The 284,294-nt window shown below is 41.9% G+C and overlaps 4 protein-coding genes, 2 long non-coding RNA genes, 1 other non-coding gene and 3 pseudogenes across 71 annotated transcripts, besides 32 other annotated features; 6 read left to right on the forward strand and 4 right to left on the reverse strand.

Annotated features, from left to right (window-relative positions):
- Positions 9,293-9,352: an enhancer, noted in NCBI's record as "active region_17038". NCBI's record gives its function as "activates an Ori minimal core promoter by ATAC-STARR-seq in GM12878 lymphoblastoid cells {active_cell/tissue: GM12878}" and the evidence as "EXISTENCE:reporter gene assay evidence [ECO:0000049][PMID:35858748]".
- On the reverse strand, positions 26,175-35,351 carry LOC124907970 (uncharacterized). Of its 2 annotated transcripts, XR_007088060.1 has the most exons (3): positions 35,190-35,351; positions 34,271-34,367; positions 26,175-31,686 (listed from the first exon to the last, which is right to left on the reverse strand). It is a non-coding gene; the product is annotated as an uncharacterized LOC124907970 (long non-coding RNA). The 2 variants fall into 2 exon arrangements; XR_007088059.1 differs by lacking the exon at positions 26,175-31,686 and having other exon boundaries at positions 32,333-34,367; positions 34,467-35,351.
- Positions 27,278-27,327: an enhancer, noted in NCBI's record as "active region_17039". NCBI's record gives its function as "activates an Ori minimal core promoter by ATAC-STARR-seq in GM12878 lymphoblastoid cells {active_cell/tissue: GM12878}" and the evidence as "EXISTENCE:reporter gene assay evidence [ECO:0000049][PMID:35858748]".
- Positions 28,905-28,984: a silencer, noted in NCBI's record as "silent region_12276". NCBI's record gives its function as "represses an Ori minimal core promoter by ATAC-STARR-seq in GM12878 lymphoblastoid cells {active_cell/tissue: GM12878}" and the evidence as "EXISTENCE:reporter gene assay evidence [ECO:0000049][PMID:35858748]".
- Positions 35,085-35,264: a silencer, noted in NCBI's record as "silent region_12277". NCBI's record gives its function as "represses an Ori minimal core promoter by ATAC-STARR-seq in GM12878 lymphoblastoid cells {active_cell/tissue: GM12878}" and the evidence as "EXISTENCE:reporter gene assay evidence [ECO:0000049][PMID:35858748]".
- Positions 35,285-35,484: an enhancer, noted in NCBI's record as "active region_17040". NCBI's record gives its function as "activates an Ori minimal core promoter by ATAC-STARR-seq in GM12878 lymphoblastoid cells {active_cell/tissue: GM12878}" and the evidence as "EXISTENCE:reporter gene assay evidence [ECO:0000049][PMID:35858748]".
- Positions 35,716-111,742, forward strand: CREB1 (cAMP responsive element binding protein 1). Of its 24 annotated transcripts, none has more exons than NR_135473.2 (10): positions 35,716-35,888; positions 61,382-61,503; positions 65,980-66,126; positions 66,873-66,914; positions 73,217-73,317; positions 75,933-76,075; positions 81,026-81,208; positions 83,259-83,409; positions 102,668-103,237; positions 104,834-111,742. NR_135473.2 is itself a non-coding variant. In XM_011510646.4 (10 exons), the coding sequence occupies exons 2-10, from the start codon at positions 61,390-61,392 to the stop codon at positions 102,709-102,711; spliced, it is 1,011 nt and encodes a 336-aa protein (XP_011508948.1). In that variant the 5' UTR covers positions 35,716-35,888; positions 61,382-61,389; the 3' UTR covers positions 102,712-111,742. The 24 variants fall into 24 exon arrangements, 21 of the variants coding, with proteins under 21 accessions (XP_011508948.1, NP_604391.1, XP_047299393.1 ...); XM_011510646.4 differs by adding an exon at positions 94,917-95,002 and having other exon boundaries at positions 102,668-111,742; NR_163946.1 differs by lacking the exon at positions 66,873-66,914.
- Positions 35,745-35,844: an enhancer, noted in NCBI's record as "active region_17041". NCBI's record gives its function as "activates an Ori minimal core promoter by ATAC-STARR-seq in GM12878 lymphoblastoid cells {active_cell/tissue: GM12878}" and the evidence as "EXISTENCE:reporter gene assay evidence [ECO:0000049][PMID:35858748]".
- Positions 35,935-36,064: a silencer, noted in NCBI's record as "silent region_12278". NCBI's record gives its function as "represses an Ori minimal core promoter by ATAC-STARR-seq in GM12878 lymphoblastoid cells {active_cell/tissue: GM12878}" and the evidence as "EXISTENCE:reporter gene assay evidence [ECO:0000049][PMID:35858748]".
- Positions 36,095-36,144: a silencer, noted in NCBI's record as "silent region_12279". NCBI's record gives its function as "represses an Ori minimal core promoter by ATAC-STARR-seq in GM12878 lymphoblastoid cells {active_cell/tissue: GM12878}" and the evidence as "EXISTENCE:reporter gene assay evidence [ECO:0000049][PMID:35858748]".
- Positions 36,855-37,024: a silencer, noted in NCBI's record as "silent region_12280". NCBI's record gives its function as "represses an Ori minimal core promoter by ATAC-STARR-seq in GM12878 lymphoblastoid cells {active_cell/tissue: GM12878}" and the evidence as "EXISTENCE:reporter gene assay evidence [ECO:0000049][PMID:35858748]".
- Positions 37,433-37,934: an enhancer, noted in NCBI's record as "H3K4me1 hESC enhancer chr2:208396403-208396904 (GRCh37/hg19 assembly coordinates)". NCBI's record gives its function as "activates a minimal SCP1, AML or CMV promoter by ChIP-STARR-seq in primed H9 embryonic stem cells {active_cell/tissue: H9 hESC(primed)}" and the evidence as "EXISTENCE:reporter gene assay evidence [ECO:0000049][PMID:30033119]".
- Positions 37,935-38,434: an enhancer, noted in NCBI's record as "H3K4me1 hESC enhancer chr2:208396905-208397404 (GRCh37/hg19 assembly coordinates)". NCBI's record gives its function as "activates a minimal SCP1, AML or CMV promoter by ChIP-STARR-seq in primed H9 embryonic stem cells {active_cell/tissue: H9 hESC(primed)}" and the evidence as "EXISTENCE:reporter gene assay evidence [ECO:0000049][PMID:30033119]".
- On the reverse strand, positions 86,389-131,807 carry METTL21A (methyltransferase 21A, HSPA lysine). Of its 38 annotated transcripts, none has more exons than XM_047443496.1 (6): positions 130,645-130,735; positions 129,983-130,158; positions 127,560-127,671; positions 126,395-126,448; positions 87,548-87,914; positions 86,389-86,752 (listed from the first exon to the last, which is right to left on the reverse strand). In XM_047443496.1, the coding sequence occupies exons 1-5, from the start codon at positions 130,688-130,690 to the stop codon at positions 87,901-87,903; spliced, it is 402 nt and encodes a 133-aa protein (XP_047299452.1). In that variant the 5' UTR covers positions 130,691-130,735; the 3' UTR covers positions 86,389-86,752; positions 87,548-87,900. The 38 variants fall into 38 exon arrangements, with proteins under 38 accessions (XP_047299452.1, XP_047299453.1, NP_001380496.1 ...); XM_006712327.4 differs by lacking the exons at positions 86,389-86,752; positions 87,548-87,914; positions 130,645-130,735 and adding exons at positions 114,868-115,519; positions 117,822-119,197; positions 131,431-131,807; XM_005246337.5 differs by lacking the exons at positions 86,389-86,752; positions 87,548-87,914; positions 130,645-130,735 and adding exons at positions 114,868-115,519; positions 117,822-119,197; positions 131,019-131,148.
- Positions 125,567-125,656: an enhancer, noted in NCBI's record as "active region_17042". NCBI's record gives its function as "activates an Ori minimal core promoter by ATAC-STARR-seq in GM12878 lymphoblastoid cells {active_cell/tissue: GM12878}" and the evidence as "EXISTENCE:reporter gene assay evidence [ECO:0000049][PMID:35858748]".
- Positions 130,744-131,343: a silencer, noted in NCBI's record as "silent region_12281". NCBI's record gives its function as "represses an Ori minimal core promoter by ATAC-STARR-seq in GM12878 lymphoblastoid cells {active_cell/tissue: GM12878}" and the evidence as "EXISTENCE:reporter gene assay evidence [ECO:0000049][PMID:35858748]".
- Positions 131,614-132,318: an enhancer, noted in NCBI's record as "H3K27ac-H3K4me1 hESC enhancer chr2:208490584-208491288 (GRCh37/hg19 assembly coordinates)". NCBI's record gives its function as "activates a minimal SCP1, AML or CMV promoter by ChIP-STARR-seq in primed H9 embryonic stem cells {active_cell/tissue: H9 hESC(primed)}" and the evidence as "EXISTENCE:reporter gene assay evidence [ECO:0000049][PMID:30033119]".
- Positions 132,319-133,021: an enhancer, noted in NCBI's record as "H3K27ac-H3K4me1 hESC enhancer chr2:208491289-208491991 (GRCh37/hg19 assembly coordinates)". NCBI's record gives its function as "activates a minimal SCP1, AML or CMV promoter by ChIP-STARR-seq in primed H9 embryonic stem cells {active_cell/tissue: H9 hESC(primed)}" and the evidence as "EXISTENCE:reporter gene assay evidence [ECO:0000049][PMID:30033119]".
- On the forward strand, positions 160,505-160,803 carry RPS29P9 (ribosomal protein S29 pseudogene 9; annotated as a pseudogene).
- On the forward strand, positions 168,138-184,876 carry LINC01857 (long intergenic non-protein coding RNA 1857). Of its 2 annotated transcripts, NR_135566.1 has the most exons (4): positions 168,138-168,276; positions 173,253-173,318; positions 180,704-180,827; positions 184,296-184,876. It is a non-coding gene; the product is annotated as a long intergenic non-protein coding RNA 1857 (long non-coding RNA). The 2 variants fall into 2 exon arrangements; NR_135567.1 differs by lacking the exons at positions 173,253-173,318; positions 180,704-180,827; positions 184,296-184,876 and adding an exon at positions 172,435-172,778 and having other exon boundaries at positions 168,184-168,276.
- Positions 179,011-179,783: an enhancer, noted in NCBI's record as "OCT4-NANOG hESC enhancer chr2:208537981-208538753 (GRCh37/hg19 assembly coordinates)". NCBI's record gives its function as "activates a minimal SCP1, AML or CMV promoter by ChIP-STARR-seq in naive H9 embryonic stem cells {active_cell/tissue: H9 hESC(naive)}" and the evidence as "EXISTENCE:reporter gene assay evidence [ECO:0000049][PMID:30033119]".
- On the reverse strand, positions 186,287-186,393 carry RNU6-664P (RNA, U6 small nuclear 664, pseudogene; annotated as a pseudogene).
- Positions 187,144-187,984, forward strand: PPP1R14BP2 (protein phosphatase 1 regulatory inhibitor subunit 14B pseudogene 2; annotated as a pseudogene).
- Positions 216,586-216,785: an enhancer, noted in NCBI's record as "active region_17043". NCBI's record gives its function as "activates an Ori minimal core promoter by ATAC-STARR-seq in GM12878 lymphoblastoid cells {active_cell/tissue: GM12878}" and the evidence as "EXISTENCE:reporter gene assay evidence [ECO:0000049][PMID:35858748]".
- Positions 216,796-216,845: an enhancer, noted in NCBI's record as "active region_17044". NCBI's record gives its function as "activates an Ori minimal core promoter by ATAC-STARR-seq in GM12878 lymphoblastoid cells {active_cell/tissue: GM12878}" and the evidence as "EXISTENCE:reporter gene assay evidence [ECO:0000049][PMID:35858748]".
- Positions 217,066-217,515: a silencer, noted in NCBI's record as "silent region_12282". NCBI's record gives its function as "represses an Ori minimal core promoter by ATAC-STARR-seq in GM12878 lymphoblastoid cells {active_cell/tissue: GM12878}" and the evidence as "EXISTENCE:reporter gene assay evidence [ECO:0000049][PMID:35858748]".
- Positions 217,066-218,217: a biological region, named in NCBI's record as "H3K27ac-H3K4me1 hESC enhancer GRCh37_chr2:208576168-208577164".
- Positions 217,198-218,194: an enhancer, noted in NCBI's record as "H3K27ac-H3K4me1 hESC enhancer chr2:208576168-208577164 (GRCh37/hg19 assembly coordinates)". NCBI's record gives its function as "activates a minimal SCP1, AML or CMV promoter by ChIP-STARR-seq in primed H9 embryonic stem cells {active_cell/tissue: H9 hESC(primed)}" and the evidence as "EXISTENCE:reporter gene assay evidence [ECO:0000049][PMID:30033119]".
- CCNYL1 (cyclin Y like 1) lies at positions 217,394-261,928 on the forward strand. Of its 3 annotated transcripts, NM_152523.3 has the most exons (11): positions 217,394-217,439; positions 217,692-217,870; positions 230,554-230,628; positions 232,596-232,630; positions 239,701-239,801; positions 243,165-243,200; positions 246,409-246,460; positions 247,977-248,096; positions 252,801-252,967; positions 256,711-256,873; positions 259,342-261,928. In NM_152523.3, the coding sequence occupies exons 2-11, from the start codon at positions 217,861-217,863 to the stop codon at positions 259,450-259,452; spliced, it is 870 nt and encodes a 289-aa protein (NP_689736.1). In that variant the 5' UTR covers positions 217,394-217,439; positions 217,692-217,860; the 3' UTR covers positions 259,453-261,928. The 3 variants fall into 3 exon arrangements, with proteins under 3 accessions (NP_689736.1, NP_001317147.1, NP_001135772.1); NM_001330218.2 differs by having other exon boundaries at positions 217,394-217,870; NM_001142300.2 differs by lacking the exons at positions 239,701-239,801; positions 246,409-246,460 and having other exon boundaries at positions 217,394-217,870.
- Positions 217,936-218,045: a silencer, noted in NCBI's record as "silent region_12283". NCBI's record gives its function as "represses an Ori minimal core promoter by ATAC-STARR-seq in GM12878 lymphoblastoid cells {active_cell/tissue: GM12878}" and the evidence as "EXISTENCE:reporter gene assay evidence [ECO:0000049][PMID:35858748]".
- Positions 218,058-218,217: a silencer, noted in NCBI's record as "fragment chr2:208577028-208577187 (GRCh37/hg19 assembly coordinates)". NCBI's record gives its function as "represses an EF-1alpha promoter that drives an FKBP-Casp9 reporter gene in an ReSE screen in phorbol 12-myristate 13-acetate-treated (for megakaryocytic differentiation) K562 erythroleukemia cells {active_cell/tissue: K562(+PMA)}" and the evidence as "EXISTENCE:reporter gene assay evidence [ECO:0000049][PMID:32094911]".
- MIR4775 (microRNA 4775) lies at positions 260,561-260,635 on the forward strand. The gene has a single exon (NR_039934.1). It is a non-coding gene; the product is annotated as a microRNA 4775 (primary transcript).
- Positions 268,352-275,660, reverse strand: FZD5 (frizzled class receptor 5). Its single transcript, NM_003468.4, has 2 exons — positions 275,019-275,660; positions 268,352-274,748 (listed from the first exon to the last, which is right to left on the reverse strand). The coding sequence occupies exon 2, from the start codon at positions 274,491-274,493 to the stop codon at positions 272,736-272,738; it is 1,758 nt and encodes a 585-aa protein (NP_003459.2). The 5' UTR covers positions 274,494-274,748; positions 275,019-275,660; the 3' UTR covers positions 268,352-272,735.
- Positions 272,845-272,904: a silencer, noted in NCBI's record as "silent region_12284". NCBI's record gives its function as "represses an Ori minimal core promoter by ATAC-STARR-seq in GM12878 lymphoblastoid cells {active_cell/tissue: GM12878}" and the evidence as "EXISTENCE:reporter gene assay evidence [ECO:0000049][PMID:35858748]".
- Positions 272,939-273,495: an enhancer, noted in NCBI's record as "H3K27ac-H3K4me1 hESC enhancer chr2:208631909-208632465 (GRCh37/hg19 assembly coordinates)". NCBI's record gives its function as "activates a minimal SCP1, AML or CMV promoter by ChIP-STARR-seq in naive H9 embryonic stem cells {active_cell/tissue: H9 hESC(naive)}" and the evidence as "EXISTENCE:reporter gene assay evidence [ECO:0000049][PMID:30033119]".
- Positions 273,496-274,053: an enhancer, noted in NCBI's record as "H3K27ac-H3K4me1 hESC enhancer chr2:208632466-208633023 (GRCh37/hg19 assembly coordinates)". NCBI's record gives its function as "activates a minimal SCP1, AML or CMV promoter by ChIP-STARR-seq in naive H9 embryonic stem cells {active_cell/tissue: H9 hESC(naive)}" and the evidence as "EXISTENCE:reporter gene assay evidence [ECO:0000049][PMID:30033119]".
- Positions 274,411-274,470: a silencer, noted in NCBI's record as "silent region_12285". NCBI's record gives its function as "represses an Ori minimal core promoter by ATAC-STARR-seq in GM12878 lymphoblastoid cells {active_cell/tissue: GM12878}" and the evidence as "EXISTENCE:reporter gene assay evidence [ECO:0000049][PMID:35858748]".
- Positions 274,881-274,940: a silencer, noted in NCBI's record as "silent region_12286". NCBI's record gives its function as "represses an Ori minimal core promoter by ATAC-STARR-seq in GM12878 lymphoblastoid cells {active_cell/tissue: GM12878}" and the evidence as "EXISTENCE:reporter gene assay evidence [ECO:0000049][PMID:35858748]".
- Positions 275,281-275,960: a silencer, noted in NCBI's record as "silent region_12287". NCBI's record gives its function as "represses an Ori minimal core promoter by ATAC-STARR-seq in GM12878 lymphoblastoid cells {active_cell/tissue: GM12878}" and the evidence as "EXISTENCE:reporter gene assay evidence [ECO:0000049][PMID:35858748]".
- Positions 276,511-276,560: an enhancer, noted in NCBI's record as "active region_17045". NCBI's record gives its function as "activates an Ori minimal core promoter by ATAC-STARR-seq in GM12878 lymphoblastoid cells {active_cell/tissue: GM12878}" and the evidence as "EXISTENCE:reporter gene assay evidence [ECO:0000049][PMID:35858748]".
- Positions 276,725-277,545: an enhancer, noted in NCBI's record as "H3K27ac-H3K4me1 hESC enhancer chr2:208635695-208636515 (GRCh37/hg19 assembly coordinates)". NCBI's record gives its function as "activates a minimal SCP1, AML or CMV promoter by ChIP-STARR-seq in naive H9 embryonic stem cells {active_cell/tissue: H9 hESC(naive)}" and the evidence as "EXISTENCE:reporter gene assay evidence [ECO:0000049][PMID:30033119]".
- Positions 278,017-278,492: a silencer, noted in NCBI's record as "fragment chr2:208636987-208637462 (GRCh37/hg19 assembly coordinates)". NCBI's record gives its function as "represses an EF-1alpha promoter that drives an FKBP-Casp9 reporter gene in an ReSE screen in HepG2 liver carcinoma cells {active_cell/tissue: HepG2}" and the evidence as "EXISTENCE:reporter gene assay evidence [ECO:0000049][PMID:32094911]".

Here is a 284,294-nt window from a genome sequence, read left to right on the forward strand (position 1 = left end):
CTAGCTGTTAAGGTGATAGAGTTGGGATATGAACTCAGGCAAGCTGACTCTATGCATTTAACCACTGCATGCTTAATGTTTTGTAAATTTTAGAAATATGACTAACACTTTAAACCACTCCTGTGTGAATATCATATAACTAGCATTTCAATAAATGTTAATAAATGGCTTGCTCTACTGCATTCTTAATATGAGAATTAGCATCAGAATCAGGTCAAATTCAGTTACAGGTAATTTGATGCACAGACATTGGTTTTGTTTTATTTTCATTCTCTTATTTTGATGGAAATATGCTGTAATGAGTGAATTGTGATAAAGCACAATGATAGTTTATTGAAGTAAGAGATTAGAAAGAGCTGATGCTTTCGTCTTACTATCTTTCTAAAGTGACAGTGAATTAACAAATTAAGAAAAATGTTTTAAACAGAAAACAATACAAGAGGTGGCTGGAAACTCTTTTTTTTCTACAGACTTGCAGGTATATATGTATTTGTGGATGCGCATAATGTGGCCTATTAGGTCTTTGTAACTGATTGGGACTTCAGTACGTTTGCCTGTCAACAAACAGGAAAAATAATGAACTTTGAAGAGCTCGGCTTATCTTTCCTTTTCTACTCTCTTCCTACATTTTAACTTTAAAATTAAATTGTTAAGTTATAGGTATTTATCTAATAACTGAGAGGTACTCTCGAAAGAACACATTTTACAAAATATGAATTAATCAGGATAAGAGAGGCTATGCTACATTAAAACATGGGCCAGTGAGGGCCAGTGGGGGGTCTCATGCCTATAATCTCAGCACTTCAGGAGGCAAAGGCGTCCCAAAGTGGATCACTTGAGGCCAGGAGTTTGAGACCAGCCTGGCAACATAGTGAAACCCCAACTCTACTAAAAATACAAAAATTAGCCGGCCATGGTGGCACATGCCTGTAGTCCCAGTTCCTCAGGAGGCTGAGGCAGGAGAATCGCTTGAACCTGGGAGGCAGATGTTGCAGTGAGCCGAGATCGTGCCACTGCACTCCAGCCTGGGCGACAAAGCAAGACTCCATCTCACAAAAAAAAAAAGCCAGTGACTTAACAAAGTTGAATTTCTTGCTCACACAGAGTGCTATGGCAATTGGGCACTCCCTAGCATCTGTCCTCTCTTTGGGAACTCAATAAACCAGGAGGCATCCATCCAATGGTTTCACTGTCTCAGCACATGGCTTTCCAAATCATAGCTGCAGAGAAAGACAGGAGCTGAAGGATTGCACACAGGCTTGTAAATGGTTTGGTTCAGATATGGCACGTGTCACTCCTCTTGTAGCTCAATCACCAGCATCGAACTCAACCAAGAATGACTGGAAAGGTATGGATGCACACACATCTCTGGTGGGTAAAGAATGTCTCTGACACAGAGCATTATATACATGCTTCCTTACTGCTACTACCACTAATGCTAATACTGTATGTTTATCACAACCAAAGTTTGTTTGCTTTTTTCATCTTTTTCAAGAAACAAACTTTTGGTTTTATTAACCAATTCTATGAAGGTTGTTTTGCTTCATTAATTTTGCTTTTATCTTTAATCTGCTGTAAATTCATTTACTCTTTGGGATTTATTTTTGTTGTTCCTTTTCTATCTTGAGTTGAGTACTTTATTTTGAATCTTTCTCATTTTCTAATAAAAAATCAAGCCTACAAATTTCCTTCTGGATACCTCTTTGGCTGCTTTCCGCAGTTTTGATATATACTACTTTCATTGTGGTTTCATTCTGAACATTTCACAATTTTATTTTGACTGTCTCTTTATCCAGAGAATTACATAGGGATGTGCTTTGTTAGTCTCCAAATGTACAGATATGGAGCCACTCTCTTTTGTTGTTAATTTATTATTGTATTACATCATAATCAAACAACATATCACCTATATGAAATCAAACATTTTTTAACTTGTTGAGTTTTTTTTCTGGCAGACTACTGCTATAGATCTTTTTGTAAAAGCTCCTTATATAATTCTTTACCTTGCTTTAGAGAGTGAGAAAATTTTAGAAAAAAACAAGCCACAAAAGAAATCTCAGCAAGTTAAAAAATGTTTGATTTCATATGGGTGATACCATGTTGTTTGATTATGATATGATACAATAATAAATTAACAACAAAAGAGAGTGGCTCCATATTTATTCAGATACCACTTTGGCTGCTTTCCACAGTTTTAATATATACTACTTTCATTGTGATTTCTTTCTGAACATTTCACAATTTTACTATGACAGATCCAGGTATTGTATTTTTATCTGCCACATAATGCCCACCACAGCAATGACGCTCACAGACACCACTGGTTGAAAACCTCAGCTCTATTTTGTAGATTTGGAGTTTAAGGAATTGGGTGATTGGGAGAAGACTGCAGGAAAAGCTGACTGGGTGGTAGTGGACATGAAGAATTTTCTTGGTTTATATTAAGTAACCATATCTTGTTCATCATTATATCTTGCTTATCTTTGTATGCACAATGCCTGGCACAGAGAAGGCAATCAATAAATGTAGATGACTAGATGAATTAGTATTTACCTAGGCAACTATGAGCATCACATGATAGCTAATGGCATGTAACAGAAATAAAATCCTATTTCATCTTCTGAAATATCAACAGCTTGTGAGAAGGTGTCACAACATTTACGTTACTTTTGTATCTTCCCCCATGCACAATGTTAAGCACAAAGTAAATACTTTTTTTTTTTTTTGAAATAGAGACTCACTCTGTTGACCAGCCTGGAGTGCAGTGGCACGATCTCAGCTCAATGCAACCTTCACCTCCTGGGTTCAAACAGATTCTCATGTCTCAGCCTCCCGAGTAGCTGGGAGTACAGGCATGTGCCACCACGTCCGGCTAATTATTACGTAATTTTTAGTAGAGACGGGGGTTTCCCCATGTTGGCCAGGCTGGTCTCGAACTCCTGGCCTCAAGTGATCCACCAGCCTCGGCCTCCCAAAGTGCTGTGATTACAGACATCAGCCACCACATCTGGCGGCAAATACTTCTTTTTTTTTTTTTTTCTTCTGAGACAGAGTCACTGTCGCCCCGGCTAGAGTGCAGTGGCGTGATCTCAGCTCACTGCAACCTCCATCTCCCGGGTTCAAGTGATTCTCCTGCTTCAGCCTCCCAAGTAGCTGGGATTACAGGTGCCCACCACCACACCCAGCTAATTTTTGTATTTTTAGTAGAGACGGGGTTTCACCATGTTGGCCAGGCTAGTCTCGAACTCCTGACCTCAGGTGATCCACCCGCCTTAACCTCCCAAAGTGCTGGGATTATAGGCGTGAGCCACTGCACCCAGCTGGAAAATACTTCTTAAATGCAATTTATAAGCATGTGTATTAGTTTCCTATTGCTGGTATAACAAATTACTACAAACTTAGTGGCTTAAAACAACACAGATGTGTTGTCTTACAGTTCTAGAGGTTAGTTCTAAATAGGTCTCACTGAGCTAAATCCACGGTGTCAGCAGAGCTGTGTTCTTTCCTAGAGCTTCTAGGGGAGAATCTGTTTTCCTGCCTTTTCCAGCATCTAGCAGCTGCCACATTCCTTGGCTTGGGACCTTGTTCCATCTTCAAATTCATCAGTAGCAGTTCTTTCTCACAATGCTATTTCTCTGTTTCTAACTCTTTTGCCTCTACTTTATCCACTTAAGGACTCAGGATAATCTTCTTATTTTAAGGCCAGCTGATAAACAATTTTAAGTATATCTGCAACCTTAATTCCCCTTGCCATGTAACATAACATTTACAGGCTCTGGTTGTGAGGACATGGACACCTTTTGGGGGTCATTATTGTGTCTATCATAGCACGTAAAACAAAGAAAAAGGACAAATAGAAGAAGAAAAGACAGTGAATGGACACAATGGAGTGACAGAGTTAATAACAGTAATAACACTAGAGATATAAGGATTGGTGCATGGACTACAAGATTCTCGAACAAGGCCAAAAAAAGGATCTGTCCCACACTATTAGCTAAATTCAAGCACTTGCACACACGTGAGTGCACAAACACACACACACAAAGTAATATTCTGGTTAGCTGATGTCACTGCTGGGATATTACTGTTTACTAATAATAAAACAAACTACACAAGGCATGAATGGCACGTGTGTTATTTATAGTTTTTGTAGAAGAAGTTCTCAAATTCCTTTCTTCCTGAAAAAGGATTATTTTCTTACCCTTTGCATTCTAGCTCACCTCTAACATGTCCAGAAATTTCTAGGAAGGCAGAGGAAAGACTCTACATTTGCCTCCCCAATTGAAGCCATCACCACGCAAGGGCTGAAGGTGATTGTCAAAGTGCCCTCCTGAGACTGGACACCGCTGGCCTAAATTAGAGGAGGAGGCTGGTAGACACCGCCCCCTCGTGCAGAGGGGCAGAGAAGCCATTCCCCATGGCTCCCCACCTGTCTTGCTGGAGGAAATTTCTTGGCTAAAAGTCCATGGAAAATGGTTGTTTGGAAAGTGAAGTTCCCTAGAGCTTTGAGAATCAACTTTTTTTTTTTTTTTTTTTTGAGATGGAGTTTCACTCTTGTTGCCCAGGCTGGAGTGCAATGGAGCAATCTCGGCTCAGTGCAACCTCCGCCTCCTGGGTTCAAGCGAGAATCAACTTTTTTCATCATTTTAAACCTACTTATTGGGAAATCTCTCTAAAATATATTACAGAAAAAGAATAATCATACCGAGTCAATACTGCATGAAAAGATATAATAGCATGGAATAAATTATTCATTTCCTTGCCTCTTAGAGAGTACTCTGAGTGCAATTTTAACCATTCTTTCTGGCTGTGAACCTCAGAGTTTTTTACAGTTCTGTAGAGCAGATAGAATGCCAATCTTCTTTGCATATTTATGTCATTTTTAAAAGGTTTTTGTTGCTGTTGTTTTATTTTGTTTTGTTTTTCCCTCCTCTGTGGTTGTCAGTGGTCACTTTTTAAATTTTGGTTTTGTCAGTGTGACTTCCTTTAACAACTTCCTTCCTCTTCTCCTTTGCTATGGAAAATAGTAACTAGGATACCAATCTAGTTAAACTTGTAAGTAAAATGAGGTAAAGTGAGATCCTAATAAAGATACAAGATACTTACAAGTGAAGTGTATGAGATTTAAGACAAAACCAGAGTGACGCTGCAGGCAGGACTGCCCATTCCATCTGGAATGCATGACTGTCTGTCATCTATTTGGCTACTTAGAAACTATTTTTACCTCTTCTCTATTTTTGTTCTGAATAGGTTAGTGTGAAATAATTGTTTTAGCAAGATGAAATATTGCTATATTTTTTAATGTGCCAAAGTCTTCTTTTTTTTTTTTTTTTTTTTTTGAGATGGTGGTCTCACTCTGTTGCCCAGGCTGGAGTCCAGTGGCACAATTTCGGCTGACTGCAGCCTCGACTTCTCAGGCTCAAGCAGCCTTCCAGTTCAGCCTCCCAAGTAGCTGAGACCACAGGTGCACACCACCATGCCCAGCTAAGTTTTAAATAATTTCTAGAGACAAGAGCTTGCTATGTTGCCTAGGCTGGTCTTGAACTCCTGGACTCAAGTGATCCTTCCACCTCGGCCTCCCAAAATGCTGGGATTATAGGAATTAGCCACCTCACCCAGCCAAAGTCTTGAAATGGGATAAAACAGGAGTCCTCAGTCCTGGTATTGACCCCCTCACCAAAGTCACGCCCCTTTCGATGTTTATAGCAACTTGATAAAAACCAGGGCTGTGAATTAAATGTCCATTAACAAAAGAATAGGCTCACTTTTATAACAAAATACTATGCAGCTATGAACTATGTATACTACATATTTATAAACACTAAGTGGAAATTATGTTCCTTCTTATATTGTTTAGTTAGAGGAGTGAGTATTGACAGAAAAATGCTTCCCTCTTTGATCCCCCAGGTTGACAGTTCTGAGATGCATTGCACAAGGCCCCCCAGGAGGTCCCAGCAAAATCTAGCACCAGTTACTCACGGCACTGTCCAGCTCAGTAATGAACCTTTCTATTAGCCGCCCCTCTTTCCCTGCTTCCCCCACTCCCCGCCCTGATCCCTGCCCCTACGCCCTGCAGTCACCTCCCCAAGTCAGTGCATACAAGCTTTTGTCTCAGAATTTGCTTTTGAGAGAAGCCACATTAAGAAAGACATTGCTGGCCAGGCCTGGTGGCTCATGCCTGTAATCCCAGCACTTTGGGAGGATCACTTTAACTCAGGAGTTCAAGACCAGCCTGGGCAACATAGCAAGACCTTGTCTCTACTAAAAAAATGTTTTTAATTACCTGGGCATGGTGGTGTGCACTTATAGTCCCAGCAACTAGGGAGGCCAAGACAGGAAGATCACTTGATCCAGGAAGCTGAGGCTGCAGTGAACTGTGATTGCATCACTGCACTCCAGCCTGAACAACAGAGCGAGACCCTGTCTCAGAAAACAAAACAAAAAAAGAAAAAAAGAAAGACATTGTCAAGTGAGGACATGGTGTTTAGAGCTGCCTTATCCATGTGGCAACCAGGGGGCAAGACCTAGAGAGCTTCAGAGAAGCTGACCCAGAATGCAGGCACAACTGAGCCACATAATGACCAACTACCTCTAGATATCTTGTTCTGTGAAAAGAATAAGCCCCTATTGTTTAAGTCACTCTTAATTGGGTTTTCTGTTACTTGCAGCAAAGGTACTTTTTTTTTTTCTTTGAGATGGAGTTTCACTCTTGTTGCCCAGGCTGGAGTGCAATGGCACGATCTCAGCTTACCACAACCTTCGCGCCCTGGATTCAAGCAATTCTCCTGCCTCAGCCTCCTGAGTATCTGGGATTACAGGCATGTGCCACCACGTCCAGCTAATTTTTTATATTTTTAGTAGAGATGGGGTTTCACCATGTTAGCCAGGATGGTCTCGATCTCCCGACCTCAGGTGATCTGCCGCCCGCCTCGGCCTCCCAAAGTGCTGGGATTACAGGCATGAGCCACTGCACCCAGCCCATGATACATGAGGCCAATTGAAGACCTCCTTGGGAATATTTTATGTAGAAAAGAAGGCAGAGGAACAAGCTCTCCGTATGGGGAAGCCTGAGGGTGTCAGCTAGGCAGCTCCTGGTGACCACAGTTCTAGCTTGTGGACAGTGCTGATCTGACAGAAGCAGAGAAAAAAAGAGAGAGAGAGTCCTGTGATTTAAATTCTTCTGGCAGTGAATTCCTCTTTTTGCCTAAGATATTTCACACAGCATTTCTATCACTTGCAAACAAGAGTCCTGCCTAATTTAAGTAAGAGCCATTCTTGTTTTGTTTTGTTTTGTTTTAAAAAAAAAAGTGGGGAAAAAAGTGGGTGCATGAGTGTGAATGTGTCTTCATCTAAGCATAGAAAAAATCGGAATGGATACACTTAACAGTTGACAGTAGTTATTTCTGGGGAGAGTCAGAATAGAGGGGAGTAAGGAGGACATATGTATCATTTGTACTTTGTAAACTTCTCAATGTTTAAACTTGTTATAATGAGCTTGTATCATTTTGCAATTTTAAAAGTCTAAAAACTACAGAAACTCTGAGATAATAAATGTGTGTTATTTGATGCTGTTAAGTTTGAGGTATACAGCAACGGAAAATACACATAGGGAATCACTGAAAACTTGACAACCACTGCTTGCAAACCACCCAACAAACCTCAGATAGACAACCACAGGTCCCAATGCCCACATAAAACCAGTAACAATTTGCTGAGTGAAGGACTGATGCTGGGAAGTTGTATCCAACTGGCCTGTGACCACGGCCCCACGTGCACAGATAATTTCCCCTAAAATCCAACCCAAGTAAGCCTATGACGTAAATTTAAAAACAAAACCTAAACCAGCAATCTTGCTCTGCAACTGCAGCTTCAAAACAAGCTTATCCACTTGCCCCTTTCCAACCCAATACATTTCTAGAGAGAAAAATCTAGAGTTGCCACAGGTCAATGAGTCTGTATAAAAAGCCTAAATGCTAAAGGAAGCAGGAAATATGGGGTACCATTCTACGCACACAAGCTGATGGGATGGAACCAGGACCAGAGAGAATGGGGTTATGGGAAATGGATACAGAGGCTGGCTCAGCCATGAGCCACTTGGTAGATAGGTCAAAGCACATAATCATAAGGACATGACAATCTCAGGGTGGAGATGACGTTGGCAAGTGGAGTGCAAACAGCTAAAAGGAAAGCAGGTGACAGTTCTGAGTGGTGCTAGCAGAACCCGAAATGAAAGGTGGAGTGTGCCAGGAACAGCAAGAGAGGGGACTGGCAAAATCCTGTGTGGGGCTAGAGAATTGGGAGGCAGCATCCATTTACAGGGAAGACCCAGATTCTGGGCAGGGATACTGAGGCAAAAATTCAGGCTTATGAATAGTAAAAGCTACATGGCATACTTACTACATGTCTACATGCCAAGTGCTTTAAACTATATTTCACTGAATTCTGCCAAAAACCCCATGAGGAGGGAACTTTTATCATCTCCATTTTTCAGATGAAGAAACTAAGGCAGACAGAATATATGTGTTTTGCTCACAGTCACATAGCTCATATATCAGTCAGCTCCAGATGCCATAACAGAATACACAGACCGGGTGGCTTAAACAACAGAAATAGATTTTCTTGACATTCTGGAGGTTCAAAATCTAAGATCGAGGTGCTGGCAGGGTTAGTTCCTGGCGAGGCCTCTATTCTCAGCTTGCAGATGGCCACCTTCTTCTATGTCCTCACATGGCCTCTTCTCTGTGCACTCGTGGAAAGAGATCACTGGTTTCTCTTCCTCTTCTTACAAAAACACCAGCCCTGTCAGATTAGGGTCCCACCCTTAGGAACCCCATTTAACTGTAATTACCTCCTTAAAGGCCCTATCTTTAAATATAGTCATATTGTGGGCTGAGGCTTCAACAACACATGAATTTGAGGAAGACACAGTCCAGTTCATAATAGCTCATAAGGAGCAAACATAGACAGTGTGACTCCAGAGCCTGATGCTTTTCGTGTGTGTTAATACATATTTTATCAAGGTATAATTTAAATATTATAGCTCACTTAGTTTTGAATAAATGCTTATGTCCATGGGACCCACATGTCTATCAAGAACGATACAGTTCTCTCAGCCACCACACCCTACCAGACCTCGTGATGACAGAAGGTGCTGCCACTGGTAGATTTCACAGCAGGCAGTAGTCATCCCTAGAACTGTGGACACAAGGTCCACCCCCAGCCAAGACTCGATTCTGAGCTCCCTCCCTCCCATGCACACACTGCATGGGGCTTCCTGCCTGGGCCAGTCCTCACGCTCTGCTGCTGTTCTCTGGGTCCCAGGAGACTGACCACTGCAAGCTGTATTTCCCAGGATATTTTTCCTCCTCCCTCTCTGCCTTGGGCAGTATCTCAGCATCTCTTCTCTGGCTCCAGCTCCCAACAGATGACCCTAGTGCCTCCTCTTCGGTTTAAAAAAAAAAAAATACGACCTCCTCCCTGTTGACCTCCAGTTTAGAAGTGGTACTGGTTTTCTGCTATCACAATTCTTTGGATTATCTCACCATCCATTGTTTGGCTTCTCAGCTCTTTTGTCTCCTGTATAACCAGTTCCCTGCATATTCCCTCTGTTTCAAATGCTCAGCAGGGTTTCTCTTTTCTGGATTATACTTTTCTGGTATACTGACATATTCCCTATTTGTCATAACTGGCTCAGTAACTGGGATGAGTCTAGATATATAGATGGAGCCCAGGCACAGAGGCTGAAAGCTAGAGGACTCATAAGCAGAGGTTTCTCCAAGAGAATACCAGGAATTGTATTACATTTGTTCTCCACTTATTGACAACTTATTGGTCCATCTTGTTATCAAATTTGCACTTGTTTGATTTATTCACTGTCTATGGCTCACCTATTTTTCAGGTAGACCTCTAACTGACATCAAGACAAAACATGCCTTTATCACCAGCTTCTTCAGCTGTTGTCATAACTGTAAGCTACTATTGGATTCGTCACACTGCAAATACCTCATGTTCTCACTTATAAGTGGAAGCTAAATGATGAGAACACACGGACACACAGAGGGGAATAACACACACTGGGGCCTATTGGAGGGTGGAGGGTGGGAGGAGGGAGAGGATCAGGAAAAATACCTAATAGGATTAATACCTGGGTGATGAAATGAGACAAGTTTACTTGTGTAACAAACCTGCAGCTTACCTACGTAACCTATTACCCCTGAACTTAAAAGTTTAAAAAAAAATGTGCTTGCTAATATGAAATGGTTGGGGAGAAAAGAGGGACTAAGGAAGACAGGATGGGACACTAACACCGAGGAGCCTTCAACAGCCTGTGGATATTCCTGGGGATCCTATCAGCCAGCTGGGGGTGGAGGAGGAGCCACAGGCAGAGCCTTTCAAGAGGCAAATGCCCGTCCAGCTCTGGCCCCAGTTTTCCTTACGGCAGCCTCTGCTTAACTATAAAATCTATACTGAGTAGATTACCATGACTACCGCAGAAAGACCTCCACCTCTAGTTTGGCTGCAAAACTAAGTCTTTTCTTCCAAGAGCCTTTGGCTTTAGGAGGGAGCACCAGGAGGCAGACTGCAGCCACTGGCTCACTGCCCTACATGCCAGGGCCTTCTGCAGAACCGCAATAGTTACAAGTCAAGCTTCCTTTCCTCAGCCCATACCACCAAAGCAATGGGCTGTTGGCGTGCCCTGACAGCAGGAGGAGAAGCCCCACTGTCAGGGGGTAAAAAGAAACGACACAGTTCCCACTTCTTCACTCTACGTGATAAATCACTTCAGCTGGGAGAACTGTCATGAAACGACCTGGCAGCTAATGAGAGAAATGGAACCCAAAAAAAGAAAGAAAGGAAGAAAGAATCCTGTTAGTCACAGAGCTTTTCATCTGAACCGCAGAACAGGCTCGTGCTTTTTGCTTTCTGTGGGAATAATAAAATCACAGTCCTGTAACTATATTAGCTCCTCAAACAAAAGTAACTCCCTAGAATAAAATTATGAGGGGTTTCTGAGTTGGATTTAGTTTTCACTGGGTAAAGGCATAAATTAAAAGGAGGAACCGGGTACCCTTAAGAAAGTCAATGAAGTAACTAAGCTTGCTATTCAAACCAGGAAAACACAGGCTGTGAGGCAGCTTCACTCTGCAGTCTATTCAACACCTGGCGAACAAAACAACACTGACTCTGCCCAAGCCGGGATTTTCCCACAGTGGACCAGCAATTTCAGAGGCCCCTAGAATGCCAGGACTGTGTCTTAGACCTTGGAAAATAGGATGAAAAGGACAGGCTCAAAGGGATATTTAGTTCCAAAGGAAAATCACAAAAGCTAAAAGTTATTATAAGAGAAAGGCCCTAAAGCACATTACTGGAGATAAAATTTTAAGGGTAAATAAATACCCTTTGTGGAAAAGTGTTTAGGAAAAAACACAAAGAGAGCATGAATACCATATTATAGGTACAATATGTTCTATCCAAAATAAAAAGTAGGTTCAGAATCACATCAGCCTAATCATGCCTCCTAAGCAGCAGGCTATGTGAGGTAGAGAAATGTGGGCTCAGTACCTCTATCCCACATTCTTCATCCTCCCCTGCTCCACCACACCCACCTCCTGCCTTTCAGAACCGCCTTCCTCCAAAGACACCCAGGAACCTCAGAAAGAATGCTTCTCTAAATTATTCATACCACAGTGCTACTTCCTGTCCTTTCCTTCCAAGAAATATTTGCTATGTTAAAACCCAGTGAAAGTGAGCAATGCTTGAAACAAATAGTGAATCACTCCTGGTAATATTTCAGGCACTGGTAAAAATTTCATTGGATGGGGGAGGGAAAGAGGAGTCTCTTTCTCATACTCTAAATTATACCACATATAAAAACAGACTATAAACATGACCTCTTTTATGTGGAAATTCACATTGCATAGGTAGAACATTATTTTTTTAAATGCTGACTTTCAAAAGTTGACATCAACTTTCAATCAAAATACTCATGTATTTAAAGAAGACCAGCAGAAAAATATTTATGAACTTATTTTCAACTTGTCCCCATTTTTGAACTTTTTTATCAGTGAAGAAATGGAAACATTTTTTCAATAACCAACAAACCTTTCTAAAACCCTGTTTGATCTTGCCACACTTCTATTAGTAAACCAAAATATTTTGGAAGTGTTTTATCCAAATTACACTTTGGTCCTGATAGGGATAAAATCCAATAAATGATAGGTCTATGTCCACATGACAATTATATGAGGTTCCTACTGTAATACTGGCATTCTCATTTCTGACTGTGGCAGTCTGTTGCAGAGATAGCTATAATAATCCCTCCCCACTGCATGCTCTTTTTTGCTGTGACTTTGCCACTCCTCCCATCAATAGATGAAGTCTGCTTCCTCTCCTCTTGAATCTGGGCTGGTTTCATTATTTGTTTCGACCAAGAGATTCTAGCAGAAAGGACTCAGTTTAATTGCTAGGCTTAGGCTTTCTAAAGAAGCTTTAGAACCTCTATCTTGCCCCCTTGGAGCTCCAAGCCTCCATGTAAGAAAGTCCAGGGTATACTGCTGTACTGCTAGAGAGTCACCTAGAAGAACACCGAGGTGCCCCAGTTGACAGCCAGTTCCAGACATGTGAGGAAGGCCATATTGGATCCTTCTATCCAGTCAAGGCCAGCCACCACATGAAGAGCAGAGGCCAGACTTCTCCACTGAGTCCTGCTCAAATTGCAGATCCACAGAATCATAAGCAAATGACTGCTTTAAGCTACTTTGTTTGAGGTGGTTTGTTACATAGCAGTAAGATAACGAAAACACAGACCTTATACAAAAATGACTAAATTGTGTAAAGCTACCCAGAACAGACATCTCAAAGACCAGATACCTGATCTAAGAAAGCACAGTCTGTCTCGCCGGGCATGGTGGCTCATGCCTGTACTCCCAGCATGAGCTCCACTGAGTCCTGCTCAAATTGCAGATCCACAGTCATAAGCAAATGACTGTTTTAAGCTACTTTGCTTTGAGGTGGTTTGTTACATAGCAGTAAGATAACGAAAACAGACCTTATACAAAACTGACTAAATTGCATAAAGCTACCCAGAACAGACATCTCAAAGACCAGATACCTGATCTAAGAAAGCACAGTCTGTCTTGCCGTGCGCGGTGGCTCATGTCTGTACTCCCGGCACTTTGGGAAGCCGAGGCGGTGGATCACGAGGTCACCAGTTCGAGACCAGCCTGGCCAACATGGTGAAACCCCATCTCTACTTAAAAAAAATAATAATAATACAAAAATTAGCCGAGTATGGTGGCGGGTGCCTGTAATCCCAGCTACTCGAGAGGCTGAGACATGACAGTCGCTTGAACCCAGGGGACGGAGGTTGCAATGAGCCAAGATTGCACCACTGCACTCCAGCCTGGGCAGCAAGAGTGAAACTCCATCTAAAAAATAAAAAAAGAAAAAAAAAGAAAGCATAGTCTGTCTCAGTACAAAAAATGTAAATGATCAAAGTCCATATCATGGTCCAAATCAGAGAGTGTTCCCTCAATATCCATGCTTGCTTTTTTTTTTTTTTCCTTTCTTTCATTTTTTTTTTAACAGGGTCTTACTCTGTCACCTGAGGGTCTTACTCTGTCACTGGAGTGTGGCAGTGCAATCAAGCCTTACTGCAGCCTCAGCCTCCTGAGCTCAGGTGATCTTCCTGCCTCAGCCTCCTGAGTAGCTGGGACCACAGACGCATGATAATTTTTTAAAATTATTATTTGTAGAGATGGGGGTCTTGCTATGTTGCCTAGGCTGGTCTCAAACTCCTGGGCTCAAGTCATCCTCCTACCTCAGCCTCCCAAAGTGCCGGGATTACAGGTGTGAGCCACTGTATCTGGCCATGCTCCCTTTTTACAGCAATGGGTCTCAAAATGTGGTCCTGGACCAGCATTATCAGCATCACATAGATACTTGTCAGAAATGCAAATTCTTATTCTCCTACTGAATGAAAAACTGGGGATGAGGGCCAGTCATCTGTATTTCAACAAGTCTTGCCGGTGATTCCGATGCACGCCATAGCGTGAGAACCAGTATAGCAATAAAACCTCTGATGTTTAGCTGGTAAACATGGCCACCTGGACAAAGAGACTAGGTAAGGTGGCTGCATAAGGCCCCTTGACTAAGTTCTGTCAAAACAGAAACAACAAAAAGTAAAATAAAAAGTTCTGTCAAAACAGCAAAAAGTAAACAGAAATGTGAAAAGGGGAGTTATCTTCTCTGACTCCTCCTGCTTCATGATGGCTGGAATTCAGATGTGATAGCTGGATCCCCAGAAATAGTCTTAGACAAGAGATGATGCTGAGAAATTAATCCACGCACAGCAGAGCAACAAAGTGGAAGGGGTATGGGACCCTGGCACTGTGGAGCTGCCATATTAGCTCTGAACTGACTCCCTGATTTCCTGAACAGAAAATTTCTACCTTGTTTAAGCCTGTTATTCTGTTTTCTATCTCTATAATATCCTAATGCATGATCTTAATAAAGTTAGTCCCCTTTCCCCTCACCTACTAAGATGTTCTTTAATATAAGAATATTTTCTTTATTGTCACAAGTTATCTTGCAGATTATTTCTTTAGTTGTTTGACTCTCTTCCTATTGGTCTGGAAGCTCTATGAAAGCAGTTACATTTTCTTTATTATTGAATCCCCAGCATCTAATACACACTATCCTCACAATATTTACTGAATGGAAGATGGAAGGATGGATGTAGGCAAACCAAATTTTGTCCGTTTTTGGCACTGATAAATTGACTATGCTTCAAAATAAATCTTTTAAATACTAAATTTTCAACAAAACTATCCCCTGCCCATATCCTAGCTTTGTTCCACATTTAATCTGAATATGAAGCAATAATATCAGTAACAAACACTTTTAGAAGCTTTAAAATGTGCCAAAGACAAATTCCAATACAGGAGCAACCTACAATATACCTGACCAGTCCTCCTCAAACTGTCAAGGTCATCAGAAATAGGAAAGTCTGAGAAACTGACACAGCCAAGGGAGCCTAAGGAGACATGACAACTAAATATAACACAGTATCCTGGGATGGATTCTGGAACAGAAAAGGACACTAGGCAAAAACTAAGAAACTCTCAATAAACTATGGACTTTAGTTCAAAACAATACTCTATCAATATTGCTTCATTAATTATAACAAATGTACCATACTAATGTCAGATGTCAGCAATAGAGGAAACTTTGGGTAGGGTGGGGTGGGGAGGTTACATGGGAACTCTCTATATTATCTGCTTGCTTTTTCTGCAAGTCCAAAACTTTCCTTAGGGCTGGGTGCGGTGGCTCACACCTGTAATCCCAGCACTTTGGGAGGCCAGGGTGGGTGGATCACTGGAGGTCAGGAGTTCAAGACCAGCCTGGGCAACATGGTGAAAGCCTGTCTCTACTAAAAATACAAAAATTAGCCAGGCGTGGTGGCAGGTGCCTATAATCCCAGCTACTCAGGAGGCTAAGGCAGGAGAATCACTTGAACCTGGGAGGTGGAGATTGCAGTGAGCTGAGATCTTGCCACTGCTCCAGCCGGGATGACAGAGTGAGACTCCATCTCAAAAAAAAGAAAAAAAAAACTTTCCTTAAAAATAAAGTCTATTAATAAAAGACGTGTGCCAAAGACTGTTACATATATCAACTCATATTGCCTGTATTAATTCTCATAGAGACTGAGATAGATAACTATGATGAGCCCTATTTTACAAATCCAAAATGTACATTAAGTTATGTTCCCTAAAGTCCTTTAGGCTTATGCTATATGTTTCTTCTGGATCAAAATCTATTTGATTCAATTATTTAACATAATGTGTATTGCTTATTGTGTGCCAGTAAGGGACTGAGTTTAGGCAATTCTATGAGCAGAGTTAAAATTGGGAGAGCAAGGAGGCTTTGTATCAGCCCACTAAAATTTAAAGGGCACAAGCAAACATTTTCAAGAATTTTCTGTTCTGAAATGTGTTATATTTACATGTTGACAACACATATATTTCTCTAACAGGTAGAAACAACTAAGCTTGATATCTAATTATCAAGAAAAATTACTTAAATATGAAGCCACCAGATGGCACAAAGTGTTAAGAACACATAAATCATACATCATATGTTACAAAGCTGATTTAAGAGTGGGTTTGTGTCTTGTACTTATAGTGAAGGCTCTATCTCCGAATATATCCCTGGTAAAAGAACATCTCAAATGAGAAAAATCTCTAAGTCATTGCATTACTTTCCAAAGATATTCACTGTAAACCTTAACTATGATTTTGGCTTAGTGTTTTTATTATTGGCTACCCTGTTGACCAAAACAAAGATTTGGCACCTTGGCTGTTCAGACTGAAACTCCCGGCCAATGCAATTTGACCATGAAATGTTATGAGTGCTCACTATGATAACATGGTACAATTCAGGCAGATATAAGCTTTGCTGAAGAAGTATTCTACAAAGTGCATTACCCATGAGGTTTGATTTCTATACTCTGAATTGGAATCAATTGGTAATATTCAATCCAAATAGCCACCTGAAACAATACCCAAGTGCAATGGACCAAATGTTTGTGATCTCACAAAATTCATATATTGAAATCCTCATCCACAATATGATGATATTAGGAGGTGGGGCTTTGGGAGGTGATTAAATCAGGAGGGTAGAGCTTTCATGAATGGGTTAGTGCTCTTATAAGAGATCCCAGAGATGTCTCTAGGTCTCTCTTCACCATGTGAGGACATGACAAGAAGATGAGAAGATGGCCATCTGCAAGCCAGGAAGTGGGTGTTCACCCACAGAGAGAGATGCCTTGATCTTGGACTTCCCAGCTTCCAGAACTATGAGAAATAAATGTTTGTCATTTAAACCACCCAGTCTATGGTATTTTGTCATAACAGTTCAAGCCGACTAAGACACCAATGGAGCACTTTGCATCTATGATTTCATTGCTTCTCGTGGTTCCTTCATCTGCCTCACTCTATTTATCTTTAAAAGTTCTGCAGAGAGGCTGGGTGCGGTGGCTCACACCTGTAATCCCAGCACTTTGGGAGGCTGAGGCAGGCAGATCACGAGGTCAGGAGATGGAGACCATCCTGGCTAACACAGTGAAACCCCGTCTCTACTAAAAATACAAAAAATTAGCCGGGCATGGTGGCAGGCATCTGTAGTCCCAGTTACTCAGGAGGCTGAGGCAGGAGAATGGCGTGACCCCAGGAGGCAGAGCTTGCAGAGAGCCGAGATCGCACGACTGCATTCCAGCCTGGGCGACAGAGCGAGACTCCAACTCAAAAAAAAAAAAAAAAGTTCTGCTGAGAGCTGAGGTGCGCCTGTAGTCTCACCTACTTGGGAGGCTAAGGTGGGGAGGATTGCTTGAGGCCAGGAGTTCAAGGCTGTTGTATGCTATGATCACACATGTGAACAGACACTGTACCCCAGCCTGGGCAACATAGCAAGACTTCATCTCCAAAAAAGTAAAGTTCAGGGGAGGCCTCAACTCCTTCACAGTCTTTCTTAACCTGATCTGTGTGGGGTCATTTCTATATACTCCCATAGCACCTTGTGCTGACATTGCTCATAGGATTTATCACAATTCAGTACAACTCAACAAGTATTGAATGAATGCCAATGAGACATGGTTCTAGGCACTTAGGAATCATTACTGAACAAATCAAAGATGCCTACCCTTCTAAGGAAAGATAGATAATAAACTACAATACATAAATAAATGTTGTAGTATGTTATACTGATAAGTGCTATGGGAAAAAGAAACCGTGGAGTGGATTACAGGGAATGGGATGGAAGGGAGCACAGAAGAGATTCAGGTTGCAGTCTAAAATAGGGTGGCCATGGTAGGCTTCAGTGAGAACATGAGATTTCATCAAAATCTTGATGGACGTGAGGAAGTTAACTCTGTAGATCCTGGAGGAGGAGGATTCCAGGCAAAGGGAAGAGCTAAAGCAAAGATCCCTCCAGCAGGAGCATGATGATGAGATTGAGAAACTGCGAGACCAGTGAGTCTTGAGCAAAGTGCACCAGAAGCAAGGAAGAGAGGGAGAGAGGTGAAGCAGGGAGCACTAATTTTGTCAGACCTGTAGCCATTACAAAGACTTTGGCTTTTACTCTGAGCGAAATGGGGAGCTGGGAGAGCTGAGTTTTGGGTAGAGGAGAGACATTATCTGACTTAGTTTTGTAAGATTTGCTCTGGCCACTACGTTGAGAATAGAATTGTAGTGGGGCCAAGACAGAAGCAGAAAAACCTGTTAAGAGGTAATTATAGGTGAGAGATGATGATGCCTCAGGCCAGAACAGTAGCAGTAAAGGAGGGCAAATTCTCTATATAGAAACTTGGTAGATTAGATGTGGTATGTAAGAGACAGACAGAACCCAAGGATGACTCCTGGGATTTCGATCTAAGCAACTACTGCAATGGAGTTATCATGAACAAAGCAGGGAGACTATGAAAGAAACAAGTTAGGATCCAAAGAGCAGGAATTCAGAAAAGAATATAAACCTGGTCATTTTCTAAAAACCTTCCATTGACACGTTCTAGTAAGATGGAGCAAACAGAAGGAGAGTGGGCATAGTAGTTTGAAAGAAAATCTGGGATTCTGCAGAGAGGAACATTTTAGAAATGTTGCATTTCTCACTTTCAATACTTGATATCACAGACAATATTTTGAGAAAAAAAACACAGAAATCAATGTCTCTGAGTTGAAAACTGATCCTGAAGAATTAGACTCTGATCATGAAAAAATCCTAGAAATACTTGAAATGTTATGTTTACAGATTTGTTTACATTTGCCTTTATATCTATGGCACAATAATACGATTTTAAAAACCTGTCTAAATAAGTCTAATATTTTTTCATAAATGTAAAATAATTTGGTGATAAATCATTGCATCAGTTTAATTGGAAATTAATTTTTATTGGTGATACAAAAATGACATTTTAATCAGATGCAATGAAATATGATAGTAATATCCAATATTAATCATTTTCAATGTGCCAGGGACAGTGCAAAGTGATATGTTTGGATCTTTTCACTTCATCCTCACAACAATCCTATGAAGTAGTTGCCATTATTTTCCTCTTCAGCAAAAGCTCAAAATAGCAAAGTAAATTTATACTTTCTGTATGTCCCATAAGATTTTCATACTTTGCAATGTTTTTTCTTGGAAAAAGGTCATCAGCCTCTTATTTAATAATTCCTCACCTTTAAGAATTTTAAGAACAAAATCTTTAGCACAGGCCTTTCATACCTGCTCCATATGTTATCCCAAGTGTGGCCTATATCTCTGTTCCATGTAGACCTCGAATTCTAGTTTCCTCTGTCTTGTGTTTAGAATGCTAAATTTGGTTCTCTCTGTTAAGGTCAAAACTCAGGCATAGAAAGAGAAGTTGGGGTTAAGAGGATTGGGACACTTAAAGTCTAATGGCTTAGACAAATATCTGAATGCGTAATATAATTCATAACACATGACAGGTGCTCGGCCTCTGTGTGTGTAGCAAGCTCTGACAAGGAAGGGACAACTTAGGACAAGCCCTAAGGAAAAGAAGAGAGGGCGTTTTTTAAACTCCTTTGGCTATATCACATATTGTGGATAATTCCAGTAAGCATTCCTGGGCTTCAGCAAGCTACTTAGGGGTGTTTGGTTATAACCCTTTCGCATCTTGTATCACTTAGGCCACAAGAGCATGCAGTATCTGCTTAATCTTGGACTACACATAATAGACTAGGTTATATAAAAGTCCTGAAAATGATTCAGTTGCAGCTTCCTGGAAAATGTGCAAGAAACTCTGACACATAATGACAAAAGCATAGGCTCAAAACCACAGTTACGAAAACTATTTAGGACTGTGCCATGGAAAGATATTAGTAACACTTACAGAGTATCAGACAGTAACATATTAGACAATAACATCTGCAGACTCGGTCCATGAATTTGCACTGGGTAATTGTACTGGGGGAAGAGAGGGACAAAAAGAATGTAGTTCGTCCTGGAAGAAGCCTAGTTAAGGAGATTGTGGACTTTGATTAAGAAATTATACTGGCAAGAGCCAGGACTGTGAGCACAACAAATTCTAGCTAATTCAACTCCATTTCACTCTTTATAACTCTCATTCATAGTTTGAGAATATAGGTACTAAGGGGCCTCTAATCTTAAAAGGATCTCAGAACTGTAAATGTATCTGCTCCAACTCATGGATTACGATAGAATAGACATGTTTCCTGATCTATAAATGTAAAACCCTAATGATATGAAAATCTAATTGTGCAGGGGAGGCACAGGCATATGTGCCTTCCTCTAAGTTCTGTTAGCAAGAAGATATTCCTGGAAGAAAAACAAACATGTACAATAAATCATTGTCATTTTTGACAGGACTTTTTTAAAAAGTATGTCAAATAGTTAAGAATTTAGTTAATAGGAAGAGATTCCTTGCTAAGAAAAGTTTACACAGAAAAATAACACTAGCAATCATGACATTGAATTTTTTAAGGGTTCGTATTCTCATTTGCTGCCCAGGGATGTACACAGACTAAAAGATTTATTCTCAGTTCTGGAGACCTATGATACAGCATGGTGACTAAAGTTAAGAATAATGTATTATGTACTTGAAAATTGCTAAGAGAGTAGATCTTAAATGTTCTCACCACAAAAAAGAATAAGTATATGAGGTGATAGATATGTTAATTAGCTTGATTTAATCATTCCATAATGTTTACATATATTAAAACATCACATTGTATGTACTATAAATACATACAATTTTTTTTAGTAATTTTTTTTGTCTTTTTAGAGACAAAGCCTGGATCTGTCACTCAGGCTGGAGTACAGTGGCATGATCATAGCTCACGGCAGCCTCCAACTCCTGGGCTCAAGTGATCCTTCCACTTCAGCCTCCTGAGTAGTTGGGACTATAGGCACATGCCACCATGCCTAGTTAAAGTAATTTTATTTTTTGTAGCGACAGGGTCTCATTATGTTGCCCAGGCTGGTCTCGAGCTCCTGGGCTCAAGTGATCCTCCTGCTTCGAGCTCCCAAAGTGCTGGGATTACAGGCATGAGCCACCATGCCCTGACACATACACAATTTTTATTTGTCAACTATACTTTAATAAATTTGGGGGGAAATCCTGAAAAGAGACATAATTCTTCACAGCCTTATTGTCAAAGGAAACAAACTTAAAGTTGCAAATAAACAAACGAAAACAACAACAACAAAAAAAGATTCATTCTCCCCTTCCCCATCATATGTACACACCCAGACAAGAAACCTGTTTCTAAATCGTCGCAGAAGTGGGGAGGGTGGAGAGAGAATAAAAGTCTTGCTGGGAGGAGCTTTTGAAAATAGACCCAGCCCTTCTTTGGATGTTATTAATGTAAATGTGTTGTGTGTGTGTGTTTGATTGGTGGGGGGGTTGGGAAGACAACCACTGATTAAGCATCTGAACACACAAGTCAGATACTCTGATAAGGTTAGTTTTAGAAACACTGTAACTCCTAACCATGTTATGACAACCTTTTACTATGCAGAGATGGGACGCTCCTTGGGCATGAACCACTGTATCCTGTAACTGAGTTTAGGTAGTAATGATTCCTGTTAGGGCATGAGTCTTCTGTGTTCTGTTTTCCAGTATTACCAAGACAACACTCATGACTGAACCACAACTAACACAGAGAACAGAAGCGCTTTATCAAGATGCACGTGAACTTCAGCTTTAGGATGGGTAGAATTACTGATATCTTTTTTACTTATATATTGAAAGAAATGTCACTATTCTTAACAAGAACTGTTTGCTTGTGCTCCTAAAAATACATCCTATGATAAATTTTACTTTATCCCAGTAAAGCATCAGTTTTTAAGCCCCAAAAGACATTTGCTGTGGACATTTTCTTTGCTTTCTTTTAGCATCAGGTAGCATGGGCATAAAGTCTGAAGGGAAAGAAGCAAGAACCCAATGAATCAGTTAAAAAGGCATGAGAATCCCTATCACTTTGCATTATTACTATGAATGCTTTAGATATTTGACTATTAACACTCACTGGTATGAAAGTAGTACAGTCAAAAATGCAGTATTTGGACAGAAGTATAAAAAAGTGATCTTGTTGTTCTCACAAAGTTAAGTGTCTCCACCTTCTCAGGGTTGCTAATGCTGTTTTCCCATGGCCTGTTGGAAAATATCACTATTTTCTTTGGGTTATTTCCAGGTGCTTTATTGAGAGGGCAAGATGGAGGAAGAGAAGGCTGTTGTGAATCACTTAATTATGGAAAGACAGGGAGTGCTGACTTCAATACGCTTCTGTTTCTTCTACATAAACTCTCATAATCATGGAGGAGGAAGGATGGTCAGAAAATGTAGCATTAGTGATTTGCTGATTGTTCTAGCATAACAATTCTCAAATATTTTTATCCTATAATCTTACCTTTGTACCTTAAACCAGTGTTTCTAAACTGTGTAAAGATGGACCAATTTTTTTAAATTTCCAATCCATTGCAGACCAATGCCTTTGTAAAATACAGTTAAAATGAATTACTAGAAAAGCAAAATGTTTAAAGCCAAGAATACAAAATATAAGCCCAAAAAATTTACATTGATTTTAATAGACATAAAATATTCTGTCAAATTACTATTCAAGTTTATAAATGCTTACTCTCAATGCCTGCACTTATCTTGCTGCAGACAGTAACAAACTATCCCTAACTATAGTTTGACAATTAGTCACACATATATACACAAACACAGAACATATACACAGCACAGATGCACACACACACTGACATATCAGAGAAAGTAAATTTCTATCCACTTAAAAAATAGCTTAAACGTATATTATTACATTGCATAGTTTTTAAAAACACTTCATACAAAAAAAAGCTGATGAGAAAACAGCAGTCTCTTACCCCATCTCTCCCTATCTTCTAGTGCCCACCCAGAGAGGCAGCTATCTAATAACTAAACCTGTCAGAAAAGCAACAGATGTCACCCACCCACCTTCCAACCTGACCTTCCTCTTGGGGCTCTCTTACCTATCCTTCTCAATCCCAAGTTGTTGCTTCTGAGACCGTTGCACACATACTGTCCTGAGCATTCTTTCTGCTCCCTTCTATAAGAAGGTTCCTTTTGAAATAGGTTGTATTATTGTTCAAAATATTTGCTATTCCTGCATTGGGGTGGATTCTACTTCTTCATCCCATTGATATGAGTCTTGGCCATGATTTGTGATGTCAGCCTTATAGACATGCTGTAATAGAAGGATTTCAGATCCTTGCCCTGTTAAACTCAGAAGTGACCAGGTGATTTGGATTAGCCAGTGATACATCAATTCCAGGTGAAAGCTTAAAAGGCAGACTTACCATCGCTGTCTTCTCCCTCTGTCATAAGACTAGCAATGTCCCAGATAGAGCATGCTCCATTATCCTGCATCCCATAAACCTATGATGTAAACCATGGAGAGTTTGGTGTTATTTGTTACTGCATCATAGCCTAAGCTGACAAATATATCCTTGTTCCTGGCTCCTTTTTTGGATTACTCCCTCATTTGGTATTCTAGTAGCTTCCTGAGAAAGTATTCATAACAGGCAAAGACTTAGTAGTCTGAAAACAACAGAATAATGGATTTGGTATAATTTTCTCTCAGAATTAGAAAGCATTGATACGTTATTTTCTAGCTTCAATGATGCTGTTGAGAAGTCCAAGGCCAATCTCACTCCTAATCCTTTGTATGTAACCCTTAATCCCCACCTACAAGGTTGTATGTGTTTTTAAAAAAATAACTGTTATTCCAAAATGTCATGGTCACAGGTCCTTTTCAAGAGATTTAAATACCTCTTTCAATCTTAATGTTCATGTGTTTCTAATCTAGGAGAATATCTCCTATCATTTTTCTCTTTAAGATCATCTTTTAGTCCTTTTTTTAAAAAAAATAATTTAGCCTTTTCAAAGTTATATATGTTCACAGTTTGAAGAGTCAAAAGCCCTCTCACTGAATATTTACCCTTCCCCAAAGACAGCCACTGTAAATGCTTTTAGCTGATTCTTTGGAATTGACTACCATATCTCTAAATAAAATGTTTTAATTGTGGCAATGTGATATTTCTGCTTTAGACATTATTTATTGACTTCATTATGGAAATAAGAGGTCTCCTCCCTCTCTGCATGCCCACCACATACATTCACCTTTCACCGTGTATCATTATTTTAGTTAGATTAATAATCAGTATTTCTATTATTAGAACCTTGTATTTTAGTCAGATTTGAGCCAAATATAAACTATGATTACTTTTCTTCTCCTACCCAACTCTTTGTTTTCCCTGGAGTTAATAAGTGTATTGTTCTTTTCATTAGTTTTCTAAGAAGATATCACTAATTCAGAACTATCTACCACTTGTTCAAATCTCGTCTCAATACATTCAAACACATCAGATTTTCTGTTTGTTTGGTCAGTTGGTTAGATGGTTTGCTGACTTATCTCTTTCATGCTGAACACTTTCTTTAAGCGTATGCTAATCCCTGATTTTCCAGTCATATTTAAGAACGCACTAAGATGATGAAGGAAAGCTCTGTGTGCATAACAGAACTTGGATATATTTTAGTGAGCAATTTTTTAGCAGCCTATATATCTTTTAAACGTTTAGCTAAAATGTTCTGTAGGCCCCCCTTTGTACTTTTTTCCTAGCTTCTGCAAATGGAATGAAAAAGTACAGCCTCCAATTCCTTCTGCAGGCACTTAGGTATCAGCTCCCTCTACTCTGCCAAGTCAGTTACCTTTCTTCCACCCACTTTTCATCTTCCAAACATATGTTGAGTTCTCTCAATTTCTGTTACCTCCTTTCCTGCCCTTTTTGTCCTCAGAAGGTTATATTAATTTCTTATTGCTGCTGTAACAAATTACCACAAACTTAATGGCTTAAAACAACACAAATTTATTATCTTACAGTTATGGAGGGCTGAAGTACAAAATCAGTCTCAGTGGGCTAAAATCAAGGTGTCAGCAGGGCTGCATTCCTCCTGAAAACTCTAGGGGAGAATCTGTTTCTTTGACTTTTCTAGCTCCCAGAGGTTGTTTGCATTCCTTGGCTCATGGCCTCATCTTCCTTCTTCAAAGCCAGCAGTGGAGCAAATCCTAACTCTCCTTCCTCCCTCTTTCCCCATAAGGATATTTGTAATCACATTAGGCCCACCCAAAACCTCCAAATTAATCTCCTCATCTCAAACTCCTTCACTTAATCAAATTTGCAAAGTCCCTTTTGCCATGAGAGAAAACATATTCATAGGTTCCAAGAATCAGGACATGGACATCTTGGGGGAGAGAGCATTGTTCTACATAAGGTTTTATACTTTGATTTTTCTTTTTTTTTTTTTTTTTTTGAGACAGAGCCTTGCTCTGTCAACAACCAGGCTGGAGTGCAGTGGCACAATCTCAGCTCACTGTAACCTCCGCCTCCTAGGTTCAAGTGATTCTCCTGCCTCAGCCTCACAAGTAGCTGCGATTACAGGCATGTACCACCACATCTGGCTAATTTTTGTATTTTTAGTAGAGATGGGGTTTCAGCATGTTGCCCAGACTGGTCTCGAACTCCTGACCTCAGGTGATCCACCCACCTTGGCCTCCCAAAGTGCTGGGATTACAAGTGTTAGCCACTGCGCTGGCCGGTTTTATACTTTTCTTATTCTTTACTGTGGGGTATCAGGAAAGAAAAGAGTAAAAAGCATTGTTCAATCATCTTGTTTAATCAGGAACCCAAATAGTATGTGCCCTGCGTTCCAATCTTTGAGACTCTTCTCACATCTACTTCTGATATAGATATAATAACAGCACAGAAATAATCAAATCTCACTAAAGTCCTCAATCCACATATGAAACTAGAACAGGGCCAGGCATGGTGGCTCAAGCCTGTAATCCCAGCACTTTGGAAGGCCGAGGCAGGCAGATCACCTGAAGTCAGGAGTTCAAGACCAGCCTGGCCAACATGGCAAAACCCCATCTCTATTAAAAATGCAAAAATTAGCTGGGTGTGGTGGTGCATGCCTGTAGTCCCAGCTACTCTGGAGGCTGAGGCAGGAGAATTATTTGAATCTGGCGGGTAGAGGTTACAGTGAGCAGAGATCACGCTACGGCACTCCAGCCTGGGCAACAGCGAGACTCCATCTCAAAAAAAAAAAAAAAAAAGAAAAAAGAAAAGAAGCTAGAACAGGCCTCAGAAATGTTTTCATAAACTCTGTCACTGTTTTGGAAAGCAGGCAGAATAGGAATGGGAAGAAAATAAAAGTAGAAAAAAGAAAAAAAATGAGAGGGGGGAAAGTTTTTTTTAAAGGAAATGCATATGACAAGATTATGAAATGTGCAGGTTACTTAGTAATCTGGTGCTACCTGTGGACTAGCAGAGAAGAATCAATAGGATTCTTGGGAACAGGAAGGCAACATCATATATGAACAAAAAAGCTAAAGTTAGAATTGGAAGTTCTAAATTCAGACCCCAATTCTCAAACTTACAAGTTTGATCTTGTGGAAGTCAGTTAGGTAACTTGGTTCTATAGCTGAGGAACCTGAAACCCAGAGAAGTTATCTGAATTTAAATTAGCACATATATGTAAAAGACCCTAGGAAAACATCCATCACACAGCAGTTGAATGTCAGCTGTATCTGAAGCAGACAGTGGCACTAATTGAAAACTTAGCATTTTGGCACTGGCAGTGATTCCATAACACGAAAACCCAACAGCTAGAAGGCAGATTGAAAGAAAACCATCTCTTCCATTTCTAAAAAGGTAGGCTAGCCTAGCCACAAGAAAATTCACCTTAATACCTGGATATAATTGCAGATAGGCTATAGAAATATCACTTAAATTCATTCAGATTTTTTTTTTACCAAGTCTGGATGGAACATTCAAAAAAATTTTATCAAACTCCTCCAACATGCCAAACACCATGATAGGTATTAAGGGTACAGCAATGAATAAGACAGACACAATCTCTGTCTTCACAGAGATTAGTCCAGCAGGGAAACAGACAATTCACCAAACAATGACAATTATGATAGGTGCTTTGATGGAAATAAAAACGTAGAGTCCAGGGACCTAAACCAGACTAGGGTGTTGGTGTTGGGGAGTTATGTGTGGCTCTCAACAGTTAATGACACACCCTTAAGAGCACAGCTAAAGAGCAGGAGCTAGTGAAGCAAAGATACAGGGGAAAGGTTTGGCAGAGTGTTTCAAGGAGCCCACTCCTTTGACTAGAAAGAGTGACAAAGTACCTTGGAGGCCAGTCAGCCTAAATCTTGTATTATGCATGAAACAGCAACAGGGTTGATGCCAGAAGAAAGTGCTTGGTTACGAAGGTGCTTTTAGAATGGCAGAATTACCGTGATGGAGTCATAGTTATTTTGCTTTCTTTTCAAGGTAAAGTTCTTCTCCCCTTTTCATTCTGTAAGCAGGCAGTGGAACACAATGGTTAAGAGTTCAGGCTCTAAAGCCTGTCAGAATGTGCCTGGGTTCACATTCTGACTCTGACACTCACTGGCTCTAAGACCACAGACACGTTTCTTCTCTGGTTTCAGTTTACTCATCTGTAAAATGTTCCTAATATTAATATTTCCCTCACTGGGTTGTTGTGAGGATTAAATTAGGTAATATATCAAAAGGTGTTTAGAACAGTGCCAGCACAAAGCAAGCACTCAATACATCTTTTTTTTTTTTTTTTTCCTGAGACAGAGTCTCACTCTGTCGCCCAGGCTGGAGTGCAAGTGGTACGATCTCGGCTCAGTGCAACCTTCGCCTCCCGGGTGAAGTGATCCTCCTGCCTCAGCCTTCCAAGTAGCTGCGGACTGCAAGCACGTGCCACCACGCCCAGCTAATTTTTGTATTTTCAGTAGAGACGGGGTTTCACCATGTTGGCCAGGCTGGTCTCGAACTCTTGACCTCATGATCTGGCCGCCTCAGCCTCCCAAAGTGCTGAGATTACAGGCTTGAGCCACCATACCCAGCCAATAAATCTTTGCTTGTTACTGTTCCTGGTTTTAGTGCCAGCCACTGGACTTTTTGCAATTTCTAAGATAATAAGAGACCACCTGACATGTTTACATGGTATTGCTTTCAGTTGCAGAGAAGATGGAGCATGCAGCAGCACTAGTATCCTACCATTTGGCCCTTGAAATGCTAATTACAAGCTACCAGAATCTTGCTGATCAGTTCTCCAGTTCCGACTCTGTGACATGGGAAGACCAGAAAGCTTCAAAGAGGTCTTCGTCTCTTTAAGGTTATAAGGAACCCAGACAGAAATGGCAGAGTGTAGCCACATAGAAATTGGGCACCACAAGAAGCTGTTAGCTTGGTGGAGCCACCATGATTCAGGCTGTAATACAGAAGCTCAATATTTATAGATGCACCTACAGGTGATCAGTCTAAGAAAGACCTGCTTATGCTAATCCAGGAGATTACATCCAAAATTTCAATTGCATTCATTCAACAAATATTTGAGTCCCAGCTGTGTACCAGGTACTCTTCTAGATGTTAAGGATACAGCAGCGAAAAAAAAAGGGACAAAAGTCCCTGCCCTAGAGGGGGCAGACAATAAACACAATAAATAAGTTAATATATAGCACAGAGAAAGTGATATGTGCAATGGAGAAAAATAAGTAGTAAAGGAAAATAGGGAGAGCAAAAGAGCAAAGAGGTGGTTGTTCGGTGATCAATTTCCACCAGAGTAGTAAGGAAAGGCCTCACAGAAACAGGAGCATTTGAGCAAAGACATGAGGAGTCAAGGAAGACATGGATATCTGGGAGAAGCATTCAGAGCAGAGGAAATAGCAAGGGCAAAGTCTCTTGGGAGAAAGTGTGTTCAAAGTGTTTGAGAAACAGCAAGGAGGCCGCCAATGTGACTGAACAGAGAATGGAGGGGAATAACAGAAGGAACTAAGACCAGAGAGGTAAGGGGGTGTACAGGGACTAATTGTAAAAATAAGTGCTTTTACTCTGAGTGAGATAGGAAGCTTTTAGAAAGTTTTGAACAGTCTTAATATGGTCTGCTCTATATTTTAAAGGTATCACTCTGGCTGCTGTGTTGAGAATAGAATGAATGTTAAGGGTAGCTAATACAAAATTCTAGTCAATGATGACAGTAGTTTGGACCAAGCTGCTATCAGTGGAGTTGGGGAGAGTGGTCATATATTTTGAAGAGAGAGCAATAGGCTTTGATGACAAACTGAATGTGGGATATAAAAGAGTTGCTGAGTTGGCCTCAGCAATCAAATGATGGAGTTGCCAATAACTGAGATAAAGAAGGTTGTAGGTAGAGAAAGTTTTTGAGGGGAAGGGGTATGCTGAGTTTTGTTTTGGATATGATCAAATGAAGAGGTCTATTAAATATACAAGTAAAGATGCTGAGGTACTTGGAATACAAGTTTGGGTTTAAGACTTGGGAGTTGTGAGCATATTTACATGTAAAGACAGAAGACTGAATGAGAGCACTATAGGAAAGGGGGTAGGAACAGAAGAAAAAAATTCCAAGGCAGAGGCCTGGGACACTCCAATATTAAGAGGTCATGAGCAGGAGTTTGAGAACAGTGACTAGTAGTGTAGGACTAAAACCAGGAGACTGAAGTATCCTATAAACTAAGTGGAGAAAGTGTTAAAGGGAGGAGGGAGTAATCAACTATGGCAAATGCTGATAGGTCAAGGATAGAGACAAAGAACTGGCTATTGGATTAACTAACAAAATAACAAAGTAATTGGAGAGTAATTTCAGTGGAATGCTGGGGGCAAGAGGTAGTTAAAATAGTTTTAATAGAAAACAGGAGAAAAGGAATTGGGGCAGTGAATATAGAACTCTTTCAAGGATTTTATAGTAAAGGAGAACAAAAACAAATGGGACAGTAGCTGGAAGGGGAAGTAAAAGCCAAAATTTTTTTTGTTTTGTTTTTCTGGTTTTTAAAATCAGTTTTAAGATACAATACATTAATTTGCATGGGGGAAATGTAACTGGTAAACAGACCAGAAATAGTTGTGAAGAGATTAGTGCTTTCTTTTCTATCTGGAAAGTCAAATTAAAATCACAGCTGGGTGTGGTAAGCTCATGCCTGTAATCATAGCACTTTGGGAGGCTGAGGTGGGAGGACTGCTTGAGCCCAGGAGTTTGAGACGAGCCTAAGCAACACAGGGAGACCCGTCTCTACAAAAAATAAATTTAAAAATATTAGCTGGACATGATGGTGTGTGCCTGTCATCCCAGCTACTCAGGAGGCTGAGGTGGGAGGATTGCTTCAGCCAGGAGATAGAGGCTGCAGTGAGCCATGATCGCACCAGTGCACTCCAGCCTGAGCAACAGAGTGAGATCTTGTCTCAAAAATACTAAACAAATAAATAATAAATAATAAAATAAAACCACAGGATTACTTAGTGAGCATTGATAACAGCTCCTTTCACATTGATTTCAACTGTGAAGAGTCTCAGCATCCCCTTCTTCTCAGCAGGGGAAGAATTTCTGAGTAGATCTGATGCTTGAATCAGCAGGGTAGAGCACACTCCCTTGGCCAGTGCTGGAGAAACTGTTACCATTCATTCACTCTTTCATTCAACAGACACTGCTGAGCACCTACTATTACATGACAGTTACTAGGATACAAGTTCAACAAAACACAACTTTGCCTTTAGAGAGTTCATGGTTCAATAAAGAATATATGTAAGTATACATGAAATGAATAAGTATAGTTATAAGAGTTAAGAGTGGTACATGTATATAAAAGAGACAAAAACAAATTAAGTGGTTATCTATTCAGTAATGGGGACATTTGGGTCATTCACATTTTTTTAGCCATTATAAATAGAGGGATACTGAGGATTTCAATTAATTCCTCACCCAGAAGTATTTATTTATTGCTATCTATTATATTAAGACTATAGGAAATCTTACCAAATAAGAAAGAAACCCATAATATATCCCCCTCCTTGCTTTAAGGCACTAATCCCATTCACAAGGGGTTTACCTCCCAAGTAGAGAAGTTGAAAATGTTAGGACATTTGAGAGGAAAGACAATCTGTTTTATTCATAATTTCCCCAGTCTCTAGAAGAATGCCTGGCACAAAGGAGGTGCTCCACAGATATTTTTAGAATAAATGAAATAGGTCACCATGGTCTTGGGGTTAGGTAGGAAAGCAAATCACAGGAGGTGATGAACTAGGGCAGGCAGGGTTCATGGAACTTGAGCTCACAGTGAGGGTGAAAATTATATTCGACAGCAGAAATGAGCAAAAAATAACAGGAAGAGGAAGTTGTGATTATAGAAAAGCTCTCAAATACTACTTTCTCTTTGAAGCCTTTTATAATCATCTTATGGGACCTTCCCCCTATTCTGGACCTCTTTCAAGATACTTTTCTTATACTCTATCAAGTTACATCCATGTGTGCTCCTCTTTCATCTCCCTGATATTGACCACATTTTGCAATTGGAAAACTGAGTCAAAAATGGGGGATCACCTGTAGTCCCAGCTACTCAGGAGGCTGAGGGCAAGAGAGTCACTTGAGCCCAGGGGTGTGGGGCTGTCACATGCGATGACCGCTCCTGTGTACAGCCACTGCACTTCAGCCTGAGCAACACAGCGAGAGACTGATCCTGGAAAAAATTTCTTTTAAAATGCAGGTGGCTTCCAAATCCCAGAGACAAAACTTGGATGCTGAAAGGAGAAATGTCAGATAGTGAGATTGAAAATGCTAGAGTATATCCGAAGAGAGAATATCCAAGAGAGAAATGTCAAAGTAGAGAGGCTGAAAATCTAGAGTATACCCAAAATGTTAGTAGTAAAATAACTTGCATTGGAATGAATGGATGATTGAATAAATGAATGAACAAAGTTAGGTGGGAACGGAGGTCATTTGAGCAGAAGTCAAGAAGAATATATGTTTTAATAATTGTTTGAGGCCCACTGGTCTGACAGTAAGGGCCCAAATGAATAGGGAAAGCTAGCCTCCAGTTAGAAGACACCTAGGAAGTTAGCAAAATAATCAATGATAATAGAGTCTAAATGAAGGTTAGTGTATATAAAAAGGAAGAATGAATATGAGGACATTTTTAAATAAAAACTCACCATATTTGGTGGGTGATAATTATAGGTTATGAGTAAATAATTCCAAAGTTTTTTGATATCATGTATAGAGCCACGGTAAGAAGAGCAGGAAGATGAACTCAATTTTGAAAACGTATTTGACACGAGGATAAGCTATCCAAGTAAAAGCTAGTAATAGGCAACATTTTTCCTAACATTGTTCCAAGTATACTTCACATGTATTATGTCACGTAATCATTACAATAACACTATGAGGTGCTATTATCATCTTTATTTTACAGATGGGAAAACTGAGGCACAAGAGTGAACAATTTGCCCAAAGTCATTAGCTAATAAGTGGCTGAGCCAGTGCAATGAATTCACCCCCACCCCTGTCTCCTGCAAATTCGTATTTTTGAAATCTTCACCCTCAATGTGATGGTATTAGGAGATGAGGCCTTTGGGAGGTAAACCCCTTGTGAATGGGATTAGTGCCTTATAAAAGCAACCCGAGAGCTCTTGCTCTCTTTCTGCATTGTGAGGTAAAGGGAAAAAACAGCCATCTACAACCCTGAAGAGGGCCTTCACCAGAACCTGACCATGTTGGCAGCCTGATTTCAGATATCCAGCCTCCAGAGCTATGAGAAATACATTTCTGTTGTTTATAAGCCACCAGTCTATATGGTACTTTACTACGGCAACCTGAACTCACTGAGAGCCAGGATTTGAATTCAAATGTTGAGAAAACTTTGCCCGGGACCACTCAGAAATTCACTATTTATTCGATAAATACCTAACAAGTACCACTATATTCTAGACATTGTGCTGTTGCTAGGGAGAGGAAAAGCTGGTAGTGAACAAGACAGACGTGGTCCTTACCTGCACAATTACATGGACACTAAACAAATAATGAGAAGTAGGAATTGGAAAAGAAAGTGATAAGTTACAGTTAAGTAGGAGGAATGGGTGACAGAAAAAAATTCCAGGGGAAGGGAAGGGCATGTGTAAATGCCCTGAAGTGAGAGCCTACAGTAGGGAATAAAAAGAGGAGAGCCTGGAAAAAATTAAAATACTATGGCAGGAGTGCAGGCAGCTAGGGGGACAGATGGAGAGGCTGGAGAGAAAGACAAGTACAGATAATGGAGCTTAGACAATGTGTGGTAAGCAAAGGGAGACCACTGGAGGAATTTAAGCAGGTCAATGATCAGATTTATATTTAAAAAATTACTCTGGCAGCAGTATGGCAAATGTATTGGAACGAGGCAAGAGCAGTTTTGGAGGACCTGAATGGGTTACTGTGGGACTTCAAGCAAGAGGCAACAGTGGTTTAGACTAGAATGGGAATGAAAAAATGGTCATGGGAACAGAGAGAGGTCACAAATCCAATTTTCCAGGGAGCAGACAGATGTAGGTGATTCTGCTGTGTGTTGGAGGTGTGCTAGGTTTCTGGCATGAACTGGGTAGATGTTAAGATACCCTTTACTGAACCAGGGACTATGGGAGGAGCGTTTTGAAGGAATTATGATATACGGGTTGAGTTTGAAATGCCCTAAGTCATCCAAATGAAAGTGTACCAAAGGCAGTATGCTGGGAACTATGAATGTAGGATTCCAGAGCAAGATCTAGGCTTGAGTTATGGATTGAAGAGTCTTTGACAGAGGGTATTTGATGCTGCTGGGAGAGCATAAGACCACCTAGGAAAGTGTATGGGGAGACTCAGTAAGAGGGCCAGGGTTCAGCTCAGCATGATTCCAATGTGTAAGAGGTAGATCAAGGAGGAGCTGGTTGTTAAAGAGCAAACTCAGGTAGGGAGGAAACCTGGGACATAAGACCAGAGGGAAGAGGGTATTTGGAAGCAACTGTGGTCAATCGCGTCAAATACTGGGATGAGGGCTTGTAAAATGAGGACTGAAAATGATCCGCTGCATTTACAGTCATGAAGCTTGTCTGTGGACAATTCAGAGCCACTTCAGGTGAGCGGTGGGGACACTGGAGAGGGCTGGGAGGTGGGACATGAAAGACTGTCCATGGGGTAAGAGACAGCTGCAGTTGTTGGAGAGCAATTTAGGGAGAAGAGAAATCTTTTTAAAGAATTGAAAGACTTAAGCATGTTTAAATACCAGTAAGAAAGAGCCGGTAGAGAAGGAAAGGTTGAGAGTAACAGAAGGAAAGGAGACTCGTTAAGGGCAAAGTCCATAAGAAAACAGTAGGGTACCTGGAGTACCAGGAAGGACAACTCTTTCTTTACAAGAGAAGTGAGTCATGGGCGGAGTCCAGAATCGAACCCTCTCTGCTTCCTAAAGACACGTCTCCTTTAAAGGACAGAAAAAGAATGATTAAGACTTGAGGCCGGGCGCGGTGGCTCATACGTGTAACCCCACCACTTTAGGAGGCCGAGGCGGGTGGATTACCTGAGGTCAGGAGTTCCATACCAGCCTGGCCAACATGGTGAAACCCCGTCTCTACTAACAACACAAAAATTAGCCAGGTGTGGTGGCAGGTGCCTGTAATCCCAGCTACTAGGGAGGCTGAGGCAGGAGAATCGCTCGAAACCGGGAGGCGGAGGTTGCAGTGAGCCGAGATCGTGCCACTGCACTCCAGCCTGGGCGACAAGGGCTAGACTCCGTCTCATTAAAAAAAAAAAAAAAAAAAAAAAGACTTGAAACCCCAAGGAGAGGGCTGCAGAGTTCACTATCAAGGAGAATGGGGACCTAGTGGTGCCGTCCTGAGAGACCTCTGAAAGAACAATTCAGTAGTTTCCAGCCACGGAAGTCCCCCTGCTGGGTTTAGGGTGCAGTGGGTGCGAATCCCTGCTGTAGAAAACAGGCTGAGGAAAGAAAGCGACACAGGATGTTGTCTGGAGAAAGGCGGGGAGGTAGGATGGGGCATATTTCCAGGGGTCCGGGCAGGTTGTGTGGCTTGGAGGCCTCCGAGGGCCGTCGACGTCAGCCATGGTCCGGGCAGAGCCCCGCAAGGTGCCACAGTATCGGGGCCAGCGCCCCCCGGAAAAGCATGCTCCGCTGGCGGCCGCCAGGTTTCTCCGCGGAGTCTCGGAAAGGAAAACCCGTCCCCACGGGGGTCCCACGACGCCCCCGGGTCCCAGGCCCCGGGACGTTGGCAGAGGCGCAGCAGACCTTCTTCCCCAGCCCGCACGGCTCCAGCGGTCCGGCCGCGTCCCAGCCCGGGCTGCCCGTCCCCCGTCTCCCGGCGGCGTCGGAAAGTTCCCGGGGCTGGCGGCGGTCAAGAGCAGAGCCAGGGCAGCCGCAGCCGCCTTCTAGCCCGCCGCTCACCGCCGCAGGGGCAGGCCTGAGCGGGGGTTTCCACCAAGTCGCCGACACCCCTCGGGAATTCCCCCACTGGGCCACACACAAACCCCGCTTCCTCCTTCAAATTTCCGCTGCCGGCTTTACCGATGCGAAAGCCGCGGTGGAGTTTAGACCACTCCTCCCGGCGCCGGGCTCAGCCCGCCTTCGCCTTCCCTCTCCCCGCGGAACCCCTTCTCGTCGCCCGAAGAAACCCGAAGGTCTTCGGCAAGTTCCGTCCCCAGCGCGGGGGCGGGGCCGCTCGAGCTGCTCCGGGCCTAGCTCGGCTGTTTCCGTGCGCGGCCGCTGCGCACTCGGCACTGGGCGGCGCTGGCTGGCTCCCTGGCTGCGGCTCCTCAGTCGGCGGCGGCTGCTGCTGCCTGTGGCCCGGGCGGCTGGGAGAAGCGGAGTGTTGGTGAGTGACGCGGCGGAGGTGTAGTTTGACGCGGTGTGTTACGTGGGGGAGAGAATAAAACTCCAGCGAGATCCGGGCCGTGAACGAAAGCAGTGACGGAGGAGCTTGTACCACCGGTAAGAGGAGCAGGAGGAGGAGGCAGGAGCCAGAGAGAGCCGGGGGGACGGAGGGGGGACGGGGAGGCGCCGGACACCCGCGCTTGGGGCCTTCCCCTCGCAGGAGGGGCCGCGGTAAAGATGGAGCCTCCGCCCGAGCCCCACAACATCGCCGCCGCTCGCAGCGAACAAAGAATAATGGCGGCGGACTGGAGCCAGCGGCGGCCGGGGCGGCAGCGACTCTGCCTGCAGCCAGCGGCGGCGCTCATGGCGGGGGGCGGCGGGCGGCGGGCGGCGGGCGGGGTGGGAGCCGGCGGCCGGGGGTGTGTGCGGGCGGCCGGCCGCGGCGAGCTGGCGCCCGCGTTCCCGCCGCCGCCGCCGGGCCGGGCGCGGAGCCGGGAACCCGGAGCCGCCCCGGGGGAGGCCGCCCGCTCGGCCCGGCGCTGCCCCCCGCGCCGCTCGCTCGTCCGGCCCCCGCCGCCCGCCTCGCCCCCGGCCCGACCCGGCCGGGCCTCCGGGGCAGCCGCCGCCTAGGTGCCGGTGGGGGATGGAGGAGGAAGAAGGCGACAGTTGAGGGCAGAGGAGGTGAAGGTGCCTGCTGCCTTCCCGGTGGCTTCGGTGCCTGCCATGCCCGCTTCGCAAGGGGAAGAGCTGCAACGTCTGACCTACTCTTCTCTCCACTCTTTGTGCAATAAAGTTCGAAACCCAAGGTTTCCTCTCGTGCTGTATTTTATTCGTGCCCTTTCCCCCCCGCTCCTACACCGTTGAGGAAATGCTGCTTTCTGCCCTGTGTTGCTTAGTTGAGAGATGAGAGCTTGTGCTTTTGGGGGGAATTTTTGACTCCCTCACCCCTTTGCTTTTTTTTTTTTTTTAAAGTCAGTCATGGAAATGCATGCTTTTTGGGAGAAAGGGTGCTAAGAAAAACATTTATAATAACTTTTTAAACTGTTGGGATCTTATAAAAGGGAAGCTGGTGTTTGAAAACAGTTTCGGTTTTAACCCTTTTTAATAAGGTAATCATCACTTGAGATCTATCATTCTGAAACACTTCGTTGGAACGAGTATCAGCCGATGTACTCTTGTTTTACATCATTTCGCGGGGTGCAACCTTGCCAACCGCGTTTGGGTCATCTGGATCTCCCCTCACCCTCCGTCCCACTCCCCCTACCATATTTCCCACGAATTTCTGTGTGAACTTTAATGAGAGATTGATTTAATACTACTACTAAAAATAGACATTAAAGTATCCATTATTTGTCTCATGCAGTAGGTAACCCCCGTCTTGAGATTGACAATTTAAGCCACAAGCTGTATTTTTTCTTCGCCTGTTGGGAAAAGAGGACAGCAGAAAAGTCATTGACACATTAAAAATTAAAAGACAGTTTTTGAAGGACGTGCGGTATGACCTATTTAAGTTTGTAATACCATCTCAAGTTATAATTCTAACCTCAGCTGGCGTCTAACTTCTGAAGGTTTAGTAGAAGATACTTTTGATTGCTGCCTATTGAAATCTTTTACATTTATGGCTCATTTCGTGATTTAAAAGTAAAGCCCCGAACAGTTATTTTAGGTGGTGCAAAAGACGAACAAGTTTGTTTTAAAAATACTTGTCTGTCACTGTATGATTGCATTGTGATTGATACGTACAAACCTTCTGGTTAAGAACAAATATTGATTGGCAGCAGAAGCACTGTCTTATTTTTCTGTATTCTAGTCACTTTTCCAAAACGTGCTTTGCTGTATTGCTTCTCTTTAAAAGACCACATTGGCAATTTGTCATTTCCAAGAAAATTAAGAAGAGGCAATAAAGGCAGGTTTTCTATAAAGATTGGGGAAATGATTTTATTTCCGAGCACTGAAAAAATTATAGTATTGATAATGGTAGCTTACCATTTTTCCTTTATGTTGTTCCGCAAGCCACTATCAGTAGAGTAGAATTTTTTTTCTTGTTAAGAATATAAGTCGGGCGCGGTGGCTGAGGCCTGTAATCCCAGCACTTGGGGGGTCGAGGCGGGCGGATCACTTGAGGTCAGGAGTGCAAGACCAGCCTGGCCAACATGATGAAACCCCATCTCTACTAAAAATACAAAAATTAGCCGGGTGTGGTGGCACGCGCCTGTAATCCCAGCTACTCGGGGGGCTGGGGTTGCAGTGAATTGAGATCGTGCCATGCACTTCAGCCTGGGCGACACAGCAAGACTCCGTCTCAAAGAAAAAAAAAAAAAAGAAAGAATATATGACTCTTCATTTGTGAGATTTTTAAAAAATTGTTCACTGATGGCCGAGTGCGGTGGCTCACATCTGTAATCCCAGCACTTTGGGAAGCCGAGGCAGGCGGCTCACGAGGTCAAGAGATCGAGACCATCCTGGCTAACATGGTGAAACCCCGTCTCTACTAAAAATACAAAAATTAGCTGGGTGTCGTGGCGCGTGCTTGTAATCCCAGCTACTAGGGTAGCTGAGGCAGGAGAATCTCTTGAGCCCAGGAGGTGGAGATTGCAGTGAGCCGAGATCGCGCCACTGCCCTCCAGCCTGGTGACAGCGAGACCCCATCTCAAAAAAAAAAAAGTTTACTGATAAGTTCTTTCTTTAGTCTTGCCCGAGAGATATTTTAAATTGTATTTTTTATTTTTATTTTTATTTATTTGTTTTTTTGAGACGGAGTTTGGCCCTTATTGCCCAGGCTGGAGTGCAGTGGGCTGGTCTCGGCTCACTCACTGCAAGCTCCGCCTCCCGGGTTCAAGCAATTCTCCTGCCCCAGCCCCCCGAGTAGCTGGGATTACAGGTGTGAGCCACCGCGCCCGGCCTGTTTTATTATTTATACATTCATAATTTGTGATTCTTAGCAATTCCAGGTGAAACTTCAAACTTGTATTCATTAATACTTGAACATTCACCTGGAACATGTTACTAAATTGTACTTCTGCACTGTTCCAGCCATGGATAAAAATTACAGCTGGATCTGCTTGAATCTTTTTTTTTTTTTCATGAACACCTACATTTAGAAAGCTAATAAATTACTTGACAGAGTTTGCTTGAAGAATGTTAAAAGAACACTTCTTTGGGAATTTAAAACTTAAGTGTTACCTGTTTTGAATGATTTTTTTTTTGTTTACATAAAGAGCCTGAAGAAACTTAGACACCTGATCCATAAAAATGGCACCTTTTTCTACTTTCTGAAACTCATATTCTTGATTAGGTCTCATTATTAGAAATTTTGGGTTCTTCATAGAGAAGTAGCTTTATTTCTCTCTCATTCTAAGACATTTGGTTTTGTTTGTTTGGATACAGTATGGTTATGGGGTTATAGTAAAACCAAGTATGTCTTCCTCACGTGTTTTTAAATTCTACTTTTTATAACAGAAAATTATTTTTAACCTAATGCTTACAATATATTACCGAAATTTATAATTTCATTTATTCCATAAATAGCTTATCAGATATGAGTTACATAAACTTGTTTACAGCCAGCTTGTGACATAGTTTTGCAAATATCTTGATATATGGTGTAACTTTGATGGCTTCTTTATTGAATAGAGCTCAAATCTAAATTTAAGAATGTAATGAGATGTCAAGATGGAAAAATGCAGGATTTTTTTTTTTCTTACCCATGTGTAAACTCATCTGTACTGCAGTATCACTTGAGACAGCAGTTTATGGTAATTCAAATATTTATTTGGCACTCACTGTGACAGAGAATGTAGTTGAAAGAGCATGAGGTTTGGAATCATAGGCCTAGGTCTGAATCCAAGCATTGCCACTGCTATCCTGTACCCACCCTAAAGGAATTTTGTGTCCTGAAGGAAGTTTCTTAATCTTTCTCAGCCTCAGTTTCCTTATATGTAAAATTAGAATACTACTACTTATTTCATAAGATTGCGAGATAAACATAAAGTACCTTAGGGCTACAACTAATGATAGCTAGTCCCTTAAGCTTTATTTTAACTTCCTACCTGTGGGCCCTTAGGCAAGTTATCTTAACTTCTTAATACCTCACTTTCCTTTCTGATCAGTGTAGAACAACTACCTCAGAATTGTGGGGGTTAACTATAAAGTAATACATACTAAGTCCCAGGCATTGTGCAAGTGTCAAGTGCTCAAGTGTTGACAAGGCTTTTTTCTTTTGTTTTAATTTTTTTTTGAGACGGAGTCTTGCTCTGTTGCCCAGGATGGTGTGCAGTGATGCAGTCTCAGCTCACGGCAACCTCTGCTTCCTGGATTCAAGTGATTCTCCTGCCTCAGCCTCCCTAGTAGCTGGAACTACAGGCATGCACCACCACGCCCGGCTAATTTTTGTGTTTTTAGTAGAGACAGGGTTTCACCATGTTGGTCAGGCTGGTCTTGAATGCCTGGGATTATAGGCGTGAGCCACCACGCCCAGCTGGTCTGTTACTTTTTAAATTATTTATTATTACTATATGTAATACAGTGGGTCAGAAGCTACAACAAATCCAAAGATGAATTACGCTGTCTTATCTCTACCCTCAGGAACTGTTGGGGACACAGTGACTAAGGCAAAATATGTGTCAAAAGAAAGCAGTCAAAGGAAAAAGGGATCACCTTTGGTGAAGTGAGGAGTATATTTTTTATATTTCTAATTTGGTTTTTTGAATAAGTAATTCATTCACATGATCTATAATTCAAAACATAATAACAGCAAAATGCCCTACATTCTCTTGCCCTATTACCTAAGTGTTAGCAATTTTTTATTTGTCCTTTAAGAGGTGTTTTATGCAAACACGAGCAAATATGTATGTACAGTCTCCCCCTTTTTGTACAAATGGTAGCATACTAGGTATACGCTCTCCTATATCATGCTTTACCCCCACCACTTAATATGGCTTAGCAATTTTGTATCAGCACATAAAGAGCTTCTTCATTTTTTAACATACAATTGGAAGCATTTTATTATGTAAGTAGACTGTATTAACCAGTTAGTGAGCTGCTTTTATTCTTAGGTCTTATATTACCTTTTAAACTAAGGGAAACTGCCATCTTGCCTTTATTTCTTTAAATGAAAAACTTTCTATTTGAATGAAAAATAAATAGTTTGTGACAGGAAATTGTTATTTAAAGTCCCTCATTTCCTGTTTAACTCCAGTTTTTAAAAGTTTTAGTAAAATGATCAAAATGTACATGAGGAGGCAAGCAAGCCAGGTTAAGAGTTAACTCACAAGGTGAATTTAACTCTTTTGTTGAGGTTCTTACAGTTCTGAACAGACTACTTCTTTCAATTATTATTTTGGCCCAAAAGGTTTTTATAGCTTTCTTTCTTAATGAGAAAGAACATTTCATATAGTCCGGTGTTTTTTTGGGTTTTTTTTAACAGACAGCTCATGGGATATTATTACCCAGTAAGGCTGATTACTATACTAGATTTCTCCCTGCATTCATTTATTTTTTACATACTTGTTAACTTACCTTGACGATTTTCTAGTATTTCTTAATGTAATTATGTGAGTTTTATATTTTGTACCTAAATTTAAAAATAGTGAGATTCACCTATATGATTGCTGAGATGATAAACTTTACTGCATAGATGATTTTTTTACCCCCGTGGGGAAACCTTTGGTCAACCAGTTGGACCAAGTAATACGTATTTCAGCCAAAGCACAAAATGCGTTTCACTACCTTTTTTTTTTCCTCTAGCTTTTCGAAACAGCATTGAGCTACAATACTTTTTTATTTATTTATTTATTTATTTATTTTTATTTATTTATTTTTTTGAGGCAAGGTTTGGCTCTATCACCCAGGCTGGAGTGCAGTGGCACACACTTGGCTCACTGCAACCTCTGTTTCCTGGCTCAAGCCATCCTCCCATTTCAGCTTCCTGAGTGAGTGGGACAACAGGCGCGCACCACCAGGCCCGGCTAATTTTTTGTAGAGACAGAGTTTCGCCATGTTGCCCAGGCTGGTCTCAAACTCATGAGCTCAAGCCATCCACCTGCCTCAGCCTCCCAAAGAGTTGGGATTACAAGCGTGAGCCACCATGCCCGAATGCTGTAGTACATTTTAAATATACATGCTGTTTGTATTTATCTTTAAAATGTACACACTATGACTTTTTTGAGTTGATTAAACTCAGAAAGTGATTAATAATATAGCAGCAAGGGCACAAATCTCTTTCCAGAAAACATCATTAAGTAAAGCTGTCATGGGCCAGTCGCGGTGGCTGACGCCTGTGTGATCCCAGCACTTTGGGAGGCTGAGGTAGGTGGATCACCTGAGGTCAGGAGTTCGAGACCAGCCTGGCCAACATGGTGAAACCCCGTCTCTACTAAAAATACAAAAATTAGCTGGGCATGGGGGCAGGCGCCTGCAATCCCAGCTACTCAGGAGGCTGAGGCAGGATAATCACTTGGACCTGGAAGGCAGAGGTTGCAGTGAGCTGAGATTGCACCATTGCACGCCAGGCTGGGCGACAAGAGCGAAACTCTGTCTTAAGAAAAAAACAAAAGCTGTCATGGTATATTTCGTTTTTTGTATTCCCAAGTTGGTGTTTATGCGTTGATCATATATACAAAGTTTTTAATGTAAGAATATTGTTTTGAGGTTTTACTAATATTTGATTTAAAATATTACTATGTGCTATTTGGCCAGGCGTGGTGGCTCACGTCTGTAATCCCGGCACTTTGGGAGGTCGAGGCGGGCGGATCACTTGAGGCCAGGAGTTTGAGACCAGCCTGGCCAAGATGGTGAAACCCCATCTCTACTAAAAATAGAAGAATTATCTGGGTATAGTTGTATACGCCTGTAGTCCCAGCTGCTTGGGAGGCTGAGGCAGGAGAATTGCTTGAGCCCTGGAAGTGGAGGTTGCAGTGAGCCAGTATCACCCCACTGAACTCCACTCTGGGTGACAGAGCAAGATGCCATCTCATAAATAAAATATTACTGTGTGCTATTTGTACCTGCTAAATGATTAAAATGTTTACAAAGTGCTTTGTTGTTGTTGTTGTTGTTGAGACGGAGTCTTTCTCTGTTGCCAGGCTGGAGTGCAGTGGTGCGATCTCAGCTCACTGCAACCTCCGCCTCCTGGGTTAAAGCGATTCCCCTGCCTCAGCCTCCCAAGTAGCTGGGATTACAGGCGCCTGCCACCATGCCCAGCTAAAGAGACAGGGTTTCACCATGTTGGCCAGGATGGTCTCGATCTCCTTGACCTCGTGATCCACCCACCTCTGCCTCCCAAAGTGGTGGGATTACAGGCGTGAGCCACTGCGCCTGGCCTACAAAGTGCTTGTCTTTACATATTTGGGGATGGGGGTGGGGTAGATCATTGAAATCTGTAAAGGCAGAACGTTTTTTATCTGGAACATATCTGTAGACTAACAGAGTTAAATGATTTCCCACAGTGTCATGGAATCATCAGTGGATTGCCTCTTGGGGTGGAGGCAAAGATCATTAAAGCAGCAAACTGATAATGTGAACGTGGTTGTTTTTTCTCTGCCAATTAAATATATGCTAGTTTAGTCATTATAGAAGAGCCAGATGCTGGTCAGCTTGTTGAAGTTGTAAGTAGAAGGTGTGGTTTTATCACATCTGTAAATGTAGGTTTTTGAGACAAAACTTAAATAAGAATAGACGTTAGTTTTTATTCACATTCAGAATGTCTGACTCCCCTTAATATATACACACTCTTGTCTTATCTACTGGGTTTTTTTGTTGTTGTTTTTTGTTTTGCCTTTTCTCTCTCTCTTTTTAAGCTCTGCCAGACAAGGCCCTATGAAGATAGGTTTTACAGGTTGAGAATCTTTTATCTGAAATTCTTGGGACCAGAAGTATTTCCAGTTTTGGGTTTTTTCAGATTTTAGAATATTTGCATATACATACATAATGAGCTATCTTGGGGATGGGACCCAAGTCTAAACATGAAATTTGTTTCATATACACATTATACACATAGCCTGAAGGTAATTTTATACAAAATTTTTAATAATTTTGTGCATGAAACAGTTTTGACTGTGAACTGTTACATGAGGTCAGGTGTGGGAATTTTTCATGGCATCATGTCAGTGCTCAAAAAGTTTGAGATTTTGGATGTTTTATTAGGGATGCTTACCCTGTATTATATTTTGCCCAGATGTTTCCTCATTTGTCTTCTAGGCTACCAGAAAGATGTTAGCTTAGAAAAACGTATTCTGGCGTTTATTCCAACAGATGAGAAGGCAGTTTCTCCAGTGATGAATAATTACCTATAATTTAATACGTGCATTATACATCTCCAGTGATGAAAAATCACTGTGTATTAAAAAATTCTTGAAGCTAGGTACATAATCTCAACTCCTAAAAAAGAAAATAAACAGTAGTACTCCTTGATGAACTTACAGATGCTAAGTTGCCTTTTCTTAGAGTTGAAATAAGGTGATAAAGGAGTTTACCGTGAGACTAGCTGTGTGAACAAAGATGAAAAACACCCTTTCAGTTTTCTTCCTCTTGGATGATTCTAGGATCTCTAAAAAATAATCTTAAAAGGGGCGAGGTTTTGAGAGGATGAGGTCTAAGGAATTGATGGTGAGTTTTTTCTGAAAGAAGAGAAGTGACATTTGATTAGATAAGAAAGGGTTAAAAGGGAAGTTATTAATAAAATAGTTTAGGAGTAGAGTGGATCTGAAAGTTGACTTATACCAATGATGATAGAATGTGTCTTTTCCCAAAGGTTAGTGCATCTTCTCTGAAATGAAGACGTTTCTTTCATCAATTTTAAGTGAATTTCTAAGGATCTGGTTATCTACTTGTGAGTTTTTGGTTGTAACTGTATGACAGTACAGATGTAACTAAAAATGTTTGTAATTTACCCAAGGTTAAATAACCATTATTTTTGAGGGCTGTTATCCCTGTTGGTATAAGTAAGTAGTTGGCAGTAGGGGACACAGAAATACCTTGTTTTTCACCACTGAAGTGAAAATTACAGATTATTCTGAATTATTTGTACTCTTTTTTTTTTTTTTTGAGAGGAATCTCGCTCTGTCTCCCAGCCTGGAATGCAGTGGTGTGATCTCGGCTCACTGCAACCTCCGCCTCCTGGGTTCCAGCGATTCTGCTGCCCCAGCCTCCCAAGTAGCTGGGATTACAAGCATGTGCCACCATACCTGGCTAATTTTTTTTTTTTTTTTTTGTATTTTTAGTAGAGACAGGATTTCACCATGTTGGCCAAGCTGGTCTCGAACTCCTGACCTTATGTGATCTGCCTGCCTCAGCCTCCGATTACAGGCATGAACCACCGCCCCCAGCCCTATTTGTACTCTTAAAGGGGAGTCATTTTCTTATAATAAGTATCAGTAGTAGCTCTATTGTTTGCTGTGATCAATGGTGACACCTTGACTTTATGTATTGCCATTTATCAATCATTTATTCAGTGAAGATTTATTGACCATTGACTTTATTATGGTTGGTGAAATAATCGCAAGAAAATTTATTCAGTTAGGTATTTATAAAAATACCTAGGTATTAAATGAAGATTGTTCTAGTTGATATAAGCAATAAAGCCTGACTATATGGCTCCTACCCTCAAGAATCTTACGGTATAGTAGGGATGATGAAATAGTGTAAGAATGATTTATATGTGCCAGAGTACATGACAGAGTTTTTACTGTCTTGAAGAGCTACAGAGTTCAGAAGAGAAGGGGCTTAGTGAGGAAAAGTTTTGTGGGAGAAGTAGAATTCAAGTTGAATACTAAAGAACTTCAGTAAGTACAGATAAAATGGAGTGTATTCTAGGCAGTGGAATGGACAAAAAAATGAAAACATGGACATATAATGAACTTGACATACTCATAAATTGGTGAAGAAAGTATTAGATTATAGATCTACATTTTGAGGAATGCTGAGTATGAGGCAGGGAGCTTTGAGTTTCATGTAAGAGAAGGTAAGATATAAACAGGAATACAATGATAAATTGGGCTGAAATGTAGATTTCCTGACTCCCAATTCTTCTCCTTAGTGTAGACAGAGATATACAGTCATGCACTGTATAAGAACGTTTTGGTGAATGACAGATTGCATATACAACAGTGGTCCTGTGCTAGTGTAAGCAAACCTATTAAGAACTTCAGATAGGTCCTTCAGGAGGTATTCCAGAAGAAGGCATTGTTACCATAGGAGATGACAGCTCCATGCATGTGATTGCCCCTTGAAGACATTCCAGTGGGACACGTTGTGGAGGTGGAAGGCTGTGATGTTGACAATCTTGACCCTGTGTAGGCCTAGGCTAACGTGTGAATGTCTTTTTAACAAAAAATTTTAAAAAGTGGCCGGGAATGGTGGCTCACGCCTGTAATCCTAGCACTTGGGGAGGCTGAGTCAGGCGGGTTGCTTGAGCCCAGGAGTTTCAAGCAGCCTGGGCAAAATGGCGAAATCCTGTCTCTACAGAGAATACAAAAATTAATTAACTGGGCTTGGTGGTGCATGCCTGTAATCCCTGCTACTCACGAGGCCAAGGCAGGAGAACCCAAGAGGCAGAGATTGCAGTGAGCTGATACTGTGCCACTGCACTCCAGCCTGGGTGACATAGTGAGACCCTGTGTCAAAAAAATAAAGTTTAACAAAAAAGTTTAAAAAGTAAAAAAAAAAAAAAAAAAAAAAAAAAAAGGAAAAAACCTTAGATTCTTTTATTGCTTTACTTTATTACTAAATTTGCTTTCACTTAAAAACCCTTTAGAGAAAAAATATTTTTATACAGCTGTACAATTTATTTGTGTTTTAAGCTATGTGTTATTACAAAAGAGTTGACAAGTTAAAAAAACTAAAAAGCATATGAAGTTACAGTAAGCTACGGTTAATGTATTACTGATGAAAGAAAATTTTGTTTATATAAATTTAGTGTAGCCTGGATGGGCACAGTGGCTCACACCTGTAATCCCAGCACTTTGGGAGGCCAAGGCAGGTGGATTACCTGAGGTTAGAAGTTCGAGACCAGCCTGGCCAACATGGTGAAACCCTGTTCCTACTAAAAGTGCAAAAATTAGCCAGGTGTGGTGGCAGGCGCCCGTAATCCCAGCTACTCAGGAGGCTGAGGCAGGAGAATAGCTTGAACCCACAGGTGGAGCATGCAGTGAGCCGAGATCGTGCCACTGCACTCCAGCCTGGGTGACAAGAGCAAGACTCCATCTCAAAAAAAAAAAAATTAGCCTAAGTATACAGTGCCTTTGAAGTCTACAATAGTGTACAGTAATGTTGTAGGCCTTCACATTTCTCACACTGATTCACCCAGACCAACTTCTAGTCCTGCAAGCTCCGTTTGTGATAAGCACCCTGTACAGATGTACCATTTTTTATCTTTTATATTTTATATCTTTTATTTTTACTGTACCTTTTCTATGTTTGGATATGTTTCGATAACAAATACTTACCGTTGTGTTACATTTCCCCACAGTGTTCAGTACAATACCATGCTGTATGGGTTTGTAGCCTATACTATGTAGCCTTGGTACATAGTAGGCTATACCATCTAGGTTTTGTTTTCTAACCTAATTAACTAATGATGCATTTCTCAGAACATATTACCATCAAGTGACACATGACTGTATATGTATTACAGTTAAAAATTGGACATCATAGATTCTTTTTTAAACAGCTTTATTGAAATATAATTCACATACTCTACAATACACCCATTTGGTGTGTACAGTTCAGTGGTTTTCAGTATATTCACAAAGTTGTGCATCTATTACCACCATCAGTTTAGGACATTTTCATTATCCCTAAAAGAAATCTACACATCTCCTCTCAGCCATCACCTCTTAATCTCCCCATACCTGCAGCCCTAGGCAACCACCTATCACCTTTGTGTCTCTATAGGTTTGCTTATTCTGGGACATTGTGTATAAGTGGAATCATATAGCATAATGTCCATTGTGATGAGCTGCCTTTAGCATAATGTTTTCAAGGTTTATTCATGTTGTAGTATGTATCAGTATTCATTTTTATTGCCATAATAGTCCATTTTATGGATATAGAACATTTTATTTGTGAGTTCACGGACATTGGACTTTTTGATTATTATGAAAATGCTGCCATAAACATTCATTTATGTTGACTTGCCTTCATTTCTCTGAGTATATACTCAGGAATGGAATTTTATGGTAACTGTGTTTAACCATTTAAGGAACTGCCGGGCTGTTTTCCAATCTGCTGCACCACCAGCAGTGTATTAGGGTTCAAATTTTCCCCCATCTTCACTAACACTTGTTATCATCTGTTTTTTGGGGTTTTGGGTTTTTGTTTTTGTTTTTTTGTTTATTTCAATTATAGCCATTCTACTGAGTGCAAAGAGGTAGCTCAGTTTGGTTTTGATTTGTATTTCCCTCACGACTAATGATATCAAGCTGCTTTTCATGTGCTGATTTGGCCATTTGTATATCTTCTTTGGGAAAATTTCTGTTCAGATCTTTTGCACATTTTAAAATTCGGTTGGCTTTTTGTTGTAATAGTTGTTTATTATTCTAGATACAAATCTCTTGTCAGATACATGATTTACAAAAATTTTCTCCTGTGGGTTGTCTTCACTTTCTTGATGGTGTCTCTTGAAGCACAAAAGTTTTTAATTTTTATGATTTCCGGTTCATCTAATTTTTCTTTTCTTGTTTGTGTTTTGGTGTTATATTGTGTATATCATAAATTCTTGTTTATTATAAACATTTAAAAAATATCTCTGATCTCTGTGAAGGCCCAGGCAAACAAGATACCATTATTTAATGAAAAATAACTGAAGCTACTAATGTGTATTTGGAGTTATAATCCACCTACCTCAGGCCTTCCCTTTATTCTGTGTCCATATCCTTCAGTTTGTAGTGACAGATGAAAGAAGCAAAGATGAAAATCGAGAAATAATTTTGAGTGAAACATTTTAATTTGAAGCACAGTTGTCCCTTGGTATCGATGGGGAATTGGTTCCAGGACCCCTTCAGGTACCAAATCCACGGATGCTTGAGTCCCTTATATAAAGTGGTATAGTATTTGCATGTAATCGACAAATATCCTCCCATATACTTTAAATCATCTCTAGATTACTTATAATACCTTATACAGTGCCTGCCCATCACTTGACTCTTATGGGTTCAGCATAGGAGTCAGCATGCAGCAAATTCAAGCTTTACTTCTGGGACTTGGGGATTTTTTTCCCCCAAATATCTTTGATCTGCAGTTGGTTGAATCCACAGATGCTGAATCTTTGGATACAGAGGCCCAGTTGTAACTATGATCCAAGAATTTGTTATTTATTATGAGAGAATTTATTATAATGACTGCGATGGTAGTTTATAACTTATAAACTCTACCATATTTGGGAAATTCACAGTTACAAACATTTACCTATGAAGGGGGAGTGAGTAGTCATTCCTTCATTTTTTACAAATAAGCTGAGTCGTGGAGAATTTAAGTGATGTGTGTAGAAACTCACAGTAAGTAAGGCGTAGTCTTCATCACTCTTGTAGTACTGCATTATCTCTTTGTAAAGTTTTCAGGGTTTCTGTTTTATTAATGGTTATTAATTTTATTTATTTATTTATTTATTTATTTTTGAGATGGAGTCTGTCACCAGGCTGAAGTGCAGTGGTGCTATCTTGGCTCACTGCAGCCTCTGCCTCCTGGGTTCAAGTGATTCTCCTGCCTCAGCCTACCGAGTAACTGGGACTACAGGTGCATGCCACCACACCCAGCTAATTTTTTTGTATTTTTAGTAGAGACAGGGTTTCACCATGTTGGTCAGGATGGTATCGATTTCTTGACCTTGTGATCTGCCCACCTCAGCCTCCCAGAGTGCTGGGGATTACAGGCGTGAGCCACGGCGCCCAGCCAAAATTTGTTTTTTTGTTTGTTTGTTTGTTTTTTGAGACGAGGTCTCGCTGTGTTGTGCAGGCTGGAGTGCAGTGGCACCATCTCAGCTCACTGCAAGCTCTGCCTCCTGGGTTCATGCCATTCTCCTGCTTCAGCCTCCTGAGTAGCTGGGACTACAGGGGCCCGCCACCACGCCTGGCTAATTTTTTGTATTTTTAGTAGAGACAGAGTTTCACTGTGGTCTCGATCTTCTGACCTCATGATCTGCCCGCCTTGGCCTCCCAAAGTGCTGGGATTACAGGCGTGAGCCACTGCCCGGCCAAAATTTTTCTTTTTAAGCAATATTAGTTTAGGCTTGTAAGTAGCTCACTTAGGGTAAATATTCTAGCCAAGATCATGAAAAAATACATTGATTTCATTATGTTCTTAATCAGATCTGCATCAGATTACCATAAATAGGCAGCTATTCTTTCTTTTTTTCCACAGTTCATTGTATTCCTACCATTTCCAAATAGAAGTTTATGGTTTTAAATTACTGATGTTAAGTACTTGTTTGGAAGGAATTTATAGTTAAACTAGTTATAATAATTTATACCTGTCAAGCTCTTTCATATATAGTACATATTTTATCTCTCATTAGTTTCTGTAAGCTCTTGAGAGAAAGGTTCTTTTTTATTTCCACCTTTTAAGTTCAGGGGTACATGTGCAGGATGTGCAGGTTTGTTACATAGGTAATCGTGTGCCATGGTGGTTTGCTGCACACATCATCCCATCACCCAGGTATTAAGCCCAGCATTCACCAGCTGTTCTTCCTGATGCTCTTCCTCCTCCCACCCCCAACCCTCTGACAGGCCCCAGTGTGTGTTGTCCCCCCAACCACCGATGTGTCCATGTGTTCTCATCATGTACCTCCCACTTACAAATGAGAACATGCGGTATTTGGTTTTCTGTTCCTGTATTAGTTTGCTGAGGATAAAGGCCTCCAGCTCCATCTATGTTCATGCAAAGGACATGATCTTGTTCTTTATGGCTGCATAGTATTTCATGGTGTGTATGTACCACATTTTCTTTAGTCTGTCATTGATGGGCATTTAGGTTGATTGCATGTCTTCGCTATTGTGAATAGTGCTGCAGTTAACATATGCGTGCATGTATTGTTATAATAGAATGATTTATATTCCTTTGGGTATATATCCAGTAAGGGGATTGCTGGGTCAAATGGTATTTCTGCCTCTAGGTTTTTGAGGTATTGCCACACTGTCTTCCACAATGGTTGAACTAACACCACCAACAATGTAGAAGCATTCCAGAGAAAGGTTCTTTTATTTTTGTTTTGTTTTGTTCGAGACAGTCTCACTCTGTTGCCCAGACTGGAGTGCAGTGGCATGATCTCGGCTCACTGCAACCTCTGTCTCCTGGGTTCAAGTGATTCTCCTGCCTCAGCCTCCTGAGTAGCTGGGACTCCAGTCATGTGCCACCATGCCCGGCTAATTTTTGTATTTTTAGTAGAGATGAGGTTTCACTATGTTGGCCAGCTGGTCACGAACTTCTCACCTCAAGTGATCCACCCGCCTTGGCCTCCCAAAGTGCTGGGATTACAGACGTGAGCCACTCCGCCTGGCCTAATTCCAGAGAAAGGTTCTTATATGTTTTATGCTATAGTCCCATAGTATGGGACTACTACTATGTAGTAATTTTCAGTTCTGCTGAAAATGCTGTAGTCGTTACTACGTAGTAGGCGCAGAATATTTGTTTAATGAGTGATTCTCTATTAAAGGGTCATAAATTTGAAAGGTAAAGGTTAAGAACAATTTCTCTTTAGAGTTGTACAGATTAAAGGAAGTGAACTTTTTTTTTTTTTTTTTGTGAGATGGAGTTTCGCTCTTTCTGCCCAGGCTAGAGTGCAATGGCGCAATCTCGGCTCACTGCAACCTCTGCCTCCTAGGTTCAAGCGATTCTCCTGCCTCAGCCTCCCGAGTAGCTGGGATTACAGGCGTGCGCCACCACGCCTGGCTAATTTTGTATTTTTTTAGTAGAGACAAGGTTTCTCCATGTTGGCCAGGCTGGTCTTGAACTCCCGACCTCAGGTGATCTGCCCGCCTTGGCCTCCCAAAGTCTTGGGATTACAGGCATGAGCCACCGCACCTGGCCAAACATATTTTTCTTTAACTGAGGAAATTAGATTCATTGTCCAAAGCTTAAAAGGAAGATTTTCTACTTTGAGTTTTTATTAACTCTGATACTTTACTATGACAGTACTTCCAGCCTCTGAGACATGAGAAATAGCGTGAGATTGTAGTAATCAAAATGACCTTACCAGAAATCACCACCAGGTTGGTGAAAAACAGTACATCTACACAGAAGGATGGACTTGATGTTGATTCTTTCAAGATTAAAGATGAAGATGCCCGAACTTGAAGCAAGTCTTTTATCAAAACCGTACATAAAGCAAAACACACTGTATGATACTGTAATGGTGGACACATATCATTACGCATTTATCTGTAGAATGTGCAACACCAAGAGTGAACCGTAAGATTAAAAAAGAAACAACAACAATAGGCTGGGCGCAGTGGCTCATGCTGGTAATCCCAACACTTTGAGAGGCTGAGGTGGGCGGATCACCTGAGGTCAGGAGTTTGAGACCAGCCTGGCCAACGTTGTGAAACCCCATCTCTACTAAAAATAAAAAAATTAGCTGGCTGTGGTGGCGGGTGCCTGTAATCCCAGCTACTTGGGAGACTGAGGCAAGAGAACCGCTTGAACCTGGGAAGCGGAGGTTGCAGTGAGCTGAGATCATGCCACTCACTGCATTCCAGCTTGGGGGACAGTGAGACCCTATATCAAAAAAAAAACAAAAAACAACAAAAACAAATCAAAGCCTGTACATAAAGTATGTACTGTTGCCTGCATGCCATTTGTCAGTTTTAAAGATTAACCATGGTCAGTTTTTAAATGTAGTCCAGTATATCCTTGGTACCTTTGAGTTCTTGGGCTTTTTCCTTTGCTGTTTGACTAGTAAGCAAAATGTAATAAAAGTAATTAGCATATTGCATAATAGTCCACATAGTTCCATTCCCAAATATTACAGAGAACTCCTCATTTTTTGTAATATTGGAGGCTGTTATAACCCTGAAGTCTTGAACATTCCTTACAAATCTCTTGACATCTTTTGTTCTCCATCTGTGAAGTTAGCTAACACCAGAATTCCTGTATTATGACTCCTCCCATAACATGTGCTGTCTCACCTCAAGAAAACTGAATTTTCACTCTTCCATGTCCAATTTGTAAATAATTCACCAAGAATAACATTTCAAAATTTAGTTCAAAATAACAGATGTTACTTCATAAACTTATTTAAAAAACACTTGGACATTCATCTCCCATTTGGATGTAGTGATTTTGACGTAATCACTTTGATTTTCTTAAGTAAATGTAAGTAGGCTATACATATTTAACTTCGGGGCATAGTAACTTTTGGGTACTTACAGTTTCAGCATTGAGCTAGTTTACGAAGCAGAACTAACATTTGAAGACAGCTTCATTCTTTAGTCAACATAAAAATTGTTTTTGTCAAAGTAACTGTATGTAGGAAGTATGTGATCCTTTTTTTCTTAAAAAAATGAGCTCCAAATAGCCATTTAGTAACACTTCATGTATAGAGGTTTCTGTGAGATCAATTCTTCCAAGTGTTCAAAGTGTAAAAAGCTGTGAAACACCCATTAAGTGGGTGTTTGGAATGAAAGGGGAATGGAAAGAGATGAGATAAAAATATTATCTAAAATATTGCATAGTCGTGGCTGCTGCTTTGCTAAGCAACACTGTCTCTTGGTGGTCACATACATGAAGACTTGTTTCAAATTCATGAGTATAGTCTTACCTGAAGGAAAACAAGGCAAGTAAACTTTGCAAATACTTAATTTCAAACAAACAAACAAAAAACTTTAAGAAAGCACTACAGCTTTCTTGTTGAAAGGCGCTATAGAGTTAGTCACATATTCTGAGATGGCTGTCAAACCATGCAATATGTTTCTATATATCAGATGATTTTTTTTTTTTTAAATTGAGATGGAGTCTCATTCACCGTGTCACCCAGGAAGGAGTGCAGTGGTGCAATCTCGACTCACTACAACCCCCACCTCCCGGGTACAGCATTCTTGTGCTTCAGCCTCCTGAGTAGCTGGGATTACAGGTGCACACCACCACGCCCAGCTAATTTTTGTATTTTTAGTAGAGACGGGGTTTCACAATGTTGGCCAGGCAGATCGCAAACTGCCTCAAGTAATCTGCCCGCCTAGGCCTCCCAAAGCGCAGGGATTACAGGTGTGAGCCACTGCATCTGGCTGGCATTATTTCTAACACACTTCTGTTAAATACTTCCTTCAAGAACAATATCTTTGTCATAGAATATGCTACATTTTTTAAAAACAAATTTATTTATCAAGGATGGCATTCAAATACCCTGGTAATTACAAAACTGCAATGATAAAATACAAAATATTGAACTTAAACAGTTTCTCTGAGCTAAATCCAATAAATAAATCAGGGAATTTGTTTTCTTAAATAATATTGAAAAGATTCCTGGGGCCAGGCCCGGTGGCTCACACCTGTAATCCCAGCACTTTGGGAGGCTGATGCGGGTAGATCACCTAAGGTCAGGAGTTTGAGACCAGCGTGGCCAACATGGTGAAACCCTGTCTCTACTAAAAATACAAAAATTAGCCAGGTGTGGTGGTGCACATCTGTAATCCCAGCTACTTGAGAGGCTGAGGCAGGAGAATCACTTGAACCGGGGAGGCAGATGTTGCAGTGAGCCGAGATCACTCCATTGCACTCCAGCCTGGGCAATGAGCAAAACTCTGTCCCCGCCTGCCTCCCCCGCTCCCCCCCAAAAAGATTCCTTTTTGCTATTTATTGCCCTGTTTTTGATGACTATGGTGGTGGTTGGGTTATTTTGGTATTTACTATTAATACAGTTTATAAAAGTAAACAAATTTTCAAGCTTGCTTTTATTTTTGTCATATAAGTAATTTAAATCTTATCAAATTCAGATCACAGAGTTAACTTCATGTATAACTTTTCTTGCTTTGTAATATCTAGATTGGAGGCTGAAATAAGGATTTGTTCTCTGTTAAAAGCAGAAAGACCTTGGTAGGAGCACAGGGAAAACTCAGCTTGATAAAGATACCAATTTATTTTCATTTATCACATTGTCTGCTCTGACTTGTTCCCTTAAAATATTTATAACCTTTGTTACAGTGTGATCAGTCTAATCTAAAGTTTATTCAGTTGAGGTTGATCTATGTTGAGGAGTGTGTGTACATATATACATACATGTATATGCATATGACATTTGAATATGCTTTTTTGCCTGTCTGGTTTCAATGAAAGTGTGCTATATTTAACACCAATAGACTATTATTAGCATCAGAAACCTGGAGCATTGCTAAGTTTCCAGTATTGATTAGATAACAGCTCAGTTCTGCCAGGTTGGACATATGGTAAAGATAAATGACAAGTATTTTAAGGTTAACCCTCCCCCGCTTAAAAAAAAAAGGTGCAGGAAAAAAAGTAGGGGAAAACAGTAGACAGTGCACCCTAGTTATTGATTCTTGGAAAGCTAAAATCTATCGTGTAGCACCTGAACATTATAACACTTTAGAAAATTAAGACATTTGAAGGATGTAAGAATGTATCAGCAAGGCTTTGGCTGGGGTGCAGTGGCTCACGCCTGTAGTCCCAACACTTTAGGAGCCCAAAGCAGGCAGATCACAAGGTCAGGAAATCGAGACCGTCCTGGCTAACACGATGAAACACAAAAAAATTAGACGAGCTCACACCTGTAGTCCCAACACTTTGGGAGCCGAGGTGGGCAGATCACAAGGTCAGGAGATCGAGACCATCCTGGCTAACATGGTGAAACCCCATCTCTACTAAAAATACAAAAAAATTGGCACACACCTGTAGTCCCAGCTACTCGGGAGGCTGAGGCAGGAGAACTGCTTGAACCCAAGGGGCGGGGGTTGCAGTGAGCTGAGATTGTGCCACCACACTCCAGCCTGGGCGAAAGAGCGAGACTCCATCTCAAAAAAAAAAAAAAGAGAGAAAAGAATGTATTAGCAAGGCTTTCAAACAGTTACCCTAAAAACTAAATACAGGCACAACATAACTGTGTAGACATAATTATGTATCACATGTAGGTACTTATAGATATATTTATGCAGAGTATTTTTAGTTAACATATCTGACTGTGACAACAAAATAGTCATTTAGTTTGAAAATCATGTGCCCAAATATGTGTTTTGCTGTGGTTACCCTGGAGACTTTGGAGTTCTGCCATGTGATTTCCTTAAATCCCTGGAATTTTTGATTGCTGAGAATTCAGGAGGAGTTGCCCACTTGTTAGTGTGCAGGGAAATGTGTTTTTCTCATTTCTAGTTGAGGTCATTCTTTTTTTTTTTTTTTTTTTAAACCATAGCATGTGTTCCATTAGTTATGAATGTATTATTTCTTTAGAGTCAAAATTCACAACTCATTTCTTTGAATATTATCTCTGATCCTAGATGGGATCAAAATTGCCCTAGATTTAGGAGTTTTAAAAGTTTACTAGGTTGTGGGGAAGATGGGTTTATTTTTCATAAACTTGAACTAGAATGTTGACGATTATAAGGACTGGGACACTTCCTAAAGGTCAAAATATTTTAAGGCGAAAGTATGTATTCTTTCCTTTTGCCTAATGATTGAAAGAAAAAGTGGTAATATGCGCTTGCTTTCTATTATGAGCTTTAATTTGTAATTTGATGAAGATTTTTGTTAACTTGCTATAGGTAGTCAGGTAAGGAAACAGTGGTGCCAGAATTTGTCCCTGATTCAGTATAGTTCTGTGCAGGTCTTGAGTAGATGAATTTAAATGCTACTTTATTAGTAAGAGTTAGATGGTCAGCCTTGTACTGAGAACCTCCAACCTTCTTCCCAGCTTTATTTTTCTACACGCTTCCCATCATCTGACTTACGTGTTTTACTTGTTTACTAGAATGTAAGCTACATACAAGCAGAGTTTTTAAAATTTTTATTCTGTTCATTGCTTTATTCTGAGTGGCTATTATCGTTTACCTTTTTTCCTTGTTTTCTATGCAAAGTCTCTTATCAGCCACTACTTGCTCATTTCCATACAGGGCTATAGTTCAACCCTTTGCTGATACCATTTTTCTTATAGAAAAAGTTCTTCCAAAACTTATCAATACTGTATTCATCATTAATGCCTCTTTGGAATTCTCTCATTCTCCTGACTATTGCTGAACATAGTCTCTTCTTTTAAATGCTGAGGAAGCACTCATTTGACACTTTGCTGAGATGTTTACCTAAACTACATTTTAAACTTTTTAATTACTACTGTTTTTACTGTGGAAAGGGGTGTGAAAGTGTTACAGCCCTTTACTATTGGGAAATCTAATCAGATAAATTTCGTGAGGCTAGGATGGAAAGGAAAAACTTTACAAGTTAAGCAAAGGGACTGTTAATTAACTGTTTAATAACTCTAACGACAGTTATGACCAGAGCAACATAATAGATAAAAGACAATCTCCACTAAGAGCCTTCATTGGGTAATAGTATGACTTGTAGTTTTTTTAAAAAATGCTAATAATCTCAGGTTGTATTACAGTCTCATGGTTATACAGATGGATGGGAATATCTCTATTTGCCTAGGATCAAGAGGCTAGGTGACCTCTTACTCAATGGGTCGTTCTTTGTTATATGTATTAGTATATAGTAAAAGGAAATACTTCCTTTACCATAAATGTTATTTTATTACGTGGCCATGTAATTATGGTCTCAGCTCCTAGGATCAGAGGATTTAAACTTAGAAGACATTTTTCGGCTGGGCACAGTGACTCAACACCTGCAATCCCAGCACTTTGGGAGGCTGAGGTGGGCGGATCAGGAGGTCAGGAGATCGAGACCATCCTGGCTGACACAGTGAAGCCCCATCTCTACTAAAAATATAAAAAATTAGCTGGCATGGTGGCGGGTGCCTGTAGTCCCAGCTACTCAGGAGGCTGAGGCAAGAGGATTGCTTGAACCTGGGAGGCGGAGGTTGCAGTGAGCCGAGATCGAGCCATTGCACTCCAGCCTGGGCAACAAGAGCGAAACTCCGTCTCAAAAAAAAAAAAAAAAAAAAAAAAATTAAGAAGGCTATCCTCTACCCTAAAAAGGATTGGTAGGCTGCTTGAATGAAATGATAATAAAACACCAGTTGTTTAAATGGGGCTCCTATACACACTTTGTTTTAAAAAGAAATATCGAGTTGTGGAGGGAAGAGGATGAAAAACATTTTGAGTATGTCTTTGTAACTAAAATTTACTTGGATTCACTAATGGCTTTGTTCCTTTATTGTAATGGAGTAATATTTTCTAAAACAAAAAGTTGTAATGGTGTTCTATACCTTAAATGTCAAAAAAGATTAAGTAGTCTCAATGTGTTGTAAATAAAAATGAAAGAAATGGTCAATCTGTGCATTAGATTGTGTTTAATCAAATGGTAGGGTAAAACTACGCATACCAGATGACAGCATAGCTTTAAAAATGTGGCTTGGAATAAAGTCTTTCAAAAATGGTTGTGTATACCCTGTCTACAAAGGAGGTATGATACATTTGTATTTATCTTTATTCTAGATAAAATGATGGTTTACAGGGGGAGAAAATGAAGAAAAAATTGTGAATGTCTTTTTTTTTTTTTTTTGGTAAGACAGTCTTGCTCTGTCACCCAGGCTGCAGTGCAGTGGCGCGATCTCGGCTTACTACAACCTCCGCCTCCCGGGTTCAAGCAATTCTCCTGCCTCAGCCTCCCAAATATCCCAAGTAGCTGGGATTACAGGCACCTGCCACCACGCCCAGCTAATTTTTTGTATTTTTAGTAGAGACCGGGTTTCACCGTGTTGGCCAAGCTGATCTCGAACTCCTGATCTCAGGTGATCCACCCGCCTCGGCCTCCCCAAGTGCTGGGATTACAGGCATGAGCCACCGCGCCCGGCTGTGAATGTCTGCTCTTAATACTTTGACTCATTACTGTCATTGAGTGTATTCATTTGTTTATTTTATTTTATTGTTATTGAAACTAGTTTTTTGTTTTTATATGCCATTTTCTTCAAGATGAAAATTACGGATAACTTACAGGTAGACTTTTTTTTTTTTTTTTTTTTTTTTGAGATGGAGTGTCACTCTGACACCGAGGCTGGAGTGCAGTGGCACCATGTTGGCTCACTGCAACTTCTGTCTCCTGGGTTCAAGCAATTCTCCTGCCTCAGCCTCCCGAGTATCTGGGATTACAGGTGCCCACTGCCACACCCGGCTAGTTTTTATGTTTTTAGTAGAGATGAGGTTTCACCATGTTGACCAGGCTGGTCTTGAACTCCTGACCTCAGGCGATCCACCCGCTTTGGCCTCCTAAAGTGCTGGGATTACAGGCGTGAGCCATCGCGCCGGGCCCAGGTAAACTTTTGTTGTTGTTGTTTGTTACATTTGATGTCTTTCTTATTTTGAGTTTAAAAGACCACAGTTTGCAAAATATAACTCAGTGAATTAATCAGTTATTATTTGATAATTTGATTATTTGATAATAACCAGAGTTATTTGATAATTTTTAAGTTTTCTTATAATTTAGAAATACAGGGTGAATAGGCAAAATGTAAACAAAAATGGTAATTTCATATAAAAAAGTATCTGGTGTTTAAAAAACTTTGTATGCATCTCAAAATCATGATTAAAGTATAGTTTTGGCTTATTAAAGTGTTATATATGTCTTCTGATATTAAAATTTGTTTTAATTATCCAAGTAATCCTGAATCCATTCTCATGGGAAGAAAGATACTTAAGTCAATATTAAAATACTGAAATATGTGAAGAGTTAAAGGTGAAAGTCATTCTGTACAGTTCTACAAAATTCTGTTTCTCTGTTCAGAGCTACTGCTTATAGTTTAGTGTTTAATCTTGCACACCTTTTGCATGCATAAACCTTTACAACAATTTGTTTTACTTTTTTAAAAAAATAAATGGGGCTCTATTTTACAATGTGTCAATATATTAATTTTTTTTCATGGTTACAATTTTGTAATGGTTCTCTTAATGATGGATAATTGTTTTCAGGGGTTTTTTTGCTATGATTTAAAAAATTTTACAGTGAATACTGTTGAGCTACATCTCTGGATATTACTATCGATTATATGGTCAGTGCACTTGTGGCTTTATGAATATTTTAAATAATGTAGTCAAGTCTGTTGATCTTTTTCCTTGTCATCTGTGTTTTGTGGATTTTGGTATTTCCAAACTATATTCATTTCTACAGAGTTATTTTCATTTCCATTTTTTGAACTGTCACTTGTAAAACACTTTCTTTTTATAGAACCTTATGAGTGATAGCAAGATGTATTAGTATGTAATACATTGTGATGGAGTGTAATGATCACAAGGATCAGTGACAGTTTTGATGACCAATTTCAGAGTTATAAAATAAATGAAATATATTCTGGAAAAGTCATGGGCTTTTTGTGTTGTTTGTGGAATCACTAAAGGTAGTCCCTCACTATTAACAAATTTGTTTTGACACATAATATGTGAGGCACTGAATTATAATAGGCACTAGAAACATTGCCTATTTTCCTGAATCCTTTAGACAGGATTGCTTCCCCAGTTACCAGAGATTTCTCTAACCTTGATTTACAGTAGCTACTGCTGGTAGGAATTGCTCTCCACTCCACTTTTGCTGCCATCCAGTGTTACATTACCCTACAAATATACTAAGTGCTTAGCAAAGCAGAGTCCAAATGTAAGATCAATTTTTGTCTTACCCAGAATTTTACAATTAAAATATATAAATAAAAGATTTCTCTGTGTGTGGATGTATGTGTACAGTATAGTGTTGCATGCTATACATGGGGTGAGGTATCAGAATGCTTTTTCAGTGTTTGGCACCTCTAATTTGGCTCTGTGGCCATTTATTCCACCTTTCTACCTTGAAATTCCACAACTTGGGCTCTTGAAATTACCTGGTATGGTGCAATGCACGTGTATTCTCAGCTACTCCAGAGGCTGAGGCGGGAGGATCACTTGAGCCCAGGAGTTTGAGGTTGAGATTGAGATGAACTGTGAGAACATGCTACTGCACTCCAGTCTGGGCAACAGAGCAAGACCTCATCTCTAAAAAATTTTGGGCTTGAAACGGGCTGATTTTGTCCTACCACTAGTAATCACTTTTAGAAGTAGCTTACAATTGCTGTTTCTTCCTTCTTATGGGGGGAAATACCCTTATAGGAGGTATTATGAAGCCAATATCTAATAAACTCTGTCATCATTAGCTCACTTCCACTCTTCTGCCATCTCTCTGTACCTGATTAGTATAGTTTTGAAAAATTATAATTTTGCTACCACTGCACCTCTCCTTGTTAGTAGGGGAGATTTATGTAAGAGAAGAATCTTTTATTTCTAGACAAGGTAATATCCCATTGGGAAGAAACAGCCAAGGGAGAAGAAATGTTTTTTTCTTCTTTGAAGGGACTAGAACTTTTATAGCTCAGCAAATTTGAATAAGTTTGATGGTAATTCAGCTACATTATATTTTAGCTAGATTTCTGAGTTCATTTGGTAACCTAACCACCACATATATACCTATTTATAACTTGAAATTTGCCTTTAAAGTCACGAAAGCACAAAGCACTGTGGTGCTTGTAACACTCTTCCATATTATTATAGGTAACTAAATGACCATGGAATCTGGAGCCGAGAACCAGCAGAGTGGAGATGCAGCTGTAACAGAAGCTGAAAACCAACAAATGACAGTTCAAGCCCAGCCACAGATTGCCACATTAGCCCAGGTATAAAATACATGGAGAGATTCCAGTTTGTGTCTCTTCCTAGAGGAATACGTTTCCAAGAGAATTTAGTTGTTATTACATAGATATACATAGAATGAGCAGAGATACTCTTACAATATCAAAATTCCTATTTACTTAGTATTAGAGTATATTTAGAAATGATAGTATTAATTCAATAACAGTAAAATGTATTATTAAACAATAATACAGTATTTTTAGTGAAATGATCCAGAAATAATTACATTTTAAACTTATGGGTAAATGGTGCTCTCAGATAAGGGAAGAAAACCTTGGCTATGTATGACAACTGCTTTTTTTATTTTTTTAATATGACACAGATTTATTTTTTAACAGTGGGAATGCAGATAATATGAAAGCCTAAGTTTATATAACTAAACTAAAAATTAGGATAAGCAAATAAATTGACATGTAAGGAAATTTTAAGGATGATAGCAGTTTTTGTTTCCTGTATATTTTAAATATAATTTCTGATTCTTTCATTTCATCTTTCTCTTTAACATCCTATCTTTAAGAATATTTTCTCTCATTCTTATGTTTTTGTTTGCATGCATTCTCCTCAACTATTTTATTAACAGCTGTTTACATAGATAGGAATGAGAAAGGTGGTTAACTTAAAAAACAAATAGCAGATACAGACCTGCTAGGTAATAGTGTGATACCGTCTCTTTCAGATGAAGGTTCCCAGGAGAATATAATCCTAGCAGAAGCTCTGATATATGTAGCTTCAGTTTCTCCAAGAGTTTAAAAGTTCCTAGAGAAGTCACCTAGCAAGAATGAATCATGGGAAATAGAGGACTCACCACACTTGGGTGTCTGGCTGAGGTAGTGTGAGCCAGATACTGGATTTCCAGCAAGAATATAGTCAGAAGGAGTGAGCTGTTCTGTGTTTTCTCCTAAGACCACCAGGGTTTACCTCCAGCCTTCAGGAATAAGACAAAGCCAAATACATCTAATGTACTCATACGAGGCAGGCTGCAGGATTGAAGGGGAGAGAGCCAGGACTTCCATCAATATAGGGTCAACAGATAAGAATCTGGGCTCATCTGTATATTTTGCCCTTTAGAAAGAGGAAGACACAATGCTAGGCCGGGCGCTGTGGCTCACGCCTATAATCCAAACACTTTAGGAGGCTGAGGCGAGCGAATCACTTGAGGTCAGGAGTTCAAGACGAGCCTGGCCAACATGGTGAAACCCCATCTCTACTAAAAATACAAAAATTAACCAGGCGTGGTAGCACACACCTGTAAATCCAGCGACCTTAGAAGGCTGAGGGAGGAGAATTGCTTAAGTCCGGGAGGCAGAGGTTGCAGTGAACTGAGATTGCGCCACTGCATTCCAGCCGGGGTGACAGAACAAGATTCCCTCTCAAAAAAAAAAAGAAGATGCAATGCCAGCAGGCTTCTTTATGATGATAGCCCTTAACACATCTTATCTCTGGAGTCACACTATTTTGTCCAGTCTGGTTGTCCCCAGAGTAGGCTGTATTGTGTCATCCTGGGAATTCCTTTCTCCCTACTTCCATTTTCTCACAGTTTGTGTTTTTGATATGGTAAAGCATGTTTTTCAGTGGTTTTATGAGAAAGAAAGGTTGGCTGAGTAAAGATAGCATGTTATAAAAATTGAATGTATGGGCCGGGTGTGATGGCTCACACCTATAATCCCCACACTTTGGGAGGCCGAGGCAGGCGGATCACGAGGTTAGGAGATTGAGACCATCCTGGCTAACACAGTGAAGCCCGTCTCTACTAAAAATACAAAAAAATTAGCTGGGTGTGGTTATGGGCTCCTGTAGTCCCAGCTACTCGGGAGGCTGAGGCAGGAGAATGTCATGAACCCGAGACCGCACCACTGCACTCCAGCCTGGGTGACAGAGCGAGACTCCATCTCAAAAAGTAAATAAATACAAATAAAAATTGAATGTACATGTGCCTTAACATCTAGAAGATGTACAACAAAAATATTAAAAGTGATTAGCTATGGGTGATAGGAATATAAAGGGTTTTTATTTTATTTTTTATATCTGTATTTTATAAATTTATAATGAGAGGAGCCATTATATAAAATTATTAGTGTAGAAAAGGGATTATTCATTGAGTTAGCTAGGTATATTTTCCCTAGAGAAGACTCAGGAAAGAGAACATAGTAATTGCTTCAAATATTACAAGAGCATTTATATGGAATTGAGATGAGATACTCTGAATAAGGTTATGGTTCTCAAACTTCAGTGTACGGGAAAGTATGATTGGGTTCCTGTTAGAGTTGACTTTACAGAGTATCCTGTGTGACTCTAATGAAGCTATTCCATGGACCACATTTTGAGAATCAAATAAAACTAAGCAAGATTTATAGTGGCCAGAGAGAAAGTGATTAATAAGTAAGGACTTTATTACTATCCAGAGATGGAAGCTTCTGGTTTTACCCTATATGCCAAAGACACTGTCTTTATAGGGATCTTCCCCCCAGGCTTCACAGTCACATATTTCGCTGCCTGCTAAAATAAACATCTCTACAAATTCAGATGTCAGAGTAGTTTCATCATCTTCCATTACAACCCCAGTCACCCAAAAGCCTATCCTTACTTCTTGCATTCTCTTTTTCAATTAAGGACAGTCTGCCAATTCTCTTTCAGACATGAAACATTGGGTCATCTGCAGTTCCTCTCTCACCTCTTTTAACTATTCATAAAGCCCTTTCTGGACTGCTTCCAAATTTTCATAAAATCACTTCCCTCGTTCCCATCTCTACTACTACTAACTGCCCTCTTTTTGGCCTTCATCATCTTTCCTTAACTACTTCATGGGCTTTCTTCGTTGGTCTCCCCACCACCAGTTTTCCCCCTGAAATATATATCTTTCACACTGCCACTAAAGTGATTTTTTTTTTTTTTTTTTGAGATGGAGTTTTGTTCTTATTGCCCAGGCTGGAGTGCAATGGCGCGATCTCGGCTCACTGCAACCTCTGCCCCCTGGGTTTAAGCAGTTCTGCTTCAGCCTCCCAAGTAGCTGGGATTACAGGCACCTGCCACCATACCTGGCTAATTTTTTGTATTTTTAGTAGAGATGGGGTTTCACCATGTTGGCCAGGCTGGTCTCGAACTCTAGACCTCAGATGATCCACCCGCCTCGGCCTCCCAAAGTGCTGGGATTACAGGCGTGAGCCACATTGCCCGGCCTAAAGTGATCTATCTAAAAGCAAACATCACCATGGTATTCAGGAGTTCAAAAGCCCTTCAGTGGCTTCTGCAATACCCTCAGGATAAAATGCAGTTTCTCTGAGGTGACATAATACAGGCTTTTTGTGACTAGCACATCTAGCCCCACCTGCCTCTGTTGTTTTCTCTCTCCCTACTTCATACATCATACAGTAACACACTTATGTGCACCATTGGTGCTGAGCTGCTGGTTATCCCACTCTGCCATGTGTGCTGTTTCTCTTTGCTTTTGCCACTACTCCACTCTGTGCTTGAAATTCTGTGACTCTTCCCTGTAAGTAATAATAACAAGTCTAACTTTTTTCTTTTGTTTTAAATTCACATTCTTCCCTGATAGCCTCCCCTTCTCTTAGGTTGGGTAGAGTAATTCTCAGTGTGTCCATTTTTCTTTTAGCAAACCTCATTACTAAACTGAATTGTATTGTGTCTCTTTTCCCCATTCCTTCGCATACATACCCCCAATAATTTATTTGAGGTCAGAGACCCCTATCTTTCTCACTTTTGTAGTTTCAGTTCTAACATTATTCCTGGAACATAGGTCCCCAATAACTGTTTCCTGATTTAGCAAATAAAATTCCTATCCTTGAATGTGTTCAAGCATAGGAGCAATAAATAACATCTGATAGACATGTATGATTTAAGGACCCTTTTAACCTGGGTATTGACTCATTAAAACTGCCTTAGTTCTAGACTTAGTAGGTCAGGTTTGCTTATGCTTGAGAGCAGTTAGATTTTAGAACGTGACTTATTTAACATGATATTCTTTAGAATTTTATGTTTCTTCAAGGATAGTATATCTGTTGACCTTGGGTGAACACTTAATCTCATTGAGCAGTTATTTGTGTTTTTAAAAATGGAGATCCTTATCACCCAGTCTTCAGTTTCTTCAAATAGCAAAATCAGAAATTGGAAATGAAAGCAGGTGGGAAAATGTAAAGTGCCATACAAATAAAGTGATATCTCATGTTCAGAGAGTCTGTATTACATATTTGGTATAACATGGGAATAGTTTTTAATTTTTTGTCACTTGGGAAGAGCTGAAAAGGATAGGGGTATAGTTTTTGGTGTTTTTTATAGTGTTTTTTCTTAAAGAATATTAAATTTAGTCATTACTTTCATATCAGTGAAATACATATCTAGCAAAAAGGTCACGTTTTTGCTTCTAAAAAGTTATTTCATATTGAACATGAGTACTGCCAAAGAGTGTCTGGGATGATAATTCTTTTCTGTGTTCAACACCATAGGTATCTATGCCAGCAGCTCATGCAACATCATCTGCTCCCACCGTAACTCTAGTACAGCTGCCCAATGGGCAGACAGTTCAAGTCCATGGAGTCATTCAGGCGGCCCAGCCATCAGTTATTCAGTCTCCACAAGTCCAAACAGTTCAGGTATGTGTATAAAAAGTTCTGCATCTATTTTAATAACTTTTGTTTATAGCCATATCTCTCTCCTTTCACTAGTTATGAAAATAAGGACACATCTAGTTCAGTTTATTTTATTCACAGTATAGGAATATGCTGCATCTGTATAGTCACCTTATGTATAGGAACATATATACAGAAGAACAAACATAAAAGAAAATGACTAATTTCTTAAGCTGCAGAGGAAAAAGAATTGATTGGGGAAAATAATGAAGTACATGAGATAAAGTGGAAGTGTTTGGGAGAAACTGTAGGACTGAAGTACCTCAGTCGAGGAAAATTGAGATGCAAAAATAGTAACTAATTTTCTAAATCTGCAATTGGAGAAAAATATACCCTTGATCAAAAATTAATAACCTTACCTAAGATATTATTTGACCTTAGAGATTACATAAAGCATTTGTAAAATCAGCTGTGCTTAGGGTTTTCAGTTACAGTGTGTAACTTTGAAATAATATATTCAGAGGTTACATCTTAAGGGTCAGGAATTATACTATGCATGTTATCTAATTCTTTGGAGAGATCTTTCCTTTGGGTTTGATCCACAGGTAATAAAGGCACTGTAGACCTTTGAAGGTGACTACTCTGTTTAACTGTAGGGAACCGAGAGCAGTATAGATCATTGCAATTGAGCTTATTGAAAAAAAAGACTTGAACGTTCATTCAAGTAGGCCATAACCCCAGCCTCCCATTTCATATTTTTTGCTTCACAGTCTTCCTGTAAGGACTTAAAAAGACTTTTCTCCGGAACACAGGTGAGTCCTAGGTCCTAGATTTGGAGAGAACTATTATTAGAAAGGAAGGTGAGAAATTATTCTTTATGTCTTTGTCCTTTTCCTCTATAAACATGGAATTTCAACACTTGAACAAAAACCTCAGAGATCTTCTGGGTCTAGGCCATACTTGTTACCTCCCCAGCCCTTAGTCTGTTGCTTAATTCTGTTTAACATTTCTCCCCTCTTCCTAATGGTAGTCCAGCATTTACTTGAACACTTTCAGAGAAAGGAAGCTCAATCTCCTGAGGTAACCTGTTTACAATTAGGAGTGATTGCTAAAATATTCTTCTCTGTGATGATCCAAAATATATCTTCCTAAAACTTTTACCTAGTGATCCCGGGTAAACACAGGTTCTATTCTCGGAAACTAGATTAGCAAGTCTAATTCCTGTTCTATTGGACTGCTTCCTCTTCCCCATCCCCCGCACCCTTCCTATTTTTAAGAAAATTTCCAGACTAAACAAACTATTTTTCTTTAGCCATTTATTAGATGGTATAACTCTGTTTCCTCTTCACCATCCTGGTTGTTTTCTTCTGGGTGAGCGCTGTTATGTTTTCTTTACATATAGTAACCAGAACTGATTAATATTTGTAGAGGGGAGAAGTGCTGTCTTTGTCCTGGAAGCATTCTATTAATGTCCTCAGTAGAATTTGTCAGCCATTTTATACTATTGAGTCATCGAACTTCTATTAACCACCTCTACTTCATTCTGTCTTTGTGCTTTTGGTTCACTTTGACACTTAAGTGGGAGCGTGGGGGAGGAGAAGTAATGTTTTTGTGTGAAATCATCAGTTGGATCAATTTCCATAAGACACTGGGAATGGCATTTGTTAACAAGTAAAAGATAGTGTTGTGCATGTAAAGATCTAAGAACTTGATATTTCTATGAAATCACAATGACTGAGCAATAGTCCTTTGCCTTAGTTTTTATTCCATTGAGTGCTACCTTACCATTGTCCATACTGTGCCATTACTAATTCCCTAACCATATGCTCCTCTTAGTAATAGTGAGAAAACTTGATTTGCTAGTGAGGAGACCTAGATTCCAGACCCAGTTTGGACATTAATAAGTCAAATGGCCTTGGGCACATCTACCTTTCTCTTTTTCACTTATAGAAGATCTTTCTATAAAGAACACAAAAATTACTTAAGTTACAGCCACAAAATTTGCTAAGATTACTGTTTTTTATTGTAATATGTGTTATTGTTGATTGTATTCTTGATTTTAATCTTTATTCTGGGGCAACATAATTTGGACATGAAGATTTTATGGCCATTAAGTATAGAAATATTCTCTTTTTTTTATTTGCTTGTATTCATCTTTAAGGAACACATTTGTCCATTAAGGTCCATTAAGGTGAGCTGTACTTCTAATTTAAGAGTGTGTATTTATAAAAGAAAAGTTGGACTTATTGAACCCTGGATTCTACAAATAGAGATACAAATATAATATTTTTTTCTTTAAAAGGCCTAAACTATAGAATATCTATTTTAATAGTTATCTTAGCCAGTTAATGGTGATTAGTGTTAACAACTAGGAAATAGTTTTTATCAAAAGAGATGATCAAACAAGGAGAGGATCTTCTAGATGGGAGACCTCATTAATATTCCAGAATAAAGTTTCCAAAATATACAAGGTACAGTTCTCTTGTTGTGAGAATAGATTATTACTTTAAATTATCATTCATTCCTACAACAAATGTTTATTGGTGACATGCTATGTCACTGTTCTGCTTGCTATAAAAGACAGCAATGAGCAAATAATACTTCTCTGTTCTCAAGAAGATCACATTTTAATGAAAAGAGACAGACTATGAAAAAATAAATTGTGTCAGGTTAGGAGAATTAACGAGAGAGATGAATAAAGCCAGGGGAAAGGGATGGAGAATGATGTGGAGGGAAGGGTGTTCTACTTTATGTAATGTGCTCAGGGAACACAGCACAGACCAGAAGGCAATGAAGGAGGCTAAGGCATGCAGATCGAAAGGTTTGGAAGTGAGGGTATACTTGGGATATCAAGGAATAACAGAAAGGTATGGCTGGAATAGAGTAAGTGAGGAGGGAAGTGATTGGAGATGCAATTTACAACGTAAGTTTGTCTCCTTTAAAATGTCAAATCTACGTATTTTAAAACCCTAGGAATAGAACTTTGTAAATTGTTCAGGAGTCTTCCGGAGTTTCAGCAGGTATTGAACTTATTTCTTAAAAATACAAAATTGTAACCCCTTCCTATTAACATGGAATAAACTGACTTAGAGCCAGGGAGATGAAAATAATAAACTAGATAAATCTCATTGAAAGCTTGCATAATTGGTAGATGCAAATGAAAATGATTATTTAGTAAGCATACCTCAAATGCACCTAGTTTTGTTATCTACATGAAGTTTTCTTTTTCAATGCCAGCAGTTGTTAAATCACATTTCAGAAAACCCAAGCTTAGAATCTGACTTCTAAATGACTGTTATAAAGTGTTAAATGAGGTCAGACTCCGTGGCTCATTCCTGTAATCCCAGCACTTTGGGAGGCTGAGGCGGGCGGATCACTTGAGCTCAGGAGTTCGAGATCAGCCTGGCCAACATGGCAAAACGCCATCTCTACTAAAAATGCAAAAATTAGCCAGGCGTGGTGGTAGGCACCTATAGTCCCAGCTACTCGGGAGGCTAAGGCACGAGAATCACTTGAACCCTGGAGACGGAGGTTGCGGTGAACCAAAATCATGCTGCTGTACTCCAGCCTGAGTGACAGAGTGAGACTCTGTCTCAAAAAATAAAAGTGTTAAATGATTTTTAATGAAGCATATTATGTCATTCTCACTATCCTGAAAAATAATATTATTTATCTTTAAGAAATATATAAATTTTTAATATTTATGCTTATCATATCTCTTTAAGAACTCTTGTTTTATAATACGAATACTTAAAATTTAGAAATAAGAAAAATGTATGCCTGTGTAAAATTTTTCTTATTTATAAGAGATACATGCAGATCAAAAGAGTTGGAAGATCATTGATCTAGACTTTCAGTAAGCTTCTTGATCCAATGAGTAAAACACTGTATCTAAGGCCAGGTGCAGTGGCCTATAATCCCAGCCCAGGCAGGAGGATTGCTTAAAGCCAGGAGTTCAAGACCAGCCTGGGCAACATAGCAAGACCCTGTCTCTACAAAAAAATTAAAAATTAGCTGGGAGTGGTAGTGCATGCCTGCAATCCCAGCTAACTCAGGAGGTTGAGTCTGGAGGATCCCTTGAGCCCATGAGTTTGAGGCTGCAGTGGGCTGTGATCGCACCACTGCACTCCAGCCTCGGTGAGTGAGTGAGATCCTGTCTCTTAAAAAAAAAAAATCTTAAAAAAAAAATATATATCCAAACCATGAGTCTCAACTCTACCGAGGGATAGTACTTAAGTTTCCAAAGGACCATATATAGGTTTAGGAAACATCGAATATTACCATTGTTTTGATTGGTTCTAGTTACTTTATAGTTTATTTTAAAATTTCAAATAATCGAAACGGGGTCCTCCACCTTTCCAATATAAACAGGTAGTATGGGTTTTAAATAAACCAAAGTTGAGAAATACAGACCTAAAACTTTATATCTACAAGTGGTAGTTTAGCTTTTTGAAAATTTCTTGACTTACAAGTGGCCAAAATTAAAGACCTATTTAAGGAATTCAGAAAGAAGTTAATAAGTGATAGGAGATGAGAATAAAAGGAAGGGGTTCCATCATTGGAATGTGATGATGATACGTGATGTTTATAATTGGGATATAATTTTTCATATGATGTTTTTATTCTGTTATTTATAAAAATAGATTTTTGACATGATTTTTATTGATCTCAGTTATGTGGGTCCAGTATGTTTTTTTTTTTTTAACATCAGTTTTAGGTTCACAGCAAAATTGAGAGGAAGCTACAGAGATTACCTGTATACTCCCTCCCCAACTCCATGGATAGCTTCCCCTGTTCTTAACATCCTCCCCCAGAACGGTACATTTATGTTATAATTTGATGACCCTACATTAACACATCATAATTACCCAGAGTCCATAGTTTACATTAAACTTCATTCTTGGCTTGGTATATTCTGTGGCAGTATTTTTATTATTGATTAAGTGATAGATCAGGGACTCCATAGGAATTAGCTTCATGGCTTACTTCTCTTCAGATGGTATTCCCAAAGAGGAAGTGTTGTGTTTATTTCAGTGGTCTGAATTCTCTTTACATTTACAAAGTTGCAAGCACTAAATAGTGATAAGTTAATTCCTTCTGTGTGAATTGACAAAATCTTACAGGTCAGAGAAAGGCAACCTTTTTTTTTTTTTTCATTAAGGGCCATAGATCCAGAGTTAGAAAAAAAAAGGACACAGATTAAAAAACAACATTAATTTGTTTCATTTCAAAACTATCCTGTGGGTAGTTTATATGGCATGTTTTAATGTTGTTGTTTTAGTGAGTTCCAACTTGGAAGGGGGGTGTTCCCTAATCACTATATGTCCTTAAGAGAAGCATGTAAGGATGGGGCATATGAGAGTCAAGCAGTGGACACAGAAAGAGCCACAGAGGAGCTAAGTGAATTCTGAGTGGCGTATTAATGAAGGGAAACAACACTTGTCACAGTACTATCAACTTTGAGTTCAGTCTTGTTATTCCTTGAATTTCTGATCCTTTCCTCAGGCCTTTTCATAGCTCCTGATCTTCTGTATGTGAGAAAGTTTGTGCAGAGACTCTTGTGTGTGGGCTAGTTACAGCAGCTACTGATTAACGTGAAACTTTTCTGTGTGCTTCTTTGGCAGTAATTACAGCATTATTATTCTGCTGAGAATCACAGACTAAATTCAGCATTACTCATCTTTTTATCTGTCATTTGTGAATTCATTATATGTTGCCTATTGATTTTTAGGTCTTTCAGATTGTACTTAGACTTTAAAGTGTTTGGATGGGGCAAATTACTTCATTATAAATATATTTTACTACAAGTTACTAACTTTACCTGGTTTCATTTTAAATGAGCATGCATATCACAAAGCCCTGTAAAATGAATGCCCACTTGGGAGAACTGTTAGGCTCAGACCACACATAGAGTACGCTTGGAATTTCTCAAGTACTTCTGAATATGTTTTCTTACTGCCATTGCCATACGTTTTGACGTGGAGCTGACCTACATAGACCCTTTTGTCTTGGTTAAGTATAATTCTTACTCTGACCGCATAATGTGCCCCTAGTTCAGGAAAGAGCATAACGTTTCTGCTGATTAGAGAAACTTGGGCAGTGTAAATTTGACAATCAAGCATACTTAGGTAAGTGAACTCTTCTAGTCTAGAAAAGGTGTGAAAATGCCACTGGTTGCTGCTTCTGACAAACCTGGTTTGAGACTATAACAGTCTGGTTTGAGACTGGAACCACCAGGATTTTGATGCTGGTAAGGATGTCTAAAATGGAGGTTAATGACAGTGGCTCCACTACTTCCTAGCTTTGTGACTCGGGTGAGTTACTTCTTTGTGCCTTAGTTCTTCCATCTATGGAATGGATATAATAGTATAGTACCCATCTGGCGCCTACATTACTGTGAGTATTAAGTAATGTAGTATATGTAAATGCATTAGCATAACACCTGGCACATAGGCATCTGTAAATTCTAGTTTCTATCATTAATATCCCATGTAAATTTTTTATTCACTTATCTTCATTACTTTTCAGTCTAGGTATTCTTATCAGAAAAGCATAGTTCTTTACCTTGAATTTTTACTTAAAAGTGATTATAGAATGCTAACTTTGAAACATGTTAGGAGTTTTTCCTAACTTGCTAGGAACAACTGTCAGGGATGTCATGATGGATCGCCAGTCTTACTGTACAACTGTAAATATATTCATAAGTGTTTATACAGTTAAATAATAATATTTGTATAGTCACTATATAGACTTAGGACCAAATATTTAGCCATCCATTTTATCCTTTATATCAGAAACCTTATTTTAGTTGGTAGTTTTGTTCCAACAGATGTAAGAAAAAACTGATAAGTAATACTGATGCATTCAGGATTGATTACATGGAGTCCTGAAAAAAAAATTAAACTGCAGCTATTTTAGGTTCTCTAACTTCATCGTAGTTTATAGGGTAAGTAAAGGGAAGGGGAAAGTGATTGGTGTGGTTGTCTCCCATAAGAACTGATTTTTTTCTACTGAAGCATGTATAAAGTTTATATATGACTTTTTATATTTGTTTAATAAAAATTTTACAGGAACTAAATTTGATTATCAATATGAAGTTTTTCTTTAATTTCAGATTTCAACTATTGCAGAAAGTGAAGATTCACAGGAGTCAGTGGATAGTGTAACTGATTCCCAAAAGCGAAGGGAAATTCTTTCAAGGAGGCCTTCCTACAGGTATGGAATTTAATAGTTAGAATCAAAGATGTGGAGGAAGTCTTAGGTAGTTGCAGATAAAGAGATGTCAGAAGACCAGTTAGTTGTTCACGTCAGTTCCTTATAGATTACTTTTCTTCATCTTGAGTTATTTGTCTCAAATAAAGTGGAAGCTTATCCTACAGAATAAGAAGAGCACTTGTTACTCTCACCAGTCCTAATTTTTTTTTTTTCTGTTTCTGTTTCTGTAGACTGTGCTGGCTGTCTTTCTGTTAAAAGTTTGGAATACAGTTGATAAGGTTATAGCATTTTTTAGTTATAAGCCAACTCTGAGGCTCTGTTATTTATCTACTTAGTAACACATTGCAAACCATTTTTTATGCCATGGTACTTAACAGATAGCTATTAATTTAATAATTGTCTCAGGGAGATGCTTTACTAACATCCCCTAATTTTAGCAGTAGCTTACTGTAATTTTTGTGTTCAGTTATAGATGTTGCCTAGTCCATGCCTTGCCTCCAAGGTGAACCAAAACCATTTTTTAATGTAAAAATTAGCTCCACATTAAATATCTTCAGGAAGGGCAGTTCCATAAATCTTGATAAGTTTACTTCAGCATTGAAGAAACTTCAGACTCATAATTATCTTCCTTGTTAGTGTAAATTATTTTTTATATATTCCTATTTTTCAAAGGGATGGTTTTTTCCCCCCGCTTGGCTATTAAACTAACCCTTTTCTCTGTCCTTACAATTAAATTAAGAATCCTAAGTGACTAGCAATAAATAGATTTTGAGGTCTAAGAAATTTTATATTACCAGTTTATGTTATATGTATTTATATTCATAATTTATTTTAAGTATAGCTAGTGTTAGATTTTAACTTTGAAGTATATCTCCTGTTAGTATATAACACATTTGATCCTGAAGCAAATCCAACCAAATACTACTAGTAAAGTAATTACACAGGTAAATATAAAAGCCAGGATTATTATAGTTTTGGTTTGTAACTCCTTTTTTTCCTATGTGATTGGAAAGACAAAGGCATAGAACAATAACTATAAATTTATGTGACTAAGCACATGATATATGAAGATGTCATTTTTGACAATAGCATAAAGGGACAGAGTTTATAACTAGTTTGTTACAAATTTAAGATATCAAAAATTACTTGGGTTAGGGTTTTTAGGGGTTTTTTCCCACCTTTCAGTGTGATTATGTTATTCATTTGAAATATGGTATGGTTCCTTTGTTTTTGGGTTCCATTTTAGAGTTTCTCCACCCATCCTTGTTGATCTTTATTTTTTTTTCTAGTAAGTGAAACATTTAACACTGTACCAAAAGTCAGAATTGCACAAAAAAAGTATACTCAGTAGTGCCTCCCCATTCCTTCTGTCGTTTTCATTTCTTTCCTACCCATCCCCAGTAAATAGCTAAAACCATTACTCTCTCGTTTATCCATCCTGATTTTTTTCCTTGAACAAATGAGCAGATACATGTCTGTTTTCATATTTCCCTTTTTTCCTTACACAAAAGATATGCTGTATCCATTATTTGGATGTACCATAGTTGATTCAACCACTTGCCTTTATATGGGCATATAGATTGTTTCCAGTATTTTTTTTCCTTTTTATTTGTTTTTCTATTTTAGACCTTGGATATATGGCTCCAGTATTTTGCAGTTACAAACAGTGCCAATGGGAATAATCTTAAGCGAGTTTATTTTAATATTGTTGGAATTGGGGTGAATTCCTGGAAATGGGATTGAGGCACGAACACCCATATTTCCTTAAATATCAACAATTCCTTATATCGGGATTGTGCCAGTTTTATACTCCCAGCAGCAATGTATGAGAGTGTGGTGTTTTTTGTTTTTGTTTTTGTTTTTTTTGTAGCTTTGCTAACAGATTTTGTTAACACTTTTTTGTTTCCCAATCTGAGAAGTGAGAATTTAAAAATCAGGTTTTGATCTTTTTTCCCTTTAGTTGATTGTTGACTTTTTACTTTCCGACTTTGTGTATGTGTTCTTTGAGATGCAAAAGATTTTTTTTAATGTAGTCAGTCTTATTATTACCCTTAATTGCACCCTTCCTTACATTGAGGTTAAAGATAATACATCTTTTTTTTTGTTTTTGTACATATTTGGGTTCCTTTTGACATCTAGATCAATCCCTGACCCATGAAGAGTTTATTCATGTAATTTATATATTTTAAACTTCTGCTGGCTGGGTGCAGTGGCTCACACCTGTAATCCCAGCACTTCGGGAGGCCAAGGCGGGTGGATCACATGAGGTCAGGAGTTCGAGACCATCCTGGCCAACATGGTGAAACCCCATCTACTAAAAATACCAAAAAAATTAGCCAGGCGTGGTGGCAGGCGCCCGTAGTCCCACCTACTCTGGAGGCTGTTGCAGAATTGCTTGAACCCGGGAGGCGGAGGTTGCAGTGAACCAAGATCGCGCCACTGCACTCCAGCCTGGCGACAGAGCAAGACTCCATCTCAAAAAAAAAAAAAAAAAAAAAACCTTCTGTCCTAAGCACTAGCAGCTTTCTGTGAGTTTTCTCATCTTTAACTATATTTGTATTTAGCCAGTAAATTGTACTTATATTTTTAATTATTCTAGTTTTCTAATTTTGTAGGAAAATTTTGAATGACTTATCTTCTGATGCACCAGGAGTGCCAAGGATTGAAGAAGAGAAGTCTGAAGAGGAGACTTCAGCACCTGCCATCACCACTGTAACGGTGCCAACTCCAATTTACCAAACTAGCAGTGGACAGTATAGTGAGTAATAGACAATTTCTGTTTCTATTGTGAGGAGAAAAAAGTGAGGAGAAAAAGCTAATAGTTGCATTCTCTTCAGAGAAACCAATACAAGTGCCAAGTCTTCTCAGTTTTGCTGCCATTATTATATTTCCTTTACTCTTCACTATGCAAAGGTCTGTAATGGTAGTATTTTCTTTTCTTCAGAGAGTTTTAGTTAGGATTAGTCAAGTGTATAAACCTTTTAGATGTCCTTTTGTTTTTGTGCAGATGCATGGAAAGTCTGAAGTTTTTGAACCACTAATTGAGACCCTAGGTTTGAGGCCTCATGTGTTGAGAGAACATAAGTTTTTTAGATTAAAAAAAATCATTCCTTGAATATATCTCGGTATTCATTTTAATAGTTTGTCTTGCCTTCTGAAAGTAGCATTTTAATGTCTTCGTATTTAATAATGTTTCAAGTGGGGATAAGCATGGCTTGGTTGAGTCAGCACATTCAATTATTCCTTTTCATATGAAAGATAGTAATATACTTTTTGGCCCACATAAAGCAAAAATTGCTCTTACAAAATTATTTAAAAGTTTTCATTTCTATGATGTCTCTGTCTGGCACTTAGGTCTGTCTTCTTATCTTTCACCAAAATCTGTTATAAGACACTTTTGAATTTTATTTTGTTTGATCAAAAGCATTTGTGTGAATGGTACTTTTTTCTCTTTTTCCCTTTTTTTTTTTTGCCTCTCAAAGTGCTTTATTCATTCAGTGATTTTTTTCATTTGTATTTGTTTATTAAACCTGGTGCTGCCCATTTATACCCTTTTCCCCACCCACCTTAGTTTCAAATTAAATGTACACATTGAAACTTCTTTACTGAGATAGTTTCCTAATCCCTGAGGGAATCTGTATCAGAAATATGCATAAAAGTTTGAGGCCAGGCACAGTGGCTCATGCCTGTATTCCCAGCACTTTGGGAAGCCAAAGTGGAAGGATCACTTGAGCCATCCAGGAGTTTAAGACCCCATCCCTATTTATAAAAATAATTTAAAAATTAAGAAATATGCATGAAAGTTTGACCCCCATGTTATTTTTTAGTTCCAGTTCAACTTTGTTTTGCGTAACTCTAATTTGCATTCCCATCTGTATTAAAGACAAGTTCTCAAGTAGCAAACTTTTTAACTCTGCCAAGGCTGAAACTTTTGAGACTAAGTAGAAGGAAGGCATTTTTGACTAAGGTTTTTATCCACTGTGCTCAATTAGCTTAGTCATCTTTTTTCTTCTTAAGATCTTTGTGGCAGATATAAAGTACAACTCTTTACCTACAATTCTGTACGTGTATGTGTATTATCAGTTGAAGCCTCATACCAGATGCTTTTAGTTATTCAAGATATGTGTTCGAAGACATTGATACATGATGTTTATTTTTCTTCTACTTCAGCATACCTGAGGGATACAACATACTCCTGTCAGTAACAGATTCACTGTTACAGAGATTCTCACTTGAACTAGGAAGCATGCTCTTTAGGAAAGAGGCCTATCAGAATCTAAAAAGGGGAAATGAAGGTTAGAAAAGTACCAGCACCCCCATAGATGTTTAATTTGGTACACTCGTCTCCTCCAGCAGCTGAAAATTGCTAGTTTTAAGAGATTGAGCCAGGCGCCGTGGCTCTCGCCTGTAATCCCAGCACGCTGGGAGGCCAAGGTGGTGGATCATGAGGTCAGGAGTTCAAGACCAGCCTGCCCAACATGGTGAAACCCTGCCTCCACTAAAAATACAAAAATTAGCCGGGCATAGTGGCGGACGCCTGTAATCCCAGCTACTCGGGAGGCTGAGACAGGAGAATTGCTTGAACCCAGGAGGCGGAGCTGGCAGTGAGCTGAGATCACACCACTGCACTCCAGCCTGGGTGGCAGAGCAAGATTCCGTCTCAAAAAAAAAAAAAAAAAAGAGAGATTAATACTTTGAAATTTTTAAAGCTTTGTTCATTATTTTTATCCTGTGTCCTCTCTGTATATGTACACATGGCTTTGGCTTTGATGGAACTGATTTAACATTATATTCTTGATTTTCATTAAGAGCAATATAATAAATACATATACAGCAACATTTATATTTCTTAACTTATAAAATGAACATATGGTTGTCAGAATTCACCATAGATATATAAACACACATAGTTATATATTTTGTTTAATAGCTGCATTGTGTTTCACTGTGTAAATACAGCACTTATTTAAACATTCTCCTGCTGATGAACATTTAGGACATTTCTATTGTTTCAAACAGTGCTACATAAATATCCTAAGAGTGGAATTATCGACCATCCTGGCTAACACGGTGAAAACCCGTCTCTACTAAAAATACAAAAAATTAGCCGAGCGAGGTGGCGGGCACCTGTAGTCCCAGCTACTCGGGAGGCTGAGGCAGGAGAATGGTGTGAACCCAGAGGGCGGAGCCTGCAGTGAGCCGAGATAGCGCCACTGCATTCCAGCCTGGGCAACAGCGAGACTCCATCTCAAAAAAAAAAAAAAGAGTGGAATTATCAAATTAAAGCATATCCTCCGCAAGTACCCTTCCAGGTGGAGGCATGAATTTCCACTCCTTCCTTAAATTGGTTATTTTATTAAATTCATGCTGTTACTAGATTTATCTGTTACTTATTAGTTCAGTGTCCCAGATAGTAAAATCTTATTAGTGATTCTGCTCTTAGATAGAAAATGTGTATCTGTCATTTTGAACTTGAATTTTTTTGTTTCAGTAAATAAAACTATGACTCATGATGTTTCCCTCTTTATTCTGGCAACTCAGATTCTTAGCTAACTTTCTGTTTAATTGTATTCTTTTCTTAGTCTAGATTTTCTTCTACAATTGTTTTATATAACTAAGGATACATCCGTTACTTGACTTCTGTCTTTTTATTTTTGTTTTAATGAATTGTGTTTTATTGAAAGCTATCTCAAATCTTTTTGGAATAATAAAGTGTATACATAAACATTATAGAGAAAAACTGTGTTCAGTAGGATTAGACTTCAGTTTCCAAAGTATTTTCATATACATGACCTCATTTGATATTTACAACAATTGTACTTAGTGGCTAGAACCCAGATGCTTTTGTTTTTAGAGAAGAGAGAACAGAATCAAATAACAGTTTAGTGATGGCTGGGCACAGTGGCTCACGTCTGTGATCCCAACACTTGGGGAGGCCAAAGTGGGAGGACTGCTTGAGGCCAGGAGTTCAAGATCAGCCTGGGCAACATAGCAAAACCCTGTCTCTACAAAAAAATGTCTTTAGAAAATTAGTAGGGCCTGATGTCCTGTGCTAGCTACTTGGGAGGCTGAGGCAGGAGGATCACTTGAGCCCACCAGTTGGAGGCTACAGTGAGCTGTGATCTTGCCACTGCACTCCAGCCTGGAAGACAGAACAAGACCCTGTCTCAAAAGAAAAAAATTAAAACAAAAAACTGTTCAGTGATGGAACTCAAACTACAACCCAGTCTTGTCATATATGGTTTACTATTTCTTTCTTCTTCCCACCTTGAATTCACTGCTCTGTAGCCAAGAAGAAAGTGGTATGTTAAATACAGTAGGATTCACTCATTAACTCTAAATGAGAAATTGTGATTTGTTTCTGTTAACCTTCTGATTCTTTCAAGTAATCATGCAAAATTAATCTTAGAATAGTTCTTACTCATTTTTCTCCCTGCCTAAGATAAGTAAAACTTCTGGGATTAGCTAAACTAGATCCAGTGTATATGCCAGCATTTTAATTTTCACAAGTGTCATTTTGCTAAACTAATCACACTGTAGCCATTAACTCTTCTTACTTCTTGATGAGGCAGTAATCAATTTTCCATGTACAGATGTCTCAGGATGTTATTTCCCATAGCTGGTGGATAACTGATCCCAAACTAATTCCCTTCTAATGGACAGTAACATGCTTAATCAGACATGTTGACTTTCCTGCATTGTTTACTTTTTTCTTACTCAGTTAAAATCAGTTTTGTAGTTTTATATGTGATATTGTGATTTTTGGTCCTTCTCTTTCTGAAAAGCTTGACCCCTACAGGGAGAATTGTCTAGAGAGGATATTGCCACCTATCTAAAAATGCTTCTTCCAAATAAATCATCTAATTTTTAAATTAAATTTTTCTATGTACTGTAGCATAAAGGTGATTTAGTTTTTCATAAAGTGAAATATCTACTAGTATGAGCAAAAGTTGACTGATTTATTGTTTAACAAATGAATGACAGGTGTGGCTAATTAGGGCATAAACAACAAAGGGTTCTATATGAGAATGCTTGGATATGTATTAAATAATTTAGAAATGACAGTTAAAGTTTTTTTTCTAAATGATGATCTTGAGCTCTGATTTTAAAATTCCATGAGAGACTGTTGATAATTAAGTTCCATAGGATATTTCAGTTGTTTCATTGAGTGGATTAGATACCATTAAAGAATTTCTACAAGAGTTAGGGAATACAATGCACTGATGAACTGCTTTATTAGTTATATGTTAAAACAACCATTTATTGGGTGCCTATTTCATGGCTGCCACTGTGCTAAGTGTATGAAAGTATATAAGAAAATTCCTACTCTCCAGAAATTTATTTACTAGTGGGACAAGTATTAATACATTATGCAGTTAATGCTAAAATAAAAGAAAGGATCACAGAGTGGAACCTCTTCAGAACCAAATAACTTCAGAAGGAATTTAACATTTTTCCACTTAAAAAAATTGTTAACAGGCATTATTATTATAAATTAGAATGCAGTTCATAGAGTGCATTTCTATTGTAGAAGTTGAATATGGGTTTCCTGAGGAGCAAGTTACTTGAATATATTAGACCCTTCTTGGTGATGTTATTTGCTGTAACTTCTCCTAGATTATTTTACAAATTATTCTACATTGGATGTAATGTTTTAAAAGTCTTATATGGTATTAAACTTGTAACAATAAAATCCATTGGCTTTTAGTTGCCATTACCCAGGGAGGAGCAATACAGCTGGCTAACAATGGTACCGATGGGGTACAGGGCCTGCAAACATTAACCATGACCAATGCAGCAGCCACTCAGCCGGGTACTACCATTCTACAGTATGCACAGACCACTGATGGACAGCAGATCTTAGTGCCCAGCAACCAAGTTGTTGTTCAAGGTAAGGGAATTCAGAATTCACAGGTGTGGTAAATTCTTCAAAATACTAAAATTTTATAAACTCACAGAAAAAGTAAGTATCATATTGCAAACCACCATTCAAATGTAGTTAACATTTCTTCAATATTGATAGTATTTTTCATGAACTCTTCCATTATTCCAATTGGACCAAAATGTCATGGCATAAAAACAACTATTTTCAGTTTTTAAAATATTGCATCTACCTTTAACATCTTTTGGGGTAGAAGAAACAGGATAGGTTAGAAGGAAAGACCAGGAAATCAGGAGTTAGAAAAGATGGATTCTGTATCTAACTGCATGGATCTGCTATGAGGCCTTGAGTAAAAGTCAGCTGCTCTGAGCCTCAGGAAAGTGTTTTGTTTTTTGTTGTTGTTGTTTTTGTTTTTTCATCTGTAAAATAAGAGTTGCACTGAATCTCTGGAAACAATCTTCAGAAGTTCAGGATTCTGTTTCTCTGCTTCCCCCCCCCCCCCCAAAAGAAATTTAAATCTTCTGAGATCATCAGTTTTTATTATTATTATTATTATTTTTTTCTAGAGACATGGTCTCACTGTGTTGCCCAGGCTAGTCTTGAACTCCGGGCCTCAAGCAATCCTCCTTTCTCAGGCTCCCAAAGTGTTGGGATGCCTCTGCACTTGACTCAGTTTTTGTTTCAAATGAAAACATTATATTCCACAGGATCTTATACCAATATGCAAATCTGCTGCTCTTTAGAGAAAAAGTAGTTGTTAAATTCTCGACAAATTATAGAAGTTGCTTTTTTTGGCTTTTTTTTTTTTTTTTTTAGTTTTTTTTTTCTGTTTATTTCAGGAATCTTTATGGATAGCAGTTAACCATTTTTCTTTGGATTTGTTTGAATATTTCAAGAATATAGTTAATGCCAGGTTAGAAATTTGCTGATTGAGGAAATAATAATAAATTTGTTTCTGAAAATATTTTTATAAATAATAATGCATTTTGCCTGTGTTAGGTAATGACAGTTGTATCCTTTCACCATGGATAATTGAATAATCCTGAAACACCAACTGGAGAGAGTCATAACTTATTTAAAGAGCCCTAATGTTTACAGAATATATTCTGTTATTAAACGAGTATTTGAAAAAGATACTATTTTGCTTATTGATGAGAGTAAAACACCTTTTCACTTTACATGCAGGTACTCAAAAATTGTAAAGCAGGATGTCAGTGAATTTGAATTCTGAACGTCAGTTTGAAGATGGTAACATGTTTAGTATATAAATCTTTTCCACTCAAACCATACATTTTAATTGATATTAATAATTAATATGAATAATTTTATAAAGACCTTCAAATTTTTTTAAGTAACATTAGGTTCCTTATTAGGAGAGCATATTATTACGCTGTTTTTAGAAGCAGTTTGACAAATAGTGATTGTGTTTGTTTTTACAAATGGTGAATCAGTTAGAAAAATAAAACTTCAGTTTATTTAGCCATTATCATTTACATTAAAACAATATGTTTTTCAAATAATATAATTGGCATCAAGTGATACACTTTTTCATACTTTTAGTTTTGTTTTAATTCAAAATTTATAATAGTTGACCATAATGCTTTATCTTCTTTTTCATTTTGCTATTTTATGAAAAATCATGGTCGTTTTTATGTCGTGGCAAGAGTCTACTTGAAATTTTTTAATATGAATTTACCAATATCAAAGGAAGACACTGAGGACTATACTCTATCTAGGAAGATCATCCAAGCTGTGCCCCACTTACCTTTTAGACTTAAGGTTGGTAAGCATGTTAACAACAGAATAGAACTGCATTCAAATGAAAAATAAAATGTAAGATCCAGCGGACATAGGTTACTGTAATAAATACATTACATTGGGAATTATTTCTTAGTAGTGGCGCGAAGAGTGCTGATTCTTTCAACGCTTTAGCCAGAATCATCTTTTCTTTTTTGTTTCCCTTTTAGTCCAAAATACATGCTTAGATTGATGATTGATACACATAATTGAATCAAGTTGCAATGTTTCTGTCTTACACCATGCTCACTGTTTTTTTCAGCTGCCTCTGGAGACGTACAAACATACCAGATTCGCACAGCACCCACTAGCACTATTGCCCCTGGAGTTGTTATGGCATCCTCCCCAGCACTTCCTACACAGCCTGCTGAAGAAGCAGCACGAAAGAGAGAGGTCCGTCTAATGAAGAACAGGTACAAATACTGCATTTACTTAGATTGTTATGTGTTAAGTGTGTCTTCACATTCTGCTGGATGTGTATCTTTACATCTACTGGTAATAGGATCTTTGCATTGAATTTTTTTTTTCCAGCAGAATTAATGGATCTTGCTAAATTTTCTTTATTTAATAAGCTGCACTTATAAGATAGCTGTATGATTATGGGTCAATCTTTGATCGTGGAGTAGTTTTCTTTCATGCAGTTTCCCCACAGGAGATTTAATGCACAACTTCCCTATGTCTGCACTCCAACCAGTTAGCCAGGTTATTTAAAAATGGTTTCTTTTCATGTATAGTATTGTTCAAGAAGATCAAGAGTTTCATATATGTATATTAACTGTGTGTTAAATTTTATCTATATTAAATTTACTTGATATAAAGTAAATGTATGGTGGCCAGTTCATGTTTTAATGAATAATATCTTTACTCAAAATAATAACATTTTAACACCTAAAGATTCTTCAAAAATATGTTAATTCTAAGAATACCATGTTACGGACAAAAATCTTAAAATATAGTCTTCAAAAAAATACTACATTCAAAATCTGTGAAATGTTGGTAAAGCAATTCTCAGAAAGTAACTTTATTGCTGTAAATGATTTTGCCGTCAAAAACAATAAAAATAAGTTACTAAATATTGGTTTAGAACTTTCATATAGAAGTGACCGAGACAAACAAAAGAAAATGAAAATAAGGTTATGTAAAGGTTTAAAAAGTTTGAAATTAGTGAAAGTATCTCACTGTTCATCCCAGGATACTTCAAACACTGATAAAGTGAAAGAAGCAGGGCTTCCAAGTCCTAGCCCTATCCCTCCATTTTGGGAGAAGGTATTAACCTTCTGTACCTCAGTTTTGTAAAATGGGATTCCAGCACACACCCAAAGTATTGTTGTAAGAGTCAAGTAAGAGAATCCTTTGAAAGCACTTTGTAACTGTAGTGCTCTGTTGAAATGGGTTTGTGTGTGTGTGTGCAATTTCACAGCTCAGATCAGCTTTTTTGTTCCTAAAATATTCTTAGCTGTCACAATGTTAGTAAATTATATCTAAACTCTGAGAAATGGCAGAGATTTTTCTGGGATATTAGAAAAAGAGTTGGAAACAAGCCAAGTGACTTTTTTTTTTTCTCCCGAGATGAAGTCTTGCTCTGTCACCCAGGCAGGAGTGCAATGGTGCAATCTCAGCTCACTGCAGCCTCCACCTCCTGGGTTCAAGCAATTCTCCTGCCTCAACCTCCCGAGTAGCTGGGATTACAGGTGCCCACCACCACGCCTGGCTAATTTTTGTATTAGTAGAGACATGATTTCACTATTTTGGCCAGGCTGGTCTCGAACTCTTGACCTTGTGATCCACCCTCCTCGGACTTCCAAAGTGCTGGGATTACAGGTATGAGCCATGGTGCCCAGCCCTCAAGTGACTTTTATTTGTGCTCCATCCATCTGTGATTTTGAGTATTTAAGTTTTACTAAAGAGAAGCATAAAAGCTGCATTCATAATTCAAATATATTTTAAAATATAAATTAAAATCTGTAAATAAAAATTAAAATATTTTCAGTTTTTAAAAATGTTTATAAGGAAACCTTTAACTTAAAATTAGAAGCAAGTCTGATCAAGAAGTCTCAAGCACAGGCTGAGTAGTAATATTTAAGACAACACTGCTTACTAAAGAAAAGAGTTCAAAGCAAACATAGGAGCAGAATCAAAAAATAAATCCTTTTGATTATAAAAAACAACAGAAGGACTTCTGTTTATGTCTATGTAGTTTGGCTGTGTGGAACAAAATGTTTACCCCCGTTGACTGGCAGACCAAATTTCCTTTTTGTTCTATTTATTTTTCTTTCAGATTTATGACCACTGCCACCAACAAGTTAGGAACAGGGCACACATAACTACAGTTCCTACCAGGCTTTGCTTGCCTGAGATCTTCAGGGAAACTACCCGACTTACCATGGACTCTTTCATAACATTACTTTGCTTAGATATAGTTACCCTACTCTTTAAAAAGGAAACTTCTCATTGATTCTGCCATAGTTCCTTTTCCCCTTTGTTACCAGATTACTGCTGCTTTTACTTTTTCAGCCTCCATTCACTGGAATCTGGCTTCTATGACTAGCATACCGCTCATATGTCTATAAAAAGGTACAAATTCCCTCCCACTTGGCAAATCTAGTATTTTCTTTCATTTAATTTTAACTCTATGGAGTATTTGACACTTTCGACTTCTCATTACTCTAAACTCTTCCTTGGCTTACTTCACCTGGTTTTCTGGCTACTTTTCAAATTTTTCCTTTGAACCTTCATCCATACCCATGTATTTCAGGCATTACTTTATATGCTGATACTTCTTAATTCTGTATATTCTGGCTTTGACCTTTCTGCCGAGTGCTATTTATTAAGCTCCAGTATATATTATTTTATTAATTCTACCTACAGTGAGGTAGAAGCTTATCCCCACTTTAGAGGAGGAGAAGGTAAATATCAGAAAATTCAAATATTTTGCCAAAGGTCACACACTTTATGAGATTAGTAGAACTGAAATTTGAACCCATATCTGGCACCAAAACCTGTAAACATGCTACTTCACTGATTCCAGTATGCAGCCATCTTCTGCTGTGCCTCTCAAACCAGAGCACATGGCAGTATGCTAGGGATGTGTAGCCTAAGGAGGTGAACGTGGAGTGCTTTCCTTGAATGTTCATTTTGCTAAAATATTTGAGAGAAATAAACCTTATTTTTAAGGTAAAATAAGAGTTTTAAAAGAAATTTATACCAGCAGTGGTTTTGCTGCACCCCCAGAGTCTCCATATTTGGTTTCCTCTTCTAGTGTGGCTATTTCAGTGGAAAAGTTAAGAGAAGCACACTCCTAAGCATGCTCACTAGGATGAATTTCCCTTATGCACATCAAACACAGCCTATCTTAAAGTTTGATAGGAAAAGATTGTAATCCAAAAAATTCATCACTATCCAAATTGCCATTTATTTCAAGATGAAGGTAAGTGGTAAACATTCTAAAAGAAAGTGTAGACAGCTCTTCTGTTAATTTGTGTTGCTACAGTAACAACCACGAATCTCAGTGTCTTAAAATTTCTTCCTCACTTCTGTTACATTTTGGCAGCTGCAGGTCAGTTGCTGTGGCTCTCCTTCATGTGCCCATCTGGGTCTAGGATCCTGGGCTAGATAGAGCAGCACGTCTTTGAGAAAAGGGCAATGCTTTTGAAAGCATTTGCTTGATTTTGGTGAACGTTACATCTACTCGTGATCTGTTAGCCACAGCACAGGCAAGGACAAGCCCAAAGTCAGTGGAGTGGGAATGAACTCTTCCTACAGGAAGTGGAGAGTGAAAAATTGTGAAAGTAATACAATCTATCACCTTTGCCTTTATGTAACTTTACATTGTAGGGGGATTTTAAAAGCAGATTCCCTAAAGGCAGAAGTAACAAAGGAAAAGGTTAAATGGATTTGACCATATAAAACTATAAACCCCCTATTTAGGAAAGTAAAAGATAAAGTAGCAAACATTTTAACAAATAATGTCAGAAGACTAATGAGTTGAGGGATATAAATAGGCAGATTCTTAGAAAATGGATAGGGTAAAAAATTTGAAAAATTCTAAAAAAATTAAAATGTATTTGATATGAATTAAAATATATCCATTCAACTATATACAACTAGCCATTAAGAGTAAATAAAGGTGTATTTTTATTAAGATGGGAAGATGTTCTCGGACAAAAGCAGGTTACCAAAGAGTATTTACATTACTATCAGGTTTTTTAAATTTATTATTACACAAGTAAAACATGTTCATTATAAGTAAATTAAGAAACATTACCTAAAAATTGAATTACTTCTAATTTCACCATCTAAAATGTTAACATTCTAAAGTCAGTTTTTTTACTCAAACCAGTACAAAGGTAAATATACATTTTTAATATATTTTTAAGTAATTTTAAACTTACAAAGGAGTTTTAAAAATACAGAGTTCCGGATACCCTTCATCCAGCTTTCTCTAATCTTAGTATATTACATAACCAGGGTACATTTATCAAAAATAAAAGTACATTGGTATAATACCATTAACTGAATTATACATTTTATTTCCCCAGTTTTTTTACTTACATAATCCAGTTTGGGTACCATATCGCATTTAATTATAGTCTCCTTCAGTCTGTGAAAGTTTGTTTCCTTGTCTTTGATGGCCTTGTAACTTTTGAAGAGTAGTGATCTGTTTTCTTTTAGAATATCCCTCAGTTTGCATTTGTCCAGTGTTTTCTATGGATAGATTGAGATAATAGGTTTTGGGGAGGAATTCCACAGAGGTATAGTGTGCCTTTCTCATAACATCACATCCGGGAGCACATACATAATTGGCGATATTAACTTTGATCACTTGGTTAAAGTGCTGTCCAGGTGTCTCCACTGTTGAGCTACCATTTTTCTCTTTGTCCAGCCCATATTCAAGGGGAGGAGAATTAAATTCCACCTCCTAAAAGGGAGAATATGAAAGAAATTTGTGGTCATATGTTAAAACCACCACAGTAATTAGGTGTATTTTAGAAGAAGTACTTGGAGGCTATGCAGATATATTCTTTTCTCTTTAAAGTTTTGCCCACCAGTTTTAGAATTCATCAGTAAATCTTGTCTACAGTAATTATTACTATTTGCTATTCTAATGGGAATTTTGTATATCTCCATCCCTTCTAATATATTTAACAACTGAATTCTATAAACAAGATTTGTTTCTTCTCCACATTATTTATTTTATCAATACAGACACATACTTTGGGAGTTATAATCCAATACTATTGTTATTTATTATGTTGTTCATATTGTTCTAGCTTTGGCTACTGGGATCTTTTATAAGTGTCTTCTGTGTCCTTTTGACATGCCCCATTTTTTTCTTTTTAAGCACATCTTTACTTTCTGAGACTACAAGATTGTCCAGGTTCTCATCTTGTGTTTTCCCTTCCCTAGCCTTGGAATGAGCTGTTTTTCCAATGATCTCTAGTTCCTTTATTAGAAAATGGTGGCCAATATGGTGAAACCCTCTCTCTACTAAAAAGAGAAAATTTAGCCGGGGTGGTGGTGCACGCTTGTAATCCCAGCTACTCAGGCGGCTGAGGCAGAAGAATTGTGCGAACCTGGGAGGTGGAAGTTGCAGTGAGCTGAGATGGCACTACTACTCCAGCCTGAGTGACAGAGTGAGACTCTGTCTCAAAAAAACAAACAAACAAACAAAAAAAAATATATATATATACATACACACACACATACACCTTCATATATGCACACATTCTTATTTCTGTATCTTTATATATAGTTGGCTCTGTTTTCCATAGCCCACATTCAAGAAAAAAAGTAACAATATAACAATTTTTTAAATAATACAAATAAAAAAGTAACCTAGTATAACAACTATTTACATAGTATTTACATTGTATTAAATATTATAAGTAATCTAGAGGTGATTTTAAGTATATAGGGGGATTCATATAGGTTATATGCAAATATAATGCCATTTTATATAAGGGACTTGAGCATCTGTGGATTTTGATACTCATGAGAGTTCCTGGGACCAATCCCCCACAGATACTGAGGGACAACTATATACTTAAATAGGAATACACACTAACATATCTGACTCTAAGCTTTAACCACGTGGCTCATTTTAGACTTCTCTTTGCCTGTTTGTAACTTCTTTCTCCGACAGAAACTTGGCTTATATGTTTGTTTAAATCTACTATACATACAGAAAACTTGTAAGAATTGATAATATGTACCATTGTGAGAAACAGGATTACCAGTTACAGTGCAGTATTTATATACACTTCTTTTTGTTTTTGGCCTAATAGTATTTAGCAAAAGTGCTGTTTTCTAAAGTTACTTCACTCTGCTCCTTTCTCCACCCCTTTCAATGAGGTTATATCATATGATTGTAGTACAGTTAGATTTGTCACAATCTTCAGTCTGGGATTTTCTGACATCCCTAAGTTTTTATCCTTAAATTTGCATATACATAAGTTCACTCTTTGTGCTGTATAGTTTTATGGGTTTTGATAGATGCAGTGTCATGTATCTGTCACCACAATGCCATATGGAACAATTATACTAGTTAACTAACAGTTATATAATACTAAGTATTCTCTTATATCCCTTTGAAGTCAGCTTCCCCCACGCCCTGAAAACCAATGAACTGTTTTCTACCCTTATAGTTCTGCCTATTCCATAATCTCTTATAAATGGTATCTTAAATTATAATTTGTAGCCTTTTAGATCTGGTTCCTTCATCTAGCAAAATGCATTTAAGATTTATTGATTTTGTTGCATGAATCAGTAGTTGGGACTTATCCCAGATAATTCCATTTTATAGATATACTGTGCTTTGTTTATTCACTTTGAATTTCATCCCAGTTATTTCCAGTTTTAGAGAAATAAAGTTACTATCAACACATAAAGGTTTTTATATGAACTTTCCATTAACATGAGTAAATATCTAGGAGTAGGCTGGTTGCATGAAATGTAACTAACTGTATATTTAACTTTTTAAATAAACTGTCCAATTGTTTTCCAAAATGGCTGTACCATTTTATATTCCCACCAGGAATGTATGAGAGTTCAGTTGCTTTGTATCCTTGCCAAAACTTGACATTGTCAGGTTTATTGTTTGTCCCCCAGCTCTAGAACTGGTATAATGGATATCTTATGGTTTTAACTTGCACTTCACTAGTGACTTTTTTTTTTTGAGACGGAGTCTCCCTCTGTCATGTCACCCAGGCTGGAGTGCAGTGGCACCATGTCGGCTCACTGTAACCTCTGCCTCCTGGGTTCAAGAGATTCTCGTGCCTCAGCCTCCCTGAGTAGTCAGGATTACAGGCACCTGCCACCACGTCTGATTTTTTGTATTTTTAGTAGAGACAGGGTTTCGCCATGTTGGCCAGGCTGGTTTTGAACTCCTGACCTCAGATGATCCACCCACCTCGGCCTCCCAAAATGCTGGGATTACAGGTGTGAGCTACTGTGCCCAGCCTTCATTAGTGACTTTTATGTGATTTGCTATCTATATGTTTTCTTTGATGAAATGTCTATTTAGATCTTTTAGTCATTTCTATTGTTTGTTTTCTTTTGTTTTCAGAGACCTTTTTTCCAAATCCTTTGTCAGAGCAAGTATTTTCTTTCAGTCTGCAGCTTTTTCTTTAATTTTCTTAACATTATCTATCTTTTGCAGAGCAAAAGGTTGCCATTTTGATGAGGCCCATTTTATCAGTTGTGTCCTTTTGTACATCATGCTTGTGGTATTTATGAATTTTCTGCCTGGATAGGCCCAGCCCACTTACACACGTCTAGGAGCCTATGGACAGGCCCATTGGTGTCCACATACATCATCTAGGGTGCCTGAGGATTGGTTGGTCCTGCCCACCAGCACCCACTGTCTGGAATCATGAAGGCCAGCTCGCTCTCACTATCACATTGGCCACCCAGAGGCCTGCAGATAGGCCTGCCTGGCCTGCTGCCACCGTAAAGGCCTTTGTGTCCACATACCAGCCAACCTGATGTCCCCATCCTCAGCAAAGCTTTATCACAGCCTCCACTGACAACCGAAGCCTAAGCCACTGAAGAAATCATAGATGCCATGAGAGAATCATAGATACCACCATTGATGACAGTAAAAGAAATCATACAGAGACAACACATCTGAACCCACCTAGAATCAAATCCAGAGCACCCTACCCAGCTAACACTACAGCTACATCTACAGTAAAAGTCTTTCTCTACAAAAGCCAGTCCATAAAATTGGATAAAGCAGCAGTTGCACAGATATCAAGATAAGGACACAAGAAACATAAAATACTGAGGAAACACGATACCTCCAAAGGAACACAATAATTTTCCACTAACAGATCTCAAAGAACCAGGTAATCAATAAAATGCCTGAAAAGGAATTGAAAATAATGATCTTAAGAAAACTCAGCAAGAAACAACAGAACACAGATAGACAATACAAATAAATCAGGAAAACAATTCATGATCTGAATGAGAAATTAAAGAGGTAAATAGTTAAAGAAACAAATTCTGGAACTGAAGAATTTAATAAATAAAAAACAGTCGAGCAGAAAGAATTTCTGAACTTTAAGAGAGAGGTCTTTTAAAATAACCCAGTCAAACACACACTAAAAAGGATGAAGAAAGCCTACATAGGACATCATAAAGCAAACAAATATTTCAATTTTGGGAGTGCCACAAGGAGAAAATATAGGAAAAGGCATAGAAAACCTATTTAACAAAATAATCACTGAAGACCTCCCATGTCTTGAGAGAGAGATATATATCCAGATACAGGAAGGTCATATGTACTAAAACAGTTTATCCAAAAAGGCCTTTCTAAGACACACTATTTTCAAACTCAAAAGTCAAAAACAAAGAAAAAATTCTTATGGAACCAAAAACAGCCCAAATAGCCAAAGCATTCCTGAACTAAAAGAACAACATGGAAGGCATCACACTACCTGACTTCAAAATATACTACAAAGCTATAGTAACCAAAACATAGTATTGATATAAAAACACATAGACCAGTGGAACAGAATAAAGAACACAGAATAAATCTACTTATTTACAGCAAATGTGCCAAGAACATACATTGGGGAAAGGACACTCTCTTCAATCAATGGTATTGGGAAACCTGGATATCTGTGTGCAGAGAATGAAACTAGATACCTATCACCATACCCAAAAATCCACTCCAAGTGGATTAAATACTTAAACATAAGACCCCAAACTCTTAGACTACTAGAAGAAAACATGGGGGAAATGCTTCCTGACATTAGACTTGGCAAAAACTTCATGGCTAAGACTCCAAAAGCACAAGCAACAAAAAGAAAAATAGTTAAGTGGAAATATTAAACTAAAAAGCTTCTGAACAGCAAAGGAAACAGAGTGAAGAGACAACCTGCAGAATGGGAGGAATATTTACAAACTGTTCATCTGACAAGGGACTGATAACCAGGATATATAAGGAACTCAACCGAACAGGAAAACAAACAAAAATCCTATTAAAAAGTGGACAAAAGGTCTGAATAGACATTTCTCAAAAGAAGACATACAAATGGCCAAGAAATATATTTGAAAAGCTCAACATTACTAATTGTCAGATTAAAACCACAATGAAGTATCATTAGATAGAATGGTTATTATCAAAAAGACAAGAAGTAACAAACTGATGAGGATGCAGAGAAAGGTGAACTCTTCCTCTTTGTGTTAGGAAGTATCATTAGTTAGAATGGCTATAATCAAAAAGACAAGAAGTAAACACTGATGATGCAGAGAAAGGTGAACTCTTTCTAACTCTTTGTGTTAGAATTGTCTCAGTGTTGATGAGAATGTACATTAATGCAGCCATTACGGAAAACGGTGTGGAGGTTTCTCAAAAAAACTAAAAGGGCCAGGCGTGGTGGCTCACGCCTGTAATCCCAGCACTTTGGGAGGCCAAGGCGGGTGGATCACAAGGTCAGGAGATCGAGACCATCCTGGCTAACACGGTGAAACTCCTTCTTTACTAAAAATCCAAAAATTCAGCCAGGCATGGTGGCGGGTGCCTGTAGTCCCAGCTACTCGGGAGGCTGAGGCAGGAGAATGGCGTGAACCCGGAAGGCAGAGCTTGCAGTGAGCCGAGATCGCACCACCGCACTACAGCCTGGGTGACGGAACGAGACTCCATCTCAAAAAAAAAAAAAAGGAAAAAGAAAAAAACACACAAAAAATAAAAGAACCACTATATGATCTAGCAATCCTACTACTGGGTATCTATTCAAAAGAAAGGAAACCAGTATTGCATCACTTCACAGTAGCTAAGATAGGGAATCAACCTAAATATCCATCAACATATGAATGGATAAAGAAAATTGCAGTATATATACACAGTGGTATACTGTCAAGCCACTAAAAAGAATGAAAATACATCATTTGTGGCCATGTGGATGAACTTGGGGGACATTATGGGTTATGCAAAATAACTCAAACATGGAAAGATAAATACCACATGTTCTCACTCATGTGGGAGCTAAAAATTTTTTGAGCTTATGGAAGTAGAGAGTAAAATTGTGGGTATTAGAGCCTGGGAAGGGAAGGTGAGATAGGGAGCATGGGGAGAGGTTGGTTAATGGACACAAACTTACATCTAGGTTGGTAGAATGATTTCTGGTGTTCTGTAGCACCATAGGGTGAATATGGTTAAATACAACTTGTGTATTTTCACAAAGCTAGAAGTGAGGATTTTGAATGTTCACAACCCAACAAAATGATAAGTTTGAGGTGATGGATATGCTAGTTACCATAATTTGATCATTACATACTGTATACACATATTAGAATATTACTGCATCTCATAAATGTCTACAGTTATTTTATGTCAACTAAAAATAAAAAGGAAAAAAGAATTCTTTGCCTAAATCAATATCACACAGACTTCGTTTTCCTCTAAAAGTGTTATGTTTTATGTTAGAGTTTTATATTTAGATCTATAATTCCCTCCTGAGTTTACTTTTGTATAAGGTGTGAGGATGTGTCGAGATCCATTTTTTTATATAGGAACATCCATTTGTTCCAGACCATTTGTTGAAAAGACTATTCTTTCTCTATTGAATTGCCCTTGCTCTTTTTTTCAAAAATTAATTGACCATATTTGTGTGAGTCTGTTTCTTGGATATCTTTCCATTGATCTTTGTGTCTGTCCTTTAGCCAATACCATGTTGCCTTGAGTTCTGTATAATAAGTCTTGAATTTGATAATGTGAGTCCTCCAACTTTGTTCTTAAAATTGTTTGGCTATTCTGGTTCCTTTGCACTTTAATGTATATTTTATAATCCGCTTGTTGATGTCTACGGAAAGTGTGCTAGAATTTTAGTTAGGATTGTGTTGTGTCTATAGATCAAATTGTGAAGAAGTCACATCTTAGCAATACTTAGTTTTTGATTCCATGAACACAATATAATCTAATCAGCACATAGATCCTGTACATATCTTACTGGATTTATACCCAAGTATGAACTGTTTTCTGGTTTTTTTTTTTTTTGTGTGTGGGGGTGGGGGGACATGTGCTATTTGAAATGGTATATTCAATTGTTCATTGCTGGTATATGGAAATAAAATTGGCTTCTGTATATTTACCTTTTATCCTATGACCATTCTAAATTTACTTATTAGTTCTAGGAGCTTTGTCGGGGGGGGTGTAGATTCTTTGGGATTCTCTACACAAATTATCATGTCACCTACAAATATGGACAGTTTTAATTATTTCTAATCTGCATGCCTTTTAATTTTTTTTCCTTATTGCAATGTCTAGGACTTGTGCTATGATGTTGAATAGGAGTGGTGAGAGAGGACATCTTTGCCCTATTCTTGATCTTAGGGGGTGTATTAGTTTTCTATTGCTGCATGTCACAAACTGCCACAAACTTACTGGCTTAAACAACACAAATGTATTGTTTTCCAGTTCTATAAGATCAGAGGCCTTCATTGGATCTCACTGGGCTAAAATGAAGGTGTCAGCAGGACTGCATTCCTTCCTGGAGGTTCTAGGTGAAAATGTGTTTCTTTGCCATTTCTAGCTTCTAGAGGCCACCCACATTTTTTGCCTCATGGCCCCCTTTCTCCATCTTCAACATAGTGTTATCTCTGTTCCCCTTCTGCAGTCACATTTTCTTCTGCTTTCCTGTTCTACTTTTAAGAATGCTTGTGGTTTAACTGGGCCCACTCAAGTAACCCAAGATAATTTTCCTATTTTAAGGTCAGCTAATTAACAACCTTAATTCCATCTGCAACCTAATTCCCCTTTGCCATATAAGGTAACATACTCACACACTGCAGAGATTAGTACATGGACACCTTTGGGGGACCTTAAGTAATGTAATAGCTGTAGGGTCTCTGTAAAAAGCTCTTCATTACATTTTTTTAAAAACTCTCTTTGATTTTTAGTTTCTGAGAGTTTTCATCATAAATTGTTGTTTAATCTTGTCAAATGCTTTTCCAGAATCTACTGAGGTGATCGTGTTGTTTCTCTTATTTGGTCTGTTATTAGAGTGAATTACATTCATACTCCAATTTTGAGATATGCATGCATTCCTGGGATGAACCCCCAATTGGTCATGAAGTATCATTTATACATTGCTGGATTCAATTTGCTAATATTTTGTTGAGGATTTTTATGTCTACGTTTATGGCTAATATGGGATTTTAGTTTCTTTGCCGTGAGTTTGTTATTAGGGTAATGCTGACCTTATAAATGAGGTGGAAGTCTTCCCTTCCCTTCTCTTTTTCTGGAAGAGATTATAATATTTGTATTATTTAAGCCTTATATGGTTGGTAGAATTTGCCAGTGAACCCACATAGGCCTGGAGTTTTCTATTTTGAGAAGTTTTTTTTTTTTTTTTTTTTTTTTAATAGATACGGGATCATTCAGACTATTTCTTCTTCAGTGAGTTTTGGAAGTTTGTGTTTTTAAGACATTGGTCCATTTCTTCAAAGTTATCAAATTCATGACCATAGAGTTGTTTGTAGTGTTAGTTTATTATTCTTTTACTGTATGGGATGTCAGTAGGGATGTCCCCCCGCTTCATTCCTAATATTGTTAATTTTTGTCTTTCCTCTCTCTCTGTATTCGCCACCCCTACCCCAGCCACCCTCCTTTTTTTTTAAGTCTGGCTAAAGGTTTATCAATTTTGTTGATTGTTTTTAAGCAACCAAAATTCTTAGTTTCATTAGTTTTCTCCTTAGAATTGTATTGATTTGTACTCTGATCTTTGTTATTTTCTCCTGCTTGCTTTGGTTTTTTTAGTTGTTCTCTTTCTAGTTTCTTTTTTCATTAACTGTAAATTTTTTCCTATTAATATATACCTTTGTCTTATTTCAGTTTCTAAGAAAACTTCTGCAGGTATCTAGTTTCTTAAGACAATAGTTGGATCAGTTTGGCAAATCTTTTGTAAAGGGCCAGATAGTAAATATTTCAGGCTTTGCAGACCAAATGATCTGTCACAACTACTCAACTCTGCCGTTGTAATACCAAAGCAGCGATGGATAATACTGACTGTGTTCCAGTAAAACTTTATTTACAAAAACAAGCAGGGAAGCAAAGTTTGGCAACCCTTGATATAAATAATTGATTTAAGCCCTTTTTTTCTAACATAAGTATTTAAGGCTGTAAATTTCCATTTTAGCATTGGTTTAGCTGTGTCCCACAAATTTTGGGTTGTCATTTTTATTTGCATTCAGTTTAAAAATTTTTTTATTTCCTTTGAGACTTCTTTTTTGACCTATAGACTTAGAAATGTTTAATATTCAATTTCCAAATAATCGAGGATCTTCCCAGGTGTTTTATGGCCCAAGAACATACTTTGTATTATTTTTATTCTCTTAAATTATCAAGTATCATATCAATGTCAGATAGGTGTAGTTGATTATGTCATTCAGGTGTACTGTATCATTTTTAATTTTCTACTTATTCTGTCATCTCTGAGACTCTACTTAGTCTATCATCACTGACAGGAGAGTGTATTAAGGCATTCATCCCTTTGTTCATTTCTCCTTTCAGTTCTATTAGCTTTTGCCTCATACAGGAGAATTACATCTTCCATTTAGAATTATGTCTTCTTAGAGGATAGACCTCTTTATTATTATATAATGTCTTTCTTTATCCCTGACAATATTCCTTCTTCAGAAGAATGCTTTGTCTGATACTAATAAAACTACCCCAGTTGGTTTGTTTTGTTTTTGTTTGTTGAGACAGAATCTTGCTCTGTTGCCCAGGCTGGAGTGCAATGGCAGTGGCACAATCTTGGCTCACTGCAACCTCCACCTCCCTGATTCAAGTGATTCTCGTGCCTCAGCTTCCAAAATAGCTAGGATTACAGGTGTGCGCCACCACACCCAGCTAATTTTTGTATTTTTAGTAGAGACGGGGTTTCGCCATGTTGGCCAGGCTGGTCTCAAACTCCTGACCTCAAGTTATCCGCTCACCTCAGCCTCCCAAAGTGCTGGGATTACAGGCGTGAACCACCATTCCCAGCCTCCTTTTGATTAGTATTTGCATAATATATATCCTTCTCCATCCTTTTTCTTCTCTGTTTATATTTGAAGTGGGATTCTTGTAGATGGCATATACTTAGGTCTTCCTTTTTTACTGAGCTACATGCCTTTTAAATGGTTTAGATCAGGGATTGGCAAACTATGGCACAAGTAGAAATTTTTAATTTTACATTTATATATTTAATTTTCAATTGTCTTCATTTCCTTATATAAATCCATGTTTTAATCTATTATATTTCTGCCTCAAAAACTCTTTTTTACATTTCTTAGAAAATAGATCTTCTGGCAATGAATTCCCTCTAGTTTTGTTTGAAAAAGTTTATTTCATCATCATATTTGAAAGATATTTTTGCTGGGTATAGAATTCTGGGTTTATCATTTTTTTCTTTGAAGTGACAGACTTTAAAGATGTCACTTAAGGCTGAGGTAGGCGGATCACAAGGTCTGGAGTTTGAGACCATCCTGGCCAACATGGTGAAACCCTCTCTCTACTAAAAATACAAAAAATGAGCTGGGCGTGGTGGCACACGCCTGTAGTCCCAGCTACTCGGGAGGCTGAGGCAGGAAAATCACTTAAACCCGGGAGGCAGAGGTTGCAGTAGCCCAGATCACGCCACTGCACTCCAGCCTGGCAACAGAGCAAGACTCCATCTCAAAAAATAAAAAAAGATGTCACTTTTTTTCTTATGATTTAAATGGTTTCTGACAAGAAATCTGTGTGTATATAATGCTCCTTTTCTTCCTCTGCCTCTGATTTGCAGCAATTCAAATATAATATGCCTAGGGATTTTCCCTCTCTTCCCTCCTTCCTCCCCCATCCCCACCATATTTATCTTATTCTTCTTGTGTCTGTGGCTTGGTGTCTGTCATTAATTTTAGAAAATTCTTGGCCAGGTGCAGTGGCTCACGCATGTAATCCCAGCACTTTGGGAGACCAAGGCAGGCGGATCACGAGGTCAGGAGATTGAGAACATCCTGGCCAACATGGTGAAACCCCGTCTCTACTAAAATACAAAAAATTAGCTGGCCATGGTGGCGCATGCCTGTAGTCCCAGCTGAGGCTGAGGCAAGGGAATTGCTTGAACCTGGGAGGTGGAGGTTGCAGTGAGTCCAGATTGCACCACTGCACTCCAGCCTGGCGACAGAGCAAGACTCCATCTCAAAAAAGAAAAGAAAATTCTCAGATATACTTTCTTCAAATATTTTTCCGTCCTGTCCTCCCTCTTCTTCTGAGATTACAGTTATAAATATGTTAGGATGTTGGAGACGGTCACACAGCTTTTTGTTGTTCTGTCTTCAAGTTCACTGATTGTTTCCTCAGCTGTGTCAGTTTTACTTACCAGAACATCAAACATATTCTTTATCTCCATTTCCATTTGATTCCTTTTCATAATTTCCATGCCACTGCTGAAATAACCCATCTGATCTTACATGTTATCCACCATTCCTATTAGAGCCTTTAACATGTTAGTCATACTTAAAATTTGTATCAAGGCTGGGTGCGGTGGCTCATGCCTGTAATCCCAGCACTTTGGGAGGCTGAGGCAGGAGGATAGCTTGAGCCCAGGAATTCAAGACCTGTTTGGAAAACATAGGAAGACACTGTCTCTACAAAAAATAATAAAATAAATTAGCTGGGCATGGTGGTGCATGCCTATGGTCCCAGCTGCTGGGGAGGTTGAGGCAGGAAGATCACTTGAGCCTGGGAGGTCAAGGCTGCAGTGAGCCCTCATTGTGCCACTGCACTCCAGCCTGGGCAGCAGAGCAAGACCCCATCTCAAAAATGAAAAATAGAAGCAAATGCTACTTTTTTCTGAATTGATAGTTACATGAGGATGAAGACATCAATGGAATTACAATGTACTGCCATTTGGAGTTACCTAAAAATAATAATAGCTAACACATCTTCAACATGCTAGGCACTATATTGTGTGCTTTACATATATTAACTCATTTGATCCTCACAAACTTTTTTTTTTTTTTTTTTTTGAGACGGAAACACCTATCACCCAGGCTGGAGTGCAGTGGCGCTATCTTGGCTCACTGCAATCTCTGCCTCCTGGGTTCAAGCGATTTTCCTACCTCAGCCTCCCAAGTAGCTGGGATTACAGGCACCTGCCACCATCCCCAGCTAATTTTTGTATTTTTAGTAGAGACAGAGTTTCGCCATGTTGGCCAGGCTGGTCTCAAACTCCTGGCCTCAAGTGATCTGCCTGCCTCAGCCTCCCAAAGCGCTGGGACCTGGGATTACAGGGGTGAGCCACCACACCAGCCCTCACAAACCTTTTGAGGTAGAAAATATTACCATGTCCTTTTTTACAGTCAGGAAATTAAGGTTAAGTAATAAGATTGTGGCCCTTGACCACACAGAGCTAAAAAAGAATTTACTGGTTTAGATTGAGCAGCTTGCTAAAGAATAATTTTTAATTATTTTTAATCTGTGTTAGATTTTTTTAAATAATTTCATTTTTAATTGTGGTAAAAAATATAACAAAATTGACCATCTTAATGAGTTTTAAGTATTCAGTTCAGTCATGTTAAGTACATTCATATTGTGGTGCAGTAGATTTCCAGAACTTGTTCATCTTGCAAAATTGAAACTCTGTACCCGGTAAACAACAACTCCCCATTTCCTCGTTCCCCCAGCCCCTGGCAGCCACTAATGTAAGTCCTGTTTCTATGAATTTGATTGACTTTAGATGCCTCATAAGAGAAATTACACAATATTTGTCTTTTTGAGACTAGCTTGTGTCAGCATAATGCCCTCAAGGTTCATCTACGTTTTGGCATGCAGAGGGCCTTCCTAAGGCTGAATAATATTAATATTACATTGTATGTATATACCACATTTTGCTTACCACTCATCTGCTGATGGACATTTGGGCTGCTTCCACCTCTTGGCTATTGTGAATAATGCTGCAATGAACATGAGTGTTCAGATATCTCTTCAATACCCTGATTTCAGTTCTTTTGGATCTGTAGCAAAAAGTGGGATTGCTGGATCATATGGTAAATTTTGTTCTTAATTTTTTGAGGAACCTCCATTCCATTTTCCATAGCAGCTGCACCATTTTACATTCCTACCAACAGTACACAAGAGTTCCAGTTTCCTCACATCCTCATCAACAATGGGTATTTTCTGCTGGTGGTGGTTTTTTGATAGTAGCCATCCTAATGGTTGTGAGGTGATACCTAGTGGTTTTGATTTGCATTTCCCTAGTGATTAGTGATGTTGAGCATCTTTTTTTTTTTTTTTTTTTTTCTGAGATGGAGGCTCGCTCTGTTGCCTAGGTAGAGTGCCGTGGTGCAATCTCGGCTTACTGCAACCTCTGCCTCCCGGGTTTAAGTGATTCTCCTGCCTCAGCCTCCTGAGTAGCTGGGACTACAGGCACCCACCACCATACCTGGCTAATTTTTGTATTTTTAATAGAGATGGAGTTTCACCATGTTGGCCAGGCTGGTCTTGAACTCCTGACCTCATGATCCACCCGCCTCTGCCTCCCAAAGTGCTGGGATTACAGGCATGAGCCACCGCACCCAGCCTATATTGAGCATCTTTTTATAGGCCATTTATATATCTCTGGAGAAATCTCTGTTCAAGTCCCTATGCCCATTTTTTAAATTGGGTTATTTTGCTGTTGAGTTCAAAAGTTCTTTATATATTCTAGATTTTTTTTTTCCCTTTCTTTTGAGACAGCATCTTGCTGTCTCCCAAGCTGTGGTATAGTGGCATGATCATGGCTCACTGCAGCCTCGACCTCCCGGCCTCCAACCTCAGCTTCCTGAGTAGCTGAGACTACACGCACACACCACCTAACTAATTTTTAATTGAGACAGGTTCTTGGTTTGTCACCCAGGTTGGAATGCAGGTGGCAGGATCACGGCTCACTGCAACCTAAGACCTCCTGGGCTTAAGCAGTCCTCCCACCTCAGCTTCCTGAGCAGCTGGGACTACAGGCATGTGCCACCACACTTGGCTAAATTTTTAAAAATTTTTTTTTAGAGACAGGGTCTTAATATATTGCCCAGGCTGTTCTTGAACACATGGGTTCAAGAGATTCTCCCACCTCAGCCTCCCAAAGTGCTGGGATTATAGGCGTGAGCCATACACCTTGCCTATTCTAGATCTTAACCCCTTAGCAGATATATGATTTGCAGATATTTCTTCTCATTCTGTAGGTTGCCTTTTCACTATTTATTGTCTTTCGATGTGCAGAAGTTTTTTAGTTGGATATAGTCCTATTTGTCTATTTTTGCTTTTGTTACCTCTGCTTTTGGTGTTGTATTTAAGATATTACTGCCAAATCCAATGTCAGAGAGTGTTTTCTTCTAGAAGTTTTATAGTTTTAGGTCTTACGGTTAGGTCTTTGATCTATTTTGAGTTAATATTTGTGTACAACATAAGGTGCGGCCCAACCTCACTCTTTTGCATGTGGATATCCAGGTTTCCCAGCACCATTTGTTGAAGAGACTGTTAGATTTTTTTAAATGCCCTGAAATGATTAGTTTGTAAGATTTTCTATTTAAAGGATTGTTACACATTGAAATTTAGCTTTAATGTTTTCTTAGTTATTGATATGGATAGAATTTCAAGTTTTGCAGGAATTATGCAGAATATTTTAATTAATAGTAAGATGTAATTTTTAAGTGGTCATTTAGGTCTTGTTTGTTTATGGAGTTGTTTTTTTGTTTGTTTCTTTGAGACGGAGTCTCACTCTTGTCACTCAGGCTGGAGTGCAGTGGCGCAATCTCAGCTTACTGCAGCCTCTGCCTCCCAGGTTCAAGCGATGCCCATGGCTCAGCCTTCCAAGTAGCTGGGACTACAGGCATGTGCCGCCACACCCCGCTAATTTTTGTGTTTATAGTAGAGAGGGGTTTCATCATGTTGGCCAGGCTGATCTTGGACTCCTGACCTCAGGTGATCTCCCTGCCTTGGCCCCCGAAAGTGCTGGGATTACAGGCGTGAGCCGCCACGCCTGGCCAGATTAAAATTTTAATATAAGGTAATTTCCAAGTAATTCTGTATATCTTTTCCAATGCTTAATATATACTAAAATGTTGGTTGCTGTGAGCTATTTCTTTAAAAAAGAAAAAAAAAAGGTAATCCAAAATAAATATGTGGAAATCATTTGCATAATTTTTCCCGTCCTCTTTTGCTTGTAGGGAAGCAGCTCGAGAGTGTCGTAGAAAGAAGAAAGAATATGTGAAATGTTTAGAAAACAGAGTGGCAGTGCTTGAAAATCAAAACAAGACATTGATTGAGGAGCTAAAAGCACTTAAGGACCTTTACTGCCACAAATCAGATTAATTTGGGATTTAAATTTTCACCTGTTAAGGTGGAAAATGGACTGGCTTGGCCACAACCTGAAAGACAAAATAAACATTTTATTTTCTAAACATTTCTTTTTTTCTATGCGCAAAACTGCCTGAAAGCAACTACAGAATTTCATTCATTTGTGCTTTTGCATTAAACTGTGAATGTTCCAACACCTGCCTCCACTTCTCCCCTCAAGAAATTTTCAACGCCAGGAATCATGAAGAGACTTCTGCTTTTCAACCCCCACCCTCCTCAAGAAGTAATAATTTGTTTACTTGTAAATTGATGGGAGAAATGAGGAAAAGAAAATCTTTTTAAAAATGATTTCAAGGTTTGTGCTGAGCTCCTTGATTGCCTTAGGGACAGAATTACCCCAGCCTCTTGAGCTGAAGTAATGTGTGGGCCGCATGCATAAAGTAAGTAAGGTGCAATGAAGAAGTGTTGATTGCCAAATTGACATGTTGTCACATTCTCATTGTGAATTATGTAAAGTTGTTAAGAGACATACCCTCTAAAAAAGAACTTTAGCATGGTATTGAAGGAATTAGAAATGAATTTGGAGTGCTTTTTATGTATGTTGTCTTCTTCAATACTGAAAATTTGTCCTTGGTTCTTAAAAGCATTCTGTACTAATACAGCTCTTCCATAGGGCAGTTGTTGCTTCTTAATTCAGTTCTGTATGTGTTCAACATTTTTGAATACATTAAAAGAAGTAACCAACTGAACGACAAAGCATGGTATTTGAATTTTAAATTAAAGCAAAGTAAATAAAAGTACAAAGCATATTTTAGTTAGTACTAAATTCTTAGTAAAATGCTGATCAGTAAACCAATCCCTTGAGTTATATAACAAGATTTTTAAATAAATGTTATTGTCCTCACCTTCAAAAATATTTATATTGTCACTCATTTACGTAAAAAGATATTTCTAATTTACTGTTGCCCATTGCACTTACATACCACCACCAAGAAAGCCTTCAAGATGTCAAATAAAGCAAAGTGATATATATTTGTTTATGAAATGTTACATGTAGAAAAATACTGATTTTAAATATTTTCCATATTAACAATTTAACAGAGAATCTCTAGTGAATTTTTTAAATGAAAGAAGTTGTAAGGATATAAAAAGTACAGTGTTAGATGTGCACAAGGAAAGTTATTTTCAGACATATTTGAATGACTGCTGTACTGCAATATTTGGATTGTCATTCTTACAAAACATTTTTTTGTTCTCTTGTAAAAAGAGTAGTTATTAGTTCTGCTTTAGCTTTCCAATATGCTGTATAGCCTTTGTCATTTTATAATTTTAATTCCTGATTAAAACAGTCTGTATTTGTGTATATCATACATTGTTTTCAATACCACTTTTAATTGTTACTCATTTTATTCACTAAGCTCGATAAATCTAACAGTTACTCTTAAAAAAAAAAAAAAAAGACTAAGGTGGATTTTAAAAATTGGAAACTGACATAATGTTAGGTTATAATTTCTCATTTGGAGCCGGGCGCAGTGGCTCACGCCTGTAATCCCAGCACTTTGGGAGGCCAAGGTGGGTGGATCACCTGTGGTCAAGAGTTCAAGACCAGCCTGGCCATCATGGTGAAACCCCATCTCTACTAAAAATACAAAAATTAGCCAGGCGTGGTGGCTGGCGCCTGTAATCCCAGCTACTCAGGAGGTTGAGGCAGCAGAATTGCTTGAACCCAGGAGGCAGAGGGTTGCAGTGAGCCGAGATAGCACCATTGCACTCCAGCCTGGGCGACTCCATCTCAAAAAATAAAAATAAAAAAAATGTCTCATTTGGGAAGGAAATTCCTTTTAAAAAAGAGTTGAGACACTTAGAAAACTAATGTTTTATATTTAGTCAAGAGTTATTTAAGAAAGTCAAGCTTGTTTAACAACAAAATATGAAGATTTAAGTGTTAATTGCTGGATCCATTTTAAAATAAGATTTTAATTAACATTTGTAAATGGTATATTTTCGTTTGTAACAAACCATTGTCTTTTTTCAAGGATGAACAGAGTTTATGAAGGAGCATCATTCTAAGAATTAAGTGATGTAGTCTTTATGTTTGGACAGTTCACCAGATTCTCAAGAAGGCTTTCAAACAACTATAAAGTTTGATGTTTGTCCTGCTGAGCTAATGGGGAAAGTTATAGCATAAAAATTGTGTAACCGCATAGATATGTCATTTTTAAAAACTGGTTTAACAGAAATCAAGCAAAGTCACAAATATGTTCACAAGTTGGAATTATTTATTGAGTCAAAATGTCGAATCGAACATTTTGAATGAAGTAAGTGTTATAAATGAAAAATTGCCTGATGTTTAGCAGTTTGTATTCTCTAAAGCTTTTTTTCAAAAGTTCAGGCTTTCTACTTACTGGGAAGTTGGTGGTCCTCTTAGTCCCTGATAAATCAAGGCAATCACATTCATGTGAGCTGGATGAATTTATAAGTTATAAAGACCTTATCCTTCATACCTTGAGGATGATTGCACTGGTTTTGAAGTCAGTTGCTTAATGATGAGGTGAGAAATGTATCCTGTTGCTAAATCTGTCTTAGACCCTTGGTGAAACTTGAAGATTTCAGTTTATAAAGATAAAATCAAGCATCTTTTGTGCAGTTTTCTTTTTTTAATGCAAGAATGGTGGGGAGGTTTGTTTGTAAGCATGAAACTTTGAGAATCTTTATTAAGAAAATGACATAATTTTTAAAAACCTTGTAGCCAAGAACATATGTGGCCACATTACCAGTAATAAATGTTTTTCTCTTTATATTGGCCAAAAGGGAATAAAAATGTCATCATAGGAATTTGTACATATGCTACTGATTTGCCTAGAAAATAGCAAGTTTGATATTGCTCACTTTGCAAATATAGGGCCATGTGGCACTTTTATCTATAGGACAGATTAATAAAAATGAAGTGGGGAGGGGTTTATTTTTGATATATTACTCTTATGAGTTTTCAAGCTTTGATAATGTTTAACTGAAAAGTGGCTTAGAAAGGGCTAGATCCAATGTGTTCATTATTAAATAATTGCTATCAGATACAATTTTAAGTTCATTCTTTTTCAAACTCAAGTACCATATTGGCAACCATAATATTGTCATAGGTGCTCTCTTCATTTAGATATTCTTGGGGGGGGTGGCATTTGTATAATATATGTGTACATATATATATATATATATATATATACATACAGTATATAATCTAAAGCTCTGAGAGCTCTTAAGTCAGGAATGCTGAGTATTATAGTATATTGAGGTCAGATGAAATTTTACATTTTTGTGTGTTCTGTTGCATTCCTTCTGGTAGTTTCTATGACTGCATTACTCCAGCACTCATGATTGATTTTATCTTCTAATTTTCTTCCAAGTATTTTATTTTTTATTAGTTTTCTTTGGCTTGATACTTTTAAATATGTTACTAGTCACTTGAAAGCCTCTCCCCCAAAAGTATTTGGTTTGTATGCTTTGTCTGTGGCAGCTATAACAGTGGTAAGAACATTTTGAAGATAGCTTTTTAAAGGAACCACTGATTTTTTCAAAAATCATCCTGGGGGAGGAATTTTGGCATTTCATTTGAGCAGGGATTTTGTCAGAAAATGTGTTTTGATGGTAGGTCAGCAGCAGTGCTAGTCTCTGAAAGCACAATACCAGTCAGGCAGCCTATCCCATCAGATGTCATCTGGCTGAAGTTTATCTCTGTCTCTCAGGATAAATCCCTGTAGGACAAATCCCTACTATCATTTCTACCTTTTGGGGTGACATGTGGAATCATACAAAGGCTTAGGAAGAAATACGTTTGTTTAAACCAGGATGCTTTACTTACTTGAAGTGACTTCAATCTAGATTTCTTTTAATATTTAACAAATTTTTAATTCTATGATCAGCCACAGTCAGCTATTACCATAAATTGGTCTCTGTTTATTTTGAAGATCACGGCTGCTTCATTTTGCAGGATTAAGTAGGGCTAATGTATCTTAAAGTTAAGATCTTGAATTAAAGTGAGTTTTAGAAATAGTGTTACATACCTTTTCAGTTGTTTTCAAGAGGCTTTATTTTTGTTGCCTTTGTAGCCCTGAAAGCTGTTGGTATATTTTTTCCCTCATGGACCCAATAGAAAAGTTGTATATTTATTTGGATTATATTTACATTCTGTCCTTTGTAAATGTTTGGTGTAACTTGCACTTTTTTAAATGACCCAGTTTGGGTATTAGCAACTTAAGAAATTCCCTCATCAAGTAATTCTCAACTTTTTAGTCTTTCTCCTCTCTTCAAATCATGTGACTTTTTAAATGGAAGTTTTTCATTGATTAAAATATTTTAGCACCTAAAAGCTAGCCTTAAAAACAGCTGTAAAAGAAAAACATCAGGAAATTAGATATGACTAGCCCAGTTAATTAAAAGACGGGCTCAAACCTTGTTTTATTCTTTTTCATCTTGGATGAAGATTGAAGGGAAAATAACTCAAGTGCATAATATTTATTTTCAATTTTTAATGAGACTTTATCCTCATCACAACATTAATACTGTACATAGTATGCCAAAATATCCATTAATTTGTCTAGAATAGTACAAGACTTTTTAAAGCAATTGTCCTCACAGAGACCACATGTAATATACTGAAATATGTTCATTTTTAATGGCTTTGTTAACATCAAAGAAATGCTGCCTAAATTTGATTTCAGATGAGGAAGGAGAAAGTAAAGTGTGCATAGTAAGGCTGTAGGTGAAGAGTTGTGAGATAAATAGTTCACTCAGTTGTACAAAGCACAACTAGAACTTTTTGTTGGGAGGCTTACATACATCTTGAATATTCTTAATGTAATAATGTTGACTATTAAGTTGGCTACACAGTCACTGTATGTACTAGGAACTGGTTTCCTTGACATTCTAGAATCAATGGCTAGGAGAGGCATTAATCTTTGAGGGGCTGAACATATCATGAAGCTGAGTCAGTATGGAAAATTTTCAAATAAACAGGGTGCTGAAGTTCCATCTGTCTCATCTGCTTATGATAAGTTCTTATTGATTAGTGAATGTAGCTTAAGCCTTTGTATGTGTCCTCAGGGGGCAGACCGACTTTAAGAGGGACCAGATAACGTTTGAATGGAGGGATTATATTTCAGGTGTTTTAGCTTGAAATTTATTTTTTAAAAAAAGAAAAATTTAAAAAATATATAAATAAAATAGAACAAAGCCGGTGATGCAAGTTGATATTATAAACAGGCAGTTTTAGCACAGAAAGAAAATACTGACCTGTCTGCATTCTGGTACGGTGGGTGCAGGTCCCAGCTGGGTATGACATGATACATTTTTAATTATTCTCACCAGCAAGTAAAAGGAAAATGAACAATCTTTTGGAATTGTCTTTGAAAAGGATCAAAGAGTAGGAAATTCACATTTGACCTAACATTACTTGCCTATAGAAGTATGGCATTTCCAAGCTTTTGTCTGAGGAGCATCTCAGAGAAGTGAGAGTAAATCTGAGTTAGCTTAAAAATTGGTAGGGAGGAAGAAAATCTCTGCAAATAATGATTTTATGTTTGTTGGCCAAGTGAAATGATCTATCATTGTGTTTGGGAGGTTTTATTTTCTTATGTTTTTAAAATTGGTAAATGCTTTATAGATGTATTTTTATCCAAGTGCCACTCCAATTTGTGTATGTAATAAAATTATTTATATTAAAAGTGGGAAATAATTGTCAACATTTTTTTTGAGTATAGATTTATTAGGGGTGGCAAAGAAGAGTGCTAGTTAGCAGTTTTCCATGTAAAGTTGTCCTTGACTGATTTGTCCACATGTCAGTTGTAACTCCCCCACTCCCTGCAAAAGGAATTATTTCTAACCCAGATGTATCACTTGAAACTTTTTAGAAGCAAAATAATCAGGGAAGTTCCTAGAAAGGTGTTTGGCTTTTTGGTTTTTGAGGGTTGGGGTAAAGAAGACTTCCCCCACAACTGTCAGCACAAAACAGGGTATTGATTTTTAACTCTGATGTTTCTATTGGAGTTGAATACTAAATAAATAACTATAATGAGGGAAATACATTTCTAATAAAATTCCCTACATTCTAGAAACATCCCTGTTTTAATTTTTTTATCTAAATCTTTTTGTGCTTTATGTGTAAAGAAAAAAATGTACTGAGTTACAATGCATTTTATTAACACTATGTACATAATAGCTGCTTTGTGTTCAGAATAGTAGCAGTTGCTTTGTATATTAAAGTGATCCTTGTGAATTTGTGAAATATTGTCATAAAGTGCTTTTTCTTACTGTAATCTTTGTGGTATCAACTGTCATAATGCTCTTTTTACACAAACATTTATGTGCAGTCACATAAACATGCTTTTAAAAACTCTGTAAGTCTCTTTTTTGGGGATGGGATCTCTATATTTTGTTGGGTTTTTTTTGCTAGTAGTGTGAAGCCATGTTTTATTGGACTTAAAGTTACAATATATTACAAGCTTGTGTTGGAAGGCAGCAAAACTAATTCAGACAACAACATGTCTTCAGTTACTGGATCCCTAATTTTCAGGACAAAACCTGTTTTTCAATAAGATTGAACAGTGCCTATTTGTGGATTTGGAGATGTTACTGTCAAGATGACTAATGGAGACATACGACCAGCTGTGTCTGATGTCATAAAACACGTGTTCACTGAAAGGACAATAAGACTATATACCTTCTCAGGTCCCCTTGCAATTCTAAAACTCTGTGATCATATAAATTGGAAGGAAAGGGGAGGGGATATGGTTAATCTTTGCTTAAGCTGTAAGAATAAAAAAGTTATCTCCTATACTATTAACTTCTGAAATAAGTTCTGAGACGAGACATCTGAAAATAAGCAGCTGCATTATTTGTATGTTTCTTCACTGCCAAGATGTGTTCAAGCCTGCTATACCTGCCATTGTATTGGAAGGCTTAATGAATTTCATTTATTTTCTGCAACAACGATTACAGAATTTATTGCACAAAATGAGACATTTTGAGAGTGATATTAATTACATGAGGGACAATAGGCATGAACTAGGATTGTTCTAAGCAAATCGGAATCGGGTCACCCTGCCACGTTCAGGTGCTTGGACCTTCAGGAAAAGATTGCCCATCTTGTCATTTGACCAGGCACTGAAGTGACAAGACCATCCTTGAGAAGTCACATCCAAAGATAAAATTCTGATCCATTTCTAGTTTTAGTGTTTCGCCACTGAAGACTTAACATATGTCTTTTACACTCAGGTTGCAAAACACAGGCCCAAGACAAACTTAACTTCTCCCCCAAATCTTCCTTCCGCTGGTTTTTCCATCTCGTAAGTGGTGCCACTATCCATCTGTTAAATTGTTTAGGGGAAACCTAGAAAAGCACTACCTTAATCAGTGTTATCCTTCTTCTTAACTGTGCGTCCTAATTTCTCCACATCTTTCTTAAGTGCAGTGACCAAACCGGATGAGAATTCTAACACGGGCCTGACATCAAATGGAAAGGAAGGATAATGTCCAGGAGTTGGAATGTTATCCTTGTTTTTAATTAAGATGCAATTCACATAAATTAACTTTTTAAGTGAACAATTAAGTGGTAGTACATCCACAATGGTGTACAACCACCACTTCTATCTAGCTCCAAAACATTCTCATCACTCCAAAAGTAAAGTCCCGTTACTCTCCATTTTCTCCTCCCACCGCCCTTGTCCCTGGCAACCACCAATCTGCTTCCTGTTTCTTTGGATTTACATCCGGGTATTTCATGTGAGACTCATACACTGTGTATTACTTCTTTCGTCTAGCTTTAATGTGTTGTTGAGGTTGATCCATTGTAACATGTTATCACTACTTCATTCCTTTTTATAGCTAAGTATACTTTTTATAGTAAGTATGCCATTGTAGATATATACCACAAGTTTATCGATTCATCCAGTTGAGTTGTTTCTACTGTTTGGCTAATGTTCATAGTGCTGTTATGAATGTTCGTGTACAAGTATTTGAGTCCGTGTTTTCAATTATTTGGGGTATATGCCTGGGAGTGGAGTTGCTGGGTCATGTTGAAATCGCACATTTAACTTTTTGAGGAACTGTCAAACTTTCCCTCAGCAGCTGTACCGTTTTACCTTCCACCATTGATGTATGAGGGTTCCAATTTCTCCACACCTTCACCAACACTTATTTTGCCATTTTAAAAATTATAGCCATCCTCATGGGTGTGGTCTCTCATTGTGGTTTTGATTTGCATTTCCCTGATTACTAATGATGTGGAGCATCTTTTGTTGTCTTTGGCCATCTGCGTATCTTCTTTGAAGAAATGTCTGTTGAGGTCCTTTGTTCATTGAAATTTTGTTGTTGGGTTCTGAGTTCCTTATATATTCTGGGTACTAGGCCCTTATAATATTTTCGCCTATAAGTTTTTGCTTTATAATGTCCTCATTGTTTTCAAACTTACTTTATGTAATATGTACACTTCTAAAAAAAAGAAACATGGAAAAGGGCAAACTGTAAGAAGTTTTTTGTGTTATGTTTTTTGTGACAGTCTGTGCATATATACACAAATATAATGTATGTTCTCTCCTCCTCCCTCTCCCTTTTTTTACACAAAAGGTAGGTACAAACAGTGGTTTATAAACTGCTGCCATTGTACAGATACAGTTTAACCAGTCCTCTTCTGGGGACATTTGGCTGTTTGAAATTTTTTACTGTTACAGATATACAGAGGTTGGTAACTAGGTCTACACAAGTTGTATCTCCAGGATACTGAGAAGTAAAAGTTATTTCTGAATTATGGTTTTCTTCATATTTGGATATTGTTTCCTAATGATTATTAGGTATCTGCTAAGCAATTTTTATTAACTTATGTTGATTACTATTTTTATGTCAAACTTTACAGTCTAGGCATTTTTTTCTGGAATTAAAATTAGAAGTGGCACAGACTTTCATAAGGCTTTCCTTTTCTCATCTCTGTTAATACTGTTTTCTTTCTAATATCCTCAGAAATAACTGTTCTTAGCAAAGAAACAAGTTTTCAATATGCCATCTTTTCTAGTGTTACTAAATTTTTAACCCCTCTGGTTGTAGAAGGAAAGGTGTAACATGATTTTAGAGCAGAAAGCTAACAATTAAATCTTCAAGTTGGGCCGGGGTGCGGGTGGCTCACGCCTGTAATCCCATCACTTTGGGAGGCCGAGGCAGAGGAGGGCAGATCACCTGAGGTCAGGAGTTCGAGACCAGCCTGACCAACATGGTGAAACCTCATCTCTACTAAAAAATACAAAAATTAGCCAGGCATGGTGGCAGGCGCCTGTAATCCCAGCTACTCGGGAGGCTGAGGCAGGAGAATCACTTGAACCCAGGAGGCGGAGGTTGCAGTGAGCCGAGATTGCGCCATTGCACTCCAGCCTGGGCGACAGAGCAAGGCTCCCGTCTCAAAAAAAACTTCAAGTTTTAAGGTAAAACAGAGCTAAGGACTGTCCGGTGTCATGCTGTTTATGTCAGTGCTAAGATAGTACAAGTTTCCAGCTTCCCAGAGGAGGGTTCTCTATACTCACTGTACTTACCAATTCATGTTAAAGACCTTGAGAAAGCTACTTCTCTCTAGGTAGAGGTTCTGGGGAGCAGTGAGGTTGTGACTTCGTCTAACACTAACACAAATTACAAGTCTGTTTTACCAACTATTAAGTGAAGTCCTATATCTAGGGCCACTTAACAGTACTGGGGTACATTATATAGTGATTTTTTAAAGTACTTTAAAATTTTATTTTTGTTCATTTTTAAAGAATTGGCAGTAAATGCTTCCCATAAATAGCAATTAAATGGTATTATTATTGGAGGTGAATCTTTTGCATTATGGTAATTTTGTTATTCAGCATATGCCTTGATACTTTAATATCCCTGAGAATTTATTTCTCCCATACCTTCGGCAAGGAGAAATAAAGCACATAAATTAGGCATATGGTAACTCATCTGTAAAGGAATGTGTATTTTTCATGAGTCAGTGTGAACTCCCTTTTTGAACAGGGTACCATGTTACCACTTGAAATACAGAATATAAGGTCGGGCCTGGTGGCTCACACCTGTAATCCCTGCACTTTGGGAGGGCGAGGCAGGTCGATCACGAGGTCAAGAGTTCAAGACCAGCCTGGCCAATATAATTAAAACCCCATCTCTACTAAAAATACAAAAAATTAGCTGGGCATGGTGGCAGATGCCTGTAATCCCAGCTACTCAGGAGGCTGAGACAGAAGAATCGCCTGAACCCAGGCAGAGGCTGCAGTGTGCCAAGATCACACCACTGCACTCCACTCCACCCTGGGTAACAAGCAAAATTCCATCTCAAAAAAAAGAAAGAAAGAAAGAAAGAAAGAAAACGATATATGGATATATGCTATCATCCTTGCCTTCTAGGAGCATAAATTGTATTTGCTAAGATAAAACATTCCAAATAATGTTATTCTGCCCTGAGTTTGCAATCTAGTGTTCAGTTAACAGATAAAAGCATTTTGATCAACTACTATTTGAAGATGGTATCCAGGCCATCTACCATGAACTAAAGCAAGCTACCCTTTAAGTGATAATCTACTTCAAAAACAGCATTCTTTACAGTGGGGTTCCAAGAACCTGGTATCATACATACATTTTAACATAGCATCTTGGCAGCAGTATTTGGTATTAATTGGGGGAAAAATTAGTGATACCACTGGATTATTTAACTGCATAACTTTAAAGAAATTGGGCAATGTGAGTGAGAATCAAGACTTAGTAAAATAGGTTTGGATTAGGTTTCTATCTTTGAAAACAAAACAAGCACACTTAAAATGTACATTTATGTGATAAAATATGTAAGTAAAAAATAAGTCCCAACTTCACTGACATTGGTAGTGGACACTGTGGTGTGCTGCCCAGATACGCGCGCTCGCTCTCCTCTCACACACACCCCACACCTGAAACACTCATTTCCCCAGCTTCCAGGAATGTTGGTGGCTGATGGCTCCCAACTGACTCCCTCTCCAATATTGTCTTCAGCCTCAGGTTATAAACCTTGTATCCACTAGTCCATGCAGGGTCATAAAGGACCATCACCCTGCCTCAATATGGCCTAACTGCAGGACCATCTCAGCTCTAAAGAATTAGCTGAGGACTTCCCCGACTACATCCCAGCCCAATTTCTTCCTCTTTCCCAGTCTGTCTTCTTTCCAAGATCAGAATATTGATCTTGGAAAAAGCATTCCCATATGAACTTTTCACACCCTAATCTCAATCTTTGAGTCTATTTCCCCAAGGAACCTGACCTGCAACAACATTCTAAGTCCAAAGCCAAGAAAATCACTTGATTTTCACTTGGACAACCCAACTATTTCTGATGATTTTTTTTTTTCTTGCCTGTGCTTCTAATTTGTAGGGCAAGGGAAAAAAGCTGCCTTCAAATTTTTCTGATTCTTAATGTTTTATGAAAACAGAAAACAACCCAATAACAGCTTACCTCATTTGGTAGATCACCCAGGGATATTATTGAAGCTCCCCACCTCTAACCCACCCTGCCCCATCCACGTTAACTTCCATCTCCAAAGTTAATGAATCTTAAAGAAACTGAACTCTGCCGGGCGCGGTGGCTCACGCCTGTAATCCCAGCACATTGGGAGGCTGAGACAGGTGGATCATGAAGAGATCGAGACCACCCTGGCTAACACGGTGAAACCCCATCTCTATTAAAAATACAAAAAATTAGCCGGACCGTGGTGGCAGGCACCTGTAGTCCCAGCTACTCGGGAGGCTGAGCCAGGAGAATGGCGTGAATACGGGAGGCGGAGCTTGCAGTGAGCTGAGATCGTGCCCCGCACTCCAGCCTGGGTGACAGAGCGAATATGCATTCCCAATAACATACCTAAGTGGGACTGGCTTGTCATTATGGTGTTGGTGATACTGCCAGGCTTTATTTTGTTTTAAACAATCTTTCATATTCATGGTGCAGTACTGACATTTTATGGATTCAGTAAGCTATGGACATTTCCATTTCATGTGTATTAGAATTGTGTTGAACTGGTATATCACAGAATGCTCACAACTTTTAATCCATCTTTATTAAAGTGAAACTACTACTTCAATATATGCAGAAAACAACATATTGGATATTTTCACCTCTGGGATAAAGGTTCAAAAGGAAGAGAACGTCCTGTTTTTAAGATTTTATAAAAGAAATCTATCTCTAGTACCAAATACCATATTGAGATTATAATATTCTTGCAGTCTAAATTTAAGCTATTGTTTAAACTTTTGCATTGTAAAAAGAAAAGTTCATGTGTGTGTGTGAGATGTCAAAGTGTATCATAGATAATCCTAAAACAATATAACAATCATTTAACCCAAAGTCAATGCCCTTTAAATGGAATGTATCTTTTTCATTATTTGGTTATGAAATATACAGAAGGTACTGGGGAAGCAACAATGGAAGAGGCAGAAGCATTCTTGGCCCTCAAGGAGCTTACACTCTACAGGGCAATACTACCACTGAATGAGCAATTACAAGTCCAATACAAAAGGAGCTTATATGTAGGAAGCTAACCTCTCAGGCAGGGATGAGATTTAAAACTTTTAATGTCATCCTATGCGTTGTTAAGGAAGCAGGGAAAGCTTGGGAAAGAACTGCATTAAGACATTTGAGCAAGGGTAAAACAGAAGGGGAAAACCTCAGCTCTTGACTTGAAATAGAAAACCTATTCCCTCCCTCTCCCTCTCCCTCCCCCTCCCTCTCCCTCTCCCTCTCCCTCTCCCTCCACGGTCTCCCTCTGATGCCGAGCCAAGGCTGGACGGTACTGCTGCCATCTCGGCTCACTGCAACCTCCCTGCCTGATTCTCCTGCCTCAGCCTGCCGAGTGCCTGCGATTGCAGGCGCGCACCGCCACGCCTGACTGGTTTTCGGTTTTTTTTGGTGGAGACGGGGTTTCGCTGTGTTGGCCGGGCTGGTCTCCAGCTCCTAGCCGCGAGTGATCCGCCAGCCTCGGCCTCCCGAGGTGCCGGGATTGCAGATGGAGTCTCGTTCACTCAGTGCTCAATGGTGCCCAGGCTGGAGTGCAGTGGCGTGATCTCGGCTCGCTGCAACCACCTCCCAGCCGCCTGCCTTGGCCTCCCGGAGAGCCGAGATTGCAGCCTCTGCCTGGCCGCCACCCCGTCTGGGAAGTGAGGAGCGTCTCTGCTTGGCCACCCATCGTCTGGGATGTGAGGAGCCCCTCTGCCTGGCTGCCCAGTCTGGAAAGTGAGGAGCGTCTCTGCCCGGCCGCCATCCCATCTGGGAAGCGAGGAGCGCCTCTTCCCCGCCGCCATCCCATCTAGGAAGTGAGGAGCGTCTCTGCCCGGCCGCCCATCGTCTGAGATGTGGGGAGCACCTCTGCCCCGCCGCCCTGTCTGGGATGTGAGGAGCGCCTCTGCTGGGCCGCAGCCCTGTCTGGGAGGTGGGGAGCGTCTCTGCCCGGCCGCTCCGTCTGAGAAGTGAGGAAACCCTCTGCCTGGCAACCGCCCCGTCTGAGAAGTGAGGAGCCCCTCCGTCCGGCAACCACCCCGTCTGGGAAGTGAGGAGCGTCTCCGCCCAGCAGCCACCCCGTCCGGGAGGGAGGTGGGGGGGGTCAGCCCCCCGCCCGGCCAGCCGCCCCGTCCGGGAGGTGAGGGGCTCCTCTGCCCGGCCGCCCCTACTGGGAAGTGAGGAGCCCCTCTGCCTGGCCAGCCGCCCCGTCCGGGAGGGAGGTGGGGGGATCAGCCCCCCGCCTGGCCAGCCGCCCCATCCGGGAGGTGAGGGGCGCCTCTGCCCGGCCGCCCCTACTGGGAAGTGAGGAGCCCCTCTGCCCGGCCAGCCGCCCCGCCCGGGAGGGAGGTGGGGGGGTCATCCTCCCACCTGGCCAGCTGCCCCATCCGGGAGGGAGGTGGGGGGGTCAGCCCCCCGCCTGGCCAGTCGCCCCGTCCGGGAGGTGAGGGGCGCCTCTGCCCGGCCGCCCCTACTGGAAAGTGAGGAGCCCCTCTGCCCGGCCAGCCGCCCCGTCCGGGAGGGAGGCGGGGGGGGGGGGGGGGGTCGGCCAGCCGCCCGGTCCGGGAGGGAGGTGGGGGGGGTCAGCCCCCCTTCCGGCCGGCCGCCCCGTCCGGGAGGTGAGGGGCGCCTCTGCCCGGCCGCCCCTACTGGGAAGTGAGGACCCCTCTGCCCGGCCAGCCGCCCCGTCCGGGAGGGAGGTGGGGGGGACAGCCCCCCGCCCAGCCAGCCGCCCTATCCAGGAGGTGAGGGGCGCGTCTGCCCGGCCGTCCCTACTGGGAAGTGAGGAGCCCCTCTGCCTGGCCAGCCGCCCCGTCCGGGAGGGTGGTGGGGGGGTCAGCCCCCCGCCCGGCCAGCCGCCCCATCCGGGAGGTGAGGGGCGCTTCTGCCCGGCCGCCCCTACTGGGAAGTGAGGAGCCCCTCTGCCCGGCCACGACCCCGTCTGGGAGGTGTGCCCAGCGGCTCATTGGGGATGGGCCACGATGACAATGGCGGTTTTGTGGAATAGAAAGGCGGGAAGGGTGGGGAAAAAATTGAGAAATCGGATGGTTGCCGGGTCTGTGTGGATAGAAGTAGACATGGGAGACTTTTCATTTTGTTCTGTACTAAGAAAAATTCTTCTGCCTTGGGATCCTGTTGATCTGTGACCTTATCCCCAACCCTGTGCTCTCTGAAACATGTGCTGTGTCCACTCAGGGTTAAATGGATTAAGGGCGGTGCAAGATGTGCTTTGTTAAACAGATGCTTGAAGGCAGCATGCTCGTTAAGAGTCATCACCACTCCCTAATCTTAAGTACCCAGGGACACAAACACTGCGGAAGGCCAAGGCCGCAGGGTCCTCTGCCTAGGAAAACCAGAGACCTTTGTTCACTTGTTTATCTGCTGACCTTCCCTCCACTATTGTCCTATGACCCTGCCAAATCCCCCTCTGCGAGAAACACCCAAGAATGATCAATAAAAAAAAAATAAATTAATTAAAAAAAAAAAAAAAAAAAGAAAACCTATTCAAGATTTCAGGTGCTTTTTTTTTTTTTTTTTTTTTTTTTTTTTGAGATGGAGTCTCGCTCTTGTCCCCCAGGCTGGAGTACAATGGTGCAATCTCAGCTCACTGCAACCTCTGCCTCCCAGGTTCAAGCGATTCTCCTGCCTCAGCCTCCTGAGTAGCTGGGATTACAGGCGCCTGACACCACGCCCGGCTAATTTTTGTATTTTTAGTAGAGATGGGGTTTCACCATGTTGGCCAGGCTGGTCTTGAACTCCTGACCTCAGGTGATCTGCCCGCCTCGGCCTCCCAAAGTGGTGGGATTACAGGCATGAGCCACCGCATCCGGCCAGATTTCAGGTGCTTTTAAAAAGTAACTGAAATTTTATTTTTACTTAATTCCTTTATTTATATATATATATATACCTGAAATTAAGGCAAAAAGCATGATATGAGACCCAAAAAAGCTCATATCCTACTCAACTAAAAGTGTTTAGGACCTAAACAGGGCAAAAGATTTAAATAGCACTAACAGCTCAAGGAATGTATAGGTTAAACCTTTTGTTTTACATCCAGAAAATTAGAAAACTCAGCTAAACATTGTATATATCACAAGGTTTTAAAAATAATTTGTAAGATTTAATCTTACCAAGAAAGCTTACTCATTTAAAGACTTCTTTATACCGGCCCTTCATATCATCAGTGGAAACTGTTTATTAAAAGGGAGGAGTATGGGATACACAAATAGCATAAATCGAAATCTCACACTTAATCCTTTAATGTTAATTGCATTTCAGACTGAGTAAAGTCTGACTAAAAATCACAGCAATGGGACAAAGCACTGCTTTGTTTTAAAACTGCACATGTGCTTTCTCCCCTGAGAACCTTTGGCTTAGACTTTTTGTACAGTAAGACATTTCATTAAATATGGTTAGATTTGCAGTCTAAGACCTTAAGTGACACACTCAATGACAACATTCTTATAAATTATAGCCAATTATAAGTCCTCCTTCTGGTTTCTCTTCTGTGCTTCGTAAATATGTACATCTTTTTCAGGATCGTAGTGAACCTTTCTCACAGTAAATTGCCTCTCCAGCATTGCTAAGAAGTTGTTATCCCGTTCATAGCGAATTCGGCATGCTAAAAGAATCACAGAGTGATTGCTACAGAGATGTTCCAGTGTCTGAAGAAGATCTGTGAATGTTTCTTCTAAATATATGATATCAGCACCAAGTATCAGGTCAAATTCTCCAGGAGAAAAACTCCCCAAATTTTGTCCCCAAGTCAGCTCCTTAACAACAGTTTTAGTTTGGATATGAGGAGGTAAGTTGGCTTGAACGTTTGATTTAAGAAATTCTAATGCTACTTTTCGATCCGTGATAGTCACATGAGCACCTACAATGTGGAACAAAGAAAAAGTGATGTGTACATCAGTACAATTCTGTTAGGTAGAGAGGGGGTCAAGTTAAATGTAGAGTGTCTCTTAAATATTGCATCTGATATGCATAATATCAATCACACCTTTCATGGACAGCTGCAATAGAAAAATGACTCACAGCTCCTTTTGCATTAACTACTGGTAGAAGTGACTCTTGATTTGCCTCTATGACATACCTGCTATTTGCTAAAATTGTGCCTATAAATTGCAGAATTGGCTGGGTGTGGTGGCTCATGCCTTTAATCCCAGCACTTTGGGAGGCCAAAGCGGGTGGATCACCTGAGGTCAGGAGTTGGAGACCAGCCTGGCCAACATGGCCAACTAAAAATACAAAATTAGCCAGGCATGGTGGCGGGCACCTGTAATCCCAGCTACTCGGGAGGCTGAGGCAGGGGAATCACTTAAACCTGGGAGGCAGAGGTTGCAGTGAGCTGAGATCTCGCCACTGCACTCCAGCCTGGGTGACAAGAGCAAAACTCCATCTCAAAAAAAAGTAGAATTAACCAGTGACACGGCTGATGCTTCTGAATTCTGCCAACAGAGCTGGCCCATACTTTATTCATTGGGTCATTATCTTTAAGTCAGTTGGCCGCAGGCTAAAATGGAATCCAAGAATGAAATATCTGGGAGCAGGCCAGGTACAGTGGCTCATGCCTGTAATCCCAGCACTTAGGGAGGCTGAGGTGGGAGAAGCCCTTGAGCCCAGGAGTTCAAGACCAGCCTGGGTAACACAGGGAGACTCCATCTCTACAAATAATTTTTTTTAATTAAGCACAGTGCACACCTGTGGTCTTAACTACTCAGGAGGCGGAGGTGGGATATCATGTGAGTATGGGAGATCGAGGCTGCAGTGAACTGTTATTGTGCCTGGGCAACAGAGCAACACCCAGTCTCAAAAAAAAAAAAAATATCTGGGAGCAGACTATTATTGCAAAGATGACAAGATACCAAAAACAGAGAAAGGCTGTTTTGTAAGGTTACAGTTTAAAAAAGAATCATGGAAGAAATAAATTGGCTACTAAGAAATCCCAGTCCACTTCTCCTTAGGCTGTTATGAAGCAGCCAACTTACATGTTTTACGTATTTCTTGAAAAATTGTAAGCTTAAAAATTACTTAATTTTATTAATGTAGGTTAAAATGCTTGTTCTTAATGCTAAGTTTCTACACACAGTGTAGAAAAACTAAACTGTTTCTTATGGGTTGTTGACAAAAAGATCCTTTTTTTTGAACCAATGTGGGTAAGAGAAGACCTTAAGGTGGAGCAAGCACATAAGGTCAGGTCGGATCCACCTCATCTACGTTGTAGGAAAGATATAATATGTGTAGTACTCTTTACTTCTGACCCCAGAAATTCTGAAATTTAAAATTATGTTTCAATCTTTCATAAAATTCTTTCCATTTGCATCCTTCTTCAGTTTGTAATCTTCATAGGTAATCTTCCCACAGGATTCCAGACTAGTTGCAATAAGCACTATTTCAGTGGCAGCTGATACTCAGTGTTTCTTATCTTGACACATAAGTTAGGGCAGTAATTCAATTTGACATTTACAGTCCTACTATGAGATACTGATGAAAATGCTCAAGTTGTTAGATTTTACAAGCCTGAACCTACCACTTTGACCATTCGTTGCTAGACAGTGTGTTGCCCAATGGATAGATTTCAATGACAGTTTTCATCTTTTCTGAAAATAAAAATTGCAGACAGCCAGGCCGAGTAGCTCAACCTGTAATCCAAGCACTTTGGGAGGTCGAGGCAGGAGCATCACTTGAGCCCAGAAGTTCAAGACCAGCCCTGACAACATAGAGAGATCCCATCTCCACAAAAAAATAAAAAAATTAGCCAGGCGTGGTGGCACTATTCAGGAGGCTGAGGTGGGAGGATCACTGGAGCCCAGGAGGTCAAGGCTGCACTTAAAAGAACAACTTTAGGCCAGGCGTGGTGGCTCACGCCTGTAATCCCAGCACTTTGGGAGGCCGAGGCAGGTGGATCATAAGGTCAAGAGATCGAGACTATCCTGGCCAACATGGTGAAACCCCGTCTCTACTAAAACTACAAAAATTAGCTGGGCATGGTGGCGCGTGCCTGTAGTCCCAGCTACTCAGGAGGCTGAGGCAGGAAAATTGCTTGAACCTAGGAGGTGGAGGTTGCAGTGAGCCGAGATCATACCACTGCACTCCAGCCTGGCAACAGAGTGAGACTCCGTCTAAAAAAAAAAAAAAAAGAAAAGAAAAGAAAAGAAAAGAACAACTTTAACTTACCACTTAAAGAACAAGTATTTTCACTTACATTACTGTCATACAATTCAGTAATTTTTCAGTGATTATATATGTATTACATAAACACATATAGATTGGCTGCTTCATAACAGCCTAAGGAGAGGTGGACTGGGATTTCTTAATAGCCAATGTCTCTCTTCTATGATTGTTTTTTTTTTCCCAAACATACAGAGAGGGTTTTGCCATGTTGTCCAGGCTGGCCTCCAACCCCTGGGCTCAAGCAATCCACCCGTCTTGGCCTCCCAAAGTGCTGGGATTACAGGCGTGAGCTACTGTACTCAGCCCTATTATTCTTTTTTAAAATTTTAACCTCACGATACAGGCTTTCCCTATTTTTGGTATTTTGTCATGTGAGCAATGAGCCATGGTCATGCCACTGCACTCCAGCCTGGGCAACAGAGCGAGACCCTATCTCTTTTAAAAAAAAAAAAATGCAGACAGCCTTTTCCAAGGTTTGAGTTAGAACTGTATCTCTGAATTTCTTAACAGTACACAGAGCACTCTGCAGGCAATATTGGAGTGACTGAGTCATCTGCACATCACCTCAGTATTCATTTTACCAGCTCATAGATAAAGGCCTTCTCTAATGCCTGTCCCAGGCATTTCAAAGGCTACTTCTAACCTGGTAGGTATTCCAGAAGTCTGAATAGGATCTTAATGTCAGTTGACCACCCCCTGTAATTCCACACATATCTGAATGACTACCATCAGCCATGGAACAGAAACCTCTCCCCTCATACAACTTACATTCAAGTGAGAGATAGGCAGTAAGACGTTTTTTAAAAAAACAGAATATCCGGCTGGGTGCGGTGACTCACGCCTGTAATCTCAGCACTTTGGGAGGCCAAGGCGGGTGGATCACCTGAGGTCAGGAGTTCGAGACCAGCCTGGCCAACATGATGAAACCCTGTCTCTACTAAAATTACAAAAAATTAGCCAGGCGTGGTGGCAGGCGCCTGTAATCCCAGCTACTCAAGAGGCTGAGGCAGGAGAATCGCTTGAACCCGGGAGGCAGAGGTTGCAGTGAAGATCGCCCTACTGCACTCCAGCCTGGGCGACAAGAGCGAAACTCCCATCTCAAAAGAAAAAATAGAGTGAAATCCAGCAGCAGCATTTCCTTCAGCCCCACTCAGCCACAGAGGCACAGACCAGGGACAGTGGAAGGCTGCAGTTAACCTGGCTTGTTTTGAAGCAAGGAAAGGCAGGGAGTCGGTGTCAACCGTACATGAAGATGGTGATAAAATGACTGCCTGTGAGATTTATGCTGGGTAAGGAGGGTGAGACAGTATTTAGTTCAGAAAAGACTAGTGGAGACTGACCCAATAGGACAACACAGTATGCTGTCCATTAGTAATGGGAAAAGAATGTATAAACATGTGTCATCAGTTTTCGTTTTAGTTTTATAACACCTTATTTATGCAAACATTCGAGCACATACTATGTGCTAGAGATACAAAGATGAGGAAGAAAGTCCTTACCCACAGCTCAAAAGTCTCATGTGGGAGAGACACATAAACACAGTTGTGATGCAGTGTGGGAAGAAAAATAATAGAAACATGAGTGTGCGCAGGAAATCATGAGGTCACAAAGGAGAAATTCTTCAAGAGGAGCAGAGGTCAAAGAAAAAATCCCAAAGGAAGGGAAATCTGAGCTTACGCTTAAAAGATGAGGCATGAACCAAGGAAAAGGTGTGAAGAAAGGGCATCCAAGGCAGATGGGACAGGCCAGAGCAGGATGTGTGTCCCAGGAACTTCATGCACTCCAATCTTGCTGAGAAAAAGTGAGGCTGAAGAGTCAGGCAGGATGCGATAACAAAGCCTTACTAAGACGCCTGGGATTTAGCCTGCAGGCAGGCAGTGGGAAGGCAAACAAGTGTTCAAGCACAGGTCATGCCATCAATTTTGCATTTCAGATGGGCCACTCTGACAGCTATTGAGAAAATAGGTTTAAAAAGACGAAACAGAGGCAGACAGGCCAGGTGGAAGAGTGATGTGATCATGCAGGCAGGTGACAGATGATGAGAGCTCAAGCCAGGCAGTGGGAGTGGACAGAGAGAGACAGATCCAGGAAATAGTTAAAAGACGGAATCAGTGGGACTCCAAGGGGTAGGGGAGGTAGACGGGGAGTCAAGGAGTTGGGTGGGGGCGGTGACTACTTAGAAGGTGATGCCAACTCAGAATAAAGGAGGAAGAACAAGTTTAGAAAGAAAAGAGTTTGGCTTTAAACAGATACCATTTGAGGTGCTGGGAAATAGCCAGGTATAGATATCCAGCTTTCAGTTAAACACACAAGCCATAAGTTCAGCTGAGATTTGCACTCGAATTACAGGAAAATCAAAGACAGTATCTTCCTCAGCATTATATTTCAAGACAGTGGTCCCCAGCCTTGGCTGGGCATCAAATCACATGGGAAACTTTTAAAATTCAGATTCCCTGACCCCATCCCAATTTACAGAATCCTCCTATCTTCAAGATGGGGTGTTTTTATTCTATGGATACAGCAGTTCCCTCTTATCTGCAAGGGATATGTTCCAAGACCCCCAGTGGATGCCTGAAACCACAGATAGTAACAAACCCTGTATATAAGATGCTTTTTCCAATATGTATATACCTATGGTAAAGTTTAATTTCTACATTATACACAGTAAGAGATAAACAATAAATAATAAAACAAGATAATTATAACAATATACCATAATAAAAGTTATGGGTGGATCACAAGGTCAGGAGTTCAAGACCAGCCTGGCCAAAATGGTGAAACCCCATCTCTATTAAAAATACAAAAAAAAATTAGCCTGGTGCAGAGGCAGGTGCCTGTAATCCCAGCTACTCAATGGGCTGAGGCAGGAGAATCGCTAGAACCCGGAGGCGGGGGCAGAGATTGAAGTGAGCCGAGATCGCACCACTGCACTCCAGCCTGGGTGACAGAGTGAGACTCCATCTCAAAAACAACAACAACAACAAAAGGTATGTGAATGTGGTCTCTCTCTCTCTCTAAAAAATATCTTATCATACTCTAGTCACCTGTTTTCAGACCAAGGCTGACAGTGGGTAACTGAAGCCAGGGAAAGTGATCACAGGTGAGGGGGGACTGCTACAGTTCCAAGTACCATAAGACCAGGGAGATTTTCAAACTAAGAACGAGGATTTGAGAGTCAGATTGGATTCAAATTCTAAGCACAATCCATTAGCTTTGTGACCTCAGGCAAGTTACTTACCCTCCAAGAAGCCTCCCTTTCACCACTGGAAGGGCGCTATAAGTAGGTAAGGCCTACTTACCATGCAGGGTGACTGTGAGAATGAAAGGGTGTAATGCACAGTCCTCAGAACACAGGAACTACTCAGGAATTAGCAGCTGGTTTTTAACAGGAAAGTCTCATCACCCTATATTAATATCTACATAGCACCGCTTTTTTTTTTTTTTTTTAATCTTCTTTCTTTACCTCTACCCACTAAACTCAGAACGTAAGCTTCCGGAGACACCTGCCAGCCTGTTTATTGCCCCATCCACAGTGGACCGCCAGGCTTCTGGTGGGTTCTCCCCAAATTCAGGAATAAATGACTAAGGTTACAAAAAGAGAATATACTTTAAAAAGAATAATAATTAATCTCTTCCTGACATTTCAAAATCACTACCTATTCTAGTACTCACTGATTCTATTTTGAAGAGACTAACATTTTCTTACCCTCAGGCTCCAACAGCAAAACTTCTCCAACCTAACACTTTGTAGTGACTACAAATAGTGAGTATGAAAATCATACAGTAGCAGAGAAATGCTTATGACATAATGTGAAAACATCATTTGTATAGGTGTGTGTATACGGATACACAAAACACACATACGCAGACATATATATTTACATATATATAATCATAATTACAACTATGATTAAAAATACAGATGGAGAGAAACAAAACATACCAAAATGCTAATGGTAACTCTGGTGGTATCTGAAATATCTTATTCTGACTTTCCCAACCCCAGAGAACCAGATTGCTAGATCAGAAAAAGCAGTTACTCAGAGAGTAATCAACACTCGTGGAGCACTTCCTTTGTGTCACTCAGTGAGCCAGCAGATGTTATACACGCAATCTCATTGGTTCCTCACTGTGGAGTAAATATTACTATTATGCACAATGTACAGATGGGGTAATCAATGTTTAAAGGTTAAGCAACTTGCCCAAGGTCACACGACTAGTAAGAATGAAAAGAAATGTCAAAACCAAGTATAACTAAGCCTATGCACTTTGCTACACTAACATGTCTATACACCAGCCAAGAAAGTTTTGCATGAAGCCCTGGTTCTCAGGAGGAAACAGAAGAAACCTCATTTCCCCTTATAGTAACTCTTATATCAGCAGAGAGAGAAGTTGGTGTTACAGAAAAAAATAAAACAGGCCAGGCACGGTGGCTCACTCCTGTAATCCCAGCACTTTGGGAGGCCAAGGTGGGCAGATCACCTGAGGTCAGGAGTTCGAGACCAGCCTGGCCAACATGGTAAAACCCCATCTCTACCAAAAATAAAAAATTAGCTGGGCGTGGTGGCACATGCCTGTAGTCCCAGCTACTAGGGAAACTAAGGCAGGAGAATTGCTTGAACCCGGGAGGCGGAGGTTGCAGTGAGCCGAGATCATGCCACTGCACTCCAGCCTGGGCAACAGAGTGAGACTCCATCTCAAAAAATAAATAAATAAAATAAAATAAAATAAAATAAAATAAAACAACTAACTGTGTCTAACAAGCCTGGTTTTGAGTCCCAGATCTCCAGTGATCAGGACTTCAGAAAGTAGCTTCATCTCCCAGAATCCCAGCTTTGTTTGAAAAATGAAAATTAAAAATAATACCTAACATACACGGGAATGTTCTAAGGCTCACCTGAAAAGAATAAAAGGCAGTGTACCAGCAAGGGCTTCATCGATGACTTAAGTGCTGTGGTTGAAGACGGACGGAAACCTCTGTCAATTTACACAGACTTTCAACCACCACCCCTGCCCATGCTCCCTGTCGAATTTTGGAAAGCAGCAGCTAAGCAGAAAAAGAAATAGTGAAAAAGTATTGGGTTTCTGGAAAACAGGCAGGACAAAAGAGGGGCTTTAGCTGGTCCTCAAATATCTGTAGACAATGCGATGGGTTTAGAATACTCTGGAATCCTGGATCCTTCCTACCCAAGTGTAGTCTGAGAACCAGCAGTGTCGGCATCACTACTGACATTTCTACTGCTTGTTAGAAATGCAGGTTCCCAGGCCCTGGTCCAGCCCTGCCAAATCAGAATCTGCATTTTAACAAGAGCACCAGGTGACAATATGGAAGTGATAAACATTATACATTGTATCTTGAAAGCTGGTCTACCCTTATGATTAGATAGCTTGAACTATATATGTCAGAAGTTATAGAAATGAGTCAATAGTCAATAATAAAAATAACAATGAAGCCTAAAAATGCTCTAGCTCCAAGCCTCAATTAATGTGTGTATACCAAATTTTAAAATGACAAACTTTGATATCAAGTCAGAACTGTATACTGTTCATACAATTTTAAAAATAAGAAGTCAGTACAAACTATAGTGGGGGCTAGCCCTCCCTACAAGAGAAAAACCAGCAAAGTTTCCTCAGCAATGAAGAAAAGACTATCTGCTCTATCTCCCTCACAGGGTTAAATCAGATAGTGTATGGGAAAGAAAGCCCCTGAATGTGAAAAAAACTCTATACATGGGTAAGATTATTCTCCTTGAATCAACTCACTTTAAGATCGTATTATTGGCATCACAGAATTGAAGGGGGCAGAGCAATCTCCCATGGGAAGTATAAATAACAGAGTGTGTGTGTGTGTGAGAGAGAGAGACAGAAATTAGAGAGAGAGAAATTAGCCCGTTAGCCTCACTGGAGTTAAGAACCCCAGCAGTTGGCCCACAACTCATAAGTATAAGCAAAAGATAATAACCCAGTAAGGGGAAAACCCACGAAGGGTTTTGCGCTAAGAAAACAGCAAATGCACCTCTCAATGAGTTCTGCTCACTAAGGAGTCAATGCATGACACTCACCCAGCAGGGCAGCCACTATGCCCACCAGCCCCGTGCCAGCACCCAGCTCCACGGCAGAGCGGCCCCTGAGCTCCACAGCTCCCATCTCCAGGTATGTGGAAAGAACGATGGCCTGAATGAAAACACAGTGTGATGACGATTAAGGTCAACATGTGCTTGAGTAGCTGCAGGGTTTCAGGTCAGCTACACCCACCCCTCTCCCACTTCGAGGTTCAATTCCCAGCTTAACAACACACACAGGAACTTAGCTGGTGCAGCAAGGTAACCTCCCCCTTAGAGCAAGCACAGGGTCCCACAGCAGTGCCCAGAGATGATGCCCACACTAAATGGGGTCCTGCTGGATCTGGAAAGCTTAATTTTTTTTTTTTTTTTTTTTTGAGATGGAGTCTCAGTCCATCTGTCACCCAGGCTGGAGTGCAGTGGCACAATCTCAGCTCACTGCAACCTCCACCTCCCAAGCTCAAGCGATTCTCCCACCTCAGCACCCCCAGTAACTGGGACACAGGCGTGCACCACCACACCCAGCTAATTTTTGTAGTTTTTTTGGTAGAGATGGGGTTTTGCCATGTTGGCCAAGCTGGTCTTGAACTCCTGAGCTCCTGCGTCAGCTTCCCAAAGTGCTAGGATTATAGGCGTGAGCTATCACACCCAGCCTGGAAAGCTTAACTTTTTACTGTGTCACAGCACTTTTATGCTTGAAGTTTACACAACTATTCTGCAAGAACTGACATGAACAATTTCTATGATTTTGTTTAAGGGAATGCCCAGTTCCTAAACCAAACTCAGGTCAGCAAAGCCACAACTTCACCCATAGGGAAAAAGCAACACATTGCCCAAGGGTCTCTGAACTGCGTCACTGATGGTCATCGCCCCACAGGGGCCCTCACCATACGTTTTGGGCATCAGAAGGTAAGTTTTGGCCAAAGTTTTGGATACTTGATGTGTGGTTTCAACATTTGTTTATGACCCTACAGAAAGAAGTGTATAAAGCTAACATAACTTGTTACTATAATTTATTTCTCACAGCCGCATACTGTGAGTATAATTGGCAATTCCTCTTCTTGGTGAGCATTTACGAGTCTTCCCATTCCTCGTTATTATTTATCTTTTTTTTTTTTTTGAGATGTAGTCTCACTCTGTCACCCAGGATGTAGTGCAGTGGTGCAATCCCAGCTCCCTGCAACCTCTGCCTCCCAGGTTCAAGCGATTCTCCTGCCTCAGCCTTCCGAGTAGCTAGGACTACAGGTGTGCGCCACCACGGCTAATTTTTGTATTTTCAGTAGAGATGGAGTTTCGCCATGTTGGCTAGGCTGGTTTCGAACTCTTGACTTCAAGTGATCTGCCCACCTCGGCCTCCCAAACTGCTGGGATTACAGGTGTGAGCCACCACACCAGGCCTATATCTTTATTATTACCAGAGTAACTTCCATGTAGTTACCTGGACTGGATTCCTAGAAGTGGTATTACTACATTAGAATATATTGAGATTTTTATTCCTACGTGTTTAACATCCCTAACAATGTTAAAACTGTCAAACTGTATTTATGCCAATCATGCATTCAACATTAATTGAGTTCCCACTGAGTCCTAGGTGTGGGGCTAGATGCTGAGGGCTCAAGTCAGAACAGGGCAGGGAGAGGAAGAAGTTAAAAAGCAGTTACAATTTTTTAACAATTACAACTATGGAAAACTTAAAGAAAACACATAATCTCCATTTTGGGCTCTGCCACTTTACAATACTCTGTGAAATAAAGAGACTAACTCGGCTGGGCGCTGTGGCTCACGCCTGTAATCCCAGCACTTTGGGAGGCTGAGGCAGGTGGATCACTTGAGGTCAGGAGTTCCAGATCAGCCTGGCCAACATGTCGAAACCCCATCTCTACCAAAAAATACAAAAATTAACCAGGTGTGGTGGCGTGCACCTGTAGCCCCAGTTACTCCAGAGGCTGAGGTGGGAGAATCACTTGAACCCAGGAAGCGGAGGCTGCATTGAGCCAGGATCGCACCACTGCACTCCAGCCTGGGCAACAGAACGAGACTATGTCTCAAAAGAAAAAAAGACTAACTCGTGTCCAAAGCAGTTGGGGGCTTTCCTTCCTATCCTCTCCGACAAGTCATTAACTTTCCTCAGCTTTCATTTACACCTTTAAAATGTAATCTATGTGGAGGGACAAGAGGAGTGACTAAGGGATACGGGTTTGAGAGTGGCAGTGATAGTAAAACTTTTAAAATTGAAGCGGTAATAGTTGCACTACTCTGTGAATATACTGTATTTTTAAAACCGCACTGAATTGTGCACTTTAAATAGGTAAAGTGTATGCTATGTGAATTATATCTCAATAAAGCTGTTCTAAAAAAAATAAAAAATAAAAGCCAGTCTTGCAAGTGTGAACGTTTTCAGAGGTCCCCCAGGGCTTACTTACCGCATCCCAAACCACCGCTGCGACTCCCAGGTGTCTCCAGTCCTGCCGGATCTGGATCGTGTGGTTTGCAAAGGAAAAAGTTGCAAGAGGCTTGTGGAATTTCTGCAACCCAAATTCCGTGGTCTCCTCATAGGGCACGAGGGCCATTCCGCCTGCACCCCGCCCTCTGCTCAGACCTGCCGTGCAAAAGAATCCTGGGTGACGCTCTGGCCAAAAGATACATTATCTGTTCTTAACTAACTCCAAATGCTTTTAAGGTCGTTTACAAGTTCAAAAGAAAAAAAGAAACAGGTGGAGGAAGCCTTTGTCCAATTTCTTTTGCATGGCTCTTCCGAATCTGAGTGAGATTTGGCTCGGAATTTGTGTCAACGGATGTGTTTGGGGAAGAAGAAAAAAAAAGCCCAGAACATTCCAACTTCCGCAGAATACCCTATACACTGCACTGCTACCACTCCGTGAATTCAGAACTACACAAGCGGCGGAAGCGGCGGTGATCGCCCAGGGCCCCAGAGCAGCGCGGAAAGCAGCGCTTCCAACCCAGACCCGGGCGCCCGGACTGCAGCTGCAGCCAGCCGGGCGGCCCGGGTTCTTTCGCTACGGTTTCGCTACCCACCTCCCCTCCTCCATCGGCTGCTTCGATAGTGATAACAATGGGACAGAACCTGCCCTTAGACTGGGTGTTAGCGGTTTGATAAACCAGAAATACATGGTCGCCGCAGTTCCGTCTCCCCGACCCTGGAAGTGAGCGACACTGGGGGCCTCCAAGCGGCTCGCGGGGACAGCGGGGACTCGGAGGCCTCCCCGAACTCCCCCTATAGCTGCCCCCCACTCACCCCTCTCCCGGGACGACCAGTGCGCCCTTCCTGCCCGGGGGCCCCGGAGCTGCGGCAACCCTCCAGGGGTGAGAGGGAGACCAGGCGAGGGGGGTCACAGGGCCTCTTAGGATCCCCAGGCCATACGGGGCGCCGTGAGCTGCCCGGCGGAGCACCCAGGGCTCGCCCAGGCCGGGCTGAGGCGCCGCCACGCCGGTACTTACGGCCCGGGAGGCGGTCCCGCGTGGAGCGCGCGCTCCGCTTTCCCCGCCCCGGGCTGGCTGCGAAAACCGCCGGCCTTAAAGAGCCCGCGACGCGGGGGCGGGCGGCCCCGGCCCGGAGCCACGCATTTCCGGTCTCCCGGCACCCAGCCTCCGGCAGGTGCCCCCGGAGCTCACGGCGAGGGCGGGGCCGGGCCGTGGCGCGGTGGAGGAGTGACGTTGCGGGAGGGGGGACCGGGGCTTTCCCTCGTGCGTCCCCAGGGTACACGGACGACTTAATCCGTTTCCCCCGCCGCCGAGGGAGGCGCTGTGGGGGCGGGAGCAAGAGTGAGATCGGGGTGCCGAACTGCCGCGGGTGCACAGGGAGAGCATGGGGTGCCCTGGGCTCTCCTAGCGGGAGAGAAAAGCCACCCACCTGGCGCTGAATGTGCCTCTCGACCTTTTCTATCATGTGCTCCGCCGCTCTCTGCCTCTGACTTTGTCGCTTGCGCGTTGTGCCTGTTTTTTAAAGGTGGCGCGTTAGCGGATGATGGAGACAGCTCGCTCCGAAGAAGGCATGGTCACTCTAGTCCCCGCGTCTCCACGGTGGGGTCAGAAGCGGCGTAATAGCCCGCTTGGCGGCAATCGAGTGGAAAAGTCACAAAACCCTTTTCAACTAAAGCACAGTGGGGGAAGTGAACACGTGGCGCCCGAGTCCAAGTTTTTAAAGTGGGGCGGGGGTCGGCGGGCTCTGGCTGCAGTCGGAAGCGCGGAGCTCTGGGCGTGCGCTCGGCTCCAGCCCCGGCCCCAGGCGGCGCTGCAGACTCCAGTGCCCCAGTCTCCCTCCTCCCGATGCCAAGACGCACCTGCCCGTGAGGACCCACGCTGGACGTGGAAGGTGCCGAGGGCCTGGTACCCTGGCCGCAGGCCCTGGCAGAGCGCGCGGCTGGAGTGGGTCCATTGAGTGGGACCGTGCGGGGACCGGCATCCTCCCGGGGCAGGCTTCTTTTTCCTCCTGGGGCCCCTCGCCCCACACCGCCCGCTGCGCTCTCAGCGCGGCTGCACGTTAGAACCAGCTGGGGTAAACCTCCCTTACCAGTCCCCCGCCCCAAGAGCTGGCCATGGGAGGGGGCCCGAGCGCTGATTTTTTTGTTTGGTTTTTTGCTTTTGTTTTTGTTTTTGTTTTTGTTTTGAGACGGAGTCTCTCTCTGTCGCCCAGGCTGGAGTGCAAGGGCGCGAACTCGGCTCACTGCAGTCTCCGCCTTCCGGGTTCAAGCGATTCTCCTGCCTCATTCTCCCGTGTAGCTAGGATTACAGGCCTGCGCCAGCACGCCAGCTAATTTTTGTGGGATTTTGTTTGTTTGTTTGAGACGGAGTCTTGCTCTGTCGCCAGGCTGGAGTGCAGTGGCGCGATCTCGGCTCACTGCAGCCTCCACCTCCCGGGTTCAAGCAGTTCTCCTGCCTCAGCCTCCAAAGTAGCTGGAATTACAGGCGCCCGCCGCCACACCCGGCTTTTTTTGTGTTTTTAGTAGAGACGGGGCTTCACCATGTTGGCCAGGCTGGCCTTGAACTCCTGATCTCCGGTGATCCGCTCATCTCAGCCTCCCAAAATGCGGGATTACAGGTGTGAACCACTGCCACCTCCCCCACCCCTACCGCCCGAGCGCTGATTTTTTTTTTTTATTATTATTATTCAGAGTTTCGCTCTTGTCACCCAGGGTGGAGTGCAATGGCATGATCTCGGCTCACTGCAACCTCCGCCTCCCAGGTTCAAGGGATTCTCCTGCCTCAGCCTCCAAGTAGCTTAGATTAAGGGGCCCACCACCACGACTGGCTAATTTTTGTATTTTTAGTAGAGACGGGGGTTTCACCACGTTGGCCAGACTGGTCTCGAACTCATGACTAAAGGTGATCCACCCGCCTCGGCCTCGCAAAGTGCTGGGATCACAGGCATGAGCCACCGCGCCCGGCAAGCGCTGATATTTTTAAGAGCTCCCGGGGCCGCCCCCGGGAGCCTGCTTCCCGCGGTGGGAGCCTGGCGGGGGCCTGAACCTCTCTCTCCTGGCCTCTTCCGTCCTGTAGGCGGCGTCCCCGGCCTCCAGATTAATCTTCCATCGGAAGGTGGGGCCTGTGGCTTCGAGGGTAACCTCAGGGAACTTGGAAGACCACCAGTGAGGGACTTTTACCTCCTTTTTCGTTTTCTTTTTTGGTCCTCTCGCTTTCTCTCTTAGTATTTCCTTTCTCTCTTACCTCCTGCACTTGGTGTTTCTGCCTCTCAGCTTTCCCTTTATCGAAGACCTCCCTTTCTTGCCTTTATTTTCTCTCTGTCCCTTTTTGCAGGGAGAACCAGCAATGGGCACAAGAAAGAACATGTATGGGCTTTGGGGCCAGACAAATATGGAAAATTTAAATTATTCCTCTGACTCTTTAAATGGGATGACTTTGGGAAATTACTAAACCTCGCTAGATCCCAGGCTGCTCATCCCTGAAGCCTGGCATGGAGCCTTGGGCCCCTTCTGTTTTTTCTCCCTATTCTCCATCCTTTCTGCTGAAATCAAGCATATGACCTCAAAAAACAAAGCAAAACCTTCCCCACCTCTCCAGCACTCTAACATGGAACATGTGCCTCATTATATTATGAGTTTTCTAGGAAGGTGTCATTTACTTTTTCTCAACCGTCTTGTCCTCCCAATGTTCTAAGCTGTATCAGATGGCTCAGGAAGCACCAAAAGGAATATTGAGGAACATATGCAACTCGTATAGCAGTGTAGCCATTAAGCAGAGCTCTGTTTTTATCAAAATAAGCCAGTGGTCCACTGAATATTTGAAAATACATTTTTAATCCTAAAAACAAGTTGGTGTGTGGCAGACTACATATTGTTTGGAGTAGTCGGCCAAGTGTGGTGGCTCACGCCTGTAATCCTAACACTTTGGGAGGCCAGGGTGGGAGGATCACTTGAGCCCAGGAGTTCAAGATCAGCCTGGCCAACATAGTAAGACCCCATGTCTAAAAAAATTTTTTTAAAGGCCAGGTGCAGTGGCTCACACCTGTAATCCCAGCACTTTGGGAGGCTGAGGCGGGTGGATTACAAGGTCAGAAGATCGAGACCATCCTGGCTAACACGGTGAAACCCCATGTCTACTAAAAATACTAAAAATTAGCCGGGCATGGTGGTGGACACCTGTAGTCCCAGCTACTCAGGAGGCTGAGGCAGAAGAATGGCGTGAACCCAGGAGGCAGAGCTTGCAGTGAGCTGAGATTGCACCACTGCACTCCAGCCTGGGTGACAGAGCGAGACTCTGTCTCAAAAAAAAAAAAATTTAAAAAAAAAAATAGCCGAGCATGGTGGTGCACACCTATAGTCCCAGCTACGTGGGAGGTTGAGGTGGGAGGATCATGTGAGCCCAGAGGTGGAGGCTTCAGTGAGTCCTGAAGTCACACCACTGCACTGTATCCTGGGTGACACAGCAAGACCCTGTCTCAAAAAAAAAAAAAAAGAAATTCTGACAGTCTTTTTTTTTTTTTTTTTTTTTGACACAGAGTCTTCTCACTCTGTCACCCAGGCTGGAGTGCAGTGGTGCAATCATGGCTCACTGCAGCCTGGACCTCTTGGGTTCAGGCATCCTCCCACCTCAGCCTCCTAAGTAGCTGGGACTACAGGTGTGTGCCACCACACCCAGCTAATTTTATTTTTTGTATAGAGAGAGTCTTGACATAGAGTCTTGACATGATGCCCAGGCTGGACTTGAACTCCTAGCCTCAAGTGATCCCCCCACCTCCTTCTTCAGCCTCCCAAAGTGCTGGGATTACAGGCGGGAGCCACTGAGCCTGGCCTCTCCTGACAGTCTTGTTAGGAATATGCAAAAAGATAGATTTACTTCCCGCATTGTTTGTAATTCCGAAGTGCAGTTTAATCGTAGTGTTAACAGTGTATAAAATAGTGCTTTAGCTGGGCGAGGTGGCTCACGCCTGTAATCCTAGCACTTTAGGAGGCCGAGGCGGACGGATCACCTGAGGTCAGGAGTTCGAGACCAGCCTGACCAACATGGAGAAACCCCATCTCTACCAAAAATACAAAATTAGTCTGGCATGATGGCGCATGCCTGTAATCCCAGCTACTCGGGAGGCTGAGGCAGGAGAATCTCTTGAACCCAGTAGGCAGAGGTTGCAGTGAGCCAAGATCACGCCATTGCACTCCAGCCTGGGCAACGAGTGAAACTCTGTCTCAAAAAAAAAAAAAATAGTGCTTTTTACTTTTATCTGAATGATTGAAATGTCCTTTTCCCAATCCTATGATGCCTGACTGCAAAATAATGGTAGAAGGACACTTAGGCCTTTGTCCCTCCTGTCTCCTGGAACTAGTCCATGTCCAAGGTCATAGTAGAAGCAGTCACCTTGCTACTACCTTGGCACAGCTTGATCCCTATGTTCCCCCAGGCATGTTCCCTTTTTAGGCCAGGGTGGATACCCAACCCCACGCTGGGTACATAATTCTCTCTGCAGAAAGAATGCAGAGTGACTATCAGACATCTGTTGTTACTGCCTGCCCAACATCTATTTCTCATTTTCCTGGTAGCAGCAGTTCTCTTCTGCTGATGGTCAGGAGCCCAGCTTCTGGAGTGCAAGTTCTGCACCAACTCAGCTCTGCAATTTATTAGCTGTGAGGGCTTGGGTGAAATGCATTAACCTGTGTCTCAATGTCCTCATCTATAAAATAGGGATAATGTGATTATTGTATGAGTAAACAACAAAGATAACCTGAGATTAAAATGAGTTAACTTATCTACTTAGAATTGCGCCCAACAAACACATTTTATAGAGCATTTGCTTATACTGTTATGTGTTTGGACTGGTCTATCCTCAGCCCTTACTACATGATCAGGCACATGCCCCAGGCCTGGCCAATATGAACACAGTCCTTCCACCTGGCCACAGGTAGGTGAGATGTGAACATGTAACCAAAGCTGGGCCTAACCAGAACCCATTCTGAGACTTGAGACTCTCAGAGAACCAGCCTGTTGGGGAAGGATAGAAATTTAGAGGTCCTATTGGCCATCTGGTCCCAAGAGAACAAAACTAGCAGCAAATGTGGCCAGTGAAGGCGCTGGTGGAGAGAGAGGCTGCCTCCTGTTGATGTTTGACCACCTGGATCCAGCTGTCCTGGAATTTTCAGTTATTTGAGCCATTAAATTCCCTAATTAGCTTAAGCTGTCATTTGAGCAGCTTTTTTTTTTTTTTTCCATATCCTGAAGAAGAAAAACAATCCTAATACATTCAGTCTGGGCCGGTCCCTTGAGCAAAGGAGAGATATAAAGCCATGCCTGTATGGGGCCATCTTCACTGTGCGGTATAGATGGAGAAACCATTCTACAGAGAGCAGTCACCAGCAGAAACTTGGGGCTGAGCTGCCAGCTGCCGTTTTCCTGATGCCTCTCTTGTCCTGAGCCCTTCCTGGCTGCACCTGGGTTCTCAGGTCCCATGGGAACCCAGGGTAACCAGACAAGACATTTTCCTTTCTTGATTAAGCTCGCTGGAGTGCCTGTGACATACATACAGCCAGAGTCCCAGTGAAAAGGATGTTTTTTGTTTTTAGGAAGTGATGTAGACAGAATATAAACATTCTGTAAGTTCCTCAGACCTATTCAATGTTATAATATAGGTAGTATTAAAAGTGTTCTTCAAAAAATTTAAAGAAATTGAGGCCAGGCGCGGTGGCTCACGCCTGTAATCCCAGCACTTTGGGAGGCTGAGGCGGGCGGATCACGAGGTCAGGAGATCGAGACCATCCTGGCTAAAACGGTGAAACCCCATCTCTACTAAAAATACAAAAAATTAGCCGGGCATGGTGGCGGGCGCCTGTGGTTCCAGCTAGTCGGGAGTATGGGGCAGGAGAATGGCATGAACCCGGGAGGCAGAGCTTGCAGTGAGCCGAGATCGCGCCACTGCACACCAGCCTGGGCGACAGAGTGAGACTCCGTCTCAAAAAAAAAAAAAAAAAGGGAAAAAGAAATTGAAGACCAGGCACTATGACTCACGTCTGTAATCCCAGCACTTTGGGAGGCTGAGGCAGGTGGATCACCTGAGGTCAGGAGTTCGAGACCAGCCTGGCCAACATGGTGAAACCCCATCTCTACTGAAAATGCAAAGAATAACCGGTCGTGGTGGTGCACCACTGTAATCCCAGCTACTCAGGATGCTGAGGTAGAAGAATTGCTTCAACCCGGGAGGCGGAGAATGCAGTGAGCCGAGATTGCACCCTCGCACGCCATCTTGGGCAGCAGAGCAAGACCTCATCTCAAAAAAAAAAAAAAAAAAGAAATTGAGACAGAATTTTTAAAGATTTTTTTTTCTTTTTAGAGATGGTGTCTCACTGTGTTGCCCAGGCTGGTCTTGAATTCCTACACTCAAGTGATCCACCCACCTCAGCCTCCCAAAGCACAAGCACGAGCCACCGTGCCTAGCCTAAAATATTTTTTTTTTTTAACTGAGATCCTTAATTGCTGTACACTAGAGATTAAACTGATAGCAGAAAACACATTTCCTTGCACTGTCTAACCCAGCAGCAGTTCTCACATTTTTTGGTCTCAGGATCTATTACACTCCTTAAAATTATTAAGGACTCCCAAGAACCATTCATATTTATTGTGTTAGAAATGTTAAGTTTTAAGAAGTTAAAACTTAAAATAATAAACTATTTGTTATTTTATGTAAAGGTAGCAGCCATACCTCCATTATGGATTAACATCACAGCAGTGACATCCTCACATATCAGGGAACCCCTGGAAAACTTCACAGTATACTCATGGGAGAATGAGAACGAAAAGGGCAAATAACATCTTAGTATTATTACGAAAATAGTTGCAATCTCATAGATGCTGTAGAGAGGTGTTAGAGTTTCCCAGAAACTGCAGACCATATTTTGAGAACCACTAGTCTACACTGCTTCTTAGCCTTCTTGGCAAAACTATCTTTTGTCTGAGTTACTGTTGTTCAAGGACTAAATAATAAGAATACTTATAACACTGACTTCCTATCACTGACTGTAAATATACAACTGATACATTATCAGTTTTCTTGTTATCTTTAACGTGAAAGCAGTATAGAGAGAGTGTGTTCAAAGTGGGCTTTGGAGGCTGGTGTCCTGGATTCTAACCTCAGTGCTTAGCTGGGTGACCGTGGGTGAGTCACCTAGCCTTTCTGAGCCTCAATGTCCTATCTGTAAAATGATCATTATATTACTATTTATCTTTGCTGTGAAAATTAAGTGAATTCATCTGTTCTTCAAAAGTGGAGAAAGAAAATAAAGTAAAATTTTTATTAGAAAAAAAAAACAAAAACTGGCTGGACGCGGTGGCTCACGCCTTTAATCCCAGCAATTTGGAAGGTCAAGGTAGCCGGATCACTTGAGCCTAGGAATTCGAGGCTGCAGTGAGCTATGATCGCACCACTGCACTCTAGCCTGGGTGACAGAGTGAGGCCCTATCTCAAAAAAAAAAAAAATCAATGTAGAAGAAAACTAGTTTTTCACCCCTCCTTCGAAATAACTTGAGGCCATTTGCTCATATGCCTGGGTCCTGGCCAGTATGATGTGGGCCGTAATGTCCCTGCCTAAAAGCCCTTTCTTCCCCATCTGCACACCCTCAGAGGTGGGCAAACTGGAGAAGCTGGATCCCTGAGTCATTGCTTAGAGGAGAGTTGCTCAACTCACAGTGGATTGTGACATGAGCAAGAAATCAATCTTTGTCATGTTAACCACTGACATTTGGAATTTATTCACTATTGTAGCATATAGCCTATCTCCATTAATACACAAGGGCAGGCCATTTGAGCTGGGGAAAGGAGAGGGCTCTGAAGAGGTGACATTTAAATGGAAATTTAAAAGAGTAGAAGAAAACAGCCACTTGAAGAGCCAAGGGAATGGCATTTCAAGCAAGGGAACAGAAACTGCAAAAGCCCCCAGGCAGAAGAAACTGTCAACTGACCAGCCAGGAGCAAGGGGTAAGTGGCACAAGATAACTCTTAAGATTAAGTCAAACAGAAGAATGAAAGCTTTGAACTACCCAAACTCCACTAACAACTTACACCCTGCAGGAGAGGTATTTTTGCATCATCACTACACAACTCTCTGTGTGAGTCACAGACCCTGGGTGCCCTCAAGGGTGAGGCTGGCTGCCCTGAAGACACTACCATACAGCTAAGGAGTTGGCTTAAGGATATTCAAAAAGCCTTAAGGAATAAAGCTCCAGCTGGTGCTAAAGAAAGACAACCATAGACAGAGTCTTGGTATAACTGTGTTCACCACTGTCTTTTTTAAGTTCTTGTCTAGCTTCTCAGTATTTCCGTAAGACCTGACTGCAGAGAGAAAAAACAAGACAACTGCTCAGCGCTACCTTGAGGGAATATGCAGCATAAATAGCTACATTTGGATTTTTCATTTTGCTGATGAAATCGCATTTTTGATCACAGCTCCTGGACAACTGCAGCCATGCCTGATGCTCTTGTTCTACAACAAAATAGAAGCAGCAGCTAGGGGAGAAGTTTCCAGACTTGTGTTCTGTTGGGTTTTAGAGTCACATCTGTGGCTTTCAGCTGGAAACGGCTGGACAACTATTTGTTGAATGAATGAATGAATGAATGAATGAATGAATGTTACAATACATCACATCAAATTATTGCCCACCTCACTCCAAAAGTGTTTAAATGCGAATTCAACTTATTAGATACCTTTGAGTTAATGATGCTGAAGAATTTGTAGTTACTTTCATTATTTGTGTTTCATTAACCTAGGGTTCAATAATATTCCCAGGTATAGTACATGTTTGGGTAAGAAGCTATTGACTGTCTTATCTTTTGATGATTCCAAGAAAAGGTATGAAGCCATTTGCCTTTTCATAATTTATAGGTTAATTTGTGTGTAATTAGAAAAGCAGGTACATTTTAAGTAAGTCAAACCAAAAGACAACATCAAGAAGAGAATAGTAAATAGTCAAGTGAAAGTGCTAGCTTGTAATTCCAAGAGCTCATGTATTTGAGCAGTGCCTCTTCCCAGGTGACACAGGGCATTTTGAGTTCAGGTTTTCCTGGTGGTATGTACAGGAGTGGGAGCGGAGTTACATGCTAATGTGACCAGAGAGGATGCAGTGCTGAGGATCCAGGGCAGGATGGAGGCAGTGTCCCCGACTGGCAGCCTCCAAAAAGCCTTGACCTACAGATGTGTTTTGTGTGTCCCATGCAGACTTGGCTCTCATGGTGTTTTGTTTTTTAGTTTAGTGTCAATATTTGAAAGTAAGGAGATGTATCTTAGTCCATTTTGTGCTGCTATAGAAGAATTACCGGCTGGGCGAGGTGGCTCACGCCTGTAATCCCAACACTTTGGGAGGCCAAGGCGGGCAGATCACGAGGTCAAGAGTTTGAGACCAGCCTGACCAACATAGTGAAACCCTGTCTCTACTAAAAATACAAAAATTAGCTGGGCATAGTGGCGTGCACCTGTAATCCCAGCTACTTCGGAGGCTGGGGCAGGAGAATCACTTGAACTCAGGAGGTGGAGGTTGCAGTGAGCCAAGATCGCACCACTGTATTCCAGCCTGGGTGACAGGGCGAGACTCCATCTCAAAAAAAAAAAAAGAATTATCTAAGACTGAGTAATTTATAATGAGCAGAAATTTATTGACTTCTGGTTCTGGAGGCTAGAACGTCCAAGATCAAGGGGCTGGCATCTGGGGAGAACCTTCTTGCTGTGCTATCCCATGAAGGAAACACAAAGAAGGAGTGAGAGAGAGCAAGAGTTCAAACTTGCACCCTCAAGCCCTTTTATAATCATTATTAATCCATTCATGAGGGTGGAGCCTTATGACCTAAATACCTCCATTAGGCCCCACCTCCCAACACTGATTAAGTTTCCAATGCATGCCTTTTGGGGGAACACATTCAAACCATAGCAAGATGTCAGATAAAAATCAAGATAGTAAAATTAAGATAATTATTTGAAATGGCTTTCTTTGAAAATTTTGAAATATCTGGCAAACATGGGTCCAAATGCCCACAAGATGGCAATGAGCTAGAGCCAAGCTGGCTCTTCCTTTGGACATTATGGTCTCCCCTCAGTGTGCCGCGGTCCCCTCCCCTGCTTGTTGTCTTGTCCCCACAAGCTTCATTCATTTACTTACGATACTGTCAGGGTCTGTGACGGAGCACCAGTAAACAGCCTCTCACTTTATTTTCTCTGGGTTCTAAACAAGCTGAGAAATAAAACAACGACTAAAGCTGAAGGCAAAAACATCCCCTCTATTTACTGAGACAGAAGAAGTTGGAGGGCGAGGCTTATATCTGCAGGCAGATGGACCTACGAAGAACGAAGAACGCTAAGGTGACTCATCCAGCACTGGATGGGGCAGGCCTCGCATGTAATTCCTATAGCATGAAGGAGCAGAGGAGAGTGCAGGTTCTGCCCACAGGCCTGCTCCTAGAGGCAGAAAGATCTGGACTGAGCCGCACATAGGGAATTTATTGCCAATGCATGCTCCAGGGCAGAGAGGCCTGGAGTGGCATTCACAGAGCTCCCGTTGAGGAGAAGTAGCACTCCTCAACTCACCGGGGCCTCACAGGTCTGGAGTTGATGAAGGCTACGGAAGATTTCTTTAACATCCCAAGCAAAGAATACCTGATGTCCTCTCCATGGTCATGCTGATTTTTTTTTTTCAAGGGGTTTTTAGCTCAAGTAAATATGGTAACATTCAGCTACCATGGAAACACAAAAGTTTCTAGGAAGAAAAAAGCAGAACTCACCATCTACTGGGGCAAATCAACTAGAATAAAAAGCAAAGGCAAGAGAATAAAAAAAAAACGAATCAAAAGGGAGTCCAAGATGTGCTGTTAAGATAGATGCTAAATTGAGGAAAACAAGAAAGGGCCCAGGCACAGACAGGTGGCCAAGTGGGGTCCAGGGGCCAGTGAGTGAGGTATAACCACCATATTCACTGAGCACTAGCTGGTGCCATGCACATTTGTGACGATGCAAAGTAGGTCATGTGAACCCCACTTTAGAGATGAGGAAATTGAAGCAGAGAGTGATTCCAAAAGGCCAGTGGAGAGATTCCACAGGCAGCGCCACTGACTCCGAAAGGAACCTTTCCCCTCTCCTTGCCTGCTGTTTCAGCCAAATGAATGGGGCTTCATAGACAGCAGGAGCAGCCTGAGGCCTCTGGGATGGCTGGAATTGGCTCCTTTAAAGAAGGGCAGGGCAGGTGCAGTGGCTCACACCTGTAATCCCAGCACTTTGGTAGGCAGAGCGGGGAGGATTCTTTGAGCTCAGGAGTTTGAGACCAGCCTGGGCAACACAGAGAGACACTGTCTCTACAAAATATAAACAAAATTAGCCAAGCATTGTGGCACACGCCTGTAGTCCCAGCTACTCAGGAGGCTGAGGTGGGAGGATCCCTTGAGCCTAGGAGGTCGAGGCTGCAGTGAGCTATGATCATGCCACTGCACTCCAGCCTGGGCAACAGAGCAGGACCTTGTTTCAAAAAAATAAACAAAATAAAATAAAAAGAAGGGCAGGTCTGGAGCCAAGGCCCTCAGCTGGGGCTGGAAACTCAAGGCTCACCCTACCCAGAGAGTCCAAGCATTGGCGCATCTTCCTGCTAACAAGCACTCATTTTCGTCTTCCTGTTCATCCTCTTCCCTGTGGTGCTGTGACCTGACCAACCCCTCCTCTGGCTGTCCAGTCCCCACTCCACACCACAGAGCAACACCTAGCCAAAGAAGGTAGGTAAGAAAAGCTAAACACCCAGGGATATGAAACCAGCCTTCACAGACACTGTTTTTGACCCTCTCCAGTCATCAGCAACAAGGTTTCCAGAAAAGCTGGGGAGCTGTGTGGCAGGAGAACCTTCTTCCAGGGACTTCCTTGACTCCTGATTCAGTAGTCACGATGCCACCAGCAGACAAACCTAACACATACCTGTATAGAGTCACGTTCACTCAGCAGTTCTCTAAGAGAACAACTGTGTAAATTTCCTTAATAGGAAATGTTTTTAGAAGGAACATATGGAGAGTCAAAAAGTGGCTAAATATAAATCTATATTTACAGAACTGAATCAGGAGCAAAGAAAATTTGAACAGAAAGAGCTGGATGGATAAGCTTTCTCTCAAGACAGGTTTTTCTGTGTGTATGTTCAGTGTATGTGAATTTTTACCTACAGTTAAAAAAAGAAAAGAAAAAATCATGATACCAAAAATGGTTTTGATGCCAGTCACATTACAGAAGTACCCAAGGCTCTATCCCTCTATCCACTAACTTTCTTTGTTTTTTTTTGTTGTTGTTTTTTTTTTTGTGTGTGTGTGTGACAAAGTTTCGCCCTGTCGCCCAGGCTGGAGTGCAGTGGCACTATCTCGGCTCACTGCAACTTCCCCCTCCTGGGTTCAAGCCATTCTCCTGCCTCAGCCTTCCAAGTAGCTGTGACTTACAAGCGCCTGCCACCATGCCCAGCTAATTTTTTGTATTTTAGTAGAGATGGGATTTCACCCTGTTGCCCAGGCTGGTCTCGAACTCCTGAGCTCAGGCAATCCGCCTGCCTCGGCCTCCCAAAGTGCTGGGATTACAGGCGTGAGCCACCATGCCCGGCCTCTATCCACTAACTTCCATCAGCAGTAAACCCATTTGGTTGCACGATAGACGTGGAGATGATCAAATAGAGCATAGATTTTTCTTTTTTTTTGAGACGGAGTCTCGGTCTGTCGCCCGGGCTGGAGTGCAGTGGCGTGGTCTCGGCTCACTGCAACCTCTGCCTCCCGGGTTCACGCCATTCTCCTGCCTCAGACTCCGGAGTAGCTGGGACTACAGGCGCCCGCCACCACGCCCGGCTACTTTTTTGTATTTTTAGTAGAGACGCGGTTTCACCATATTAGCCAGGATGGTCTCGATCTCCCGACCTTGTGATCCGCCCACCTCAGCCTCCCAAAGTGCTGGGATTACAGGCATGAGCCACCACGCCTAGCCAAGCACAGATTTTTCTAATAGAAGTTTCAAGCTTAAGAATTTTTTTTAGCTAGTTAAAGTAACCCTAGGAGAAATGTTTTACATTATCGATGCTGAAAGAAAAGAGGCAAACTTTGGGCCAGGCTTGGCGGCTCACACCTGTAATCCCAGCACTTTGGGAGGCTGAGGCGGGTGGATCACTTTAGGTCAGGAGTTCAAGACCAGCCTGGCCAACATGGTGAAACTCCATCTCTACCAAAAACACACAAAAAATTAGCTGGACATGGTGCCAGGCGCCAGTAGTCCCAGCTACTCTGGAGGCTTACGCACGAAAACCACTTGAACCTGGGAGGCAGAGGTTGCAGTGTGCAGAGATCACGCCACTGCACTCCAGCCTGGGCAACAGAGCGAGACTCCATCTCAAAAAAAAAAAAAAAAAAAAAGAGTGGCAAAGTTAGCAGGAATTAAGGAAATTCCCATGGCTTAAAAAAGAAAAAAAAAGTGAGAAAGGAATGAACATTTATTGAGCAACTACCACATGCAAGATGGTTGGTGGGCATTCTCTCCATTGAGTTTCATAATATAACTTGTATTAGTCTATTCCTGCATTGCTACAAGGAAATACCTGAGACTGGATAATTTTTTTTTTTTTTTTTGAGACTGAGTCTCACTCTGTTGCCCAGGCTGGAGTGCAGGGGCACGATCTCGGCTCACTGCAACCTCCTCCTCCCAGGTTCAAGCAATTCTTCTGCCTCAGCCTCCTGAGTAGCTGGGATTACAGGCGCATGCCACCACGCCCAGCTAATTTTTGTATTTTTAATAGAGATGGGGTTTCACCATGTTGGCCAGGATGGTCTCGATCTCCTGACCTCGTGATCCGCCCGCCTCAGCCTCCCAAAGTGCTGGGATTACAGGCGTGAGCCACTGCACCTGGCCTCTTTCTTTTTTTTTGTAAGACATGGGGTCTTGCTATGTGATTCAAGCTGGTCTCAAACTCCTTGCCTCGAGCAGTTTCCCACCATGGTCTCCCAGAGTGCTGGGATTACAGGGATGAGGCACTGCACCCAGCTGATTTTCCTTCTTTCTTCAGGGAAAACTACTTCCATGAAAACATTTGATAGTAAATTTTTCTGTGAAGAAATTCTGGGCCAAGTGCAGTGGCCCATGCCTGTAATCCCAAAACTTTGGGAGGGCGAAAAATTCCCTCATAACTTTTATTTGTATGTTGTTACTTTTACTATGATTATTTTATTTATTTATTTATTTATTTATTTATTTATTTATTTTGAGCCTGGCTCTCACTCTCTCGCCCAGGCTGGAGTGCAGTGGCACCATCTCGGCTCACAGCAACTTCCACCTCCCAAGTTCAAGTGATTCTCCTGCCTCAGCCTCCCAAATAGCTGGGATTACAGGTACCTGCCACCATGCCTGGCTAATTTTTGTATTTTTAGTAGAGAGAGGGCTTCACCATGTTGGCCAGGCTGGTCTCGAACTCCTGACCTCAAGTAATCCACCCACCTCAGCCTCCCAAAGTGCAGAGATTATAGGCGTGAGCCACCGCACCTGGCCATATTACTATTATTATTTTAGAGCTTTATTGGCCACATCAATTTCCAAGTCGTGAAGAGGAAGTCCCCAGTGTCAAATAAAGGTGCTCCCTCTTGAAAGGACAGGTTAGGTTTTATGACTCACAGGGCCAGTATCATACATATTGACCAAGTTTGAGTGAAAAGCTATACATATTTATGAGAGGAGCCTGGCACACATGCAGTGGGTAATTTTTGTATTTTTAGTAGAAACGAGGTTTCACCATTTAGCCAGGCTGGTCTTGAACTCCTGACCTCAGGTGATCCTCCTGCCTCGACGTCCCAAAGTGCTGGGATTACAGGTGTGAGCCAGGATTACAGGTGTGAGCCACCACGCCCGGCCCATAAGGGTGGATTTCTAATGAATAGCTAAGCACTATCCCTTTGGTGCTGTCCTTTCAATAGTGAGTTATTGCAAGAACTGGTTGTTTTAAAGTGTGGCAACTGCCTGCCCCCCTCTCTTGTTCCTGCTTTTGCAATGTGAAATGCCTGTTCCCACTTCACCTTCTGCTATGAATAAAAGCTCCCTGAGGCCTCTTCAGAAGCCAAGCAATGTCTGTGCCATGCTTATACAGCCTGCAGAACCATGAGCCAGTTAAACCTGTTTTCTCTGTAAATTACCCAGTCTCAGGTATTTCTTGTTAGCAATGCAAGAATGGTCTAATACATATAGAGACCTTACATGTTTACACAGTATATTAGTCCAGTCTCACACTGCTATAAACTGCCCAAGACTGGGTAATTTATAAAAGAAAGAGGTTTAATTGACTCACAGTTCCACAGGGCTGGAGAGACATTAGGAAACTTACAATCATAGCACAAGGGGAAGCAAACATGTCCTTCTTCACATGGCAGCAGGAAGGAGAAGTGCCAAGCAAAAGCAGGAAAAGCCCCTTATAAAACCATCAGATCTCGTGAGAACTCACTCACTATCATGAAAACAGTATGGAGGTAATCACCCCCATGATTTAATTACCCCCCACTGTGGGATTATGGGAACTACAAGTCAAGATGAGATTTGGTTGGGGACACAGCCAAACCATATCACACAGTTTGATGTAATATAATACTTTACTCAATTGGATAATTGGAAACAAACTGTAACAGCATAGGGTAGGTCCTGCCAAGCCTCCTGCTGTTGCTTCCTTTACTCAAATGTCAATGGCAATTTAAAAAAAATAGAGACAGAGTCTCACTATGTTGCCCAGGCTAATCTCAAACTCCTGGCCTCAAGCAATCCTCCTGCTGGGGCCTCCCAAAGATCTGGAGTTGCAAGCATGAGCACTATGTCTTTCCAGTGGCAATTTTTGAATAAAAAGATTAACTACTAATTCTGAGGCAGTGGAGATTGAGGAGAATAAGAAAGATGGCCAGCACTGCTTGCTTCTCTGGCTGTCCATTGTATACATTTTGCCTTAAAGGACATTGGGCTCAGTTTACTGATCAGTAGTTTAAAGTGCCCTTCTTTCAACCCCATAGAAAGTGCTGGTTTACACAGCCAGCTGATCAGTATCTGAGAAAGTCTAGCACCCTAAGAAATATTTAAACGACTCACAAGCTCAGACAGGAGACAACCCACTTTTCTGCAAATACACGAGAGCAGTGGACTCAAAAGTGAGGTGCTCAGAAGGAAATATCACTGACCAAGAAGGAATGTTGGTACTACCATGTTTGTATATCTTTTTCATCTCACCCTTTAAAATGTAGAGCTTTGTGTGATAGGTTTATATGTATTTGATATACTAGATGTAGAGTTTTGTGTGATAGGTTTATATGTATTTGATACGCTAGTACTATGTAATACATGTATTAGACTTTATTCATTAATAGACATATATTTGAAAGGCATGCTTGGAAATTGTTTATTAATGTGTGTGCAAAACTAAAAAAGCTTGGAGTCTACCTACCTAGAGGAAGGTCAACATTAATGAAGATGCTGATCACAAAAGCCCACACTTGAATTCCTATGATCCAAAAGATAAACTGAATTGCCTGGGTCATGGTACAGGGAAAGGAGAACCTACCAGAAGCAAGGTACAATTAAACCTCTCCTGCTTTTCTTGTTACCAGTGAGGATGACATCTTGTGAGACTGCCTCAGAAACAAGTGGATTGTCACAAGCCCTAAACAGCCCTCTCATTTCCTGAGCAGCCCCAGGCTGTGGCCCCTGGGATTCAGAGAGACCAGCTCTCCTTCCCAAAGTGATGTGCTTTTGCTGATCAAGAGAGCAAAATGGCAAAAGACAATAGAAAGTCCAACATGCCTGCATGGGTTGCAAGAAAAAAAAAGTTCAACATCATTTGTCCTACAAGAAATCTGCATTAAAACTGTAATGCCCTATTCTTCAACCAGCAATTACATAGATTTAAACGAATCAGTAGTTGGTCAGGGTAGAAAAACAGATATTCCTGGTAGAGTGGAAAATGGCCAAACCTTTCTGCAGGCAATTTGAAAATACCAACCAAGGGTTCAAAAAATAAACAGATCCACCTACTTAGCAATTTCTCCTCCGAGGATTTTTCAAAAGGAAATAATTGAATTTGTGAATAAAGATTTAAATACATAAAAGCTTGTTATTCGGCCAGGCACAGTGGCTCACACCTGTAATCCCAGCACTTTGGGAGGCCGAGGCGGGTGGATCACGAGGTCAGGAGATCAAGAGCATCCTGGCAAACACAGTGAAACCCCATCTCTACTAAAAATACAAAAAAATTAACCAGGGGTGGTGGCAGGCACCTGTAGTCCTAGCTACTCAGGAGGCTGAAGCAGGAGAATCGCACAAACCTGGGAGGCGGAGCTTGCAGTGAGCCGAGTTAGCACCACTGCACTCCAGCCTGGGTGACAGAGTGAGACCCCTTCTCAAAAAAAAAAAAAAAATGCTTGTTATTCAAACACAGTTTTTTTTTTTTTGAGATGGAGTTTCACTCTGTCACCCAGGCTGGAGTGCAGTGGTGCGATCTCAGCTCACTGCAACTTCTACCTCCTGGGTTCAAGCAATTCTCCTGCCTCAACCTCCTGAGTAGCTAGGACTACAGGCGTGAGCCACTATACCTGACTAATTTTTGTATTTTTAGTAGAGATGGGGTTTCACTATGTTGGGCAGGCTGGTCTCGAACTCCTGACCTCAAGCAATCTGCCCGCCTTGGCCTCCCAAAGTGCTGGGATTATAGGCGTGAGTCACCATGCCCGGCCTCAAACACATTTTTTCTATCCATATTTACTGGGTGTCTTTTATCAAGCAGATTCTGTGTTAGATGCTGAAACACAAAAAAAGAACGAAACAGAACAGATCAGACAAAAAAGTATTGGGAAACATACCCATCATTTCTTCCTCCTTCATGAATGTTTTTCAAGGATGATTCTAGAAGGAACTAGAGGAGTAGGTAACAGCAGCATTGATGGAAGATTCTGAGAGGCAGTAAGTCACATCTAAGGAACTCTAGCCAACTGAAAATAAGTTATTTATCTAGTATTAAAAAGCATCTTCAGTGTAATCAATTAAAAATTTCCTAAGAAAAATGGGCTTGCTCATACATTGTTGGTATGAGGATATATTGTTATAAACGTTTGAGAAGGCAATTGACAATAGGTATCAAAATTCTTTTTTTTTTTTTTTGAGACAGAGTCTCACTCTGTAACACAGGCTGGAGCGCAGTGGTGCCATCTCAGCTCACTGCAACCTCTGCCTCTCAGGTTCAAGCAATTCTTATGCCTCAGCTTCCCTAGTACCTGGGATTACAGGCATGCCTGGCTAATTTTTGTATTTCTGGTAGAGATTGGGTTTTGCCATGTTGGCCAGGCTGTTCTCAAACTCCTGACCTCAAGTGATCCACCTGACTCGGCCTCCCAACATGCTGGGATGACTGACATGAGCCACCACACCCAGCCTTATCAAAATTCTTAATGTCACTGCCATAACCTAGCAGTTCCACTTAAAGAGTACACCTATAGGAGTACTTATGCCTGTAATAAAAATTTTGAATAAGGCAATCAAATTAACCACATATGCATAATGGGAATCCCACAGAGGGAGGAGAAAAAAAAGAGGCAAAAATAATATTTGAAGAAACAATTGCCAAAACCTTTCCAAATTTAACGGAAAATATTAATTTACACATCCTAGAAACCCAATAAACTCCAAGTGGGATAAACTCAAAGATATCCACACTGAAACACATTATAGTAAAGTTAGCAAATTATCTCAAGACAATGAGAGAATCTTGAGAACAGCAAGAGAAAAATGACATATAATGTACAAGGGATCCTCAAATAGATTAACAGCTTACTTTTCATCTGAAACTGTAGGGGCCAAAAGTCAGTAGAATGACATATTCAAAGTGCTGAAACAAAGACCATCACACAAGAATTCTACATCCAGCAAAATATCCTTCAAAAATTGAGACATTAAGACATTCAAATAAACAAAGATACACAAAAACTGAAAAAATTCATCTCTAGTAGACCTGCCCTGTAAGAAATACTAAAGGGAATCCTTTAGCTACCTGAAAGAACACTAGACAGTAATTGAATCCAAGAAATAAAGAGCACCAGTAAAGGTAAAAATAAAACTGCAAAGGTAAATATAAATAACATTATAAATGGGTTTCTGTTTGTGTCTGTAACTCTTTTCCTACCTAATTTAAAAGACAAGGGCAGCCAGGCATGGTGGCTCACACCTGTAATCCCAGTACTTTGGGAGGCTAAGGCGGGCAGATCACCTGAGGTCAGGAGTTTGAGACAAGCCTGGCCAACATGGTGAAACCCCGTCTCTACTAAAAATATAAAAATTAGCTGGGCGTGGTGGTGGGCGCCTGTAATCCCAGGTACTCAGGAGGCTGAGGCAGAAAAATTGCTTGAACCTGGGAAGTGGAGGTTGCAATGAGCGGAGATCACACCATTGCACTCCAGCCTGGGCAACAAGAGCAAAACTCCATCTCAAAGAAAAAAAAAAGACAAGGGCATAAAGTAGCACCTGTAAAACTGTGTTCATGCATATATAAATCATAAAGATGTCATTTGTATGGCACTATAATACAAAGAACAAATGAGGATGGGGGAAACAGATATATTGTTACAAAGTTTCTGTATACCATAGAAATGAAGCTAATATTAATCCAAACTAGATTGTTTTAAGATGCTAATTGTAATCCCCAGAGCAATCACTAAAAAAAGAAATAACTAAAACATACATAGTAAAAGGCCGAGAGCAGTGGCTCATGCCTGTAATCCCAGCACTTTGGGAGGCTGAGGTGGGTGGATCACCTCAGGTCAGGAGTTTGAGACCAACCTGGCCAACATGACGAAACCCCATCTCTACTAAAAATACAAAAATTAGCCGGGCATGGTGGCAGGAGCCTGTAATCCCAGCTACTTGGGAGGCTGAGGCAGGAGAAGCACTTGAACCTGGGAGGCAGAAGTTGCCGTGAGTTGAGATCATGCCATTGTACTCTAGCCTGGCAAAAAGAGTGAAACTCTGTCTCAATTTAAAAAAAAAAATATATATATATATATATATATATATTCCCATATATATATGTTCCCATATATATATGTTCCCATATATACATATATTCCCATATATATATATTAGAATATATATATGGGAATATATATATGGGAACATATATATATGGGAATATATATATATGGGAACATATATATATGGGAACATATATATATGGGAACATATATATATGGGAACATATATGGGAACATATATATATGAGAACATATATGGGAACATATATATATGGGAAAATATATATATGGGAACATATATATGAGAACATATATGGGAACATATATACACGGGTACATATATACATGGGAACATATATATATGGGAACATTATCTATATCTATATATCTATATATATATATATAGATATGTGGGAATAAAAATAAAACACCAGAAAATATCTATTCAACACAATGGCAGTAATTAAAGAATAGAGAAACAAACAAAAAAGACGTAAGACATATGAAAAACAAATAGCAGGCCAGGCACAGTGGCTCACACCTGTAATCCCAGCACTTTGGGAGGCCAAGATGGGTGGATCACCTGAAGTTGGGAGTTTGAGACCAGCCTGACCAACATGGAGAAACCCTGTCTCTACTAAAAATACAAAAATTAGCCGGGCGTGGTGGCACATGCCTGTAATCCCAGCTACTAGGGAGGCTGAGGCAGGAGAATCACTTGAACCTGGGAGATGGAAGTTGCGGCGAGCCGAGATTGCATCATTGCACTCCAGGCTGGGCAACAAGAGCAAAACTCTGTCTCAAAAAAAAAAAAAAAAAAAGGAAAGAAAAGAAAAAACAAAGAAAAGAAAAAAGAAAAACAAATAGCAAACTTAGAAAAAAAAGATAACAAACATAGAAAAAATAAATGAAACAGAATAGAAAACCAACAGAGAAAATCAATGAAGCGAGAAATTGCTCTTTGAAAAGATCAACAAAATTAACAAACAGTTGGCTAGACTGACCAAGAAAAAAAGAAAGAAGACCCAAATGAAAAAGGGAATATCACCACCAACCTTACAGAAATAAAAATAATTACAAGGGTCCACAAACAGATCTTGAAAGAAAATGATAATAATTACAGGGGAATACTATGAGCAACTGTATGCCAACAAACTTGATAACTTAGATAAAATGAACAAATTCCTAGAAAGACACAAACTACTGGCTTAAGAAATAGGAAATCTGAATAGGCCTATGGTAAGTAAATAGATTGCCGGGCATGGTGGCTTACGCCTGTAATCCTAGCACTTTGGGAAGCCAAGGCGGGCGGATCACTTGAGGTCAGGAGTTTGAGACCAGCCTGGCCAACATGGTGAAACACTGTCTGTACTAAAAATACAAAAATTAGCTGGAAATCGCTTGAACCCGGGAGGTGGAGGTTGCAGTGAGCCGATATTGTGTCACTGCACTCCAATCTGGGCAACAGAGTGAGACTCCGTCTCACACACACACACAAAAAAGTAAACAGATTGAATCAGCAATTTTAAAACTTTTCACAAAGAAAAGCCTAGGCCCAGATGACTTCACTGGTGAATTCCACCAAAATTCTTCTTTAAAGAAGAATTAATACCAACGATTCACAAACTTCCAAAAACTAGAACAGGAGGAAATGCTTCCCAATTCATTTTGTGAGGCCAGTATTGCCCTAATACCAAAACCAGACAAAGACATTTTAAGGATTATACACCATGATGAAGTGGGATTTATCACAGGAATGCGCGGTTGATTTAACATCCAAAAATCAATCGAAATAGTATGCCATATTAATAGAATAAAGGACTGAAACCACATAATTCTCTCAACACACGTAGAAAAAGCATTTGACAAAATGCAACACCCTTCTGTGATTAAAAAAAATACACAACAAACTAGAAGCAGAAGTGAATTTCTTCACCTGATATGGGGCAGCTATGAAACACCCACAGCTAACACTATACTTAATAGTCAAAGACTGAATGCATTCCTCCTTAGAGTGAAAGGATGTTTGATCTCACTACTTCTGTTTCATATTGTAGTAAAGTTTCCAGTCAGAGCAAGAAAAAGAAATAAAAGGCATCCAAATTCAGGAAGAAAAAGTAAAGCTATCTCTATTTTCCGATGACATGTTCTTGTACATAGAATATCCTTAGAAATCCACACCAAACAAAATAAGACAAAAGCTATTAGAACTAATGACAAGTTTAGCAAGGCTGCAGGATAGTAGGTCAATATACAAAAGTCAATTATATTTTTATATACTAGTGACGTACAATCCAAAATGAAATTAAGAAAACAATTCTAGTTACAATTGCATCAAAAAGAATAAAACACTTCTGGATAAATTTAATAAAAGTGCAAAATTTGTACACTGAAAGCTAACAAGTATTGTTGAAAGGGATTAAAGACCTAATAAATGGAAAGCTATTCCATGTTTGTGGATCACAATACACTATTATTAAGATGATAATACCCTCAAATTGATCTACAGATTCAGTGCAATACCTATCAAAAATTCCAGCTAGACTTTTTGGAGAAATTGGCAAGTTAATTCTAAAATTCAGAAGAAAATGCAAGAGACCTAGAATAGCCAAACCAATCTTGAAAAAGAAAGTTGGAGGATTCACACTTCTCAATATCAAAACTTACTACAAAGCTCTAGTAACCGAGGCTGTGTGGAACTGACATAAAGAGAGACATGTAGACCAACAGAATAGAATTGGAAGTCCAGAAATAAACCTTTACATTTATGGTAAACTGAGCATCAGCAAGGGTGCTGATATGGTTTGTATCTGTGTCCCCACCAAATCTCATGTTGAAATGGAATCCCCAGGGTTGTGGGTGGGGCCTGGTGGGAGATGATTGGATCATGGAAGGAGATTTTTCATGAATGGTTTAGTGCCATTCCCTTGGAGATGAATAAGTTCACGTGAGATCAGATTGTTTAAAAGTGTGGCATTTCCCATTCTCTCTCTTGCTCCTGCTCTCACCATGTGATGTGCCTGCTCCCCCTTCACCTTCCACCATGATTGTAAGGCTCCTGAAGCCCTCACCAGAAGTTGAGCAGATGCTGGTGCCCTGCTTGTACAGCCTGCAGAATTGTGTGCCAATGAAACCTCTTCCTTTTGTAAATTACCTAGTCTCAAGCATTTCTTTATAGCAACTCAAAAAGGGCCTAACACAGGTGCCAAGAGAATTCAATGGGGAAATAACAGTCTTTTTAGAAAATAGGGATGAGACAACTGGTATCCACATGCAAAAGAATGAAGTCAGACCCTTACCTCTCACACCATACAAAAAGATTGACTCAAAATGGATCAAAGACCAAAACATAAGAGCTAAAATTATAAAATTCTTTGAAGGAAACACAAGAGTAAATCTTCATGGCCTTGGACTAGGCAATGCCTTTTAAGATGTAACACCCAAAGCACAAGTGACAAAAGAAAACATGGAAAATTGGACTTCATCAAAATTAAAATATTTGTGCTTCAAAGGAAAGCATCAAGCAAGTTAAAAGACAATCAGAAGGAGGAAATATTTACAAGTCATTTGTCTGATAAGGGAATTGCACCCAGAATACATAAAGAACACTTACAGCTCAAAACACTTAAAAATGGGACAAGGATTTAAATAGACATTTCTCCAAAGATATACAAAAAGCCAATAAGCATATGAAACAATGCTCAACTGTAGTTTTTTTGTTTGTTTATTTTTATTTTATTTATTTATTTTTGAGACGGAGTCTCACTCTGTCGCCCAGGCTGGAGTGCAGTGGCTTGATCTCAGCTCACTGCAACCTCTGCCACCCTGGTTCAAGCAGTTCTCCTGCCTCAGCCTCCCGAGTAGCTGGGATTACAGGCTCCTGCCACCATGCTTGGCTAATTTTTATATTTTTATAGAGATGGGGTTTCACCATGTTGGGCAGTCTTGAACTCCTGACCTCGTGATCCACCCACCTCAGCCTCCCAAAGTTCTGGGATTACAGGCATGAGCCACCATGCCCAGTCAATGCTCAATATTATTAATTCACAGAGATTGCAAATCAAAAACATAATATGATGCCACTTCATACCTGCTAGGATGGCTATAATCAAAAAGACAGATAATAATAAGTGTTGGAGAGGATGTAGAGAAACTGGAATCCTAATAAGTTGCTAATGGGAATGTAAATGGTGCAGCCACATTGGAAAATAGTTTGGCAGTTCCTCAAAATGTTATAGATAGAGTTATGATATGACCTACTATTCTATGCCTAGATATATTACCAAGAGAAATGAAAATATATGTCCACACAAAACCACATACACAAATTTCATGGTACCATTAACAATAGTAACAAAAGGTAGAAACAACCCAAATGTCCATCAAATGGTGAATGGATAAACAAAATATGGTATATCCATATAATGAACTATTATTCAGCAATAAAAAGAATGAAGTACTGTATTTGTTACACCATGGATAAACCTTGAAAACATTATGCTCAGTGAAAGAAGTCAGTCACAAAAGACCATATTTATGTATGTATGTGTGGCTACATGTATTGTATGATGATATTTATGTGAAATATCGAGAAGAAGCAAATCTATAGAGACAGAAAAAATAATGGTGGTTAATTAGGGTTGTGGGGTGGAGAATGGAGATTCATCGCTAATGGGTACAGGATTTCTTTTTTGGTTGATGATGTTGTACAACTCTAAGCATACTAAAAGTACTCTTTTGTACACTTTAACTGGGTGAATGCTACAGTATGTGAATTACATCTCTATAAAGCTGTTTTTTTGTTTGTTTGTTTTTGAGACAGAGTCTGGCTCTGTCGCCCAGGCTGGAGTGCAGTGGCACCACATTGGTTCACTGCAATCTCTGCCTCCTGGGCTCAAGCGATTCTCAAGCCTCAGCCTCCCAAGTAGCTGGGATTACAGGCACCTGCCACTGCGCCCAGTTAATTTTTATATTTTTAGTAGAGACAGGGTTTCACCATATTAGTCAGGCTGGTCTCGACCTCCAGACCTCCTATTTATGTTACTTATATAAATACCTATTTATGTTACATAAACACCTATTTATGTTACTTATATGTTGTTATGTACTATGAGGCAAAAGGAAATTTTTTTCTTTTCTTTTTTTTCTTTGAGATGGAGTCTCACTCTTGTTGCCCAGGCTGGAGTGCTATGGCATGATCTTGGCTCACCACAACCTCTGCCTCGCCCATTCAAGCGATTCTCCTGCCTCAGCCTCCTGAGCAGCTGGGATTATAGGCATGCACCACCACACCCGGCTAATTTGGCATTTTTAGTAGAGACGGAATTTCACCATGTTGGGAAGGCTAGTCTTGAACTCCTGACCTCAAGTGATCCACCCACCTCGGCCTCCCAAAGTGCTGGGATTACAGGTGTGAGCCACCACACCCGGCCTCAGTAAGTTGATTTTTATGACTATGAATGGGTCCCCCAAAACAGGTCTAAATCATAATTAGTCTACTTGCTATGAGAAATTATGTGTTTGGCTTTTTGTTTAAGGAAAAAGCAAAAAAAAAAAATTGGAAAAATTCTCAAAAATGAATGTTCATCAGCATTTTTATGGGAAACAATCTGATGGAACAGGAGGCCAGCCAGGTAAATCATACAATCCAAGCAGAAAGAAATCATGGGAACATGTCTCTGAATGGAGAGAGAAAAGTGGCTCCACAGGGAGCTTGCTTATTGAGATGTAGGACAAATAAAGTGGGTGAAAGAGGTTAAAAAAAAGAAGCACTCTGAGAGGAGATTGAAGTGTAACTTTAATACACAAAAGAAAAGCTGTATTCCACACTTCTGATCACCTCCCCTTTCTTACTCTTCAGGCTTTAAATTCTGACTTTCTAATACCTCATTCGATCATATTGAATTAGCCTGAAGTTTGATTTGGAGGGCTGGTGACCCAGTCTCATTTTGGCCTGATGACATTTTGGGCTTGGGACTATCTCCCTTTTTTAGTACTTAGCTCAACTGCAGAAATAATACCAGCAATAATAATATCATCCCCTTACCATGCAACTCTAATTGAAATGTGAATGGATGTGCTATTGGCCAAGGGCCCCTGTCCACTAATTATGTATCATCTGAAAATCTGACCCAAGTATCTGGCAATCAAAGAGGGATAGCTTTCATCCTGCTGTTACCTGTTCACAGTTATGCCATCTGGCTCTTATACCCAGAAGAAAACTTGGCATCCGTATTCAACCAGAATGACCGTCAATTCTCAAAACATCTTATTTTCTCTTTGCCAAGAACCAAGTGACAACTGATCTCAAAGTGTAAGCACTTAACCTATAAAACAAATGACTTGGGGGAAGAGGCATTTTTCTCAATGAAAAATAGGGTTGAGAGAGTATTTTTGTGTCATCAGACATCTCAAACTATGTTTTAATAGTATAACCTAATTTATATTTCCTTTGTGTTTGTCTCTGATTTTTCAGTTCATTTTAATAAATACTTTTTGAGCACCTGCCATATGAAATGAAATGAGCCAAGCACTAAAAGGATACCAAGTTGTAATAGTCAAGGAAATGGCTCTAGCTCTGTAGGAATAAAACATCAGATTTCAGGCCGGGCACGGTGGCTCATGCCTGTAATCCCAGCACTCTGGGAGGCCGAGGAGGGCAGATCACCTGAGGTCGGGAGTTCGAGATCAGCCTGACCAACATGGAGAAACCCTGTCTCTATTAAAAATACAAAATTAGGCCGGGCACGGTGGCTCACGCCTGTAATCCCAGCACTTTGGGAGGCCGAGGTGGGCAGATCACGAGTTCAGGAGATTGAGACCATCCTGGCTAACACGGTGAAACCCCGTCTCTACTAAAAATACAAAAAAAAAAAAAATTAGCAGGGCATGGTGGCAGGCACCTGTAGTCCCAGCTACTCAGGAGGCTGAGGCAGGAGAATGGCGTGAACCCAGGAGGCGGAGCTTGCAGTGAGCCGAGATAGCGCCACTGCACCCCAGCCTGGGCGACAAAGCAAGACTCCAACTCCAAAAACAAACAAACAAACTCCTAGAAGAAAATATAGGAGAAAAACCTAGATACGCTCAGGTATGGTGATGACTTTTTAAATACAACATCAAAGGCATGATCCATGAAAGAAATAATAAATAAGCTGGACTTCATTCAAATTAAAAACTTCTGCTCTGTGAAAGAATATGTCAAGAGAATGAGAAGGTAAGCCACAGACTAGGACAAAATATCTTCAAAAGATATATTAAGATTATTACCTAAGATACAAAGAATTTTTTTTTTTTGAGACGGAGTCCTGCTCTGTTGCCAAACTGGTATGTAGTGGCACGATCTCGGCTCACTGCAACCTCTGCCTCCTGGGTTCAGGTGATTCTCCTGCCTCAGCCTCCCGAGTAACTGAGATTACAGGCACACGTCACCACGCCTGGATAATTTTTGTATTTTTAGTAGAGATGGGGTTTCGCCATGTTGGCCAGGCTGGTCTTGAACTCTTGATGTCAGGTGATCCACCCACCTCGGCCTCCCAAAGTGCTGGGATTACAGGCATGAGTCACTGCACCGAGACCAAAGAATTCTTAAAACTCAACAATAAGAAAAAAAACAACTTGATTTAAAAATTGGCCAAACACCTTAACAGACGCCTCACCAAACAGGTTGTAGATGGCAAATAAGCATATGACGAAATACTCCACATCATATGTCATCAAGGGAAAGCAAATTCAAACAGACACCACCTCACACCTATTAGAGTGACCAGAATTCAGAACACTGACAACAAATGCTGGTGAGGACATAGAGCAACAGGAGCTGTTGCTGGTGGGAATGCAAAAATGGTGCAACTAGTTTGGAAGACCATTTGGGAGTTTCTTACAAAACTAAACATACTTTTACCACATGATCCAGCAATCATGCTCCTTGGTGTCTACCCAAAGGAGTTAAAAACTTATGTCCAGGGTGGGGAATGGTGGCTCACACCTGTAATCCTGGCACTTTCGGAGGCTGAGGTGGGACAATCACTTGAGCTCAGGAGTTTAAGACTAGTCTGGGCAACATAGTGAGACCTCGTCTCTACAAAAAATTTAAAAATTAGCTAGGCATGGTGGTGCATGCCTGTAGTCTCAGCTACTTGGGAGGCTGAGATGGGAGGATAACTTGACTCCGGGAAGTTGAGGCTGCAGTGAGCCATGACCACACCACTGCACTCCAGCCTGGGTGACAGAGCAAGACCCTGCCTCAAAAAACAAGAAAAGAAGGAGGAAAGGGAAGAGAATGGGAGGGGAGGGGAGGGGAGGGGAGGAGAGAGGGAGGATGGAGGCAGAGAGGAGCTGGGAAAGGAGGCAGAGAGGGAGGGAGAGGGGAGGCAGGGAGGGAAGGGAAGGAAAAGAAAAAAAAAAAAAGAGCTCTCAAGCCATAAAAAGTTATGAAGCGGCCAGGAACAGTGGCTCACGCTTGTAACCTCAACACTTTGGGAGGCCGAGGCGGGTGGATCACTTGAGGCCAGAAATTGGAGACCAGCCTGGGCAACATGGTGAAACTCTATCTCTACTAAAAATACAAAAATTAGCCAGGTTTGGTGGCATATGCTTGTAAACCCAGCTACTCAAGCGGCTGAGGCAAAGAATCGCTGAAAAACAGGAGGCGGAGGTTGCAGTGAGCCGAGATCGCATCACTGCATTGCAGTCTGGGCAGCAAAGTGAGGCTGTCTCAAAAAAAAAGTTACGAAGAAAACTTAAATGCATATTACTAAGCGAAAGAATCCAATCCAAAAAAGGCTGCTTACTGCATGACATTTTGGAAAAGGCAAAACTATGGAGACAGTAAAAATATCGGTGGTTGCTAAGGGTTGGAGCCTGGGGTTAGTGCAGTGAAAATACTCTGCATGATACTGTCATGGTGGATACATTTCACTATACATTTGTGCAAACCCGTAGGATGAATAACACCGAGAGCACTAATATAAACTATGGGCTTTGGGGGATATGATGTGTCAGTATGGCGTCATCAGTTGTAACGAGTGCACCCCTCTGGTGCAGGATGTTGATAATGGTAAAGGTTATGCATCTGTGGGGACAAGTATATGAGGTATCTGTTTACCTTCCTCTCCATGTTGCTGTGAACCTAAAACTGATCTTGAAAAAAAAAATCTTGGCCAGGCGCAGTGGCTCACGCCTGTAATCCTAGCACTTTGGGAGGCCAAGGTGAGCTGATCACCTGAGGTTGGGAGTTCGAGACCAGCCTGACCAACAATGGAGAAACCCTGTCTCAACTAAAAATACAAAATTAGCCAGGTGTGGTGGCACATGCCTGTAATCCCAGCTACTCGGGAGGCTGAGGCAGGAGAATGGCTTGAACCCGGGAGGCAGAGGTTATGGTGAGCCAAAATCGTGCTACTGCACTCCAGCCTGGGCGACAAGAGCGAAACTCTGCCTCAAAAAAAAAAAAAATTTTTTTTTTTTACTTTTACCATGTTAAACTCCTGAGAGCAAGATGGGTCACCAAGAACTGTACTGGAGCCACCCGCGAAAATTTGGCCGCGGTTCTCGCTCTTGTCGCGTCTGCTCAAACCAGCACGGTCTGATCCGGAAATACGGCCTCAATAAGTGCAGCCAGTGTTTCCGTCAGTATGTGAAGGATATCGGTTTCATTAAGTTGAACTAAATGATCTTCCTTCAAAGGATAATCCAAGGCATCTACCCAATGAAAAACCATGATGCTTTTTTGTACATAAAATAAACATTTATTTTTAAAAAATCTTTAATTAAAAAAAAAGAGAAAAGAAACTTCATCAGAGTAGAAAAGAGTTCATAGAAGAGGTGTATCATGGAGGAAGTAGCATTTGAAATGATCCTTGACAGAACTGCCAGACAGCCTTAGTAAGAGCAGCATTCCAGAAGGAGCAATGAGCACTAATAAAGCAATAGTGGTGGAGAGAGAATGTTGAGTAACTAGTTTTCCTCACAAAGTTTTGCATAGGGGAGAGATTAAGCTTTAAACGTGGGTTAGATCCCTGCTGTCTAAGGCCTTCGATGTCAGGGAGAGGTTTTTTTGTTTTGTTTTGTTTTTTGTTTTGTTTTTTTTGACACGGAGTCTTGCTCTGTCGCCCAGGCTGGAGTGCAGTGGTGCGATCTCGGCTCACTGCAAGCTCCGCCTCCTGGGTTCACGCCATTCTCCTGCCTCAGCCTCCTGAGTAGCTGGGACTACACAGGGAAAGAGTTTTAATTCCATTCCTCCATTATCATAATCATCATGCTTTTTCCTTTTTTTGGAGACGGAGTCTCACTCTGTCACCCAGGTTGGAGTGCAGTGGCACGATCTCGGCTCACTGAACCTCCGCCTTTTGGGTTCAAGCAATTCTCCTGCCTCAGCCTCCCGAGTAGCTGGGACTACAGGCGCATGCCACCATACCCAGCTAATTTTTTATTTTTAGTAGAGACAAGGTTTCACCGTGTTGGCCAGGCTGGGCCTGGAGTTCTCGAACTCCTGACCTCAGGTGATTCACCTGCCTCGGCCTCCCAAAGTGCTGGGATTACAGGTGTGAGCCACCATGTCCAGCCAGATCATCATGCATTTTTAACGTAAAGGCCCAAGAACAATTACACCATTAATTGTTGACAAGTAATGGCCCCAGACCAGAAAATACATTCAGTCAGAAAAGACTTCATTTTGCAGAGGGCAACACTAATGACAGCATCAAATTGCATTCATGGGCTATAACAGAGTCCAGAATTTTGCATTTGTTCCCATGTGTCTTAATGTTTATTAAATCCAATCCAAACATTTCCACTACACTCTTGCTCTACTTCTCCCCAGATTGTCTCATGTATTTATCTAGAGATCCCAGCGGTAGCCTTACACACCAACATCACAAACCATCTGTGCCTCCTCTCAGGTATGGAAAGGGAATCCTATCAGGCCTGGGAACTCTAAATACCAAAACCAAACACTGTATATTCCACAAATATGATTTCCTTTTCCTTCAGCAGACAGTGCAGTCACAGTATGAAGGTCAACAGTGGTGTACGATCCATACTAGGAATTTTACAGGCATAAATATTTATTTTTAAAATTTTAGGTGCAAAGTAACAGGAGGAGTACATACAGCAGCATTGGGACACCTTAGGAAGGTAGTAATTAAACTTTTTCTGAAGTTGCTCTGTAATTCTAGCATTCTGGGAATTATGCCTTTCATGTGTATTCCTCCAAATCAGTTGAGGTTCCAAAATATACCCAAGTAGAGTATTTGAGAAATTCTAGTTGCAGGTGGGATCTGACTGCTTTGCATTGTGCTATATACATCAATCTATTAATATTAGTTGTTCCCTTTTTGGAACACAGTAGGAAATAAACAGACAAATTAGCAAATAGCTTACAAGAGAGATGGTGGCTTCATGTCTTCTACAGAAGTCTTACTTGAGGCTCTACAACTTGCCTTTACTTATTCTTATTCTTTTGATTCTATTTAATATAATTCAGTCTTACAAAACTGTTTTTAAGCCATGCATGATATAAACTAGAACTTAGATATCTCGACTTCTTAATATTATATGCTTAATTTTATGTGCTCCATAAAATAATTATAAGGAAGCAATAATTTTCTTTCTTTCTTTTTTTTTTTTTTGAGCTGGAGTCTCACTGTGTCACCAGGCTGGAGTGCAGTGGCACAATCTCAGCTCACTGCAAGCTCCACCTCCCGGGTTCACGCCATTCTCCTGCTTTAGCCTCCTGAGTAGCTGGGACTACAGGCGCCTGCCACCACCCCCGGCTAATTTTTTGTATTTTTAGTAGAGACAGGGTTTCACCATGTTAGCCAGGATGGTCTTGATCTCCTGACCTCGTGATTGAGGCCTCGGCCTCCCAAAGTGCTGGGATTACAGGCGTGAGCCACCGCGCCCAGCAGGAAGCAATAATTTTCATAACAACTGATATTTATTTTTTATAAGTTCACATTCACAACCATTTTCCCACTATCGAATTAGCAAAAATTTAAAAAACATTGTTGGTGAGACTATCATGAGATAAACATTTTCATTCACTGATGCTGTGAATTTAAATCAGAACAAACTTTCTCAAAAACAATTTGGCAAAAATGTATCAAGAATTTAAAACATCTATTCCATTTGTCTCAATTATATACATATGCACAAACAGAGCTAAAAGAAATGCCCCACCCCTTGCCAAGTCAAGGTGTTAATGATAGTTATTTCTTGGTGATGGGATAATAGGTAGTTTTTATTTTGGAATTATATTTAAAAATTTTATAACCAGTGAGAAAGTATTACTCACTGATTATAGCTATTTTAATCACTGAAGAATATTTATACAGGCCGGGCACAGTGGCTCATGCCTGTAATCCCAGCACTTTGGGAAGCCAAGGTGGAGGGATCACTTAAGGTCAGGAGTTCGAGACCAGACTGGCCAACATGGTGAAAACCCGTCTCTACTAAAAATACAAAAATTAGTCAGGCGTGGTAGCGTGGGCCTGTAGTCTCAGCTAACAAGGAGGCCAAGGCAGGAGAATCGCTTGAACCCAGGAGGCGGAGGTTGCAGTGAGCCGAGATCACACCACTGCATTCCAGCCTGGGAGACACAGTGAAGCGCCGTCTCAAAAAAAAAATACAAAAAAAAAAGAATATTTATGGAGAATTTTAATAAAACAAAATATTCACAATATGTAGTAAAAAACACTATATTTTATAAAGAATATAATAGCAACTAATTTTGTATGTATATAACTGTGTATATGTATAAATATATGATCATTCACCTAATAAATACATCTGCTTAGCAAGGCCTAAAATGAGGAACAAGCAAATCAAATCTAAAACCAAGTTAGCATTTTTGGAATATGTATTATGTGTTATTTTTAATTTCTGGTTTTATTTAGTTTTTCATTTTTTTAACACTGAGCTTGTATTGCTTTAATATTTAAAAAAATACTATTACACAATCAATTAGAAAAAAATCTCTGCCGAGCATGATTATATCATACATGTGTTCACTGCACTGTTGCAGATCCCTCACTGCACTGTTACAGATCCCATCAAGTTGTCAGCTTCCTCATTATAAAGTAAGGGGATTTGGCCAGGTGCAGTGGCTCACGCCTGTAATCCCAGACTTTGGGAGGCTGAGGTGGATCGCCTGAGGTCAGGAGTTTGAGACCAGCCTGGCCAACATAGTGAACACCACCCCCGCCCCACAGCCTGTCTCTACTAAAAATACAAAAGTTAGTGTAGTGGCAGGTGCCTGTCTCTACTAAAATTAGTGTAGTAGCAGGTGCCCCATCTCTACTAAAAATTCAAAAATTAGTGTAGTGGCAGGTGCCTGCAATCCCAGCTACTCAGAAGGCTGAGGAGAATTGCTTGAACCCTGGAGGCGGAGGTTGCAGTGAGCTGAGATCGCACCATTGCACCAGCCTGGGTGACAAGAATGAAACTTTGTCTAGTCCCAGCTACTCAGAAGGCTGAGGCATGAGAATTGCTTGAACCCAGGAGGTGGAGGTTGCAGTGAGCCGAGATCGCATCACTGGACTCCAGCCTGGGCGACAGAGTGAGACTCTGTCTCAAAAATAAATAAATAAATAAAAATAATATTATATAATATAATAAGGGGATTATATTTGGTGTTCTCTAAGACACCTTCCAGCTCTAAAATCCTCTAAGTCCATGAACCATACAGCAGACATCTAGTAAATAGTTATTAAAATAATGGACCAGGCTGGGCACGGTGGCTCACACCTGTAATGCCAGCCCTTTGGGAGGCTGAGGCAGGTGGATCACTTGAGGTCAGGAGTTCGAAACTAGCCTGACCAACATGGTGAAATCCTGTCTCTACTAAAAATACAGAATTAGCCAGGCATGGTGGTGCATGCCTGTAATCCCAGCTACTTGGGAGGCTGAGGCAGGAGAATCGCTTGAACCCAGGAGGCAGAGGTTGCAGTGAGCTGAGATCACACCACTGTACTCCAGGCTGGGCAATGAGAACAAAACTCCGTCTCAAAAAAAAAAAGGAGCATTCTATTGTAAGTCTCAGAAGACTCCAACCTTGAGGTGTCAAGGTGTGGTAATCAGAGAATGGCCTTGGCATTAAGGAAACAGCTGGAATCCTGGCTGTGTCTCACTTTCCTCATTTGAGCAGTGGGGATAATAACACCTCTCTCAAAAGACTGAAAAGGAACTGAAATGTAATCAGTCTGCAGGCCTTGTGTGTTGGCTTGCATGGAGTAGATGCTTCATACATGATAGTTTTCTCCTCAATAATCCAAGGCTTGATCTGTCAGATTGCACTGAACCATCAGTTTGCAATCCCTGGATCTAAGCTCCCCTTTTGGCCCCCCACATCTGGAAGTGGAAGGGTCCCATTTGTGAGGACTAAGTGATATTTAGCTTTGGGATGTTGAGACGGGGTTCCGGAGAGATGTGCGTGCAGCAGCCAGAGCAGCCAGGGCAAGTCCTCTGATCCCGAGCACAGAGAACAAGGCAGCAGGGTCAGCCGGGGCAGGGGTGGAGGAGAAGCTTGGTCCTGTGTCTTCCTTCGCGCCTGCTTGTCCACCCACCCACCAAACTTTCTTCATCCTCCCCTCCCTTCCTTCAGAAGACATCAACGATGCAGATTACCTGGCAGTCCCCGTGCTGGGTAACAGAGTTTGAAAACTGAATACGATATTGGCTCTGGGCCGGGCACAGTGGCGCGTATCTGTAATCCCAGCACTTTGGGAAGCTGAGGCAGGAGGATCGCTTGAGCTGAGGAGTTCAAGACAAACCTGGGCAACATATCGAGAACTCCTCGCTACTAAAAAAAAATCAAAGTAATTAGCTGGGTGTGGTGGTGGACACCTGTGGTCCCAGCTACTTAGGTAGCTGAGGTGGGAGGATCACCTGAGCCTAGGAGGTCGAGGCTGCAGTGAGCCTCACTGTACTGCAGCCTAAGCAAGTAACAGAGTGAGACCCTGTCTCAAAAAAAGATATTGGCTCTGCTTTTAAGGATCTCTGGTCTTCTAGGGGAGGCAGATAATAAATAAAAATCACACCGGGCATGGTGGCTCACTCCTGTAATCCCAGCACTTTGGGAGGCCAAGGCGGGTGGATCACGAGGTCAGGTGTTCAAGACCAGCCTGGACAACATGGTGAAACCCCATCTCTACTAAAAATATTAAAAAAAATTAGTTGGGCATGATGGTGGGTGCCTGTAATCCCAGCTACTCGAAAGGCTGAGCCAGGAGAATCGCTTGAACCCCAGAGGCGGAGGTTGCAGTAAGCCGAGATCGCGACATTGCACTCCAGCCTGGGCAACAAGAGTGAAACTCCATCTCAAAAATAAATAAATTAAATAAATAAATAAATATCACAAGCCTGCCCACATGATCAGCCCTGCACACCAGTGAGGTCCACAGGAAGGAGGACTCAGATCTGTTGGAGGGGGCTGGTGGGCTATGGGACATGGTGAGAGACGGCTTCCCAAAGGCGATCCCCTCAATGTCATTTTTCTTTCTAACGGAAGTGGATTTTGCCCTAGGGATCAAGATGTGCTTGAGGTGGGGAGGGGAACACCCCATCAGGAACTCCCAGTGGAGATGTGAATAGTCCGGCTCCTCCATGACGGAACCTTGGGGAACTCCTCTCACCAGAGAGAAGGGTGTGACGAAAGGGGGTTTAAGACCATATCCCGAGGAGCGTGAATCACAGTTACAAAGTAGAAACAGTCTGGTGAAGGCAATGGGCCATTCCCTGAAGTAGTTTAAAGTTCGGAGGGACACAAACACACCTGTATTTTACGGAGCAAACTCAGAGGAAGGTGCTTCACAGTTTGGCGGTGGGACAGACTGGAGCCTAGGAGGCCAGCTGCAGGGCCAGGCATCCAGCATGGGGTGATGAGGTGGGTCAGGCTCAGGGAGAAGCAGGAAGGAGAAGCGACAGCACGCAGGAATGCAGGGGTGGCTGGGAGCTGCTGTCGCCATTCCTGAGGTGTGTAGCCGTGGACATTGCCTGGCTGAGTAACTCTGGGCATTGTTTAGCTTAGTTTGTTGCTGATACTGCCTGGAGAGATCATATGGTCACTAGCTTGTTTCCCATTGTTGTGTGTGACTCTGGGAAAGGGTCTTCTGCCTCTTTCTTTCTTTCTTTCTTTTATTTCTCTTGAATATTGCCATTTGTATTCAAAGTTGCAATTCTCCTAAACCAATTAGAGAGAGTTCTGATCTGGAGACTAGCTCCAGAAATTCACTAACTTCCTATTTATCTTTCTTTTATCTCCATTCTATGAAATTTTCCAGCAATAATACTATTCTCCAGAAACGCATTCTAGGTGAGACCTTTTTTTTTTTTTGAGACAGAGCTTCGCTCTGTCACCCAGTATGGAGTGCAGTGGGACGATCTCGGCTCACTGCAACCTCCGCCTCCCGGGTTCAAGTGATTCTCCTGCGTCAGCCTCCCAAAGTGCTGGGATGATTACAGGCATGAGCCACCGCGCCAGGCCTAAGTGAGACCTTTTTTAGTCTCCATATTTGAGAAAAAACATAGTAATAAATGCTTTTTTTGTCCAAACACACTAACGTGTGACTTCTGGAGAGTGACTGAAATTCAGATACTGGAAGTCTACTATGGTTTGAAGGTTTGTGTTCCCTCTAAATCTCATGTTTTGAAACATAATCACCAATGTCACAGTGTTAAGAAGTGGGGCTGGCTGGGCAGAGTGGCTCATGCCGATAATCCCAGCACTTTGGGAGGCCGAGGCCGGCAGATCACAAGGTCAGGAGATGGAGACCATCCTGGCCAACATGGTGAAACCCCATCTCTACTAAAATACAAAAATTACCTGGGCATGGTGTCATGCACCTGTAGTCCTGGCTACTCGGGAGGCTGAGGCAGGAGAATCGCTTGAACCTGGGAGGCAGAGGTTGCAGTGAGCCAAGATGGTGTCACTGCACTCCAGCCTGGGTGACAAGAGTGAAACTCCATCTCAAAAAAAAAAAAAAAAAAAAAAGAAGAAGTGGGGCTTTCCAGAGGTGATTAAGTCATGAGAGTGGAGCCCTCGTGAGTGGCATTAGGCTTGACTGACTTACAAAAAATCTTAACCAACTGTGTTCAGCCCTTTTCCCTTTCTGCCCTCTGCCATGTGAGGTCACAGTGTTCCTCCCTCCTGAGGATGCAGTGTTCATGAAAGCAAACACTGGGCCCTCACCAGGCAACAAACCTGCTGGTGCCTTCATCTTGGACTTCCCAGCCTTCGGAACTGTAAGAAATAGATTTCTGGGGTTTTTAAAAATAAATTGCTCAGTCTGTGGTATTTTGTTATAGCAGCAGAAACAGACTAAGATGGGGGGTCAGATAGGATACTTTTTTTTTGAGACAGAGTCTCACTATGTCACCCAGGGTAGAGTACAGTGGGGTGATCTTGGCTCACTGCAACCTCCACCTCCCAGGTTCAAGCGATTCTCCTGCCTCAGCCTCCCAAGTATCTGAGATTACAGATGTGCACCACCATGCCCGGCTAATTTTTGTATTTTTAGTAGAGGTGGGGTTTCACCATGTTGGCCAGGCTGGTCTTGAACTCCTGACCTCAGGTGATCTATCCATCTCAGCCTCCCAGTGTGCCGGGATTGCAGGTGTGAGCCATTGCACTCGGCCTACTTTTTATTGAGAGACTAAGGGATACTATGCCTTCCACAGAATTCAAACTTTGACACTCAACAACAAAAGCAAAAAATTTTGTGTCTCATTCGCTTTTGAGATTATTTGTAAAATGTAGACATCACTGAATGCCAAATGCCAAGAATAAAATTTCTTCTAAATTCATCATGAGTGGCTTCTGGTAAAATAATATGGCCTGCCAAAATCGCCTTTAATATTACAATTCACAAATTATCAAATCTCTTGTTTTTGTCTTTTGATATTTCATTTACTGTTTCCAAGCTTTTAGATAAGTTATAATTCTTCTGAAGATATCATAACTGCTTGTTTCTGTTTTCACTACTTTGTTATGACTTGATTTATATGTTTAACTGTTAAATCTCAAGTTTTTGGGGGGCCAGGTGCTGTGGCTCACACCTGTAATTCCAGCACTTTGGGAGGCCGAGGTAGGTGGATCACCTGAGGTTAGAAGTTTGAGACCAGCCTGGCCAACATGGTGAAACCCTGTCTCTATTAAAAATATGAAAACTAGCCAGGCATGGTGACAATGCCTGTAATCCCAGCTACTTGGGAGGCTGAGGGAGGAGAATCACTTGAACCCAGGAGGCGGAGGTTGCAGTGAGCCGAGATCATGCCACTGCACCCCAACCTGGGCAACAGAGCAAAACTCCATCTCAAATTAATTAATTAATTAATTAATAAGAATAAGATTTGTTTGGCATAGTGTAAGTTAAATTGTTTTTGATATTGCTAGCATGAAAAAATAAATTTACAAGGGGTTTTACTTCTCTGCAAAGCAGATAATTTGCATGTTTTGTAAACTGCTTAGCATGGTATAATGTGAGATAATTTAAGCCAGAGGAAAAAGATTTTTCTCACTCCACCACTCCCTTGGAAAATATTTAAAATACGGTGGTCATATTTCTAATTTCCCTTTGAAGGTACTTTTGGATAGATTCCAGGAAAACGACCCTTTGTAAAACAGATGAATGTTTCATCTAAAAATTTGGTCTGCTTATAAAAAGTTAACTACCAAACATGTTTAAGTGTCCATGTTAGTTACTGTGGTACAAATTATATTCAGTAGAAGTTTCACGCTGAGAAAAACCAGGAAGTGCATAAGATGAATACATTCATGGTGATTATGCTCTTCAGGAGCTAGAAAGTAACTACTTAAGAAGATTATGCATGAGAGTAATTGCTGTTTAATGGAGAAAAACTGGGGAAAATAATTATAAGAGTAAAGAAGACCTTTCCTAACCATCTGTCATTTAAAAATCAGAAACGAAAAAAGGAAACATAGCATGTTTTTCGGAAAGACTTGGAAATGATGCCAAAAGGCAATACTCTGGTGGTGCACACACAAAAGCTCTCAGAAGAGTCTCAGATTACTATATAAAAACAGTCTAAACACCCAAGGTGTATTTACTATTACAGTTAGTCACCTTTATTTGACATTTCTGTGTAGCCAAGAGGAGGGAACAAACCCAACTGAGATATCCATCACTGGAACCAGGAAACACCAATAAGAAGACATTTTCTCCCACTAGAATTAAAAAAAAGGTGACTATAGGGAAAAACAGTCTTTTTTTTTTTTTTTTTTTTTTGAGATGGAGTTTTGCTCTCGTTGCCCAGGCTGGAGTGCAATGGCACGATCTCGGCTCACTGCAACCTCTGCCTCCCAGGTTCAAGCAATTCTCCTGTCTCAGCCTCCCCAGTAGCTGGGATTACAGGCATGCGCCACCACACCCGGCTAATTTTGCATTTTTAGTAGAGACAGGGTTTCTTCATGTTGGTCAGGCTGGTCTCGACCTCCCGATCTCAGGTGATCCGCTCGCCTCGGCCTCCCAAAGTGCTAGGATTACAGGTGTGAGCCACCGCAGCCAGCCGAAAAGCAGTCTTCTATTTATCACTTTGAATTTCCTATTTTGTTGAATGCATTGAAGAAATATTAGTAAGCTAATAAAGGACTATATTGTTACAGGCTTTATTCCCATAACATTTTATTGGTGGTCTCTTCTGCTGAAGCAGGTATTCTTAAGGCTATAGATAGGCTGGGCGCTGGGGCTCACACCTATAATCCCAGCACTGTGGGAGGCTGAGGTAGGTGGATCACTTGAGGTCAGGAGTTCAAGACAAGCCTGGCCAATATGGTGAAACCCCATCTCTACTAAAAATACAAAAATTAGTCAGGCAAGATGGTGCATGCCTATAATTCCAGCTACTCAGGAGACTGAGCCAGGAGAATTGCTTGAACCCAGGAGGTGGAGGTTGCAGTGAGTCGAGATTGCACCACTGCATTCCAGCCTGGGTGACAGAGCGAGACTCCATCTAAAAAAAAAAAAAAAAAAAAAAAAAAGAGGGGGCCTATAGATATTAGCCTCTGAAATGTGCCTATCAGAGTCTCCAATCCTGACTTGGAGGAGCTGATGATCTGGATGTGGAGGAAGAAGCAACACCATTAATTATTCAGTGTGACTGGTTTGCTGTTGTTTAATGATACAGGAATTAATAACCAGACAAGACAATAATACAAGAGATGTGAGGCAGTATGTGATTAAGGGTGCAGCTGGAAGTAATCTCTCTTCTCTAAATTTCTGCAACACTTTAGCTGTGTTCCTTATGACACTTTCCCCTTTCTCTCTCTTGCTACTGTTATTTCTTGTCTTTTTCTCCTGACAACAGCGAACTACTGCAGGGCAATTCTATGTCTGATTCGTCCTTGATTCCCCACACAGAGCCTAGCCTAGGCCTGCAGAGCACTGCTGCCAGGAATTATTTATTTCAATAAAATGAGGGACATAGGGGATAAGTTTTGGGTGTGAAGAGGGGGAGGGGAAGGGTGTTGCTTGCTGTGCAGATTCTCACTTTGGGCAAAACTAGATTCTTTTTTTTTTGAAACAGGGTCTTACTCTGTTGCCCAGCCTCCCGAGTAGCTGGGACGCACCACCATGCCCAGCTAATTTGTGTGCGTGCGTGTGTGTGTGTGTGTGTGTATTTTTTATAGAGACAATGTCTCACCATGTTGCCCAGGCTGGTCTCAAACTCCTGAGCTCAAGCAATCTGCCCACCTTGGCCTCCCAGAGTGCTAAGATTACAGGCCTGAGCCACTGAGCCCAGCCTTTATGTATGTGTGTCTGTGTGTATATAAAAAATTATCTGGAAAGCTTTAAAAAAGATACAGAAATATCCAGGCAGAGAGACACTCACTGCAAGCTCTGCCTCCCGGGTTCACGTCATTCTCGTGCCTCAGCCTCCCAAGTAGCTGGGACTACAGGCACCCACCACCACGCCAGGCTAATTTTTTGTATTTTTAGTAGAGACGGGGTTTCACTGTATTAGCCAGGATGGTCTCGATCTCAGCCTCCCAAAGTGCTGGGATTACAGGCGTGAGCCACCACACCCGGCCATGAATTAATATTTATGAAGTATTTGAAACACTGTCTAGCACAAAGTAAGGACTCAACGAGTTCAGCTTTTATTATTTTTTAAAAAGTATTTTCTGTATTGTAGCCCCTTGATCTAGATGAGAAAGTTGAGCTTAAACAGGTTAAGTCAAAGACTGCAATCTGGTCACTCACTGTTGGCTTGCCTGGTTTAAACAAATGTTTAAATGGATTGCAACCATTTGGAACCTGAGAGGTTTCATATGAATATGAAGAATTCTGGCTTATTTGAGTAACAGGATAATCTCTTAGCACTGGGCCAGCATTCCTGCAAGGCACCCATTGGCTCTTGCTGACCAGTGGCTTCTCGTTGCAGATGGAGCCCGCACTCTCCAGTTCATCACCACCCCAGCATCCCTACTCTTGCATCTAACAGTTTCCGCTATTTTGCACCACCTGCCTGGCCCTTATGGGCAACTCAAGGAAGAAAGGAAAGAAGAGATAGAGGAAAAATGGATTCAACAAATGAAAGTGTTCTTTCTGACTACTGCTGTGTTTACAAACATTTTAATCATCAAAACATGCTTTATTTGATAGAAAGATCAAATCTGCCTTTGTAAAACAAGAGACTATTTTAATCATTAAGACAACACACATGTTTGATTTGGAGGCGTGTTCTCATTCAAAACCTTGCAAAATATAATTTCTTCTTGTCTGGGAGATGGTGTCTTTCTTCGGGGAGAACCTTGAGAGAAATGTCTATGAATGTGTCTGTAGATTGAGGATAGGCCAACAAACATATTTTGAAATATTTTTTCTTTCTTTTAAAAAAATAGATACTTTTAAAAGAAAATGCTTATTTAAATTACATAGCTCTTTTTTTCACTCTCAGTCATCATTTGTGGTTTCAGTCAGTACTACATTTATTCCCCAGAGCTAGGATTGCTGTGTTTTTAGAAAGGGAGCCTGTTTGAAGGGACTCTATACTCTTGCAGTAATTAAAATCCTTTTAGGAGTCTTTGACTTTGACTTACTGCTTTGTTTTAAATTATTGAAATTATTCAACTTCCCCATTCTAACCCACGGAAGGCTGTTGTTGTTCTCATTTATAATGGCACAATATAAGTTTAAAGATAGCTGTCTCCACATGAATGCATCTGCAAATCCATCTCTCTTCTCTCTTCTGCCATCCAGGTTAAGAAGCTCCACTGCGCTTTGTCCATTGCAAGTTGAGAAGTGAGGCCCCAGCTGTCACATACAGTGAGTGAAGAAGCTGAGCTTCCCTCAACGCCTGGGCCTGTATGAATTTTTTTTTTTTTTTTTTTTTTGGAGACGGAGTCTCACTTTGTTGCCCAGGCTGGAGTGCAATGGCACTATCTCAGGCCACTGCAACCTCTGCCTCCCAGGTTCAAGCGATTCTTCTGCCTCAGCCTCCTGAGTAGCTGGGATTACAGAAGTGCACCATTACAGCTTGCTAATTTTTGTATTTTTAGTAGAGAAGGGTTTTCACCATGTTGGCCAGGTTGGTCTCGAACTCTTGGCCTCAGGTGATCCGCCCGCACAGCCTCCCAAAGTGTTGGGATTACAGGCGTGAGCCACTGCGCCCGGCCTTAGGTAAGTTCCTTTTTTTTTTTTTTTGAGACGGAGTTTCACTCTGTTGCCCAGGCTGGGGTGCAATGGCATGATCTCGGCTCACCGCAACCTCTGCCTCCTGGGTTCAAGCAATTCTCCTGCCTCAGCCTCCTGAGGAGCTGGGATTACAGGCATGCACCATCATGCCCGGCTAATTTTGTATTTTTAGTAGAGACGGGGTTTCTCCATGTTGAGGCTGGTCTCAAACTCCTGACCTCAGGTGATTCACCCGCCTCGGCCTCCCAAACTGCTGGGATTATAGGCATAAGCCACCGCGCCCGGCCTTAGGTAAGTTTCTTAAAGGAAATGCAGACTTCAATTACTTTCACCTTGGCTGTATATAAAAAATTATCTGGGAAGCTTTAAAAAAGATCCAGAAATACCCAGGCAGAGAACAAAGGGAATTTGCTCCCTGCTCCCTTAGAGACATTAAATTGAAATTGCTTGGATCAGCCAGGCACGGCGGCTCATGCCTGTAATCCCAGCACTTTGGGAGGCTGAGGCGGGCACATCATGAGGTCAGGCGTTCGAGACCAGCCTGTCCAACACGGTGAAACCTGTCTGTACTGAAAATACAAAAATTAGCCAGGCCTGGTGGCACATGCCTGTAGTCCCAGCTACTTGGGAGGCTGAGGCAGGAGAATCCCTTGAACCCAAGAGGTAGAGGTTGCAGTGAGCCAAGATCGTGCCACTGTACTCCATCCTAGGCAACAGAGCAAGACTGCATCTCAAGAAAAAAAAAAAGAAATTACTTGGATCCTAAGAATGGGTATTTTTTTTAATTGTGGTAGAACAAACAACAGCAACAACAAAAAAACGCACAACGTAAAATTTGCCATCTTAATCATTTTTAAGTGTACAGTTTAGTAGTGTTAAGTAAATTTACATTGTGATGCAACAGATTTCCAGAAGCTTTTCATCTTGCAAAGCTGAATCCCTACACCTTTTTTTTTTTTTTTTTTTGAGACAGAGTCTTGCTCTGTTGCCCAGGCTGGAGTGCAGTGGCATGATCTTGGCTCACTGCAACCTCCACCTCCTGGGTTCAAGCGATTCTCCTGCCTCAACCTCCCAAGTAGCTGAGAGTAAGGCGCTCACCACCATGCCCGGCTAATTTTTGTATTTTTAGTAGAGATGGGGTTTCACCATATTGGCCAGGCTGGTCTCAAACACCTGACCTCGTGATCTACCCGCCTCGGCCTCCCAAAGTGCTGAGATTACAGGCATAAGCCACTGCGCCCGGCCATCTACACCCATTAAACAACTCCCCACTTCCCCTTCTCATCAGGTGCTGGCAACCACCATTCTACTTTTTGTTTCTATGAGTTTGACTACTTTAGATGCCTCATATAAGTGAAATCATACAGTATTTGTCTTTTGTGGCTTATGTCACATAGCATAATGTCCTCAAGGCTCATCTATGTTGTAGCATGTGTCAGCATTTCCTTCCTTTTTAAGGCTGAATAATATTTCATGGTACGTACATAACACATTTTCTTTTTTCTTTTTTTTTTTGAGATGGAGTCTTGCTGTGTCGCCCAGGCTGGAGTGCAGTGGCGTGATCTCGGCTCACTGCAAGCTCCGCCTCCTGGGTTCTTGCCATTCTCCTGCCTCAGCCTCCCAAGTAGCTGGGACTACAGGCGCTCGCCACCATGCCCGGCTATTTTTTTGTATTTTTAGTAGAGACGGAGTTTCACCGTGTTAGCCAGGATGGTCTCCAACTCCTGACCTCGTGATCCACCAACCTCGGCTGGGATTACAGGCCTGAGCCACCACGCCGGCCCATAACACATTTTCTTTATCGATTCATCTATCGATGGGCATTTAGATTGTTTCCACATCTTGGCTATTGTGAATAATGCCGGGGTGAACATGGGTGTGCAAATACTATATATCTTTCCTTTTTAAGGCTGAATAATATTTCTTGGTATGTACATAACACATTTTCTTTATCCATTCATCTATCGATGGGCATTTAGGTTGTTTCCACATCTTGGCTATTGTGAATAACGCCGCTGTGAACACGGGTGTGCAAATACTATATCTCTTTGAAATCCTGCTTTCAATTCTTTTGGATATGTAGCTAGAAGTAGAATTGCTGGATCATATGTTAAGTATATTTTTAATTTTTTGAGGAACTTCCATTCTGTTTTCCATAGCAGCTGCATCATTTTACATTCCCACGAACTGCACAAGTGTTCCAAAGAGCATGGGTATTTTTAAAAGCTCTTTCAGTAGAAGCTTTCTGTTTATTATCTTTTGCTTTCCTTTTTTCTTCTCCACCATTACCTTAACACAACCTATCTCGTTTACCTGGACTAACTGATTGGTTTGATAAATTTTCCTATATTTTCTTTCTTTTTCTTATTGGAGGCGATACAATTCAATTCTTTTACAATAGACTTTAAATTTTTTTACACGTATATTATTTAATAAATACTTTTTTCTCTTTTTTTTTTTTTTTTTGGAGACAGGGTCTCTCTCTGTCACCCAGGCTGGAGTGCAGTGGCATGATCTCAGCCCACTGCAACCTCAGCCACCTGGGTTCAAGCAATTATCATGCCTCAACCTCTGGAATAGCTGGGATTACAGGGGCGCACCATCACCCCCGGCTAATTTTTATATTCTAACAGAGACAGGGTTTCACCATGTTGGCCAGGCTGGTCTCAAACTCCTGACCTCAGGTGATCCACCCACCTTGGCCTTCCAAAATGCTGGGATTACAGGCCTGAGCCACCGTGCCCGGCCATAAAATACTTTTTTCTAACAAAATCGAAAGTTTTTACTGTTTTTTCTTTTCTTAAACACATTGTGACGTATTAAAGTATGCTTGAATAATTTATTGTATAACTTTACCTCCCACCCCATCATAATAGTGTTCTCTGGAGGTTTAACATTCTTTTAAGCACCCTCACCCCATAACTGTTTTTCACAATTGTTAAATAAATTTTCTAACATAATTTGTCAATTTGTGTGCTAAAATCTGTTTTCCGTGTACAAATGTATCTGAGTCACTTTTCTTCTTGCCACTTTCAAGAAGACCTGCTACAATACAAGGTATTTTTCAAAATATGTAACAGCCAGGGCCCTGGAATCAAACTGAGCTGACCAATCAGCAGGCTCTCTTCCTGCGGGGGCGGGGAGCGGTTGAAGAAGGATGGGAGGATTGTGGTGAGGGGGAGCCGTGGAGAGACAGGCACTCACAAGCCAGAACAGGGCACTGACCCATCAGAATGGGCACTGACTTTAAGCAGCCTCTTTGTTCACACCAGTGCTGCCGTCCTTGGTGACCATCAGCCCCAGCCTTCAGAGAGAGAAAGAGAGACAGAGACAGAGACTATATGCAGTATTTTTTTTTTCTTTTTCCTGAGATGGAGTCTCACTGTGTCACCGAGGATGGAGTGCAGTGTCGCAATCTTGGCTCACTGCAACCTCAGCCTCCCGGGTTCAAGCGATTCTTCTGCCTCAGCCTCCTGAGTAGCTGAGATTACAGGTGCATGCCACCATGCCCGGCTAATTTTTGTATTTTTAGTAGAGACGGGGTTTCACCATGTTGGCCAGGCTGGTCTCGAACTCCTGACCTTGTGATCCACCTGCCTCAGCCTCCCAAAGTGCTGGGGTTACAGGCATGAGCCACCGTGCCTGACCTTTTTTTTTTTTTTTAAAGATATTTACTGTTCTAGTGTGGAATATTGCCTGGAATGGAATGGTTTAAATATTACCATAGTGTAGTTTAAAATATAAAATAGGATTTGGAATCTTATTGTGATAAATTTCTGTATATGATGTATGTGGTTGTCTCCCTCCGCCAAAGTAAGGAACCCTTTTACAGCATGTTGAGAAGGTATTTTTTGGTATGAAAGGGGGACAGGCCTTTACATCTTTCAGGGATACACATAAGCATAAGGATTCAGCCTCTATGGGGAAGGTGTGTGCAGCACTCAAAGTTGCTAACATCAACTTCCTAACTTTCAGCCAGGGTTCTTACTGCATTTGGCATGGCTCTGATGAGAGAGTGGAGAATTTCTGACAGCATAGCACACTAGCTTCTGACAGATGGGGTTAAGTTGCCAAAAATGACAATCAGGGATTCAATAAGAAATTTTGGTCATTAAATCGATTTTATATTATTGCTTTTTTTTTTTTTTTTTTGAGACGGAGTCTCCCTGTGTCGCCCAGGCTGAAGTGCAGTGGTGCAGTCTCACTCACTGCAAGCTCCGCCTCCCGGGTTCATGCCATTCTCCTGCCTCAGCCTCCTGAGTAGCTGGGACTACAGGGGCCTGCCACCATGCCCAGCTAATTTTTTTTGTATTTTTAGTAGAGATAGGGTTTCACCGTGTTAGCCAGGATGGTCTCGATCTCCTGACTTCGTGATCCACCTGCCTCGGCCTCCCAAAGTGCTGGGATTACAAGTGTGAGCCACCGCGCTCGGCCTATATTATTACTTTTTATTAGGTTGGTGCAAAAGTAAATGTGGTTTTTGCCATTACTTTTAATGGGAAAAACCGCAATTACTAATCTTCCGTTTGTCATAGGACTTTAAAACCATATATTTCCCCTCAATTTTATTCTCCTTTTGGTTTAATAGTTGTTAAGACATTTTTTCATAATTAGCACAGTATGTTTGACTGCAGACCCTTTTTTTTTTTTTTTTTTGAGACGGAGTCTCACTCTGTCACCCAGGTTGGAGTGCAGTGGTGTGATCTCGGCTCACTGCAACCTCTGCCTCCTGGGTTCAAGCAATTCTCTGCCTCAGCCTCCCAAGTAGCTGGGATTACAGGCGTCCGCCACCATACCCGGCTAATTTTTGTATTTTTAGTAGAGATGGGGTTTCACCATATTGGCCAGGCTGGTCTTGAACTCCTGACCTCATGATGCATCCACCTCGGCCTCCCAGAGTGTTGGGATTACAGGCGTGAGCCACTGCACCCGGCCAACTGCAGACAAAGTTATGATACTTCTAGGCTATAAATCTTTAGAATTCTGTGAATTTCAATATTATTTGAAGTAGTTCTTCAGTTATATTTACATATGTTGTAAATATATATATATATATATATATATATATATATATTTTTTTTTTTTTTTTTTTTGAGACGGAGTCTCGTTCTGTCACCCAGGCTGGAGGGCAGTGGCACGATCTCAGCTCACTGTAACCTCCACCTCCCAGGTTCAAGCGATTCTCCTGCCTCAGCCTCCCGAGTAGCTGGGACTACAGGCGCCACCATGCCCGGCTAATTTTTTGTATTTTTAGTACAGTCAGGGTTTCACCATATTGGCCAGGCTGGTCTTGAAATCCTGACCTTGTGATCTGCCCTCCTCGGCCTCCCAAAGTGCTGGGATTACAGGCGTGAGCCACCGTGGCCAGCCTTGAATATATTTTTAGTTTAGGGAATCTTCCAAAATACAAAGCACTCCTAGTTAGGTATCAGTGAGTTTGAATTATTGGTAAGAGTTTGAATTATTGACAAAATGCCAAAAATATTGTTTGATTTCACATAACAAGCTTGTTAGATATATTTTTGTGGAAAAGAATGAAAAATGGTTTTATTTTGCACCCACATTGCAGTAGTTCAGCAGTGTAGATACTGTTTTCCCTCAGCACCTTGAAGATACTACTTCACTGGCTTCTTTGTGGCATTTAATCTCTCAATTGAGAAGACAGTTGACTAATTGTCATTCCTAATTGTCATTCCTTTGCTCCTAATCTGTCTTTTATCTCTGATAGCCCTTAAGATTTTCTTGTTGTTCTTGATGTTTTAAAATTGTTCTGTAATGATTTGGCTTCTTTATCCTTTTGGTATGTAACACGCTTTTGTAAAAATTAACTTTCCCTTCATTTTCTCCTGGAATCCTCACAGTCTAACGTCAATACTCCTTCATGGTTCTCTCATGTTATTCTTGTCTTTGACCATGATTGTGTGAAGTCCTCCCCTCCAATTCAGTAATCCCCTTTTCAAAGGTATCCAGCCTAGAGTTCATTTTTTCAATTGATTTTTTAATTTTAATGTCTATTTTTAAATTTCTACTTGTTTCTCTTTCAGATCTACCTATTTCTTGTTGCATAATAGATTTTTTTTTGCTTCCTATTTGCTTGTTCTTTTTTAATGGAGGAAATATCTCTATCTCTTTAAGTATCCTAAGCACATTTATTTTCAATTCCTTATCAAGCAGTTCCACAAAATTATTATAATTATTATTTTATTTATTTATTTATTTGAGACAGTCTGGCTTTGCAGCCCAGGCTGGAGTGCGATGGCATAATCATGGCTCACTGCAGCCTCAATCTCCCGGGCTCAAGGCATCCTCCCGCCTCAGCCTCCTGAGTAGCTGGAACTGCAGAAGTGAGCCACTGTGCATGGCTAATTTTTTTATTTTTAGGTTAAGGTCAAGGTCATGCTGTGTTGCTGAGGCTGGTCTCAAACCCTTGACCTCTCAAAATGCTGAGATTACAGAGAAGAGCCACCATGCCAGGCCTAATTTTAACTAGAGTGAATTCATACTCTTAACTGGGGAGGTGGAATTCATATTCTTTCTTATGTAAAATATTTTAATGTGGTTTTGAATTTTACTTTGCAGGAGGCTATTCTGAGCAGAAAGAGCTGTAGTCTTTTATTTTCTGTTTCCTGTTCCCTCCATGCTCACTTTTTCCTACCTGACAGTATTGCCTTTACCTCCACATGGCAGCCTGGGACCTCAGTTCAGAGCAGAAACACAGCATTTTTTCTTGGTATTCCTGCCTTAGTTTGATATTGTAAATATCACAATATCACAATTGTCACAACATTTACAATATCAAAATAAGCCAGGAATACCAAAAAATTAAACCCACATGTCAATTTGAGAAAAATTTATAGGACTATGACATGCATTAATTTGTCTTCTAAAAAATCTTCCATTAAAGTGTTGTATTTTTTTCTTTTGATTCCTTCATTACATCAGGCTCTGTCCTTGAATTCCTTTCCCATCTTCTGCTTCCATACCTTTAAGCCATGGGGTATCCAACTTTTTTTCAGGCTCCATCACAAGAGGGAGCCCCATTGCTAGTCCCCATCCTCAAAGCCTCTGCGTGATGTTGTCTACTGTTACTCTTCACTACCCTGTGGGAGCCAAAGCCCTGGACATAAGAACAGAAGGCAAGTAGGTATACAGCTGCAATTCAGCTCTCTTCACTGTGTAATTTTTGTTTGTTTCTGTGCCACAGAGGTATGTACGTTTTTGCATTCTGAACTAACTACATCATTTTTATTTCCCCTTTTTTATAAACTTTTTATTGCTACATGTTTGGAATGAGGGTAGGGGCTGAAGGTGGGAGAGGGGGAGAAATTGACCAAAGAATGAGGCTGACACACCTCTTAGGCAGATATCAATTGTGTCCTTCTGCTTATATTCAAGGTGCAAAAGTTTAGGCTGGGCGCAGTGGCTCACACCTGTAATCCCAGCACTTTGGGAGGCCGAGGCCGGTGGATCACCTGAGGTCAGGAGTTCAAGACCAGCCTGGCCAATATGGCGAAACCTGTCTCTACTAAAACTACAAAAATTAGCTGGGCATGGCGGCACGTGCCTATAACCCCAGCTACTGGGCTGAAGTAGGAGAATCACTTGACCCTGGGAGGCGGAGGTTGCAGTGAGCAAAGATCGAATCGGCTTCAAAAAAAAAAAAAAGTTATGTTCATTTTTTATTTGACAAGCTATTTTATACATTTTAGTTTTTATTTCTTTTTTAAATTTACCAATAAAGCAAAGGCAAACCATTTAGTTTTTATTTCTGATTACAAAAGCAATAACTTTTTTTTTTTTTTTTCTTTTTTTTTTTTTTTGAGATGGAGTTTCACTCTGTTGCCCAGATTGGAGAACAGTGGCCGATCTCAGGTCAATGCAACCTCTGCCTTCCAGGCTCAAGCAGTTCTCCTGCCTCAGCCTCCCGAGTAGCTGGGACTACAAGTGCACATCACCACGCCTGGCTAATTTTTGTATTTTTAGTAGAGACAGTGTTTCACCATGTTGGCCAGGCTGGTCTCAAACTCCTGATCTCATGTGATGTACCCACCTCAGCCTCCCAAAGTGTTAGATTACAGGCATGAGCTACTGCTCCAGCCACAATAACTCTTAATTATAGAAAATTATTAAAATTCAGGAAAGGAGAAATACTAGTTTAGAGAATGGTGAGTGGGATGCTTTATGGATGCCTCCTCTTTGAAGATGTGCCTTGAAAGAGGAGGATTTTAGCAGTAGGATTGTGAAGAAAGAAAAGAAAAAGGGTATTTTAAAGGGGGGGATGGAATCCAGATATGGAAATAAAAATATTCCACATGCTTCACAGGATGTTGCTGGGTACATGGAGTAAGGGTGGATATATAGATAAAGCTGGAAATGATTCGGGATGAGATTTTGCAGATATTGAATGTAAAGGAGTTTGGCATTTATTCTTCAGGAAATGAAAATTCAAGTTCTTAGCCGGGTGCGGTGGCTCGCACCTGTAATCCCAACACTTTGGGAGGCCGAGGTGGGTGGATCACATGAGGTCAGGAGTTCAAGACCAGCCTGGCCAATATGGCGAAACCCTATCTCTACTAAAAATACAAAAATTAGCCAGGTGTGGTGGCAGGCGCCTGTAACCCCAGCTACTTGGAAGGCTGAGACAGGAGAATTGCATGAACCCTGGAGTCGGAGGTTGCAGTGAGCCGAGATCGCTCCACAACACTCCAGCCTCAGGGACAGAGTAAGATTCTGTCTCAAAAAAAAAAAAAAAAAAAAAAAAAAGAAAAGAGAAAAGAAAAGAGAAGAAAAGAAAATCCAAGTTCCATATTTGTCCTTAAAAAAATTCCTGTAAAGCTCTTTTTGTACCACAGCACAGAGAAGCACAATGTTACATTTGAGAATCACTATTTTGTTCATTTCCTGTGAGACAAGTTTGAATGTAAAATGGGAGGAAAAGCCTTGTATTTTAGTTCCTTCCTGATTCCCCCTGGCCCCCCTGAAGGTAGGCAGGGGCTGGGGAGGAGAGGAGTTATGTATTCACTCTCCGCAATTAAACACAAGTAAAAATCCATATCTATCCCCAACGGTAAAACAGTCACATAACCAGCACTTTAACTATAATCACAGAAAACGTTTTACATTGCTACAAGAGCAAATGTATAATCAAGAAAGATTCTTTGTAATGTTATCTAAAACCTGAAAAGTCTGTAGTTTTGGTTGATTGCCCAGTACATTGAAAGGACTTTTTTTTTTTAATCTTGGGTTTCGTTTTTCTTGGTCTAAGGCCCAATCTATTGCCAGTGGTGAGTCAGAAGGGATGCCTGAAATAGTTCTTGTGAAGTTATCTGTGTTCCTGTCTTATCATCCACGGATGGCCAAGACTTTCTCATTCATCTATATATTTCACAAAAGCCTAGCACAGTGTTCCCATGTTAAATGTTTGCTGAATTATAAAAAAGCATTTCAACTAATCTGTCAAATATGTGAGACAACAAATAGCATTTTGTGATGTGTTCACGGATATGTAGTTAGAATCGTAAGGCCAAAAGTAACCCAGAAGTTTCCTTTTCCCTTTTCCTTGACCAGGAAGAACTGTCCAATGAACGCTATTCACTGATGAGGGAAAAGTTCTGGTAAAGATATTTTTTCAAAGTATTAAGATAAAACTAAAAGCACTTATTTTCAGAAAGTGATTATCATTAGCTAGAAAAATCTAATCACAAGGCCAGACATGGTGGCTCATGCCTGTAATCCCAGCACTCTGGGAGGCCGAGGCGAGCGGATCATGAGGTCAGGAATTCCAGACCAGCCCGGTCAACATGGTGAAACCCTGTCTTTATTAAAAATACAAAAATTAGCTGGGTGTGGTGGCAGGTGCCTGTAGTCCCAGCTACTTGGGAGGCTGAGGCAGGAGAATCGCTTGAACCTGGCAGGCGGAGGTTGCAGTGAGCTGAGATCGCATCACTGCACTCCAGCCTGAGCGACAGAGCAAGACGCCATCTCAAAATAAATAAATAAATAAATAAAAATAGAATTACACATAAAATAGTGGTATCCAGCTTACGGGACGAAAGAGTAATAGAAGCTGGATCCCTCCAGAAACCTAAAAAAAATGAAGAAAAAAAGGCCGGGCGTGGTGGCTCACACCTGTAATCCCAGCACTTTAGGAGGCCAAGGCGGGTGGATCACAAGGTCTAGAGATCGAGACCATCCTGGCCAATATGGTGAAACCCCGTCTCTACTAAAAATACAAAAATTAGCCAGGTGTGGTGGCATGTGCCTGTAATCTCAGCTATTCAGGAGGCTGAGGCAGGAGAATCACTTGAACCCAGGAGGCGGAGGCTGCAGTAAGCCAGGATTATGCCACTGCACTCCAGCCTGGCAACAGAGCGAGACTCCTTCTCAAAAAAAAAAAAGAACAAAAAATAGATTGGTGAATATACTATATCATACTATGCTACACTACACTATACTATATTGTGCTGTATTATAACATACCATATTATAATATACTAGTGATGCTAAAACTAAAGGAGCCCACAGATTTTGAAGAATATCATCATGAGGTAGAGTGAGAGAAGGTATGAGGGGTCTTCTCACTTGTTACTTCTGTCCCTCTCTCCACAGGCAGTGGTGGCTGAGAGGAAGAACTGACACCTTTGTGCTATCAGAGCACTTTGCAGAGGAGCTGTTAGTGGCCCTGTAGGAGTCTGCTGGCCATACATCTGGGTGTCAAATCAAGAGAGCATGAGAAGTTGGACAGGAAAGGTCCAAGGCAAAATGGTTACTAAAGGCCATCCCTGATCCTGACCCTAAAAGAAGAAAAGGCCCTTTGCTCTTGGCATGCTTTTGCAGGAGTGTCTCAGTCTGTTTGGGCTGCTATAACATTGACTGGGTGATCTGCCTGCCTGGCCTCCCAAAGTGCTGGGGTTACAGGTGTGAGCCGCTGCACCAGGCCTTGAGGTCAGGAGTTCGAGACCAGCCTGGCCAACATGGTGAAACCTGTCTTTACTAAAAATACAGAAATTAGCCAGGCATGGAGGCGCATGCCTGTAATCCCAGCTACTGGGGAGGCTGAGGCAGGAGAATCGCTTGAACCCAGAAGGTGGAGGTTGCGGTGAGCCCAGATAGTGCCATTGCACTCTAGCCTGGCCAACAAGAGTGAAACTCTGTCTCAAAAAATAAATAAACAAACAAACAAACAACAACGATGTGTTTCTTCATGGTTCTGGAGGCTGGGAAGTCTTTGATCAAGACGCCAGCAGATGTGGTGTCTATGGAGAGCCTGTGTTCTGGTTAGTGAGCAATACCTTCTCTCCGTGTTCTCACGTGGTAGAAGGGGAGAGGCAGCCCTCTGGGGCCTCTTTCATGAGGGCACTAATTCCATTCATGAGGGCTCCCCTCTCATGACCTAATCACTTCCCAATGGGCCCACCTGCTAATACCATCCATCGCCTTGAGGATTAGGTTTTTAATATATGAATTCTGGGGGACAAAAACATTTTGATCATAGCCAGAAGGTAAATCGGTGTTGCTCTAAACTAAGGAAACAGAGAGGACTCTGGGAAATGCTCCTCCCTCCCTGGGGCTCCTAAGCTTCTCAAATATTTTCATCATTGCCATATATCTCTCCTCAACCACGCTACAGCCCTGGATTAGAACATAGCATAGGCCACGACTTTCAATTTGCTTATAATCTGGTGTAGAGATTCATTCATTCACTTAATATACATGCAGCACCTACAATGTGCCATATATATATGCCAGAAAGGCAGAATATTTGCCAAACAAAAGGTGCAACTACTACATGCAATGAGATTTGGGAAGCTGTCTCTGAGGGCTGGATAGCCTGGGAAGGCTTTATCAAAAACTCGTGATTTGAAGTGGGACTTGTAAAATGGGTGGGATTTAGACTGGAGGAGAAGGAGGAGGTAATGCTGGAAATACAGAGGTGTGAGTAGGAGACATGAGGGAATTCAAACTGGAAAGGGAGGTTCCAGGCCAAGCGTGGTGGCTCACGCCTGTAATCCCAGCACTTTGGGAGGCCGAGGCGGGCAGATCACTTGAGGTCAGGAGTTCAAGACCAGCCTCGCCAACATGGTGAAACACTGTCTCTACTAAAAATACAAAAATTAGCCGGGCATGGTTGCAGGCACCTGTAATCCCAGCTACTCGGGAGGCTGAGGCAGGAGAATCACTTGAACTGGGGAGGTGGAGGTTGCAGTGAGCCAAGATCATGCCACTGCACTCCAGCCTGGGTGACAGAGCAAGATTCTGCCTCAAACAAACAAACAACAAACAACAACAACAAAAATTTATACTTTAAAAGAGTGAATGCTGCTATGTAAATTCTATCTCGATTTTTTTAAAAAAATTAGACTATTTATTTATGATCCCTGAATGGAATTAAACTAAATGATAAAAATTTTCTTAAAATCAAGGTAGGAGTCACTTTTTAACCAAAGATTATATTCTTTTTTTTTCTCTTTTTTAACTTTTGTTTTAGGTTCAGGGGCTCATTATGCGGTTTTGTTATATAGGTAAACTCATGTCACGAGAATTTGGTGTACGAATATTTCATTACCCAGGTACTAAGTGTAGTACCTGATAGGTATTTTTAAAATATGGAACACTTCATGAATTTGCATGTCATCCTTATGCAGGGGACATGCTAATCTTCTCTGCATCATTCCAATTTTAGTATATGTGCTGCTGAAACTAGCACCAAAAGTTATATTCTACAGTGTAGGTCAAATGAAAATTGCATCTGATCTATGAATATTACTCTGGAAAAATCCCTTGAATTGTCCAGGGTATAGTAATAGTCAGGATTAATATATTCTTTACTGTATCTTAATAAACGCAGTGCAGCCAGTTTTTCCTCCAGCGTTGGAGTCCATCACTGTTGCTGTGGATCGGCAACAAATGAAGTCATTGGTTTGCATTTCAGGCCTCTACTGTATGAAAAATACAGGTTGTGTGAACATAGTTGACTTGTGAGAAATTAAAGACATAGATAATCCAATTTCCCTGAATTCTGTTTTTTGAGACTGAGTCTTGCTCTGTTGCCCAGGCTGGAGTGCAGTGGTATGAACTCCATACACTGCAACCTCCACCTCCTGGGCTCAAGTGATTCTCCTGCCTCAGCCTCTCGAGTAGCTGGGACTACAGGCATGCGCCACCACGCCTGATTTATTTTTATTTTTATTAGAGACAGTGTTTCTCCATGTTGGTCAGCCTGGTCTCGAACTCCTGACCTCAAATGATCCACCCGCCTCAGCCTACCAAAGTGCTGGGATTACAGGCGTGAGCCACCGCACCCAGGCTTGAATTCTTAAATTCTATTTCCTTCATACTATTTCATCTAATTCCTTTCCTCACTTGTATTTATCTTATGATTAAGTTATCCTATCTGGTCCTAGGGAACCTTAACATTCTTTAGGGCGGCCGCGGGGGACAAAGGGCGGGCGGATCCGCGGGGAGGGGGCGGGGCGCGGCCAGGCCAGGCCCGGGGTCTCCGCATGCTGCAGCTGCTCCCGGGTGCCCCCGCCGCCGCCCTCGCCGCGGAGCCGCGCGGAGCGGAGCCGGCGAGCTAACCCGAGCCAGCCGGCGGGCGTCCCGGAGGCGGCGGCGCAGGGAGGAGCCCGACGCGCTCACGTGGCCCCGACGGCCGCCATGGCGGACAGCTGCACCGCGAGGGGCGTGGCGTTGGCTGCCCCGGACCCCGGGCAGGGCAGTGGCGGCCCAGGACAACGCGTCTACTTTCAGAGCCCCCCTGGGCCGCAGGAGAGGGCCCGGGCGGCGCGGACGATGAGGGCCCAGTGAGGCGCCAAGTGAAGGTCACCGTCAAGTATGACCGCAAGGAGCTACGGAAGCGCCTTAACCTAGAGGAGTGGATCCTGGAGCAGCTCACGCGCCTCTACGACTGCCAGGAAGAGGAGATCCCAGAACTGGAAATTGACGTGGATGAGCTCCTGGACATGGAGAGTGACGATGCCCGTACTGCCAGGGTCAAGGAGCTGCTGGTTGACTTGTTACAAACCCACAGAGACCTTCATCTCTGGCCTGCTGGACAAGATCCGGGGCATGCAGAAGCTGAGCACACCCCAGAAGAAGTGAGGGTCCCCGACCCAGGCGAACGGTGGCTCCCACAGGACAATTGCTGCCCCTCGACCTCGTAGCAACAGCAATACCGGGGGGCCCTGCGGCCAGGCCTGGTGCCATGAGCCGGTCTCCTCTTGCCCCTGGCCCAGGGGTCTCTTCCCCTGCCCCCTCAGTCTTCCACTTTTGGGGTTTTTTATTGTGATTAAACTGATGGGACTTTAAAAAAAAATTCTTTCTATATATAATACATTCTCCTGAAAAAACATAGTCTTCCCCAAGTAGATACAATTTTTATATTTTTATATTTTTAAATCTTTTTTTCTTTATTTTAAAACACAGTTGAGATATTCTGTACATACAATGTAACAGTATCTTGCTTTTTAGGGTTTTTTTGTTAAGGTTTATTATACGTTCTTAAACACCGTATCTTTCATCAAGTGAAGATATTTAGCCATACGAATGGTTACGTATTTTTAGTGTTTTTAGTTTTCTGATATTATAAATAATGTTGCAATGGACATATATGAACATAAATCTTAGTCCTTTGACTGTACTTTTCCGTATTTTAAAATATGTATTTATTTATTTATTTATTTTGAGATAGGATCTCATTCTGTCGCTCCAGCTGGAGTACAATGGTGCAACTCACTGCAGCCTTAACATCCCTGGGCTAAAGCAATTCTCCCATCTCAGCCTCCCAAAGTCTCAAAGTGCTGGGACTACAGCTGTGAGCCACATGCCAGCCTGACTGTACTTTCGGTTTTTTTTTGGTTTTTTTTTTTTTGAGACCGAGTTTCACTCTTACCGTCCAGGCTGGAGTGCAGTGGCCTGATCTTGGCTCACCGCAACCTCTGCCTTCCGGGTTCAAGCAATTCTCCTGTCTCAGCCTCCCAAGTAGCTGGGATTACAGGCGGCCGCCACCAAGCCCAGCTAATTTTTGTCTTTTTTGTAGAGACGGGGTTTCACCATGTTGGCCAGGCATGTCTCGAACTCCTCACCTCAGGTGATCTGCCCGCCTCAGCCTCCGAAAGTGCTGGGATTACAGGCGTAAACCACCCCGCCCAGCCAATCTACTCAGGATTTTTTATGGGATTCTTAAATAAGAACCTATAAGTGCCAAACCTCAAAATTTTCCCCTTTTCTCACAACAGCAGTTGTCCTGGCCTCACCCAATCCTTTTGATTTCTTTTTTTAAAAAGCCAAAAATCAAACAAGAGTGTTGGGATTTAAAATCAGTTTTAATATATCTGCTAAGTATTAAAGGTGCTACTAGTAGGTACAGTACTACTAGGTACTAAGTCAATAATTCCACTCATAGTTTTTTTTTTGTTTTTTTTTTTTGCCAAGTTCTGTTGCTCTCCTCTTTAATGTATCCCAGACCATTCCTACCAACATTATATGCCAATCTTTCTTGATGCAAGTTTCCTTTTACAGTCATGATCTTTCTTTTTAGAGATGGGGTCTTTCTATGTTGCCCTGGTCTCAAACTCTTGGCTTCAAAATAGGAAGATCTGTTTCTCTCGTGTTCGCTTTGAATGGCTGCTGGACCACTGTTTCCGTGCACAGGCAAAGGGGCAGAGCTGAGGAACAGTCATCCCTCCTCGCTGTCCATTATCTGTTGCCAACATGGTTATTCTCATCTTTGTGCCAAAGTCTCACTGCTCACAGCATTTTCCCTCTCGTGTACCTGCTGCCTCCTGATTCTCACACATATGAGTGTGACCCTGGGCAGGTCCTTCTGTTAAGAGCTGAAGCAATATGAAGAGAGTTTGTGGCCTTTTAACTACTTATTTAGATCTTTTGACTTATCTGCATAACTTTTGTAAAGTTGCAAAACTTAAGTAGAGTTTTGGCCCACATTAAATAACCACCTTAGAAACTCTAATCAAGGTAAGTAGACCAATTTCCTAAGTGCTCTCTAATTATGTTTTTAAATTTATTGTCAAACCAACTATGACCATAAGTTGAAGTGCTGTGGTTAGAGGGCACATTTCTGGTCAAATGAATCACAAACTCATGTCAGCTGGTCAAGGAATAATATGCTATTTTCAGTTTTTATAGTACTAGGAAGCAATAAATGACAAGGACTCACATGCAATAAAGCTGTTATCAGTCTGTGAGAAAAATCTCATATATTAGTAGTTATGTTATAGCTATACCAACCTAATAAATTCAGATGTCTTTTGCATATTAGATTACTTTCCCACCACAAGTGAGCTACAAATAATGTTTGTCTTTCTGAAGACAAACATTTGTCACAGTCATTCCTACCATTCTTGCATGAATCACACTGGTTCATCTGCTGTGACTTAGAAGGTTACGGCCAATGTTCAACACAAGCCAAAGTGATAAATGTGCACTTAGCTCATGTGAAAGCCCATGTAGACCCATTTCTGGAACAACGGGAGGAAGATTTATGGCAGTAAGGCAGTGGCATGTGTGAGAATTTCCTCAGTGGTGGAGCAGAGACATGGATGGAATTGGGGTGAGAGGTTAGACCCATCAAGTTTAGAGAGAACTGCTGAGTCAAACTCATGGCAGCAAGCCAGGTGCAGTAGCTCGCACCTGTAATCCCAGCTTCTTGGGAAGCTGAGGCAGGAGGATTTCTTGAAGCCAGGAGTTTGTGATCAGCCTGGGTAACACAGCAAAACCCCATCTCTAAAAAAAAGTTAAGAAAAAAAAGAGGCCAGGCGCGGTGGTTCACGCTTGTAATCCCAGCACTTTGGGAGGACGAGGCGGGCGGACTACCTGAGGTCAGGAGATCGAGACCATTCTGGCTAACACAGTGAAGCCCCATCTCTACTAAAAATACAAAAAAAAAAAAAAAATTAGCTGGGCCTGATGGCATGCGCCTGCAGTCCCAGCTACTTGGGAGGCTGAGGCAGGAGAATCACTTGAACCCAGGAGGTGGAGGTTGCAGTGAGCCGAGATTGCGCCATTGCACTCCAGCCTGGGCAACAAGAGCGAAACTCCCATCTCAGATAAAAAGAAAGAGACAGAGTCAAAGAAGGTTTCAGATCGATGCTAACCTAGATCCCCAGATTCACCCAGTGGACATACTGTAGGTTCTATGGCACATGAGGGCCCCAGGCCCTGGTTTCGGCACTGGGCAGCTCTGCTGTTAAATGAGTGGAGTCATAATTTTATCTCCTTTCCTCAGAGGACTCTCGAAGTCAGTGAGGTGACAGGTGACAACAAGAGTTTATAAAAATCTTGATGTCCTATACAGCAAGGAACACATTTTATGTTTTTTTCAAAAAGATAGTTATCGTTAGTAAGAATGGTAAAGACTTCTTACCGTTACTCTCTTTTTTTTTTTTTTTTTGAGACAGAATCTCGCTCTGTCACCCAGGCTGGAGTGCAGTGGCGAGATCTCAGCTCACTGCAATCTCTGCCTCCTGGGTTCAAGCAATTCTCCTGCCTCAGCCTCCTGAGTAGCTGGGATTATAGGCATGTGCCACCACACCCAGCTAATTTTTGTATTTTTAGTAGAGATGGGTATCATCATGATGGCCAGGCTGGTCTCGAACTCCTGACCTCAGGTGATCCGCCATCCTTGGCCTCCCAAAGTGCTAAGATTACAGGCGTGAGCCACCGCACCTGGCCCATTACTCTCTTTGAGTTGTCATGTAATTGAAGAAAATGCATTTTCGTGAAGTAGATAAAAATCAGACCCTACCAAACAATTGCCCGAGTTATTCTTATTTGTATCCAGCCCCCTCTTAAATTTTTTCACCACCAGTAAGGACAAAGCGGCTACAAATACCAGAGATCTCAGTAGCAAGAGTGGCCCCTGGCATGGAGTAGAGGCACAAGGTTAGGGATGTCCCATTGAGGTAGGTTTGATTTTTTTATAGGCTTGGGACAGGACTTGTGGTGAGGGAAGAAGTTCAGTTCAGGCCGGGCGCGGTGGCTCACGCCTGTAATCCCAGCACTTTGGGAGGCCGAGGCGGGCAAATCACGAGGTCAGGAGATCAAGACCATCCTGGCTAATGCGGTGAAACCCCATCTCTACTAAAAATATAAAAAATTAGCCGGGCGTGGTGGCGGGCGCCTGTAGTCCCAGCTACTCGGGAGGCTGCCACTGCGCCACTGCACTCCAGCCTGGGTGACAGAGCGAGACTCCATCTCAAAAAAAAAGTTCAGTTCAGTTTCCTATTATGGTAACTGGCCAATTATAGCACACACTTTACAAATTATATTTCATTTTGGTGAAAATGCACTTTGGAATTAATCATAAGAAGAATCTTGAGAAAGATGCAGAAGTAAATCTACTTTTCTGCTTATGATTATGAAGCATAATATTTACTTTTTTTTTTTTTTTTTTTGAGACAGAGTCTCTCTCTGTTGGCTAGGCTGGAGTGCAGTGGCACGATCTTGGCTCACTGCAACCTCTGCCCCCGGGCTCAAGCAATTTTCCTGCCTCAGCCTCCCGAGTAGCTGGGATTACAGGCGTGTGCCACCACGCCCAGCTAATTTTTATATTTTTAGTAGAGACGGCGTTTCACCATGTTGACCAGGCTGGTCTCGAACTCCTGACCTCAGGTAATTCGCCCGCCTTGGCCTCCCAAAGTGCTGGGATTACAGGTGTGAGCCACCGTGCCGGGCCCAATGTTTACTTTTTAAGAATTAATTTGATAGAGGTTTGAGGTTGATAGTGTCTTCAGATGGCACTAACAGAGTCATGAATACAGTCTAGAGTAACCTCTTAGCTTTCTTGTCTGCCTCAACATGAAAGATAACATTTGGCTGGGCACGGTGCAGCCTCGGTGACAGAGTGAGACCTTGTCTGAAGTAAAGAGAAAAAGAAAGGGAAGGGGAGGGGAGGGGAGGGGAGGGAAGGGGAAGGGTGGGAAGGGGAAGGAAAAGAAAGAGAAAGAAGGGAGGGAAGGAGGGAGAGAGGGAGGGAGGGAGGTTGGAAGGGAGAAAGGAAGGAAGGAAGGGAAAGAAGGAAGGAAGGAAAGAAAGGAAGGAAGGAAGGAAGGAAGAAAAAGGAAGAAAGGAAGAAAGAAAGACAAAGAAAGAAAGAAAAAGAAAGACGGAAGGAAAGAAAGAGAGAAGGAAAGAGAAAGGGCTGGGCGTGGTGGCTCACATCTGTAACCCCAGCACTTTGGGAGGCAGAGGTGGGAGGATTGCTTGAGTTTAGGAGTTTGAGATCAGCCTGGGCAACACACAAGACTCTGTCTCTATAAAAACTTTTAAAAACAAGCTGGGTGTGGTGGTGTGGGCCTATAGTCACAGCTACTCAGAAAGGCTGAGGCAGGAGAATCCCTTGAGCTCAGGAATTCAAGGCAGCAGTGAGCTATGATCAGGCCATTGCATCCCAGCCTGAGCGACAGAGTGACACCCTATCTCAAAAAAAAAAGAAAGAAAGAAAGAAAATAATTCAAGGAAACAAGGATCACATTATCATACAGGAAGAGCCTTAAATTTATTTGAAAAGGTGAAAAATTGGAGAATTTAGATGTTCTAACTATTGTTAATCTCTTGTGGCTCTTCAGATGGATAGCAAGACGCAGGTTGCTATCACACACAGGTGTGTTGCCATAGCCTGAGATGCTCTGATCTAGAAAACTTCTAGAGGACTTGAAATACAGCTGAATTAACTCTTTCCTCTCCAAAGTTACAAGAGTTCCACAGAACTCCTCCTACCCCAAACAATAAGATTCCTGTATCAAATGCAATAACAGTTTAAAATATAGGCTGGTCGGGCTGGTTGCGGTGGCTCATGCCTGTAATCCCAGCCCTTTGGGAGGCTGAGGTGGGCAGACCACCTGAGGTCAGGAGTTCGAGACCAGCCTGGTCAACATGGTGAAACCTCAGTTTCTACTAAAATTACGGCGGTGGGCACCTGTAATCCCAGCTACTCGGGAGGCTGAGGCAGGAGAATCTCGCCATAGAGCGACACTCTATCTCAAAATAAATAAATAAATAAAATATAGGCTAGTCTGTGTGCAGTTGTGTTTACAACTATGATCACCACGAGTTACAGATTTCTTTGTTCCCTCTCCATTCCCACTGCTTCACTTGACTAGCCTAATCCTTCCAAAGGAAATATCTAGGCACCAGAACAAAAGATAGAACTCAAAACTAGAGTGTGACATGATGTCAAAGAAGCCTATGGGGGCATTGTGCCCAGATACAAGTTCTAATGGCCATGGACTGGCATTTTATTTTTTTTGAGACAGAGTCTTGCTCTGTCGCCCAGGCTGGAGTGCAGTGGCCCGATCTCGGCTCACTGCAACCTCCGCCTCCCGGGCTCAAGCGATTCTCGTGCCTCAGCAACCCAAGTAGCTGGGATCACCTCAAGTGATCCGCCCATCTCAGCCTCCCAAAGTGCTAGGATTATAGGTGTGAGCCACCGTGCCCGGTCCAAGCCCAGAAATTTGTATAAAAGTGGGCCCTGAATAGGATGATATCAGCGAAAGCCCTGACAGAAGTTAACACAAAATCTCTTTTTGGAGACACTTTTATAATTCAAGGCACATGGAATGTCTAACGAGCAGTTGCACTTTGCTAAAAATGTGCTCACAATGAAAAATTACAGAGCATGTTGAGGAAGCGATCTACAGGGGAGTCAGGAAGCAAAATGGGAGAATTAGCACCCCAAGAAACTGAGACAGTAAATGATAAAATAAGAAACAGCAAAAGAAAACAAAGAGGCAATCAATCAAACAACACAAAAAGGAAAAGATGAAAAGTAACATGCTATTTAGTAAAAGAGATGTTAGAATATGACCTAAGTGTACATACTCCTACAAACTCACTGATTCACAATGGATTCAAATTGAAACTAGAGAATTGAAAGTAAGCTTGAAAATGTTTGGTTATACTTTAGAATAAATTACCTGCAAGAATTATGAATTATGTGACTCTCATTGGATTTTATTACCTCATTGGATTTTATTATCTCATTGGATTATGTGACTCTGGTTGGATTATATCAAAAGCCATGTGACAGGTTTAGCTTAGATGATAAATGCATACATTTTTCATTGATTTTGAGTTGCTATACCAGTAAATTTTTTTCATAGAAATGTTTTCTGGGCTGGGCGTGGTGGCTCACGCCTGTAATCCCAGCACTTTGGGAGGCCGAGGCGGGTGGATCACCTGAGGTCAGGAGTTCAAGACCAGCCTGGCCAACATGGTGAAACCCCGTCTCTACTAAAAATACAAAAAAAAATTAGCCCGACTTGATGACAGGCGCCTGTACTCCCAGCTACTTGAGAGGCTGAGGCAGGAGAATCGCTTGAACCCAGGAGGTGGAGGTTGTGGTGAGCCAAGACCATGCCATTTTACTCCAGCCTGGGGACAAGAGCAAGACTTCGTCTCAAAAAAAAAAAGTGTTTTTAATTTTTAACGTCTTTAAATTACCAAAATAACACAATTTTTTTATTTCAGATAAATTCTGAAATATAGAAGAGACCAAAAGAAACCCCCCCAAAAAACAAAAACAAAAAAACCCAATAGTCTCACTACCCAGAAACACTACTGATATTCTTTTTTTTTTTTTTGAGACAGAGTCTTGCTCTGTCACCCAGGCTGGAGTGCAGTGGTGAGATCTCAGCTCACTGCAAGCTCCACCTCCCAGGTTCACACCATTCTCCTGCCTCAGCCTCCCGAGTAGCTGGGACTACAGGCACCTGCCACCGTGCCTGGCTAATTTTTTACATTTTTAGTAGAGACAGGGTTTCACCATGTTAGCCAGGATGGTCTCAATCTCCTGACCTCATGATCCGCTCGCCTCGGCCTCCCAAAGTGCTGGATTACAGGCGTGAGGCACTGCGCCCGGCCACACTATTGATATTCTAGCAGTCTCTTCTGGGTTTTTTTCCTGAACAATGTTTTCTTTTTTTTTTTTTTCTTTTTTTGAGACAGAGTCTCGCTTTGTTGCCAGGCTGGAGTGCAGTGGCATGATCTTGGCTCATCGCAACCTCCGCCTCCTGGGTTCAAGCGATTCTCCTGCCTCAGCCTTCTGAGTAGCTGGGATTATAGGCATGTGCCACCACGCCTGGCTAATTTTGTATTTTTAGTAGAGACGGGGTTTCTCCATGTTGGTAAGGCTGGTCTCGAACTCCTGACCTTCGGTAATCCGCCCGCCTTGGCCTCCCAAAGTGCTGGGATTATAGGCGTGAGCCACCGCGCCCAGCCCTGAACAATGTTTTCTAACAAAGCTGAACTTACACTGAAATATTGTTTAGTATACCCTTTGTTTTATAAATTTAACCTACATCATACACATTTTCCCACGTCCTTAGAACTTGCTATAAGTATAGTTTAAATGGACGTATAGTATTTCTTCATGGATACACCATTTATTTAATAATTCTCATTATTGCATATTTAAATTGCTTCCTTTCTTTCATTGTTATAACTCTTCAATAAATATTTGTGCATTAGTCTTTGTTTACGGGTTTAACTATGTCCTTAGGCTACATCTATAATTTTTAAAATCAAGGGACAAGTCTTGATCTTTACAATTCATGTATTCAAATGTATTTTATTTCAATTCAACAAAATTCACTGAGCATTCACTAATTGCCACATAACTTTTCCCTAGACACTTATTGTCTTTGTTTTGTTTTTCTGATTGTCAAGGTCATCACATACATAATTTGGAATTTATATGTGTGTTTTTCGAAAATGAAAAGCCAGGAAAGGGGAAGCATCAGTGAATTCACCTCTTTTCTGTGTTCAGTTTGTAGGATCTAAGCCAGCAAAAAGAAAACTCCAAATTGAAGAATTTCTGCTGGGCATTTTAAAATCTGCAAAGTGCCGGGCATGGTGGCTCACACATATAATCCCAGCATGTTGAGAGGCCAAGGCAGGTGTATCACTTGAGGTCAGGAGTTCGAGACCAGCCTGGCCAACGTGGTGAAACCCCGTCTGTACTAAAAATACAAAAATTAGCTGAATGTGGTGACGCGTGCCTGTAATCCCAGCTACTCTGGAAGCTGAGGCATGAGAATCGCTTGAATTTAGGAGGCAGAGGTTGCAGTGAGCTGAGATTGCGCCACTGCACTACAGCCTCCGTGACAGAGTGGGACTCTGTCTCAGCAAAACAAATAAAAAATTTTAAAAAGCAGACAAGGCATGGAGGCTCATGCCTGTAATCCCAGCACTTTGGGAGGCTTAGGCTGGTGGATCGCCTGAGGTCAGGATTTCGAGACCAGCCTGGCCAACATAGTGAAACCCCGTCTCTACTAAAAGTACAAAAAATTAGTTGGACATGATGGCGGGCGCCCTTAATCCCAGCTACTCTGGAGGCTGAGGCAGGAGAATTGTTTGAGCCTGCAAGGCAGAGGTTGCAGTGAGCCAAGATTGCGCCATTGCACTCCAGCCTGGGCAACAAAAGCGAAACTTCGTCTCAAAAAAAAAAAAAAAAAAAGAAGAAGAAGAAGAAGAAGTAAAAATCTGCAAAGCAAGTTTGCTGGATTGGTACAAAGGTGATGGAGTGTTGGTTTATTTCACTTGATCTTTAGAATATGTCTGCACCAAATCAGTAAGGTGAGTCAAATTACCCCTTCCTAGACTTTCTTCCTGTTATAATTCTGTATTTGGTGGCTATTTTTGTAATGACATTAAAAAACTATATTGGTTTACCAAAATGTCTAATCAACCACAGCATACACGTTTCAGAGCTATGTTTACAAACTCCAGCTCTTCATTACTTACTTCAACTAAAAGAAACACTAACCCTCTGATCAACTAAACCAAATTTACTCACAGCAACAATTTCCTGGAGAACTTATATTTAAAAAACAATTAAGTTGAACTTATTTCAAACAGGCCAGTTGATTTCCATTCTGTCTTAGACACAGAGGTAGATAGACTATTTTACGTCTGTTTAGATTCTGCCATAGCAGAGAAAATTATTTAAAAGTCATAGTGCTGGCTGGGCGTGGTGGCTCATGCTTGTAATCCCAGCACTTTGGGAGGCCAAGGCTGAGGCGGGCGGATCACGAGGTCAGGAGTTCGAGACCAGCCCAGCCAACATGGTGAAACCCCATCTCTACTAAAAATACAAAATTAGCCATGCGTAGTGGCATGCTCCTGTAATCCCAGCTACTTGGGAGACTGAGGCAGGAGAATCACTTGAACCCGGGAGGCGAAGGTTGCAGTGAGCCAAGATCACGCCATTGCACTCCAGCCTGGGCAACAAGAGCGAAACTCCATCTCAAAACCAAAAATAATAAGTAAATAAATACATGTCGTAGTGCTAAAACTAGAAATAAGGCAAAAGGTTACAGATAGAGCAGGAGTGATAAATCAAAGGACAATAGTTCCTGTTATTAAGTTCTCTGCTCCAGTGCTCAGTTCTCCTAGCATACAGCTCTGACCTCAGGGCCACTGCTTATCGTTGTTTGTGCCCTGAATAATCCCAGGGGGCGCCATTCACAGCAAGCCCTGGCAGAGGACTCAAGCATCGCAATTGAATAATGCAACAGACTAAGATGACTTCAGAAAGAAGAAATGACAATAGTTTATTGTATGGAGGGATATATTTCTGAAGAAACAAAGAAAAGTGACAATTGTGTATACAGTTCAGAAAAATGAAACACCTTTTTTGCAGGGGAAATGTCTTTTGCCTTGTGCACCAGGCTAGGCTGGAACCATCTCCAGATTTTTGAAAGTACACTGCAAAAAGCTGAGGCTGTGTCCTTCAAAAAGTAATGTGGGGAAATAGAAATCTAAGAAATTTAAGAAAATAGAAATTACTTCAACTTAGTGCCTAAATAATGCCTTAAACAATGTTCAATGGTGAGGAAGAGGAAACGCAAAATGAATAACAGGAAAAACTACAAGCTGGTCTTCACTTTGCAAGAATAGTTTCTCTTGTGCTTCCACTGCTCGCCTGCCACTTGAGCCTTTTCACACCACTGGCCTAAATAAATAACTAAAACGATGTTTTTACATTTTTTTTAGAGACAAGGTCTTGTTATGTTGCCTAGGCTGGATTCTAACTCCTGGGCTCAAGGGATCCTTCTGCCTCAGCCTCCTAAGTAGCTGGCCCTGTAAGTATGGCCCACTACTCCCAGGTAATAATTTTAAAATATGAGAAACCATGAGGATAGATTCTGACCCTGTGTCTTCCAGCCTGGGCAAGCCCAATAAAGAGTCGGGTTGGATGCAACCAGGACTCATGGATGTCTTCCAAGTCTGGTTTGCTGAAGATGGCAGCTTCCCCCGTCCTTTTTTGAGATGGAGTCTCGCTCTGTGGCCCAGGCTGGAGTGCAGTGGCGCGATCTCGGCTCACTGCAAGCCCTGCCTCCCAGGTTCACGCCATTCTCCTGCCTCAGCCTCCCCAGTAGCTGCGACTACAGGCTTCTGCCACCTCGCCCCGCTAATTTTTTGTATTTTTAGTAGAGATGGAGTTTCACCGTGTTAGCCAGGATTGTCTCCATCTCCTGACCTTGTGATCCGCCCGCCTCGGCCTCCCAAAGTGCTGAGATTACAGGCATGAGCCACTGCGCCCAGCCTCCCCTGCCCATTTTTAATCTTTTTCTAGGGCCAGAACCCTGGAAGATGCAAGGAGACAAAGGAAGGGTGTCATCTAGCTCTGCACTCCCGTGTGTGTGTCTAACATGTGGCACACTGTGTTTGCGGGGCATTTCTTCTATTTCATGACCTGATTAATCAAATTTTCACTATGCATATACTTTTCCTTTGGAGTCACGATGCATCTTTAGAAGCCATACCAACTTTTCCTGTGCAGTAAGGTGGAAACAGTAAGAGCCTGGGAATCAGGCAAAACCAGATTTTGAATCCTAGCTCTAAACTCTGAGCAAGTGACCTGTACCTTACTTTCTTCATCTGAGTAATGGGAAAAACAATGAGCTCCTCATGGAGAAATAATTTAATAGCTGAAGATCGTTTGAGACAGTTCCTGGCATGCAAAAGTCTTAAAGATAATGTAACTAGTGTTGACTAGCCATTTAGAGAGGAAAAGATTGGGCTTAGAGCCAGATTGCTAGAGCCTGAGCATGTTGGCTTGTCACTTACAGCTATGAGACCTTGGGCGGGTCACTTCAGCTCTGTTTCCTTATTCCCTAAGATGGGAATAATGAGAGTGCTGCTTTGTGGGTAGTCGTGAGGAATGAATGAGTTAATCCACATACAGGACCTAGAACAGCACCTGTCACATAGTAAATTCTCAATAAAAATCTTAGCCATTATGATCCCTAGGCTCTGAAGTAAAAAATTATTTCCCCTATCTCATAAGGTTGTTGGGAGGTTTATATGAGACAACCTATAAAAGTACTTACGGCCAGGTGGGGTGGCTCATGCCTGTAATTCCAACACCCTGGGAGACAGAGGTGGGCAGATTGCTTGAACCCAGGAGTTTGAGACCAGCCTGGCCAACAAAGTGAGACCCTATCTCCACAAAAAAAAAAAAAAAAAAAAAATTAAAAATTAAAAAAGTGCTTAGCAGAGCTCTCAGCTCATCTTAAGTCCTCAAAATTAGGTATTAACTTGATGATTATTATTACTATGATTATTAGTTCACTATATTGAAAAGTTCTGTAGTAAAAGACAGCTTTCTATGTTTCTAACAATAATTATTTAGTATTAGTAATTAATTAAATACTATCACTAGTTAGCAAAATCAGCATTTTCACATATGGCTGCTAAAAAAGTGAATTGAAAAGGGCTACACTAATATAATTAAAGCATAAAACTTATTAGCCTTTTTGGAAATTTCCTACTTTACTACTTTCTAACTCTTTATAATACAAATTTTCTGAGTTTTCTACAGTTTGTCATATGAGTTCGGTAAAGATATATTTATTTCCTTCAAAGTAATTTGAGTCAGTCCCTTGGTATTCAGCTAAGTTGAACTCCGGTATTTTGGAACAGTATCTGTTGACACAAATATATTTGGCATCACTGGGGAATTTAAAACTACATACAGACAGTGTCATGATCCCTCAAACTCAAGGGGACAGTACTATTACAGAGGACAAGAGTTGTTAAAAAGCTTTATGTTGTCATTTCTATACTGAACATATGGCATTCTAGTTTCTGGTAGGAAGTGGCAGTTACAAAGACTAAACTATAGTTTTGCAAACATTCTAAACAAGGTATTTAGGATTGCTCAAGAAAATAAGCATGAGGATCTGGTAAGATACACATCGAGACACGTGCAACCTCTCATTCACCTTCTATCTGATCCTGAGGTGACTGCATGGGGTAAAAATCAGTTCCCTCGCTCACTTTAGCCCAGACACATATCTGATTCTCACCAACCTTGAAGATATGGGCTCGTGCTCGAGATTTTGTTTGGGTTCTGCCTAGGTATTTCTAGTCTCAGAAATTCCCTGATGGCTAAATTAAATGAAAAATCTAAGAATTCAGAAACTGACAGGCCCGGGAAGAATATTTGTGACTCTGAATCTTTTGCAACAACATTTTGTTTTTCTAAGTAAAGAAGTAATCTGAGGCGGCCCTTAGTGCTGAATGACCAGACTTTGTCACCTTGCCTCGGTTTCAGGTTTTCATAGGGCCTTCCAGAGGTCAAGAGAGGCACTGTCCACTTCCATATTAAACAAAAACCAAAAAGAAGAAGAAAAAGATATGCCAAAATAGGGTTACAAGATTTGTCGTGTATTTTAAACATCAGTATTTAACAAGTAAGCAATTCCAACATCCACATGCACACACACATTCAGTTCAGTGTAATTATTATATTCCCAAAGTGACTGGGGGGTTATTAGGGGGTTTATTTAAAATATTGGTTCATAGTTCATGAGAGGTGAGACAGTAATGAGACAGAGAGCTGAAGTTGGTCGATGCCATCTTCTTTCTTCAAACCTGCCAGTGCTTCTATTTAACTGTGGGTGTGACCTGGTGGCACTGAGGCCCTTGGTGATAGTGAGGCCCAGAGCTAGTGGCCTCCTGATGTCCCCTTTTCAGTCTCAAGATGTTTGCTCCTGGAAATGTCCAGCTTAATTAGATAGGCACCACTGCCTATCATTTCTTTTTTTAGATAGAGTCTTGCTCTATCGCCCAGGCTGGAGTGCAGTGGCACGATAATTGCTTACTGCAGCCTTGACCTCCAGGGCTCAAGCTATCCTCCACCTCAGCCTCTCCAAGTGCTGGCATTACAGGTGTGGGCCACCGTGCCCAGCCCTACCTATCTTTTTTTTTTGAGACAGAGTCTTGTTCTGTCGCCAGGCTGGAGTGCAGTGGTGCAATCTCGGCTCACTGCAACCTCTGCCTCCCAGGTTCGAGCAATTCCCCTGCCTCAGCCTCCCGAGTAGCTGGGACTACAGGCACGCACCACCATGCCTGGCTTAATTTTTTATATTTTAGTGGAGACAGGGTTTCACCATGTTGGCCAGGATGGTCTCGATCTCCTGACCTCATGATTCGCCCACCTCGGCCTCCCGAAGTGCTGGGATTACGGGCATGAGTGCTAGGATTACAGGTGTGAGTCACCGCATCCAGCCCCTACCTGTCTTTTTAGTGTCACCTTTCTTCTGTGGTCAAGTGAGCAGATGGGCCCAAGAACCTGGGCTCTTACTAATGGCATTTTTTGTTTTTTATTGTTATTTTTTCCAATTCACGTGCCCTGAGTTTGATCCCTTGTTTTTGTTGAATAACTGTCAAAAGCAGCCTGGAGTGGAAGGACAAGTGTATGTAGATGGAGTTGATTGGCCTTGGGGTGGGCAGTTTGGGGGAGGATGTGGAGAGACTTTGAGCAGAAGGAAGCAAAAAAAGTACATACACCCTGTATTAGTCAGGGTTCTCTAAAGGGACACGACTAATAGGATAAATGAATATGTGAAGGGGAGTTTATTAGGAGAATTGACTCACATGATCACAAGGTGAAGTCCCATAATTGGCTGTCTGCAAGCTGAGGAGCCAGGAAGCCACTCCAAGTCCCAAAACCTCAAAAGTAGGGAAGCCAATAATGCAGCCTTCAGTCTGTAGCCGAAAGCCCGAGAGCCCCTGGCAAACCACTGGTGTAAGTCCAAGAGTCCAAAAGCTGAAGGACTCAGAGTCTGATATTCAAAGGCAAGAAGCATCCAGCACGGGAGAAAGATGGAAGCTAAAAGACTCAGCCAGTCTGCTCTTTCCGTGCCTGCTTTTATGCTGGCAGCTGATTAGATGGTGCCCACACAAATTGAGGGTTTGTCTGCCTCTCCCAGCCCACTGACTCAAACGTTAATCTCCTTTGGCAACACCCTCACAGACACACCCAGGAACAATACTTTGCATCCTCCAATCCAATCAAGTTGACACTCAATATTAACCATCACACATCCTTAAAGGAAGCTATTGATGCAGGCTCCTTCCGTAAGAGAAGACCCCTGAGTATCATAAAAGGGGTCTTGAGACTTATCTCAAAGTCTCCCAAGAGGAGCATGCTGGTCAAAGTTTGGTCCAACTCTGAGCTGTGTTATTTCCCACAAAGCCATTACCACTGAGTTGATGGACATTTCCAAACTGGGCAGAGCACTCATGACTTTTCTCCCAAACCTGACTGGCAAAAATTGTCCACTTCCCTGAAATTTTGTTTGCAGATATCAGAGGAGGGTTACATTTCTGCATTCCCTAAGGGGAAGCCAGGAATGTGGGAGTTGGGGTTGGGGAGGGGAGAGTGAATGAGCGCTGGAATCCTGGCAGATGGCAGTTGCTAACCAGGGAGCCAGAAAGGCTTGAGGATGAGGAGCCTGGTGTGCAACACAGGGACAGGGAACAGAAGTAGGAAGGGAAAGGAAGAGCAACCAGTTGACTTTAAAGAGGGGAAGAGAGGTCCCATTGAATCACCCTGCAGAGAGGACTCATGAAAAAATCAGGCTGGTTTCAAATGATGGCTTATCCAGTTTATCAGATTGGGAAGTAGGATGGCCAAGTGGGATAGCAGGGGTACAAAGAGGGATTTGGACTTGGGGTCAATGCCTTAGAAGCGCTTCTTTCTGTCTTGCCCCAAACCTTCAAACTGTGCTACTAAATAATTAATATGAAGGTTACAAACTTTTTGATATACGTAGTCTGGGCTTCATGCAGGAGCCAAGGAGCCCCTATAAAATACGTCAGGTTCAGTGGCTCTCCAGTGGCTTCCCATTTCCCCCAGAATACACTCTAAAGTCCTTTCTAAAGCCTGCAGGCACTTTAGGACCTAGTGGTACCTTGCTGCCTCTTCTAACCACATCTTCCATTCTCCTCCAACCCCTCTTCCAGGCACCTGGGCCCTTGGCTTTCCTCTAGGGCTCCACTTTTGGGCTGTTCCCCAGATACCCATAGAGCTTGTACCCTCTCACTTCATCCAGGCTGCTTTCTATGCCCCTTGTTAGTCTGCTTGGGCTGCCATAACAGAGTACCACAGATGGGTGACTTAAAAAACAAATTTATTTTCTCACAGTTCTGGAAGCTAGAAGTCTGCCATCAAGGTGCTGGCAGGATTGGGTTCTTCTGAGGGCCGTGAGGAAGGGATCTGTTCCGGGCCTCTCTCCTTGGCTTGTAGATGACCATTCCCTCCCTGTGTCTTCACACTGCCTTCCCTCCATATGACTATGTCCAAACTTCCTCTTCTTCTTCTTCTTTTTTTCTTTTTTTTTTTTTTTGAGAGAGAGTCTTGCACTGTCACCCAGGCTGGAGTGCAATGGTGCGATCTCGGCTCACTGCAACCTGTGCCTCCTGGGTTCAAGCGATTCTCCTCCCTCACCCTCCCAAGTAGCTGGGATTAGATGCACCTGCCACCACACCCAGCTAATTTTTTGTATTTTTAGCAGAGACAGGTTTTCACCATGTTGGCCAGGCTGGTCTCAAACTCCTGACCTTGTGATTCTCCCGCCTAGGCCTCCCAAAGTGCTGGGATTACAGGCATGAGCCACCAAGCCTGGCACAAACTTCCTCTTCTTTTTTTTTTTTTCTTTGAGACAGAGTTTCACTCTGTCACCCAGGCTACAGCGCAGTGGCACGATCTCGGCTCACTGCAAGCTCCACCTCCTGGGTTCATGCCATTCTCCTGCCTCAGCCTCCCGAGTAGCTGGGACTACAAGCGCCCGCCACTGCGCCCGGCTAATTTTTTGTGCTTTTAATAGAGACGAGGTTTCACCGTGTTAGCCAGGATGGTCTCGATCTCCTGACCTCGTGATTCACCCACCTCGGCCTCCCAAAGTGTTGGGATTACAGGCATGAGCCACCGCACCCAGCCACCTTCCTCTTCTTATAGGGACACCACACACCATTACTGAATTAGGAACTGCCCTAATGATACCATTTTAACTGTATTACCTCTGAAAAATCCTGTCTCCAAATATGGTCACGTTCTGAGGTACTGGGAGTTAGGACTTCAACATGTAAATTTTGGGGGGTAGAGGGGGAGGCAAAATTCAGATTATAACAGCCCCTTATTGATTGGAGAAGACTCCCCAACCATTCTTTATAAAATAGTGCCCTTATTAACCGAATATATTTATTCATTCAGTTTTTCTTTTCTTTTTTTTCTTTTTTTTTTTTTTTTTTGAGATAGAGTTGCACTCTTGTTGCCCAGGCTTGAGTGCAATGGGCAATGGTGCAATCTTGGCTCACTGAACCTCCGCCTCCCGGGTTCAAGGGATTCTCCTGCCTCAGCCTTCCAAGTAGCTGGGATTACAGGTATGCTCCACCATGCCCGGCTAATTTTGTTTTTGTTTTTGGGTTGTTTTTTTTTTTTTTTTGAGACAGAGTTTTGCTCTTGTTGCCCAGGCTGAAGTGCAATGGTGTGATCTCTGCTCACAGCAACCTTCGCCTCCCGGGTTCAAGCGATTCTCTTGCCTCAGCCTCCCGAGTAGCTGGGATTACAGGCATGTGCCACCACACCCAGCTAATTTTGTATTTTTAGTAGAAACGGGGTTTCTCCATGTTGGTCAGGCTGGTCTTGAACTCCCGACCTCAAGTGATCCACCCACCTCGGGCTCGCGAAGTGCTGGGATTACAGGCATGAGCCACCGCACCCGGCCTCATTTAGTTTTTTTGAAGGTCTCCTTCTACTTAAATGTCAACCCCAGAGTGCCAACTTCTTTATGAACTGATGTATCTCCAGTACCTAGCTCCCTGCCTGGACAGTAACAGGCCCTCGATAAATGTTCAGGAATGGATGAACACATAGGAAGCCATTACAAATCACTCCACAAAAAAGTAATGACAGAGAAAGATGTTCAAGGTATATTGTCAAGTGAAGAAAGCAAATTACAAAAGCCTCCTGGGTAGCGTTGTTTCACTTTAAAATCATGTACATATTATTTATTTGTATTCAAATAAAGCTTAGAGGCTGGGCACGGTGGCTCATGCCTGATATTCCAGCACTTTGGGATGCTGAGGTGGGCGGATCACCTGAGGTCAGGAGTTCAAGACCAGCATGACCAACATGGTGAAACCCCATCTCTACTAAAAATACAAAATTAGCTGGGTGTGGTGCTGCATGCCTGTAATCCCAGCCACTTGGGAGGCTGAGGCAGGAGAATCACTTGAACCTGGGAGGCGGAGGTTGTAGTGAGCCAAGATTGCGCCATGGCACTCCAGCCTGGGCAACAAGAGCGAAACTCCATCTCAACAACAAAAACAAAAAACTGGCTGGGTGCAGTGGCTCACACCTGTAATCCCAGTGCTTTGAGAGGCTGAGGCGGGCAGATCACAAGGTCAGGAGTTCGATCAAGATGAGCCTGGCCAACATGGTGAAACCCCATCTCTGCTAAAAATACAAAAAAATTAGCCAGATGTGGTGGCGGGCGCCTGTAATCCCAGCTACTCGGGAGGCTGAGGCAGGAGAATCGCTTGAACCCAGGAGGTGGAGGTTGCAGTGAGCCAAGATCGCGCCACTGCACTCCAGTCTGGGTGATAGAGGAAGACTATCTCAGAAAAAAAAGAAAAAACCAAATAAACAAATAAAGCTTAGTGAAATATGCCACAAATTAGTAATAGCAGGTGGCTCTTTTTTTTTTTTTTCTTTGAGACAGAGTCTCGCTCTGTCACACAGGCTGGAGTGCAGTGGCAAAATCTCAGCTCACTGCAACCTCTGCATCCTGGCTTCAAGCAATTCTCCTGCATCAGCTTCCCAAGTGGCTGGGATTACAGGCACTCGCTACCAGGTCCGGCTAATTTTTGTGTTTTTAGTACAGACAGAGTTTCATCGTGTTGGCGAGGCTGGTCTCGAACTCCTGACCTTAGGTGATCTGCCTGCCTTGGCCTCCCAAAGTGCTGGGATTACAGGTGTGAACCACTGCACCTGGCTGGCTCTTGAGATTTTGATTTATTTTTCTCTTATTGATGTGTATTTTCTAATTTCTCTGTAGCAAATATAAATTCTGTAAGAGAAAAAACAATAGAAGTTATGAACGGTTAATAGAAGATATGTTGTCATACTTTTAACTGGCTGTTAGGTTAAGAAAGAAAAAAGACGCTCATTTTCTTTTCAGTGGGAATGGTGGGAAGCACAGCGAGTGGATGTCACAGCTCGGATGTCTCCGAGCCCAGCAGCTGGGGACATAACCTGTGCAATCCATCCCATCTGGATTCATGCCCTCACTTGCCACTTTCTAGATCTGTCATCTCGGACATGTCTGTCATTCATATTGTCCTGGTTCTTCAACTGTAAAATGGGGTAATATTGTACTTACAGGACATATTGCCTCTAGTCTCTGGCCTAGGCTGGAATTTTATTCTTTTGATCTCAGCGATTTGGAAATATCAAGACACCAAGGGTCAGAGACTAGTCCAAGGGTTTGGTTCTCCTTTTATTCCCCTCCAAGGGCAAGCCAAGCATTATCCAGATACTGCTCACATTGCTTCTGAGTACAGGCCTGAACTAGGGTGAAGTAGTAAGGTGCTTGCCACAGGCACCAAACCTAAGGGGCACCAAAACCATAACCATTGGTACTCATCATAAATAATATGCTAATGCAATATTTTAAAACATAAAATTATATACAAATTTACAATGAACAAGATAGCAATAATTTTGATAAAGACACAGTAAGTATTTGTAATTTTTCCTTTGCCTCGGGCTCCATTATGGATGAGTTAAGCACTGCTTCCAGCCCACAGCCTGAAGGGAGCAGACCATCAATTATCCAAATCATTATTAACTATTTCTTAATTATAATTAATTATCCAAATTGTCTTGAGCCTCAGAAGCTGCATTGCTCATTCTGTGTTTGTTTTGCTTTCAGTCAAGGCCTTGTTAGGATATCAATAGGGAATATTTATTTTTCTGACCCTGTTTGTTCCTTTCCTCTATATAGATACCTAATCATAATTGCTACCTAATTGTGGCCCTTCTACCTCACTGAGAACTCTGAGGGGCAGGTTTCTCCCTATTCTTTTATAGAAACATAAAATGCCAGAAGAGTATGATTTCTACCCAAAAGAGGACTAAGCAGAGTTTACAGATGTTGCAGACTCCTCCCCTGATACTTCTGGGGAAGGGCACCCAGACCTGGGCATACCTTGCTTCAAAAACAGGCCATAGCACACAGTCTGCTCATTCCATCCATTTTTTTTTTTTTTTTTTTTTTTGAGACGGAGTCTCGCTCTGTCGCCCAGGCTGGAGTGCAGTGGCGGGATCTCGGCTCACTGCAAGCTCCGCCTCCCGGGTTCACGCCATTCTCCTGCCTCAGCCTCCCAAGTAGCTGGGACTACAGGCGCCCGCCACTACGCCCGGCTAATTTTTTTGTATTTTTAGTAGAGACGGGGTTTCACCGTTTTAGCCGGGATGGTCTCGATCTCCTGACCTCGTGATCCGCCCGCCTCGGCCTCCCAAAGTGCTGGGATTACAGGCGTGAGCCACCGCGCCCGGCCGAAGGGAAATTCTTATGTGATGGAGTTAGGCAGGTCTTTGGTCTTGGTGGAGGGTTTCCTGAGGGACTTTCATATTACATATCCTGGGATTTTTGTGGGTATTAGTTAATCATGTAAAGCAATACCCAGTACACATTCACATGGTAATTGCTAGTTAAATGTAGCAATGATAGGCCCGTGCCGTGGCTCATTCCTGTAATCCCAGCACTTTGGGAGGCCAAGGCGGGCAGATCACCTGAGGTCAGGAGTACAAGACCAGCCTGACCAATATGGTGAAACCCTGTCTCTACAAAAAAATACCAAAAAATTAGCCTGGCGTGGTGTCACATGCCTGTTGTCCCAGCTACTTGGGAAGCTGAGGCAGGAGAATCGCTTGAACCCAGGAGGTAGAGGTTGCAGTGAGCTGAGATTGTGCCACTGCACTCCAGCCTGGGTGACACAGCGAGACTCTTAAAAAAAAAAAAGTAGCAATAATAATCACATTTAAAATCTTGTTTTATGGCCGGGTGCAGTGACTCACACCTGTAATCCCAGCACTTTGGGAGGCCGAGGAGGGCAGATCACGAGGTCAGGAGATGCAGACCATCCTGGCTAACATGGTGAAACCCTGTCTCAAATACAAAAAATTAGCCAGACGTGGTGGCACGTGCCTGTAGTCCCAGCTACGTAGTCGGGAGGCTGAGGCAGGAGAATCGCTTGAACCTGGAAGGCAAAGGTTGCAGTGAGCCAGGATTGTGCCACTGCACTCCAGCCTGGGTGACAGAGCAAGACTCCATTTCAAAAAAAAAAAAAAAAGTAGCCAGGCATGGTTGCAGGTGCCTGTAATCCCTGCTACTTGAGAGGCTGAGATGGAAGAATCGCTTGAACCTGGGAGATGGTGGTTGCAGTGAGCCAAGATCGTGCCACTGCACTCTAGCCTGGGCTGGTGAGTGAGACTCCGTCTCAAAAAAACAAAAAAAAGAAAAATATGATGTTCTTAATGTGTAAATTTTAGGAAATTTCCCCTATTACTCTTTTTAGTTTGATTTAATGTGTGTGTGTGTGTTGTTTTCAAAAAAATGTAAGTTGAATATATATTGAAAATATAAGTTGATGCGACAAAATAGACTTACAGCAAAATAGACTTATGCAGGTGAAAGCACCTGCAGAAAGCTGCGTTCTTTTTAACTCCTAAAAAACTCAGAGGCAAGGAGAAAAATGGGCTTCTCTGGATGCCAGATAGTGCATAAGACTTAGATTTGGTTACAGTAATTTTAGCATAATCCATTGTAAGCTGATGATCTGGATGAACTTCACAATAGTGAAGAAACTGGTTTTGAGATTTGGAGATTTTTTTCCCCTTCACTTGAAGGAATGTTGCTCACCACACCTCTTCTACTTGCCCCATGTTTTTAGATTAATGTTTCCTGGAGAAGTGAAACACACTGAGATTAGATAGCTGCATTCTGTAAGAAGTCTGACTATTGTGAGATTACCATGCTATAGGGAATGTGCAACCAGTCCCACATGTGCCAGCCTTCACGGGCTAGTCACTTGATTTGCAAGTCATCATAAACTTTCAGTCTTGGGGATGTGATTTGGAGAAGAGTGGAAGAACCCCACTGACAGCTAGAGCTAACACTCCAGACATATGGCCCCAGGTGAGCAGTCTCAGCCAGGTCCAATCGTTACGTCCACTCCAGATGAGGCCCCAGTCATCCTGGAGCAGGCATGAACAGTCCCTATAGTGGCCTGCCTAATTTCCTGACCCGAACTCATGAGCTTTATACAATGGTTGTTGTTTTTTAAAATGCTACAGGAGAACAGAAACTAGAAGCAGAGGCATAAAACAGAATAGGAAATACTGAACAAAATAAGGAATCATTGCACACAATTCTCAAATTGTGATTGTTAGTACTGTCAATTCAACTTTTTCATCTATTTATCCATTCATTCAGGAAAAATTTGTTGAGAGTGCTACAAGCTAGTTAGTGTGGGAGATATTGAAAAATGACTAAATTAGCTCTGATCTCAGCAAGTTCCTAGTTTAATGGGGGTGTCAGACAAGTAAACAATTAGCACACACTGTAATACAATGTTGCTCTATAGTAAGGGTTTGGAGAAGGAACTGATTGCTTTGAAGATGCAGAATCTCACAGCCTTGAGGGAATCAAAGAAATTCATAGGCACTCTGAGGCTCAAAGACTGAATAGAGGTTTATCAGATGGCCAGAGCAGGGCAGCTACTGAGTTCCCAACTCTTTAGATCTTGAAGCTAACACTATGGCTGCAAAGAACAGGACAGGTCCAGTTTGGACACTCTAGCTTCAATTGCTCCTGTGAGCTCAGAGTTTTTCTTTTTCTTTCCTGAGCAAAGCATTGATTACATAACCAGAATTTTTTTTTTTTTTTTTTTTTTTGAGACAGAGTCTCGCTCTGTCACCCAGGCTGGAGTGCAGTGGCGCGATCTTGGCTCACTGCAAGCTCCGCCTCCCAGGTTCACGCCATTCTCCTGCCTCAGCCTCCCGAGTAGCTGGGACTACAGGCGCCCACCACTGCGCCCAGCTAATTTTTTGTACTTTTTAGTAGAGACGGGGTTTCACCGTGTTAGCCAGGATGGTCTCGATCTCCTGACCTTGTGATCCGCCCGCCTCGGCCTCCCAAAGTGCTGGGCAGAATTTTTTTTTAATAAGAGCATTCATGGCCGGGTGCGGTGGCTCATGCCTGTAATTCCAGCACTTTGGGAGGCAGAGGTGCGTGGATCAATTGAGGTCAGGAGTTCGAGACGAGCCTGACCAATATGGTGAAACCCCATCTCTACTAAAAAGTACAAAAAAGTTAGCTGGGCGTGGTGGCACACACCTGTAGTCCCAGCTACTCGGGAGGCTGAGGCAAGAGAATTGCTTGAACCCAGGAGGCGGAGGTTGCAATGAGCCAAGATTGTGCCATTGTACTCCAGCCTGGGCGACAGAGTGAGACTCCATCCAAAAAAAAAAATGTATTCTATTTCATCTGTGTGTTGAAAAGAAACAGCTCATGGAGTGTGTGGCATTATTCAATGTAGACTCATCAAACAAGCACCCTATAGAAGCAAGGTCTGCTCAGCACAGGAGACAAGGACCTATTCCCAATAAAATTCAATCTAAGTAGGTATTTTGTTTGTTCATTTGTTTTAATGTGCTTTCTATACAAACATATCGCTTAAGACTAGTTTCCTGGGCCCTATATCCATCCAGATTGCTGTCCTAATCCCTTCTGATAGAAAATTTCTAGAGGTACTTAAGGGTAGACTGCATGCTGTGAGGATAAAAATAGAGTTGTCTTAACAATAGGGCAATAGAGCCATCATGAGAAAAAGATGACGTCCTAAAATCTATGAGCTTTGTTTCTAGGGGACAAATCTGGTTCAAAAGACTTCCTCAAACTTTTCCCTGCTGTCAAGTTTAATGCAATTCCTCCTCCTCCTCCAGTTTTGTCTTTCTAATGTCAGCTTGATTTGAGAAGGTACCTGTCAAAAAGGCTACTAGAATAACCTGGTGGGAATGTGTTAAGCCATTGCAAGAAAATGGTTCCAGCTGGCCGGGTGTAGTGGCTCACGCCTATAATCCCAGCACTTTGGGAGGCTGAGGTGGGTGGATCACCTGAGGTCAGGGGTTCGAGACCAGCCTGGCCAACATGGTGAAACCCCGTCTCTACTAAAAAAATACAAAAAATTAGCCGGGTATGGTGGCACATGCCTGTAATCCCAGCTACTCAGGAGGCTGAGGCAGGAGAATCGCTTGAACCTGGGAGGCGGAGGTTGCAGTGAGCCGAGATCGTGCCATTGCACTCCAGTCTGGGCAACAAGAGCAAAACCCTGTCTCAAAAAAAAAAAATTTTTGCTCTGTCCCCCAGGCTAAAGTGCAGTGGCGCTATCTTGGCTCACTTGAACTCCGCCTCCCGAGTTCAAGAGATTCTCCTGCCTCAGCTGGAATTACAGGCGTCTACCACCATGTCCAGGTAATTTCTGTATTTTTAGTAGAGATGGGGTTTCTCCATGATGGCCAGGCTGGTCTCAAACTCCTGACCTCAGGTGGTCCGCCGCCTCGGCCTCTCAAAGTGCTGGGATTACAGGCATGAGCCACCAGACCTGGCTAGTTTATTTATTTATACTTGTGTTGTTCCCAGATTAATTTTGTAGTAAGTTTATTTCCTGAGCAAGTGTAGATGGCAGCTCTCTTATAAAACTAAGTAACTGCAAACAACATGTTGTTATAGTCATTGGAACTGGGAGTGGAGCAGGCATTTGCTTAGAAAACCAGGAGCCTGAACAGACACTTCCGGAAAAAAAAAAAAAAAGGATCTTCCACCCCCACTAGGAGGTGATCTGAGGAAGTCTAGCAGTGGGCTGAAAAGGCTGGGTAAGATTTTAGACCTTTTGCAGCACCTAGGCAAATGAAACTGGAAGCAAATACACCAGTTTATAAGGAGGAGAAAAGAGCCCAGGAAGGCAAAAGGAAGCTCCTAGTCTCTCTTAAAACTGCAAGCCCTTCCTAGAATTTGTCTCATAAAATACCCTGATGTTTGGAACTGTAATCACAGTGAAAATTTGGGGCAAGAACTGACCTGTCCAATGAGCATTATCTGCCCTGGTGATATGGCAAACTAACACCCTTCTCGTTTTTTTTTTCAGAGCATCATTTCTCATAAATTAGCTTTCTCATCTCAACTGACTCACTTGGCAGAAACAAATCTACATGGTGTAGAAGAGAGAAGGCAGGGGAATAGTTCAGAAGGAGTGAAAAGAGATAAGTGAAGAGATAAGTGGAAGAAGGGCAGTTTACTAAATTAGAGGTACCAGCACCATCGTATGACGAATTTACTGAAAAATCCAGATTGGAATTTTTTGAAATCAGGAATGAGAGAAGTTGAGCTGTTCCACATCATATTAGGCATAACAGTAATTCTTAAAATTTTTGCCAAGAGCTACCTTTGAGGGTATGATGAAAACTATAGACCCTCTGCTGAGAAAAAAAATGTATATATGACTTACACACAAAATCCTATTATATTAGAACAACTAGTTATGATACCTGAGATGGAACCAATTAGTCACAACACACACACAATAAACTGTATATTCCTGATCTCTTGACTGTCATAAAATTGTTCTTGCATCTAACCTAAAGTCTCATTCTATAGTTTAATCCTCTCTGTACTTTTTCTGTCTTCTTAGCTTAAGAAAAGATCATTACAAATTCCTTGTTTTTCACATACTCTTGCAAAGGGCTATGAAATTTTATTGCTATTATTCTTTCTCGCTTTTTTTTTTTTTTTTTTTTTTTTTTGAGACGGAGTCTCTCTCTGTTGCCCAGGCTGGAGTGCAATGGTGTGATCTTGGCTTATTGCAACCTCCGCCTCCTGGGCTCAAGCAATTCTCCTGCCTCAGCCTCCCAAGTAGCTGGGACTACAGGCACGTGCCACCATGCTCAGCTAATTTTTTTGTATTTTTAATAGAGACGGGATATCACCATGCTGGCCAAGCTGGTCTCAAACTCTTGACCTTGTGATCCACCCGCCTTGGCCTCCCAAAGAGCTGGGATTACAGGCATGAGCCACCATGCCAGGCCTGTTGTTATTCTGGTTTTAAACAGAAACTTCCTTAATTTTTCCTTACAGAATGTGGCAGAGAGTGCTAGTTGCCTTCCAATATCCGTTTCTTCCTTTTGTATTAGTCACCCTAGCTATATGACTATTGTTTTTTTTTTTTGAGCCTTCCCTGCAGCTAGGTATGGCTATGTGACTAAGCTTTAAGCCAATGATTTGTAAGCACTGTGCTATATGGGCCTTCCAAAATTTTTTCTTTCTTTTCTCTTTTTTTTTTTTTTTTTTGAGACAGAGTCTCACTCTGTCACCCAGGCTGGAGTGCAGTGGCACCATCTTGGCTTGCTGCAACTTCCACCTCCTGGGTTCAAGTGATTCTCCTGCCTCAGCCTCCCGAGTAGCTGGGACTACAGCTGCCACCATGTCCGGCTAATTTTTTTGCATTTTTTTTGGAGACGGAGTTTTGCTATGCAGCCCAGGCTAGAGTGCAGAGGTGTGATCTTGGCTCACTGCATCCTCCGCCTCCATGGTCCTGGTTCAAGCAATTCTCCTGCCTCAGCCTCCTGAGTAGCTGGAATTATAGGCAGGCACCACCATGCCCAGCTAATTTTTGTATTTTTAGTACAGACAAGGTTTGATCATGTTTGCCAGGCTGGTCTTGAACTCCTGACCTCATGATCCGCTTGCCTCGGACCTCCCAAAATGCTGGGATTACAGGTGTGAGCCACCGTGCCCAGCCTTTTTTTTTGTGTTTTTAATGGAGACAGGGTTTTGCCACGTTGGCCAGGCTGGTCTCGATCTCCTGACCTCAGGTGATCCACCCCCCGCTCAACCTCCCAAAGTGCTGGGATTACAGGTGTGAGCCACCATGCCCGGCCCCCAAATTTTTTCTTTCTTTTTCCTTCCTCCACCCTGCTGTCTGGAATGAAGACCCAATAGCTGGAGATCAATAGCCATCCTAGGCCATGAAGGTGGAGGTGATGGCCAATGTTGTCTGTTGACTCCCTTACTGGAAGTTTTGCAGGAACAGGAGCCTTTTTTTATCTTGGTGAAAGCAACATCCCCAGCACTTAAAAAGTATGTGACATGTGCTAAGAGCTCAGGTATTGAATGGATAGTGAACGTATGAGTTAACTCTGGACCTATATAAAGTCTCAGCTTCTTTCACAGAATCAAACTCTTGCTTAATTCAAAGCACATTCCTCCTACTTGCTTCCCTTTGCTCTCCCAGGCTTGCCACTGTTACAGAATTTTTTTTTCTTAATTCTCTCTAATATTCCCTTCATTCAAAATGTTTTAAAATCTATTTCCGTAACAATGCTTCCCAATATCTTCCTGGTTAGCAAGTTTTAAATTCTTCAGTTTTCAAGGTCGTAGATATCTATTTTTGTGTATGTCTGTTGTTAAATGCAGGCATTATTTTGTACCTTAAAATAGGCATCGTCTCAAGTCTACAAGAATCATCCAAAATGGTATCTAATGACATTCCTAGGGTTTCAGACAATTTTTTTTTTCTTTGAGACGGAGTCTTGCTCTGTCGCCCAGGCTGGAGTGCAGTGGACTGATCTTGGCTCACTGCAATCTCTGCCTCCCAGGTTCAGGAGATTCTCCTGCCTCAGCCTCCCTAGTAGCTGGGACTATGGGTGGACGCCACCATGCCTGGCTAATTTTTGTGTTTTTAGTAGAGACGGGGTTTCTCCATGTTGGTCAGGCTGGTCTTGAACTCCTGACCTCAAGCAATTCACCCGCCTCTGCCTCTCTAAGTGCTGGGATTACAGACGTGAGCCACCGCGCCCAACAAGAGCAAAACTCCGTCTCAAAAAAAAAAAAACAAAAAAAAAACAATCCCATTTTGCAGGTTTTATAGAAGAAATTGGGACGCAGAAGTTAAGTTACTTCCGCAAGCTTACATGACTGCTCAGGGTGAGGGTCCCTGATCATGATGATCAGAAAATAAAGGTAGAAATCAAGCTTAGGGAGGAAGTGACATTGTGTGTATATATATATATTTGTTTATTTATTTTTATTTTTATGTTTTATTTTTTTGAAACGGAGCCTAGGTCGCCCAGGCTGGAGTGCAATGGCGCGATCTCGGCTTACGGCAACCTCTGCCTCCCGGGTTCAAGTGATTCTCCTGCCTCAGCCTCCCGAGTAGCTGGGAATACGGGCGCGTGCCACCATGCCCGGCTAATTTTTTGTATTTTTAGTAGAGACGGGATTTCACCGTGTTAGCCAGGATGGTCTGGATCTCCTGACCTGGTGATCCGCCCGCCTCGGCCTCCCAAAGTGTTGGGATTACAGGCATGAGCCACCGCGCCCGGCCGGGATTGTTTTTAAGGGTTAAATAAATATACCACAGTTGGAACACTGTCTGGCACATAGTGCTTGCCAAATGGTAACTATTCATCTTCATGGAATCAAGACTGTGGTGCCCCACTGCATGGTTCTCAGTTTTGCGTGAGAAAATCGTGCTTTCTGTGCTGTTTTTAGTACAAGAAGAGAAACCTGGAAGTCCCTGCCTAGAGGAGAGAAACAGGCAAGAAAAGGGAGTTGGCGAGTCCCAGCATTTCAGAGTTGGCAGGGACGAGTTAGGTCCCTATTTTATGGATGAGGAAGTGGAAGGGTGACGTGTCCTCGAGTCTCATTCAAGACCCACAGCCACAACTCTTTATGGAGAGTAGGACCAGGGCCCCAGGGTTGCTATGATCACGTTGCAGGTGAAAACTAACGCTCATTGGAAGACAGGAGCGGAGCACTGAGTTACAAAAACAGTTAACAATTTGGGTGTAACCAAGTTTAGTGAGCAAACGAAAGCTGTCAGACTCGGAAGAAGAGTTGCTAATGGAGCGAACTCTTTACTAATAACGGCTTTCTACAGAGATCATTGACACAGCTTCCAGTTACAAATGCCCGTGCGCTTCCAGTAGGACCGGAAAGCTCCCAGCAGCCAGCGATGAATGAAAACCCGAGTCTGGGATAGCGGCGTGAGGGGCTGGGCAGCTGCCAGGCGGGGGCGGGGCAGCAGGTCACGTGCCTGGCTTCGAGGCGGGCGCCGGAGGGGGAACTCTGACCATGATTGGTTCCTCCTAACCAGGTGACCGCAGGTCGCGTTCCGGTTGGCAGGCACCGGCCAGGGCCAGCGGCCTTCAGTCGGTAGGCGGCGGCGGAAGGAGGAGGAGCTCCAGCCGCGCTCTCTCCCGGCAGTGGCTGTGCTTCACAGCGCTTGTTGGGTTCCCCACCCCTTTTAAATAAGCCGGGCTGGTCACCGCCCTCGCAGACGAGTCAGCTTAAGGGAGGCGGCGGCAGCGCGGCGGTGGGGGTGCGGCCGAGGCCCGAGCCCTGCCCGGGGCCGGGCCGCGGGGCGGGCGGGCGAACCGCGGGCGAGGCGGCGTCTGCTTGCGCGGTGCAGCCCCAGCGTAGCCCGGGGCTGCCGGTGCCGGCCGCGCCATTGTTGGGGGAGGGGGCGGCTGTTGAGGGCGGCGGAGTAGGGGGCGAGCGAAGGCGGTGGCAGAGAGGAGCGGAGGCTTCCCATGGGGAACACGCTGACCTGTTGCGTGTCCCCCAATGCCAGCCCCAAGCTGGGCCGGCGCGCGGGGTCGGCGGAGCTGTACTGCGCGTCCGACATCTACGAGGCGGTGTCCGGGGACGCGGTGGCGGTAGCGCCCGCTGTGGTGGAGCCTGCCGAGTTGGATTTCGGAGAGGGCGAGGGCCACCACCTGCAGCACATCAGCGACCGCGAGATGCCCGAAGGTAAGGAGGCGGCGGATGCCATCCGCCCTCGGGCTCACCTCTGCCCGCCTCCTCCCCCAGAGTCCCCCGGGAGGCATCCGCCGCCTCGGGCTCCTTCCTGCCGGTAGCCGGCCCCGGGACGAAGGCTGGTTCTGCCTCGCGTCCCCACCCCTTATTCTTGCCCTGCTGCGTCTGGCCAGTTTCTTTTCCTCCTCCTTACCGTAACGCCCAGTTCTTGCTCCCGCTTCCCATTCTCCCAAGCCGGCGTGGGACCCTCTAGTCCGCCGCCCTTCTTGTTTGTAGCTCTGTTCATTGTCTGGTGGGACTTTGCTAAGACTTTTGGGGTATATTGTTTTCCTTTTCTCAATGGAAACTCAAATACCTCAACTTCGGAGTACTCATCCCATTCCCTCCCTTAACCCATCCAGATGGTACCTAAGTGAAGGAACCAGGTAAGGGTCTGATTGTTCCTTCCTCCCATCCGTGAAGATAGCTGATGCCCGCGACAGTTTAGACCCAGATGTTTGAGGATTTCTTATCTAGACTCAAAATAGAGGTTGCCATAGGAGACACTATATGGTATTCCTAATAGGTTAAGTCGGCGTGAAAGAAGCTGCTTTATTCCTTCCAACTATAATTTGAACACAGAAAGAAAGAAAATGGGGGGAGGGGCGTAAAATGACTGTGAAGGGTGTGAGAGGTTATTACCAGGGGTGCAGACAAGTTGTTTTTTTGAGACGGAATCTCGTTTTGTCGCCCGCCCAGGCTGGAGTGCAGTGGCGCGATCTCGGCTCGCTGCAACCTCCGCCTCTCGGTTTCAAGCGATTCCTCTGCCTCAGCCTCCCGAGTAGCTGGGATTACAGGCGTGCGCCACCACGCCCAGCTAATTTTTGAATTTTTAGTAGAGACGGGGTTTCACCATGTTGGTCAGGCTGGTCTCTAACTCCAGAGTTCTTGATCCGCCCGCCTCGGCCTCCCAAAGTGCTGGGATTACAGGCGTGAGCCACCGCGCCCAGAGGTTGTTAACTCAAAGGAGTTTAGCCACGGAGTTCTGATTACTTTAAAATTCCCACGGTGGCAAATACATCTCCAGCCATTCTCCGGTGACTTAACAGACTTCAATACCTCCTTGTTCTAAAAGAGAGGTGGGGTGGTTCATGGTTAGAAGTTTCAAAAGAGACAAAGTATAAATTTAGACTTAATTTATAATGTAATGGTTTGGAAGTTAAAATGCTAGACCCTGCCTGCTCAAGAGTATTTGTTTCCGTGGTTCCCCTTCCTTCCTCCCAATCCTGCCAATAGAATCCTGGTCAAAGATGAGAATGTTGGGGTTCGTCAGACTCTAAACCGTTGAGGTAGGGGTGAGGGGAGAGGAAACGTTTAGTTTTTTGCCTTTAGAATTTTGGAAAGAGATAAGTCTAGGTAAAAATAATTCTGGGTAGCAGCGTGATTCTTGAATAAAAACTAATTCTTTTGAAGTAGAAAAACATTGTATCATAAAGATGTTTAAATCCAGTGGGCTCATTTGTTTCGTATAAATGCCAGAGATTTCATTACTATAGAAGAAATGTGTTAGAACTCTTATATTTAAACTTTGCTTGGACTCTTAATTTCTTTAAAATAATAATTAAGCTTCATGATGGACATGCCTTTGTAACTAGGAACTACTTTACTTACCTTTCGGAATATTCAGACATTGTGAAAGAATGAACAAATATATTATGTGAGTTAATTGATTGTACCTTTATACACAAAGCATGTAAGTGCTTGTGAAAACTTAATGCTCTCTTAGTGGTGTCAGGTAAGCCTCTGAGTGATTTTACACACCAGTTAGTAGATGGGTGGGTGGTGTTGGGTGAGAGCCCCAAATAAGGCTCCCACCCAGTGTACATGAAAATACATACTTTCATGTACATGTAATTTAGCCCTTCCAAAATAAGGCCTGTTTATATTCCCCGTGTTGCTAATGAAGAAATAAAGAGTTAGGTATGTAGAATGACTATGTAAGACAGCCACTGAGCAGAACTAAGGTTCTCAGTTCTCAGACTGACATGGAGGTGAGATATACCAAGTTCAGTTCTTAAAAAACTTTTAAAAATCCAGAATGCATCATGTATTTTACCCATAAAATAGTCCTGTTTTTGAGAACTTACTTCGGTCTTGATTAGTTCCTTTCAAAGTTTATTTTACACGATTCAGAGGCAACACTTACATCTCTTTTTTTTTTTTTTTTTTTTTTTTTTAAGAGAAAGAGTCTCACTGTGTTGACCAGGCTGGCCTCGAACTCCTGGCCTGGGCTCAAGCAGTCCTCCCACCTCAGCCTCCTGAATAGCTGGGACCACGGGCGTGTGCCATCTTGCCTGGCTCCATCTTATGTCTATACATTCATTTCAGTGGATAAGAATAAAAGTAGAGGTAACAAAATGGCCTAAATATACCCATCAAATAAACAGGTTGATAAATTTTAAAGAGTTTGTTCTGGTAACTGTGAATTGAAGCTGAGAATGCACTGGACAGAGGAATATTAGAAGCTGGCAAGAGGGAAGGTAAGGTACCAGGCATTAAGCATGGGATGATGATAAAGAGTGCTAAATCAGAAAAGTTGGAAAAAGAGAATTTGTAAGCACAGAATTTACCATTGTATGTTAGTATGACAGTTACATTTTTATTTCAATTTGTCTCAAAATTTATTTTTGTGGCATTCAATAAAGTGATAATAGAAATCTCCATTTCGGCATTTGCCTATTATTCATAAGTTTCCATAGAAACATGGCCAGAACACCAAATATAAAGTATAGACACATTGAAAGTTTGCTTTTAATATCTTTATTTCAGACAATTTTATATCAGTCTCCCTGGAAACAGAAATTCTTACTGAGATGTAAAACATTTGGCTGGGCATGGTGGCTCACGCCTGTAATCCCAGCACTTCGGGAGGCTGAGGTGGGCGGATCACGAGGTCAGGAGTTCGAGAGCAGCCTGGCCAACATGGTGAAACCCCGTCTCTACTAAAAATACAAAAATTAGCTGGGTGTGGTGGCGGGCATCTGTAATCCCAGCTACTCAGGAGGCTAAGGCAGGAGAATCACTTGAACCCAGGAGGCAGAGGTTGCAGTGAGCTGAGATCGTGCCACTGCACTCTAGCCTGGACAGTGGAGCAAGACTCTGTCTCAAAACAAACAAACAAACAAAAAATTTAGCTTTTCTACAATGAAGAATTATTTTTGTTACTTAGACAAAAATCATACATAAATGACGCTCGGCTTTGTTCTTCAAGCTATTTCTTTTTTTTTTTTTTTTTTTTTTGACAGAGCTTCACTCTTGCCTAGGCTGGAGTGCAATGGCACAAACTTGGTTCAGTGCAACCTCTTCCTCCCGTGTTCAAGTGATTCTCCTGCCTCAGCCTCCCAAGTAGTTGGGATTACAGGCATATGCCACCATGCCCAGCTAATTTTTGTATTTTTAGTAGAGACAGGGTTTCAGTATGTTGGCCAGGCTGGTCTCGAACTCCTGACCTCAAGCGATCCAGCTGCCTTGGCCTCCCAAAGTGCTGGGATCATAGGTGTGAGCCACCGCGCCTGGCCTTTTTTTTTTTTTTGAGATGGAGTTTCGCTCTTGTTGCTCAGGCTGGAGTGGAATGGCGCGATCTCGGCTCACTGTAACCTCTGCGCCCAGAGTTCAAGCAGTTCTCCTGCTTCAGCCTCCTGAGTAGCTGGGATTACAGGTGTGTGCCACCACGCCCAGCTAATTTTTTGTGTTTTTAGTAGAGATGGTTTCACCATGTTGGCCAGGCTGGTCTGGAACTCCTGACCTCAGGTGATCCACCTGTCTCAACCTCCCAAAGTGCTGGGATTACAGGTGTGAGCCACCACGCCTGGTCTCGTCAAGCTAAGAGATGCTCCTAAGAACCTAGTAAACATTTCAGATAGACTCAAAGTATTTTCTACTACCTTGCCTTTATTTAACGGTATGTCTAACATAACTGACGGTAGTATCAGTAACACAAAATAAGATACTAAGATCTTATTGTCCGATTTTATTAGTACTCTTGACTTTTCATGGAGCATTTTATGTTCTGACGTTAGGAGCTTTGCTAATTTGCTGGCTAAAGGCGCTCTCTGAAGTGACTCTTTCTATTCTTTTCCACTGATGGGTGAAGGTAGGGAAAGAATTGGCAATGTAATGTGGAAAAACCTCTGAGCAACAGATCTTTCCTCTTTCCAGTAGCTATTTTAAGCCCTCTCTTTTTTTTTTTTTTTTGCTTTTTTGAATAATATGTTTGATGTAAAAGACATAGAGAATACAGAAAAGTCATTGATTATGGTATGCATATGAATATAACATTTTATTTTAGAAAAATGAGATCATTCTATATGAGCTGCTTCATAACTTACAGCAGTGAAATAATGTCATAAATTCCTGAATCACTGCTTGACATCCAGAGAGTGCTCCAAGATATCTTTCCATGCCAGGACACCCTGCTCTATCGCATGCCTTCTAGTAACTGCTTAATGTACCATCAGATGGTTGGAGTATCATTTATTTACCTATCCTTTATGATTGGGCATCTTTTCTAGTAACATCATACACAGTCTCATTACATTTGATTTCAAGGGTACCGATAAAAACATATTTTGATGACTGATGCCTTGTACCTCCCTGTAGAATTCAGTTAAATCTATGGGTTGAGTCATTTTGTAGTTAAGATATTTTAGTATTAAATGTTCTTATGGGCCAGGTGTGGTGGCTCACGCCTGTAATCCCAGCACTTTGGGAGGCCGAGGCGGGTGGATCACGAGGTCAGGAGATCGAGACCATCCTGGCTAACACGGTGAAACCCCGTCTCTACGAAAAATACAAAAAATTAGCCGGGCGTGGTGGCGGGCGCCTGTAGTCCCAGCTACTCGGGAGGCTGAGGCAGGAGAATGGTGTGAACCCAGGAGGCAGAGATTGCAGTGAGCCGAGATCACGCCACTGCACTCCAGCCTGGGTGACGGAGCGAGACTCCATCTCAAAAAAAAAAAAAAAAAAAGTTCTTATGTCAAATTGGAGTTAGCATTGACTTTTCCCTGGACTTTAGAATTCATCATTTAATATTTTTTGTTTCTTGGTAGCCTATCTTGCATCTTTAATTCTGAATAGCTACCACTTTAAAAGATTTGATGCTTACCACTTTAAAAGATTTGATTAGATGACAAATCAAGAGAGAATGTTAGAAGAAATATTAAAAGATGTGGGAAAACTGGGAGAAACTTGACTAGTTTTGGGTGTGCTGAAACAGATGTTTATTGAGTACCTTTAGGTGGCCAGGCTGTGTTCCAGATTTAGGGCAGACAGTGGTATACAAGACAGAACCTCATCCTAACTCTGATCCTTACATTCTGGAGGGAGCTAGGGATAGATAATACATGAATAATCAAGAATGTTAGGTGGTGAGGTGCTAGGGAGAAAAGTAAAATAGGGTCATGGATTGGGGAGGAGGACAGTTACATGGGGGTTGTGGGGATGAAAGATGGCTGCTCTCCTTACGTGACCTGTGAGCAGTCCTAAAGTGAGAAGGGAGCCTTGTGAGGATGGTTGGTGAGAGCCAGGGGTCCACACAGACAGTTACTTTGGAGTTCCTTGAATGGGAGCAAACTTGTTTTTGGCCAAGGACAGAAAGACACAGGGTGGCTGCGGAAGAGTGAAAAGGATGCCAGGACTATGGTGGGTTAAGGCCATGTGTGTATAGTGGGCCTTGGCAAAGAATATAGACTTTAGTTGTGATAGGAAACCATTGGAGGATTATAGCCTGGGAAATATTTTTAATTCTTTTTTTTTTTTTTTGAGATGGAATCTTCACTGTGTCGCCCAGGTTGAAGTACAGTGGCTCAATCTTGGCTCACTGCAACCTCCGCCTCCTGGGTTCAAGCGATTCTCCTGCCTCAGCCTCCCGAGTAGCTGGGGCTACAAGCACGTGCCACCACACCCGGCTCATTTTTTGTATTTTTAATAGAGATGGGGTTTCTCCGTGTTAGCCAGGATGGTCTCGATCTCCCAACCTCGTGATCCACCCACCCTGGCCTCCCAAGGTGCTGGGATTACAGGTGTGAGCCACCATGCCCGGCCAATATTTTTAATTGTTTAAGAAAAAGATCAGACGGTGGCTCATGCCTATAATCCCAGCAGTTTGGGAAGCAGAGGCAGGAGGATTGCTTGAGCCCAGGAGTGGGCTGGGACTAGCCTGGACAACGTGCTGAGACCCTGCCTCTACAAAAAGTAAATTAGCCAGGTGTGGTGGCACACACCCATAGTCCCAGCTACTCAAGAAGCTGAGGCAGGAGAATCTCCTGAGCCCAGGAAGTCAAGGCTGCATTGAGCTGTGATTGCTCCACTGCCCTCCAGCCTGGGTGACAGTGAGACTGTCTCAAAAAAAAAAAAAGATCAGACTAGCTGTAAAAGTAGGTAGCAAAGTGATGAATAGACAAGTCACAGAAAAATAAATGCAGATGATCCTTAAACACAGCTTCACACTTAAGAGAAATACAAACGAAAACTGTGCTGTGATTTCTCTTCTGTTGGGAGAAGATCCAAAAACTTGACAATACATTCTTTGGTGTGGCTGCGAAGAGTTGCATTCGTGTATTGCTGGTTAAAATGTAAGGTGGTTTGACTCCCTGAAGAGGAATTTGGCATAATCTCAAACATTGCAAATGCATTTAATCCAGAAATCCTACTTCAAGGAATTTATCCTGAAGGCATACCCCATAAATATGAAATAACATGTGCATAAGGTTTTGTTGCATTATTTTCAATAGCTAAATATTGGAAATAATATGTCTAGTAAGAAATTGGTAAAATAAACTGTTATATCCACACAGAGGAGAATTATGGAGCTGTTAAAAAAAAAAAAAACTCTCTTTACTGCTATGGAGTGATACCCAGATATCCAGGATATGTTACATGAAAAAAAACAAGGAGGAGAATGTACAGTAATGTATGAAATAATATGTATTTGCTTATTTAAAACAACAACACTGAAAGGAATTCTTGGTGGTGGTGTGTGACTGTTTTTCCCTTAATTTCAGAGGTAGCCAAAGTGCATATTTGCTGAAGATGTTATTTTGGTATGGGCTTTCCAATAAATGCTAACTGTTCACTTTTGCTTTTAATTTGTGAAAACTTTGTTTTATAATTTATTGTGCATTATGTGGTATATAGCAATTGCTTTTTTTTTTTTTTTTGAGATGGAGTCTAGTTCTGTTGCCCAGGCTGGAGTACAGTGGCACGAGCTCAGCTCACTGCAACCTCCACCTCCTGGGTTCCAGCAGTTCTAATGCCTCAGCCTCCTGAGTAGCTGGGACTACAGGCATGTGCCACCACGCCCAGCTAATTTTTATATTTTTAGTAGAGAAGGGGTTTCGCCATCTTGGCCAGGCTGGTCTTGAATTCCTGACCTCAGGTGATCTGCCCACCTCAGCCTCCCAAAATGCTGGGATTACAGGTGTGAGCTACTGCGCCCGGCTTATAGCAATTGCTCTTGCATTTCATTTTATTCTCACTATATTTTGAGTTAGGTAGTATAAGAATTATACTTGTTTTACATATGAGAAGACAGGCTTTGAGAGGTGTAAATTGAGTTTGCCAAGGTTTTTTAATTTGTTTTTTGTTTTTGAGATGGTCTTTCTCTGTTGCCGAGGCTGGAGTGCAGTGGTGTGATCATAGCTCACTGCAGCCTCCACTTCCTGGGCTCAAGTGATCCTCTTGCCTCAGCCTCCCAAGTAGCTGGGACTAAGAGTTTTCCAAGGTTTAAAAAGATAAGACTTGGTATGGTCAGGTGTGGTGGTGGCTCATGCCTGTACTACAGCACTTTGGGAGGCTGAGGTGGGTGGATCACGAGGTCAGGAGATGGAGACCATCCTGGCCAACATGGTGAAACCCCATCTCTAATAAAAATACAAAAATTAGTTGGGTGTGGTGGCACATGCCTGTAGTCCCAGCTGCCTGGGAGGCTGAAGCAGAAAAATCGCTTCAACTCAGGAGGCAGAGGTTGCAGTGAGCCGAGATCATGCCACTGCACTCCAGCCTGGGTGGTAGAGTGAGACTCCGTCTCAAAAAAAAAAAAAAAAAAAAAAGGCTTGGTAGATCAAGAATGTAAATTTCAGATATATGGCATATAGGATTAGAATTTATAGAATGACTCATGGGCTTCTTTGGATACTGCCTTTTTTCCACCTTTTTTTCAGTTAATTAAGCTTTAGAGTTAAAATAATAACATTGGATAATGAAAAATGAAATGGAGGTACTTGTAACCCAGACTTTTTTTTTTTTTTTCTTTTCTCTGTATGAGACAGGGTCACAACTCTGCCTGTCGCCCAGGCTGGAGCACAGTAGTGCCATTAGAGCTCACTGTAACCTCAAATCCCTGGGCTCAAGTTATCCTGCCACTTCAGCCTCCCAAATAGCTGGAACTACAGGCATGTGCCTCCACACCCAACTAATCTTTTAAAAAATTTTTGTAGAGATGGGGGTCTCACTATGTTATGTTGCCCAGGCTGGTCTTGAACTGTTCTCAAGTGATCCTTCTGCCTCAGCCTCCCAGAGTGCTGGGATTACAGGTGTGAGTCACTGCACTCCACCCAGAAATACTCTTAAAAGTCTAAAAAAGGAGTTAAGTGCTATTAAGAAATACACAAAGGGAGAAAGGTATACTATAGCATATGAAATGTCACAGCTCAGTCACGATCACTAAAACATAGATTGAGGCGTGAAGGTAAGTTAAAGCAAGACTGAACACTGACATAGAAGGAGGTAGAGCAGTGTTTCGGAAACCAGATTTAGGATTGTCAGAAGCTAGGAAAGCAAAAGCAAGGCATGAGTGAGCATGAGACTGGAGCTTGGCTGGTACTGTGTGACCTCAGATGAGGCAGGGCAGCTCAAGACCCATCAGGTAAGACTTACCTGATGGGTGGAACGTGTGAACTTAGATAAAATCTCAGCGTTTACATCATAGTTGAGAGGTTTGAAATGTTTGTGTTATGGACCGTAAGACTAATACAGTGTGCAGTATGGTAGAGCAGGTCAGTAAATGCAGTAAGCCTTTAAATAAACAGATGCCCAGCAGTTGGCCCAGAAACTGCCAATGTCTCCTGTTTAATTGGGATATATTGAAATCAATATGTTGAACTCAATCTCTTTCTCTGAAATATGCTGCTTCTGTCAGTTACTTTCTTGGTTGCTGCCCTCTCCCTTTAATATTTTGACAAGAAAAATAATTTCTTTACAGTTTACAATTGCATAATTTTAACACTTTTAGCCTTTAGTAATAATGCATTTCATTTATTCTAAGTTCCATATTTTTACATTTTTAATTAACATCTGTGAAATTGAGATGGCTGATAGATTCAAGGAGAAGCAGTGTTCAATGTCAGTGGATCTTACAGATTTCTTCCCCTGAGGGGGGTGTTTATATTAAGACCTGAGTTTAATTTTTTTTTGTCTTACTTGCCCCCCATCATACTATCATGCTTTCGAATTAAGTTGCAATTTAAATTGATAATACAAAACTGGTGGGTCTTAAAATACAATTTTATACATAACCCCTAACCATGATATCAAAAACTATTTCTTCTAGTTTCAAACATTCTTAGGAGTTTTTTGTTTTTTTTTTTTTTGTTTTGAGACAGAGTCTTGCTCTGTTGCCAGGCTGGAGTGCAGTGGCGCCATCTCGGCTCACTGCAACCTCTGCCTCCTGAGCTCAAGCAATTCTCCTGCCTCAGCCTCGGTGGCAGCTCCTGGCTGGCTAGCAGTGCTAGAGTACAGCCCTGCCTTTCTCCTTTGGTTCTTGGGAAGTCCCAAGAGAAATGTAATTGATTGGCCAGCTGTAAGTCACATGCCCACCCTAAAACCCCTGAGTTGAGGGAGTGCCAGCTTGTTACTTGGGCTTATTTGGCTTTTTTCTCTATATCTTATCATTTCTGTTATCCTAGTTGCCTTGGATTTTTTTTTTTTTTTTTGAGATGTAGTCTTGCTCTGTTGACCAGGCTGGGGGGCAGTGGTGTGATCTTGGTTCACTGCAACCTCTGCCTCCTGGGTTCAAGCGATTCTTCTGCTTCAGCCTCCCGAGTAGCTGGGACTAGAGGTGCACGCCATCACGCCTGGCTGATTTTTTTGTATTTTTAGTAGAGATGGGGTTTCACTGGGTTGGTCAGGCTGGTCTCGAACTCCTGACCTCATGATCTGCCAGCCTCAGCCTCCCAAAGTATTGGGATTACAGGCATGAGCCACCATGCCCAGCCGCCTTGGATATTTCTTATATTTACACAGTAGCACATCTTGGTTTTCTTATATTTAAATACATAGTAGCACATCTTGATTTGGGGCGGGGGAGGTGTGTGTGTGAAGCCTGCTCCTCTTTGATTTTGGTACTTAATTTTCCTGGACTTCATTGAAAATTCCTAATTAAACTTTATCATGACATAGGTACTGATTCATAATATGGCTTCTTCTGTAAACATTAGTTATTTTTTAGATTCAAATGGTAGTATATTTGCTTTCTTTTTGAAAGGAAGTAGTCATGAATCCTTTTAGAAGCTTTAGGTAGAGGCTGGGTGTGGTGGCTCACGCCTGTAATCCCAGAACTTTGGGAGGCCGAGGGGGGCAGATCACAAGGTCAGGAGTTTGAGACCAGCCTGGCCAGCATGGTGAAACCCAGTCCCTACTAAAAATACAAAAATTAGCCGGGCATGGTGATGCGTGCCTGTAGTCCCAGCTAGTTGGGAGGCTGAGGCAGGAGAATCACTTGAACCCGGGAGGTGGAGGTTGCAGTGAGCCAAGATTGCACCACAGCACTCCAGCCTGGGCGAAAGAGTGAGACTCTTCTCTCGGAAAAAAAAAAAAAGGAGCTTTAGGTAGAGGCAGCTGTGAAAGTCTCTGCCTGTCATTTTGTGCACAAATGATTTTATTTTTCCAAATAGCTTAAAATTGTCACGTCATCTTTTCAAGATGTGGAAAAACTTCAAACATAATTTTTGTGTGGGTCTTTTACATAAGAATAGTTTCCTCTAAAAGCAGTTTAAAAAAGTTGAGTGAAGGACTTTCCATGGAGAACAAAGCAGTTGGTTTAGGTATGTAAGTTTTTAGTGATCTGGCAGTACTATTAAAATGGATGATTCATAATTCATTTTAACCAGGAAGTCCCAAAATTATGTTCATATAAGATTCTAACCAAATTACTTGGAAGAGAGAAAAGGATTCTAGGTAGATAAATTTGTGAAATGCTGAGTTAGACAGTAATCACTACTAGACTGATTAGTTTTTAGTATATCAATGTGCGTTTTGATTTTGTAAGAGCCAGGGATAGAGTATATTGTCATTTGACCACTAAATCGCTTTTTTAAAAGTAGAGCAATTATATTAATATGTAGTTTTGGGAAATATCGCCTTAACTGTTACTCTGGATCTTGGCCCAGTTTCTTACAAGATTGGTTAAGATAAGTGGCTTGAAATGGACCTTGCTGGGCTGGGCGCGGTGACTCACCTCTATAATCCCAGCACCTTGGGAGGCTGAGGTGGGTGGATCACCTGGGGTCAGGAGTTTGAGACGAGCCTGGCCAACATGGTAAAACCCCGTCTCTACTAAAAATACAAAAATTAGCCGGCGTGGTGGCAGGCACCTGTAATCCCAGCTATTTGGGATACTGAGGCAGGAGAATTGCTTGAATCCTGGAGGCAGAGGTTGCAGTGAGCTGAGACCGTGCCACTGCACTCCAGCCTGGGCAATAGAGTGAGACTCCATCTCAAAAAAAAAAAAAAAAAAAAAGACCTTGCTGAAGAATATCATAGATTTTTATTTTTTCCCCTCGTGACAATTTTTATTATCCCATATTATGGCAAAGTTTGTTTCATGAAAATTCAAGAGTCTGTTTTGTAGTCTTGCCTAAATATATTATCCAACTTTGGTGCAAGGTGGACTACAGGCAGGTTTATCTTGACATAGATAGGGGCAAAATTTTTTAGAAACAGCCCTAAGATCTGCTTTAAAACGTACTCTTGATGAAACACCAAATTAACCATGCTGTTAGAAGGAAGAAGTGAGAAATTGAGGGCAAACGTTAATCATTTTCTAACATGTTTCTGTATGTTAGAACACAGAACTTCCATTCAGTCCTCTTAAATCTGCCATGATGAATGGCCCCCCAAAAAACCACAGCTAACTAAATTAGTTTACTTGTTGAATGGAGTTAGAATTAGCCGTTTAATTGTCTAAAGAACATTTGCCAAAAACAACTCTTTGTTTTACCATATTTGATGTATTGAGCTGGTGCCTGACAGTAACTGGCCACAGCATCACTTGCTACTTGAGATTGTTCTTGAAATGTGCTAGTAATAGCAGTAGAGAGGAGAGTGTGGTTATATTTCTATTTGATAAGTTGAAGGAGGAGGACATGCGTATGATTCATCTAACATTTGTACCAGATTATTTAGGCACAGATTTTTTATTAAAAGTCTCTGACACAGCCTGGTTTTTGTTCCACGTGTGTGGAGAGATTCTACAATTTTGCATTCCCCAGGAGTATTTTTGTATTGTCTTTATTTCCTTTATATTTATTACTAAAAACTTCTCTGAAGACTGTTAAAAGTGATTAAAATGGATGTGTATCTATTTCAGAAATCATCTTTTCTACTCACCTAAAGTGTCACGTCTTTTTCCTCCTCTTCTATAGATTTAGCTTTGGAGTCAAACCCTTCTGACCATCCAAGGGCAAGCACAATTTTCCTGAGCAAATCTCAAACGGATGGTAAGACAATACTGTTTTTTCCTTCCAAGGAAAAGACTGAAAACTGTTTCTATTTTATTGGATGTATTATAGAAGGTATTTAGAAGAACTGATGTATTAGTTTAAAATTTTCTTTTCATATGTTCACTGATTTTAATATGTGATATACTTTCCTTTAGTTGTGATTGTTTAGTAATAACATGTAGACCTATTTACAGGTTTTGCCACCTTTTTATAACACAATTAATTGGCCACATGATTTAGTAACATGGATTTTTTTTTTTTTTTTTGAGAGGCTGGAGTGCCTTTATTGCCCATGCTGGAGTGCAATGATGTGGCCTCAGCTCACTGCAGCCTCCATCTCCCACGTTCAAGCAATTCTCCTGCCTCAGCCTCCCAAGTAGCTAGGACTACAGGCATGAGCCACCATGTCCGGCTAATTTTTGTATTTTTAGTAGAGATGGGGTTTCACCATGTTGGCCAGGCTGGTCTCAAACTCCTGACCTCGTGATCTGCCCTCCTCAGCCTCCCAAAGTGCTGGGATTACAGGCGTGAGCCATCTGGCCAGTATCATGGATTTATGCATATTTCTCCATACTTCTTTGACCTCTTTCCCTTGCTCCAAAAGAGTACATTTTAAAGATGAATGATAGGATTTAAGCTGCAGCTTGGTTTCATTTGAACAACAACAAAAAATCAGTTCGTATACAGGGATTGAATCTGTGATTTTGGCTTCCTTTTATACAATGCTCTAACCACATGAGCCTATCACATTCAAATTTATGCTACTCAGAACTTTTAAGCTATTAACTTTTCCATCCTAATGTAGTGTAAATATAAACATGCCCCATGGTGTTTCCCAGAAGGTTAGCCTCAGCAAGTGAAACTTACGTACATTTTCCTTGTCCTGCTTGTTTTAGGATGAGAATCAGAACTGTTGTATTTTTCTGTACTCCTGTTTATCTTCCTTATAATTATGTTAAATCCTAATTTATTTGCTAAAAAGCTATATACAACCAGGTTTTTCATTTGATTTCAACAGCAAGAATACAAGAAGTGGGGGTTCTATAATACTTGAAGTAATGGAGCACAACACAAAGCAGGGGAGTTGTAAGCAGCATTTTCGAAGCTCGTGTGGACTTTGTCTTGAGCTGGTCATTTCTGGTTAGGATAGTTGTATTTCTCAGTTTCTTTCAGAGCCATAGGCTTCTCACACAGACAGAGTGTGGAAGCAGTAAAAGAAGAGCTATCCCATGCTCCTCTTTCTTCAGTGGTAAGGAGTGTGTGCTTGTGATACTTGTCTAGCATCAAAGGAAGAGGCAGTATAGGAAACAAAGCGTGGTCCAAGTCCCTCTTGGAGCTTTTATTCTTCTGGCCTTTGTTAAAATGATTTTATGTGCTGAATATACCATGTTCAATTAGGTTAACATTCATTTTAACATTTAAATTTAAGGAAGTTTACTTTCCACTTGTGTAAAGACCCGTTTATTTTTTCAGTAACATACTAGTAGATGACCAGTAAGTGGTTCAGGATGTTTGCAGTGATTGTGGTGCAGCTAGAGATTGGCACCTAGCCAGAAACTGGTTCTTAGAGCTGTCAGGTGTTAGATCTTGGTAATTAAAGTAAGCTACCTGTAAATGTAGAATTAAAAAATACTGCTGGATGATGGTTCAGATATGCAACAGGGAAACCTATTAGCTAAATTTCTCATTTAGCATAATTTGTTTTGCCCCTTTCTTTTTTATGTAGGGATTCTTTCATTTCCATGTAATAGAATATCTGTCAGTTCAAAAAGTAAAACTAAGTTTTTAGATTTTATTTTATGGGATTCATCTTGCCAGATGATTTAAATGATGAATTTTGTTGGAAATTATTTTTTAAATGGAATTTTATCTCATTTTGTATATTGTTAATCAGATGATTAGCAACTACTTTTATACTGTGGCATTTGTATCAGAATTGATCAGCTAATTTTTTTTATTCTTAGTGCGAGAAAAGAGGAAGAGCAACCATTTGAACCATGTAAGTAAACAGTTGGAAAGCTAAGAAATTAACAGTTGAATTAAAAGTATGTCTGTCATGATTCCATAAAAATATAATGGGGACCCAATACTGTTAGTATGAGCCTCTTTTTGTGGATTTTCTAAATCATTTCTATTTTGCTGAGAATCAGATTTATGCAGGAAAGTCTTTGACTTAGTGTACCCAATTGTTAAGGGTTTCTGACATTTAAGTTAAATTTCAATAGTTTGGTTGTGGTATAAATATCTGCCTTAAATATTTTTGCCTAAAGTTTTTAATCTTTTTAAAAATCAAGTAACAAAATTATAATAGCTAAGTTCATTTTTAGCACTATATGTTGACTTCCTGTCATAACAAGTGAAAACTTAGCTTCCTCACTCCACCGTGACCTTATTTTCTTCCCTCTATTTCTCCCATATATATCACATTTTTAATTAAATCAGTAATTGATGTTTACATTGTTATGATTATACAGATATTATTCACTGCTGAGTCATATATTATTCTCACTGTCTTCTCCTTGTACATCCTTTGTTTCTCTTAAATATTTCTGAAATCTGGGCGTGTCTGCACGTCTCTTCCTAGCCTCCACTAGCTCACACAGCCAAATGCAGTAGTAACCCTTGGCTGGTCTCCTTGCTTTCATGTCTTTTTTTTTGTGTGTGTGGAATTAATTTCCTGACTATATTCATTTGGCTGTTTTCTAACAGCTATTTTTCCCCCCAAATGTTGTAGCATTTGCCACATGCCTATCAAAAATGTTTTCCATCTACTAAAACACATCTGTTCCATTTTTCTCTTGGAGACAGCTTTCCTCAGCCTTTTGTCATCCTCTTCAAATATAGACGGGTTTTTCCTAAGACTGTTCTGTGCCTGTTTTCCTGGGATATCTCTCTGAAGTCATCTGGGATCTCACATAACTGTCCTTTTGTGTTGGGTCCCCTAAATCCTAGATTCTGTGTTTCCCTCTATCTTGTTATCCTTCCTAGTTTTACCGGAGTACATTTTCCTGGGAAAGGGCCCATAGACAGACATATTTAGAGATCTAGCCTGTCTGAAAACCTCCCCTATTTCTTTCTCTCTCTCTCTTTTTTTTTTTTTTTTGAGACAAAGTCTTGCTCTTGTCCCCCAGGCTGGAGTGCAGTGGTGCGATCTCAGCTCACTGCAACCTCTGCCTCCCGGGTTCAAGCGATTCTCCTGTGTCAGCCTCCCAAGTAGCTGGTATTACAGGCGCCTGCCACCACGCCCAGCTAATTTTTGTATTTTTAATAGAGACGGGGTTTCACCATGTTGGCCAGGCTGGTCTCGAACTCCTGACCTCAGGTGATCTGCCCGCCTTGGCCTCCCAAAGTGGGGATTACAGGCATGAGCCACTGCACCTGGCCTTTTTTTTTTTTTTTCTTTTTTTCTCTTTTTTGAGACAGGGTCTCACTCTGTTGCCCAAGCTGGAGGGCAGTGGTGTGGTCTTGGCTTACTGCATCCTTAACCTACTGGGCTCAAGTGATCCTCCCATCTCAGCCTTCCGAGTAACTGGGACTACAGGCATGTGCCACTATGTCCAGCTAATTTTTGTATTTTTCATAGAGATGGGGTTTTGCCCTGTTGCTCAGGCTGGTCTCAAACTCCTGGCCTCAAGCCATCCACCTGCATCAGCCTTTCAAAGTGTTGGGGTTACAGGTGTGAGCCACTGCACCTAGCCAAAGCTTCCTATTTCATAAGAGTATAAAATGCTAGGTTCACTCTAAATTTCATAGTTCTGAAGACATTTCTCTATTATGTTCTCATTATAGTATTCTTGAATCTGTTGCCATTGTGTGATACAGTTCATGTAACCAGTTTTTACATGTCTCCGGAAGCTTTTTAGTGCCTTCTGTATCCCTGAGATCCTGAAATTGCTTAATATGGCTTGCTATGGACCTTTTCTTTTTTCCTTTTTTTTGAGACGGAGTCTTGCTCTGTTGCCAGGCTTGAGTGCAGTGGCGTGATCTCAGCTCACTGCAATCCCCACCTCCCAAGTTCAAGCAATTCTCCTGCCTTAGCCTCCCAAGTAGCTGGGACTACAGGGGCGTGCCACCAAGCCTGACTAATTTTTTTGTATTTTTAGTAAAGAAGGGATTTTACCATGTTGGCCAGGATGGTCTTGATCTCCTGACCTTGTGATCTGCCCGCCTCGGCGTCCCAAAGTGTTGGGATTACAGGCATGAGCCACCGCACCCGGCCTAGACCTTTTCTTTTTATTGGGACCAATAAGTCTGTAGACTATGTCTTCTAGAGAATTTTGTTTTCTTTGTTCCTTCTTTTTCCTGATATTCTTACTATTCAGATGCTGAGCTTATTAGACCAGTGTTTCTGCATTGATCTTTACTTGTCTCCGCCCCCCCCCGCCCCCACCCCACCCCCCCCACCCCCCCGCACTCTCCCATTTTCTAGTTAGTCTTTTGTTCTACTTCTTGGGCATTCTTTTACTTTATGCTCTAACCATTCTATTGAATCTTTCATCTTTTTGAAGGTATTTTAAGAATTTTTTTAAGTTTTCATTTGCTCCTGAATTTTCACCACTCCCATGCATTCCTTTTTCCTATTGTTTTGCTCTCTCTTGTTGGAGGCTTCCCTCACGTGTGATAGTCTCTGGCTTTCTCTAATTGGAAGCAGGACTTTTGTTAACTGATGATTCTTACTGCAAGGACATTGGAGGCCAAGCTAGCCTTTAATTTAGAAGACCTCAGTCTGTTATCTGGTGGGTCTTGTCTTGTCTTTTCTCTCTTCTTTTTTATCTCCTTTCCTTTCCTTTCCTCCTTCCTTTCCCCTTTCCTTTCTCCTGTCCTATCCTTTCCTTTGCTTTTCTTTCTGAGAGAGTCTCATTCTGTCATCCATACTGGAGTGCAGTGGCGTGATCTCAGCGCCCTCTGCCAAGATGCAACCTCTTCCTCCCGAGTTCAAGTGATTCTTGTGCCTCGGTCTCTTGAGTGGCTGAGATTACAGGTGTGTGCCACCACGCCTGGCTAATTTTTTTTTTTTTAGTAGAGACAGGGTTTTGCCGTATTAGCCAAGCTGGTCTCGAGCTCCTGGCCTCAAGTTCACCCACCTCAGCCTCCCAAAGTGCTGGGATTACAGGTGTGAGTCACTGTGCCCTGCTGGATGCGTCTTTTCTGAGACTGTTCAGTTTCTTCAGAGAAGAATCTCCCAATTTTCTACCTGGGGAGTACAAGCATGGCTGCTCATTTTCCAGAAGCAGAGTTGGAAAAGGGAGGTGGAGTTCCACTTCTCAGTGTGTAGTTTTTTTTCCCATTTCCCAGATTTCAGTCCTACTATTTCTGAGCCCAGAACCTTCTATATTCCTTATAAGATGGGAGGACAGGTGGACCTGGGACTCCAACTACATATTTTCAGCCGACCTTGCTGGCTTTTGTTTTGTGTTTCACTCTACCTTCCAAGGTGCCATGTGCCTCTGAGTTTGAAGTCTGCCTTGGGTTCTGTAAGACAAACTAACTTGATCCTGTTCCAGTCACTCTCTGTAGGCACTAAAGTTGTGCTTCCATATCAGTTACCACTCCTTTGTCTTTTTCATCTTTCAAGATTTATTAAAAGTCATCTGCTGTGGCCGGGTGCGGTGGCTCACGCCTGTAATCTCAGCACTTTGGGAGGCTGAGGCGGGAGGATCACTTGAGGTCAGGAGTTCCAGACCAGCCTTGCCAACATGTTGAAACTCCGTTTCTACTAAAAATATAAAAATTAGCCGGGTGTGGTGGTGCACACCTGTAATCCCAGCTGCTCGGGAGGCTGAGGCAGGAGAATTGCTTGAACCTGGGAGGTGGAAGCTGCAGTGAGCCAAGATTGCACCACTGCACTCCAGCCTGGGCAACAGAGCAAGACTCTGTTTAAAAAATAAATAAATAAATTTATAAACTCTGTCTCAAAAATAAAATAAAACAAATGGAAATATTATCTGCTGTCAATCCTGTTGCCTGCTCCTGTGTATAACCTTTATTTTATGTCTTTAATTCTAATGAAATTTCAGGAGGGCAAGGAAATAAATTTATGGTCAATCTGCCATGTTTAACCCAAATTTAGAACCTTTATTTAAAGTGTAAATCTAAGTTTAAATTCAACATAATGATACTAATCCAGACATTTTTTAGTTATAATAAGCATATTATACTCTTCTAGTAAGGCCTTAGGAATTGTATTCAAACTCTGCATCCTGCTATATTGCCCCATTACTGTGCAACATAGATGGAGGTGTTTCATTAATGCACAAAATGTCAGAAATTTTTAAGTTAATTAAAAGTCATTAATTCTTTTTTTTTTTTGAGACGGATTCTGTAGTAGCATTTACCTCTTATTTTAAATGGGTTAAAATTAGAGGCAGTAGGCACAATGGGAAAAGTCAGTGGATAGGCATAGGAGTTCAACAGGTACTTTACCTTTAAGGTTTCAGTTGTGACTCAGTAGATTACTAAGTATGATTATTTTCTATCTTTGCTATTCTCCCTTAAGTCTACTCAGTACCCCTTCCCTTTCTTGTTAAAGATTGTCATTTGTGCAGACTAAATGAAGATGAATGATATATTCTTTGTCCCTATTTTGTGACTACCTGAAATGACATCTGTGAACTTTCAGTAGTGTTTTGTTGTTTGGATTTTTTTTAAGTATTTATATTTTATATTATTATGTTTGTCAATAGAGTTTGTTGAGGTTGTAAGTCAGCTTTGGTAAGGCTTTAGCCTAAAATAAAGGAAATTGTTGAGTTTTCCAGCAACATGATGGGGGAATTACCTGTTGCCAGCTATAATTGCTTTGCTCAGAAGCTTAATTCTGCCACCCCCTAGTCTCAAGAGATATAGTGATACTCTTGATAACAAAAAATTTGGATAGTTGAAAGTTAGTGGTGTGTCTCATGCTATATATTGATTAGCAGAGAGGTTTCTTCTTTTTTTTTTTTTTTTTTTTTGAGACCAAGTCTCGCTCTGTCACCCAGGCTGGAGTGCAGTGGTGCAATCTTGGCTCACTACAACCTCCGCCTCCCAGGTTCAAGTGATTCTCTTGCCTCGGCCTCCCGAGTAGTTGGGATTATGGGAGCCCACCACCACGCTTGGCTAATTTTTGTATTTTTAGTAGAGATAGGGTTTCTCCATGTTGGCCTGGCTGGTCTCGAACTCCTGACCTCAGGTGATCCACCCGCCTTGGCCTTCCAAAGTGCTGGAATTACAGGTGTGAGCCACCGTGCCCAGCCCCACCTTCCACTTTGAATGAATGTATTTGAATGAGTCAGTTTTTATTTTTTATACTGTATGTGTTTCTTGAGACAATAAAAGTATATACATTAGCACACATACACAGTTAATGTAAACTATATACATTAAATATAATAGCTTAAGAAACATGAGTTTAGATATAGTTGAAAACATTTCTAGGTTGAAGGAGAATTTGGTCCTTCAAATAGTAATACTTTTTAAAAATAGAATATCTGGGACTTTTTGTTAGTAAGAATTAAGTGACTGCAGTAAAAACATCTGAAACAAAATGCTGTTACACTGTATGGATATTTCTGATTATTGGCTACTGGCGATTTTTTAATGCATGCATTTTTAAAAGCAATGACTAGACCTTCTCCCTGCCCTGTCTTTCATGTATATGTGTGGGATACTGATGGGAGAGTGTGACAACATGGTAAAAACTATCATATTAATAGGAAGAAGGAAGGCTCATCTGAATTAGTTTTTTTTTTAAGTGTTAAAATTATTAGTATTCTGTGGTTTTAAAAAAAAATGCTACTGTTACTTTCAGCTATTCAATGACTGGGATTTGGTTACTGACCTTCTTAACATAGTTCAGGCTGTTTCAGTATTTGACTGTTGCACTCTTCCCAAATAAATGGATACTTCTAAAGTGTTTTAAAGATGGTTTATTTTCTAGAGGGCTCAAAAAGTTCATAGTCACCTCCTTGATACAAATGCAGATAAATTCTGCTAATTTGTGTGTAGTAGCATTTACCTTCCAAATTGTAACTGATTTAAATAATTTGTCAAACACTTGTTGAACTCCTTAATTTGTCCCCAATTCTGTGCTCAGCAGCCAGAGGTATGAGGAGGAAGAGTCCTTCCTTCCCTGGAGAAGCTTACTTTCTTGTGAGGGGTTACTCCACAAGCAGTTGGTATCATGTAACAAGTGGTGAATTAGATGGATGAATGTACCAAAAGGGAAATGTTTTTTGGTGTGGCTGCGGGCAAAGGGATCCCAGAAGGCAGATGGGGTCAGGCTTATCGGGATAAGGAGGAAGAACAAGGTATTCCAGGCAGAGCAGCATGAGTGAGTCAGGCAAGTGCCATGATGCCTGTCAAATAACTTATAGAATAAAATTAATAACATTTTGAAATGGAGAGTGTTCTCTGAGGTTCTCATTTGAATAATGTAATGGCAGTTTTATTTAAATATGAAGTGCAAGTTAAATTCCTAAAGTTGTTTTTGTCATCTTTTTTGTTTGGAATATTAAAGTGATACTTTTTCTTCTCCACATAAGAAAACAGGCCCTTTCACTGAGGGTGATGGAGCAGCCCTGGCAGACGAAGCCTCTGACTGTGAAACACTTGTTTCTCATACTGTCTCCTGAACTAATACGTTTAATATTAGTAACTTAGTAAATGTAGTATTAGGCTTTCATTTACTTCAATAAAATGCTCTTATGCAAATATGATTTAAGGCATTACATTTTACTGTAGTGAAGGAATAATAGAAAATCTCAGCTGCTTTTTATTGCTTAAGAAAAAACACTGAAATCTTATTGTAAACTTTTCCCATTAATTTATACAGGGAATGCATAACAGATGCTTGCCAGGTTTGATTATAGGTACCACAAGAGCAGCATTTCATAACCCATTCCTCAAACACTGTCTGTGGGAGAGCCTCCACTGGGTTTCCCATAGAGCTGCACATGATACTACACTCAGGCAGTTCATGGAGTGTAAGAAATATCTTAATGCTTTATCATTTGACATTTTAACCAAGGAAAAACCACACTTTTATAGGTTTAACTTACTGTGACATTTTCTTCTATTTCCCTTCCCCTTCAGGTATCTCCAGGGCAGCTTACTAAAAAGTATAGCTCATGCTCAACAATATTTCTAGATGACAGCACAGTCAGCCAGCCTAATCTTAGAACCACAGTAAAATGGTGAGTACAACTAGGCTGCCAAGGGCTGAGTGACAGACCCCCTTATGCTAAAAGCATCCTAGCCATCCTCGGTAATTTCAGCCATTTGATTGTCCTTTTCAGCAATGAGTTTAAGAAATCGGTGTCAACTATATATTGATTTCAAGGATCTAAATATGAATTTTAATTTCCTGTTTTAATCTTAGGCTGCATGGTGGAAGGGAAAGCCAGTTAGTGAAGAAGCAATCCCAGAAAAGTGTAGCTATTTATTTAATGCATTTATGTTAAGACAGTGTCGAACATAATGTGAGAAGGAGAGGTGCTTTTTATTGGATGTTTCTGGAAAAACGTTAGTTTGTTATGAGTTACAGGTCTCAAACAATGTGTACTGCTTTGCAAACTACTCTTGGAAGAAGGAACAGCTTGTCCTCTACTGGCACCATAGTGTATCTGCATTTACATTTTCCCTGTCGTGCATGAGCACCTCTTGGGCACAATCTGAGATGCACTTTCAGAACACCCTAAGATGAACTTTTCAAGTTTATTTAAAAACCAACAACAACAGCAAACAACTCCATTGGGGTTGTCAGGAAACTATTAACATCTCCTTGGATTATGAGCGTTGATTTTCAGAACACCGTTGGGAAGTGCTACACTAGAATATTAATGTCCTTATCCCTAATTTTACTTTTTAGTCTAAAAACATAACTAGCTTATAAACTTAATTTTGTTTCTAATGTACTAGCTTTTTTTTTTAGTTAATTCAATTGTCAGTAACTTCTACTTTAAAAGCAGCAAATTTACACTCATAATAATGTCACTTTCCTCTCTCACTTAAAACAATAGTTGAAATCAAATTGTGTTTCAGCACAAACTGGACTCTGACTCTGTCTAAAGTCCTGAGCTTTGGCACCTACTGAGTAATCATTCAATGTTTGTATTCAGCCAAGGTCCTAAATCCTTGAGTTAAAAAACCACTCCACTTTGGCTAGAGTCCCTGGCTTCTTTTGAATTCAAAAGATTCTGATGTTTCTATAAGATTCAAAGTAGTTTTAAAGATTAACCTTGCTCAAACAAGTATAATAGATTTCATGCTTTTTTCCCCCCATTTTAGTCTTAATTTTTAGATGTCTACTTTTGGAAGTACAGTAAGTTTTAATTTGTTCTCAGTAAGTTTTAGAAATGATCATTTGGTATATTTCACTACTGGTTAAATAAAGGTTTCACAAGTATGGCAAATTGACTTTTAGGAAAGATTTTGAAAAATGTTTATCATGGCTTACTAGTGCGTTATTCTCATAGGTTGGGTGAGCCATATCAGAATCACTTACGCAACTTTTTTCAAAATATATGTCCACAAACAAATTCATCTCACCTCCACCTTCCCTTGATCTCTAGGCAGTCACAAGCCTTTTAGGAAAATGGAGAAGGCATGTGAGGCATAATTACACAGACAAGCACATCCCAGATGATTCTGGTCTTAACCCTAACTCAGTCATTCCCAAAATTTGCAGCACATTGGAATCATCACCAGGGGAACTTTAAAAACAACCCTCAGGCTGGGCGTGGTGACTGACACCTGTAATCCTAGCACTTTGGGAGGCCAAGGCGGGTAGATTGCCTGAGCTCAGGAGTTTGAGACCAGCCTGGGCAACACGGTGAAACCCCATTTCTAGTAAAATACAAAAAAATTAGCCAAGCGTGGTGGCGTGCACCTGTAATCCCAGCTACTTGGGAGGCTGAGACAGAATAGCTTGAATCCGGGAAGCGGAGGTTGCAGTGAGCCGAGATTGTGCCATTTTACTCCAGCCTGGGCGACAGAGCAAGACTCTGTCTCAAAAAAAAAACAAAACAAAACACACAAAAAGACAACAAAAAACACTCCTCATGCCCCAAGTCATACCCGATGCCAATTAAATCAGAATGTCTCAAGTTGGAAGTTAGGCAGTTTTTAAAGCTCCTCAGGTGATTGCAGTGTGCAGAAAGTTTGAGAACCACTGCTTAATTGAATGTAGGAGGATGAACTGCTTCTATTTGGTGGGACCTTGGGCAAGTCAGTTTTAAGCCTTGGTTCCCATATCTGTAAACTGGGTGTTGGATTAAATGTCATGTAAGGTTCCGTGGTCCTTTTCAGCATATAACTTCAAATTCTGTAATGTTAAAATCAATTTGGACATGAAAATGTTTGAAGCACTATAGAAGTATCCATCTTAGATGCTAATGTTACAGACTTTTTAAAAAAGTGCTAACATTGTATGGACTTAAAATTCAGATTTGCCTTCCCTCAATTATTTTGAGCCTCAGTTTAGAGACTGAGGGCAAATGGAAGCATATAACTTACCTAAGACAACTCCTTGTTTCCTGATACACAACATCTGTGGGTAATTTAGGAATACAGTAACATATATCTGAAAAGTCGTGTCTGTTCACTAATATTTTACTTAAACCAATGTGGAAATACTTGCCATTAATATTACACTTTGTAGTTTTATGCTGCATTGTTAGCACTGCTTATTTCAGGATAGCTACACCTATCATTGGTTTTGTGTGCACTTATTTACTAATAAATTTTCTACTAATGATGCAAAATTGATCATAAATGATTTTATTTGGTATAAAACACTTTTATTTACTTTAAGGGGAAATAATGAAAGATGGGTGGGTAGGTGATAGTTAATTAAATCAACTGAAATGCAGAGCCTAACAGCTTAAAAAGCAAAAAATAAAAATAACCAAAAAACCAAATAGTTTAAATTTAAGCATGTATACAAATAGGTAGAACTTGTATAAAATGAAAGGTTCTATGGGCAGAAGAGCAAATGGGGATATATGTAATTATTTATATATTATAATAGTCCACAGAAACATGTATTTTAACAGCATATTACTGGGTTTTTTTTTTTTTTTGAGACGGAGTCTCGCTCTGTCGCCCAGGCTGGAGTGCAGTGGCACGATCTCGGCTCACTGCAAGCTCTGCCTCCCGGGTTCACGCCATTCTCTTGCCTCAGCCTCCTGAGTAGCTGGGAATACAGGCGCCTGCTACCACGCCCGGCTAATTTTTTGTATTTTTAGTAGAGACGGGGTTTCACCGTGTTAGCCAGGATGGTCTCGATCTCCTGACCTCGTGATCCACCTGCCTCGGCCTCCCAAAGTGCTGGGATTACAGGCGTGAGCCACTGCGCCCGGCCTTACTTAGCATTTTGGTTCGTGTATTTTTGCTGAAAGGAACTAAAACAAGGGGAAAGTACCCATATGGTACTGTTCTGAACTAGAGGATTTCAGGGCCGCTAGGAGGGTTCCTCCCTTCCCTCATTTAAAAAATGTCTTCAGGCCTAACAAATGTTTAAATCAGTTGTTAAAAATAATTTTTTTTTCCCTTCACAGTGTGACCTTAGCAATATATTACCACATAAAGAACAGGTGAGCTCCTTTAAAACCTGTCTTGTTATTCCAGCTAATTACTTTGCATGATATCAAGTTCAGTATTAGGTCATAACTATAGACATCATAAGCTATAGATTGCTATTACAGTATTGAACTGAATCATTTGTGGTTTTTCTGGTCCCCAAGATGGTTTCAATTATTAAATTACTGAGGATCCCAAAGAGTATTTGTTTATGTTGGTTATATTGATATTTATTGCATTAGAAATTGAAGTTGAGAATTTAAAAAAAAAAACCCTATATTTAGTTTCAGTTTCTCAACGTTGGCACTGTTGATATTTTGAGCTACATAAGTCTTTGTTGTGGGGACTGTCCTGTGTATTGTAGGATATTTAACAGCTGTCCCAGGTTGTGACAACAAAAATATAACCCCTGACTGAGAATCATATTGTTAACATAAATAATATTTTTTCATGAAAAATAACTCTCTTCTACAACAACGAAGTTGAGTAAAATGTGTCATGTATTTATATATATACAACTCTCTAGTGTCCAGCTTAACAGAAAACAGCTGGATTCTCATCTCTGTCTTTGCAATTAGTTTTTTTTTTTAATTTCAACTTTTATTTTAGATACAGTGAGTACATGTGTAGGTGTATTACGTGGCTAATAGTGCACCCTGGTAGTGAGCTGTAATTTGTTTTGAAGAAGTGATAAGAAGATGACCTAGCCTCACGCAAATATATAGTTGGTAAAAGGTATATTTTTAAAGCTTTCAGATGGTTGTGGGTATTCTTTATTTTTTAGTTTATTTTTATTTGGTTTTTTTTGAGACGGAGTCTTGTCTGTTGCCCAGGCTGGAGTGCAGTGGCACGATCTCGGCTCACTGCAACCTCCACTTCCCAAGTTCAAGCGATTCTCCTGCCTCGGGCTCCCGAGTAGGTGGGGTTACAGGCGCATGCCACCACGCCTGGCTAATTTTTGTATTTTTAGTAGAGATGGAGTTTTGCCATGTTGACCAGGCTGGTCTTGAACTCCCGACCTCAGGTGATCCACCCGCCTCAGCCTCCCAAAGTGCTGGGATTACAGGCATGAGCCACCATACCCGGCCAGTATTCTTTAATACTACCCAACACTCCACAAGTGCTAGTTTCTTAAAATGGTTACAGTGGAATTTTGTGTTATCAATGAATTTTTTATTAGTACTCACCCATCTGTCTTGTACAATATATGTATCATTTCCCCTTACTTGGTTTTCTAATATTATGCATTGGTTATATGGAAAATATTGGTTCACATCTCTTCTTTCTTTTTTTTTTCTTTTTTTTGAGACAGAGTCTCATTCCATCACCCAGGCTGGAGTGCAGTGGTGCAGTCTCAGCTCACTGCAACCTCCGCCTCCCGGGTTCAAGCGATTCTCCTGTCTCAACCTCCCAAGTAGCTGAGATTACAAATACATACCACCATACCAGCTAATTTTTTGTATTTTTAGTAGAGACAGTGTTTCACCATGTTGCCCAGGCTGGTCTTGAATTCCTGAGCTCAAGCAATCCGCACACCTCAGCCTCCCAAAGTGCTAGGATTACAGGCGTGAGCCACCATACCCAGCCTGGTTCACATTTCTTGACAGTGGCAAAGCTCACTTTTGTTAGTATCACCACCAATTGTATTAAAAAATCTTTAAGTATTGAGAAGCTGTTAAACTCACATAATAAGGTACAAGTTTCTCCAAATCCTGATTTTTAGTTTGAAAGCTTGAATTTTATCATTGCAACAAATAGTGTTATTTTCTTGAAGTGACAGGCTTCATTTTTTTAAAACTTTTTATTTATTTATCTTTTGAGACTGAGTCTCACTCTGTTGCCCAGGCTGGAGGGCACTGGTGCCATCTTCGCTCACTGTAACCTCTGCCTTCCGGGTTCAAGTGATTCTCCTGCCTCAGCCTCCTGAGTAGCCGGGACTGCGGGCGCCTGTCACCATGCCTGGCTAATTTTTGTATTAGTAGAGATGGGGTTTCACCCTGTTGGCCAGGCTGGTCTCGAACTCCTGACCTCAAGTGATCCACCCGCCTCAGCCTCCCAAGGTGCTGGGATTATAGGCATGAGCCACCACACCTGGCCACTTCTTTCATTTTTGAGAATGACATTTGTACTTTCAAGTAAAAATGATATTCTGTGAAAAAAAAATGGCTTGTTTAGCTCACAATTAAATCACAAGTGCTTTTCCTTAACACAACTCTACCTCGGTATGCAGAATTACTTTATGTGAACTTTCTGCTTACTCCAGAATAGTGAAAAGAAAGGTCAAGATTTAATAATACCATTAATTTTTACTGCTTCAGCAAGGATATTCATGAGTGAAGCAGGTGTTTTTCTTAAACTGCAAGAGGCAGTAAAGAGTAGCATAACTTCTAGTATAATTTGGTAGCACTGCCTTGATTCATGCTGAGAAGCCAGCAGTTTGCCCACTTTTGCTGTTATACACTCATTACAAATGTCATACAGTCAAAAAGCAAGCAATACCTTAGTATTCTTTTTTTTTAAATTATTTTTATTTCTAAATTTTCAATCAGCTTTCTCAGGTTGAATAAGTATTCTTAAAAGAACAGTTTTGACCTCAAGGACCTCTTGGAAAAGGATCTAGAGGGTCTCCAGAAGTCCACAGACCACACTTGGAGAACCACTGGTTTTATTAAATGAGCACAATGTATTAGTTTTATAAACTTGTAAAGATTATCAAAGCCTTGTCTCTTTTAAAATAAAAAGACAATAAGGTTTTTAACTCATCAAACTACTTAAACAAATACATGTCAAGAATGTAATACGGAGAACTAGAAAGGAAAAGCCTGGGAAATCTGAATTTCATTCACAGTCATTAAAGTTCTAAAGAGTTTATTGCCCACCACTACTGCTGTGTAAAACGTTCTTGAGTTCCAATGAGGGGTTAGAAGAGTGAAAATATACTTTATTACCATTGCCTGTTAGGGAGGGCCAATACTTAAAGGCAATTCTGAATCGTCATTGTAGAAAAGACCTCACAGTACAGAACCTCATATGCTGAGTAAAAAGAGGTCAGGAAATCCTCTGAAGGCTGGCATCCCGGAGAAGAATTTGTACAACTCTTTGCTTTGGTGAAGCAAACACCAAAGCAAACAGGAGGCATCTCCCGCCACCCCCAGCAGACATTTTACTCAGATATTAACAATTCCTGAATTAACTTCTTCAATGCATATTCTTATTTTATAGAGATGCAAATAGATCCCTGGATATTTTTGATGAGAGATCACATCCACTTACAGTAAGTGTCACTTTTTTTGAGGTAGTATTTTTCTCTCATAGAGTTGTGTTTATTTCATGCTGATATTTATAAATAGTCCTAACAAATATACATGATCTCTATGAAGATAATTAGAAAACAATTTAAATTTAAATCAATTAAAATGGTGTAAACATTTAAAAATTCACTTCCTCAGGTATATGATAGCCGCTCGTGGCTAATGACTATTGTCTTGGACAGTGAAGCCTTTGAGCCTTATGGTTACAGGAAACTAAAGATATTTTTTCAGGCCGGGCACGGTGGCTCATGCCTGTAATCTCAGCACTTTGGGAGGCCGAGGCAGGCGGATCACGAGGTCAGGAGATCAAGACCATCCTGGCTAACACAGTGAAACCCCGTCTCTACTAAAAATACAAAAAATTAGCCGGGCACGGTGGCAGGCGCCTGTAGTCCCAGCTACTTGGGAGGCTGAGGCAGGAGAATGGCGTGAACGTGGAAGGCGGAGCTTGCAGTGAGCCAAGATCGCTCCACTGCACTCCAGCCTGGGCGACAGTGAGACTCCATCTCAAAAAAAAAAAATTTTTCAAAGTGTATTTAAGAGAATCCTAACATATGATTAGTAAGACTTTCGAGCCTACAAGTAGTTTACATTTTGATAGAATTCTGTGGATAGAAAGTGGAAAGGAACATAAAAATTTTCTGAGTTGTGCCTGTATTTTTCCTTAATGATAAATGGTGATGAGTATTGAATCACTATGATATTTTAAGATCCAATTGTTTATATTTTAAAAACTAAAAGTCATGTCACTCAACCAGAATTATTTTAAGGGGTACATGGGCTCAAACGTCAACACTGCTGGTCTTAGGAGTACTTAGGCCAGCTGGGCATGGTGGCTCACCCCTGTAATCCCAGCTCTTTGGGAGGCCGAGGTGGGCAGATCATGAGGTCAGGAGTTTGAGACCAGCCTGGCCAGCATGGTGAAACCCTGCCTCTGTTAAAAATACAAAAAATTAGCCGGACATGTTGGTGCACGCCTGTAATCCCAGCTACTCAGGAGGCTGAGGCAGGAGAATCACTTGAACCTGGGAGGTGGAGGTTGCAGTGAGCCGAGATTGTGCCACTGCATTCCAGCCTGGGCGACAGAGCAAGACTGGGTCTCAAAAAAAAAAAAAAAAGTACTTAGGCCGGGCGTGGTGTCTCACGCGTGTAATCCCAGCACTTTGGGAGGCCAAGGCAGGTGGATTGCCTGAGGTCAGGAGTTTGAGACCAGCCTGACCAACATGTTGAAACCCCGTCTCTACTAAAAATACAAAAACTAGCTGGGCGTGGTGGCGGGTGCCTGTAATCCTAGCTACTCAGGAGGCTGAGGCAGGAGAATCACTTAAACCCGGGGGGTAGAGGTTGCAGTGAGCCAAGATCATGCCATTGCACTCCAGCCTGGGCAGTAAGAGTGAAACTCAGTCTCAAAAAAAAAAAAAAAAAGCTTAAAATTTTTTTCTTCAGTGGATACTAACATTGCATCTTTTCTTCTTTCAGCGAGAAAAAGTTCCAGAGGAATACTTTAAGCATGATCCTGAGCACAAATTTATTTACAGATTTGTTCGTACTCTTTTTAGTGCTGCACAGCTAACAGCTGAATGTGCAATAGTAACTTTGGTAAGATATTTCTCATTTATAAAGTGTCTTTAGAAATTAGTCTTGTACACAGGGTATGGTCCTATTTTTCAAATAAAAATAGGTTCCTGAAATTATCATCAGAACTTTAAGAGAAACCTATGAAAGGAACATAAATACGTACATTCGCGTTTAATCATCATTATGGTTGAACATGTTTCCATTGCTTTTCTCATCACAGAACAGTTGCTACAAAAGGCAGCCGGGGAGATTTCTGGTTTCTCCCCCTACCCATCAATGCACATGTACACATTCAGTGTGTACACATACAAGGCATGGTGGCAGGGCTGGGGGTGATGGGGAGTGGTAACAAAACCATGTGGTTCAGAGCCAGATACTGATTCCAGTGTAGGTCTAAGCCAAGTCCCAGGCTCTATTCCCCAGGTATTTCCGATATGTGTGGTGATTGAGAACTATTGCCCTAAATTCTTTGTTCCTTGGATGATGGGTTTTAATCATCTCTGCCTACCTCTTGTGCCTGCTCGTGATGTTGCCCAGCAATGTGGTACCAGCAATACTTGGACAAAGGCTTTGCTGATTAGCTTACTAAGCTATAGCTGTGTCCTTAACTTTATGTCCTCCATACAGAATTCCTATGGTAAGATTTTATCATTGAATAATAAATCCTATTCAAGTGGTTAGGATTGTTTTACTCCTCCCCACAGCAAACCTATAGAGGAAGGTCAACTGCATGGCCTGGAGGGAAAGAATACTTAGGTCAGTACCTACTCCTTTAGCATCCAATTGGAATTTAGGAGAGAAGGCTTCTGTGCACTTGAATAGAAGCCCCTCAGTGGGTACTGGATCAGACTTAGGCCTTTTCATGGAGCTGTAAGCCATTTGGAACACTTAGCACATACTGTAGAGAAGCAGGAGTGGTGCTTCCAGATGTAGAGAGACAGGTGATACAGGAGAGGAAGCTGTACAGGAAGAGGGGAGTTCATTTTAGATGGTTTAAGCTCTATGTGCCTGTGAGGTAGCAGTGACAGTGTCCAATAATCATTTGAATGTACCGGACTGGAGCATGAATCTGAGCTTAGAGGTAAGGAATGAAGAGTTATAGTAGCTGTTCAAATACAGAGAAAGGTTGCAGAATGAAAGTGGAGAAGCTAGGCATGGTAGTGCACACCTGTAGTCCCTGTTGCTGGGGAGGCTGAGGTGGGAGGATCACTTGAGTGCAGTAGTTTGAGTCCAGCTTGGGCAACATAGCAAGACCCCCATCTCTAAAAAAAGAAAAGAAAGTGGATAGAAGATAGATCTCTAAAGACTGTTAGCATTTTTGAGGGACAAGCTCCCAGATGGAGTGGAAGGAGGAAACCCAGGAGAAGGTAATAAAAGAACAGAGATCAAGATAAGAGAGGCTATGGTCCCAGTGTTAAATGCTGCCAAGAAGTTTCTGATTCTGTAAATATTCACTGGGTGCCTACTCTGTGCCACTATTCTTGTTTTTTGTTTTTGTTTTTGTTTTTGTTTTGTTTTGTTTTAATTTTTTAGTAGAACTAGAGTCTAGCTATGTTGCCCAGGCTGGTCTCAGAACTGACCTCAGGTGATCCTGCCAGAGTGTTGGGATTACAGACGTGAGCTACCAAGTGCTAGAGTAGAGGAGAGGCAGATTGAACAAAGTTCTTGCCTTTATGAGCTTATGTTCTAGTGAGGAAGACATTTTTTCAGGTAGTGGTAAGTAGCAAGAAGATGAAGCAGCATAAAGGGATACAGAGTGACAGGAGGGGCTCACTATTTTAGATAGAATGATCAGGAAGAACCTCTCTAGAGGTGACATTTGAGCAGTGACCTGATCAAAGCAAGAAGGTAAAGAGTGCTGGCATTACAGGCAGCCAGACAAGTGCCAAGACTAGACAGGAACATTTTGTGTGTGTGTGTGTGTGTGTTCAAGGAACAAACAGCAAGGTGTCCCGTGTGGTTGGAGTGAGTTGGAAAGAGTGGAGGAGGTTGAGGTCACATAGGGCCTTTTGGCTTGCAGGCCACAGGAAGGTTTTTTTTGTTTTGTTTTGTTTTGTTTTTGAGATGCGGAGTCTTGCTATGTCACCCAGGCTGTAGTGCAGTGGCTCAATCTTGGCTCACTGCAACCTCCACCTCCCAGGTTCAAGCAATTCTCCCTGCCTCAGCCTCCCGAGTACCTGGGCTTACCAGTGCCCGTCACCACGCCTAATTTTTTTTTTTTTTTTTTAAGTAGAGACCGGGCTTCGCCATGTTGGTCAGGCTAGTCTTGAACTCCCGACCTCAGGTGATCCGCCTACTTCGGCATCCCGAAGTACTGGGATTACAAGTGTGAGCCACTGCGCCTGGCCAGGAAGAAGTTTTTATTCCAGTTTGATGGGTACTTTAGGTAGATTTTGAGCAGGGGAGTGAAGTGCTCTTAAGAAGTTATGCTGATGGCTTGAAGAGAGTAGGCCATAATTGGCAGAATAGAGGCAGAGAAGAGAGTTAAGAAGCAACGAGGGTGATACAGGTGAGCAGTGACAAATGGCAGCTCAGAATCAAAAGCGAGCAGCCTACCAATGAAGGTGGACATAGCAGGAATTGTGCACAGTCTGGTGTGGGATAACTTGAATGTAGGTATTTGGTCTCAGCAACTAGGTGAATGGAAATGCCCTGTACAATATTAGGGAAGACTTGGGGAGTGGAGCAGTGGGATGAAGAGCTCTGGCTTGTAAGTGTGAAGACTCTGGGGACCTTGGCAAGAGGAGTCTCAGGAGAGTGACAGCAGCAAGGGACAAACAGGAGTGGGTTAAGGAGAGATGGGAGATGAGAAGCTGACACCAGGACATGATGCTTTGAGCAAATGAGAGGACACATCCGGGGAGTTGTGGGGAGGGGGATGGGAACAAAGGAAACACGTTGGGGAAAATCTCTGGCAGAGAAGGAGAAAGCCTTCAAAAAGACGCAGTTGCGGGGACAGTGTTCTGCACAAGTGGGAGGGGATCAACTGCACTGATGGAGTTGGCTTTAGTGGGAAGAAAAGAACTCTCACACTGACACAGGAGGGCAAGTGGTATCAGTGAGCATCAGCACATCACCAGCTTACCCGTAAAGGCAACAGGAAGTTGAGGGATTGTCTATGTTGTTTCCCTGTGGTCTAATTATTCCCATTGAGATTTGAACCCTGTTAGGATACTGAGAGTGCAGAATTTGGGGGAAAGGGAACAGAATCTCTCTTAAGAACATGTCATGTTCAATATCCATTTTTGAAAACACAGTCCAGTTTGGAGAACACTGCCAGATCTGATCTGCCTATCTGATAACCTTCAGACAGTAAATAAGCTCTGTTAAAATGAACTTTTTTCAGGCTTGGCACAGTGGCTCACGCCTGTAATCCCAGCACTTTGGGAGGCTGAGGTGGGCAGATCACTTGAGGCCAGGAGTTTGAGACCAGCCTGGCCAACATGGTGAAACCCCGTCTCTACTAAAAATACAAAAATTAGCCAGGCGTGCTGGCGGGTGCTCAGCTACTTGGGAGGCTGAGGCAGGAGAATCGCTTGAACCCAGGGGGCAGAGGTTGCAATGAGCCAAGATTGCATCACTGCACTCCAGCCTAAAAAGATTTCTTTTTGTCTTGATACAGAGTTCAAACAGCATATAGACATACTCTTCCACAGAGAACCCTTTGAGGTAACAGCAAATTACAGCTTACCTCTGAAATCTTTACTCAGCTGTTCACTTTGCTCAGTTCTTTGAAGGATGTTTGGTAGATGTAAAATAATTCATGAAATTGTCTCATAAACTGCTTGGCAGGTTTAGAGGAATACCAGGGGTCCAGAGACATCCTTTTGTCCATCTGTGTTCCTTGTGGAGGCACTGAATACGGGGAATATTTTACAGCCTAAAGACCTGTCATGCTGCTCTGCACAGCAGCCACTGGGTGGCTCTCTTGACCAGCAGTTCTTCAAGCTAGTGCCACAAAAGGGTTAGTTACTGTGAAAAGGAGAAGGTAAAAATGTGCTCAGTATTACTTGGGTTTTACATATTTGAGCATAATATAGCTACCTGTAAAATTACTATCTACCATGCAAGTATGATACATTGTACCTGGTAGGCACTCATTATTTATTGAACAACTCTATTATGGGTGTGGAGGTGATAAGAGTGCCTCTCTTGATGATGCTGTTTGCTGAGATGTCCAGTCATTCCTGTGACTGGGTGGGAAATGTATATGGGCAGAATAGGCAGCAGAGATATCTGACCTACAACTGTGATTTAGTGTCTTGCTTTGGCTGAGTAAGCAAAGTCTCTGTAGAACATAAGAATAAAAGGCACTTATTTTCTGGTCAAAAACAAAAGAAATTTGTCAGTCATGAATTCTTATCAAAGCATTTCGGGGCCGGGCGCGGTGGCTTACGCCTGTAATCCCAACATTTTGGGAGGATCTGGTGGATCACCTGAGATCAGGAGTTCGAGACCAACCTGACCAAAATGGAGAAACCCCGTCTCTACTGAAAATACAAAAATTAGCTGGGCATGGTGGCGCATGCCTGTAATCCCACCTAGTCGGGAGGCCGAGGCAGGAGAATCACTTGAACCTGGGAGGCGGAGGTTCTGTGAGCCGAGATCGCACCATTGCACTACAGCCTGGGCAACAAGAGTGAAACTCCGTCTCAAAAAAAAAAAAAAAGCTTATCAAAGCATTTAAACTGAACTAAAATCAAAGACCAGTGCTCTATTTTACAGGTTTACTTAGAAAGGCTTTTAACTTATGCTGAAATCGACATTTGTCCCACCAACTGGAAAAGGATTGTTCTGGGAGCCATTCTTCTTGCCTCCAAGGTTTGGGACGATCAGGCTGTATGGAATGTGGACTACTGCCAGATCCTCAAGGACATTACAGTTGAGGACATGTGAGTTTGTAAGGTTTTGGTGAACTTTCTAACCATTTTCCAGTATCTTATTCCTATAAAGTTAACAATTTAAGGAATATTTTTAAAGGTTACATTATGCAGATAATGGAAATAGGCATAAGACTATATCTGTCTATCTTTAGTATAACAGTTCACAATAGAGCAAGACTGTCTCAAAAAAAAAAAAACTAACTTCATATTTTCCATCATTACTTGGTAGGTTTTGATGTGTAATAATCTGCTTGATAAATTGAAAAATATTTTTTGGGTGGTTTTTGGCAAAAATCTTACAAGTATACTACCAGAACAACATAGCACAGTAAATATCTTTATTTTATTTTATTTTTTGTTTTGAGACGGAGTCTTGCTCGGTTGCCTAGGCTGGAGTGCAGTGATGCAGTCTCGGCTCACTGCAAGCTCCACCTCCCAGGTTCAAGCGATTCTCCTGCCTCAGCTTCCTGAGTAGCTGGGATTACAGTGGGATTACAGGCATGCGCCACCATGCCTGGCTAATTTTTGTATTTTTAGTAGAGACGAGGTTTCACTGTGTTGGTCAGGCTGGTCTTGAACTCCTGACCTTGTGATTCGCCCGCCTCCGTCTCCCAAAGAGCTGGGATTACAGGCATGAACCACTACGCCTGGCCTCTTTATGGCTTTTAAAAAGTTATCTGCCAGTTCAAGCTCCTTTCTCTTTTTCATTCATTCATTCATTCATTCATTTATATCTTTTCATGTGACCAGTAGGGTATAAACAGCCCTTAAAGGGCATATGTCTGGCCTTTGAAATAATTGTTTGGCCACTATTAGGTCTTAGGGCCTCTGGACTATTGAGAAGTTACGTAGCTTCAACCTGAGTCACACATTGTATATTTGCTTTTGCTAGTCTTTCCACATTTTATCTGAAGGTCTGTTTTTACAGAAGCCTTGAGATATGAAGATCCCTGTGCCCCTGACCCCTCCCCATTAGGAGTGTTTTTTGTATTTAGAAATTGGTCTCCTGAGTTAGGAAGCTCCAGCGTTCCCCTCAGGCGGTCTGAGAAGCACTGCTGGGGCATCATCCAACGCTCACCACACTCGAGAGGCTCCCTGGGCACTCGGACAACCACAGCACCACTTTGGGGGCCTTGAGTTACCTATGAGAGTGCAAGGATCCTTGCTGAGTCATGGAGTTCCTCACAGATGGCACCAATATGACCCTGAAACAGCAGCTTCATCAGGGTTCCTTCCAGGCTGGCCTCGTGTCGGCCGTGAAGGGAAGGGCCTTGGAGCTTGGTAGGCAGGCTGAGCCAGGGAGGCATTTCCAGCAAAGGCTCTCAGGGTGCCCACCAGACAGTGAGAATGGCTTTGTGGGTGGCATTTAGAAAAATATGAAGGAGCACCTCTTGATGATGTTGAGCAGCAGAGGAAGATCAAGGTCATGACAGGCAGTGGCAAGAGTTTGTTTTTATTGCCTTTGCCCATTACTCCATATGACTGTCATTCAGAATTACCATACCATATATTCACAACTGAAGTGAGGATACTTGTGACTAAAAAGGAACCAGTAATTGTGGTAGCTGTTGAAGTGGCTTCTGGTGAAGTTGACCACTTTACTGTTTACCGAACAGCCCTAGTGATATTGCTGGTAGCCGTTTTAGCAAAGGGTGTGACAGCAAATGAATTTGAAACAAATGGAAGTACTTTTGGAAATTGCAGAAACTAAAGTGACTTTGATCACTGCTGTCATCCGTCTGCAAACTGGTTTCTTGAAGGAAGCAAAATTTATTATTATGAACACTTAGCCCTACCATGATGGCAGCTAAAATGTTCTCAAAACCTGCAACTGAACTGACTGGTGCTCTAGTTCAAGATACAGTATCAGAGAACCTGCAGGGAAATGTGCAGGTTTCTACAGATGTAAGCTTCAGGAGCAGTGGTGGCAGGGGCCAGCTCCAAGAAGACCAGTTCTAAATAGTGCTGTTTGTGTATGCCCAGGGAAGCACCAGGAGCTATGCTACAAACAGGCTGCTTTTGTTTATGATCTTTGGAAAGCATTTCAACAAACTGTTTAATATACATTTGTCTCATCCCCCTGCTGTTGACTATTTGTAGTGGTCTCATTTTGAGTCTAAATTGAAACAATTTTAAATTGGTGTCTATCAGGTTTTTCTTAAAAATTTTCAACAGCTACATGTCCTGTTAGAATATATTTCCCTTTAAAAGAATAAGTTAAACTGAGCAGCTGCTATTCAGACGGTTTGCTGTGCCTGTAAAGGGTATGCTATTCAGCCACCTAGCCATTTAAAAAAAAACAAAAAACCTAGAAGATGCATATTCTGTAAGCATAATGCTTTTCTTCAGTGATTAAACCTCTATTAATATGTGTGTTAATCCTATGAAGTACTATATTTCTACACAGTTAAAATGTATTAGTGGAAAAAATATAAAAGGGATTGTGAAGTGCATTTATTGCTGTAGTAAATTAAGTCCTGGTTAGCTGATTATCAAAACATTATCTGATTTACATTTCTATAGGCTTATGGACATATGAACAGGAAATTAATTTTGGAAGTAGGTTCAGTTGGGTTTTTAAGCTCAGCAAATGAGAAAACCACATCTCTGCTCATATTAACTGCTCTCCATACAGGAGATCATCAAGCATTTGTTGACTTACCCAGTGGATAAAATATTAAAACTTTGAAACCAAGAAACCAAATATGTTGTTTAGGTATTTATCATTTTTATACAGTTAACTCCTTATAGGGATTACTGTGAAAGTGGTTAAGATTTTCTCTAGTTTTATGTTTATTTGCTTAAGCATTTGGCAAGGGCAGCTGTGTGGTCATGTAGCCGACTACTACTCCCAGCCCTTTCCTCTCCCATTGCATTCAGCTCACTCCTACATTCTGTTCTGACCAGGACGGTAGATACTGAGCACCTCAGGGTTTCATTCCCAACTCAGAAGAAACACTGAGTTTTTAAGTCCAGTGACCTACCATAAGTCATATCATAAAATGGGTTTAGTCTAGCCAAGACATCCACCTTTGATCTTTCTGCCTTCCAAAGTTTAAAGAGTATCCTCACCCTGTCATAGTGACAATTTCTCACCTTCATAATATTAAAGTGAGCAGAAACTTGCATTATGCCCTTTGACATAGCCTCATGCGCCGGGACAGGGGGAGGGGATTCCCTTCCCCTGTAATGTAGCTTGCTTATTTATTTATTTGAGATGAATCCTTGTTGCCTCAAGAGTTTTTCCCCCTCAGAGATAATAGCAGTGGCTCTTGATGGATCCATTTGTTGCCGTGGTGATATGCCTACTCCTTTTGTTGGTGCTTCTCTACTTCAATAAGCCCCTTCCTGTTATCAGCCTGGTGAAAATGTCTGCAAGTTCTTCAGAGCTAATAAACAGCATACATCATTCCTTTCATCTGATCACTATAGTGGGGCCTTGTGAGTGAGCGTGAAGTATGAATTGTACAGCTGCACTAATGGAACTCTGAAGAATGAGGCCCGAGTCAGCAGCACAAGTGCATCGGAGGCCGTAACCTTCAACCTTCATCCCAGTTCCAGAGTGCTGGGATGCAGAAGGGACCACAAGTAACTGTACCTTATGTGAACATTAGTATGTTAATACAACTGGGTAGCCTATATTTTAAAATAGAGTTTAGAGCCATTCTAGTCTCTTAGAATGATATTTTTGAAGATAGCCCAGTTGACTGACATTGTCCTGTGCTGGTTCTGTTGTGTTCTTCCTCCTCCAGGAATGAAATGGAAAGGCATTTTCTGGAGCTTCTTCAGTTTAATATTAATGTTCCTGCCAGTGTTTATGCCAAATACTACTTTGACCTTCGCTCCTTAGCAGATGACAACAACCTGAATTTTCTATTTGCTCCTCTTAGCAAAGAAAGAGCACAGAACCTAGAGGTAAGGCTATGAAGTCACTAAGTGAGGTTTTCCATCAGCCACCAAAGCCAACATCTGTGACTAAATCATATTAAGTAGTGATTAGGAAAATGGAAAGCTTTAAAATTAACTAACACTGAAGAGCTTATTAGCCCTTTGGCGTCAGATTTCCTGTGTCTTGTATGGTTTATACAAGGATCAACATTATTTAAAAATTATACATATTAACTCTTCTGTGACCATAATTCAGAATATTTTAAATCAAATTTAATCTGTTGTTAATGAGGTTTCCTTTTGAACTTCTACCCTTTCACATAACCATACATGAATAATTTTTTTAGCTGGGCACTGTGGCTCATGTCTGTAATCCCAGCACTTTGGGAGGCTGAGGTGGGCAGATCACTTGAGGTCAGGAGTTCAAGACCAGCCTGGCGAACATGGTGAAACCCTGTCCCTACTAAAAATACACACACAGGCCGGGCGCGGTGGCTTACGCCTGTAAGCCCAGCACTTTGGGAGGCCGAGGAGGGCAGATCACCTGAGGTTGGGAGTTCAAGACCAGCCTGACCAACATGGAGAAACCCCGTCTCTACTAAAAATACAAAATTAGCCGGCCGTGGTGGCGCATGCCTGTAATCCCAGCTACTCGGGAGGCTGAGGCAGGAGAATCGCTTGAACCCGGGAGGCGGAGGTTGTGGTGAGCTGAAATCGTGCCATTGCACTCCAGCCTGGGCAACAAGAGCGAAACTCCATCTCAAAAAAAAAAAAAAAAAGTACACACACACAAAAATACAGGCATGGGGGTGCATGCCTGTAATCCCAGCTACTTGGGAGGCTGAGGCATGAGCATCGCTTGAACCTGGGAGGCGGAGGTTGCAGTGAGCCAAGATTGCACCGCTGCACTCTAGCCTAGGTGACGGAGTGAGATTGTGTCTCCAAAAAAAAAAAATTTTTTCTTTGCGACTGTATTCCTAATTTTATCTACATACATAATTCACTTGCCACTCTTGACTGTCTTACTTACTGTTTGCAAATTCATGTCATGGTTTATGTATCACAGTGCAGTCCCATGAGTTTTTTAGACAAAGGATTAGTGGATAAGCCAAGAGACCTATACCCTTCACTGTATAGGATGCAGGTGTTTCAAATGCTGGATGTAAGTGGTAGGCATGGTGGCTCACACCTGTAATTCCAGCATTTTGGGAGGCCGAGGCAGGTGGATCACTTGAGATCAGGACTTCAAGACCAGCCTTACCAACACAGAGAAACCCGGTCTCTACTAAAAATTCAAAAATTAGCCGGGCGTGGTGGCAGACGCCCAGTTACTCAGGAGGCTGAGGCATGAGAATTGCTTGAACCCGGGAGGCGGAGGCTGCAGTGAGCCGAGATCATGCCACTGCACTCCAGCCTGGGCGATAGAGCAAGACCCTTGTCTCAAAAAAAAAAAAATAATAATGTAGGAAGTACATGGGTTTTTAATAGAAATGGTAACTTTATGGGGCAAAGTAATATTTATGGCTTATGACTCTTGGTGAGTATACAGCAGAATTACAACTGAAATGGACACATATTTTAAACTAACACTTTCTGTGGTACCTTGGTGGTACTTTAGAATAATATGTATTTCTAGGCTGGGCTCAGTGGCACATGCCTGAGAGTGGCTCATGCCTCAGAGGCTCATTCCTCCCAGCACTTTGGGAGGCCGAGGCAGGCGGGATCACCTGAGGTCAGGAGTTTGAGACCAGCCTGGCCAACATGGTGAAACCCTGTCTCTACTAAAAATACAAAAAATTAGCTGGGTATGGTGGCACATGCCTGTAATCCTAGCTACTTGGGAGGCTGAGGCAGGAGAATCGCTTGAACCTGGGAGATAGAGGTTGCAATGAGCTGAGATCACTCCAGCCTGGGCAACGAGCGAAACTCTGCCTCAAAAAAAAAAAAGAAAAAAATAATAATATGTATTTCTACCATAATTAACGTGCATGTGAAGTAATACCTTTTGGCGCGTCAGTCATCAGACCGCTCATATGTTCCAGTATAGTCCAGCACACACCTGCCTCATTAAAATGTGCTTTGAGTATATAATAGCTAATAAGGATTGGGTAGAATTTGAATAGCTGAATAAACATTTTTTTGCACAAGTGTACGTTTGTTATATTTAAGGAATAAGTTAACAGATAACAGATGCTATTGCTGTTAGGAGCCCTATCACAATACCTTTGATATCTTTGGGAATCCAGTTTTTTAATAATATAATAAATTCCCCTTTGTTCTCTGGGAATCTAACCATAGCCCTTAAAGGATATTACCTTGGTGAACTGTCAGGAAGTAGTGTCCCCACAACCTGGCAGTGTAAAACTCAGCCAAAGTAGCTGTAACTGTGAACTATCTAAAGGAGTCCACATGTGTGGCTTTCACAATGGTGCTCTTTCAAAGGCGGGAACCCTTTTTAAAATTGTACCTGTTTTCTATTTGATTGACTTTCCTAGGCTATTTCTAGATTGTGTGAAGACAAAGACTTGTGTAGAGCCGCTATGAGAAGGTCTTTCAGTGCTGATAACTTCATTGGTATTCAGCGCTCTAAAGCCATCCTCTCTTAAAAGGAGAAATGAGGGGTTATAACGTCATGGGACCTTCATCTACAAAGACTGGAGAAATACCACCTTTCCTGCTCAAAAACCAGCAAAATTAGTGTTTTCATCAAAAGGAAAGATCTCAAATTCAAGAGACTCATGGACAACAAGGATTATACTCCACAGGAAAGAATGGGACCTTGTCAATGCAACAAAACACTCTTCTGTCCTTTTTAATGTAAACAGAGTTACAAAAACCACTCCAAAGTGAAGGCTCCCATCCTACACACAGATATTTGCTTACTGTGTGGGCCGATAGCTGTGAACTATGTAAGGTTTTTTAAACAATAGTTTAAATTTTTAGACTTTAAAGACACTAACCATATAACTTTTATGTTTCTTCCAGTTTCTCTCCCTCCCCCCGCATTTTGCTGCATATGCCTTTAAAATCAATGCAGTATTACCATTAAAACATGGGACTCTAACTAAAGCCACTTAGGAGCAGACAGCAGCGTTGTTAGGTACTGAAGGGTTCTTCCTCCCTACTGTTACCATTGAAGCTGCTAGTCATTGGCAATCATTTTAAACCAAAAAGCTGCTGGATAACATTTGTCATTCATATTCTTTGCAAGCATTACTTTAGCATTTTAGCATGTTTGGGGTCATAAACAGAGGAAGTATCAGTTATTGATATCTACTTCTATTGGAGTCCATGTTGCATTTCTTGTGAACTATAAATGGTGCTTCTCATTTTCTGATAATTTTTCTCTTGCTAAATAAATGTATTAAAAGATATTTTCATAATGCCAACCAACATGGTGGTTCAGTGACGATGAGAAAAAGTGAAGCAGTTTTAAGCTTGAATATAGTTTGGGCCCTCCAAGGCACTGCAGCATGAGTATAAATGCTATAAACCTTTAAAAAACATGATTTGAAAGTTTTTTGTTTTGTTTTGTTTGTTTTTAAAGAGATGGGGGTCTTACTGCGTTGTCCAGGCTGGAGTGCAGTGGCTTTTCACAGGTGCAATCATTGTGCACTCACTGCAGCCTAGAACTTCCTGGTCTCAAGCCATCCTCTAGCCTCAGCCACACAAGTAGCTGGGACTACAAGTGCAACTGGCACCTGTCTCCTGAATATTAAGCTTTTAATTTTTTGTTTCGGTCACTCTTGATAGCAGACATTGACTGAAACAAAAAATTAAAAGCTTTATATTCAAAATTTGCAAAATGAAGCTGGGTGTGGTGGTGCACGCCTATAGTCCCAGCTACTTGGGAGGCTGAGGCTGGAGGATTGCTTGAGGTCAAGTATTGGAGGCTGCAGTGTACCATGATGGTGCCTATAGGAATAGCTACTACACTCCAACCTGGACAACGTTATCAAGACCCCATCTCTTAGAAAAATGCAAAATTAAATGCAAAAGAAATGGGCTGGGCATAGTGATTCATGCCTGTAATCTCAGTACCCTGGGAGGCTGAGGTGGAAGGATTGCTTGAGTGCAGGAGTTCAAGACCAGTCTAGGCAACATAGTGAGACCCTGCCTGTAAAAAAAAATAATAAAAATAGTTGGATATGGTGGCATGTGTCTGTAGTCCCAGCCACTCTGGAGGCTAAGGTGGGAGGATCAGTAGAGCCCAGGAGGTCAAGGCTGCAGTGGGCCATGATCATGTCACTGCTCTCCAACCTGGGCGACATCCAGACCCTGTCTCAAAGAAAAAAGCAGAAGAAAAATGTTCAGACAAGGTTTTGTAAAGGTTTGTAGCATTTATATTTCTACAAGTATCAAAGCTTAAAATTACACTGAACTTTTGGAATACCTTGTATCTCCATAAAATGCCCTCTTTTTAAAAGTAGTTACCCGCAGAGCTGTGCTCTATATGCTTTGATTACCGCAGTTTCTTTAAAGGAAGATTTTGAAGAGCAGTGTTAATTAACATGTAATAAAAGGAATTGGACCCTAATTATAGAAGGTGATATGAACAGCTGTTTTATCATCCTACATGCTACCAAGCTGTAGGTGTCCCATTAAGTCCTGCTATTTAAGAAATACTTACATAACCCTTAGGAACTCTTCAGGCTTTAAAAGGCAAGGAGCAAATAATTTTAGGAGACCGATAATGTCACCTAAATTTGAAATACTAAGAAGAGGTTAGTGTTCTCAACTATGTGAAATCTGTTTCTCCTACTTTCTCAAATCTAATCCTAGGAATCTTGCTTATAAACAAAGCATTTCTGGGACAGGAGTACTTCCTCTATTATAGCAATGCTTCACATCATATTGTGCTGCAGTTTCCATCATTTTTAAAGGACAGAGACATAAATGATAAATAATGGTATACAAATATTACAATCTACCACCTCAAAAAAACAAATATTGTTTATGGAATTCAGAGTTTGGAGATTCAAGTATTGATTGCAGTTTTATTTTGAAAAGAATGCTACAATTTATGTGGTTTTTATTTCTCATGTTTATATTAAAAGCTAATAAACTCTATTTTAATTAAAATATGGCTAGTGTGTTTGTAACACTTCTATCCACATAGTGTTACATCTCTGCCCAGCCTAGTTTTAAGTCAATCCTGATATGTCTTAAAGCATTTTCAAACCAACCATAAGTTGATTTGATCCATGCCTCTAGTTAAGATGTAGTGATCCATTTCTTTTGCATATGCTCTTTTCAACCTGAAGATAATTTATTACACTTAAAATCACTGACCACAATACTTAATGGCATAGTGCATTAGATGGCATCTTGAATAGTTGGTTATCGTGTCTGAGAGGGAAAAGCACATTAGAATATAAAATTAAGCAAAATGTATCAAAGAGAAAGGAATTAAAGGAATAGCGTAGAATTAGAACAAGAGGTATTTGAGGTTTTCAGACAAACAGGAAAGAGAATGGAAAGACAGGAACTAGAATTTGTGTTGCTGTTGAGAGGATGTCTTAAGCCACATAATTTGACTTTAATGTGCTATTTTCAAGCTTACATTTCAGTTAAAAATATACCAAGTCACTATTAGGTTTCTTTAGAACTAAGAGTCTAGCCACTCAGCTTTAGCAATTCTCAATAAATCCTGATAGCATTGCAATATTTTCATCCACTTTAATTCTTCATTACCTAAAGTCAAATATTTAAGTAAATGATCACAGTCAGGCACGGTGGCTCACGCCCGTAATCCCAGCACTTTGGGAGCCCAAGGTGGGTCGATCACTTGAGGCCAAGAGTTTGAGACCATCCTGGCCAACATGGTGAAACCTCGTCTTTATTGAAATTACAAAAAAAGACGGTGCAGTGGCTCACGCCTGTAATCACAACACATGAGGTCGGGAGTCTGGCCAACATGGTAAACCTCGTCTCTATTTAAAAAAAAAAAAAAAAAAAAAGCCAGGTGTGATGATGCACGCCTGTAATCCCAGCTACTCGGGAGGCTGAGGCAGGCGAATCCCTTAACTCTGGAGGCGGAAGTTGCAGTGAGCCAAGATGACGTCACTGCACTCCAGCCTGGGCGACACTGCAACTCCGGCTCAAAAGAAATAAAATTAGAAAAACGTTAGTGGGACGTGGTGGCACACGCCTGTAATCCTAGCTACTCAGGAGGCTGAGGCACAAGAATCGCTTGAACCCAGGAGGCAGAGTGCAGTGAGCCGCGATTGCGCACCACTGTACTCCAGCCTGAGCGACAGCATGAGACTGTGTCTCAAAAAAACAAAAACTAACTGATCACTGTGTCTTGATAAGTTGCCGACTAGGATAAAAGATCTAACTTAGGAAAAAAATCTATCATACGTCACTTTATAAGATGGTTTGCACCCTGTGATATGCCAGTTATAAGCAGAAATGCTGACACATTTGGCCAAAGGTTTAAAAGTTGGGAGAGGGACATTGGACATGAATCTGTGACTTGAAGAACAAGTTGGTAAAATAAGTATCACTAAGCTGCTCTCTTCCTTTGACTTTTAATTCTAGAAGGCAATACAGCGACTTTGATAAATGGGAAATTGGGTCAGTTGAGGAAAAGAGTATAAATGTCACTGAAAAGCAGGTAGGTTCTCTGACAAATGGGGCATGGAAACCAAGTTGCTAGTGGGGTGGTAACTATGGCATTTTTCTCAAGAGTTCTATACCTAGGGAAGATTCGTTCCCTAACATGAGACTTTAAAAAAGGGCTGATTACCTGGACTCAAATTTATTTTCATTTGTAGGTTTTTTTTAACTACTATAATACAGACCCCAATAGAATATTAACTTTGGTATATTGTGAATTGAACTTTCACATTTTCATTACAAGACAGAATACCTGAAACATATTTGATAGGAGTCTGGGGGTGAAGAGTTAAGAAAATGAAAGATATATTTGAACCAAATTGCCATTTTTATAGGCCTTTTGGTTGCCTTTTGGCAATTTCATATGTTTCATCCTAAAATGACCACTTAGGGCTCAGTGTTTCTGGTTAAAGAGAAATTTTATCCTGGCCCTTTATTTTACATTTCCTCTTTATGTAATCCATATGTCTATACATGATTGAAATCCAACAGCACTAAATCCTGGCTTTACAACAGCTCAAGGTTCATTTCTTGGTCTAGTTTTCCTGCATTTCTAAGTATACCTTGATTTTTTTTAAGCCAAAGCCAATTTTAACCAGAAAACAAAATCAGTCTTGATTCTGTGTTCAGGCTCTGCAGTATTTCTGGGAACTAGTTTAGCTACAGTATGCAGGTTAACTAGAATCTTTCATCACCCAGCCTTTCTCCCTAACTACGTTTAAGATAGCTATGACAGACTCTCAAGCAGGCTTTTTTCTTTTCTCTTTTCTTTTTCTTTTTCTTTTTTTTTTTTTTTTTTGAGACGGAGTCTTGCTCTGTCACCCAGGCTGGAAAGCAGTGGCATGATCTCGGCTGACTACAACCTCCACCTCCCGGGTTCAAACGATTCTCCTGCCTCAGCCTCCTGAGTAGCTGGGATTACAGGCATGTGCCACCCTGCCCGGCTAATTTTTGGAGTTTTTTGGGGCTTTTTTTTAGATGGAGTCTCACTCTGTCACCAGGCTGGAGTGCAGTGGCGCGATCTTGGCTCACTGCAACCTCAGTCTCCCAGGTTCAAGCGATTCTCCTGCCTCAGCCTCCCAAGTAGCTGGGATTACAGTCTTGTGCCACCACACCCAGCTAATTTTTGTATTTTTAATAGAGACGGGGTTTCACCATGTTGGCCAGGATGGTCTCAATCTCTTGACCTGGTGATCTGCCCGCCTCAGCCTCCCAAAGTGCTGGGATTACAGGCATGAGCCACCACACCAGCCTCAAGCAGGCTTACTGAGTATAGTACTACTTGGAAAAGCACTTGACAGCTGGCAGAGAAATCTCCCAGATAAGTGCTAGTTTCTATGCAGAAACTGTAGATTACACCCAGCATCTCTCAACAGATTAAGGATTGTATTACCTTAAAGTCTAATTTCTGCCTACTTACCCATCTGGTGGACCTGGCTGGGGCTGACTGACATTGTGCCAGCAAGCAATACCTAGCAGCCCTTCTTCAGTGAAGCCTGCTCCCCTAGTATACAGGAGCAATCTGTTTGGTTTCTAAGGCAATTTCCATCTAAACTATTTGGCAAGTGGGAGAACGTGCACTTAAATGTGAAATTTTAAGAGTGTTAGTTTGTGGTTTAGGATATCTAGGGTGCAGGAAGAACAACTAACTATGAAAGTGAAATGGTATAGAAATTAAGAGGAATCCCGAGTCCAGTGAAAAAAGGTTAACAGTCTTTAAAAACGGACAGGTTTAGCCAGGCGCCGTGGCTCACGCCTGTAATCCTAGCACTTTGGGAGGCTGAGGCGGGTGGATCACCTAAGGTCAAGAGTTCGGGACCAGCCTGGCCAACATGGTGAAACCCCGTCTCTACTAAAAATACAAAAATTAGCCTGACATGGTGGCACGTGCCTGTAATCTCAGCTACGCAAGAGGCTGAGGCAAGAGCGAAACTCCATCTCAAAAAAAAAAAAAAAAAAAAGGGACAGGTTTGGTGATTATTATAACTGCTGTAAGGGAGCAAAGCAATTGGAATGTGATTAGGAAAATTCAGTAATGGTCCCAGAACCTAAGGTCTTCAATGAGCTATCAGTAGTATCTACTTCAAAAGACCTCAAAAGATTCCCAAATTAGACTGTTAGCTTTACGGAAAAAAAGAAAATCTGTTGCTTTGTCTTCTTAACCTCAATTCTACAAATGTTTACCTGCCACCCCCTAGCTGGTGGCTCCTGTGTCTCCTCGGCATGAGAACTGCCTCTGACAAAGGAGGAGCTTCAAGTGTTTTACACACCTGGTCTTCCACCTGCTCCTTCACTCTTAGGTGAAGATCCTTAGGACCCTCCCTCAACAAAATCATCCCAGCCTCACCCTGACCCAATGTGGCAATGCTTGATGTTGGTCACTGTGACCCACTGCCAAAGCATTAGCATCAGGTTCCAGGACATGCAGGTGTCATGAGGCTCACAGGCTAACAGGCCTCTTGTAATTCCCCTTCATCACCTATTTGAGCCCACCTGTGTTCCCCAAAGCAGCTGTTCCCAACTTACTGCACTTACCCGATCTCCTGACCTGCTCACAACCCTAGTCATGTATCCTCAATCTAGGCTGTGGACTAAGTGGCAACTGCACCTTCCAAAATCTACTATTTCCTCTGGCATTAGATGCCTTCTTTAAAGTAACCCTCCTCATCTAGTGGAGGGGATTCTATCTCTAACTCTAAAATCAACCTTCTATATCCACCCTCCACTACTTTATTCCCTTCTGCTTTAAAATTGCATTCATCTCCCCAGTTTGGGGATGCAGCAATTTTTGTCCAGTTCTTTAAATGTCCCAGTGATTCTCACAATGTGGTCCCCAACCCACCTGCCTCTCATCAGCTGAAAGTGCCTGTGAAAAACAAAGCTTCTCTAAAGGCAGTGTGGTGTCCTGCACTGGATCCTGGAACAGATAAAGAACATTAGTGGAAAATCTGATGAAGTCTGCAGTTGATAGTAATGTGCCAACATTGACTGCTTAGTTTTAACAAATGTTAACGTTGGGAAATGAGTAAGGGGCATACAGAAACTGATTTTGGCAACTTTTGGTAAATCTAAAATTATTCCAAAATTAAAAGCTTATTTTTTTTAAAAAAAAATAGCTTACTGCGCCCCAGAGCTACTGAATCTCAATTCCTGGGGCTGAGATCTGGGAATTGACATTTTTAACATGAATCTCAAATGATTCTTACGCAAATACAAATTTGAAAACCTAATCTCTCCATCTCCTTTCATTCCATGTCTGAACAGCGGCTTCCCCCATTGTTTTACTTACCTTAACTTTGCCTTAATCTGAGTCAATCCTTTAAATCTTTTTAACCCTAAAATATAAGTCTCCCTTTTCACAAATGAGAAAACTGAAATACCCAGAGGTTGTGTCCAGGATCACATGGCACATAAGTGGTGGAGCTGGGATTTTAATTCCTATTAAGTCTGGCTCCCAAATCCATGCTCATAACCACTCTGCCTCTCAACCCTGTTACCATCCATAGACAAGCTAACGAGCTGTGTAACTAAATCACTAAAAGAACCATTGTTACCAGTATTACCCTGGGCCCACCTATTTCTGCAACTTTTTTTTTTTTTTTTGAGACGGAGTTTCACTCTTATTGACCAGGTTGGAGTGCAATGGTGTGATCTTGGCTCACCACAACCTCCGACTCCCAGGTTCAAGTGATTCTCCTGCCTCAGCCTCCCGAGTACCTGGGATTACAGGCATGTGCCACCAGGCCTGGCTAATTTTAGTAGAGACAGGATTTCTCCATGTTGGTCAGGTTGGTCTCAAACTCCCAACTTCAGGTGATCTGCCTGCCTTGGCCTCCCAGAGTGCTAGGATTACAGGCGTGAGCCACCGCACCCAGCCTATTTCTGCAACCTTCTAAGCCCAACAGTCCCTCTCTCTGTTCCAGCTTGTGACTTTGCCCTTTGCCCCCTTTTCCAATGGGGAAAAATGAGTGACAAGAAAGCATGGGGAAGATGTGCTAACTACTGTGTCCCGGACATGTAAGGTACAGTTGCTCTTCTCTTAGGATTCAACTCAACTATATTTTCTAGTCTGCCTCTCCTAACTACCTTATGCATCAATGTAATAAACTTCCTAGTGTTCACCTTGACATTGAATTACACACTCTCATAATGCTAACTTCTTACTGGATTTATGTTGTCTCCTACAAATATTTTAAGCTAATTACCCATGTTCTCCCACATACTTATGTCTCAGAGCGTTGGTGGAGAACACTGACATCCCAGGCATTAAAATGAGGTGGTGTTTGGTAGATGGTGGCTAATCTGCATTTTGCCAAAGCAGCATCAGTAGGTGGTCCAACAATAGTATCTCAGGCTTACTAAGCATCTGTCCAGATAACAGGGAAGAGCCAGCTCAGTCAGTGTTACTGTCTCTTCTGGGCTCCCTGACTTGTATTTAGAGCGCAATACCAAGTTGCAGATCCAACTGCTGGATGACAAAGTTTTGGGAGTTCCTGCCCTCCAACCGGACGCACAAAACAGCATCATCTCTAATCAAATTGGTTCAGTGTAAATGGAGGGTTTATAAAATAGAACGCAATCTCAGGCAAAGTCTCTGTTCTTCCACGTATCTGCCTTCATCAAGTGACTCATGAGACAATCACAGGATCGGCAGGAGTGAGACCTAGGAAAGATATTCAAGTAAAACATGTTTCTTAACTAGTTCTGTTTCTGGTGATTGGAATTTGCTTGATTTTACTTACTAATAAAATTTTTGCTGCTTATATTTTAAGTACATCTGAAAAACCTGATTATGAAGTTAGAATCCGTATTATCTCCTCGAATACTCTTAGAAAGCAATGTCTCTCTATAAAAACATGAGGAGAAAAAGACTTCTACAGCATCTTTTTATTGTCTTTACCATTACTTTAATGCATTTTAAAATTTATCTACATTAATTGGGAACAAAGAAAAATAGACATTTCTTTGTTTTTCATAAATAACTAATCTTCATATTTGATAAAAATCTCAAATGATTATTTTACCTTCCCACAAATATAATACATACAAAATTTTTCTGAAGTAAGGTCAACAAATTAAGTATCTTGAGACTAACATAACCACATACAACTGCTGTTTCTACTGACTCCCAGGAACGAAGCAGAAACAAAAACTCATCAAGCTGCTCTGGGTTTCCTTTTGTAAGTGTTACAGATTCAGAACTGTAATCATGTATCATCTGCCAGTAATAACATATGGATTCAAATTGATTGTCTACAAATAAAGTATCGCTGGCTCTAGTGTAACTTCTGGATTTAACATAACAGTGACTACAGCATGGGATAGGCACTATACATATATGGAAATCATAAACAGTATCGAATGCCCTGGACTTCAACTACTGACTCGGTATGTGCCTCATTTGGCTCAGTAATAAATTCACCTGCACCAAACCCGTATCAAAAGTCACCAAATCTCTCATATATATATATAATATATATTATGTATATATACAACCCACAAAACATACATACTATACATAGTTTGTAACAACATGAAGTCATACTGTCTTAAAATGATGCACTCACAGACAGACACTATCCTGGCTGAAATAAATCCTATTGTCATCAGGCTGCTAGCTTTTGAGAGTCTTGACTCAGGTTAGCTACTTATATTCTGCCTACTCTTCACCCTTCTTTAACGTCTTGGCAGTTCTTTCAGAACCACCCTCCGCAATCCAGACAGATTTGTTTCCCAGGATCACTTGATTGGACTTTGGAAACAAGAAAGAGCATGCAGAGGGAGCAGGCAATTCTTAGCCACTGTCCCTCACACCTGCCTATACGTGTGATGTGCTCTGTCCTGTTGGCCACATTTAGTGTTAGAAAGCAGTTATTCAAAGCTCTGTCCCTCCTACCCCCCTTGGGCTTTCTGTAGAGCACAAAAGTGAAAGAAGCTTCTTTGGCTGGGGTAGCAGTTCATTAAAATATACAACTACATTTCCTAGCTCTGGGGTTCCCATTCTGTACTGGAGAGTGCAGGTCACGGATGCTGTTATTAAGGTTTGGTGTGTGATCCATGAGGTTTTCTCCTGGCAGCCGGTGTCAGGATTAGCGCAGCTCCAGCCCAGGAGGCAACAGCCTAATGAATACCAACTTTGAAACAGTGCTGTCGGCACGTTATTTAAGCTTGTACATGCCCACAATTACACACAACACACACATGGGCCTTGGTCACTGGCAATGGTCATGAGAAAATATGAGAAAGGTTTGCAAGGAAAACCAATAAGGCACCAAGAAAAATTATTTCCAGTCAATTTTACCATTTCAAAATGTGAGAAGGAAAATCATAGAAATTAAAAAGATTTCCTAAAATCTGGTCAGCTAATTCACTGAGAGGTCCCATTAGTTCCTTTAGACAACCTACCTGAATGGAATCCTTACCCCCTAAGCTATGAAGTGAGGCATTGCTTAAAATCAAACTGAAAGGGACAGCCCTGAAGCTGTACACATAAGAGACTCCAATGGGCCCTAAGTCCTCCCCAGCTCCACAAAGCTGGCTGTGAAGAAGTTGCTGAACTACTCCATAACCTTTTATTTTACAGTTGCTTTCATGAGCATGACTTGTTTCCATAATCACATGCAAATTGGGGGAAGTAACTATATGGATGGAAACAGGGGGTGGCTGTAAGTAGATCCAGTTTCTCTCCCCTGGGGTGGCTGATCTCAGTAAGACTTAGGGATGCAGGTGGGCTTTTATCTTTGTCTCTCTTAGGGGATGAGGGAAGAGAGGGACAGCAGAGGTGAGAACAGAGACAAAGAAGTGCTTCTGAAAGTTGGTCTGGAATTAGACCCCAAAGATCCTGACTAATATTGCCCCCCACTTGGGCTTAGCGTCCTTTGTTTTAACTGGCTTATTTTTAAAGTAAATTAGTTGTTCAGCATGTTGCTAAAACAAAACAAAAAAAAATTCTAAAAATGAATTAAATCACTTTCATCCACTTCATCCCACAACTTTTGGATACACTGTGCATCATTTCCAGATTTCTCCACAAAGAAGGAGGGACAACCCAAATGAGGCACAATGACTGAAGGCAGCAGAGCAGTCTGTCTACTTTCTGGGAAGACATATGAAATGAGGGAAAAGGTCAAGGTGATCAGAAAAGGTTCTCTCATTTGAAAAACAGGAGAGGAATTGGCATTCAGTCAAGGGATCTATTTCAAGATTCTAGGAAGAGGCTTCTTCCTAGAAGAATAAATAGAGGAATAAAATAGGCACAAAGTTCTGTAGCTATTTGTACGAGGTTTTGTAGAATCCACTGAAATTTTAATTCAGAGGATAAATTGGGTAAGAGCAGTGCATTTTAATAAATGTGAAGTTTTTGAGAGTCCTTACAACTTTAATACTAGGTTTCTTCCCACCAGTAAAGTGTTTAAATTCCCCCTGGGAACTATGCATTTGTCTATTTAACATCCATGAAGTAAAAATTGTCCTAGGCTTAAATTTTACTTTTCCAACTTTGGTATAAGTGAATTACAAATGCCTACACTCAAGTTGTTTTCCTAGACAGGATTTTCTCAAATGTTAATTGCTCTGGCCATTTTAGCTTCCTAAATTTAGTCCCCAATCCTGGTCATTGGTATTTTGCTGGCTGAGGCACTGTCACCCCCCTTCCCCAGTAATGGCCCCACACTCTTCATGAATGAATGCTTAAACAGATTAGGAAAGCAAACAGAATTTTCTAATAGCAAAGAAACCTCTGTGTGTATGTTCATCAATATAAGCGTTCATAATGAATGAAGGAATAGTTAAACAGATTAGTAAAGCAAACCAAATTCTCTAATTGCAAAGTGTGTGTGTGTGTGATCATCAATATACAGGCTTTCTCAGAAGAGGAAGAAAACTATAGAGGTAGCACTATACTGATCTATATTTTAAAAGGTTGTGCAAGCATGTTATGCATCTCTTTTGTTTTCAGAGACGGCAGAGAGCAACGTCTTGCTGCTCTTGGAATATCTGGCTATAAACTAGTCCAAAGTCCAGGAACACTTATTTTCCCTTATTTGGGCCAATGTTTGTTCACAGGTAGCCAGCCTCCCTCCCCCAGTTCAAGCACTTCATTCAAGGGTGGGTGTGGTTTCTAATCACAGCTCTCCAGGAGAGGAGGAATAAGAAAAGCAAAAAGGCTGTTTAACATGATAAAGGGGGAGGGGGGAGGGGGGAGGGGGTGGAGCAAATAAGTGTTGGAAATTTACTTATTAGAAGTATATCCATTTCAGTCCTTACATTTAAAAAGGAGCCCCCTTTAGCAACTGTCGCTAAGTATTGTCCAGAGGGAGTGGGTTTATACTTTTACCAAAATTATAACACAAGTTCCTTAAAAAAAAAAAAAAAAAAAAAAAAAGGGGATCACTGAAGCTTAAGAACCACCCACTACCTCTCAGGCACAAAGCTGCCATCTCACCAGCCTAAAATTCAAGCTCCACCAATCACCATCGCTTAGGCTCTCACTACTGCAAATATTTATGCCAGATCCTCTATAATGCTACCTCTAACTTATTCAAGACACAACGATGGTGCTGTTAGGAGTGAGAATTATTACAAGCACTACAGAAAAGAAACTGAACCTCCCTCTATAAACAAAGCTAAGGCTGAACACAAAACCGCTAAGCACTCCCTAACCTTGTCACTTTGGGGAGGCCCTGAGCTCATTATGCTCCCCTCCTAGGTATGACCTGGGGCTATAAACTGCAGCTCACCTTAAAGAATCATGGACACTTTAAGCAGTGGAAGGAGAAGCTGGCTGAAAAAGCACACCCAACAACTTCCCAGTCACAGCAACCGAAACGTTCACTGTTCACATTTTTTTTTAAAGACACACGTATAGGAAATATATTTTCCCAATTGAGACCACACAGTTCAAAGAAACCTGAACCAAGTGGAACTTCATTACAACGCCAACCTTAGGATTGTAAAGCCCCCAAAGCAAAGGTAAATTGTTGCCAAAATGCAACAAAGTTACAAATTAAGAAAAATACATATAAATTAAAAAGAGGGTTCCCATAAAGAAGGCAGTAAGAAACGCAAAATAGAATACACGTGAGCTGGGCCCCTTGGAGAAGACCTGGGACAGGTTCTTCCTCGAAAACGCCCCTCTTCCCTCTCTCCAAGTCGCCGCGGGAGGGGGCAACAGCACCATGAAGGTAAACGGAAGTGACCTTGGCAAAACTACCAAACAAAACGCCCCCCTCCCCTCAGCTCTCCGGCCGAGTCCCTCGGCGGCAGCCTCCTACACGTGCGACAGGGACACCTGCTTGTGGTAGGTGGCGGCGGGGCCCGGCGGCCCGGTCCTGCCTGTGAGCGCGGCGCTCGCCTCGGGGTAGTCCCCTGCGGCCATGGCGCCCCCGCTCTTGTGGCCGCGCCGCGGGCGGCAGCAGCAGCGGCTGGTGAAACGCCGCCACGACTCCACCGTCTTGCCCGACCAGATCCAGACGCCCGACGTGATGCCCACCACCAGGCACATGAAGTACTTGAGCATGAGCACCCAGTACTCGGGCTTGGCGCGCGGCTGGCCGGTGTCGTGGCCCGGGCAGGCGCAGGTGAGCGCCGCCTCCCAGCTCTCGCGGTAGTGCTGCTCGTACAGGTAGCAGGCCACCACAATGCTGGCGGGGACCGTGTAGAGCAGCGTGAAGATGCCGATGCGGATCATGAGCTTCTCCAGCTTGTCCGTCTTGGTGCCGCCCTGCTTGATGACGCTGCGGATGCGGAAGAGCGACACGAAGCCCGCCAGCAGGAAGAGCGTGCCCACCAGCAGGTAGAGCACCAGCGGGCCCAGCACGAAGCCGCGCAGCGAGTTCAGGTTCTGGTTGCCCACGTAGCAGATGCCGGCCACTGGGTCCCCGTCCACGGAGCTCAGCGCCAGTGCCGTGATGGACTTGACGCTGGGGATGAGCCACGCAGCCAGGTGGAAGTACTGCGCGTAGCCCGCGATGGCCTCGTTGCCCCACTTCATGCCGGCGGCCAGGAACCAGGTGAGCGACAGGATGACCCACCAGATGGAGCTGGCCATGCCGAAGAAGTAGACCAGGAGGAAGACGATGGTGCACAGTGCAGGGCCCGTGGTCTCGTAGTGGATGTGGTTGTGCTCGCGGCTGCAGGCCACGCTGGCATGGCCCACGACCAGACGCACCAGGAAGCCCAGCGACACGCACAGGTAGCAGGCTGACAGGAAGATGATGGGGCGCTCAGGATAGCGGAAGCGTTCCATGTCGATGAGGAAGGTGGCCACTGTGGTGGACGTGGAGATGAAGCACAGCACCGACCACAGGCCTATCCAGAAGGTGGCGAACGTGCGCTCGTCGGCACTGAAGGACGGCTGGTAGCAGGGTACCGCGCAGTTGGGCACCTGGCCCGTCCGCACCTTGTTGTAGAGCGGGTGTGACTCCTTCAGAATGGGCACGAAGGGCTCGCGACACTTGCACACGAACGGGCCCCCAGCGGGGCATTCGCCCCCCGAGGCCGGCGCCCCTGGCGGGCCTGGAAGGGTGGGCTTGGCTGGGAAAGGCCTGGGGGGCGCCGTGGTGGCCTCGCTGCGGTTGTAATCCATGCAGAGGACCTCGGCGTCGCGGCCCAGCACCGGGAGGCGGTCGCAGCTCATGCGCTCGGGCCAGGCGAAGCCGTACTGGCGCATCAGCGGCGAGCAGCCGGCCTTGGCGCGCTCGCACACCGAGCGGCAGGGCGGCAGCGGCTTGTGGTAGTCGGGCAGACAGATGGGCGTGTACATAGAGCATAGGAAGAAGCGCAGGTCCGGCGAGCATTGGATCTCCACCAGCGGCCAGAACTGGTGCACCTCCAGGCCCGCCTCGTCCTGCGTGTCGTGGTTGAACTGGTTGGGCATGTGCGTCAGGTTGTAGCCGATGCCGCGGCACATGGGCACCGTGATTTCCTGGCACACCGGGGCCTTGGACGCGGCGGCCGCCCGGCCCACCAGCTGCGCTAGGAGCAGCAGCAACAGCGAGGGCGGCGCGGATGGGTCAGGCCGAGCCATCGCCCCCTCCCTCCCCTCGCCTCCAGCAGCCCGCGAGGGACGCACACAGGCAGAGGAATCCGGGCCGGGGCTTCTCCCTCCGGCGTCTCGTGTGTGGCGCCGGGGCTGGCAACCTGTTGGTTGCTTTTTCCTTTAAAGAAAACCGTCCAAAGATAAACTGCTTCGGGAAGGCGCTGCCTCCGCTGGCAGCGCTCCGCTCCTCGCCGGATAGGGCTGGGGAGAGACGGTTAGGGCTCGGATTCCAGGGAAAGGACTCTTTAAAAAAGAAGGGGGAGAAGAAAGATTGCAACCACTCCCTGTTGGAGAGGCGTCAACAGTTCGGTCCCCGCGAGCTGTCTCCAAATCTCTTAAGTTAACCCCTTTCCTTTCCTCCCCGCTCCGCCTCCTGTAACCAAACTACCGACTCCCCCACCCTCTCTTTCCAAGCTGGGCCCTTCAGGCAGTGCCCGGAGACCAGAACCCTCAGCTTCCCGGAAAAGGGCACAGGAAACGGGAGAAGAACAGGGAGAAAGGGAAGGTTCTCACCTCCACGGATCCCGCCGAGAAGAGCAGACAGTCCCCAGCCAGCCTGGGTCCTCCGTCCCTGGGTCACTCCGCTGAGAAGCGCGACTCAGAGCCGGGCTGGCGCCCGGAAAGTTTAGCGACAGGCTGGGTACCCGTGGCAGCGGCACATGGCAGCAGGTGGGGGCGACTCAGAGTGGGGGGCGCCCCCAGAACAGGGGCGGCGCAGGCCGGTCACTCGCCCTCTCCTCCTCGGGAGCCCCCCGCATGATCCAGACGGAGCCGGGCAGGGGCAGGCCGTGCGTTCTCCCCGGGGCCGGGAGCCGGACGGAGGGCGAGCGCGCCTGGCAGCACCTGGGCGGGAGGAAGGCGGGAGGCGGGGGCCGTGGGACCCCGCCGCCTCACAGCACCGCGAGCAGCCGGCGCTGGCCAGGCCGGGACTGCATGGTGAGCGCCGGCCGCCGCGTCCCGCCCGCCGCTCGCCTCCTCCCCTGCAGGGGGCTCCGCGCTCCAGTGGACTCCTGGGGGCGGTGGCGACGCTCTCGGGACGTGCCCTGCTCGGCTCCTCCCCCGCGCTCTCGCACCCTTTCGCCCACCTCTGGCGAGCACGGAACCGCGCGCGGCGGCGACCACAGCGGACTCACGGCCGCAGGCTGGCTGCCCTCTCCCGCCCCGCCCGGGTCACCTGCTTCTAATGCCCGCCGGGAAGCCCCGCCCCGGCTCCGCCCCCTCAGGCCCGGGCGCGGTTGGTGGGCCGCCTCGCCAAGCTCTCCGCGCGTCCCCGCCCACTGCCCCGCGGGCTCGGCCTTTCCCCCGGCGCCCTCTGGCCCCGCCAGGAGCGGGCAGCCAAGGAGCGCTGACCAATCGCGGGCCTGGAGGAGATGGGGGCGGGGCGAATGCTAATCATGCCGCTCTGGGCACCCGGGCGGGAAGCCCTTGCCAGAAGTCCCTCCGGAGTTCTCTGCCCGCGCCCTGGGTGCAGGACTCGCTCCTGTAACTTCCTGGCTTATGCACCTTTGCTCCCAGGGCCCCTGCCCTTTCTGCCTGCAGCTAAGCGTCCTTACAGAGTTCAGTGCTTCTTTGAAAGAACTGCTCAAGGAATCACTCTTAGGCGTGGCTGTCTCCCTTCCGAGCTGTCTTGGAACTGTGTGAAAGAAGAGAGGATACTTACTGAGCCCTTTACTGTGTGCCCAACAAAGTGTTAATCGGTTACATCCTTTTTTTTTTTTTTTTTTTTTGAGACGAGTTGTTCTGTCTCCCAGGCTGGAGTGCAGTGGCGCGATCTCGGCTCACTGCAACCTCTGTCTCCCGGGTTCAAGCGATTATCCTGCCTCAGCCTCCTGCGTAGCTGGGATTACTGGCGCCCGCCACCACGCCCAGCTAATTTTTGTATTTTTGGTAGAGACGGGCTTTCACCATGTAAGGCTGTTCTCGAACTCCTGACACCGTGATCTGCCCGCCTCGGCCTCCCAAAATGCTGGGATTACAGGTGTGAGCCACCGCGCCCGGCCCGTTTACATCTTAAGACAAGATCTCACTCCTTACAACAATTCTGAGGCAGGTACTTCCTACAGGTGAAGAAACCGAGACTGAGACTTGGCCAAGGCAACCGAGCTAATCATAGTTCCCCCAAGAAAGGGCGACCTCGGCAAGCAAGTTCACCTCCGTATTCCGATCACCTGGCACATAGTAGCCGCCCAAATGGCAACCCTGGGATTCGAACCCAGGTAGTTGGTCAGCGGCACTCACCATCGTAGCCGCCCCTCCCCCCATACTATCGCAGCCTCCCTGGCTTCGACCTTTACTTTTGCATCTCTTAACAAAATCTTGTTGTGACAAGAAAATGGATTTCTTTCTGCCTTTAGAAGACCCAGAAAGATGTGAGTCCTTTATTGGTCGAGGTTTATAATCCCAGGCAGTTCCGAAGTCGCCCGCAGAGAGAAGCGATACCGACCCAGGGTTCTGTGCTGGGCAGGGCGCCGGCCTCCCCGTGCCCTTCCGTCCCCGGCTGCCTGCTGCTAAGCCGCGCACTTGCGCGCCGCGGGGGGTCGGAGGGCGCACCGATGGCGGGGACACGGCGGCGCTCTTCAGTTGCGCAATTATGCTACAAGTTTTAAATGTCCTAAAAATGCCTCTTTTCTATGTGTTGTAATTAGATTGGAAGACTGAGGTATTTAGCATACTTGAAATACATTCACACGCCTAGGAAGAGGGTTTAAATTTTTTCCTTCTCCCCAAACTTTTCCTTCCACTGGGCAAAGGGCGAAAATAGGCAAGAGGGCCTGGGGACACTTGAAGGGATAGGGACTGGACTAACTGGACTAGATCCAGATCAACCGCGGGTTACTGTCCATCTCCTGTGCTGGATCCCATTGGCACAGGTTGGAAGAATAAATTGCGGAAGTGCCACTCCCCTCCTGCGTATCAACAACGCTTTGTGGGCAATAATGAAGAACACGTGTGTTAATCCCAGCCTCCAAGTTAAAAAGGAACAAATATCAATCACTTCGCGGATATCAAAACTATTAATAAACGTTTAAAAGGCCGGGCGCCATAGCTCACGCCTGTAATCCTAACACTTTGGGAGGCTGAGGTGGGAGGATGGCTTGAACCCAGGAGTTTGCAGACCAGCCTGAGCAACATAGCAAGACCCCCAACTCTAAAATACATAATTAAATAAATGAATAAATATACCTTACATCTTTCTTTCTCTGGAATTCTACAGGTGTTCATATTTTATCTCTTGTGTTTTGGAATTACTTGCCACTCTGGGTCAGGAAGCATCCCAGGGTTGAAAATAGTGGGAGTTGAAAAGCTGTGGGCATAGCAGTGAGCAAGAAAGGGAAGCCCTCAGTGGAAAGTATGTGCAGACTATGAACATGCCAAGGGAGGCCCATCTCATTCTGTGCTCTTTATGCAACGTGTGTATTACTGGGGATGGACAAGTGTTGGCTAATAATAAAAATTATTTGAAGTTGGAGAATGTTAATCACTCACACTGGAATTTAGCCAGAATATTTGTGTTATTTCACACGGTTCTGTCAGAGGCATTTGAACCAGAGCGACTCCATCTTGGATAGGGACTGGGTAAAATAAGGCTGAGACCTACTGGGCTGCATTCCCAGGAGGTGAAGACATTCTAAGTCAACAGGGTGAGATAGGAGGTCAGCACAAGATACAGGCCATAAAGACCTTGCTGATAAAACAGGGCGCAGTAAAGAAGCCGGCAAAAACCCAGCAAAACCAAGATGGCCAGGAGAGTGACCTCTGGTCGTCCTCACTGCTTATTGTAACTTAATTATAATACATTAGCATGCTAAAAGACACTCCCACCAATGCCAAAGCAGTTTACATTTTACAGATGCCATGGCAACCGTCAGGAAGTTACCCTGTATGGTCTAAGAGGGGGAGGAACCCTCAGTTCCGGGAATTGCCCGCCCCTTTCCCGGAAACTCATGAATAATCCACCCTTTGTTTAGCATATGATCAAGAAATAACCATAAAAATGGGCAACCGGCGGCCCATGCCGCTGCTCTGTCTATGGAGTAGCCATTCTTTATTCCTTTCCTTCTTTTTTTTTTTTTTTTTTTTTTTTTTTGACAGTCTTGCTCTGACGCCCAGGCTGGAGTGCAGTGGGGGTGCAAGCTCGTCTCACTGCAACCTCTGCCTCCTAGGTTCAAGCAATTCTTGTGCCTCAGCCTCCCAGGAAGCTGGGATTACAGGCCTACGCCACAACACCCTGCTATTTTTTGCATTTTTAGTAGAGTCGGGGTTTCGCCATGTTCACCAGGCTGGTCTGGAACTCCTGGCCTCAAGTGATCCGCCCGCCTCGGTCGGACTCTCAAGGTGCTGGATTACAAGCATGAACCACCTCGCTCGGCCCTTTCTTACCAAACTTGCTTTCACTTTACTCTATGGATTCGCCCGGAATTCTTTCTTGCATGAGATCCAAAAACCCTCTCTTGGGGTCTGAATCAGGACCCTTTTCCAGTAAAGGTTCTGAAGAAAACAATGTTATCTACTGGTTTGTAAACCTTTTCTTCATCAACAGCAAAATCTTAATTTTACTTGGAGATCTCTAATAATAATAGTGATAGCAGAGAACTTTATGGAAAGAAACTTATTTCAGCTGGGCAAGGTGGCTCATGCCAGTAATTTCAACGCTTTGGGAAGCTGAGGCAGGAAGATCACTAGGGCCCAGGAGTTCAAGACGAGCCTTGGCAATATAGTGAGACCTCATCTCTAAAAAAAAAAAAAAAAAAAAAAAAAAGGAGAGAGCAAGACATTTTATATCGTATATGTTTTTGTATTGTATTGTGTTGCTTTTTGTCTATATTTTGAAGGCACTTTAAAATATGCTGGCTGTTTAACATGTATTAGGCAGGGTGCTAGACGTCGTTTAATCCTCAGATGAAGAAACTGGTGCTATAATGACTTTGATGACTTGCTTGAAGTTATTTATTTAGTCTATGGAGTCAAAAACTTTCACACACCGTGATGATGACAGTTCAGTAACAACATACTGTAAATGAAAATTGCTAAGAGAGTAGATTTTAAGTGTTCTCACCACACAAAAATAATGAAAAATATGTAGAGGTAATGCATATGTTAATTAGCTCAATTTACCCATTCTAGAATGTATACATATGTCAGAACATCATGTGGTACATCATAAATATATACAATTGTTATTTGTCAATTAAAAAATAAAATATCTCACAATTTTCACCTGAGTCATACTTTATTACCCAACAAACTAGAAAACACTGAATTTTTTTTTTTTTTTTTTGGTTGGGGGGACAGGGTCGTGCTCTGTCACCCAGGCTAGAATGCAGTGGCACGATCTTGGCTCACTGCAACCTCTGCCTCCTTGGCTCAAGTGATCCACCTCAGCCTTCTGAGTAGCTGGGACTACAGGCATGCATCACCATGCTCAGCTAATTTTTTAAAAACTTTTTGTAGAGACCAGGTCTCACTATGTTGCTGAAGCTGGTCTTGAACTCCTGGACTCAGGCAATCCTCCCACCTCAGCTTCCAGAAGTGCTAGGATTACATGTGTGAGCCACTGTGCCTGGCCAAATTTTTTTAAAGATGCAATGTTTAAGCATTTAGAACATTGTTAAGCATCCTTGTCTATTTATTCACTCATGTATCTGTCCATCTATCGATTAATCCATCCATTCGCCAAATGTCAAATTTCTGAGTTGAAGACACTACTGCCATACAAAACATAATTTGATGAAGCCAAACTCATGAAATTCAACTGGAATTATTGTCCAAATTGTGTTTATTAATTGATGAAAATACAAAGGATAATGCTAAATATTCCATCTAATAGGCGTGTGACATTCCATAAGTTTTGAAGTATTGGTTTTGGATTTTTGCCATCAGGGAACAGTTACATCATTTTAAAACTTTCTAGATTTGGCTGGGCACAATGGCTCATGCTTGTAATCCTAGCCCTTTGGGAGGCTGAGGCGGGCAGATTGCCTGAGCTCAGGAGTTCGAGACCAGCCTGGGCAACGTGGTGAAACTCTGTCTCTACTAAAATACAAAAAAGTAGCCAGGCATGGTGGCGGGCGCCTGTAGTACCAGCTACTCAGGAGGCTGAAGCAGGAGAATTTCTTGAACCCAGGAGGCAGAGGTTGCAGTGAGCCAAGATTGCGCCACTGCACTCCAGCCTGGGCGACAGAGCAAGATTCTGTCTTCAAAAAAAAAAAAAAACTTTCTACATTTATGTTGTTTATACATGCATTATTTTGTTGAGATTCTTGAGAGTTCAATGCTGTAGGAATGAATGAACAGGTATCCTTTGTATGTATACTATTCAATATCTTGATAATCAAGCCTGGAATATTATGTTACATCTAGACACCTTCAATAAATATTTGTGAAATAAATAAATGAGTGAATGACAACTGATACTAACTTTTTCAATTTTAGCAACTGGCATTCAGTCCTTGAATTCAGATGAACTCTCCCTCTGAGGTTGACCAGGTCCTGTTAAATGAAGCCTAAGTCCAAATTTTGGCTCTGCCTTTACAAGCTAGGCAACCTCGGGCAAGTCACCTAACAGCTCCAGGCCCCCTTACTTCTCTGTAAAATAGAGTTAGAAATAGTTATCTACCTCCCAGAGCTATAGTGAGGAGTAAGTATATTTATATGGTAAAGAGCTTAGAACCATGTCTAGCCCCTGAGTCTCTATAGGTCTTGGCTATTATTATTAGTTTCTTCTAAGGTTCATTCTGTTTTTCCAGTTTTCTGTATTTTCTTTTGTATATTACTTTAACAAGGGAAAAAATAACTATTTTTTTCCAGGTGTACTTTATTTCTGAGAACACTGCAGGCTCTCACCAGCTATCTCTGGCACTTAGATATTGGTAAATTTAGTGCCAAAGCAGGGATCGTGTCACTTGCCCAGGATCAAAGTGCACACTCCTGATTATCAGTAACCATGTATGTGCACACTTGCTGGCTCAGGATAGAGGCCACCAGCCAACCCAAGTTCCTCACAGGTATTTCCAGACTAGCTCCCAACATGTCCTACAGCATCTCTGATCACTGCTCTTCCCATCGTATCAGATACCTCGAGACACAAACCAGAGGATTAAAACAATGAGCCATTTTTCCTGGGTTCATAATGAGAGTATCTTTTGTAAGTGGAATAATTCAACAGTAATCTTCAGTCCTCTCTTCTCCTACAATGTGGTGGAGATTATAGAAGAGTAAAAGCAGCTTTCTTTTTCTCCTCGGGGTAATGGAAGTACTGGGCTAATCTTTGCCACGCTGATCAGTGGCCCTCAGCTGCGCATTGCAATCACCGGGGAGCTTTTAGAAATACTGAAGCTTGGGCCCTGTTTAATCGGAGTCTCTGGTTGAGGGACAGGAAATGTGTTTTGGTTTATTTGTTTGTTTTGGTGGTGGTTTTGTTTTTAAGTCTTAACCCTGTTTTTGGCTAGGGTGGAGAACCACTGGCATAGATGGTTTTGGTGTTTCCTCAGTACAGCCCCAGACTTGGGCCTAGCTGAGTCTTTTGCAAGGAGGGTTATTCACATCAGTGTGTAAAATGGAACACTGGGAATAGGTATAAAGAACTGCATTCTAGGCTAATCGCATCCGAGTCTGTTTAGGCTGAAGGAAAAATTATATAAAGCAACAGAATTGTGATGAAGTGACAACAATGATGACCATTACAAGAGCTACTGATAAGTATGGAGCACTTCATAAGTACATGCACTGTACTAAGCATTTGACATTTTATGCATACCTTTTTATGCCTAAGAATCCTGTAAGATTGATTTTATCATTCCCATGTTATAGATGAAAAATCATGGCTGGGTGAGTGGCTCATGCCTGTAATCCCAGCACTTTAGGAGGCTGAGGTGGGAGGGTCTCTTGAGCTCAAGAGTTCGAGACCAGCCTGGGCAACATAGGGAGACTTCCAGCTCTACAAAAAAAAAGGTTTTATTTTTATATTAGTGGGGCGTGGTGGCAGGCACCTGTGGTTCCAGCTGCTCAGGAGGCTGAGATGGGAGGATCGCTTGAGCCCCAGAGGTTGAGGCTGCAGTGAGCCATGGTCACACCACTGCACTGCACTCCAGCCTGGGCGACAGAGTGAGACCCTGTCTCGAAAACAAACAAAAACCTGAGGTTCAAACAAGCTGAGTGACTTGCTGAAGCTTGCACACCTTCCAACTTGGAGGGTTTCCCTGGCCTCAAAGCCGATGCTCTCATTCACTGCAGCCTTCACTGCAGCCTAGCAGCAACCATTCATCAAGTACAGGGCCCTAAGAACAACCAGATGGTAAATCTTGAGATAAGCAATTTTTCTTGCTCCTTAGCACCTTTTTCCTGGGACCAGGTCAACTCTCCAATTCTGGTGTGGCCTCTTGTGGCGGGGTGGTTCAAGCGTGGAAAAGTCGAGGACCTGGGATTCATCTTGAATCCAGTAAGCGTCCAGAGGCAACATGTTCTTTGGGCTTTGCAGAGCAAGCAGGAGGTGGAGTGCCCCTTAAGCTAGATTATAGAACCTCCCAGTATCTTGGCAGAGGGAGCTTCAGTTCATTAAACACTGACTCTGCACCTGCTGTGAGCCAAGCACTGGTGCCAGGGTCACAAGATGAAAAGGCAGGAACTTACAATGTGGGGCATAGTGGGAGCTCACACGAGGCACTTAGCACAACCTGGTGGTTCAGGGAAGACCCAGGCTGGCCTATGGGTTAGACGGTCCATCAGGGTTTAGTATAGGAAGTAGAAACCTCTGTAGGTATTTATTTTTTTGTTGTTTGTTTTTGTTTTTTTGAGACAGGGTCTTGCTCTGTCACCCAGGCTGGAGTGCAGTGGTGCAATCAAGGCTCACTGCAGCCTTGACCCCCTGGGCTCAAGCGATCCTCCCACCTCAGCCTCCTAGGTAGTTGGGACTATAGGCCTGTGTCACCATGCCCAGCTGATTTTTGATTTTTTGTATAGATGGGGTTTTGCCACATTGCTCAGGCTGGTCTCAAACTCCTAGGCTCAAGCTGTCAGCCTGCCTTGGCCTCCCAAAGTGCTGGGATTACAGGCATGAGCCACTACGCCTGGCCTCTCTAGGTATTTCAAGCAAAGAAAAATTTAATACTGAGAATCAAGCAGACATTACACAATTTTCGAGAGGGCTGGAGGGATACATGCCAGGGGGGTACCCCTGGAGTATTGAGTTCAAGGGCCCACCACAGTAGCCATGCTCCAGAAATCAGGATGGTGGTGGTGCTGCTGCAACTGCCTGTGACAAGGCAACTGCCACACGAAGCTGGCGACCAGATGGTCAGAAGGGACTCTGAGTCCAGCAGCATTCAGTGCCTTCACCCTGCTTGCTTTACGCAGCCGCTACCGCAGCAACAGTGGAATAGTAGCTTCTGCTTTGCCCGCCAAATCTCACACGAGAACTTATTTCAGATCCACACCGGAGCTGTAAGGGAGTCTGGGAAATGTAATTTTTTTTTAAAGATGGGGTCTCTCTATGTTGCCCAGGCTGAGTCTTGAACTGGGCTCAAGTAAGCCTCTTGCTTCAGCTTCCTGAGTAGCTGAAACTCTAGGCACGCACTGCCACACCTGGCTCTTGGAAATGTAGTTTCGAGGTTTCCAGTCTCTCCAACTAGACTACTAGAAGGATAGAAAGGAGGCCAGGAGAGTGAAGCCTCAGTGTCTACTATGTGTGCAAAAAGAAAGTGAGAAGGACTTCCTGGATGGAGGAATCAGCCCAGGCAAAGGGCATAGAGCCAGGAGTGAGGCTGGCACAAGTGGTGAACAGCTGGGGATTAC

The sequence above is a fragment of the Homo sapiens genome, chromosome 2, assembly GCF_000001405.40.
Source record: "Homo sapiens chromosome 2, GRCh38.p14 Primary Assembly".
Taxonomy (NCBI): domain Eukaryota; kingdom Metazoa; phylum Chordata; class Mammalia; order Primates; family Hominidae; genus Homo; species Homo sapiens.

Coding starts and splice junctions, on each gene's coding strand:
- CCNYL1 (NM_001330218.2), top strand. CDS start 217,651: ATGGGGAACACGCTGACCTGTTGCGTGTCCCCCAATGCCAGCCCCAAG. Junction 248,097..252,800: donor AATGTGCAATAGTAACTTTG/GTAAGATATTTC, acceptor TCTATTTTACAG/GTTTACTTAGAAAGGCTTTT. Junction 252,968..256,710: donor GACATTACAGTTGAGGACAT/GTGAGTTTGTAA, acceptor TTCCTCCTCCAG/GAATGAAATGGAAAGGCATT.
- CREB1 (NM_134442.5), top strand. CDS start 61,390: ATGACCATGGAATCTGGAGCCGAGAACCAGCAGAGTGGAGATGCAGCT. Junction 66,127..66,872: donor CACAAGTCCAAACAGTTCAG/GTATGTGTATAA, acceptor TTTGCTTCACAG/TCTTCCTGTAAGGACTTAAA. Junction 73,318..75,932: donor TCAAGGAGGCCTTCCTACAG/GTATGGAATTTA, acceptor CTAATTTTGTAG/GAAAATTTTGAATGACTTAT.
- METTL21A (XM_011510724.3), bottom strand. CDS start 130,690: ATGTATTTCTGGTTTATCAAACCGCTAACACCCAGTCTAAGGGCAG. Junction 130,159..130,644: donor AACACCCAGTCTAAGGGCAG/GTTCTGTCCCAT, acceptor TTTGCACGGCAG/GTCTGAGCAGAGGGCGGGGT. Junction 126,449..127,559: donor CATAGTGGCTGCCCTGCTGG/GTGAGTGTCATG, acceptor CTTCAACCACAG/CACTTAAGTCATCGATGAAG.
- FZD5 (NM_003468.4), bottom strand. CDS start 274,493: ATGGCTCGGCCTGACCCATCCGCGCCGCCCTCGCTGTTGCTGCTGCTC.